General features: G+C 44.1%; 3 protein-coding genes, 1 long non-coding RNA gene and 1 other non-coding gene across 20 annotated transcripts; 3 read left to right on the top strand and 2 right to left on the bottom strand.

Moving 5' to 3' along the window:
* The first annotated feature begins 81,987 nt into the window (after positions 1–81,987).
* On the top strand, positions 81,988–84,060 carry LOC129488203 (uncharacterized). The gene is made up of 4 exons (XM_055290078.1): positions 81,988–82,038; positions 82,890–83,001; positions 83,322–83,510; positions 83,769–84,060. The coding sequence occupies exons 1-4, from the start codon at positions 82,006–82,008 to the stop codon at positions 83,777–83,779; spliced, it is 345 nt and encodes a 114-aa protein (XP_055146053.1). The 5' UTR covers positions 81,988–82,005; the 3' UTR covers positions 83,780–84,060.
* Positions 84,061–112,673: 28,613 nt separating this feature from the next.
* On the top strand, positions 112,674–282,395 carry PPP2R5C (protein phosphatase 2 regulatory subunit B'gamma). Of its 16 annotated transcripts, none has more exons than XM_063643877.1 (16): positions 112,792–112,859; positions 114,979–115,044; positions 137,367–137,532; positions 209,428–209,627; positions 235,440–235,550; positions 236,521–236,613; positions 236,696–236,826; positions 243,210–243,269; positions 245,924–246,032; positions 247,433–247,486; positions 254,936–255,106; positions 259,648–259,775; positions 262,834–262,935; positions 265,513–265,585; positions 270,932–271,048; positions 279,558–282,395. In XM_063643877.1, the coding sequence occupies exons 4-16, from the start codon at positions 209,559–209,561 to the stop codon at positions 279,687–279,689; spliced, it is 1,350 nt and encodes a 449-aa protein (XP_063499947.1). In that variant the 5' UTR covers positions 112,792–112,859; positions 114,979–115,044; positions 137,367–137,532; positions 209,428–209,558; the 3' UTR covers positions 279,690–282,395. The 16 variants fall into 16 exon arrangements, with proteins under 16 accessions (XP_055144113.1, XP_063499947.1, XP_055144102.1 ...); XM_055288127.2 differs by lacking the exon at positions 112,792–112,859 and adding an exon at positions 113,781–113,996; XM_055288128.2 differs by lacking the exons at positions 112,792–112,859; positions 279,558–282,395 and adding exons at positions 113,782–113,996; positions 276,388–276,446.
* On the bottom strand, positions 146,394–163,073 carry LOC134737277 (uncharacterized). The gene is made up of 3 exons (XR_010122000.1): positions 162,974–163,073; positions 154,924–161,216; positions 146,394–148,216 (listed from the first exon to the last, which is right to left on the bottom strand). It is a non-coding gene; the product is annotated as an uncharacterized lncRNA (long non-coding RNA).
* On the top strand, positions 156,040–156,144 carry LOC129488915 (U6 spliceosomal RNA). The gene has a single exon (XR_008659760.1). It is a non-coding gene; the product is annotated as a U6 spliceosomal RNA (small nuclear RNA).
* On the bottom strand, positions 274,855–276,044 carry LOC129487432 (nuclear nucleic acid-binding protein C1D). The gene has a single exon (XM_055288155.2). The coding sequence runs from the start codon at positions 275,984–275,986 to the stop codon at positions 275,561–275,563; it is 426 nt and encodes a 141-aa protein (XP_055144130.1). The 5' UTR covers positions 275,987–276,044; the 3' UTR covers positions 274,855–275,560.
* Positions 282,396–288,358: the final 5,963 nt, after the last annotated feature.

Genomic DNA, 288,358 nt, shown 5'->3' with positions numbered 1-288,358 from the left:
GAAATGATACAAATAATCATTGTTGGTTATAGTACATTAAAACTAGACATTAAAAACTAATTCAAAAAGCAAATTTTTTGCCTGAAAATTTAAAATCTCTCTCAAATAACTGTCAGCTGAAAGTTAAAATACAAATGGAAATTGCAGAGCTTTTTTTAAAAAAATATAATGGCAATGCTACATATCGGCATTTTGGGGATACTGTAAGATGGTTATCAAAGAAAAATTCATAACCTCAAATACTCATATCAGTAACAAAGATAAGTGAACTAACTTTCCAATTCAAAAAAATTAGAAAGTTAACAAAGTAAACCAAAAGAATGCGCAATAGGGAAATAACAGAGATAAAAGTAGCAGGAAGGTAAAATGATACAGCCAGTTTAGGAAAACAGTCTGGCAGTTCCTCAAAAAGTTAAACAACAACAAAAAAAAATTACCATCTGACCCAACAATTCTGCTCCTAGGAATATACCCCAAAGAAATGAAAGCATATGTCCACACAGAAACTTGTACATGAATTATTCATGATGCCCAAAAGATAGAAACAACCCAAATGTCCTTCAATGGATGATGGATAAACAAAATGTGGTCTATCCATACAAGGGAACATCACTCAGCCATAAAAAGGAACAAAATACTGATACCTGCTAAAACTTGGATGTACCTCAAGAATGTTAAGCGAAAGTATCCAGACACACAAGGTCACATATTGCCTGGTTTCTTTTATATGATATATGCAGATTAGACAAATCCACGGAAACAGAAAGCAGCTTTTCTAGGAAAGTACAATTTACCGAAATTGATCCCAGTAAAGATAAGAAGTTGAAACCATCTAGTTCCAGAAAAGAAATAGAGAAAATTGTAAATATATGTAAAAAGAAATAGAATAAAACAGAAGCCAACAAAATTGGTTAACTGTAAGAGTAGACACCTTAAATACAAATTTGTAAATGCTCACCTCCACTCATAGTAAGGGAAAGGAAAGAAAATGAGACTTCTCCGAATATACCTTTTTTAACTTTTTTGACTTTTAAATCATGTTAATATACATTTATAAAACAAAATTAAATAAGATTTGGGGGAACACACTGAAATCACACCAACAGAAATAAGTGGAGATAACTGTATATCAGTTTGATATCATAACCGCATAGAAGAAAATGATAATAACTACAAACACTTTTTGAACACATTGATCTGTTTGTGTAGAAGAACTTAAAGAAATCCTGAACTTTATTGAAAAGTTTGTTGTTGGTAGTGGATTTGGGACTGCAATCCCTAAACTATTTTCTGTTCATTGTAAGATTGAGCAAAAAGTAAATATATGGATGTTATTGAAATGCAGGGTTCTTTTGGAGAGAAGGGGGATTCAAAAATGAAACGAGAGGAGGGGAAGAACTTCAAGATGTTGGAATGACACTAGAAGTACTGGTATGAAATACTTTTTGAATATTTACTTTTTATCTGTCTCCACTAAACTGTCCTAGAAGCTGATTAATAGGCCTAGGGCAAGGGAAGTAAAAAATATTTGTGCCAGAAAGTAAGGAAGCACTCAAAACTGATGGAGACATGTCAAAAGTTTTTAAGAACGCTTGAAGAAGCTATCCTCTGACAAATTTGTAGAAAATTTTATCCTCAATGTACTATAATGCATTAAATTTTAAAAAGAAATTCTGAAGGGGAGTGGGATTCTGACTCTAGCCATGATAGAATGACTTGCAGAGCTAATCCTCTTACTGACAACAACTGCAAAAGACAGTTAAAATGGCTGGGCGCGGTGGCTCACGCCTGTAATCCCAGCACTTTGGGAAGCCAAAGTGGGCGGATCACGAGGTCAGGAGATGGAGACCATCCTGGCTAACATGGTGAAACCCCGTCTCTACTAAAAATATAAAAAATTAGCTGGGCGTGGTGGCGGGCGCCTGTAGTCCCAGCTACTCGGGAGGCTGAGGCAGGAGAATGGCGGGAACCCGCGAGGCGGAGCTTGCAGTGAGCCGAAATAGCGCCGCTGCACTCCAGCCTGGGGGACAGAGCAAGACTCCGTCTCAAAAAAAAAAAAAGATATTTAAAACATATAAGACAATTATATGAAGGCATTAGAGACCAGCCAAGGCCAACAGAACTTGAAGGGTTATGAACACTGAGAGAAGGTAAGTCCATGACATACATTTCACAAATATCCTCACATTTTCCATAAGGGCATTTTCTACTTCCCAATTCAGAAAAACAAAGTCCAAGAAGAAAGCAGAAGTCTTTGCAGGTTTAGGAGACAGAAGCTGGAGTTTAGAGCTGCCTAACCATCTGGGACTTAGGGGATAAAATTCTGAGGTGGTGGGAACCATGAGGAAGTAAGCATAAAACTCTCTGTACAATTCAAATTAGAGTTTTATGACTAGAGTGTTAAACATAATCACCACAGTAACCACAAATAAAATAGCTAAATAATATGCCAAAAAAATGGAAATGAGAAAGAAATTTAAGTGTGTCGCTACAAGACGAAAAAGAAACGCAGATAATAAGGGACAAAAGAGCTATGAGGCTTAGAGAAAACAAATAGCAAATAACAAAATGACAGAAATAAGTTCTTCCTTATTGGTAATTATTTTAATTGTAAATGGATTAAACTCTCCAATCTAAAGTGATTGGCAGAGTGGATTTAAAAAGCATGATCCAACTACATGCTGTCTACAAAAGGCTCACTTTTCATCCAAAGACAGAAATAGGCTGAAAGTGAAGAATGTAAAGATACTCCATGAAAATAATAACCAAAAGAGAGCAGTAGTAGCTATACTAACATCTGACAAAATAGATTTTAAATCAAAAAAGCTTATAAGAGACACAAAAGGACTTATATATTAGTAAACCATTCCATACAGAAAGATGACATAAACAGTTATAAACATTTTCACAGCTAGTATATAAAGCATCAAATATGTAAAGCAAAAACGGACAAAACTGAAGAAAGAAATAGATCTATAATAATAGTTGAACAATTCAATATCCCATTTTTAATAATGGATAGAACAATCAGACAGAGGATAAGTAAGGAAATATAGGACTTGAACAACACAATAAACCAATTAAATCTAATAGACATGTACAGAACACTGTGCCCAATAACAGTATACACATTCTTCTCAAGCGTTCACGAGATATGTTCCAGGATAAAATATATGTTAGACTACAAATTATGCCTCAATTAATTTTAAAAGATAAATATAATACAAAGTATCTTCTCTGACCACAACAAAATGAAGTTAGTAATCAGTCACAAAAGGAAAACTGGAAATTTCAAAAGTTTGTGGAAATTAAACAACACACTCTTAAACAGCCAATGGATCAAAGGAAAATAACAAGAGAAGTTAGAAAATACTTAGAGATGAATGAAAACAGAAACAAAACACACCAAAACGTACGTAACACAGCAAAATCAGTCTTAACAGAGAAATTTATACCTATAAATCTTCCTTTAAAAATTAAGAAAGATCTCGTATCAATAATCTAAATTTACAACTTAAGGAACTAGAAAAATGAAAACAAACTAAGCCCAAAGCTAGCAGAATGAAAAGGAAAATAATAAAGATTTAAAAATTTTTAAAGACAAATAATAAAGAAAATCAACAAAACCAAAAGTTAGCTCCTCAAAAAGATCAACAAAATTGACAATCCTTTAGCTAGATGGACAAAAAAACGGGGGGGAGAGCAAGAGCACTCAAATTATTGAAGTCAGAAATAATTTCTAAATTACTGGGAGTATTACTACAAATTCTACAGAAATAAATAGGATTGTAAGAGAGCACTATGAATAATTGTACATCAACAAGTTAGATAACCTAGATGATATAGACAAATGTCTAGAAACCCAAAACCTGACAAGACTAAAATGTGAGAAAATGGAAAATCTGAATAAACATATAAACTGGAAAGGAGATTTAAGCAGTAATTTAAAATCTTCTGACAAAGAAAAGCTCTGGACATGATGGCTTCCTTAGTGAATTCTAAAAAACATTTAAAGATGAACAAATACCAATTCTTCTCAAATATTTCTAAAAATGTGAAGAGGAGAGAACACTCCCAAACTTATTCTATGAGGCCAGCATATGCTGATATCAAAGCCAGACAAAGATACCACAAGAAAACTACAGACCAAGATTCCTTAGAAAATTATGCAAAATTCCTCAGCAAAATACTAGCAAACTGAATTCAGCAACATATTAAAAGAATTATACAGCATGATCAAGTTGGATTTATTCCTGAAATGCAAGGACGCTTCAACACATAAAAATCAATCAATATGATACACCACACTAACAGAATAAAAGGGGGGAAAAAAAACACAGTCATCCTAACTGATATAGAAAAAGCCTTGTATAAAATTGAACACATTTTCACGTTAAAAACACTCAACAAGTCAGAAATTGAAGGAAACTGCCTTAATGTAATAAAATCCATATATGAAAAACCCACAGTAAACATCAAATTCAGTAGTGAAGGACTGAAAGTTTTTCCTCTAAGATCAGGAGTAAGGTAAGGATGCTACTGTTACCACTTCTATTCAACATAGTACTGGAAGTCCTAACTAGAACAATTGGGCAAGAAAAAAAGGAATCCAAACTGGAAATAAAGAGGCAAAATTATCCCTGTTCACAGATGGTATTGTATGTAGAAAACTCTAAAGATTCCACCAAGAAAAGTATCTGTTACAGAACTAATAAACAAATTCAGCAAAGTAACAGGATACAAGGTCAACAAGCAAAAATTAGTGCATTTCTATACACTGTCATTGGACAATCTAAAAAGGAAATTAAGAAAATAATTTCATTAATGGCATCAAAGAGAGTAAAATTCTTAAGAATTAACCAAAGGGATAAAAGATATGTACAATGAAAACTATAAAATATTGCTGAAAGAAATTAAAGAAGACATAAATAAGTGGAAAAACATCCCATGTTCATGGATTGGAAGGCTTATTGTTGTTAGGATGTCAGTACTACTCAAAATAATCTACAGATTCAAGGCAATCCTGATCAAAATCCCATTAATGTTTTGGCAGAAATGGAAAAAGTCATCCTACAATTTATGTGGAAGCTCAAGGGATCCCTAATAGCCAAAGCAATCCTGAAAGGAAAATAAAGAACAACAAAGATGGAGTACTAACACTTCTTGATTTCAAAATTTGATACAAAGCTATAGTAATCAAAACAGAGTGGTACTGACATAAAGACAGACATGTAGACCAATGGAATAGAACAAAGAGTCCAAAAGCCTTGCATATATGGTCAAATTATTTTCTACAAGGATGCCAAGACCACTCAGTGGGGTAAAGGCAATCTTTTCAACAAGTGATGCTAAGAGAACTAGATACACACATGCAAAAGAATGAAGTTGAATCCTTACCTAAAACCACATACAAAAATTAACCCAAAATGGATTAAAGCCCTAAACATAAGACCTAAAATTATGAAACTCCTAGAAAAAACATAGGGCAAAATCTTAATAACATTGGATTTGGCAGTAATTTTTTGGATGTCATACCAAAAGCACAGGCAACAAAAGAAAAAAAATAGAAAAAATTGACTTTATGAAAATTGAAAAATTTTATGCATCAAAATACATAATCAACAGAGTAAAAAGAAAATCTACATTACAGAGAAAATATACAAAACTCTTTAAACTCAACACCAAAAAACAAACAAACAACCTGATTCAAAATTGGGCAAGGATTTGAATAGATATTTCTCTAAGAAGTCTACAAATGGCCAATAAGCACAGGGAAAGATGTTTAGCATCACTAATCATTAGGGAAATGCAAGTCAAACACCTCACACCCATTAGGATGGCTATTTAAAAAAAAAAAAAAAACAGAAAATAACAAGTGTTGACAAGGATATAGAGTGATTAGAGCCTTTGTACACTGTTGGTGGGAATGCAAAATTATACAGCCACTGTGGAAAATAATATAGCAGTTCCTCAAAACATTAAAAATAGAATTACCATTTGATCCAGCAATTCCACTTCTGGGTACATATCCAAAATAATTGGAAATAGGTTCTCAAAGAGATATTTTTACAGCCATACAAATAGTACCATTATTCACAATAGCTAAAACATGGTAGCAACCCAAGTGTTCACTGATGAATGAATGAATGAGCAAAATGCATTTTATGTATTACTGGAATATTGTTTGACTTTAAAAAAAAAATAAATTCTGACATATGCCACAGCATGGATGAAACTTGAGTGCATTGTACTAAGTGAAATAAACCAATCACACAAAGCCAGTCACAGACCATACCTTAGGAGTAAGGGGAAATTGAAATAGGCCAAACCTAACAGAGCTTAAAACCAATGCTCAACAAGATCAAGGTGGCCTGTTACTCTGCATGCCAGAAGAAAAAGTTAGCTCTCTTAGGAGGAAAATAACATTGTCCATAGTCTCTTCATATTTATACTTATAAGGTCTGACATCCAAACAAAAATTATGAAGCATGCTAAAAAGTGGTGTGGGGTTCTGGGAGGGTAACAAAATGACTGAAAATCAAGCCATAAAAACAAACAATAGAAACAGACCTACAGCTGATTTAGATAGTTGATCTATCAGTGAAGAAATTTTAAAATAACTATGATTACTGTGTTCAAGAAAACAGATAAATTCTCTAAGGACTTGGAGTTTATAAGTTTTAAAATACTCTAGTGGGAATTCTAAAAATGAAAAATATTAGAAGAAAAAAATTAATAGATGGTAGTAGGAGCAAAAGAAAAGAAAGAGAAACTCCAGATTGAATCACAGAAATAAAAAATCTAATGAGATTGGAGAATATTATTCTAAGTGAAGTAACTAAGGAATGGAAAACCAAATATCATATGTTCTCACTGATATGTGGGAGCTGAGCTATGAGGATGCAAAGGCATAGGAATGATACAATGGACTTTGGGGACTTGGGGGTAAGAGTGGGAGGGGGATGAGGGATAAAAGATTACAAATGTAATACAATATATACTGCTCAGGTGATGGGTGCACCAAAATCTCACAAATCACCACTAAAGAACTTAGTCATGTAACCAAATAAAAACTGTACCTCAAAAACTTATGGAAAAATTAAAAAATAAAAATACAGGCCAGGCGCGGTGGCTCACGCTTGTAATCCCAGCACTTTGGGAGGCCAAGGCGGGCAGATCACGAGGTCAGGAGATCGAGACCATCCTGGCTAACATGGTGAAACCCCGTCTCTACTAAAAATACAAAAAATTAGCCGGGCATGGTGGCGGGCACCTGTAGTCCCAGCTACTCGGAGAGGCTGAGGCAGGAGAATGGCGTGAACCCGGGAGGCGGAGCTTGCAGTGAGCCGAGATTGCGCCACTGCACTCCAGCCTGGGCAACAGAGCGAGACTCCATCTCAAAAAAAAAAAAAAAAAAAAAATACTCATGGACAGAGTGTCTCATACACACAGACTGCAGCCTCAAGATATTCATAACCAGAGATGATTGAAACTAACTAGACCAACAACCCAGAACTGACCCAGTTCCTAATCAGTTCCTAATCCTATCTTCTTTGTGGCCTTGTCAAAAATTAGTTGATTGTACATGCTTAGATTTATTTCTGGGCTCTCTATTCTGTTCCATTGGTCCGTATGTGTTTTTTATACCAGTATTATACTGTTTTGATACTATTGCTTTGTAATATAATCTAAAATCAGGAAGTATGATGCCTCTGGCTCTGTTTTTCTTTATATATATATATATGCACATATACACACACACATATATATACACACATATATGAAAAGAATATATATACACACACAGTTTTTTAGTTTTATTTTAATTGGCAAATAATGATGGTGTATATTAATGGAGTACAATGTGATATTTTGTTACACGTATACATTGTGAAATGATAAAAATCAGGCTAACAAATCTATCATCTAATTTTTTTTGTTTTGAGACAGGCTCTCACTCTTTCACCCAGGCTGGAGTGCAGTGGTGCAATCATGGCTTACCGCAGCCTCAACCTCCCGAGCTCAAACAATACTCCTGCCTTAGCCTCCAGAGTAGCTGGGATTACAGGCACATGCCACCATGTCTGGCTATTTAAAAAAAAGTTGTAGAGTCTCACTGTGTTACCCAGGCTGATCTCAAACTCCTGGGCTTAAGCAATCTTCCTGTCTCAGCCTCCAGAGTAGCTGGGACTACAGACACATGTCACCACGTGCAGCTATATTTTTTTAATTTTTTGTAGAGATGGGGTCTCACTGTGTTACCCAAGCTGGTCTCAAACTTCTGGGCTCAAGCAAACCTTCCACCTCAGCCTCCCAAAGTGCTGGGATTACAGGTGTAAGATGCCACACCCAGCCTTTATCTTTCATTCTGTTAATGTGGTATATCACATTGATTGTTTTGCACATGTTAAAACAATTTTGCATCCCATGACAGATCCCACTTGGTCATGGTATATACTCTTTTTGATGTGTTGTCGAATTTGGTTTGCTAGTATTTCACTGAGGAATTTTGCATCTAGGTTCATCAGAGATACTGGAATGAGAAAGACAATCACTAACACTGAAATGATATCGATGTTGGGATTCTCCAACAAGTATTTAAAGTGGTTCGTCATAATGTGCAACTACAAACATGCTTGAAACAGATGAAAACATATAAAGTCTCAACAAAGAAATAGAAAATATAAAGAAGAACCAAATGGAAATTCGAGTATTAAAAAGTATAATAAGCCAAAATGTAAGAACTCACTGAATGGGATCAACAGCATAATAGAGAGGACAGAGGGAAAAAATCAGTGAACTTGAAGATAGAATAGAAATCAATAAATCTTAACCAGAGAAAATGGAATGAAAAATATGAATAGAACTTCAAAGACCTATGCGATGATAACAGAAGGTCTAATGGTCTAAGCGTTAGAGTTCCAGAAGAAAAAAAGAAAGAAGATGGGGCTAAAAACTATTGGAAGAAATAATGATGGAAACTTTCTCAAATTTGGCAAGAAACATAAACCTACAAATTCAAGAAGATGATCAAACTCCATACAGAATAAATGCAGAGAAATCCACACCAAAATGCATCATAATCAAACTTCAGAAAACTAACGACAAAGAAAGAAATCTTCACACACTGAGAAATGACACATAACCTACAGGGGAAAACCATTCGAATAACAGTGGATTTTTCATCAGAAACCATGGAGGCTATAAGGAAGTTATGCGATATTTTTCAAGAGAAAAGAACTGCTAACCTTTAATTCTACATGGAGCAAAATTGTCCTTTACAAATGAAAGAGAAATAAAACATTGTAACATGAAAGAAAACTAAGAGAATTTGATGCCAGAAGATCAACCCTAATGGGCTGGCCAAAGGAAGCTCTTGAAACAGATAGAAAGTGATAAAAGAAGTAACCTTGGAACATCAGGGGGGAAAAAAGGGAACAATATAAGGAGCAAAAAATGGGTAAATACAAAAGAGTTTTCCTTCTCTTTTGAGTTTTCTAATTTATATTTGTTAATCAACCAAAAAGTATAGTCAAACCAAAAAGTGCCTGCTGCAGACGTCAATGAATGGAGAGGAAACGTTAAGACAATTCTATTATAAACAGGGGAGGTAAAGAATGCAAAGGGAAGAAGATTTTACATTTCACTCAAGCTAGTAAAATGTTGGCTCCAACAGATCTTTGTGGTATGAAACAGGTCTGTAACTTGATTGCAGTAGTGGTTACATGAATCTACATATGCCATAAAATGGTATAGAGTTATACACACATATTATACCAAATGTCAGTATCTTGGTTTTGATTTTGCACTATAATTATATAAAGTGTAACTATTGAAGAAATTGGATAAAGAGTGCATAGATCTCTCTGTGCTATCTTTGCAACTTACAGTAAATCTATAATTATTTCAAAATACAAAGATTTTTTTTAAATATGAGGTAAAATAAAGACATTTTTAGAAAAAACAAAATCTAAATCATCACCAACAAACCAGCAATACAAGAAATACTTAAGCAAATTAATAGCCCCAGATGGAAACACAGAATCATGAAAAAGAATGAAGAGTATGGGAAAGAGTTAATACGTGGGTAAATATGTATTTACATTATTTATAAATAATGTATGTCAACTGCTTGAGACAAAAATATTAAGGTGTTATGTGGTCATAAAAATGAAGCAAAAACATATGAAAATTAACATAAAGAGCAGAAGGGGAGCCAGGCACGGTGCACTCACCTGTATTCCCAGCTACTTGGGAGGCTGAGGCAGGAGGATAGCATAAGCCCAGGAGTTCCAGGCTATAGTGTGCTATGATCATGTCTGTGACTAGCCTCTGCACTCCAGCCTAGACAATGTAGGGAGACTCCATCTCTTAAAAAAAAAAGTGAAAGGGGATAAATAAAGTTAAATTTTTGTAAGATTCTCATACTCTTTGGGAAGTGATAAAAGCACTAACTTAAGGTAAACTATAAGAAGTCAAGAACACACATTGGAATCTTTTGTCTTTGGAATCCACTAAAAATGATGTAAAAATGTCTACCTAAAGATCTGATAGATCTAATGTACTAATATCTGATTAATTCTAAATAAGACAGGAAAAGTCAAATAAGGAACAAATAACAGATGGAACACACAGAAGGCGTAGTAATAGAATGGTAGACTTAAACCCAACTACATCAGTTAATTTTTTTTCTTTTTTTTATTATTATTATACTTTAAGTTTTAGGGTACATGTGCACAACGTGCAGGTTTGTTACATATGTATACATGTGCCATGTTGGTGTGCTGCACCCATTAACTCGTCATTTAGCATTAGGTATATCTCCTAATACTATACCTCCCCCCTCCCCCCACCCCACAACAGTCCCCAGTGTGTGATGTTCCCCTTCCTGTGTCTATGTGTTCTCATTGTTCAGTTCCCACCTATGAGTGAGAACATGCAGTGTTTGGTTTTTTGTCCTTGCGATAGTTTGCTGAGAATGATGGCTTCCAGCTTCATCCATGTCCCTACAAAGGACATGAACTCATCATTTTTTATGGCTGCACAGTATTCCATGGTGTATACGTGCCACATTTTCTTAATCCAGTCTATCATTGTTGGACATTTAGGTTGGTTCCAAGTCTTTGCTATTGTGAATAGTGCCGCAGTAAACACACGTGTGCATGTGCCTTTATAGCAGCACGATTTATAATCTTTTGGGTATATACCCAGTAATGGGATGGCTGGGTCTTAAATGTAATGAAATAAACATTGTCTGGATAAAAATCAAGACCCAACTGCATGCTGTTTACCATGTCCACACTTTATATATAAGGACTGAATGACACAGAAAGGTTGAAAGTGAAAGGATGGGAGAAGAAAAACCATGCTGTTGCTAACCAAAAGAAAACGGGAATGACCAAAATATCAAAGCACAAAGTTAACATTAAGGCCAGAAGTATTACTAGAAACAAAGGTATTCCATGATTATTAAAGAATCGATTCAACAGAAAAACATTAAAAATTCTAAAATAGGTCAAAGAAGAAATAGCAGGGGAAATTATAAAATATATTGAAATGAAAATGAAGACACAACATACCCAAACTCATGGGGTGCTTAGAGGAAAATGTATAGCTCTAAATCTATTTATAAAAAGAAGAAAGAAGTCAAATAACCTGCCATCTTAAGACACTGGAAAAAGAAACACAAATTAGCCTAGAGCAAGCAGAAGAAAGACAATAAAGATTAAAGAAGAAACTAATGAAACGGAGATAGAAAATCAATAGAAAAAATATCTACAAAACCAAAAGTTAGTTCTTTGAAAAGATTAATAAAATTGGCAAATTCTTACTTGACTGGCCAAAGAAGGGATAAATTTCAAATTACTAAAATCAGAAATGAAAGAGAATACATTACTATTAGCCTTGTAGAAGTAAAAGAATTGTAAAGGAATACTATGAAAAACTATATGCCAATAACTTAGACACATTGGATAAAATTGAAATTTTTCTAAAAAGACACAAACTAACAAAATAGACTACAGAAGAAACAGAAAATCTGACTAGACCTATAACAAGTTAGGAGATTTAATCAGTCATGAAAAAAAGTCACCAACAAGGAAAAGCCAAGACTCAGATGACTTCACTGGTAAATTCCACCAAACATTTAAAGAAGAATTAGTGCCAATTCTTCACAAACTCTTTAGAAAAATAGAAGAGGAGAGAAAACTACCTAATTCATTCTATGAGATTAATATTACCCTGATAACCAGACAAAGACATAACAAGATAAACAACTACAGACCCCTATATCTTGTGACTACAGATGCAAAATCCCTCCACAAAATACTAACAAACAAAATTCATCACCTAAAAAAAGGATCCCACCATAACCAAGTGGGATTTACCACAGGAATGCAAGGTTGATTTAATTAATTAAGAAATTAACTGATATAAAACACCATATCAGTAGAATTTTTAATAATACAAAAACTACAGTATTATCTCAATAGATGCAGGAAGAGTGTTTGACAAAAATCCAGCACCCTTTCATGATTAAAACACACACACACACACACACACACACACACACACACACACTTAACAAACTAGGAATAGAAGAGAACGTTTCATAGATGCTCTTTGAGGGGTCCTCAATCTGACAAGCATCTGTGAAAGTATGAAAAACCCAACTCATACCATTGGCTAATATCACACTGCATGGTGAAAGGCTGGATGCTTTTCCCTAAGTTCAGAAATGAGACAAGAATATTCACTCTTGTCACTCCTGTTTAACATAGCACAGGACATTGCAGCCAGGGAAACTAGGCAAGAAAAATAAATAAAAGGCATCCAGATTAGAAAGGAAGAAGTAGGCCGGGCACGGTGGCTCACGCTTGTAATCCCAGCACTTTGGGAGGCCGAGGCCGGCGGATCACGAGGTCAGGAGATTGAGACCACAGTGAAACCCCGTCTCTACTAAAAATACAAAAAAGTAGCCGGGCGTGGTGGCGGGCGCCTGTAGTCCCAGCTACTCGGAGAGGCTGAGGCAGGAGAATGGCGTGAACTCGGGAGGCGGAGCTTGCAGTGAGCCGAGATCGCGCCACTGCACTCCAGCCTGGGCGACAGAGCGAGACTCCGTCTCCAAAAAAAAAAAAAAAAAAAAAAGAAAGGAAGAAGTAAAACAATCTCTATTTGCAGATGACATGATCTCATATGTAGAAAATCTAAGGAATTTATTGAAAATTTTTCAGAACTAATAACTATCTCCAGCATCTTTAAGATTAACAGGGTTTAATTTGTGAATTATGTCTTTCATCAATTTTGAAAAAATTATTGAGCAGCATCACTTCAAACATCACTTCTTCCCCACCCCTCTCTAGGACTTCAGATAATGTCATATCTTTCATTCTTTCTCACGTGCTTCTAATGTTCCTTCTATATTTTCCTCTTTTTTTCCCTCTGTATGTTTCAATTTGAATACATTCTATTGGTCTGTTATCTATTTCATTAATTCTGTCATTGGCTTTGTCTAATTCTTTGTCAAATCCTTCTAGAGAGTTTTTATATTTCAGATACTGTATTTTTTATTTATAGAATGCTTGTTTGATTCTTTTTATGGATTTCAATTCTCTCTTGAAATTCACCAACTTTTCAAGGGTTTTCTCAATCTTCTTTCTGTTTTCTTGAGCATATTAATCATGGTTACCTTAAAATTCATATCTGCTACCTCCAGTATCTAGATCAATTTTGATTCATTTTTTGTTGGGTTTTTGTCTTGGATCTCAGTTATTTATAATAGCTCTCTATTATAAATAATGTCCTCATCATTATACCTATACATGCCTGCTATGTTTGGGCATCTGGGGTGGTCCTAGTTGGCTTGCTTCCACAGGGGTGACTTCTCCCTTTCTGCTTGATTTGCACCAAAGATGAGTCTTAGTTGCTGTCTGATGCACAAGCAGTTTTTTCTGGCACCACTCGTCTCTTCTAAGACTGATTGTGGGAGGAGGCTAGTGGCATGAACCAGATACAGTCAGGGGTCAGATGAACGACTGACCAGGAGGGTCTTCATCTAGAGACCATTCTCAGGATTTGGAAGATTGTTCCCCCTTTCTTATATGTGCATCCAGTCTGCATCAGTTTCCAAGTGTTTCTTTCATAAGACAATGCCAGGTGGCATTGTCTCCTGGAAATCCCTGGGTTGGAAATCCCCAGGTCAGGCTGCATCACATTGCTAAGCGACATGTATTAGCCCTGTGAGATGCTTAAGTGGGCCTTATGGCTACCATTAATCTGATAGCCATGATATGCCTCTTACAGTATACTATAATCTCTGTTTAATATGATCTTATTTTTCTAGTTTAAGGTGGAAGAAGAGGTTACTGATTTCAGAATTATGTAATTTATGTTTATTGCTACAATTCCCCACCCCCGCTGTGGTGCTTTTACAGCATCCCACAAATCTAATATGTTGTGTTTTTATTTGCATTCAGTTTCCAATATTTTCTAATGTCTGTTTTGATATCTTATTTGATCTATGAATTATTTACAAGTATGTTGTTTAGTTTCCAATTATAAGGGGGTTTTCCAAGGATTCTTCTGTTACTGATTTCTAGTTTAATTCCACTGTGGTGAAACAGCACACAGACATTTCGCATTTCATTGCACTTTGCTTCATTGAGATTCACAGATCTTGTGTTGTTTATAAATTGAAGGTTTGTGGCAACCCTGCATCAAGCAACTCTATCAGCACAATTTTTCCAACCGCATTTGCTTGCTTCAAGTCTCTGTGTCACATTTCAGTAATCCTCACAATATTTCAGAATTTTTCATCATTATTATATCTATTTTGTTGCCCTGTAATCAGCAATCTTTTATATTACCATTTTAATTATTTTGGGGGCACCACAAACTGCATCCGTGTAAAACAGCGAACTTAATCGATAACTGTTGCGTGTTCTGACTGCTCCACCGACCAGCCATACTCCCATCTCTCCCCATCTCCTTGTGTCTCTCTATTCCCTGAGACACAACAATATTGAAATTCAGTCAATTAATAACCCTACAATGGCCTTTAAGTGTTCAAGGGACAGAAAGAATCGCACATCTCTCATTTTAAATCAAAAGCTAGAAACAATTAAGCTCAGTGAGGAAGATATGTCAAAAACCGAGATAGGCTGAAACTTAGTCTCTTGCATCAAAAACAGCCATGTTGTGACGGCAAAGGAAAAGCTCATGAAAGAAACTGAAAGTGCTACTCCAGTGAACACACAAAGGATAAGAGAGTGAAACAGCCTTATTGCTGATATGAAGAAAGTTTTAGTGGTGTGAGTAAATAAAACCAGCCACAACATTCCCTTAAGACAAAGCCTAATCCAGAGCAAAGCCCTACCTCTCTTCAATTTTATGAAGGCTGAGAGAGGTGAGGAAGCAGCAGAAGACAAGTTGGAAACTAGCAGAGATTGGTTCATGAGGCATAAGGAAAGAAGCCATCTCCATAACATAAAAGGGCAAAGTGAGGCAGCAAGTGCTGATGTAGAAGCTGCAGCAAGTTATTCAGAAGACCTAGCTAAGATCATTAATGAAGGCAGCTAGATTAAACAACAGATTTTCAATGTAAATGAAACGGCCTTATATTGGCAGAAGATGCCATCTAGAACTTTCATAGCTACAGAAGTCAATGCTGGCTTGAAACATCAAAGGACACACTGACACTCTTGGCAGGGGCGAATGCAGCTGGTGACTTTGAGTTGAATCTGGTGTTCATTTACCATTCTGCAAATCCTAGGGAATTATGCTAAATCTACTCTCCCTGTGTTCTCTAGATGGAACAACAAAACCTGGATGACAGCACATGTTTACAGCATGGCTTACTGAATACTTTAAAGCCACTCTTGAGACTCATGCTCAAATTTCTCTCAAAATATTTCTGTTCATGACAGTGCCTGTAGTCAACCAACAGCTCTGATGGAGGTGTACAAGGAGATTAATGTTTTTATGCCTGCTAAGACAACATCCATTCTGCAGCCCATGAGTCAAAGGGTAATTCTGACTTTCAAGTCTTGTTATTTAAGAAACACATTTCATAACACTATAGCTGCCATAGGTAGTGATTCCCCCAATAGATCTGGGCAAAGTAAATTGAAAATTTGCTGGAAAGAATTCAGAATTCTAGATGCCATTAAGAACATTTGTGATTCATGGGAAGAGGTCAAAATAGCAGCCTTAACAGGAGTTTGGGCGGGGCACAAGTGGCTCGTGCTTGTAATCCCAGCATTTTGGGAGGCTGAGGAGGACGGATGGCTTGAGTCCAGGAGTTTGAGACCAGCCTGGACAACATGGTAAAACCCTGTCTCTACTAAAAATGCAAAAATTAGCTGGCTATGGTGCCGTGCACCTGTAGTCCCAGCTACTTTGGGGGCTGAGGTGGGAGGATTACTTGAGCCCAGGAAGTCGAGGCTGCAGTGAGCCGAGATCACACCACTGCCCTCCAGCCTGGGTGACAAAGCGAGACTTTGTCTCAAAATAAAATAAAACAAGAGTTTGGAAGACGTTGGTCCCAACCCTCATGGATAACTTTGAGGGGTTCGAGACATCAGTAGAGGAAGGAACTGCAGATATGGTAGAAATAGCAAGAGAACCAGAATTGTAAGTGGAGCCTAAAGATGTGACTAGATTGCTACAATCTCGTGAGAAAACTTGAACAGATGAGGAGTTGGTTCTTATGGCTGAGCAAATAAAGTGGTTTCTTGAAATGGAATAACTCCTGGTGAAGATGCTGTGAACACTGTTGAAATGACAACAGAGGATTTAGAATATTCCATAAACCCAGTTGATAAAACAGTGGCAGGCTTTGAGAGGACTGACTCCAATTTTGAAAGTTCTACTGTGGGTAAAATGCTGCCAAATAGCATCACAAGCTACAGAGAAATCTTTCATGAAAGGAAAAGTCCATCAATATGACAAACTTCATTCTTGTCTCATATTAAGAAATTGGGCCAGGCACAATGGCTCATGCCTGTAATCCTAACACTTTGGGAGGCCGAGTGGGGAAGATCATTTGAGGCCAGGAGTTCCAGAGCAGCCTGGACAATAAAAAGAGACCCTGACTCTACCAAAAATTAAAGAAATCAGCCAGGCACAGTGGCACATGCCTGTAGTCCCAGTTACTCAGGAGGCTAAGGTGGGAGGATCCCTTGCGCCCAGGAGTTTGAGGTTGCAGTGAACTATGATTGTGCCACTGCATGCTAGCCTGGGTAACAGAGTGAGACCCTATCTCAAAAAGAAGAAAGAAAGAAAGAAAGAAAGAAAGAAAGAAAGAAAGAAAGAAAGAAAGAAAGAAAGAAAGAAAGAAAGAAAGAAAGAAAATTGCCACAACCACTGCCAGCAACCACCACCCTGATCGGTCAACAGTCATCAACATCAAGGTAAGATCCCCCACCAGCAAAAGGACTATGACTTGCTGAAGGCTCCGATGATAGTTAGCATTTTTAGCAATGAAGTATTTTGAATTGAGATATGCACATTGCTTTGTAGATATCATGCTATTGCACACTTGAAAGCTACAGAATAGTGTAAACATACGTTTATTTGTTCAGGGAAACCAAAAAAAATCATGTGACTCACTTTATTGCAATATCCGTTTTATTGTGGTGATCTGGAACCAAACCCACAATACCTTGGAGGTATGCCTGTATTGATATGACTTGAATCATTTTAAATATGTTGAAATTTGTTTCATAGCTCACAATATAGTCAAATATGGTAAACATTCTGTATTTTTAAAAAAAGGGTGTCCTCCTGTTGAGTAGAGTGTCCTATAAATGTCAATTAGTTCAAGTTATCAGTAGCATTGTTCAAGTTTTCATATTCATACTGACTTTCTATCTAATTGCTCTCAAAAATTATTGAAAAAAAGGTATTGAAATCTCTGATTTTCATTGTGTCTATTTCTCCTTGTGGTTCTATCAGATTTTCTTCATGCATTTTAGAGCTCTTTTGTTAGGTGCATTAACATTTAGAATTGTTTTTGTTCTCTTGGTGAATTGAAATCTTTATCATTATGAAATTGGCTTCCTAGCCAGTTGTGGTGGCCCACACCTGTAATCCTAGCCACTTTGGGAGGCTGGGGTGGGTGGAACACTTTGAGCTCAGGAGTTCAAGATCAGCCTGGACAACATGGAGAAACCCCATCTCTACAAAAAATACAAAAATGAGCCGGCTGTGGTGGCTCATGCCTGTGGTCCCAGCTACTCAGGAGGCTAAGGCTGGAGGATCACTTGACCCAGGAAGCGGAGGTTGCAGTGAGCCGAGATCACAACACTGCACTCCAGCCTGAGTGACAGAGCGAGACCCTGTCTCAAAAAAAAAAAAAAAAAGAAAAGAGAGAGAGAGAGAAAGAAATTAGTGTCTTTATCCTTGGTAAAAATCTTCTGCCCTAAATCTTTTTATATATTAATCTAGTTATTCCAGGCTTATTTTGAATAGTGTTAGCATGGCATATTGCTTTTCATTCTCTTACTTTTCATCTATTTCTGTATTTAAAGTGCATTTTGAGCCAGGTGTGGTAGTGCACGCCTGTAGTCCCAGTACTCAGGAGACTGAAGTGGGAGGATTGTTTGAGTCCAGGAGTTCAAGGCCAGCCTGGGCAACATACTGAGAACCTGTCTTTATTTAATTAAAATTTTGAAATAATTGACTAAAAATAAAATAAAGTGCATTTTATATAGACAGGAGATGCTTGGCTCACTTTTTTATCCAGCCTGTAACTTTTAATTGGAAGTTTAGATCATTTATATTTAATGTATTTATAGTTTTGATTAGACATAAGCTTATCCTGCTATTTGTTTTCCATTAGTTCCATCTGTTCTCTGTTATCTTTATCCTCTTTTCAGCCTTCTTTTGGATTACTTGAATATTTTTTATTATGTCTTTTTATCTGCTTTTTTGGCTTGGTAGGTCTCATTGTTCTATTATTTTTGTGATTGCTTTAAGAATTACAGTATACATCTTTAATTTATCACAATCTACCTTTAATGATAGATATTATACCATTTCATGTATAATATAGGAAACTTGCACTAGTAGGCTTCTATTTTCTCCTTATGACCTTTGTGCTATTGTTGTCATACATTTTTCTTCTATAGATGTATAAAACCAACCATATGTTGTCATTCTTTTTATATTTAAGATATGTAAACAATTTTTAAAATCTTACATATTTACCATGTAGTTACCATTGAAGATACTCTTCATTCTTTTGTGTATATCCATATTTCTACATGGTACAATTTTCCTTCTACTTGACATTTTCTTTAACATTTCCTGTAGTGTAGGTCTGTTGGTCATGAACTCCTTCAGCTTTTGTATTTCTAAAAACCTTTTTATTTTACCCTCATTTTTAAAGATATTTTCACTAAGATAGAATTCTAGGTTGTAGGTTTTTTATTTTAGTACTTTAAAGATGTTGCTCCACTGTCTCTTTGCTTTTTCCTCACTGTTTCCAATAAGAAATGTGCTATTATTTTTATCTTTTTTCCTATGTAATTTCCCACCCCTACCTCTGGCTGCTTTTTTTTTTTTTTTTTCTCATTTTTGGGGGGATGGGGTTTCGCTATGTTGCTGAGGCTGGTCTTGAACTCCTGGGATCCAGCAATCCTCCCACCTCAACCTCCCAAGTAGCTGGGATTACAGATGTGCACTACCAAGACTGGCTCTCCTCTGGCTGCTTTTAAGATTTTTCTCTTATCATCAATTTTGAGTAATTTGATTATGATGTGCTTTGGTACAGTTCTCCTTAAGTTTCTTGTGCTTGGACTTTGTTAAGTTTCTTAGGTGAGTTTACAGTTTTTATCAAATTTAGAAAAACATTTAGCTGTTATTGCTTCAAATATTCTTCTGTTCCGTCTCTCTTCTCTTTGAGAACTCCAATTATCCATATTACTCATATATTAGACCACTTTGAATTTGTCCTACAGCTCACTGATGCTCTTTTCTTTTATTTGGGTTTATTGTAAGTGAAATGTTTTATTGGTGCACAGTGTTCCATAAAATGACAAGTTGCTATCTTTGTTCCCGTTAGAAAGAGAAAATACCCTATCAGATTCTCTGTCAGAGCTTGCCTCCAGCTTCTGCTAAAAGTGCTTCTCAGTATTAACTATTTTTCCAATTTCTTCCTTGTGGTAAAATACACATAACACAAAATTTACCATCTCAACAATTTTCAAGTATACAGTTCAGTGGTATTAAATATGTTTTCAATGTTGTGCAACCATCCATCTCCAGAACTCTTTTCATTGTGTACAACTAAAACTCTATAACCATTAAATAGTAACTCCCCATTTCCACCTTCCTCTAGCCCCTGGCAACCACCATCCTATTTTCTGTCTCTGTGATATTGACTACTCTAAGTACCTAATATAAGTGGAATCATACAGTATTTTTTTTGTATGATAGGCTTTGTGTGATGGGCTTATTTTGCTGAACATAATGTTCTCAAAGTTCATCCATTTTGTAGCATATATCAGAATTCCCTTCCTTTTTAAAGCCAAATAATAATCCATTATATGTATACAGTTGTTCATCCATATCCATGGGTTCTGCATGTATGGATTCAACCAACCACAGATACAAATATTTGAAAAAAATTGCATATGTACTTAACATGCACAGACTTTTTCCTTGTCATTATTCCCTAAACAACAGTATAACTATTTATATAACATTTACATTATATTAGGTATTATAAGTAATCTAGAGATGATTTAAAGTACATGGGAGGATGTGTATAAGTTGTATGCAAATACTACACTATTTTACATCAGGGACTTGAACATCTGTGGGTTTTGTTATCCACAGGAGGTCCTGGAACCAATCCCCCATGTATACCAAGGGACAACCTTATACATTTTATTTCTTCATTCATCCATCAGTGGACACTTGGGTTGCTTCCACATTTCAGCTATTGTGAATAATGCTGCTATTAACATGGTTGTATAAACATTTCTTTGTGAATCTACTTTCAGTTATTTTAGATACATACCCAGAAGTGGAATTGCTGAATCAAATGGTAATTCTATTTTTAATGTTTTGACAGATTGCCACACTGTTTTCCACAGTGGCTGTACCATTTTACATACCCACCAAGATGGTACAAGGGCTCTAATTTCTCCACATTATTGCCAAAACTTGTCATTTTGTGTTTTTTTAAATAGCCATGTAATGGGTGTGAAATAGTGTTTCATCGTAATTTTGATTTGCATTTCCCCAATGATTAGTTAACGTTGAGCATCTTTTCATGTGCTTATTGGCCATCTGTTTATCTTCTTTAAAGTAATATCTATTTGAGTCCTTTGCCCATTTTTTGAAGCAGGTTGCTTGGTTTTGTTTGTCTTGAGTTTGAGGAGTTCTGTATATGTTCTGAACATTAATATCTTATCAAATATATGATTTGCAAAATAGCTGTTGATTGTCTCTTGATGCACACAATTTTTCAATTATTATAAAGTCTAATAAGTCTATGTTTTCTTTTGTTGCCTGGGCTTTTTGTGTCATATCCAAGAAATCACTGCTAAATTCAATGTCACAAAGATTTTGCCCTGTCTCTCTTAAGAGTCTTGTAATTGTAGGCCTTACAAGTAGGTAATCCGTTTCCAGTAAATTTTTTTATATAGTTTTAGGTAAGGATCTGACATAGTTTGGATATGTGTTCCCTCTAAATCTTGTACTAAAATGTGATCCTCCATGTTGGAGGTGAGACCTAGCGGGAGATGTTTGAGTCGTGAGGGCAGATCCCCCATGAATGTCTTTGTGCCCTCCTCATGGTAATGAGTGAGCTCTTGCTCTATTATTTACCATGAGATCTGATTGTTAAAAAGAGCCTGGCACTTTCTCCTCTCTCTCTTGGTCCCTCTCTTGCCATTTGACACACTAGCTCCTGTTTCCCTTCTGCCAGAGTAAAAACTTCCTTAGGTCTCACCAGAAGCAGAAGCTGGTGCCATGCTTCTGTATGACCTGCAGAGCCATAAGTCAAACCTCTTTTTTTCATAAGTTACCCAGCCTCAGACATTCCTTTATAGCAATGCAAAACAGACTAACACAGAGTCCAGCTTTATTCTACTGTATGTGACTATCCAGTTTTCCCAGCACCATTTGTTGAAAAGACAGCCTTTTCTCTCTTGAGTGGTCTGACACCCTTGCTGAATCTAATTTGACCATATATGCAAGGATCTGTTTCTAGGCTTTGTATTCTATTTAACTGGTCCATATGTTTTTCTTTATGCCAGAAAAGTGTTTCGATTACTGTAGCTTTGTAATAAGTTTTGAAAACAAGAAGTGAAATCAGGAGTGCTCCAGCTTTGTTCTTTTTGTTTTCAGTATTGTTTTAGGATGGGTTTTTCCTACTTCTGCAGAAACATAATTGGGATTTTAATCAAGATTGCATTTAATCTGTAGATTATTTTGAGTAGTATTGACATCTTAACAATATTAATTCTTCCAGTCGTGAACACGGGATGTGCTTTTATTTTTTATGTCTTTAATTTCTTTCAGCAATATTTTGTAGTTTTCATTGTATGAGTCTTTCACTTCTTTGGTTAAGTTAATTCTTAAGTATTTTATTTTTTTTGATGCTATTACAAATGGAATTATTTTCTTAATTTTCTTTTTGGATTATTCAATATTAATGTATAGAAATGCAACTGATTTTTGCTTATTGACTTTGTATCCTGTTCTTTGCTGGGTTTATTAGTTCTAAAAGGTTTTTTGGTGGAATCTTTATGATTTTCTACCTATAAGACCATATCACATAGAAGCAGATCATTTTACCTCTTTTCTAATTTAAATTGTCTTATTTGTTTTTCTTGCTTAATTTCTCTGGCTAGGATTTCCAGTAACCACATTGAACAGAAATGACAAAATGAGCATCTTCACCTTATTCCAGATCTTAGATAAAAAGCTTTTAGTCTTTCACTATTGAGTATGACATTCAATGTGAGTTTTTTATATATGGATTTTATTATGTTGAGGTAATTTCCTTCTGGTCGTAGTTTGTTATGTTTTTATCATGAAAGCATGTTGAATTTTGTCCGGTGTTTTTTCTGGACCAATTGAGATGACCATGTTGGGTTTTTCCCTTCATTCTGTTAATGTTGTGTATTATATTGATCAATTTTCATATGTTAAAGCATCCTTGCATTCTAGGAATAAATCCCACTTGGTCATGGTGTATAATCTTTTTAATATGCTGCTGAATTCATTGTCAGTTCTGGCTTGGATTTAATTAATTTCTCTCCTCATTATAGGTTGTATTTTTCTGCTCTTTTGCATGCCTGTTAATTTTTGCTTAGATGACAAACATTGTGAATTTTATCTGATTAGGTGCTGGATATTTTCTCAATCCTATAAAGAGCCTTCAACTTTGTTTTAGGATGCTGTTGAGGTCCTCAGAAATATTGTGATCCTTTTGGGTCTTCCTTTTAAGACTTGTTAGGTAGACTAGAGCATTGCACAGTCTGGGTCTTATTACTTCCCACTCCTGAGGCAAAATCTTTCTGTGTGCTCTATCAATGTCCAGTGAATATTTAAGGCTGTCCAGTATAGCTATTTGGAAATGGCACTATTCGCAGCCCAGTGTGAGCACTAAGTACTATTATCTCTAATCCTTTGGATGGTTCTTTCCCCAGCCTCTGATAGTCCTCTCACATGCATGCACTGATCAACACCCAGCTAAATACTCAAGGGAGACCCTGCTCAGATCTCTGGAGTTCTGTCTCTGTGCAGCTCTCTCCTCTCAGGTCCTCTGTCCTGCTAACACTAGGAAGCACCTCGCCTTCCTCAGACTCTCAGCTCCATCTCCTCAACTCGGAGAATCCACCAAGCTCCACCTAAGAAACTCCCAAGGCAGCAAGCTGGGATAATAATAGGGTTTGCCCCATTTATTTCTCATGTCTCAAAAATCACTATCCTTTGGTGCCTGATTCTCTCATCATTTCATATATTTTGTCCATTCTTTGGATGATTCAGGTGGTAGGATATATCTGATTCCTGTTTTTTGATGTTTATTAGTAGTCCCTGGCTATTCTTATTTAATGTGATTATTGATATATTTGGTTTAAAATATATTAGTAATTACTGATATATTTGGGTTTAATAATTCTTTACAATCTTTCACTTGATCTATATTCCTTTTTCTCTTTGACTAGCTACTTTTTTTTTTTTTTTTTTTTTTTTTTTTTTGAGACGGAGTCTCGCTCTGTCGCCCAGGCTGGAGTGCAGTGGCGCAATCTCGGCTCACTGCAAGCTCCGCCTCCCGGGTTCACGCCATTCTCCTGCCTCAGCCTCTCCGAGTAGCTGGGACTACAGGCGCCCGCCACCACGCCCGGCTAATTTTTTGTATTTTTAGTAGAGACGGGGTTTCACCGTGGTCTCGATCTCCTGACCTCGTGATCCACCCGCCTCGGCCTCCCAAAGTGCTGTGACTAGCTACTTTTGAATGAGTTATGTTTTTATTCCATTTTTGTTTGTCTGTTTTGAGATGGGATTTCACTCTGTTACCCAAGCAGGAATGCAGTGGCATAAAGATGGCTCACTGTATCGAACTCCTGGGCTCAAGTGATCCTCCTATCTCAGCCTCCCAAGTAGCTAGAACTACAGGCATGAGCAACTACACCCAGCTAATTTTTTTTTTTTTTTTTTTTTTTTTTTTTTTTTTTTTTTTGAGACAGAGTCTCGCTCTGTCGCCCGGGCTGGAGTGCAGTGGCGCAATCTCGGCTCACTGCAAGCTCCGCCTCCCGGGTTCACGCCATTCTCCTGCCTCAGCCTCCGAGTAGCTGGGACTACAGGCGCCCGCCACCGCGCCCGGCTAATTTTTTGTATTTTTTAGTAGAGACGGGGTTTCACCGTGGTCTCGATCTCCTGACCTCGTGATCCACCCGCCTCGGCCTCCCAAAGTGCTGGGATTACAAGCGTGAGCCACCGCGCCCGGCCCACCCAGCTAATTTTTAAAAAAATTTTTGTAGAGACAGGATCTCACTATGTTGCCCAAGCTGGTCTGGAACTCCTTGCCTCAAGCAGTCCTCCTGTCTTGGCCTCGCAAGGTGCTGGAGTTATAGGTGTAAGCCAATGCGCCTGGCTTTTATTTTTCCATTTTTTTATTCTATGAGCTTGAAAGTTATGCAATCTTGTATTATTCTTTTAATAGTTGCCTTAGAGGTTGATTATAACATGCTTCTGGACTTATTATGTCTAATAATAAATGATAATTTTATGAGAATGCAAAAATCTTACAATATTTTAACTCCATCTATTCTCTCACAAATTATAGGCCAAGTTGCCACACATTTTCATTCTATTCATATTTTTAACCCAACAAGATGTCACTGTCCTATGCTATGAATATTCATTTATTTTCTTTTATTTACTTATTTATCTATTTATTGAGACAGAGTCTCACTCTTGTTGCCCAGACTGGAGTGCAATGGTGCAATCTCGGCTCACTGCATCCTCCACCACCTGGGTTCAAGCGATTCTCCTGCCTCAGCCTCCCAAGTAGCTGGGATTACAGGCATTTGCCACCAAGCCTGGCTAATTTTGTATTTTTAGTAGAGACGGAGTTTCACCATGTTGGTCAGGCTGGTCTCAAATTCCTGTCCTCAGGTGATCCACCTGCCTCAGCCTCCCAAATTGCTGGGATTACAGGAGTGAGCCACCGCGCCCAGCTGAATATTCATTTAGATTTCCCTATCTACTGACTCTTTTAGTTGCACTTCATGCCTTCCTGCATCTCTAACCTTTCGCCTGGGTTCATCCTTTGACCTGAAGATACTTTTAGTATTTTCTTTTTTGTAAAACCCAATTGTATTGGTTCTGGAAGTATTCTCTTTAGTGTAGTTATTCTCATGCCAAACATCTATATGAAGATATCTTTATCTTTAGCCTTGAAGGATATTTTCTTTTCATAGAAAATCCCAGTTTAGCAGCTATTTTTCTTGCAGCACTCTAAAAACATTGTTCTAATGCTGTTGACTTCCTTTATTTCTGCTGAAAATCAGCTATAAGCATAAGGAAAAGGGGTGGGTGTCCAGGACCCACCAAAGGTAGCCTCTGGGACCTCTCTTGCTTGGGGTGGGGACTAGTGGTCTTGGTGTAAGGGCAGCCCAGAAGCATTCCAGCCTTGTTGAGTTGGGGAAGTAAAGTGCACCTTTGAATCATCACACTTCCTAAAACTGGATTAAGGCAACCGAAGAGTTCTGGTGCCCCCTAGTGCCTGGCAGAGCCAACTTATCTCACACCTGGAGGGAGATCTACTTCTTGATGTATTTCTACAATAAGCCAATGAATGCCCTATCATACAATAAGCACATAAGGAGACAAGACAGACTGTGTGGGCAAACAAAACAGAATGGTCCACAGTCACCCAGATAACGGAATTATGATACACAGATCTCAAAATAAATATGCATTCTTTGTTTATAGAGGAAAAAGACAAGATTGAGAATTTTGGCAGAGATCTGAAAACTGTTAAAAAGAAAAAAAAAAGAAGAAGAAAGAAAAAAGAAAGTTACATCCAGTGCCTCTTAAGACCTGGGCAGACTCTTTGGTCTCCTTGTTCTGGGGCCGTTGGCTGTGTGTTGACCACCTCAGGGCTCCATAGCAAAATTCCACAGGCTGGGTGGCTTACATAAACACATTCATTTTGCCCAGTTCTGGAGGCTGAGAAGCCCAAAGTCAAAGTGTCGGCAGATTTAGTTCCTGGTGGGGGCCTTCTTGGGGGTTTGCAGATGGCCAGCTTCTTGCTGTGTCTGCACATGGTGGACAGCCAGGGCTCTGGTCTTATTAGGGGTCTAATCCTATCATGGCGGCTCCACCCTCATGACCTCATCTGAGCGTTAATTTCCTTCCACTGAGGGTTAGGGCTTCAACACGTGAATGTCGGAGGAACACAAACATTCGGTCCATAGCAGCCATCTGTTTTGCTTCCACCACCCCGCTGGTCATCAGTTCTGTGTGGGCACCGCCTGACTCCACAGGGAGTGGGCGGCACATTTCACCCTAAGCATGCGGTGGATGCCGCTTGTCTCCTACCTCGGTCCTTCCCTGTTGCCAGCAAGGCAAGAAACACCCCAGGACTCGCTCAGTACCCACGCCTGTGTGACCCAATAACGTGAGGTATTCATACTCCATGGGGTGAACCCTTGATAAATGGGATTTGGCACTGACTGGTAAGTAAATTATTCCCCATTCCTCCTCCCAAACAGAATGTGCTGAGAGTCTGTCATTTTACAGCCTCTTTTTTTTTTTTTTTTTTTTGACAGGGGCTGGAGTGCAAGCAATGGCGCCATCTAGGGTCAATGCAACCTCCAACTCCTGTGTTCGAGTGATTCTTCTGCCTCAGCCTCCTGAGTAGCTGGGATTACAGGCACCCGCCACCACATCTGGCTAACTTTTGTGTTTTTTTCAGTAGAGATGGGGTTTCACCTTACTGGTCAGGCTGGTCTCGAATTCCTGACTTCAGGTGATCCGCCCGCCTCGGCCCCCCAAAGTGCTGGGATTACAGGCCTAAGCCACCACACCCGGCCGTTTTACAGCCTCTTAGAAGGTATGTCTCCGAGAAGCGGTCATCAGTCACACTTGCCTGCAGCCCTGTCTCTGCCGTATCTGTGTCCCTCCCCTTCTTCCTCACTGCGCCCCCTGGATTTCACTCTGTAATAAATCAGGAGCACTGCCCTTGCCTCGCACTCTGCCTTCCAGAGGGATCTGTTACCTAGGGAGGCCATGAGGATGCACCACAGCTGGAGGGCTTCACACAGTAGGAATTCATTGTCCCAAAGTTCTGTAAGCCGAAGTGCAAAATCAAGAAGTCAGCCAGGCTGTGCTCCCTCCGCAGCCTCTAGGGAGAATTCTTCCTGCCTCTTCCAGCTTCTGGTGGATCCCAACATTCTTCAGCTTCTGGCAGACCCCATCATTCCTCGGCTTCTGGCCACATCCCTCCCATCTCTGCCTCAATCTTCCCGCAGTGTTCTCACCTGCATGTTTTCCTGTCATCTTCCCTGTATGTCTGTCCATCTATGTCCAAATTTCCCCTTTTTATAAGGAAAGACCCCAGTCATATGGAATTACGGTCCACCCTAATAACTTCATGTTGACGGATTACCTCTGTAAAGACCCAATTTCCAAATAAGTTCACATTCTGAGGCACTGGGGGTTGGGGTTTTGACATATCTTTTTGTAGAGGACACAATTCAATGGAATCCAATCACTAGGGAACCCTGGCTAAGACAAAAACTGAGTAAAAATCCCATAACTAAATAATAATAAAATAACTGAAATTACAAACAATTGATTAGCTTAACAGCAAGTTAGACTGGGCTAAAGATGGGCTGGGAGACAGAATCCAGAATAAAGCATGGAATAAAAGAATAGGGAATTTGGGGGCATACTGAGGACAAAAAGAATAAGGGAAAACCAGAAAAGCTGCTAAAAGAAAGAGAAGATAAAGAAGGACTGAGGCATATGTCAACCTTTTTCATATATGTAAAGAAAATACATGGGTGAGGGGGCAAAACAATAATTGAACAATACATGTTAATGGAATCAAATTACAATGGAAGAGATAACAGCCTAGAATTTACCCAAAGTGTTGAAAGAGATCAAGCACAGATTTAAGAAACTTTAAAAACCCAAGCAGAAAAAGTACAAGAAATGCATACCTGGATATAGCATGGTAGAACTGCAGAAAACTAAAGAAAAAGAGAAAATATCAAAAGCAGACTGTAAAAGACATATTACTTTCCAAAAAAGCATCATTCAGCCTCTCAGTACCTCCCACACTGAATTGGCCGTTTCTTCTGAGAGGAGAAGCAACCCAAAATGGTTTGTCATGTCTGCCAAATTTGGGGCCAGTATTTCTTCACTATTTTATTATGTCCTAATACCTTCAAGTAGATTTTTCATTTAGCTTTTCTGGCTGTCTTCAAAAGAAGAGATAAATTACCTACATTTCAGATTTACCAGAAGCTAAGGTTCAAATTAATTTTAATGTTTAAAATACCTAAATGATGGCATCCCCTATAAAAGTGTTCTAGGCCGAAATGGTTTTACAAATTAGTTTTAGCTTACATTCCAATAAGGATAATTTTTATGTTAGTCAAAATATTCCAAGCCATAGAAAAAAATTAGAAATTTCCTCAATTCAATTTATGATACTAACACACCTTAATATCAAAACTTTCTTAAGTTATTTCAAAAAAGAAATGAACAGTTTTCATTTCTTATGATAGATGGAAAAAACAAATATATATTAAAATCATACACTATGGTCAAGTAGTTTTTATTCTAGGAAAAGAAAGATATTTCAATATAAGACACAGCTGCACAGAGACTACACAGCTGTGTTCTCACTGGTGACAGAACCACTGCACACCACCAGCAAGCACCCTTCTACCTCCCTGTAGGAGGTCTTTCCGTAGCGAAAATAGTCTGTAAAGTCTGCAAGAGGTGACTCCATCAAATATGCAGACATCAATGAAAAGCAACAAGAAACATGTAAAACCAAGATATATCACGAACAAAAGAACACAATAATCTCCCAAAACTGACCACAAAGAAAAGCTACTGCACTGCAGCCTGGGTGACAGAGCGAGACTCCGTCTAAAAAAAAAAAAAAAAAAAAAAAGAAAAGAAATGAAGAAAAACTGACACATAATTCAAAATTCAAAATAATTTAAGGAAGCTCAGCAAACTTCAAAAAATACAGAGAAGTAATTCAGTGAAATCAGAAGAACAATAAGCAACCAAAATGAGAAATGTAACAGGAAGATTGAAATTTTTTTTAAAAAAAAGCAAACAAATTCTGGCACAGAAGAATACAACGAATGAAATTTTAAAATGTAATAGAAAGCATCAGTGACAGAATGATCAAGCAGAAGAAAGAATCTGTGAACTTGAAGACAGATTATTTGAAATATACAGTCAGAGGAGAAAAAAAGAAAAGAGTGAAAAAGAATGATGAAAACTTATGGGACTTTGGGGAGAGTATCAAAAGAGCAAATGTTCACGTTATAGAAGTTCAACAAGAAGAAGACAGAAATAAAGGGGAAGGAAACTTATTTAAAGAAATAATAGCAGAAAACCTTCCAAACCTGGGGAGCAATATAAATATCCAGGTACAAGAAGGTTAAAGATCTCCAATCTGATTCAATCAAAACAAGACCACTCCTGAGACATAATCAACTTGTCAAAAACCAAAGACAAAGAAAGGATCCTAAAAGCTGCAAGAGAAAAGAAACAAATCACATGTAAAGAAGTTCCAGTAAGGCTAACAGTGGATTTCTCAGCAGAAACCTTACAGACCAGGAGAGAGTGGAATGATATATTCAAAGTGCTGAAGGGAAAAAAAACACTTCCAACCAAAAATACTTTACCCAGAAAAGCTATTCTTCAGAAATAAAAGAGAAATAAAGACATTCCCAGGCAAATTAAAGTTGAGGGAGTTTATCACCACCAGACCTGTCTTACAAGAAATGCTAAAGGGATTTCTTCAAGCTGAACAAAAGTATGCTAATTAGTAACACAAAAACATACAAAAGCAAAAACCTCAGTGGTAAAAGTATGTAGTACACAGTCAAATTCAGAATACTATAACATTGTAATGGTGGTGTGTAAATTACTTATTTTGTTAGTATAAAGATTAAAAGACAAAATTGTTTTAAAATATATTAATTTGCTAAAGGTATACAATATTAAAAGATGCAAATTGTGACATCAATACACCAAATGTGGGGAGGTGAAGTCTAGAGTTGTTGTACGCAAAGTTAAGTTGTTATTAGCTTAAAACAGCCTATTATAAGATGTTTCATACAAAGCAAAAACCTATAGTAGATACACAAAAAAGAAAGAGAAAGAAATCAAAGCCTACCTCTACAGAAAATCAGCAAATCGCAAAGGAGGACAGCAAGAGAGGAAGAAAGAAACAAAAACTCCACAAAACAGACATAAATCAATTGACAAAATGGCAGTAGTAAGTCCTTACCTATCAATAATTATCTTTAGTGGAAATAGATTAAAATATCTAATCAAAAAACAGAATGTTGTATGGGTTTTTTTAAAGACCCAACTATATGCTGCCTACAAGAGACTCACTTAACCTAAAAAGACACACAGATTGAAAGTGAGAGGATGGAAAAAGATATTCATGCAAATGAAAACCAAAAGAGAGCAGGGGAAGCTATACTTGTAACAGATAAAATAGAAGTTAAGCCAAAAAAACTGTAAATTGAGACAAAGAAGGTCATTATGTAATGATATAAAGGGATTGATACCTCAAGGAGATATAACAATTATAAATACATAGGTATCCAACATCAGACCACTTTAATATATAAAGCAATATTAATAGATCTGAAGAGAGAGATAGACTGCAGTATGATAATAGTAGGGAATTTCAATACTACACTCTCAACAATTGACAAATCATCCAGACAGAAAATCAATAAGGAAACATTGGCTTGAACTATACTTTAGATCAAATGAACCTAACAGATACATATTTTAGGTTGGTGCAAAAGTAATTGCATTAATGGCAAAAACCACAATTATTTTTGCACCAACCTAAATAGAACATTTCATTCAACAGCAGCAGAATACCCATTCTTCTCAAGAGCATATGCATGGAAAATTCTCTAGGATATATCATATGTTAGGCCACAGGACAAATCTTAACAAATTTATGAAGATTGGAACCATTTCAGACCCCAATGGTATAAAATTAGAAATTAATGAGAAGAAATTTTAGGAAATTCACAAATGTGGAAATGAAACAACATGCTCCTAAACAAGGGGTCAAAGAAGAAATTAAAAGGAAAATTGTTTTAATATCTTAAGACAAAAGAAAATGGAAGTTCAACATACCAAAAGCAATCCTAAGAGCAATAAATGCCTACATCAAAAAAGAAAAAGAGGCCGGGCGCGGTGGCTCACGCTTGTAATCCTAGCACTTTGGGAGGCCGAGGCGGGCGGATCATGAGGTCAGGAGATCGAGACCACGGTGAAACCCTGTCTCTACTAAAAATACAAAAAAATTAGCCGGGCGTAGTGGCAGGCACCTGTAGTCCCAGCTACTTGGAGAGGCTGAGGCAGGAGAATGGCGTGAACCCGGGAGGCGGAGCTTGCAGTGAGCCGAGATTGCGCCACTGCACTCCAGCCTGGGCGACAGAGCGAGTCTCTGTCTCAAAAAAAAAAAAAAAAGAAAGATCCCAAATAAACAACCTCACATTACATGTCAAAGGACTAGAAAAAGAAGAAACTATGCCCAAAGACAATAGAAGAAAGGAAATTAAGATAAAGATCAGAGCTGAAATAAGTGAAATAGACACTAGAAGAACAATAGAAAGATCAACAAAACAAAGATTTGTTTTTTGAAAAGAGGAATAAAATTGACAAACCTGTAGCTACAGTAAGAAAAAAGAGAAGACTAAAATAAATAAAATAACAAATGAAAGAGGATACATTACAACTGATTCACAGAAATACAAAGGATTGAAAGAGACTATTATGGGCCAGGCACAGTGGCTCAAACCTGTAATCCCAGAACTTTGGGAGGCCAAGGCAGGCAGATCACGACGTTAAAAGATCGAGATCATCCTGGCTAACACTGTGAAACCCCGTCTGTACTAAAAATACAAAAACAAAATTAGCCAGGCATAGTGGCAGGTGCTTGTAGTCCCAGCTACTCAGGAGGCTGAGGTGGGTGAATGGCATGAACCAAGGAGGCAGAGTGTGCAGTGAGCTGAGATCACACCACTGCACTCCAGCCTGGGCAACACAGCAAGACTCCATCAAAAAAAAAAAAAAGAGAGAGACTATTATGAACATTTGTAGGCCAACAAATTGGGTAACCTAGAAGAAACGAATAAATTTCCAGACACATACAATGTACTAGGATTAAATCATGAATAAATTAAAAATCTGAACACATTACTAATGAGTAAGGAGATTGAATCAGTAATAAAAATCTCACATTTGAGACTTTTCCATTGAGACCTGATGGTTTCAATGCTGAATTCTATCAAACATTTAAAGAACACTAATACTAATTCTCTTCAAACTATTCCAAAATATTGAAAAGGAGGGAATACTTCCAAACTCATTTTATAAGGCCAGCATTACCTTGATACCAAAGCCAACTAGGACACTACAGAAAAGAAAATTATAGGCCAACACCCCTGGTGAACATAGTTGCAAAAATCCTTAATAAAATACTGGCAAACAGAATTCAACAACACATTGAAAGGATCATTCACCATGATCAATGGGGATTTATCCCTGGGATGCAAGGATGGTTCAACATACACAAATCAATAAGTGTGATACGTCATATTAACAGAATGAAGGACAAAGTCATATGATCATCTCAATAGATGTAGAAAAGACATTTGACAAAATTCAGCACCTTTTCATCCTAAAAATTCTCAACAAATTAGATGTAGAAGAAACTTACCTTAATACAATAAAGCCCATATACACAAACCCATAGCTAACATCATTCTCAGTGGCAAAAAGTTGAAATCTTTTCCTCTAAGATCAGGAATAAGACAAGGATGCCCACTCTCACCAGTTCTATTCAACAGAGTACTGGAAGACCTAGCCAGAGCAATTAGGCAAGAGAAAGATGTAAAAAACCATTCAAATCAGAAAGGAAAAAGTTAAATTGTCTGTTTGCAGACTACATGATCCTCTGTGCAGAAAATCCTAAAGATTCCACCAAAAAAACTCTTAGAACTAATAAATAAATTCTGTAAAATTGCAGCATACAAAGTAAACATACAAAAATAAGTAGCGTTTCTAAACACTAACAAAAACTACCTGAAAAAGAAATCAAGAAAACAACCCCACTTACAACAGCTATAAAAAAATATCCTTAGGAATAAATTTAACCCAGGGGATAAAAGATCTGTAAACTAAAAATTAAAACACTGATAAAAAATTAAAGATACAAACAAATGGAAAGATATTTATGTTTATGGATTTAAATAATTAATATTGTTAAAATAAGTGATCTACAGATTCATTGCAATTCCTATAAAAATTCCAATGAACTTTTTCACAGAAATAGAAAAAAATCCCAAAATGCACATAGAACCACAAAAATCACTGAATAGCCAAAGCAATCTTGAGCAAAAAGAACAAAGCTAGAGGCATCACACTATCTGATTTCAAAATCTACTAAAAAGTTATAGTATGGTAAACCCAGGGGATTTTTTTAAAAATTAAAAAAATTAATTTTGTTTTACATTTTTTTAAAGTTATAGGACTCAAAACAGCATTTTGGCAAAGATTCCAATAAAACGAAATAAAGAAAGGACAGTCTCCTCAATAAATGCTGCTGGGAAAACTAGATATTGATATGCAGAAGAATGAAATTAGACCCTTGCCTCACACCATATACAAAAATGAATTCAAAGTGGATTCTTAAAGTCTTAAACATAAAACTTAAAACTGTATAACTGTATAAAACCATAAACTGTAAAACTGTATAAAACCATAAGAAAACGTAGGGGGAAAGCTACATAATATTGGTCTGAGCAATGATTTTTTGGGTATGACCCCAAAAGCACAGGCAACAATAGCAAAAACAAACAAGTAGGACTATATCAAACTATAAAGCTTCTGCACACCAAAAAATGAAAGGAACCAACAGAGTTGGGAACCCAGAATATCTGAGACAGGTATTTAATAATTATAATTTAGAAAGTGTATTTTGCCAAGGTTGAGAACACGAGCCCATGAGACAGCCTTGGGAGGTCCTGACTGTATGTGCCCAAGGTGGTCAGGGCACAGCTAGGTTTTATAAATTTTAGTGTACATTGGTTCCATTCAGAAAGGCAGGACAACTCGAAGCAGGGAAGAGGCTTCCAGGTCACAGGTAGGTGAGAGACAAACGGTTGCATTCTTTTGAGTTTCTGATTAGCCTTTCCAAAGTGGGCAATCAGATATGCATTTATCTCAGTGAGCAGAGGGATGACTTTGAATAGAATGGGAGGCAGGTTTGCCCTAAGCAGTTCCCAGCTTGACTTTTCCCTTCAGCTTAGTGATTTTGGGGCCCCAAGATTTATTTTTCTTTCACATTTCCTCCCTTTTCTTTTTAAAATCTTTTAGAGAAAGCGTTTTAGAAGAAAATGAATCTCTGGTCTCAGGTTTCATCTGATCTCTCACAGCTAGATGGTTTATTCCTAAATGGGTAGGTTCCAAGTTATTAGGAAAGCTCATTTTTAGCAGGTTGTAAAGTCTCATGTTCTATGAAGAGAAAATAGGGGGAGGAAGGAAGAAAAACAACAATAAACAAAAGAACAATCCTGGAAAATCAATATAGTTCACATTACTCTTAAGTCCATACATCAATAGACAGGTATGAAAGTGGCTTATGTACGTAAAATGTTGCTGTTATTTTCTTCCAGAGATTAAGTTGTCTAGTGTCAGTTTGTAAGGCTTTAAGAAAGCACAGCTTAGTTTTCAGTGATTTTAAATTAGGAAAAATGGGTGAAATAAGGAAAAGAAAGAAGAAAAAATTGAAAACATTATCTTGGAGATTTGTAGCCAGGAAAAAATAGAATTCAATCCAGACTGTAGAAAATAATAAAAATTGAAAAACATTAGGCAAGACTAGAATCTAACAACAGGTGTACCATAGTTTTTGAAACATAATTTTTCTCTCTCCAGTTTCCCATTTTTACTAAAGACAAATCATGTTATGATTGATTTGCCTTGTTATACTTGGCCAGATTGTTTGTATAAAGTACAGCAAGAATAATGATTTTTAACATAGGCTTTTTAAATTGGCTTTGATGGAGCTTTGTTCCATAGAAGGAATCTCAGATTAGACTTTTCTTAAAGTTGAGCCCAGCCACAGGTACCATCAAATACCTATAAGTTGGGTGAATTCCTCTCCTCTTGAGATCCCAAGATAACCTGGGGATCCTAGGCCTGTTAGAAAGTGACATTCTTACTTATCACAGGTCAGGAACCCTGTACAGGGACTATGTAGGTATGAGGTCAGTTTTCCTAAAGGGCTTTTATTGGCTCTATAAGTCAAGTTTGATTCCTTAAAGGAAAGCCTACCATTCCAGTCAAAGCCTTGGTAAAATAACCAGATTCTCCAATTGTGTCCTATTACAAATGAAAACAGATTCTCATTGCACTTTTGCAAATAACCATATAGCCATAGGTTAAGAACACTCACAGTTTCCAAATTCTGGAGAATCAGGTAGAAACAAATATGCTTCAAATTTTGTTCATAGAGTATATTTAATTGTTAAAAGCTGTTAATAGCTCAAAAGAAAAGTTTCCTTGACTCTGAAAAACAAAGGATCAGCAACATTTTAAGCAGAAAGTCAAAAAAACTACTTCAGATTTCTATTAGTTCAGTCTATGCAGTTCTGCTTCATATTCATGAACAGTTCAGCTTTCCAGGAGTCCTGAAAGGTTTTTCTCTATTCTGATGTCACCATCTCCAAAGTTATCAGAAACCTGCCTTATAGCTGATTATAAAACCACCTTCTAAAGAGGACCAAAACAAGACAATTGTCCACGGATGACAAAAGGTTTCAGGGCACCAATATTCAAAGACACAATTGACAAGGAAGTTACCTCTGTGGCATACAATAATGTCACATGACAATTATGATTATTACTGATAATGTACACTGAGTCATATCAGAATTATAGGAGTTTCTCATAATTTTGGAACACATACCAATAACATATTTATATAAATATAACCCAAAGAAAACCAAACACCATTGCATATTTGAGAATACTTCCTGTATGCATTTTATACCAAATAAGCCAAATATGCCATTTTGGACTTTAGGGAATCTAATATCTTAAAGGATTAATTAGGTCAGAAAGAGACATAATTTATAATTTTATTTTGGAAAATTTGTCAAATATCAAAGGCTTAAAACATTTGATATCACTAAGTAGGATCACAGGTCATTGTAAAATAAGTGATTCATTTAGAGTGATAACTCAAGGATTTCAAAAAAAAAAAAAAAGCAAAAACCTTCATTCTTTGAGAGAGGAGACTTAATTTTCCAAACAATAAGCCTTAATAAAGTCAGCATGAAGCCAATTAAATTTATTTTTTTTAATTTTATAAGCAATCTATAAAATGTTCATCTTGACTATAAGACACAATTTCATAAGCCTTTTATAATCTTTATTAAGGAGTCAGTTAATGCTTCAAGAAAAAATTGTTAATCTGACACAGGGGCCCATTTGCTGGTCTTGCATCAGTGGGCCTTTGACATTAATGGTTAAGTTCAGTTCAGAGAAACTGAACTTATTTTCTCTCTCAAAATCAGCCCTTACAATCTCATACACCCACCTCTTCTGCAATAGTCTCTGGGCCTTGAGGAGTTGGATAGCTTTAATTTCTGGCCCTGTGTCTCAGGAACACAGTTTATTTTGATTGGCACCTTCTACCAGGCCTGAAGATGAGGCTTTAATTGTTGTCAGTGTTTAAGATTTAGCAGGACTTGGCCGGGTGCAGTGGCTTACGCCTGTAATCCCAGCACTTTGGGAGGCTGAGGCGGGCAGATCATGAGGTCAGGAGATCAAGACCATCCTGGCTAATGCGGTGAAACCCCGTCTCCACTAAAAATACAAAAAATTAGCCGGGCATGGTGGTGGGTGCCTGTAGTCCCAGCTACTCAGGAGGCTGAGGCAGAAGAATGGCATGAACCCAGGAGGCAGAGCTTGCAGTGAGCAGAGATTGCGCCACTGCACTCCAGCCTGGGTGACAGAGCAAGACTCCATCTCAAAAAAAAAAAAAAAAGATTTAGCAGGACTTGGTGTCCTTTTTGGGCCAAGGAGTCAAAGCCCCACAACTCAGTGTCACATGGACTTTAAAAGCACATACAAAAAGATATGCAGATGTAATAGCCATAATTTAAAAAAAAAATTAATCTCAGTTTTTTTCTAAGCAAATCAAAACTTAATAATAATGGCATAGGAATTATTTTGATAAAACGTAAAAATCTGTTAGGCCAGTTACCAAGAGGCAAAATAAAAGACCTTCTGCAGTGCACAGAATATTATGTTGGAAGAAAACATTTTCTTTAGACCCTTAAGAAAACATTGTTAGCATCAGGCCACAACAAACAGAACCCAATGCGAACAAAACTTACATGAGCTGAAAAATGAGTTGAAGGACAGTGTTATTTTGCACTTTTTAAAAGGGGAGAGGAAACCAAAAATGATGAGATGCAATAAAAATTGAACTTTGGGTTAAAATTTTTTTTAATTAAAATATCGGCCGGGCGTGGTGGCTCACACCTGTAATCCCAGCACTTTGGGAGGCTGAGGTGGGCAGATCACTTGAGGTCAGAACTTCAAGACCAGCCTGGCCAATATGGTGAAACCCCATCTCTACTAAAAATACAAAAAAATTAGCCGGGCATTGTGGCATGTGCCTGTAATTCCAGCTACTCAGGAGGCTGAGGCAGGAGAATTGCTTGAACCTGGGAGGCGGAGGTTGCAGTGAGCCAAGATCGCACGACTGCACTCCAGCCTGGGTGACAGAGAAAGACTCCATCTCAAAAAAAAAAAAAAATTAAAATATCTTATAATTTATTAAGAGCAAATCAACCACTTGAGAAAATTTCATTGTTCTAACCAATTATTTAATGTAAAAGTGATTTTCTTTACATTAAACCCAATCTCTAGAAAGGTCATTATAATTTCCCTTTAGTTATAAACAATTTGATCATATAAAACTTTTTGGGTTCTTTTTTTGTTTTCTTTTAAAGCTTTTTTGGTATATTTTTTAGTTCATTGAATTAATTCTTTTTATTTTACTTTAAGTTCTGAGATATATGTGCAGAATGTGCAGGTTTGTCACATAGTATACATGTGCCATGGTGGTTTGCTGCACCTATCAACCCATCATCTAGGTTTTAAGCCCTGTATGCATTAGGTATTTGTCCCAATGCTCTCCCTCCCCTTGCTCCCCAGCCCCCGACAGGCCCTGGTGTGTGATGTTTCCCTCCCTGTGTCCATGTGTTCTCATTGTTCAACTCCCACTTATGAGTGAGAACATGGGGTGTTTGGTTTTTTGTTTCTGTGTTAGTTTGCTAAGAATGATGGTTTCCAGCTTTATCCATGACCCTGCAACAGACATGAACTCATTCGAGGGTTTTTTTTAAATAAATCTACTTATTGTGACTTACACAGATCATTCATGACATGTTTGGACTTTCTGATTTATCCTGAACACCCTCTTTCTTAAACAACCAGTCATTTTATTCTAGGACAAAATTTACCATACAACATTCTTTCTCATATAAAATTATTTCTCTTTAAGCTTTCTTACCAAAAAAATACCTCTTTATTTCTATAACTTTCTTTACATCTCTCTTATTTCCTAGTTCCTTTTACCTTGTTTTATACATAAGCTCTAAATAAGCTTTGAATTAGACAAAAACAATTCATCTTTTTAAAAGGACATTTTTTTAGAAAGCATGTTTTCCTACAATATATTTTTATTGGAAAATACCCTAATAATGAAATATCTACTGTTTAACTTTAGATTCTAAATTATGACAAGCTTGCCTACAAGTATTTATCCCATTAAATTTACCTAATTATTTTATTTTAATCATTTACCTAGATTATTTGTGAAAACTGTGATAGTCATCATTTAAACTTATGAAACCACTATAACTGAGACAGTGAAAAAGATCTGACGTAACTGACTCCATCTTGCTTCTAACCTCCAAGCTATCCTTATTTATTCCTGGGCATAGGCCGAACTAACTTTGGGAGGAACTTAGTTTATAGTTTAGGTTTGAAACAAAGATGCTAACTGTCCTTTCCCAAAACAAATCTCCTTTCTGCCTGTGGACTAGGCTGCTAAAGCCACAAGATTAGAAGTTATGGTAATTTTACTAGATAATTCAAGATGACTATTTTCACTAAACCAGTAACAATGTCTTAATTATTAAAAATTACACAAGCAAAGATCATTCAGTTTGGGGCTGGGTTTATAGTTTTGTAACCCTGATGCCAAATTTTGACACCTTATAGTATTTGGCAGGGATAAGTATGCAATTGCTTGATCAATAAATGCAAACAAAAATGTATGCTGGAAATTCTTAAGACATTTCTAATATTACTTTGCCAATAATTTTAAAGCTAGCTTACTTATTAAAGATTTTACTTAAGTCATGTAAACTTGAAAAAGCATTTGACTAGTATTTCCTTTTTTCTGATAAAGTATTTGATTTAAGTGCTTTTATTTTCCTTTAAGCCAATTAATTAGAGCTGTTTTATATATTTTTAGTAGTGAAACGTGTACACAACACATAAATACATAGATGTATTAGGCATGCCAATAGAAGTACATCTTATAGATTCCTAAGACCTTTCTTTTCCTTACCTTAGACTTTCAAACTCTTGACAACATGTTTCATTACCCTGGCAGTTATCAGGTAAATAGCCCTAAGTCTGCATATTGAAGGAAATAACTCTTAGAAGAAAAATCAAATGGCAAAATTTATATCTCAAGGTACAGAGAGAAAAGGTCTGGTGGAGCCAGAGGGAGATTAAATATGAATGCCAAATCAAACATGAAATTATAGACATCTATGATAGGACAGTATAGCAGACCAATTTTATTTGGCTGGGAACTACCTATCTTTTAACTGGATCTCTGAGCTCTGGGAAGAGCCCACACTGAATCCTGGGTCTCCAAAAGGGGAGACTTGAGGCTAGAACACGTGATGCTTTCACAGTATACTTAAAAAAATTTTTTTTTAGTCAAAGACATTTCCAAGTGTCTACACTACAGTCTTCCTTAAAAACTCAAGAGTAGCCTGTTACAATAGCTATTTTGGTCAAAAAATCAGGTAACACAATACAAAAGCAAGCAGTTTAAGAGCTGAGACAAACTTGTCTGTTTACACTGTTGGGATTCCATGAGGAAAAACAGGGAGCCTGGTGCCTTCTCCATTTTCTTTAAGGAAATCCAGGCTATTATAAACTATTTTAGGTCCCTCATGCAGCAGAGCATGCAAGAGAAAGGAGAGACAGCAGAAGTAAATGGAGAAAATAGAATTCAATCAACTGAGAAGGAAAAACTTTTGCTCAAAAAAAGACAAGGTGCTAGGAGAGGGAAAAAAACAAAAACATGAAAGCCTGTTAAATGCAAACACACACGCACACATATACACCTGCACACATACACGCACACATGCACACAAACGCACACATACACAAACACACACGCACACATACACACACATGCACATGCACACATGCACACACAAGCACACATACACATGCACACACATGCTCATATACACACACGCACATTCACACATACACATGCCCACATAGACGTACACACACACACACACGCATAGCACACATACACATGCACACATGCACATACACACAATGCACACATACACATGCACACATACACATACACATGCACACACATACATGCATACATGCACACATACACATGCATATGTGCACATACACATATGCACACATACATGCACATGCACACAGATGCACACATACATGCGTGCACACACACACATGCACACATACACATGAACACTCATACACATGCACACATATGTACACACATGCACACACATACACACACGCACACACATACACATGCACACATACACACGTGCACACATACACACCTGCCCGCATACACACCTGCACACATGCACATACATGCACACACACATACACATGCACACATACACATATGCACACACACATACACATACACACATGCACACACACATATACACATGCACACACATATACACATGCACACATGCACACACACATGCACACACACACATGCACACACACACACATGCACACATACACACATAACACACATCTTGGACGTTATCCTCAATTAAGCTGACTTTTAACCATTGAGCTCCTATTAAAAAAATATTTTTAAACCTCATTACCATATTTTAGCTAGGACAAATTGCTGCTATTTCAGAAGTACCAAATATCAAACCAGAAAGGGCTTGATTTAGGAACCAAACCCAGGCTGTCATAGTGGAAAAAAAGAAGGCAGAACCTTAGCTATGAAACTGCAGCATGGGGGGACAGCCATTGCTCTTTCAGTTTGGACTGGCTAGCAAAAACATAGCCCTGTTGTGTAAATAAATAAAGCCCCTTAAGTGGCCAAAATAAAAAATCTTTCCTTTTTTTTTTTTTTCCTTGTGCTATTTTTCTCTCCCCACCGCATCACCTTTTGTGTGTGAGGGTGGGGGATGGAATTTAGCCAGTTCAGAGGACCTGTTCCCCCTAATTTGGAACTTTCCTTCGGATTTGATCAAGGAAAAAGACCAAAACAACAACAAAAACAAAAACAAACAAACAACAAAAAAACAATTAAGTGAAACAAATAATCACACAATGTGTACGATTACTGAGTGCTCTAATGGTGAGGAGAAATTAAGACCAGGTGGTTGTCAATCTTAACTTGAGCCAAAACAAACCTCCATTCAGTTACTTAGATAAAAATGGGTCTCAGGCTGAAGACTGCTCTCCACCATCCTAGAAGCAGGAAAAAACTCAAACTCATCTTCCCTGTTGGGAGTGAGTTCAAACTCCATAAAAAAGTTGCCTGCCTTCCATCGTGATGGAAGCAGGAAAAACTTGCCTTCCTTGTGTTGGAAGCAAGTAAAACTCCACAAAAGGAGTAGTACAGCAAAGTAAAATTTAGATCTCGACCAAATTTTGGGAGATCAGGGATTTTCCGGAGGGGTTGCTTCCAGGCCTCAGCAAATTGTCCCATTGGTTTGAGCCATAAAGATAGCTCAGGCTGGTACCAAGCACGAATTGGAGATGTGTCAAACGTCAGGGGCACCTCCACTCAGAATCCCTTCGTGGTTACCAAAATGTGAACCCAGAATATCTGAGACAGGTCTCAGTTAATTTAGAAAGTTTATTTTGCCAGGGTTGAGGATGCACGCCTGTGACACAGCCTCAGGAGGTCCTGATGACATGTGCCCAAGGTGGTTGGGGCACAGCTTGGTTTTACATATTTTAGGGAGACATAAGACATCAATCAATATATGTAGGATGTTCATTGGTTCCATTCAGAAAGTCAGGACAACTCGAAGCAGGGAGGGGGCTTCCGGGTCACAGTTAGATGAGAGACAAACGGTTGCATTCTTTTGAGTTTCTGATGAGGCTCTCCAAAGGAGGCAATCAGATATGCATTTATCTCAGTGAACAGAGGAATGACTTTGAATAGAATGGGAGGCAGGTTTACCCTAAGCAGTTTCCAGCTTGACTTTTCCGTTTAGCTTAGTGATTTGGGGGCCCAAGATTTATTTTCCTTTCACAGAGTGAAGAGATAATCTACAGAATGGGAGAATATATTTGCAAACCATACATGTGGTAAGGGATTAAGATCCAAAATATATAAGAAACTCAACTCAATAGTAAGAAAACAAATAACCTGATATGAAAATGGACAAAGGGCCTGAATAGACATTTCACAAAAGAAGACATACAAACGGCCAACGGGTGTAGGAAGAAAATGCTCACCATCACTAAACATCAGGAAAATGCAAATTAAAACCACACTGAGATACCCCCTCACACCTGTTAGAATGGCTCTTATCAAAAAGACAAAAGATAAATGTTGGCAAGGATGTGGAGAAAAGAGAAACCTTGTACACTGTTGTACAAGGTACAATATAAAAGAATGTACATTTGGTACAACCATTATGGAAAACAGCATGGAAGTTCCTCAAAAAATTAAAAATAGAATTACCATATGATCCAGCAATCCCAACATTGAGTACAAATCCAAAGGATATGAAATCAGCATGTCAGAGGGACATCTGCACTCCCATGTTCTACAGTATTACTCACAAGATGCAAGTTAGGAATCAACCTAAGTGTCCACTGACAGATGAACAAATAAAGAAAGTACAGTATGTGTACACAATGAAATGTTATTCAGCTTTAAAAAGAATAAAATCCTGTCATTTGCAACAACACGGATAAACCTAGAGGACATTACATTAAGTAAAATAAGCCAGGCACAGAAAGACAAATACATAACCTTACTTGTATGTAGAGTGTAAAAAAGTCAAACTTACAGAAGCAGAGAGTAAAATAGTGGTTACCAGATGCTGGGGGTTGGGGGATTGGGAAGATATTGGTCGCAGGATACAAAATTTCAGTGAAATAAGAGGAATAAGTTCAAGAGATCTATCGTACATCATGCTGACTACAGTTGATAACAATGTGTCATATACTTGGAAATTCCTAAGACAGTTGATTTTAAGTGTTCTCACCACAAAAAAAAAATGATAAGTATGTGGCGTGACACATATGTTAAATAGTTTGATTTAGCCATTCCATAGTGCATCACAACATCAGGTTGTACACCACAAATATATACAATTCCTACTTGTCAATTAAAAAATAAATAAACAAAATATATTGACACAGGAAATACGTACTTAAGTTCCTTAAAAGTCTTTTTTTTTTTTCTCTTTTTGGAGATGGAGTCTCGCTGTGTCGCCCAGGCTGGAGTGCAGTGGCGCGATCTCGGCTCACTGCAACCTCTGCCTCCCATGTTCAAGCGATTCTCCTGCCTCAGCCTGCCGAGTAGCTGGGACTACAGGCGCACACCGCCACACCCGGCTAATTTTTTTCTATTTTTAGTAGAGACAGCATTTCACCGTGTTGCCCAGGCTGGTCTCGAACTCCTGAGCTCAGGCAATCTACCTGCCTCAGCCTCCCAAAGTTCTAGGATTACAGGCATGAGCCACCACACCCAGCCTAAAAGTCTTAATTTATGCTATATTATTCAAAATAACAATATTTTCAAAACAAAAGAAAAAAATGTGTGCAAAATGTTTAAAGGAATAAAGGCCACTGTTAAAACTAACAGAGATCACTGGGAAAATATCAATAAAAGGACCCATGAAAAGACTACAAGCAACAATTCCTCAGTTCCAGTGAGCACAATGAGCATCCGATCTTAAAGACTGAATCCTTCCAGCCAGTAGCTCTTTAGAGAAGTGGCTGATTCGAGGTGCAGGACACGGGGTGCCCAAGATAGGTCAGGGCATCTGTGCTAAAATCAAGGAAGAAGCCAAAGACTATTTGGTTCTTGCCAAAAAGACATGGAAGCTGGCCGGGTGTGGTGGCTCATGCCTGTAATCCCAGCACTTTGGGAGGCCGAGGCGGGTGGATCACCTAAGGTCAGGAGTTCAAGACCAGCCTGGTCAACATGGTGAAACCCCATCTCTACTAAAAATACAAAAATTAGCCGGGTGTGGTAGCATGCGCCTGTAATCCCAGCTACTCGAGGGGCTAAGAGGCAAGAGAATCGCTGGAACCCAGGAGGTGGAGGTTGCAGTGAGCCAAGATCACGCCATTGCACTCCAGCCTGGTTAACAGAGTGAGACTCCGTCTCAAAAAAAAAAAAAAGAAGACACGGAAGCCAGCTTGACACCACATTTGATGAACAATTTGCATAAAGCAAAGTTCATCCGTAGTGGCGTTCATAAAAAGCGAAAGATTAAAAAAAAAGGTGGGGAGCTTTTTGTGAAAGAATGCCAGTTAACTCACCTAGAAGTCATGGATTTAGAAAATCACAATTTTGCAACCACCAGTGTAATAACTGATTCAGGTGAGGGTCATTAGTGAATAACAGCACTAGGTGAAACATGGTTGGATGGAGCAGAATCATCACTGCCTCACCTACTTGCCTCAGACTCTCCACTCACTATGCCCCAGGTGACTTCCCATTGCCATTTCAGCATCTCCACCCTGGGCGCGTTTTGCCCACACGTGGGGGAAGTGGAAGTGCTGGGCTATTAACAACTCTCTGAAACAGCTTGTGCCAATGACTGATGAAAGTTGGTGCATAAATATTTCGGCTCCCTTGGCCCTCCTCCAAGTGAGATAACTCTAAGATGTGTGTGTTACACAACTTCCCAGCATCTCCCAACAGTGTTAAGCTCTGGTTTCCCCTGTGGTGGCTGGCTTAATGACACAACTTTAATTGGCTGTATCCCCTTCCAGGTATCATTTCTTCACCCAAATAAACATCCTGCTCTCAAATTTTCATCTCAGGATCAACTTTGGGAAGGATGCAATCTATAATCGTTGGTGTTAGTGACAGAGCAGAAGCACCGCCATCTTGGACAAACACCACCATTTTAGGTTCCAGCTCCCTTTCTAACCTCATGCATTTCAAGGAAATCACTTCTCTTCTAACAACAAGCAGCCAGAAAGAGCAGACGGTAAAACACAGATAAGACAGCTCAGGCACGGAGGGAGAGGGGAAAGTCTCTTGGGTAACCACCAAGCTTCACACTCATACAATGGGCCCCAGTAAAACAGTGGGTCCTAATAAGCACATTCCTTTCCCTTCAGGTGCACTAAGATAGGGAAGCTAAAGGTAAACTCGGGGGTATGCCTGCAGCTGCAGGAAGGTGTATGGGAACAGACACAGAACTCTCCCTCCCAGATAAGCAAGACAAAGAGACACAGAACATTTCAAGCCTGTGATAAGCTCTCCCGCCCTGAACCCTTAAATACTCTTAGTCTGTAAGGGAGAGTGCTCTTGACCTAACTCAGCCAGAAGGCCCTCTCAGGTTTATTCTCTGAAATAAACCTGTCTTTGACTACTCAGCCACTTTTCATGTTTCTTTCTTCCTTCTTCAAATCTTACAGCCAGGAGTAGGAGGCACATCCTCTAGTGGGACCCTGGAATGAGACCACTAGCCACAGGGCCACTGGTGTGATTGGGGTTGTCATCACCCTATGGGGCATGTCACAGCATTGCCATCACGAGGCTGTCACCTATGCTGAACTGGGAGAAGATACAGGGAGAAAAGGTTGTACCTTCCTGAATTAGTCAGTTCTTGCACTGCTATAAAGAAAGACTGGGTAATTTACAAAGAAAAGAGGTTTAATTGGCTGTACAGGAAGCATGGCTGGGGAGGTGAAGGGGAAGCAGGCATATCTTCACATGGTTGGAGCAGGAGGAAGAGAACGAAGGGGCAGGTGCTACCCACTTTTAAACAACCGAATCTCCTGAGAACTCGGTCACTATCACAAGAACAGCAAGGGGGAAATCCACTCCGTGATCCAATTACCTCCCACCAAACCCCTCTATCAACACTGGGGAGTACAATTCGACATGAGATTTGGGCGGGGACACAAATCCAAACCCTACCCCTTCCCATTTGTGAAATGTCCATAGCATGTGAGAGATGCAGAGGGAATGGGGAGTTTTAAGTGTGGTAGAGGTGTCTGCGCGCTGTGAAGTGCCTGAGATGTGCTGCAGGGGAGAAAATGATGGCTCAAGTCAACCAACCACTAACACATGGAACGATGTAAGAGGCAGAGGCCTCTGTGAAAACGCAGAAAGTGACCTCTACTCCTGTCGATGGAGGGCAAGACCTGATGCAGAGGGCTATAGAATTACAGAGAAGCCCAACCTCATATCCCTGGCAAATCTCTGCCACATGCAAGGCTCTGCCAGGGGAGATGTGGGACCCTAAAACCTGGGATAGGCACATCGGATGGGTGCACTTGGGAAATTTGAATACCCAGAGTCCCCCGTATCCTCCAGTCCTGTGGAAATCATGCACACTGCTTGTTAAAGGGTAGCTGCCTTCCTTCGCCTAAAGACCCTGCAAAGCCCATTCCTGAGGCAAATGCTTTGCACGATGGTTCTTGCCTTCCTCAAGATGTGCACAGCTTCCTCCCCTCACAGCTTCTAGGACAATAAATAAGGTAAAATCTCAATTTGGCCCATCTTAGATTGCCCCAGGAATCAGGTCAATTGTGGCAAAAAGCAAAACCAGCAGAGATACGAGTGGTCATGGGAGGCTGAGATAAAAAAATCCAAGACTAAGGGCCTCAAAAAGGCTGGATCCTATAGCTTCACAAGCGAGAGGCTAAATAATTCACCAAATTTAGAAAAGCACAGTGGAATATCCTTCAACCTCATGGTGCTTAGGTGACAAAGACCTGCTGGAGAAGGCCCCAGAGGAAGAGTGAGAGTTGAAGACCTCCAGGAGTACGAGCTGACACTAACAAGCTGCAACCACTTTCTCCTGGGAGCACTTGCCAATCTGGGTGCAACTAAGAGCTGATAAATAAAGACACTTCTAGACAAAAAAAAAAAAAAACCTAAGGGAATCTGTTGTCAGTAGGGTCTGCATAAAAAAATAATAGAGTTCCTCAGATCAATGGAAATGATGCAAATCAAAACAACATGGAAACTCAGGCAGGAATGAAGAGCACTAGAGAGAATAATTGTATGGTCAAATCTACATGAATATTGACTGTGCCAAGCAAAACCAGAAATATTGTGTCAGGTTTAAAATCCATGCAGAAAGAAAATATGTTACAATAATAAAGCAAAAGGTGGGGAGGAATCATGGAGTTAAAAATATCATGATGGCTTGGCATTATTGGTGAAATGAAAGAGTAAAAAGCTGTACTAGATCACAAGTCAAGAATATGTGCTGTGGCCAGTTGTGGTGGCTCATGCCTGTAATCCCAGCACATTCAGAGGCTGAGGCGGGTGGATCACCTGAGGTCAGGAGTTCAAGACCAGCCTGACCAACATGGTGAAACCCCATCTCTACTGAAAATACAAAAAATTAGCTGGGCATGGTGGTAGGCACCTGTAATCCCAGCTACTCAGGAAGCTGGGGCAGGAGAATCACTTGAACCCGAGAGGCAGAGGTTGCAGTGAGCTGAGATTGCACCATTGCACCATCGTCGCCTAGGCGACAAGATCAAGACTCTGTCTCAAAAAATATATATATGTGTTGTAATCTCCAGGGTAACTTTTAAAAGGCTAATAAGAGAATATATAACTTATGAGCAAATAGAAGGAAAAATAGAATAATTGTAAAAATTGAAAAAAAGCCAGAGAGGAGAATAAAGAACATAAAACAGATGAGTAAAATACAAAACGAATAATCATATCATAGATATAAACCTAACTATATTAGTAATCACAAGAAAAATATTAGGATTGTCAGACGTGATAAAGAAACAACCCAAACATACATATGTAGAAGAGACAAAGCTGAGTGCTATGGCCTGTAATCCCAGCAACTCAGGAGGTTGAGGTGAGAGGATAGCTTGAGGCCAAGAGTTTGAGACAAGCCTGGGCAACACAGCAAGACTCCATCTCTACAAAAAAAAATTTCAGCTGGGCATGGTGGCTCACACCTGTAATCCCAGCACTTTGGGAGGCCAAGATGGGTGGATCACCTGAAGTCAGGAGTTCGAGACCAGCCTGGCCAATATGGTGAAACCCCATCTCTACTAAAAATACAAAAAATTAGCCAGGCATGGTGGAAAGTGCCTGTAATCCCAGCTACTCGGGAGGCTGGGGCAGGAGAATTGCTTGAACTCACCAGGCGGAGGTTGCAGTGAGCCGAGATCGCACTATTGCACCATCGTCGCCTGGGCGACAAGAGCGAGACTCCGTTTCAAAAAACAACAAAAAAAAAAGTGCTGTAATCTCTAGGGTAACTTTTAAAAAGCTAATAAGAGAATACATAACTTACAAGCAAATAGAAGGAAAAATAGAATAATTGTAAATATTGGAGAAAAGCCAGAGAGGAGAAAAAAAGAACATAAAACTGGTGAATAAAATATAAAATGAATAATCATATCATAGATACAAACCTAACTATATTAGTAATTACAAGAAAAAAAGATTGTCAGACGTGATAAAGAAACATCCCAAACATACATTACGTAGAAGAGACACAACCAAGCGCTATGGCCTGTAATCCCAGCAATTCAGGAGGTTGAAGTGAGAGGATAGCTTGAGGCCAGGAGTTTGAGACAAGCCTGGGCAACACAGCGAGACTCCATCTCTACAAAAAAACTTTCGGCCAGGTGCAGTGGCTCACGCCTGTAATCCAACATTTTGGGAGGCCGAGTGGGTGGATCACCTGAGGTCAGGAGTTCGAGACCAGCCTGGCCAACATGGTGAAACCCTATTTCTACCAAAAATACATAAAATTAGCCAGATGTGGTGACACGTGCCTATAGTCCCAGCTACTCAGGAGGCTGAGGCAGGAGAATTGATTGAACCTGGAAGGCGGAGGTTGCAGTGAGCTGAGATCAAGCCACTGCACTCCAGCCTGGGTGACAGAGCAAAACTCCATCTCAAAAAAAAATTTTTTTTTTAATAAGCTGGGCATGGTGATATGTGCCTATAGTCCCCGTTTCTTGGAAGGCTGAGGTGGGAGGATTGCTTCAGTTCAGGAGTTTGAGGTTGCAGTGAGCTATGATTCTGCCCCTGCATTCCAGCCTGGGTGACAAAGCAAGGCCCTATCTCTAAAAAAATAAGAGGTACAACTTTAATGTAAATTTAAGATCACAAACAGGTTGAAAAAAAGGGATGAGAAAAGGCCTAGTAGGCAAACACAAGATGGAAAGAGCAGGTACAACTGTGCTAATACCAGATAAGATTTAAGGCAAGAACCATTACTAGAGGAAAAGAAGGACTTTTCACCAAAACAAAGGGGTCAATCCACCAAGAATATACCAACATCCTAAATCTAGAGGCCCTAAAGAACGTAACTTGGAATAAGTGAAACAAGAATTGGCATAATTAGCAGGAAAAATAGACAAATTCATTATCAGAATATAAGATTTTAAAACTGCTATAACAGCCAGGCACAGTGGCTCACACCTGTAATTCCAGCACTTTGGGAGGCCGAGCCAAGTGGATCACTTAAGGTCAGGGGTTCAAGATCAGCCTGGGCAATGTGGTGAAACCCTGTCTCTACTAAAAATACAAAAAATTAGCTGGGCATGGTAGCACACGCCTGTAGTCCAGCTACTTGAGAGGTTGAAGCACGAGAATAGCTCAAACCTGGGAGGTGCAGGCTGCAGTGAGCCAAGATCATGCCACTGCACTCTAGCCTGGGTAACAGAGCAAGATCCTGTCTCAAAAAAAAAAAAAAAAACGGCTATAACTACTAAAACAAACCAAAAAATAAGTAAATATATGAGAGCTAAACAACAAATCAGCAAGCTTGACTTACATGACGTATATATGAAACTCTGCATGTTAGCCCTACTACCTAGGCACTGAACAGATGTCTATCTGCTGAAGGATGATTACATAGTGTTCTACTTGCACAATGCAATACTATTCAGCAATGAGAACCAACAAAATGCAACTACACACAATATGGACAAATCTCAAACCAATGGTATTGAGAGAAGACAGACAGAAGAGTACGTACAAAATTATTCTATTTATGAAAAGTTCAAACAGACAAAATTATTATATAATAATCTGTAGTGTTAGACATCTATAGAGAGATCACCCTTTGGGAGGTTTGAAAACCATAAGATGGCTTAAGGAGGGCCCCTCGTGGTTTGGTAATTATCTTTCTTGATATGCATGCTGGTTACAGAAGTGTGTCTATGTAATAAAATCCATCAAACTGTACACCTGTATCTTGTGTAGCTTTATATATGTAACACTTGAACAAAAACTTTTTTAGATGGAGATGCTCTATATAATCTCTAGAATACTTCTTTGTAAAGAGTAATGGCTTCAAGAGAGGTGGCCTAATGCGATGGTTAAGAGCACACACTTCAGGGCTAGCATCTGTATTTGGAAACCTGTATTCTCCCTGTCTAGCCATGTCACTATGGAAGATCTGAAACTCTGATTTCTTTCATCTTACAGTTTTTTACTACCTCAAACATTGTTCAAATATTAGGGTAAGTGATCTGAATGATACCAGGCACATATTTGTTTATGTTAAAAGATAATTATTTCTGCAACAAGTTTTGGATATTCCCAATAGGAAAAAGGGGGAGGGACGCTGGCGGGCATAGTGGCTCATGTCTATAATCTCAGCACTTTGGGAGGCCGAGGTGGACATCAATGAACATCTAGGAAAACATGACATTACCAAATGAACTAAATAAGACACCAATGACCAATTCTAGAGTAACAGACATATGTGACAGAGAATTAAAAATAGTTGTTTTGAGGAAACACAACAAAAGTCAAGATAACACAGAGAAGGAATTCAGAATCCTATCATAAATGTAACCAAGAAATTAAAATAATTTTTAAAAATCAAGCAGAAATCCTGAAGCTGAAAAATTCAACTGACATACTGCAGAATGCATCAGAGTCTCTCACAAGCAGAATTGACCAAGCAGGAAGAATTAGTGAGCTTGAAGACAGGCTGTTTGAAAATAGTCAGAGGAGACAAAAGAAAAAAGAATAAAAAAGAATGAAGCATGCTTACAAGATGTAGAAGACAGCCTCAAAAGGGAAAATCTAAGTTATTGACCTTAAAGAAGAAGTAGAGAGAGAGATTAGGATAGAAAGTTTATTCAAAGGGATAATAACAAAGAACTTTCCCAATCTACCATAATATATCCATAGTCAAGTACAAGAAGGTTATAGAACACCAAGCAGATTTAGCCAAAATAAGACTACTTCAAGACACTTAATAATCAAACTCCCAAAGGTGAAGGATAATGAAAGGATCATAAAAGCAGCAAGAGAAAAGAAACAAATAACATACAAAGGAGCTCCAATACATCTGGCAGCAGACTTCTCAGGGGAAAACTTACAGGCCAGGAGAGAGTGGCACGACATATTTACAGTGCTGAAGGAAGAAACTTTTATCTTGGATAGTAAATCCAGCAAAAATATCCTTCAAACATGAAGGAGAAATACTTTCCCAGACAAACGAAAGCCAAGGGATGTCATCAGTACCAGACCTGTCCTACAAGAAATGTTAAGGGAGTTCTTCAATCTGAAAGAAGAGGACATTAACAATAAGAAATTACCTGAAGGTACAAAACTCGTTGGTAATATTCTTAATATTGTACACAAACACACAGTATTATAACACTGTAATTATGGTATGTAAACTACTCATATCTTGAATAGAAAGACAAAAAGATGAACCTATCAAAAATAATAACTACAACAACTTTTTAAGATACAGACAGTATAATAAAATATAAATAGAAAAAAGCTTAAACGTAGGGGGGATGAAGTTAAAGTGTAATTTTTATTCGTTTTCTCTTTGCTTATTTGTTAGTTTTTGCAATTAGTGTTCAGTTGTCATCAGTTTAAAATAATGGCTTTTAAGATGTTTTTTGCAAGCCTCATGGTAATCTCAAATCAAAACACCTACAACAGATACACAAAAATCAAGAAATTAAAACATACCACCAGAGAAAATCACCTTCACAAAAAGGAAGACAGGAAGGAAGAGAAGACCACAAAACAACCAGAAAACATATAACAAAATGGCAGTAATAAGTCCTTACTTATCCATAATACCATTGAATGTAAATGGGCTAAACTCTTCAATCAAAAGACACAGAGTAGCTGAATGGATTTTATAAAAACAAGACCCAGTGATCTGTTGCCTACAAGAAACACACATGAAGACACATATAGACTGAAAATAAAGGGACGGAAAAAGATATCCCATGCAAATGGAAACCAAAAAAAGGGCAGCAGTAGCTACACTTATATCAGATTAAATAATATCAAGACAAAACTCTATAAAAAGAGACAAAGAAGTTTACTAATAATGATAGGGGTCAACGCAGCATGGGGATATAACAGTTGCAAATACATATACACCCCACACTGGAGCCTCAAGATATATAAAGCAAATATTATTAGATCTAAAGAGAGAGATAGCCCCCAATACAATAATAGCTGGAGACTTTAATGCCCCACTTTCAGCATTGGACAGATCATCCAGAGAGAAAATCAACAAACAAACATCAGACTTAATCTGCACTATAGAATAGAAGGACCTAACAGATATTTACAGAATATATCATCCAATAGCTGCAGAATACACACTCTTCTCCTCAGCACATGGATCATTCTCAATGATAGACCATATGTTAGGTTACAAAACAAATCTTTAAAATTTCAAAAAAGCTGAAATTATATCAAGTATATTCTCTGTCCACAACGGAATAAAACTAGAAATCAGTAACAAGATAAACTTTGGAAACTATACAAACACATGGAAATTAAACAATATGTTCCTGAATGACCAGTAGGTCAATGAAGAAATTAAGATGAAAATTTAAAATTTTCTTGAAAGAAATGACAATAGAAACACAATATACCAAAACCTGTGGGATACAGCCAAAACAATACTCAAAAGAGGGTTTACAGCAATAAGCACCTACATCAAAAAAGTAGGAAAATTTCAAATAAACAACCAAATATTGCATCTCAAAGAATTGCAAAAGCAAGAGCAAACAAACCCAAAATTAGTAGAAGAAAGAAATAATAAAGAGCAGAGCAGAAATAAATGAAATTGAAATAAAAAATGTACAAAACATCAATAAAACAAAAAGTTGGCTTTTTGAAAAGATAAACAAAATCAACAAACCCTTAACCAGACTAAGAAAAAGAGAAAGAAGACCCAAATAAATAAAATCAGAGATGAAAAAGGAAACATTACAACTGATACCGCAGAAATTCAAAGGATGATTAGAGACTATTATGATCAACTATATGCCAATAAATTGAAAAACCTAGAAGAAATGGGTAAGTTCCTAGACACATACAATCTACAAAGATTGAGCCATGAAGAAATCCAAAATGTGAATAGATCAGTAACAAGTAATGAGATCAAAGCCGTAATTAAAAAAAAAATCTCCCAGCAAAGCAAAGCCCAGGACCCAATGGCTGCACTGCTAAATCTTACCAAACATTTAAAGAAGAACTAATACCAATCCTACTCAAAGTATTCCAAAAAACAGAGGAGGAGAGAATACTTCCAAACTCATTCTATGAGGCCAGTATTACCCTGATATGAAAACCAGACAAAGACACATGAAAAAAAGAAAATTACAGGCCAATATCCCCAATGAACATTGATGCAAAAATACTCAACACAATACCAGCAAACAAATTCAGCAACACGTTAAAAAGATCATTCTTCATGACCAAGTGGGATTTATCCCAAGACTGCATGCATGGTTCAACATACACAGGTCAATCAATGTGAGAGATCATATCAGCATAATAAAGGAGAAAAACCACATGATCATTTCAACTGATGCTGAAAAAGCATTTGATAAAATTCCATATCCTTTCATGATTTAAAAAAAAACTCAAAAACTGGGTATAAAAGGAACATGCCTCAACACAATAAAAAGCATGGCTTTTGTGTTGAGGCATGTTCCTTCTATACCCAGTTTTTGCATCCGGCAGCTTTCATATATATAATATACATGTGCATATATATAAAGTTGATCATACTAATATAGTGAATGCAGAAAAATGAAAGCCTTTTCTCTAAGATCTGGAACAAGACAAGGATGCCCACTTTCATCACTGTTATTCAACATACTACTGGAAGTCCTAGCTAGAGTAATCAGACAAAAGAAAGAAAAGGCATTCAAAATGGAAAGGAAGAAGTGAACTTATTTTTATTTGCAGATAACATGATCTTATACTTGAAGAAAACGAAAGACTCCACTGAAAGGCTATTAGAACTGATAAACAAATTTAGTAAAGTTGCAGAATACAAAATCAACATACAAAAATCAGTAGCATTTTTATATGCCAACAGCAAACAATCTGCAAAAGAAATCAAGAAAGTAATCCCATTTACAATAGCTACAAATTAAACAAAATACCTAGGAATAAACTTAACCAAGGAAGTGAAAGATCTTTACAATAAAAACTTTTATGCAAGATATTGAAGAGGACACCAAAAAATGGAACGATATTCCATGTTTATGGATTAGAAGAATCAATATTATTAAAATGTCCATGCTACCCAAAGCAATCTACAGATTCAATGCAATCTCTATTAAAGTACTAATGAAATTCTTCACAGAAATAGAAAAAAAAATCCTAAAATTTATATGGGACCACAAAAGGCCCAGAACAGTCAGAGCCATCATGAGGGGGAAAAAAAAACAAAACTGGAGGAATCCCATTACCTGATTTTGAATTATACTACAGAGCTATAGCAATGAAGTAACAAAAACAGGATGGTACTGACATAAAAACAGACACATAGACCAATGAAACAGAATAGAGAACCCAGAAATAAATCCATACAGCTACAGGGAACTCATTTTCAACAAAGTTTTCAAGAACATGTATTGAGAAAAGGATTGTCTCGTCAGTAAATTGTGCTGGGAAAACTGGATGTTCATATGCAGAAGAATGAAACCAGATCGCTATCTCTCACCATACACAAAAATCAAATCAAAATGGATTAAAGACTTAAATTTAAATCTAAGCCCTGAAACTGTGAAACTACTAAAAGAAAACATAGGAGAAACTCTCCAGGACATTGGTCCGGACAAAGATGTCTTGAGTAATACTTCACAGGCACAGGCAACCAAAGCAAAAAATGGACAAATGGAATCACATTTTTAAAAATCACATCATTCAAAAGCTTCTGCATAGCAAAGGAAACAATCAACTAAGTGAAGAGACAATCCACAGAATGAGAGAAAATATTTGCAAACTACCCATCAGGCAAGGGATTTAAAAACTAGAATATATAACAAGCTCAAACAATAGGAAAAAAAAAATCTAATAATTTGATTTAAAATGGGCAAAAGATTGAATAGACATTTCTCAAAAGAATACATCCAAATGGTGAACAGCTATATGAACAGGTGCTCAACGTCACTGATGAGCAGAGAAACACAAATCAAAACTCCAGTCAGATACCATCTCATCCTAGTTAAAACAGCTTTTATCCAAAAGGCAGGAAGTAATGAATGCTGGAATGTTGAGAAAGGGAACCCTCCATACCCTGTTGGTGGGAATGTAAATTAGTACAACCAGTTGGAAAACAACATGGAGCTTCCTCAAAAAACTAAGAATAGACAGGGCACGGTGGCTCATGCCTGTAATCCCAGCACTTTGGGAGGTCGAGGCGGGTGGATCACCTGAAGTCAGGAGTTCGAGACCAGCATGGCCAACACAGCGAAACCCCATCTCCACTAAAAATGCAAAAAATAGCCAGGCGTGGTGGTGTGTGCCTGTGATCCCAGTTACTCAGGAAGCTTAGGCAGGAGAATCTCTTGAACCCGGGAGGTGGAGGTTTCAGTGAGCCAAGATCATACCACTGCACTCCAGCCTGGGCAACAGAACGAGATTCCATCCCAAAAATTTAAAAAAAAAATCAAAAAACAAAAACAAAACTAAGAATAGAACTACCATATGATCCAGCAATCCCACTGATAGGGATATACCTAAAAGAAAATAAATCAGTAAGTCAAAGAGATGTCTGCACTCCCATGTATTGCAGCACTATTCACAATATGCAAGATTTGGAACCCAGGTGTCCATCAACAGACAAAGGAATAATTAAAATGTGGTACATATGCACAATGGAGTACTATTCAGCCATAGAAAAGAATGAGATTCTGTCATCTGCAACCACATGGATGGAAATGGAGGACATTAATAAGCCAGGCACAGAAAGACAAGCTTTACATGTTCTCACTCATTTGTGAGAGCTAAAAATTAAAACCATGGAATTCATGGAGATAGAGAGTAGAATGATGGTTACCGGAGGCTGGTAAGGGTAGAAAGGGGTGGGAGGTAGGGACAGTTAAGGAATACAAAGATACACTCAAATAGAATGAATAAGATGTAGTATTTGATAGCACAACAGGGTGACTGAAGTCAACAATAATGTACTAAACATTTTTAAAACAACTAAAAGAGTATAATTGGATTGTTTGTAACACCAAAAAAATGATAAATGCTTGAAGTGATGAACACCCCATTTCCCCTGATGTGATTATTACAAATTGCATGCCTGTATCAAAATATCTCATGTACCACATAGATATATACACTACTATGTACCCACAAAAAATAAAGATAAGTGAATAAATAAGATATAAAAAACAATAGGGGAAACTGAATGAAGGGCATATGAGAAACTGTGTCATCTTTGCAACTTCTCTGTAAATCTAAAAAAAGATCAGAGTAATTCACCACTTGTGATGGTTAATTTTATGTATCAACTTGACTGAGCCACAGGTGGCTCAGATATTTGGCCAATTATTCTGAGTATGTCTGTGAGGGTGTTTCTGGATGAGATTAACATTTGAATCAGTAGACTGAGCATAACAGATTGCCCTCCCCAATGTGGGTGGGCCTCACCCAATCAACTGAAGACTTAAGTAGAATAAAAAGATTGAGTAAGAGCAAATGCCTCCTGCCAGACTTGTTGACCTGAGACATTGGTCTTGCAGGCTTTCAGGCTCAGAGAGAAACATAACTCTTCTTGGGTCTTGAGGCTGCTGGCCTTTGGATCAGCAGCTCTCCTGGGTCTCCACCTTGCCCACTGCAAATCTTGGGACTTCTTGCCATGGCAACACCAGGGATTTACCACCGCTTTCCGTAGCAACAACCTGATAACCCAGAAGTTACCTCCCTCATCCTAGAAATCTCTGTATAAACTACCCCTTAATTTGCATATAATAAGCATGGGTATAAATAATGAGTGCAGACCTGCCTCTGAGCTGCTGCTCTGGGCTCACCGTCTAAGGGGTGGCTCTGCTCTGCCAGGGGACAGTCCCTCCACCACTGCTATGCATTGCTGCTTCAATAAATGTTGCTGGCTGACACCACTGGCTCACCCTTGAATTCTTACCTGGCAGAAGCCAGGAACCCCCCAGGGCTAAGCCCCAATTTCGGGGCTTGCTTGTCCTGTATCACAATCTATTCTAGACAGATTGTAGATCTAAATAGTAAAGATGTTTTTAGAAAAGTTTTCTCTTTTGTTTTCAGTTGAGTTAGTTTCTGCTCTCATATGGTTCTTCTGTTTTTTGGTGGTTTTTGTTTTGTTTTGTTTTTGAGACAGGGTCTTTCTCTGTTGCCTAGGCTGGAGTGCAGTGGCACGATCTCAGCTCACTGCAACTGCCGCCTCCCAGGTTCCAGCGATTCTCCTGTCTCAGCCACCTGAGTTGCTGGGGTTATAGGAGTGCGCCATCCTGCCCAACTAATTGCAGGGGGGAGGCGGTTGTTTGTTTTTTAAGACAGAGTCTCCCTCTGTTGCCCAGGCTGGAGTGCAGTGGCACAATCTCGGCTCACTACAACCTCTTCTTCCAGGGTTGAAGTGATTTTCCTGCCTCAGCCACCCGAGTAGCTGGGATTACAGGCGCCCGCCACCACACCCGGCTAGTTTTTTTATTCTTAGTAGAGACGAGTTTTGCCATGTTGGCCAGGCTGGTCTCGAACTCCTGACCTCAGGTGATCCGCCCGCCTTGAGTCTCCCAAAGTACTGGGATCACAGGTGGGAGCTACTGCGTCCGGCCTTATATGTATTACGTCCTGCTTTCTGTTTGCTTTGGACTTCTGTGGCTCTTCTTTTCCCAGTTTCTTAACGCAGAAGCTTAGATAATTGATGAGAGACCTTTCTTTGTTTCTACTACAGAGCTTTAATGTTCTATCTTTAATGTTCTATATTTAATGCTGTAAATGTTTAAGGGGAAATTTATATAAAAGTGAAGTGTCACAATGTCTGAATATTACTTTCCAGTGGGTTGTGGGGGGAAGGTACATATATAAAAAGAGTGACAGAGAACGAACATGACAAAAGAAGGCAAAATGTTAACTGTGAAGAATTATGAGATTTTTTGGGCATCTCATTTTTCCGTGGATTTGGACATTTTTGTCCAGTCCCCAGAAGTGACAGTGTGGCTTCTATGCTTGCCCCGTGCTCTGTGAACGGCGCATATTCACCACGGGTGAGCACCTCGAGCTGGGCCCTGGGGAGAGAGAGGGCGGTGCCCAAGCCAGGACCCTGCGGGCCGGCGCTGGAGGCTGCGCAGGTCCCGGCGTCCATGCGCAGCCCGGCGGCGGCCGGGGCGCGAGATCTCCCCGCAAGCGGCCGCTCCCCGACCGGGGCTTCCGGGAGCAGCCGAAGCCTGAACCTGGACCAGGAGCCGGGACCGCAGCCGGCAGGGGGCGCCGTCCTCCTCGCCCCCCCTGGAGCCCGGCCCTGGGCCCACGCCGTGCCCCGAGCCTCCTCTGCGGCCCGCCCCCAGCTCCCCCGGTACGCCGCGGCCAGGCACGGGGAGGTGAAGGCCTCCGTGGGGTGACAGGAGGCGCGGGGCCGCTTGTCCCCAGCGCAGGAGGAGCCGGGACCCGACACGCACCCTCCCGCCTGCTGGAGGCTGAGCCGCCGCAGGGAAAGCACGTGGGTGAAAGGCCCAGAGCGGCGGTTCGTTGAAAAAGCGGGAGCCTGGTCTCAGCTGGGGCCTGGGACCTCCCCTGCCCATGCAGGGGTCGCGGGAGCAGGGGCTCGGCCTCCTTCCCATGCCGTGGCGGCGCCGCCCCAGAGGCAGGGACAGGGGCGAGCTCCCGCTGAGCCGCACTTCCTGGGCGAGGCCGCTGCAGGCAGCGCTGGAGGCACGTGCGCCGAGGGCCTCCTCTTCTGCCCCAGCTTGACATGCAGCCCTGGGAGGAGTGAGAAGCTGCTGACGCCGGATTCTTGCCCCTAACTCCCTTCAGGAGGAAATTCATGAGGCCCAGGCCAAGAGAGGAGGCTCCCCGGCAAAAAGGGACGGGCTGGGCGGGGGCAGCAGGAACCACAGCCCGAGGGGTAAGAGCTTCTGGGCTCTGAGAGCCTGACCCTGACTTCCCTTGGCCTGTGGACATGACCTCTCCAGGTCAGATTCCTCCTCCACAGAATGGAGGGTGTGGTGCTAGCAGGAGGTTGTACCGACCTCACAAGGCCATCTCGAGGGCTCCAGGAAACGCCTACCACGCATGGCCCGTGGACAGAGCCGGTAAATATTGGCTGTCACTGAGTTCAAGGCCGCAGGGAACATGGCAGAGTGACCCAGGTGTCAGCACAGGCCTCGTGCATGAGGAAGCGCTGCGGGAAAGGAAGGAGACCTCTACACCCACTGCCTGCACACCCTGGGACAGGACTCCAGAAGTCCCCGCCCAAATCCCCTTCCATCTCCCCCTCTAACCTAAGCCCCAGGTGCTGTGCCGTATCCCCAGCACCCAGCACAGTGCCTGGCACGCAGCATGACTGCCCACAGGGGCAGGGACTGATAAGAACCCGCAGGGATACAGCCGACCTACAGGCCCAGTAACAACTAGGTTTTTAAAATCCAGAATGAGGCCCTGCGGTTCACCTGGAGACATGAGGGCTGGGTCTGGCGCCACACACACACAGCAGGGTCTGTGGTCTCCGTTTCCAAGGCCCCCGAATCCCTGGCAGTCCCCAGCCCAGCTTTAGCAGGGACCAGCTTCCTTAGCTGGACCATGATCCCCCTCGAGCATTAGAGACAGGAGCTAGTTCTGAAGAGTCCGGGATAGGTGTAGTGAAGATGCCTGTCCCGTGAAATCCTCCCCTTTAATGAGGAGGCTGCCTACCGCAGGGGCCAAGGAACTGAAATGGAGCAAGAAGGGGCCGCAAGCAATTCACCACCAGGAGGGCCTGTGAGTCCTTGAGACCCGCATAAAAAATTACGCAGCTAGGCGCAATCTAAGGTGTAATTGTACCATTCTGCCACCAGAGGGCGCTCAATAATCATCTTTGCTTTTAGTATCGCAAATTACGCAGCAGAAAACTTCCTGCCCATTCAGCACACGCAAGCCACTGTTGCGTGTTTCTTGTGTCAGCTCAAGTAATTCTCACAACCAGCCATGAAGTATTTGTTGTTGCCCTTACACAGCCGAAGAATCTGAGGTTCAGAGTATTTGAGTAACTTGGCTGAGGTCACACAGCAGTGACTCTTAGAGGCAGGACCAAGCCCAGGTCTTGTCTCCAGAGGCAGCACTGTGCACCCCCTATACTGCTTCCTGTTCAACCTGTATGATAGTGCATGCATTTTAGTTCATGTTCTAGCAAAATATCTCCCTGTATAAGGTGCCAAACTCTAATTTGAAATGCTAGGGGCACACACAGTACAGCAGAGAGGAAAGTCCTCTTGTCCCAGGATTCTGGCTCTGACCCTGTAGCAGGGTGTGCTTGTGCCAGCTCACAAGCAGACTATTACAGTGCAGGGTGCGTAGTAGGACCCTCTGGGCTCCCTCATCCCCACCAGTGCTCACATGCTCCTGATCACCAAGGACAGCCGTCCTGGACCTCCCCAAGCCGTCATACAGGCCATCTGGGAAGGGAATATGACCAGGAGCTCCGCCTCTGAGCTGTTGGAAATGTATGCCCCAGGGTGGGCTCAGAGAGCAGGCAAACACACAGGGTATTGGCCAGGTGACTGAGGGGATCCTGGGCCCGATCTGGGGGCTGCTGTAGGGTTAGCAGCTGAGAAAGGGCCTCACGGCTCTAGCCAAGGAGTCTTCCCTATTCACCCACATCTGGAAGTTTCATATAGTTCTGGAGACCTGGCTCTGAGAGGACCCCAGCTCAAGAGGGTGGGGGCCACATTTGCATCCCCCGGCTTTGCAAAGCCCTGCCACATAGCAGTGGGCTCCATAAATACTCAGAGGTAAAGAGAGGGTGAGAAAGAGAAAGGGAAGGATGAAGGGAGGGAGGCTCAGACAGAGGGTGGAAGGGGCAAAGACCAGCAGAGTCCATCTGGGCCCCACAAGTGGACCCAGGGAGCTGGCATGGGGAGTGGCTTGTGGAGGAGGGTGAGTCTGGACAGCAGTGGGCCAACCATTTAGCCTTTGTCCCAGGAGTCTGGGTCTGACCCTGTAGCAGGGTGTGCTTGTGCCAGCTCACAAGCAGACTATTACATTTTCAGGAATTTTGCAGATCAGTTGTTAAGCACAGCCATTATTAAAGATTAAATTATATTCAAAAACAGGTAATAAATACTCAAAACTTTCTAACATTTTACTGTATTGTTTTCTCTGCTGTTGAGGTTATTTCTATGTGGTGCGTCTGTATAGTAGAGCCTGTGTGACGATGTGCTATTGATCTCTTCCCCACGGCAAGTCAGTGACTTCAGATTGGTAGTTTGAAATTGGCCATGACAAGCAGATTTACACCACGGAAACTGGCAAACACTGCCAATCAGGGCTTTTTATCCAGAGCAGTCGTTAAACATTTACACGTAAGTACACTACTGTCCATAAGGGGCAGCATGGTCAGACTGCACTTTTAAAAGGTCTTGAGGGCAGGGGAACCAAGAGGCGTTCAAGTAAAGGAGTGAAGAATCAGAGCGTGACACAGTTTAGCGACTTGGACCAGGACACGTTTGAAAGCCTAAGTACCTTAGAGGAGCCATTGGCTGACGTCCAGATGGCAGAAAGGGCCACCCCAAATCAGGCCTTCGCATTCAGTGCCGAGGAGCACGGTCTAGACAGCTGGTTCAACTTTTAAACACATGGGAAAATAATCCCCACTGGGACACAGCCCTGCCGCCCTGGATCCCAGCCTGCCCCAGGGTGTCTGTCTGCTGCTTCTGCCACCCTGCAGCTGCACAAATGTTTGGGGAAGGGTCCTATCTGCCAGCGCCTCCTTTCACTGCCTAGATGCAGCAGGGCAGGCCTGGGCAGCTGTGTTGGACACCAGCCCCACGCTGCCTCTGTTGCCTTCATTCTCAGATGAGGAGGATGCAGGGAAACAGGGCAGGGGCAGCGGATGGGGGAGGGACAGAAGGCGAGGACTGCAGTTTTGTGGTATTTTCGACATCATTAGCCATGTCAAGGAGACAGCCGGAGGTGGGTGGGAGAGGTATTTGGGCATTGCTGACACACAGGTAGGAGCTCCACGGGGGCCAGTGTAGGTAAAGGGAAGAACTGAGGTCGGAGAGGAGCTGAGAACATGTGGTGGGGACATCGGTGGAGGCGAAGGGCCCCCAAAACAGCTCGCTCCCTGGCTGGAGATGCTGTGCCAAACAGAAGGAGGAGGACTTCACTGGAGGAGGCCAAGCTAGTGCCACCTAGCAGTGCCCTACACTGAGGTTCCAAAAGCTTGGTGTCCTGGGTTCTCAGGTGCCATAGGCCAGAGTGCTCAAAGATAAAGGGTATATGGAGGTTTAAAAAAAAGCCTCTGTGACCAAACGGTCTACTCACCAACACACAGCTCACAGCTGAGTTCTGCCTTAAATGGAATGAGGTCTGCCTGACCCCATAATCTCACATCGGCCCCAGCTGGCCAACACCAGCCACCACGACCATTCCAGAACCTTTGCTAGACCAGCTGAGGCTGCAGGAGAGAGGTCCTGGCTTCAACGAGAAGGAAATGAAGGATACATCAGCCCCAGATATATCCTAGGTGAACCAGCCGGATCACCTAGGCCCTGCCTACAGCCCAGGCCAGCACACGGGACCTGTCCCTCTTCCTGTGGGTCAGCACAGGGATCCAGGAAGCGAAAACTGGGGAGGCGGGGCCTTTTATGCAGTGACCCTGCCCACCGACCACACTCGCTGGCCACGCCCACTGCTAAACGCAGCCCAGCCAGTGACTCAGCTTCCACCAATCCAATCAGCATCTGTTCCCCCATGGGAGGTGTTTGGAGAGGGAGTAGGCTCAGAGATGAGCTGAGGTCCAGAAGACTCCTCTCCAACAAACATCTCAGGGGAACCCAAACACCAAGAGGCAGGAGCAGAGCTGCTCTGGCCAAAGGGAGGGCCTCAAGCCCACTTAGTCTTCACCTCACTGGGAGTCAGGGCACTCTGCCTGTGAGAACGCTGGGAGCCCACTCATTCCTTAAAACCACACTGTGAGGCCAGATTCACTACCCCTCTTGTACAGAAGAAGAGACTGAGGTTCAGAGAGGCCCACTATACAGCCAATGGCACACAGCAGTTGGGTAGCAGCCTCACCGGCCTCCTTCACTGGGCTTGTCCCCCTCCAGTGACTGCCCCGTTACGGACAGCAGGCATGAGGCCAGGACAGGCAGCCCATGGATCAGCTCCACCTGCCTCTCCATGGCTTACCAAAAAGATGCCAGTAACTCAAAGGAAGGGGGTGCTGTGGTCTGAATGTGTCCCCCCAACATTTATGTGTTGAAATCCTAACTCCCAGGCGATGGTATTAAGAGGAAATTGGCACCAAGATGGGGGGTACTACTGTAACAAGTACCTAAAAACGTGGAAGCAGCTTTGGAACTGGAAGAGTTTGGGGGTACCTGCCACAAAACGCCTACACTGCCATGAATGAACCATTAAGGGCGATTCTGGGGAGGACTCAGAAAGACAAGAGGCTTGGAACCCCGCAGACCACGTTTCCCGGGGCTGCCTATCCACCCCCCTCACAACCACCGGGCCATCCAGTGCTGGGGATGAGGAAACAGCCGGGCCTCTGCCTGCCTATGGAGGCCCCATCTGGTCATCTGCTGTCACCCATGACGAAGTGCAAGGAGGTCTATGTTTGAATGTCCCAGAGGCCAGCCCAGCCACTCCACTGAGAATTTCACCCCTCCCAGGCATCACCTCCCTTCCCAGCTTCATGTACCTCCAGGACACAGGAAACAGCATTCCTCCTTTACCCTGTTGCCTCCACCCTCCACGACAACATAGACACCAGGCAGGCTCTTTCCAGCACTGTGTTCCCTGCAGAACCCCCTGCCACAGACCCACACTCATTCCCCGAAGGGAGGGAGGCAGACAGAGGGGTGGCATGAGGACCCCCCTGCACAGAGCCTGCTGCCCCAGCTGCAGGGACAGAGAAGGGGGGCAGCCAGTGTGGGGAGGGGTGGTGGCCAAAGGAGGGCCACAGGGGAGCAGCAGCTGGGGCTGGGTCTAGACACTCAGCAGAGGTTGACTGGAAGCTTCCACTGTGGCTACGGGACAGCCACTCCTGCCTTGTCCCTTCACAGGCCAAGTCCTCAGCACTTCCCAACTGCAATCTCACCCCACCCAGAACTCAGCACTTCCCAACTGCAGTGTCACCCCACCCAGCGAGATCTCATCCTACCCACTGAGATCTCACCCGACCCACCGATATCTCACCCCACCCACCGAGATGTCACCCCGACCACTGAGATCTCACTCCACCGAGATCTCACCCGACCCACTGAGATCTCACCCCTCCCACTGTCATCTCACCCCCCACTGAGATCTCACCCCACCCACTGAGATCTCATCCGACCCAGCAAGATCTCACCCCACCCACTGTCATCTCACCCCACCCACCGAGATCTCACCCCACCCAGCGAGATCTCACCCCTCCCACCGAGATCTCACCCCTCCCACCGAGATCTCACCCCACCCACTGTCATCTCACCCCCCCACCGAGATCTCACCCGACCCACCGAGATCTCACCCCACCCACTGAGATCTCACCCCACCCACTGTCATCTCACCCCCCCACTGAGATCTCACCCCACCCACTGAGATCTCATCCGACCCAGCAAGATCTCACCCCACCCACTGTCATCTCACCCCACCCACTGAGATCTCACCCCTCCCACCGAGATCTCACCCCACCCACTGTCATCTCACCCCACCAAGATCTCACCCCACCCACTGTCATCTCACCCCACCCAGCGAGATCTCACCCCACCCACCGAGATCTCACCCCACCCAGCGAGATCTCACCCCTCCCACCAAGATCTCACCCCACCGTCATCTCACCCCACCAAGATCTCACCCCACCCACTGTCATCTCACTCCACCCACTGTCATCTCTCCCCACCCACTGAGATCTCACCCAACTATAATTTTGCAGCACCGCTTTTCTTTCTAATGTCTTGACAAACAGGTGAGAAGATGCTGGGTGTTCTTGGTCCATTGCTGTGACTACAAAGGCTGGTTCTATTGTCTCACTGGCTGTCTCCCGCTCATGCATGGTTTTAGCATTTCCCTTCTTATCCCAGGCCATACTAGACCTACTGTCTTCCCTGGCTTGCACTATGCTATGGTTTGAATATTTGTCTCCTTCCTCATGTTGAAATTTAATCCCCAACATGGCAGTATTGGGAGGTGGGGCCTTTAAGAGGTGATTATGTCGTATGTCCCCTTCCCTCACGAGTAGATTACTCCATTCAGTGAGTAATGGGCTAATGGATGTTCTTGAGAGTAGGACTTGTGGCTCTATAACAAGAAGAGAGAACTGAGCTCGCACACTCAGCCCCTCATCTTGTGATGTGCTGGGCTGCCTTGGGACTTTGCAGAAAGTCCCTGCCAGTATGAAGGCCCTCACCAGATGCAGCCTCTCAACCTTGGACTTCCCAGCCTTCAGGACTGTAAGAAATAAATCTTGTTTATTAATTACCCAGTTTCAGGTATTCTGTTATAAGCCACAGTAAATGGACTAAGACAGGCTGTGGTAACAAACTACTATTAAATGGGTGGCTTAAATAACAGATTTATTTCTTAGAGTTCTAGGGTCTGGGGAGTCCAAGATCAAGGTGCTTGTAGATCCACTGTCTGATACGAGCTCACTCCCAGGTGTGTAGATAACCACCTTCTCATTGTGTCCTCACATGGCAGACAGCAGAGAGAGGAGGAGCAAATGCCATTGTCTCTTCGTATAAGGGCACTAATCCTAATCATGAGGTCCGCACCCTCATGACCTAATTACATCCCAAAGGCCCCACCTCTGAATATCCTTGTGTTGAAGTTAGGAATTCAACACATGAATTGGGGGGAGAAAAACATTTAGTCCGTAACACCTATAGCCAAGACACAGCTACAAGCCACATGTGGCTACTGAGCCAGTATGAATTGGGATGTGATATAAAATGCAAAATATACACTGGAGTGTAATGATTCCGTATAAAGGCTGGGTGCAGTGGCTCATGCCTATAATCCCAACAATTTGGGAGGCTGAGGCGGGAAGATCCCTTGAGACCAGCCTGGGCAACATAGGAAGACCCCATTTCTAGAAAAAAATTTCCCAGTCTGGGCAACATAGCGAGACCTTGTCTCTGTAGAAATTTTTAAAAATTAGCCAGGCACCTGTAGTCCCAGCTACTCGGGAGGCTGAGGTGGCAGGATACCTTGAGCCTGGGAGGTCGAGGCTTCAGTAAGCCGTGATCACGCCACTGCACTCCAGCCTGGGTTACAGAGTGAGCCTCTTCTCAATTAAAAAAAAAAAAAAAAAAAAGATTTAGTAGGAAAAAAGGATGAAGGCAAAATATCTCACTAATAAGTTTTATTTTGATGGCATGTTGCGATGATAATGTTTTGAGCATATTTTGGACTACATTAAATATATTACTAAAATCAATGTCACCTTTTTCTTTGTACTTTTTAAATGTGGGCACTAAGAATTTTTTAATCACCAATGCGGTTCGCACTTGTGGCTAATTCTGCGGCCATTCCTATTGGGCAGAACTGGCCCAGAGGATTCTAAGCCTTTGGTGCCAGTGCTTGGATCATCTGAGTTGTAGGCGCCCTCCCCTCATGCGTGCACAAGCAGTGAAGAAGATCTTGATCTCACTCTTGGGTTGATGAGTTAAATGTGTGTGATACTACAGAGGGAGGCAGGCAGCCCAGGTATCGCAGGGCTGTGAGTGCAAGCTTCCGGGGCATCTGCTTCCCTGCCTTGCAGGTCTTCAGGTGCTTGTCCAGGAAAGCCTGGGGAGAGGTGGGAATACCGCAATTGCAAACCCCAGTGCTGGAGGTGGGGCCTAGTGGGAGGTGACTGGATCTTGGGGCGGTTTCTCATGGTTTAACACCATCCTCTTGGTGCTCCTGCTTGGCCTCCGCCATAAGTCAAAGCTCCCCGAGGCCTTCCCAGAGGCAGATGCTGCCATGCTTCCTGTATAGCCTGTGGAACCACGAGCCAATGACACCTCCTTCCCTTGTAAATTACCTAGTCTCAGGTATTTCTTTACAGCAGCGCAAGAACAGACTACAGCACTCCAGCACCGGCCTGTCTCCAAGGGCAGCTCCACTTCCAGCCTCCACTCTTGGGTCATCTGGGACCTGCGGACATGCACCCCAAGCGAAGCCGAGAGTCCCCTTTGGGATGAATAAATCCAATGGCTGACCAGGTGGTGGCCTCCAGGCCTGGCAAAGCTGCCTCCCACCAGGCCCTATCTCCACACTGGGGATTGCAATTCCACATGAGATTTGGGCAGAGACACAGATCCAAACCATATCATGGGTCAGAAACCTGAGTATGGAACAGGACATGGCCAGTGAGGGCTGGTGGGGGGCAGCCAGCATGGACAGTCACACTGGTGAGAACTCATCGAGGTCTGTCCACTGGGTCTGAGCAACACCCCCTGACCTGCCTGCCCCACCCCAAGTCAAGACACCAACTGGGGGCTGCATCCCCTCCCCTGCTGGCTGCAGTGTTGAAGATTGGGAGGCTCTCCCTCTTCCACAGGCACAGAATTTCAAATTGACACAGACTGCGGTGGAACCGCTGACCCGGCACTAACCTTACCCATCCCAGCCCCTCAGCAGCCCTGCTAGGGGACAGCTTCCTGCCCGGGTCACCCCTGCAGGACACCAGCTCTCCATTCCTCTGGCACCCGTGTCAACCTCTCGTTCCCACAGTGGCTGCCTCGGCTCATGCCTTCGCGTGTTTCTCCCTTGCACTCTCCCAGGTCCCTGACCCATCTCTGTACCTCTCAGCTCTCCCGCCGCTGCACCTGCCCACACTCCCAAGTCAGAGCCCCCTGCTGCCTGCTGCCACCTGGGCAGCCTCTCAACAGGAGAGTTTAACCAACACCCAGCTCTGTGTGCACTCCTCAGCAAAGCCACCCTCGGCTCCCAGAATGCCCACCCTGTGCCCCCTCTTCAGCTGGCCTGCAAGGAGTCTCTGTGCCAACAAGGAAAAGGTGCCCCTGCTGGCTGCAGGACATGGGCAATGGAGGGAAGTGTCTGCCCCAGACAGTGCCCAGTTGTAATTATCTCACAACCCGCAGTCTTTACTTGTCTGACTTCCTTTTTAGACCATGGGCACTGCCAGGGCAGATCCCTAGACACTCAATACATGCATCTTTATTTAGAATGCACAGGTGCAGTTATCCAGCAGGCACAGTGGAAGTGGGGATGCAGGAGGTGCCTGTGAATGGGCAGCCGAGAAGATTCTAATGTGGGCAGAGAGTGGAGAGGACCTGGGAAGGAAGGGAGGGGCCACGGCACTGGGAGTCACAGGCCAGGCTGTCACTTCGAGGGTCTGCATAGAGGGCAGGACCAGAGGAGACTGCCCTGGGACTGCACAGAGCTGGCTTGAGGGTCCAGCCCCTTAAAGACAATCCTCTAGAAGCTGTAAAGTTTCCTTGAGCTGCCATAACAAGGCTGTGTCCCCCAGCCACCCCCACCCCCCGATTCCTGTGTTGAAGCCCTAACCCCCAGTACCTTAGAATGTGGCTGCATTTGGAGACTGGGCCTTTAAAAAGGTGATTGAGTTAAAATGAGGCCCTTAGGTTGGCCCTAATCCAACCTGGCTGACGTCCTTTAAAAAAAAAAAAAAAAAAGAGGTGATTCAGACACACAAAGAGACACCAGGGATGTGTGAGTGCATAAAAATAGAGCATGTGAGGGCGCAGCGAGCAGGCGGCCGCCTGCAAACCAAGGAGAGAGGCCTCCAGAGAAATCAGCTCAGCCGGCACCTTCGTCTCAGACTTCTGACCTCCAGAACCGTGAGAGGACACATTTCTGTGGTTGAAGCCCTGCGTCTGTGAGATTTGTTAGAGCAGCCCTTGCTGGCTAATATCATGGCTTGGACTAGACACGACCCCTTCACAGTTTTGGAGGTCAGAAGTCTGAGACCACGGTGCAGGCAGAGCTGTGCTCCCTCTGAGGGTGCTAGGGAGGGCCTGTTCCTGGCCTCCCTCAGAGCTTCGGCTGGTTCCTTGGCTTGGGGCAGCAGAACTCCAATCCACACATGGCCCTCTCCCTGCGTGCATGTCTGTGTCCAAATTTCCACTTTTGGATAAAGACATTGGTCAGGTGGACTAGGACCCACCCTGAAGACCACATCTTCACTTTAATACATCTGCAATGACCCTGTATCCAAATAAGTTCACATTCTGAGATGCTGGGAGTTAGCACTCCAACACATGGATTTTGGCAGACACAATTCAACCTGTTGCAGACTGAATTTCTCGGAGAAATTCCAGTGCTGAATCCCTGGCCTCCAATGCGACCACATTCGAAGATAGGGCCATCAGGGAGGTAGCTAAGGTTATGAGGCCACGACGGTGGGGCCTCAAGCCAATAGGGTTGGCATCCTTATACGGAGAGGAAAGATACCAGAGACCACCCCCTCTCTAAGTGTGCACACGGAAGAGGTCATGGGAGGATGCCGTGAGAAGGTGACACCCACAGGCCAGGAAGAGAGGCCTTCCCAGAAACCAACCTCATGGGCGCCCTGATGTGGACTTACAGCCTCCAGAACTGTGAGAAACAAGTTTCTGCTGTTTAAGCCACCCAGTCTGTGGCACTTCTCATGGCAGCCTGAGCAGAAGAAAATGTCACCCAGAGCCTTATCTATTAAATCATTTGGTTGCAAATGACAGAAACTAAAATTAAACCACTTTAACCAGAGGAAAATTTCTAGCTGGGCATGGTGGCTCACACCTGTAATCCCAGCACTCTGGGAGGCCAAGGTGGGCAGATCCCTTGAGCTCAGGAGTTTGAGACCAGCCTTGGCAACATGGTGAAACCCCTGTCTGTACAAAAAATACCAAAAAATAGCTTGGTGTGCTGGCACATGCCTATAGTCTCGGCTACTCGGGAGGCTGCGGTAAGAGGGTTGCTTGAGCCTTGGAGGTTGAGGCTGGAGCCAAGATCGTGGCAGAGTGAGACCCTGTGTCAATAAAAAGGAAAGGAGAGGAGAGGGGAGGAGAGGGGAGGGGAGGGAAGGGGAAGGGAGGGGAGGAGTGGGAGGGCAGGGGAGCGGGGAAGGAGAAGGAAGGGGAAGGGAGGGGAGGAGAGGGAGGGGAGGAGGGGGAGGGGAGGGGAAGGGAGGAGGGGGAGGGGAGGGGAAGGGAGGAGGGGGAGGGAGGGGAGGAGAAGGGAGGGGAGGGGAGGAGAAGGGAGGGGAGGGGAGGGACCTAAGGAGGCATGTCACCTGAATGTCACGTGGAGTCCTGAGTAGAATCGTGGAACAGGAAGAGGACATTAGGGAAAAACTAAGGGAATCTGAATAAAAGGTGGACTTAAGGTGTCAATAATGGTGCTATAATGGTGACAAATGTACCATATGCTGTGAGGGGGGCGGGGGAGAGGAGGGAAGGGGAGAGGAGGGGGGGAGGGGAGAGGAGGGGAGGGGAGGGGAGTAGGAAGGATTCTTAGCTCAAGAACTGAATAGGCCAAGCATAGATCTGGGCGCAGCAGTCTCCAGGGCTCTTCCGGCCCCACCTCTCTCTGTTTCTACGAATGCCTCTGCCAGCGGCCCTCTCCTCCCTGGGTTCTGTCCTGGAGTGACTCTCCAGGTGTGCACCTATCCCCTCAGCAAGTTCCACAGACAGGAAGCACTCCCTCCAGAAGCTCAGGGCTAAGTTGTTGAGAGACTCACAGAGGCCAAGCAGCAGCTTACACAGGACACAGTGACAAGTGGACACAGTGACAAGAGGACACAGTGACAATAGGACATAGTGACGAGACACAGGACACAGTGACAACAGGACACAGTGACGACAGGACACAGTGACAACAGGGCATAGGACACAGAGATGATGGGACACATGACACAGGGATGACGGGACACAGGACACAGTGGATCACAGGGGCCAGACATGAAACACGGAGCTCAGAAGGAACCCACAGAGATGACGAAGGACCCAGGAGGCCCCTGAAGGAGCTCTCAATGGCCTAGGCTGGGACAACTGGAGCCACAAAATAAAACACTACTGGGTTATGACCCAAAGCAGAAAGCAAATGTCCTTGAGTCTGTGGGGATACAGATCAATGACTGGATAAACACCTCAAGAGGGGAGAGGAGGTGAATCTCCCGCAGAAGAATTCTACCTAATGTATGCAGAAACACTTCCCTCAAGGAGAAGCAGCAGAACTCCCCGCTCGGGAGCATGGGCTGCACTGAGAGACACATCCCAAGAGGATAGCACGGGGGCGGGCCAGGGGGAGGAGCTCCGTTTTTATTGTCAGGGGAAACCCCGTAAAGGTGATCTCCGCCAAGTGGTCAAGGCCAGAATCAACAGGGATAAGTGGCATTGATGGCACGGACCCTTGACCTTGATGTGATGAAATGGCCTCCCATAACCCCAGTCTAACCATGAGAACATCAGACAAATCCCAACCGAGGGACATCTTACAAAGCACTCGGCCACTTATCCTCAAAACTGCCACGTTCAAACTGTCACCGTCGAGAGGAGCCTAGGGAGGCATGTCACCTGAATGTCACACGGGGTCCTGAGTGGAATCGTGGAACAGGAAGAGGACATTAGGGAAAAACTAAGGGAATCTGAATAAAGTGTGGACTTAAGGTGTCAATAACGGTGCCATAACGGTGACAGATGTACCACATGCTGCGAGATGTTCGTAATAAGGGAGATCATGTGAGAGGTACGGAACGCTCTGTACTAGCTTCACAATGATTCTGTGCCTCTAAAGCCATCCTCAAAGGAAAGGTTTATTCAACAGTATCAATTTTTTTTAAAGGGGGGGCCAGTTGGGGCAGAAAAGGAATGTTGGATACTCAAGAAATATGGATCTATTAAACCTCACATCAAAATACATTCTGAATTCCAGATGGATGTAAGATCCAAACATATGTATTTTTAGGCCAGGCACAGTGGCTCACGCTTATAATCCCAGCACTTTGGGAGGCTGAGGCAGGTGGATGGCTTGAGCCCAGGAATTCGAGACCAGCCTAGGCAACATGATAAAATACTGTCTCTACCAAAACATAAAAAAAGTACTAATAATTAGCCAGGCATGGTGGTGTGTGACTGTTGTCCCAGCTACTTGGGAGGCTGAGGTGGGAGGATCACTTGAGACCAGGAGGTGGAGGGTGCAGTGAGCCGAGATCACACTACTGCACTCCAGCCTGGGCAACAGAGCGAGAGACCCTGACCCTGTCTCTTTCTTTCTGTCTCTTCTCTCTCTCCAGATAGATAGATAGTAGATAGATAGATAGATAGATAGATAGATAGATAGATAGATAGATATACACACACATATATAGATATACATATATAAATAATATGTATTAACATATATATTTTTATATATTAATAATACATATTATATATTTATATATTAATGAAAGCATGAAGTCTTCATGGCAGGAAAATAGAGTCTGGAGGCAGGGAACAGAAGGCCGATTCACACTTCAGCTATAACAGGAAACATCCTCTCCATAGGGCATATGCCTTAAATGACTGTGTAACTTTACTTTGTTCTCTCCATTTACATCAGGCATACCCAAAGTAACCAGTGCAATCCTCTAGGGGGTATTTAAACTCCCAAAAATTCTGTGACGGGGCCCTTGAGCCTCTACACTCAGGCCTGCCCCCACACTGTGGAGGGTTCTTCCGTTTTCATAAATCCCTTCCTTCCTTCCCTGCTTTGTTTGTGTGTTTTGTCCACTTCTTTGTTCAAGACGCCAAGAACCTGGACACCTTCTACCGGTAATAAAGGCACTAAAGAGAAAATGGAGGTAAATACTTATATAATCTTAAAATAAAGAAGCTGGCTGGGCGCAGTGGCTCACGCCTATAATCCCAACACTTTGGGAGGCTGAGGCAGAAGGATCACTTGAGCCCAGGAGTTTGAGAGCAGCCTGGGCAACATAACGAGACCCTGTCTCTACAAAAATAAAATAAAATAAAATAAAGAAGTTCTTTCTACATATCACTCCAAAGACAAAACCCACAAAAGATAGCTTTAACTACATAAAATACAATACTATATATATGGCCAATAAGAAAAATAATATAGACACTAATAAAAATAGCAAATAATTATCTCATACTTGCTGTATTCCAGGCCCTGTTGTAAGTACTTTATTAACTTATTTAATTCCCACAACAAACCTACAAGGTACTGCAAAGGCTCTGGTAGGTGAAGCAATGCACCCAAAGCTACAGAATTAGGAAGTGGCAGGGCAGTGTGGCTACGCCTGTGCCCTGAACCACAAAAGTAACAGGCACACGGCCGACTGGGGAACGTGAGAACATTTTGTGAACCATATCCGAAAAGCAAAGATTATATCTTTATGACGGTAATATATATGTGCACTCTTACCAATAAGAAAAAGACAAACATCTCAGTAGAAAAACAGGCAAAGGAAGTCATTCGCAAAGGCAATCCACAAAGGAAGTCATTCAGTCAATGCTTGTAAAAAAAAAAAAAAAAAAAATGTTCAACCTCAACAGTTAACAAAGAGATGCAAATTAAAACGGACATCTTCCCACCCCATCAAGCTGACTCAGATGCCAAAGAAATCAGTCTCCGGTCGCCAGTCTACGTAAAGCGAGCCTGGCACGTTGGGTTCTTAGGGAGGTACCACAGGATGTTTACGAGAGGCTTGCCTCGGCATCGGTGGAAGGAGGAGAGAGAAGCAGGATTGGACGAGGAAGAAGGCAAACTACCACGCGGACCCAGTGATAGCCCCAAAGATCCCACAGGAGCCTCCGAGCTAGAGTGGCCCCAGGAGACCTTCCTGACTCGGGCAGAGATGACCGCCACATTGAGGTGTCGTTGAATGCAGTTGCCCAGGAAGAGTCCCGGCTTTGGACAGGGTGGCTCTTTGCAGCTGAACAGTCTCTGAAGGGACTGAGAGTTGAAGGCACCCCAAGCAGCTGGGGTAACAAGCCCTTCCCGGAAGGAGGATCTAGGTGGCTCATCACAGTGAAGATATACAAAAATGTTTATTAAAAGCCAGAGGCATGGTGGCTCATGCCTGTTATCCCAGCACTTTGGGAGGCTGAGGAAGGAGGATCAATTGAGCCCAGGATTTCAAGACCAGCCTGGACAACATGGTGAAACCCTGTCTCTACAAAATAAAAAAATAAATAAATAAATAAAAATAAAAATTAAAAGTCACTGACATTAAAGAACTGCAGATCAAAACTACAATGAGATACCAGCTCACATCCACTAAGGTGTACTATAAAAAAAACACAGAAAATAAGTGTTGGGGAGGATGCTGAGAAATTGGACCCTTGTACACTGTTGGTGGGAATTACAGTGGTGCAGCTGCTATGGAAACAATATGGGTGTGAGGATTAATACCGAGTGTCAGCCTGATTGGAATGAAGGATGCAAAGTATTGATCCTGGGTGTGTCTGTGAGGGTGTTGCCAAAGGAGATTAACATTGAGTCAGGGGGTTGGGTAATGGCAGACCCACCCTTAATCTGGGTGGCCACCATCTAATCGGCTGCCAGTGCAGCCAGAATATAAAGCAGGCAGAAGAACGTGAAAAGACTAGACTGGCCTAGCCTCCCAGCCTACATCTTTCTCCCGTGCTGGATGCTTCCTGCCCTTGAACATCGGACTCCAAGTTCCTCAGCTTTGGGACTCGGACTGGCTTCCTTGCTCCTCAGCTTGAGATGGCCTATCATGGGACCTTGTGATTGTGTGAGTTAATACTCCTTAATAAACTATCATATATATTATATATATACTATATATATATAGTATATATATAGTGTATATATAGTGTATATATAGTATATATATAGTATATATCATATATATACTATATATACTATATATAGTATATATCATATATATACTATATATACTATATATAGTATATATCATATATATACTATATATACTATATATAGTATATATCATATATATACTATATATACTATATATAGTATATATCATATATATACTATATATACTATATATAGTATATATCATATATATACTATATATACTATATATAGTATATATGGTGTATATATATAATATATAGTATATATATATACTATATGTGCACTATATATATACACTCTATATATAGTGTATATATACTATATATACACTATATATATACACTGTATATAGAGTATATATATATATACTCTATATATAGAGTATATATATATATATACTCTATATATATATATATATATATTATTAGTTCTGTCCCTCTAGAGAACCCTAATACAATAGGTATCCCTCAAAAAATTAAAAATAGAGTTTCTATAAGATCCAGCAATTCCACTTCTGAATATATACCCTAAAGAATTAAAAGCAGGCAGTCAAAGAGATATTTGCACACCCATGTTCATAACAATAGTATTCACAACAGCTAAAACATGGAAGCAGCCCAAAGTGTCTGCAGATGGATGAGTGGATATGTGAAAAGTAGCCCATCCAGACAAGGGAATATCACTCAGCCTTAAAAAAGAAGGACATGTGGCTCATGCCAGTAATCCCAGCACTTTGGGAGGCTGAGGCAGGCAGATCATGAGGTCAGCAGTTTGAGACCAGCCTGGCCAACATGGTGAAACCCCATCTCTACTAAAAAAAAAAAATACAAAAGTTAGCCGGATGTGGTGGCAGGCACCTGTAATCCCAGCTACTTGGGAGGCTGAGGCAGAAGAATCGCTTGAACTCGGGAGGCAGAGGTTACAGTGAGCCCCGAGATTGCAACACTGCACTCCAGCCTGGCAACAGAGCGAGACTCCATCTCAAAAAAACAAAAAAAAAAAAGAAGAACTTTATGCAATCTGCTACAATATGAGCGAATCTTGGGGACACTATGTCACAAAAAGACAAATACTAGATGATTCTCCTTATATGAGGCACCCAGAGTAGTCAAAAACATAGAGACAGAAGGGAGAATGGTGGGGACCAGGGGCTGGGGAGGGGCAATGGGGAGTTAGCATTTAACGGGTATGGAATTTCCACTTTGCAAGGTGAAAAGAGTTACGGAGATGGCTGGTGATGTTTGCGCATTACAAACTGTAGGCTTAAAAAGGGTTACAATGGTAAATGTTTTATTATGTATATTTTACCACAACAAAAAAAAATTGAAAAAAAGCAGTCATTGTGATATGCAGCCCACTTCTGCAGACTCCCTGACGGGGGTTAAATGAGAGTTACAAGGCTGGACATGGTGACTCACGCCTGTAATCCCAGCACTTTGGGAGGCTCAGGCAGGAGGATTGATTGAGCTCAAAAGTTTGAGATCAGCCTGGGTAACACAGCAAGACCCTGACTCACAAAAACATTTTTAAAATTAGCCAGGCATGATGGCGTGCACCTGTGATCCTAGATATTTGGGAAGCTGAGGCGGGAGAATCACTGGAGCCAGGGAGGTCAAGGCTGCAGTGAGCCGTGATCGTGCCATGGCACTCCAGCCTGGGCAACAAAGCAAGACACTGTCTCAAAAAAAGAAAGGGCGTTAGAGCTCTGAGTAATTCTGACAAGATCTCCATGCCTCCCTCCCCCAACTCACACCCTCAGCTCTCACATCCCTCCCCCATCTGCTGTGGAGACCTCCAGGACCTATCCCACGGTGCCCTATACCCAGCTATCTGCTACAGGAACTGGTTTGCACCAGCTTGCAAGAGCCCATTGTTAAATGTTTAAATATTCCACAAGCCTGCTGGTAGCTTGAAATGAGCCATGGTGGGAGTATTTACACCATGGAAAGTGTCAAAGGCTACACGTCAGGTCAAAGAGTGCGAGTGCACTCTAACTCAGCCTCAGGGCGCAGCTGCAAACTCTGTTCTCCTCATTCGCCAAAGACCCAGGACACCCAGGTTGTCACTTCACACCAGGCCCTAATCCCCCGTAAGGCCTCCTTATTCTCAAAACCCTCACCATTTCCTCTGGAGCTTGAGACATGCTGTGAGCAAAAGCTCCTCCTTCCCACAGCTTCTCTCCACCTGCTTTCTCCAACTGGAACCCAGGCCCCTGGGGCGTCCTCCATTGCAGTTACTTCCAGATCAAGCCCCACCTTCCCCAAACCTGCCAGCCTTGAAGCTGGTGCCATCACATTATGCTCTGTGCCACCTTTCCTGTCTGGTTCTCTGCAGACCCTAGTCCCCTCCATCTTGTTCCCAGATGATTCCCACTCCCGGTTCATTGTCACTCTCGCTAAATCCCTGTCCTAATTCTTGGCGATTTAAATCTCCACAGAGATGACCCTCCTCCTTCCCTGACTTTGCTCCTCCAATGATCTTGCCTTCTACCAGTGCTCGGCCACCTCTCCCACGCTCCTTCTCTAGATCCCTACGTGCCGTTCAACAGAGTGGCCACAAACCCCTCAAAATGAGCCTGGTCCAAAGCAAGAGGCACTGTCTGTGTAAACCACATGCAAGGTTTCAAAGTCGTAGTGTGGGAAATAATGTAAAATACTTCACTAATAATTGTTAATGTTGATTACATGTTGAGGTGACATTCGGGATGCATTTGGGTTAAATAGAATATAATTGTACGTTCTTTATCTCTTGTCCTCACTCCCCTTCTTCCCATGTGGACTCTATGGTCCACTGTGCCACCCCTCTCTCCTGTGCACCTTCAGCCCCCTCACCTTTCTCTCATTTCCTCATACTCGCCTGGAAAAAACCTCCAACCTGGTCAATTACAACACTGTGCCAGCACCTGTTAAGCTGAACAAGGTTGAAGGAAAACATGCAAAGATTCTGACCCTCCACTCAGGCTCTGGCTTCCCCCATTTCAGCAGCGCTCCACCATCACCACCAATTGTTGATTTGTCCTCTCTATTGGAGTATTCCCATCATCTCCCATTATAATAATTCATTCATTAAAAAAATTAAAACTTGATCTCTGATATGGTTTATCTGTGTCCCCAACCAAATCTCATCTTGAATTGTAGTTACCATAATTCCCACTTGTCATGGGAGGGACCCAGTGGGAGGTAATTGAATCATGGGGGTGGTTACCCCCATGCTACTGTTCTCATGATAGTAAGTTCCCATGAGATCTGATGGTTCAATAAGGGGCTTTCTCCCCTTTTTGCTCGGCACTTCTCCTTGCTGCCGCCATGTGAAGAAGGACATGTTTGCTTTCCCTTCTGCCATGACTGTAAGTTTCCTGAGACCTCCCCAGCCATGCTGAACTGTCAGTCAATTAAACCTCTTTCCTTTATAAATCACCCAGTCTCAGGTATGTCTTTATTAGCAACATGAGAACGGATTAAAAAAATCTCTCTCCCTTTCTGCTCTCCTTTATAGCAAGACTCTTTGGAAGTATCCATCTGGGCCAGAGTGCAGTGGCACACTCACAGCTCACTGCAGCCTACCATCTCCTGAGCCCAAGCAATTATCGCACCTCAGCCTCTTAGTAGCTGAGACTACAGGTGCGCACCACCACACCCAGCTAACTTGTAAAAATTTTTTGTAGGCCGGGCGCGATGTCTCATCCCTGTAATTACAGCACTTTGGGAGGCCGAGGTGGGTGAATCACCTGAGATCAGGAGTTGGGGACCAGCCTGGCCAACATGGTGAAACCTTGTCTCTACTAAAATACAAAAAATTAGCTAGGTGTGGTGGTGGGCACCTGTAATCCCAGCTACTCAGATGGCTGAGTTAGGAGAATCACTTGAACCTGGGAGGTGGAAGTTGCAGTGAGCTGAGATTGCACCACTGCACTCCACCCTCGGTGACAGGTCAAAAAAATATATTAAAAAAATATTTGTAGAGACAGAGTCTTGCTATTTGCCCAGGCTGCTCTGGAACTCTTGGCCTCAAGCAATCCCTACCTCAACCTCCCAAAGTGCTGAGCTTACAGGTGTGAGCCCCTGCACCCAGCCAGAAGTATCTATTCTTACTATCTTCAATTTCTCTCCTCCCATTTTCTCTTGAACACTTTTCAATCAGTATTTGCCTCCTACCACCACATTGAAGCCCTCCAGTGGCTTCCCTATTTCATTTGGGATAAAATCCAAAGTCTTGGCCAGGTGCAGTGGCTCATGCCTGTAATCCCAACACTTTGGGAGGCCAAGATGGGCAGATCACTTGAGCTCATGAGTTCAAGACCAGCCTGGGCAACATGGTGAAACCCCATCTCTACAAAAAATATAAAAGTTAGCCATGTGTAGGGGTGCATGGCTGTAATCCCAACTACTTGAGGTGCTGAAGCAGGAGGATTACTTGAACTTGGGAGGTCGAGGCTGCAGTGAGCCAAGATCATGCCACTGCACTCTAGCCTGGGTGACAGAGCGAGACCCTGTCTCAAAAAACACAAATAAAGCCAGAGTCTTCGCAGTGGCCACAAGACCCTACGTGACCTGATCTCCCATGATTCATTGCTCCTCGACAGCCACCACTCCATTCCATAGAGTAGCCCAGGCCAACTACTCTGCAGCCAAAGTCAGGGAAACTTGGAGAACATGTGTGGACCAGAGGACCCCTTCCTCCTGGCTACCAAAAGAACCCCCAAATCCTGCAGCCCACCTGCTGTGTGCCCAGACACAATTTGGAGTAGAGGAGTAGACAGTGGCAGCCATCAGAAGCCCCACTGGCCAAACACTTCAGCCTCAGAATGCTGAGCTGCTCGAAGAACTGTTTAAATGTTTGTATTAGACCAAGGTTACTAGAATGGATGTTTTTCCCCATTGTATTACCCAGCAGAGAGTACCTTTCAAGAAAGATCAGATTAATTAAGTAGGAAAATGAAGACACTCTATTTTCTTTGCACATCTGATGTATTGTGAGTGATTTTGTGACCCCGCTACATGCACATATATGCACAGGAAAAAAAATCTTAGAACGTAGACCAAAATATTAACAGTGCTTATGGATGACTGATGGATGAGTGAACTAACTACAGATTTGGAAGGATATTGTCTGTTTTAAAAGAAAATGAACACTTTTACTCCGAAACAAGATGGAATCATAGAGACTAGATTTCCTCTCCTGCCTGAAAAAATCAAAATAAATCGGACCAAATATATAAAACAAGAGTTCTGAAGACACTGGATGATATGGTTTGGCTGTGTCCCCACCCAAATCTCATCTTGAATTGTAGCTCCCATAATTCCCATGTATTGTGGGAGGGACCTGGTGGGAGATATTTGAATCATGGGGGTGGTTTCCCCCATACTGTTCTCGTGGTAGTGAACAAGTCTCACGAGATCTGATGGTTTTATAAGGGGTTTCCCTCTTCACTTGGTTCCATTCTTTCTTGTCCACCACCATATAAGATGTGCCTTTCACCTTCTGCCATGATTGTAAGGCTTCCCCAGGCCCATGGAACTGTGAGTCCATTAAACCTATTAAACCTCTTTTTCCTTATAATTTACCCAGTCTCGGGTATGTCTTTATCAGCAGCATGAGAACAGACTAATATACTGGATATCAGGCAACTAGGCACAATGATTTCTGAGAATGTGGAAAATCAAGTAGGCCTGCAATTAACCCAGCTTCCTTTCTTGAGAGGGTTTCCAGGCCCAGTATGGACAGTGGTACCCAGGTGGGGCCTGGCAAGCTCCTCGAGTTGGGAAGACAGAGCTGAGAATCCAGGGAGACTCTGGTCACAGGTAGGGGCAGGAGGGTGATGCCGAGAGCCCCTGGGGCATGCCTGCCCTCTACAAAGCTCGTGGTTGGTTGCAGGGAGGTGGTCTGGGGGTGGATGTGGGCAATGGGGAGGCTGCATGGGTTAGAGCCAAGCTCTCCTCTCCTTCCAGTCTGTCTGGGCCTCTGCAGCTCCCGGTAACTTTGCAGTGATTCCAGAGACAGCGATTGCTCAGGTATCCAGGTCTGGGTGTAATTAAAAAACAAAAAAAAACAAAAACAAAAAACCAAACCTGGCTCTTGGTGCTTTCAGAGATGGCTCAGAGCACGAATTCTCTAGCTTTGGGCTGCATCCTCAGAGGTGGGGGAGGCTTGCTGAAAAGACAGGTGTCTGGTCCCACCTCAGGCCTGCTGAACAGAAGCTCTGGGGCAGGCTCGGGAGTTTCTTTTCTAACACGCTCCCCGAGAGATCCTAGCAAATGTTTGCACAATACTCACTTGGAAGCTATGTGACCAAAACCATGATCACAGGGTTGTCCCTGAACACGGTAGGGAAATAACCTTTCCCTTAAATCTCCCCTATGTAATGACTTAGAGGAGGAGCCGGAAGAGAGCAGTGCTTCACAATAAAAGGAAGAATTGCTTGAACGGAGGCGTTTCAGGCATGAGTCACAGGCCGGGTGTGGAAGAGGAAAGTGTGAAGCAAGGTAGGCTTCCCAGCACCCCTCCATGCACAGCAGGGGCTGGCCAGCCTCAGCCAGGCCAGATGGAGCCCTGGAGGGTGGGGCCGGCTGCCCAGCTAGAGTGTCTCCTTTTGCTTCCAGCAGGAAAGAAAAGGCCTCCTGTCAATAGCAGAATCATCTACGTTTTCCCTGCCTTCCTCACTTAAATGCTTTCGAGGAGTGGGAGGAAGAAATTGGAGGCTGGAATGAATACCCTTTGCCCTCCTCTGAAAGCAGCCTGGGAGGGGTGAGGGGATGTAGGAGCAGAGACTTCAAGTGGCCCCCACCTGCCAAACCATTCTCAGGGACAGGTACCAGCTGCGATGTTGGCAGCAGCCACTCCCCTGCAAGGAGCACCTCCCACTTCCTGTCCCGCACACCTGCCTCATTAGAAAGTGACACACCCACTGTTTGGCCTCGGCAGCCTGATGTTTCTCATCACACAGGAAGACGGTCATGCTACAGGAAGACCTCGGACTTTGCATCCAGCAGATGTGAGTTCAAATTCCAGCTTTATAATTTGCAAGCTCAGAGGTGGATTTGCTGGGAAGCTAAACAAGCTTACCTGCAGAGCCTCCAGCTTGCACGGGCCCATCCCAAGACCTTAACCTCATTTTGAATTCATAATTTTGTAGTCTTTCCCTTCAAAAGGCAGCCCAAATTTAAAAGCATTAAGCCCCACAAGACCTGAGTCCACCTAGGAGGTGGGAGATATCCCTTGCAGCATGAGAATAATAATTACCACCTCGTAGGGTTGTTCTAGGGATTGCCAGACCGAGAACACACCACACACCCAGAAGGCACCCAAGTCGCAGAGCCTGATATTGTTCCCGGAGCGCCATTGCATCACCCTTGACCACAAGACCCGCGTCATTGGAGTTGTCTCAAAAACTTGGGACTCTGGAGATAAAACCTCATTGCAAGGCTACCTTTGCCACTGCATCTTAGCAGCTTTTGAAGCAAAGCATTTCAATATTTAGATACCGTGTGTTTCTAATGGGTACTGGGATCAAAATAATAAAAACTCTGTCTGCAAAGGGAGAAGAATAGAAACCAGCAGATTTATTATTTCACAGAATGTTCCTCTCCTCTCAGGTAAACATGCCTAATAATATCTGCTTAACTAATGAGCACCCGCATTGCCAGTGGGGCCTTGACTCTGGCGATGTAATGCATTTCTGTGCCATCGCACCCCCACCCATCTCAGAGAGCGTCTGAAAATTAAGTGGGGCAGATGTAATTATGCATCTAATATGCAAGGTACACGTGCATGTAGAAGCGTGCATTATGTAAACAACTGTACAAAATCAACTGCGTGTATCTGCTTGGCTCCCATCCTACAAGCACCATTTTCATGTTATTCCAGTTACTTCTTTTTTTTTTTTTTTTTTTTTTTTTACAGTCTCACTGTGTTGCCCAGGCTGGAGTGTAGTGGCACAATATTGGCTCACTGCAACTTCTGCCTCTCAGGTTCAAGCAATTCTCGTGCCTCAGCCTCCCAAGTAGCTGGAATTACAGGCACGCGCCACCACGCCCAGCTAATTTTTGTACTTTTAGTAGAGGGGGCGTTTCACCATGCGTTGGCTGGTCTCAAACTCCTCACTTCAGGTGATCTGCCCGCCTTGGCCTCCCAAAGTCCTAGGATTACAGGCATCAGCCACCATGCCTGGCCTTCCAGTTACTTCTTGCTGGCTAATAAATCACCCCAGAACCAAGTGGCTTAAGACAGCCATGAGTGTTTTGTAACAAGCATTGGATGACTATTTCCCCCAGCCCTGGGGGCTGACTAGGCTCAGCTTATCTGGGTCTCTCATCCAGTTGCAGTCAGTGGCTTGTGTTTGAGTCATCTGAAGGCTTCCTCACTCACACAGCTGGCATTGGTGTTGCCTGTTGGCTGGGATCCCAGCTGGGAGTGCTAGCCTCTGCGTGTGGACTGGGCTTCCTCCTAGCATGGCGGCTGTGTTCTGAGGCCCAGCATCTTGAGAGAGGTGGGCAGAAGGTGTATTGCCTTTTACAGCCTAGTTTTGTCAGTCATGTAACTTTTACCATACTCACAGGCCAGCCCGGTTTCAAGGAAGCAAACATAGTCCTACCTCTCAACAGGAGGACTATCATTGCCACATTGTAAAAAAGAGCATGCAGGATGGGAGGCCTTATTTTGGCCACCTTGGAAAGTGAAACCTGCCACACATACCTTCCAAGTATGAATAGTAAATCATTGTGTTTTCCTTAAACTTTGTCTCTAAGGAGGCCTGCTAGATGATTCTTTGTGAATTTAGTAGCCATCACTGTCTGTGTTATGAACTTACAATTAATGAGCATGCATTTTCTTGGACGATAATAATCCGTAATTCTGACTTCTTACTATTCAGATTAATCTTCTTCCCACTTTCCCGGTAAGAGTGACTTTGCCGTATTTCAGGGCAGATTCATCCTCCAAGTAACCCTTGCTGCTCCTGAAGCTGAGTAGATTAGCTCCCCAGAAAACAGCATTTTCCCAGAGGTGCAGGTTGATCTTCCCACATCCCTCTTTCAGCATGGGAAACAGACTGCAGTTGAGATTCACATGCAGCAGCCTTGGGCTATTTCTTTGAGAGTCAAATCGGCAGAGATGTGGCATGAAAGGAAAGAAGGCAAGTGTGCAGCATGCTCGGGGCTTTCAGGTTACTCAATGCTCCTCGGAGCCGCACCAGACACAGAAGACAACAAAGGCTCCACCTGGGGGACAGGCTCCACACAGTCTGGCCCAGCGTGACAGTGAGGGTTCCTACCATAACCAGCACGGGGCTTTAAGCCAAAGCCATTCCCTCCCAAAGAAAACTCATGCGAGATCATTTTTAAGGCTAGTTTCTACTCTTCTAGCAACCGGCCTGGGTTAGAATTCATGCATTTTTTTAGACTCCCATCCTCAGCACTTAAGGCCCACTTCTGAGTGTGCTCCAAGCTGTGCCCAGGGCAGGGAGATGATTCAGACTCAGCTGTGCCCTCCACAGGTCACAGGTGGGTGGAGAAGAGTCATCCCTGCCCACAGGGACAGGCGGTAACAGGGAAAAGGGAAGAAAAGGGCTAAGGGAACCCAGGAAAGGCCCGAGTCAGGTGTTAGAGAAGGAAGCAGCCAGAGCGGCCTGAGGTGGGGGGATGCAGGGGGACGCAAGGGGATGTGGGGTGACTCGAGGCCTCCAGCAGGGGTGTAGCTGTGGAAACCCAAGGAGCGCTGCGAGCGGTGTAACCAAGGCTGGGTGGGGAGGGGAAGAGATGAAGCTGAAGTCAGTGGAAACCAGATGGCCAGGGGCCTAGGGAGCCAAGCCAGGGGTGGAACTTCACCCTGAGGGCCGTGGTGAGCTACTAAAGGGATTTCAGGAGGGCAGTAATACCATAAGATTTTGGAGTTTTCATTTTTTGGTTTTTTTTTTGGTTTCAGGGTTTTTTTCTGACATGGAGTCTCGCTCTGTCACCCAGGCTGGAGTGCAGTGGCACAATCTCGGCTCACTGCAACCTCTACCTCCCAGGTTCAAGCAATCCTCCTGCCTCAGCCTCTTGTGCAGCTGGGACTACAGGTGCCCACCACCTCGCTAATTTTTGTATTTTTGTATTTTTAAGTAGAGACAGGATTTTGCTATGTCAGTCAAGCTGGTCTTGAACTCCTGACCTCAGGCGATCTGCCTGCCTTGGCGTCTCAAAGTGCTGGGATTACAGGTGTAAGCCACCAGGCTCAGCTAAGATTTGGGTTTTCAAGGGGTGGTGCTGCCTGCTGGGCACAGTGGAATTGAAGGAAAGAGAAGTAGATTCTGGGGAGGGCATGGTGGCCACTTCAGAAGCTGTAGGATTCAGAGTGTGAGAAGCCCCAGTGTGCATCAGACCCAGCACACTGAAATGTACCCGCTACAAAGAAAAGAAACTTTTTATCTGAGAAAGGCAAGCCCCCTTTAAGTCATCAGGCCTAGAGAGGAACTGGAATGAGACAGCTGTCACATCTCACTGCCCCACCTGAGAAAAGAAATCTCCCGAGGCCACTTGCTGTGTGGGCTCTAGGCTGACTGGTACCAGTAGCTATGGATCAACCTAACAATGCCACATACTGGAGACAATAACCCGTGCCCTGTAGTTCAACAACGTATAGACAATCACTCAACAATGTTATTTCTGTAAACCGATGAGAATTCCTGAAAAAAATTTTGCAATCACCCCTTTCCTGATTTGTCCTCTTGTATTTAAAAGCTCGAGACTCTCTTCTCTGGAGCACTTTCCAAGGTAACTTGGGAGTGCTTCCTGGACTGCAGTCCTCAACTGTGGCCCAAATAAACTCTATACCTGTGTTAATTTCACTTCCGTTTCTTTCTGTTGGTCAACACCACAATCTGTATCGGAAATGTCATTCTTCCATTGTAGAATATGTATTCGGAAAAAAAAAATTTTAATTTTTTTCTGAAGTTCCTTGGCTGTAATACATTTCATCAACTCTCGGCTGTGATCTGTGGACAATGACTGTGCACACCTACAGACTCACTCCTCATCTTCGTGAGGCTGGGACAAGGGTACACACGGAGGCTGGTCCCACATCTGTAAAGGCCTCACATGCATGGCTGTGGGCATCTCAGCCCTCATGTTGGAGCTCCATCCACCCTGCCCCTTAATCAGCTCTCCCAACCCCACCCCACCTCAGGTCCAGGGTGAACATTCCAGCAGTGTGGTCTGCCCACAGGGGAGACCCAGGGAAGAGACCTGCACAGTCCTTAGAAAAAGGCTTAGGGTTTGAGGGTGAGGAATCCCAGGATCCAAGACACCTGGTGTGGGCTTCAGGTGGGCTCGTGCCCTTGGCCCTCCCACTAAGTGGTTCTGCTTGAGGAGGCAGACCAGAGTGGGACTCTCAAAGACACAGAGCCCTGGGCCGAGACCCCCCAAATGTGCAAGTTTAAGGGTGACACTTTATCCTCAGGAATCCTTGCAAAGTAGGAAAATTTAACCCAGTGATTGTTTTCAAGATAGCTTTATGTTAATACTCAATTTAACCAATTAGTGAAATCGATATAAAATCAGCTAAGCCCATATGTGGGTTTTTTTTTGGCCCCTGACTTTTGTGGAGACCCATGAGATGCTTGGTCCTGAGCCTAATGGATGCAGGGGCCTGGCTGGGACCCAGCTGGGAAGCTGATGCTGTTCTCCAGGTGAGCGCTTTACCAAAGCCTGCTCGGAACACTGCCTGCCTCCAAACTGCTGCTTTCCTAAGAGGTCACAAGCACTTTGCAAGAAGCTGCAATCCGTCATCCCCTTCTGCTTGCATCCCCCTCACATCTGCGGGTGGGAGAGAGGACAGAGCAGGGGGAAGCAGGAACTCTGAGGCTCCCACCTGGGGCGCCCACACTTTGATGGGCAGGAGGTGCTCCTGGCCCACTGGGTGGGACCTCTCCCAAGAGGCCCATATGCCAACCTGGACGCTGGGGACACACCCAGCTCTCCCTTAGCCTGACCCACCTTCCTAGAAAGACAGCTCAAGGTTCATTTCTCCCCAGGGCTTTCATCGCGCATGAGAAGTCCCTTCTGCCTTCTATTTTCTGTCCTCCAGGAAACCTCTCTCTGCAGCCCGAATTCATGACCTTGAACTTTTCCAAGACTTCCAGCACTACAGACTCAGGACTGACCGATTTTCTCAATGTACTACTCCCCCAACCCCACATTTGGACTCCCAATCTCCCTCCCCCTTTTTTCCCCTGTAAAAAACCTAAACTGCTCAGTTCTTCTCCCTCAACCCCCAGATCACATCAGCCCCTTTGAGAGCTCCACTCTGGTCCACCACCTCCAGCAGAGCCACTTAGCTGGGAAGGCCAAGGGCACAAGCCCACCTGGAGCCCACACGGGGTATTTAGGATCCTGGAATTCCTCATCCCCAAATGCTAACCCTAATTTTAGAACCTGATCACAAAGGATTTCATCCTTGGAAGAAACTGGTCCAGCAATCTCGATTTCGACATGAGTCTGGAAAGGATCTTGAGCGCCACATGGGTCCCACTGGGGGTCCCGTTGCGGGTCTCCTCCCAGTGGCTCCTGCTCCCTCCTGGCACGGCTGGCCTTTGCTCTGCACCTCCACTCTGCACCTGTGGTCCCTTTGGCTAGTCCTCGTGGATGGGCCTCAGGAGACAGTGGGGAAAGCACAGGCTCCCCCCAAAAGACTCCAGTGTGGGCTCAGCCTAGTCATGCAACCCTGGACAAGCTTTTAACTTTCCTGGACCCCACAGCACAAGTAACCGCCCCTGCTGTTATGGGTTGAGTTGTGTTCCCCCAAAAAATATCTGTTGCAGTCCTAACACCCAGAACCTGAAAATGTGACCATATTTGGGCATAGGGTCTTTAGAGAAGTCATCAAGGTAAAGTGAGGTCATTAGGATGGGCCCTAGTGTGATATGATTGGTGTCCCTACAAAAAGGGGAAATTTGGACATGGAAACAGACAGGCATTGAGGGAAGATGATGTGAAGAGACACAGGGAGAAGATGTCATCTACAAGCCACAGAGAGAGGCCCAGAACAGACCCTCCCTCACTGCCTTCAGAAGGAGCCAGCCCTGCCAATGCCTCGATCTTGGACTTCCAGCCTCCAGAGCTGTCAGACAATAAACGTCTGCTGTTTCAGCCCCCATCCGTGGGACTTTCTTAAGGCAGCCCTAGCAACAAACCCACCTGCCCTGTTGACTTCCTGAAATGAGAGAGCCACACGGTGGTGCTGTGTAAAGGGCAAGTGCCGCAGATTCATTCATGCCAAGAGCAATCATTGAGCACCGACAGTGTGCCAGGGACCATGCCTGAGCACTAGGGGTCTGCACCACCAACTTATATAAAGTCCTTTACTTGCTTCCTTTACATAAGTTATTCTCCAGCCACCATGTAAAAGGAATCATCTCAGACTGCTACAGTACTCACAGCTCCTAGCTAATCATTAAGCATATTGTAGGTGCTTAATAAATGCTTAAATAATTGATTTAATACAGATTCATAATGGCTACAAATTATTCAGTGTACACGTCTGAATGTGGGTGTGCTGAATATTTTATAGTCTTCAGCAACATCCAGAAGAACTAATCATAGTTTGGGTCCAAAATAAACTCATTTATTTAGCACCACGACTGGCTTGGCCTGTTCTGTAGGGTGTAGAATATTGAGCCCGAAGGGATGGCATCTAGTTTGCTTTCATGACCTCCTCCCCTCTTGCATGGATACAGATCACGGCTTTAGACAATTTTTGAGGTGAGGTTACATTTTCTGGGTGTAGCCAACTGCAGATAAAAGATATTTTCTGTAATGCATCATGCAGGATCTTAATAATTCTAGGAGCTCATTTGAAAGTCATTTTAAACTGGCCTTTTGAGAGTTCTGCATTATTAGAAAGAAAGAGAGAGGAGAGGGGGGAAGTGGAAAGGGGGAAGGGAAGTGGGGAAAGGAGAGAACAGAGAGGAAAGAGGGAGAAAAGGAAGGAAGGAGGAGAGAGAGAAAGACAGCATATTTGGAGCGAAATCAGTCCCTGCAGCATGTGGACATTGTGTGCTGCTGGGCAGAAGGTTTTCAGCACGACAAGAATGAGAATGCCAAGTGCATAAATTATAATGCCGTCTTTTCCCTGCAAACAGTGAATAATTATAGATGCCAAGTGTCTCAGTGAAATCTGCTGGGCATATGGCCCCTTTTTGTCTTCATGCCACTTTTCTTTGCTCCTTCAGGGCAAACAAGCCAGCATGAATTAGCACCTGGCCACAGTATCCTGACCTGTGAGAAAAAAATGAGGGCATGTTTTCAATTTCCAGAGAAGCATACATCCGTATTTGATTCAAAACATATTTACTGAGTACCTAAAATATCCCAGGTCCTGTGGAAATACAGGAAGGGCTCGTCACACAAGGAGTGCATAACCTTAACTGACAGCCCAGCGCCACAATCGTTTATTGAGTGACTACTGTACACCAGGTGCTGTGCTAGGTTGGGGGTACAGATGGAGGCACCAAGATGAATATTCCATCATTCCTGCCCCCAAAGGGATTATAGATTCATGAAAAGGGAGATTCATAACCAATCACATCTTTTCCTTTCATTCTCATAGCAGTCTACAAAGGCGGCACAATCATTCGCCCACCTTGCAGATGCAGCAACTGTGGCATGCAGTTTCAGTCACTTCCTTGCAAAGGGGACTAGGAAGTGGAGGAGGTGGGTGTGAACATAGCCTGGCTGTGCACACTGGGCTGACGTGGTCGTCTCAGCACAATGGAGCAGGAGGTGAGGATTGTATGCAGGCAAGCAGCCTGCAAGGATTCAGGAGAGGACAGAGAAAACACTTCCCAGAAGTGCAGAGATGCTGTCCTTGGAATCCAGAGGAGGGAGTGATTCCAACAGGAAGACTGACAGAGGCATTTGGAATGGGGTGGAACTTCAGTAGGTGAGGAAGTCGCCCTTGCGGGATGCAGAGGGAGTGGAAGCAAAATCGGACCTCAGAGGGTCCTGCTGGCCTGCTGAGGAGCTGGATGCATCTTATTTGTGCTGTCTTAGTCAGTTTCACACTGACTGAAACTGGGTAATTTTCAGACAAAAGAGGTTTAATTGATTCACAGTTCAACATGGTTGGGGAGGCCTCAGGAAACTTACAATCATGGCAGAAGCTGGAGGGGAAGCAAGGCATGTCTTACCACGTGAAGCAGGAGAGAGAGAGCATGCAGGAAAAACTACCAGTTTCAAACCATCAGATCTCATGAGAGCTCCCTCACTATCATGAGAACAGCATGGGGGAAACTGTCCCCATGATCCAACAACCTCCCACCAGGTCCCTCCCTCAACACATGGAGATTACAATTTGAGATGAGATTTGGGTGGGGACACAGAGCCAAACCATGTCATTCCACCCTGGCCCCTCCCAAATCTCATGTCCTCTTCACATTTCAAAACCAATCATGTCTTTCCAACAGTTCCCTGAAAGTATTAACTCATTCCAGCATTAACTAAAAAGTCCAAGTCCAAAGTCTCATCTGAGATAAGGCAAGTCCCTTCTGCCTTGCCTTCATGAGCCTGTACAATCAAAAACAATTTAGTTGCTTTCAAGATACAATGGGGGTAGGCATAGGGTAAATGTTCCCATTCCAACTAGGAGAAATTCACCAAAACAAAGGGGCCGCAGGCCCCTTGCAAGTCCAAAACCAGGCAGAGCATTTATTAAATCTTAAAAGCTCCAGAATGACCTTCTTGACTCCATGTCTCACATCCAGGGCATGCTCATGCAAGGGGTGCTCATGCAAGGCATGCTCATGAAAGCTCCCAAGGCCTTGGGCAGCTCCAATCCTGTGGCTCTACAGCGTACAGCCCCCATGGCTGCTTTCACAGGCTGGCATTGAGTGTCTGCAGCTTTTCCAGGCGCATAGTGCAAGCTGTCAGTGAATCTACCATTCTGGAGCCTGGAGGACAGTGGCTGTCTTCTCATAGCTCCACGAGGCAGTGCCCCAGTGGGGACTCTGTGTGGGGCCTCCAACCCCACATTTCCCCTCTGCATTGCCCTAATAGAGGTTCTCCATGAGGGCTCCACCACTCTGCAGACTTCTGCCTGGACATCCAAACGTTTCAAATCCTCTGAAATCTAGGCGGAGGCTCCCAAAGCTCAACTTTTGCCTTCTGCACACCCAAAGGCCTAACACCATGTGGAAGCTGCCAAGGCTTGGGCTTGCAACCTCTGAGGCCATGGCCCAAGCTGCACCTTGGTCCCTTCTAGCCATGGCTGGAGCTGGAGTGGTTGTTGGGACACAGGACACCAACTCCTGAGGCTGCACAGAGCAGCAGAGCCCTGGGCCCAGCCCAGGAAACCATTTTTCCATCCTAGGTCTCCAGGCTTTGATGGGAGGGGCTGCCATGAAGGTCTCTGACAAGCCCTGGAGACATCTTCTCCATTGTATTGGCTATTAACATTCAGCTCCTCATTGCTAATGCAACTTTCTGCAGCTGGCTCGAATTCCTCCCCAGAAAATGGGTTTTTCTTTTCTATACGGTCAGGCTGCAAATTTTCCAAACCTTTATGCTCTGCTTCCCTTTTAAACACAAGTTCCCATTTCAAACCATCTATTTCTGAATGCATGTAACTGAACACTTTCAGAATAAGCCAGGTCACATCTTGAATACTTTGCTGCTTAGAAATTTCTTCCACCAGATATCCTAAATCATCTGTCTCAAGTTCAAAGTTCCACAGATCTTTAAGGCAGGGGCAAAATGCCACCAGTCTCTTCGCTAAAGCATAGCCTGAGTGACCTTTACTCCAGTTCCCAACAGGTTCCTCTTCTTCATCTGAGACCACCTCAGCCTGGACTTCACTGTCTATATCACTATCAACATTTTGGTCAAAACCATTCAACAAGTCTCTAGGAAGTTCCAAACTTTCCCACATCTTCTTGTCTTCTTCTGAGCCCTCCAAATTGTTCTAATCTCTGCCCATTACTCAGTTCCAAAGTCACTTACACATTTTCAGGCTATCTTTTTTTTTTTTTTTTGAGACAGAGTCTCACTCTGTCACCCAGGCTGGAGTGCAGTGGTGCAATCTTGGCTCACTGTAACCTCCACCTCCCAGGTTCAAGCAATTCTTGTGCCTCAGCCTCCCAAGTAGCTGGGGTTACAGGCATGGGCCACCACCCCCAGCTAATTTTTTTTTGTATTTTTAGTAGAGATGGGGTCTCACCATGTTGCCCAGGCTGGTCTCAAACTCCTGAGCTTAGGGAATCCATCCACCTTGCCCTCCCAAATTGCTGGGATTACAGGCATGAGCCACTGCACCCAGCCTCAGATTATCTTTATAGCAGTGCCCCAGTTCCAGCACCAATTCTGTGTATTAGTCCATTTTCACACTGCTATAAAGACACTACCTGAGAGTGGGTAATTTATAAACAAAAGAGGTTTAATTGACTCACAGTTCCACATAGCTGAGAAGGCCTCAGGAAACTTACAATCACGACAAAAGGCAAAAGGGAAGCAAAGCTGGTCTTGCCACAGCAAAGCAGAAGAAAGAGCGAAGGAAAAACTGCCACTTTTAAAACCATCAGATCTCATGAGAACTCCCTCAGTATCACGAGAACAGCATGCGGGAAGCTGCCCCCACCATCCAATCACCTCCCACCAGGTCCCTCCCTCAACATGTGGGGATTACAATTCAAGATGAGATTTGGGTGCGGACACAGAGCCAAACCATATCAGTGCTAGTGAAGGTGCCTGAGAAGGGATGTGACATGATCCAGCCCATGTAGAGGACAGTAACTGGTAACCACAGGCAGAATTCATTAGAGAAGGGAATCAGGTAGGAAATCATCAGAGATATGGGATCATTTAAAACAACTATTGATCCTCCAACTGGGTACCCCAAAAGGGTAACTAGGACGATGCTATGATGGAGGAAGATGAAACAAAAAAGCAGTTTCCCCAGTAGAAGCATCCATAAAGTCCATGGCAGTGAGTAAAGAGTGCCACCACTTGCTCACAGTATGTTGAGTGAAACACAGATGCAAAACTAGGTTTAGTATAATTACATATGTGTCAATGAAAAAAATGCACAGAGGCTGGGCACGGTGGCTCACACTTGTAATCCCAGCACTTTGGGAGGCTGAGGTGGGTGGATCACTTGAGGTCAGCAGTTCAGGACCAGCCTGCCAGCCTGGCCAACATGGTGAAACCCCATCTCTACTAAAAACACAAAAAATTAGCCAGGCGTGGTGTTGCATGCCTGTAATTCCAGCTACTCAGGAGGCTGAGACACTAGAATTGCTTGAACCCAGGAGCCTTTGCGATGAGCCAAGATCACGCCACTCCACACCAGCCTGGGTGACAGAGCAAGACTCTGTCTCAAAAACAAAACAAAAAACAAATTTAAAAATGCATACAAAAGAGTGGAAACATATACACAAAATGAGAACAATAATTGCCTTTAGGAGATGGGATTATAAATTTTTTTAACTTTCCTTTCTCTTGTTTACCTGCACTTGCTAAGGTTTGTGCAGTAAATATTTTACTTTTGGAGTCAGTTAAGTTTTGAAAAAAGCAGAAAAAGCCCACAACTGTAACAGGTTCTTCCTCTCCATAGCAAAGCTGATTCAAACAGCAGTTTTTGAACACAGTAGTATCATGCTGGTTGGTATCGTCTCAGTAGCAGAATGAGAACACAAAATCATCCAGGGCAATAGGAGCAGCAATGTGTAGCAGAGAAAATAGCCCAAGTCAAATTTATGTCCAGCCAAGACCACTAATGAAAGCTGAAAACTAGCATCCCTGCTTCCTCTGCCCACCCCATCCCATTCCACCTTCATATGCATTAGCCCCCACCCATTAGCCAGAGCATTCCTTTGATGGCTTAAGTTAGATGTCGTCTATGCCCCAGGGCCTTTGCACCAGCTGGTCCTCAGGTGCCAGTGCTCTCTCCCAGCGTCTCACATGGCTGACTCCCTTGTCAGGTTCCAGTTCAAATTTACCTTCTCAGAGCAACCTTCCCTGACCATCGTAGCTAATATAGCCAACACCCTCTAGCAGGCACCCCATAGAGTCTAATCCAGCTTTGTCCATAGAACTTTCTGTGACAATGAGACTCTTCTGTGTCTATGCTGTCAACTCGCCACATGTGGTTATAAGCACTCGAAATATGGCTAGTGTTAACTAAACATGGAATTTTACATTTTATTTCATTTTTTATTATATGTTAAGTTCTAGGGTATATGTGCACAATGCACAGGTTTGTTACATAGGTATACATGTGCCATGTTGGTTTGCTGCACCCATTAACTAGTCATTTACATTAGGTATTTCTCCTAATGTTATCCCTCACCCTGCCCTCCACCCCACAACAGGCCCTGGTTTGTGATGTTCCCCACCCTGTGTCCAAGTGTTCTCATTGTTCAATTCCCACCTATGAGTGAGAACACATGGTGTTTGGTTTTCTGCCCTTGTGATAGTTTGCTCAGAATGATGGTTTCCAGCTTCAACCATGTCCCTGCAAAGGACATGAACTCATCCTTTTTTGTGGCTGCATAGTATTCCATGGTGTATATGCTCCATTTTCTTAAACCAGTCTATCACTGGTGGACATCTGGGTTGTTCCAAGTTTTCATTATTGTGAATAGTGCCGCAATAAACATATGTGTGCAGGTGTCTTTACAGTAGCATGATTTATAATCCTTTGGATATATACCCAGCAATGGTATCTCTGGGCCAAATGGTATTTCTAGTTCTAGCTCCTTGAGGAATTGCCACACTGTCTTCCACAATGGTTGGACTAGTTTACACTCCACCAACAGTGTAAAAGCATTCCTATTTCTCCACATCCTCTCCAGCATCTGTTGTTTCCTGACTTTTTAATGATTGCCATTCTAACTGGTGTGAGATGCTATCTCATTGTGGTTGGTTTTGATTTGCATTTCTCTGATGACCAGTGATGATGAACATTTTTTCATGTGTCTGTTAGGTGCATAAATGTCTTCTTTTGAGAAGTGTCTGTTCATATCCTTTGCCCATTTTTGATGGGGTTGTTTGTTTTTTTTCTTGTAAATTTGTTTAAGTTCTTTGTAGATTCTGGATATGAGCCCTTTGTCAGATGGGTAGATAGCAAAAATTTTCTCCCATTCTGTAGGTGGCCTGTTCACTCTGATGGTAGTTTCTTTTGCTGTGCAGAAGCTCTTTGGTTTAATTAGATCTCATTTGTCTATTTTGGCTTTTGTTGCCATTGCTTTTGGTGTTTTTGTCATGAAATTGCACATGCCTAGGTCCTGAATGGTACTGCCTAGGTTTGCTTCTAGGGTTTTTATGGTTTTAGGTCTAACATTTAAGTCTTTAATCCATCTTGAATTAATTTTTGTATAATGTGTAAGGAAGGGATCCAGTTTCAGCTTTTTACATATGGCTAGCCAGTTTTCCCAGCACCATTTATTAAACAGAATCCTTTCCCCATTTCTTGTTTTTGTCAGGTTTGTCAAAGATCAGATGGTTGTAGATGTGTGGTGTTATTTCTGAGGCCTCTGTTCTGTTCCATTGGTCTATCTCTCTGTTTTAGTACCAGTACCATGCTGTTTTGGTTACTGTAGCCTTGTAGTATAGTTTGAAGTCAGGTAGCGTGATGCCTCCAGATTTGTTCTTTTTGCTTAGGATCGTCTTGGCTCTTTTTTGGTTCCATATGAACTTTAAAGTAGTTTTTTCCAATTCTGTGAAGAAAGTCATTGGTAGCTTGATGGGGATGGCATTGAATCTATAAATTACCTTGGGTATTATGGCCATTTTCATGATATTGATTCTTCCTATCCATGAACATAGAATGTTCTTCCATTTGTTTGTGTCCTCTTTTATTTCATTGAGCAGTGGTTTGTAGTTCTCCTTGAAGAGGTCCTTCACATCCCTTGTAAGTTGGATTCCTAGGTATTTTATTCTCTTTGTAGCAATTGTAAATGGGAGTTCACTCATGATTTGGCTCTCTGTTTGTGTGTTAATGGTATAAAGGAATGCTTGTGATTTTTGCACACTGATTTTGTAACCTGAGACTTTGCTGAAGTTACTTATCAGCTTAAGGAGATTTTGGGCTGAGAACAGTGGGGTTTTCTAAATATACAATCATGTCATCTGCAAACAGGGACAATTTGACTTCCTCTTTTCCTAATTGAATACCCTTTATTTCTTTCTCTTGCCTGTTTGCCCTGGATAGAACTTCCAACACTGTGTTGAATAGGAGAGGTGAGAGAGGGCATCCCTGTCTTGTGCCACTTTTCAAAGGGAATGCTTCCAGTTTTTGCCCGTTCAGTATGATATTGGCTGTGGGTTTGTCATAAATAGCTCTTATTATTTTGAGATACATTCCATCAATACCTAGTTTATTGAGAGTTTTTAGCATGAATGGGTTGTTGGATTTTGTCAAAGGCCTTTTCTGCATCTATTGAGATAATCATGTGGTTTTTGTCATTGGTTCTGTTTACGTGATAGATTGCATTTATTGATTTACATATGTTGAACCAGCCTTGCATCCCAGGGATGAAGCTGACTTGATCGTGGTGGGTAAGCTTTTTGATGTGCTGCTGGATTCGGTTTGCCAGTATTTTATTGAGAATTTTCACATCGATGTTCATCAGGGATATTGGTCTAAAATTCTCTTTTTCTGTTGTGTCTCTGCCAGCCTTTGGTATCAGGATGATGTCGGCCTCATAAAATGAGTTAGGGAGGATTCCCTCTTTTTCTATTGATTGGAATCATTTCAGAAGGAACGGTACCAGCTCCTCTTTGTACCTCTGGTAGAATTTGGCTGTGAATCTATCTGGTCCTGGACTTTTTTTGGTTGTTAGGCTATTAATTATTGCCTCAATTTCAGAGCCTGCTATTGGTCTATTCAGGGATTCAACTTTTTCCTGGTTTGGTCTTGGGAGGGTGTACGTGTCCAGGAATTTATCCATTTCTTCTAGATTTTCTAGTTTATTCTCTGATGGTAGTTTGTATTTATGTGGGATCTGTGGTGATATCCCCTTTATCATTTTGTATTGCATTTATTTGATTCTTCCCTCTTTTCTTCATTAGTCTTGCTAGTGGTCTATCAATTTTGTTGATCTTTTCAAAAAACCAGCTCCTGGATTCATTGATTTTTTGAAGGTCTGTGTGTGTGTTTGTCTCTATCTACTTCAGTTCTGCTCTGATCTTAGTTATTTCTTGCCTTCTGCTAGCTTTTGAATTTGTTTGCTCTTGCTTCTCTAGTTCTTTTAATTGAGATGTTAGGGTGTCAATTTTAGATCTTTCCTGCTTTCTCTTGTGGGAATTTAGTGCTAAAAATTTCCCTCTACACACTGCTTTAAATATGTCCCAGAGGTTCTGGTACATTGTGTCTTTGTTCTCATTGGTTTCAAAGAACATCTTTATTTCTGCCTTCATTTTGTTATTTACCCAGTAGTCATTCAGGAGCAGGTTGTTCAGTTTCCATGTAGTTGTGTGGTTTTGAGTGAATTTCTTAATCCTGAGTTCTAATTTGATTGCACTGTGGTCTGAGAGACAGTTTGTTGTGATTTCTGTTCTTTTACATTTGCTGAGGAGTGCTTTACTTCCAACTATGTGGTCAGTTTTGGAATAAGTGCAATGTGGTGCTGAGAAAAATGTATATTCTGTTGATTTGAGGGGAGAGTTCTGTAGATGTCTATTAGGTCTGCTTGGTGCAGAGCTGAGTTCAAGTCCTGGATATCCTTGTTAACCTTCTGTCTCATTGATCTGTCTAATATTGACAGTGGGGTGTTAAAGTTTCCCATTATTATTGTGTGGGAGTTTAAGTCTCTTTGTAGGTCTCTAAGGACTTGCTTTATGAATCTGAGTGCTACTATATTGGATGCATATATACATTTAGGATAGTTAGCTCTTCTTGTTGAATTGAATTGATCCCTTTACTATTATATAATGGCCTTTTTTGTCTCTTTTGATCTTTGTTGGTTTAAAGTCTATTTTATCATAGACTAGGATTGCAGCCCCTGCTTTTTTTTTTTGCTTTCTGTTTGCTTGGTAGATCTTCCTCCTTTCCTTTATTTTGAGCCTATGTGTGTCTCTGCACGTCAGATGGGTCTCCTGAATACAGCACACTGATGGGTCTTGACTCTTTATCCAATTTGCCAGTCTGTGTCTTTTAATTGGGGCATTTAGCCCATTTACATTTAAGGTTAATATTGTTATATATGTTAATAGGTGAATTTGATCCTGTCATTATGAGGTTAGCTGGTTATTTTGCCCATTAGTTGATGCAGTTTCTTGCTAGCGTTGATGGTCTTTACAATTTGGCATGTTTTTGCAGTGGCTGGTACCAATTGTTCCTTTTCATGTTTAGTGCTTCCTTCAGGAGCTCTTGTACGGCAGGCCTGGTGGTGACAAAATCTCTCAGCAATTGCTTGTCTGTAAAGGACTGTATTTCTCCTTCACTTATGAAGCTTAGTTTGGCTGGATATGAAATTCTGGGTTGAAAATTCTTTCCTTTAAGAATGTTGAATATTGGCCCCCACTGTCTTCTGGCTTGTAGGGTTTCTGCCGAGAGATCCACTGTTAGTCTGATGGGCTTCCCTTTGTGGGTAACCCGACCTTTCTCTCTGGCTACCCTTAACATTTTTTCCTCCATTTCAACTTTGGTGAATCTGACAATTATATGTCTTGGGGTTGCTCTTCCCAAGGAGTATCTTTGTGGTGTTCTCTGTATTTCCTGAATTTGAATGTTGGCCTGCCTTGCTAGGTTGGGGAAGTTCTCCTGGATAATATCTTGAAGAGTGTTTTCCAACTTGGTTCCATTTTCCCTGTCACTTTCAGGTACATCAATCAAATGTAGATTTGGTCTTTTCACATAGTCCCAAATTTCTTGGAGGCTTTGTTCATTTCTTTCTACTCTTTTTCTCTAAACTTCTCCTCTCACTTTATTTCATTAATTTGATCTTCAATCACTGATACCCTTTCTTCCACTTGATCTAATCAGCTACTGAAGCTTAGGTATGTGTCACGTAGTTCTCATGCCATGGTTTTCAGCTCCATCAGGTTATTTAAGGTCTTCTCTACACTGCTTATTCTAGTTAGCCATTCATCTAATCTTTTTCCAAGGTTTTTAGCTTCCTTAAAATGGATTCAAACATCCTCCTTTAGCTTGGAGAAGTTTGTTATTACAGACCTTCTGAAGCCTACTTCTATCAGCTCGTCAAAGTCATTCTCTGTCCAGCTTTGTTCTATTGCTGGTGAGGAGCTGTGATCCTTTGAAGGAGAAGAGGTGCTCTGGTTTTTAGAATTTTCAGCTTTTCTGCTCTGGTTTCTCCCCATCTTTGTGGTTTTATCTACCTTTGGTCTTTGATGCTGGTTTTGGGGTTTTGGTGTGGATGTCCTCTTTGTTGATGTTGATGCTATTCCTTTCTATTTGTTAGTTTTCCTTCTAAGAGTCAGGTCCCTCAGCTGCAGTCTATTGGAGTTTGCTGGAGGTCCACTCCAGACTCTGTTTGCCTGGGTATCACCAGCATAGGCTGCAGAACAGCAAATATTGCAGAACAGCAAATATTGCTACCTGATCCTTCCTCTGGAAGCTTCGTCCCAGAGGGGCAACCTCCTGTATGAGGTGTCAGTCGGCCCCTACTGGGAGGTGTCTCCCAGTTAGGCTACACGGGGGTCAGGGACCCACTTGAGGAGGCAGTCTGTCCGTTCTCAGAGCTCAAACACCGTGCTGGGACAACCACTGCTCTCTTGAGAGCTGTCAGACAGAGATGTTTAAGTCTGCAGAAGTTTCTGCTGCCTTTTGTTCAGCTATGCCCTGCCCCCAGAGGTGGGGTCTACAGAGGCAGCAGGACTTGCAGAGCTGTGGTGGGCTCCTCCCAGTTTGAGCTTCCCTACTCAAGGGAAGCTTTGTTTACCTACTTTACCTACTCAAGCCTCAGCAATGGCAGACACCCCTCCCACCACCAGGCTGCTGCCTCACAGATCAATCTCAGACTGCTGTGCAAGCAGTGAGCAAGGCTCCATGGGCTTGGGACCCACCAAGCCAGGCATGGGATATAACCTCCTGGTGTGCCATTTGCTAAGACCATTGGAAAAGTGCAGTATTTGGGTGGGAGTGTCCCGATTTTCCAGGTACAGTCTGTCACGGCTTCCTTTGGCTAGGAAAGGGAAATTCCCTGACCCCTTGTGCTTACCCAGTGAGGTGATGCCCCACCCTGCTTCAACTCACCCTCCATGGGCTGCACCCACTGTCCAACCAGTCCCAATGACATGAATCAGGTACCTCAGTTGGAAATGCAGAAACCACCATCTTCTGCGTTGATCACACTGGGGGCTGCAGACCAGAGCTGTCCCTATTCAGCCATCTTGGAATGGAATCTCTCATTTTCACTAATTTAAAAGTAAATGTCTATGTGGCAAGTGGCTAGCATAATAGACAGCATAGGCCAAACCATTACCCACTTGTTTCTGTTTTCATAGCATATCACTGTCTGAAATGATCTTTCTCAACTGTTTACAAATTTACAGTTTGTCTTCCCCCATTAGAATGCAGATTCTGGGCCGGGCGCGGTGGCTCACGCTTGTAATCCCAGCACTTTGGGAGGCAGAGGCGGGCGGATCACAAGGTCAGGAGATCGAGACCACGGTGAAACCCCGTCTCTACTAAAAATACAAAAAAATTAGCCGGGCGTGGTGGCGGGCGCCTGTAGTCCCAGCTACTCGGAGAGGCTGAGACAGGAGAATGGCGTGAACCCGGGAGGCGGAGCTTGCAGTGAGCCGAGACTGCGCCACTGCACTCCAGCCTGGGTGAGAGAGCGAGACTCCGTCTCCAAAAAAAAAAAAAAAAAAAAAAAAAAAAAAAAAAAAAAAAAAAAAAAAAAAAAAAAGAATGCAGATTCTGGGACTGGACCCATCTGTTGTTAGTCATAAGCTAATTTACTGTGAGTTAGAACTCATTTACAAGCCTGTAGCACATGCTGTTACATACCTGAAATTGTAGGAAATTTTCATCTTCAAGTGTGGATTTGATATCTACAAGAGCCAAGAGTAATGTGTGTCAAGTTGCATAAGGTAGAGACTAATATCTGGGTTTACTTCTGTTTAAGAAGACAGCAGCAGTTGGCCAGGCGTGGTGGCTCACGCTTGTAATCCCAGCACTTCAGGAGGCCAAGGCGGGCGGATCACGAGGTCAGGAGATCAAGACCACAGTGAAACCCCGTCTCTACTAAAAATACAAAAAATTAGCCGGGCGTGGTGGCGGGCGCCTGTAGTCAGTCCCAGCTACTCGGAGAGGCTGAGGCAGGAGAATGGCGTGAACCTGGGAGGTGGAGCTTGCAGTGAGCCGAGACTGCGCCATTGCACTCCAGCCTAGGTGACAGAGCAAGACTCCGTCTCAAAAAAAAAAAAAAAAAAGAAGACAGCAGCACCGAACACAGGGCTCATGCCTGTAATCCTAGCACTTTGGGAGGCTGAGGCAGGTGGATTGCTTGAGCCCAGGAGTTCAAGACCAGCCTGGCCAACATGGCAAAACCCCATCTCTACTAAAAATACAAAAATTAGCCAGGTGTAATGGTGCACGCCTGTAATTCCAGCTGTAATTCCAGCTACTCAGGAGGCTGAGGCAAGAGAATCACTTGAACCCGGGATGCAGAGGCTGTAGTGAGCCGAGATCATGCCACTGCAATCCAGCCTGGGTGCCAGAGCGAGACTCTGTCTAAAAAAAGAAGAAAAAGAAAGCAAACTGGCAATGAAGTGAAGTAATAGCAACAAACTAGGGCAATAAAGTCATCAAAACTTATTATTCCAAAAAGATACTCTAAAAATCTGAGAAAAGCACATAGTTATAAAAGGTACATCACCTTCCAAAGTAAAGAACTATTCCTCAAAAAGGAAATTTGTTTGGCCATGAAATTTATAACATTCATTCTAAGAAGGCAGCCTCATTGAATCAGTAATCAAAAGCCTCACAACAATGAAAACCTCAGGCTTAGATGGCATCATTGGTGAATTCTACCAAACATTTAAGGAATTTACACCAACCCTCTTCAAACTCTTCCACAAAATTGAAGAGGAGGGAACACTTCATAGCTCATTCTATGAAGCTAGCATGATACTAAAGTCAGACAAAGACATTATAAGGAAAGAAAACTACAGACCAATATCTCTGGTGAATATCAGTGCAACAAGCCTCAATAAAATACTAGCAAACAGAATTCAATGGCACATTAAAAGGATTATACCCCATGACCAAACGGGATTTATTCTTGGAATGCAAGAATGGTTCAACATACAAAAATCAATCACTGTAACACACTACCTTAACAGAACGAAGGAAAACAACCCCATGATTATCTCAATTGATGCACAAAAGGCATTTGCTAAAATTCAACATACTTTCATGATAAGAAAAAACACCCAATAAACTAGGATTAGAAGGAAACCACCTCAATATAATGAGGGTTGTATATAAACAGCCAACAACTAACACCATACTCAATGGTGAAAGACTGAAAGTTTTTCCTCTAAGATTAGAAATGAGGTAAAGATGCTCATTTTGCCACTTTTATTCAACATAGCACTGGAAGTCCTACACAGAACAATTAAACAAGAAAAAGAAATGAAGGCATCCAAATTGGAAAGGAAGAAGTAAAATTGTTTCCATTTGCAGATGATAAGATTACACACACACAGGGAGAGACACACACACACAAACACATAAAACAAATCCTGTTAGAACTAATCAATGAGTTCAGCAAAGTTGCAGGATACCAAATCAACCCACAAAATCAGTTGTGTTTCTTACACTAAAAATGAAGAATCCAAAAGGCAAATTAAGAAAACAATTCCATTTACAATAGCATAAAAAGAATAAAATTATCAGGAATAAACTTAACCAAGGAGGCAAAAGACTTGTACACTGGAAACTACAAAATGTTGTTGAAAAAAATTAAAGACAACTAAATGGAAATACATCCTGTGTTTATGAATTTGGAAGGCTTAATAGTTAAGGTGTTCATGCTACCCAATGTGACCTACAGATTTAATGAAATTCATACCAAAATCCTAATGGCAGTTGTTGCAGAGGAAAACTCCATCTTAAAATTCATATGGAATCTAAAGGGACACTGAATAGCCACAACAGTCTTGGAAAAGAAGACCAAAGTTGGAGGACTCACAATTCCTGATTTCAAAACATACTATAGAAATCAAAACAGTGTGGTACTGGGATAAAGACAGATATATAGACCAATGTAATAGAATAGAGAGCCCAGAAATAAAATGTCAAATGATTTTTGAAAAAGGTGCCAAGACCAATCAATGGGGAAAGGATAGTCTCTTCAACAAATGGTGCTGTGAAAATTGGATATGCAATGCAAAAGAATGAAGTTGGACCCTTACCCTATACCATACACAAAAATCAACTCAAAATGAACCAAAGACCTAAATATGGGAGCTAATACTGTAAAACTCTTAGAAGAAAACATAGGGGAAAAGCCTCATGACATTGGATTTGGCAACGATTTCTTGGATTTGACACCAAAAGCACAGGTAACAAAAGTAAAAATAGATAAATTGGACTGCATCAAAATTTAAAATTTCTGTGAATCAAAGGATATAATTAACAGAGTGAAAGGCAACCTACAGAATAGGAGAGAAAATATTTGTAGATCATGTATCTGATAAGGGATTAATATCCAGAATATATAAAGAATTACTACAATACAACAACAGCAGGAAGAAAAAACAAATAACCCAATTTTAAAATAGGCAAAGGACTTGAATAGACATTCCTCCAAAGAGGATGTACAAGTGGCCAAAAAGCATATGAAAAGATGCTCAACATCACTAATCATTATGGAAATACAAATCAAAACCATAATGAGATATCATCTCACACCTATTCGGATGGCTACTATTGAAAAAACAAAACATAACAAGTGTTGGTGAGGATGTGAAGAAACTGGAAGCTTGTATATGGTTGGTAGCAATATAAAATGGTGCAGGCTCTATGGAAAATAATATGGAGGCTCCTCAAAAGATTAAAAATAGAATTACCATATGATCCAAGAATTCCACTTCTGGGTATGATACGGTTTGGCTCTGTGTCTCTACCCAAATCTCATGTAAAACTGTAATCCCCACATGTTGGAGGAGGGGCCTGGTGGGAGGTGATTGACTCATGCGGTTGTATTTCCCCCTTGTTGTTCTTGTGATAGTGAGTTCTCATGAGATCTGGTTGTTTAAAAGTGTGTAGCACCTCCCCCTTCTCTCTCTCTCTCCTGCCACCATGCGAAGACATGCTTGCTTCCCCTTCACCTTTCTGCCATGATTGTAAGTTTTGTGAGCCCCCCCGCCACAGCCATGCCTTCTGTACAGCCTGCAGAACTGTGAGTCAATTAAATCTATTTTCCTTATAAATTACCCAGTCTCCGGTAGTTCTTTATAGCAGTGTGAGAATAAACTAATCCAGGGTTATATACCCAAAAGAATTGAAAGCAGGGTCTCAAAGAGATATTTGCACACCCATGTTAATAGTATGGAATGAGACCACTACTTCTGCTGACCTTCCCTTCTTTTCCACACCCCCCATCCCTGTTTCTCTAGTTTATAAGACAGGAGAAAAAGGAGAAAGCAAAAAGTTGGAAAGAAACAGAAGTAAGACAAATAGCTAGATGACCTTGGCGCTACCACCTGGCCCTGGTGGTTAAAATAATAATAATAATATTAAGCCCTGACCAAAACTACTGTGTTATCTGTAAATTCCAGACATTGTATGAGAAAGCACCGTAAAACTTTTGGTTCTGTTAGCTGATGCATGTAGCCCCCAGTCACACTGCCCACACTTGCTCGATCTATTATGACCCTTTCACGTGGACTCCTTAGAGTTGTAAGCCCTTAAAAAGGCCAGGAATTTCTTTTTCAGGGAGCTCGGCTCTTAAGATGCAAGTCTGCCGATGCTCCCAGCCAAATAAACCTCTTCCTTCTTTAATCCAGCGTCTGAGAATTAAATCCTGTTACAATAGCAGCATTGTTCACTATAGCCAAGAGGGGGAAGCATCCAAAGTGTCCACCTACAGATAAATGAATAAACAATACAATACATGAATATTCATACAGTAGAATATCAGCCTTAAAAAGGAAGGAAATTCTGACACATGCTACAACATGGATGAACCTTGAGGATATTACGCTAAGTGAAATAAGCCAATCGCAAAAGGACAAATACCGCATAATTCCACATTTGAGGCACCTGGAGTAGTCAGTCATTGAGACAGAAAGTAGAATGGTGGTTTCCAGGGGTTGGAGAGGGGCAATGAGGAGCGGTCTGGTTGGAACAGATATCAGTGTGGGAAGATGAAATTTCTGTAGGTGGATGGTGGTGATGTTTGCACTTAATGTGAATGTACTTAATGTCTTAGAACTGTACACTTAAAAATGTTAACATGGTAAATTTTATGCTGTATTTTGTCATAATTTTACAAAATTAAAGGCAGTCTCATTAGTTCTCTGTTATAAGTTGGATGCCAGTTCATGCAGAAAGGCAATCTCTTCAGGTCTCCCAGGATGGAGTAGTGACCTGGAAGAGAATCCTGCTCACTGGAGCAGGGCACTGCTCTCTTTTGAAGATGCAGTGGAGGTTGTCTCTTTCTCCACACAAAGGGGAGGAAAGACGACAATGGCAGGGTGTGGGGGGAGAGGCAGTGAAGTGCATTCAGCAAACTGTGGAGTTCCATCCAGATCAAGAAATTCTCCTTAAATGAAGTCTGTGGTACAGTTCTGGCTTTCATGCCCACTGTCTTCTGTGATGCTCTTGGTAACCAGCAGAGAGGGCAGGGCAGGTTGTGTCATATCCGCTTTTCATGAGTTTAGACCAGGCTTCTCCACCTCGGCACTATTATCTTTTGGGCCAGGGGATTCTGTTGTGTGTGGCTTTCCTGTGCATTGTTGGATGTATAGCGGCATCCCTGGCTTCTACCCACTAGATGCCAGTAGCCCTCCCCACCCACCCAGTTGTGACAACCAAAAATGTCTCCAGACATCCCCAATGTCCCTTGGGGGGCAGAATCACCACTGTTTCAGAACCATTAGGTTACAGGTTTTGAGACTCACACAGAGTCTGCACAAACCCAAGTCTTCTAATTCCAGATCTCCCATTCCACCATGACACCAAGTTATTCTCCACCTAAGGCCCACTTGACAACCACTCCTCACCCTTCTCCTCCCTAGAGCAGGACATCAAGGGATGCCTCGCTGGGCTTGCTGGGCTTCCTGGCCCTCTGGCTCAAGTGGGTCAGCAAAATGGGAGCCACTGGTGAGAGCGAGGAGGGGAGAAGCGAGAGGGTGGGATGTGTCTTCACCTGTCTTGGCCTCCCTCCCTGCACACCGATGGGGACTACGACAATGAGTTGGCTACACCAGGCTCTGGCATGACCTCTGCCTCCCCCTGACCAGTGAGGCCTGGGAACAAGGACAGTTCCCATAGCCACAGCCCCCTGCCTGCTTCCCACTCCCTTGTCCCTGGTGTGACCCTTGCATGCCTCTGTGCATTGACCTTTCATTCATTTATTTCCAATTAAACACTTCTGACTGGCTCATCTGTTCCAGCCTGTTAAAACCAATCACCCCAAACTTAGGACAAGAACTAAAAGTCAGCACTTGAACATGCTGCAGCTGATTATCCACACCCTCCCTTCCAGCAAGCTCTCTGCTGCTCTATTGAATACGTCTCCTCTCTCTGAAAGCCCCTAATCCTGCTGGCTAATGCTCTTACGGTGTGCTTCTCCCACCACCTTGGGTTAAGTTATTTCTGTCCCGTCTTATCTCCTCCACTGGACTTAGGGATTTGGGAGGAAAAAAGAAAGGGATTGTATTTCACTCCATTTATATGAAAATGAATTATTTTGTGTTGTTTTTCATTTTTCTTCAATACGTGGATACAAAATTTTATTAAGATATTTTTAGAATTATTTTGAACTTTCACAGTTTTTAGAATAATCTATGACATTTTCAGTTCTGGAAACGTTCACAGATTTCTTTCTACCTTTCGGATCTCATTCGGAAAGTACTCCAGGCACCCGTGGCATTCTTCTCAGCTGTTGGGGACTAACTGGCTCACGGCATTTTTCAAAGCTCTACAGGGGCCAAATAAGATGCCTGGCTTAGTCTAATAAGCTCTCTGGGTGCCCTTGGGCTTGAAAGTACTAACTTTTGGGTATTTTCTTGGACTCCTCAGAACCGAATGGCACCTCACTTCAAATCATGGTCCACTTGTTAAACTTACTGAGTGCTTGATACGTGCCTAGAGTGTGATCCGCACTCTTGATATATGGATAATTAATTCAAATGTAATCTGACTTAACATACTCTCTACTCCAACTCTGAAGGCAAATTTGTAGTGGAAGGAGTCTGGTGCATGAATAAATAGATACAAATTCAGTACGAAATGCGTGTTTCATGACATTTTCATGGAAAGGAAGTGAGGAAAGTTGGGAGGAGTAGATGTGATGAACATCTAGTTTTCAGGGAGGCCTCAGGGATGCCTGAAAGGAAGTCACTACCCAATCCAGGTAGCCCTGGGCCAGGAGAGGTGAGGAGGAGGGGCTGAGCGCCTGGGGGAGCTAAGTGACACAGACAGAGGAGGGCCCATAAGCACACCACAAAGCTGGAGAAAGAGAGCAGTTAAAGAAAGATGGCATAAAGTCAGAAACAAGTCTGAGATGCAACAGTGTCTCGCTCTGTCACCCAGGCTGGAGTTCAGCGGCATGATCACGGCTCACTGCAGCCTCCATCTGCAGTGATGGCGCAAGCAATCCTCCTGCCTCAGCTTCCTGAGTGGCTGGGACCACAGATGCGTGCCACCACGCCCAGGCTGCTCTTGAACTTCTGGGCTCAAGCAATCCTCCCACCTTGGCCTCCCAAAGTGCTAGGATTATAGGCGTGAGCCACCACACCCAGCTAGAATTAGTTTCTTCAAACGCTAGGCACTGAGTAACACAGAATGCCTGAGACATGACCACTGACCCTAGGAAGCTCAGCTGAAAATCCAAGTATGCAAGACTGCCTGGATGCCCAGAAGGCCTAGGAAGGACATGAAGAAACCTAAGCCCACAGGCCGGGGTCTGTGAGAGCCAAGAGAGAAGGCTTTCTGGGCAGGGTGACCAAAGCTGCAGCCTGGCAGGCAGGGCAGCTCCACACCAGCCTCAGAGGAGCAGGCAGGGCCAACTGTGCTGCAGGCATCTTTACAGAGAAGACGCAGGAAGGGCTTCTGAGGGCAGACCCAGGGAAGGGTGCAGGGCTGATTCTCAGTCAAGGGCCATCTTCTCTCTGCCCTGCTCATATGTGCCACTTATGTCATCCAGAGTGAAGCAGTGAACAGTGTGGGGCTGCAGCTGGTGGCTGCAGTGAGGTCAAACACCTCAGTCCTCTGGGAACCTCTCTGATCCTCCAGAGACCTCAGGGGCACAAATTAAGCAATCCAACGTACAGAGAAGACAGACATGGAAAAAGTATGTTTGGGTTTTTAGAGACTGTATTAGTCCATTCTTGCATCACTATATACAAATACCTGAGATTGGGTAATTTATAAAGAAAAGAGGTTTAATTGGCCCATGGTTCTGCAGGCTGTACAGGAAGCATGGTGCTGGCATCTGCTCAGCTTCTGGTGAAGCCTCAGGGAGTTTTCACTCATGGTGGAAGGCAAAGGGAGAGCAGGCACTTCACATGGTGAAAGCAGGCTCAAGGTGTGGTGAGGTGCCACGTACTTTTAAACAACTAAATCTCATGTGAACTCCAAGCAAGAGCTCACTTATCACCAAGGGGATGTCCCAAGCCATTCATGAGGCATCTGCCTCCGTGATCCAAACACTTCCCAGCAGGCACGCCTCCCACATCAGTGATTACATTTCAACATGGATTTGGGTGGGGATAAATATCCTAACTATATCAGGGACCATCTCAAAAAAGTGTCCCACAAGAGCGGGGGTTGGAAGAAAAGGAGTTTTGTGTGATGCCAGCAGTGCCTTCATGAACATGGAATGTGGGGCCATCCTGGAAGAGGTAACCCTCAGCCACACACACACAAGTGTGTGTGCACACACATGCACACCCACATAATGGCTTTATATCCGATCTCAATAGCCTGTCCTGAATCCCTTCTTTTGGGAGCAGGAGCTATAACTATCTTTAGTGTTCCTTTAAATACCACAGCACCCAAGACACTGCATGAAACCCAGTGTGTTCTACGAGTAGTCGGTAACTAACTGTCATTAAAGATGGTCCTCCCTAATGTGGGCAAATGAAGCCAGTCCAATGGCCAGTGAGGTACACATGCAGTTGTACAGGTAATGGTGTTGAGTCAGATTTCTCTGGTTGCTATGGTTTCAAGGTCACTGGATGGTAACTAGGCAGCTTTGCTGGTACCCTGTCCCTATGCTTTCCCTCAAACTCTGACCTGAGAAACCTCTAACCTGACATGCAACTAGTCCTCCATGCTATATTTCCAGTTGCCATCTTGGACACCTCTACCTACATTTTGCGGACACAGCAACGTGTCCCAAACTGGAATCTTGTTCCCTTGCAAACATGCCCTCCACTTGCATCCCTTCCTCATCATTCACTGTGTTGCCCAGACTACAAGCGTGAGCATTCGCCTTTTATCCTCGATTCTGGCTCTCTGTCGCGTCGGCGATCCTTCCCCCTGTTGCTGTGGAGATGCCTCCCTGGCAGGCACCTGAACCATAGCTGGATGCTGATCGCTCTTTCTGCCTCCTGCTTTTACTCCCACCCTCACCTCCTTCTCCACACTCCTGCCACCGATGTCTTCTAAAATGCAAATGTGAGTACATCACTTCCCACTTCAGTATCTGTCAGTGACCCTGAAATGCATTCAAAAAGAAGTACAATATCTTGGCAAGGTCTACCAGTCTCAATTCAGCGTCGTTGTTCCTTCAGTCTCATCTCCGGCCATAACAAAACGTCCTGTGCAGTGCTCTGTCACGCTTCCAAGCCTAACCCCCCTCACCCCAGTCCTGTAGACTTGTCACATGTCATGTCCTTCCGATTGCTGGTTTTTTCTGTTTCCATGCAAGCATGCGAACTGCTTGAGGACAAGGGTAGTGCCTTGCTCACCATGAAATTTCTGGCATCATGCTTTGCACATAGTAGTTATCCAACAAACGTGGGTTGAATGAATGAATTGTATGCAACACCGGATCAGGAGCTATGATACAAGGATTTTGGTGGCACGAGCTTGTCTCAGAGAAGCCTCTAAGCCTCCCTAAGAGTTCATGGCCATAAACCAATAGTTTCAGAGCTACTTCTTTTTGATATGGATATATCCTGGGCTTATTAAATTGATAGCATGTAGTTTATTTTTAAAATGTTATTAAGTTAACTAGGGGCCTCGCTCTATCCTCAAAATCGTTTTGGAGACACCATTAACCCATTTAAATTATTAATAAAAAAGCCATTTATTCCGCACAAATAGTTGTTTGAAACTGGCCTGCTTACCTACAGATATTTGTCTAAGAGCCCGCAGACATTCAGACACCCGCAGACAGAACGTACTTTCTTACTTTTCCCACAACATTCCTCTTTCGATCTTTTTTTCTTACCCCGTCTTTCAGCTTTCTCATTGCAGAACTGCTGAGAATAATGGAATATGCTTTGCCTGGAAACTTCCAAGAACAAAACCCCGTGGGCTAAGAGAACCTGATGATTTTTAAGCTGCCAGTTAAAATGCAGCTCCTTCATCATCACAGGTGAAGCACCAATGCCTCTCGCACGTAAAAATCCGTACGCTCCTAGAGTCTTACTACCTAATGCATTTCTGCAATCTGGGACGCCTGTCATTAGCGTCTTCAATAGTTTTGGGCACGAGGTGGACTGCGGAAGTACTGTATTGAAAAGTTAACGTTTTTCCCTTGGACACCCTCTCCTCACAGCTATTAAGCTAAAAGAAATCAGGTGACTCCCAGTCATCATGCAGAGGTTTCCTCACCATTTATGATCAAGCCAAATTAAAGAATAAAAATAAAATCCTATTGGCGCAGCGGCCACCAAGTCTTTGAAGCCTGGCCTCGGTGGGCGGGGTCGACGCCGGAGGAGAGGGGCTGCACGAGTGGGCGTGACCTCGCGGAAGGAGCTGCGGAGGGCGGGGCCGACTGGGGAGGGGCGGGGCTGTCGGGTGGGTGGGACCTCGCCGCAAGAGCTGCGGAGGGCGGGACCAACCAGGAAAGGACGGGGCTGTCGTGTAGGCGGGATCTTGCGGGAGAAACTGCGGAGGGCGGGACCAACCAGGGAGGGGCGGGGCTGTCGGATAGACGAGACCTCGCGGGAGGAGCTGCGGAAAGCTGAGTTGGTGCGGGAGCGGCTGGCCGAGGGAGGAGCCGGTAAAGGGGAGGGGCCTGTAAGGAGGAGGAGCCGGTAGAGGGGAGGGGCCGGTCGAGGGGAGCGGGCTGGTCGAGGGGAGGGGCTGGTCGAGGGAAGAGGAGGGGAGGGGACGGGCTGGTCGAGGGGAGAAGAGGGGAGGGGACGGGCTGGTCGAGGGGAAGGGACAGAGAGGAGAGGAGGAAGGGGGGAGGGGAGGGAGGGGAGAAAGGGGAGGGAGGGGAGGGGAGAAAGGGGAGGGAGGGGAGGGGAGAAAGGGGAGGGAGGGGAGGGGAGAAAGGGGAGGGAAGAGAGGGGAGAAAGGGGAGGGAGGGGAGGGGAAGGGAGGGGAGGCGGGGCACAGCGGTGTCCCGCGAAACTGCCGCTCGCTCGGTTCCGGGGCCTCCCTGTGCGCCTCAGTGCAAAGCGTGCCGGGCACTCCTGACTGCAGCGAGAGCCGCGGCGGTGAGGGGGCAAGGCCAAGAGGCCACGGTTCGCGTTTTGCCGGCTGCAGAAGTTGTTACCATACATTTCAAATGTGCATTTCCTACGTCTCACGCTCTGTCTTGCGCCTCCACAGCAGGCCACGGCCCTGTCACCGCAGTCGCAGCCACATGCTCCCTTCCCTGACTCGGCTCAGCGCTGCTCAGCGGTCAGCCCCGCGCCAGGAGGCCGCGGCCTGCCTGAGGCCGGCTCGCGGCGACTGGCGACGGAGGGCGGGGGCGTGAACGGGTCGTGCGGAGAGGGTGGGGGAAGCGGGGAGCGTTAGGGCACGTGGGGGCGCGCCGACCAATGGCAGGGCGCTGTTGAGGGCAGCGGGGCGGGGCCGGGGGCGGGGCGAGCGGCGGGCGGGCGGGGCGGGGCTGCCGGCCGGGGGTGGGGAGGGGCGGGGCGGGCCGGCCAGGGGAGGGGCGGAGAGACGCCGCCGCCGCTGCCGCCGCCGCCGCCGCCGCCGCGGCTGCCGCAGCCTGTGGGAGCCTGGAAAAGGGGAAGCGAGAGCGAGCGAAAGACTCAGTCCCCGGGCGGCGGCGGCGGCGGCGGCCGCGGGGGCGCGACGGCCGGGGCGGGGGCGCTGCTGCTGCGGGGGCAGGCGGCGGCAGGGGCGGCGGCGGCGGCGGCGGCCCGCTCCAGCCATGCCGAATAAAAACAAGAAGGAGAAAGTGAGTCCGGGCCCGGCCGCAGGACGGAGGGAGCGGGGAGGGACTGCCGGGGGAGGGCGCGACGGCACCGGGGTCCTGCGCCCGGGCCCCGGCTCAGCTCCCCGCCTGACGCCGCGGGCTTCGCGTCCCCGAGGGCGGCCGGGCCAGGCATCCCCGGGCTTCTCTCGCCCTCATGCCCGGTGGGGGCGGGGAGCTCGGGGATCGCGCCGGAGCCGTGGGGCGCAGGCCCGGGCCGCTGGGACCTTCGTGATGGGCCGGGGCTGGGCGTGGAGGGAGGGCGCGGCCCGGGGAGGGGGTCGGAGGGGCGCCCGTCCCCGACAGCGCGCCGTGGGCCGGGGCGGGCGGGTGCGGCCGCCGAGGGGGTTAGCAGCCTCGCAGTCTCCTGGAAAGGAGCTTCAGGGATGGGGTCTGTAGACGCCTGGGGAGGGACCCCTGGACGGGGGAAAGGGAGCGGGAAGGGACCCCGCTGAAAGCTGGTAAGGAATTCTCTGCCGCCCCGGAGGGACGCTCTGGGGCTCTCAAACACTATTATTATCCTGGGTGGCGGCGGCAGTGAGGGCTGCGAGCAAGGGTGCTGCGTTTGCATTCGGGGGGGCAGGTATGTTTCTGCTTCAGGTGGAGCTCTGTAGCGTTTCATTATCACTCCAGAAATCCTCACTCACAGGGTTTAGGGTGGGAGGGAAGAAAGGGATGTGATGTGGATCTCAAAATGCCAGAAGCACTGTGTAAAATTGGATTTATCTTTTCTGCTTGAAGTTTTCAACCTCAAATGCAGATAAAACGAAAAGAATCTGAATGGGGGTGGAGGGGCATTGCACTGTTGGAACCCTAAACGGTATGATACAGAATTTCTTAATGGTATGAATTAAAAATACCAGAAGCTGTAGTTGCATAAATCACTTTTAAAACTGCATTTGGCTTATCTGATGTTTACCTGTCTAAAAAGTGAGAAGACTAATTGACTTTGCTTGATGTTTACCAGGAATCACCAAAAGCAGGGAAGAGTGGAAAAAGTTCAAAAGAAGGACAAGACACAGTAGAATCAGAGGTAACTGTCATCAAATATTGACTTTGTATTTTATACACAGCTTTTAACTTAAGGTAGAAAAACTGAGAGTGATAAAGCCTAGAATCTTCTAAAATGTTTCCCTATGTGAGGTTTTTTTTTTTGTGGTGTCTTTCCTAACCCTCAATTTTAGTTGTTTAGGTATTTACTGTTTTGCTTTGGAAAACTATTAATGATTTTGTGAAAATTGTGCTTGCCTATGGAGTTTGTTTGTAGGTCTTTTGGAGTTTTTTAATTTTTTATTATTTTGAGACGGGGTCTCACTTTGTCACCCAGGCTGGAGTGCAGTGGCTCAATCTCTGCTCACTGCTACCCCTTGCTGCCCAGCCTCAAGTGATCCTCTTACCTCAGCCTTCCAAGTAGCTGGGACCACAGGCCCATGCCACCACACCCAGCTAATTTTTTTTTTTTTTTTAATAGAGTCTCACTCTGTCGCCCAGGCTGGAGTGCAGTGGCGCGATCTTGGCTCGCTGCAACCTCTGCCTCCTGAGTTCAAGCAATTCTCCTGCCTCAGCTTCCTGAGTAGCTGGGATTACAGGCACCCGCGACCACACCCGGCTAATTTTTGTATTTTTATTAGAGACGGGGTTTCACCATGTTGGTCAGGCTGGTCTTGAACTCCTGACTTCGTGACCCGCCCGCCTTGGCCTCCGAAAGTGCTGGAATTACAGGCCTGAGCCACCGTGCCCATCCTGGATCTGGTATTTTTAAGTTCATTTCCCACACCTCAAACCCAGCAACCCTCCTGTGTAGGTTGGTCTTATGCGGTCTATGGTGTTGCTATGTTGCTTTTAGCTTTAGGGTCATCCCCCCACCGCCACTTCCATTGCAAGCTGCCAGGCGACTCAGTGGTTGTTTCTTTTTCTTCCGTCACCTTGTTTTCCTTCAAACCATCTCTGCTACTGACGTCCTGGGCTAGCTCCCTATTTCTGTTGACAGTCCCTTGGCCTCTTTCCCCAATAATGTTGGTATTTGAAAAAATTTACCTAGTTTTGGTATTTTATTATTGTTCACATTCTGTGTGTGTGTGTGTGTATGTGTGTGTGTGTGCACGCGCACTTGTGCATCAGCCACTTGTGAATTTCTTTGCTTCTTGGCTTTGGCCTCATTGAGGAACAGCTGGAATGCCAAGTGAAGATTGCATCTACTTGACCAAGGTTGATGCTGTTCCTTCACACCGTGAAGTGCATTCAGAGGATTTGCAGAGTCACCACTTTCCTTTGCCTTTTCTTTCTTGTGACTAATTGTTGAACTAGAGCACCTAAGGCCAAGGGTCCAGGAGCTGCGTGGACCCAGGCAGAGCCGATAGGTCCTTTTGAATCCATGGGTAGCAGATAGTTGGGTTAATAGAGTGTCAGTTATCCAGAACTGGATCATTGAGGTCCCAGTCTTATCACAAATGACGTTTATTTGCCAGTGTCAGACTTCCTCCTGTGAGCCAAATTAGAATGAGTTCAGTTCTGTCTGGGAAACACAGTTAACTGGCAGTGATCTGCAGTGGACTTTTTTTTAGCCCTGCGTTCTCTCTTTTCTATCATTTGGTGTATTCTGAACCTCCCTCGTCTTCAGCAGGTGGTTTATTCCAGCAAATCTGTTGCCCTCCCCAAAGCAAAAAGCAGAAATCCAAAAGGTTCCTTAAATGTCAATAGTTAGGATCATTTGTGCCTGTCTGTCCCTCCCTGTCTTTATAGCAGACAACTGAGGTTTACTATGCCATGCTGGGATTTGACATGTTTATTTCTTCCCTGTCACCCTTTTGACTAAATTCATTTAGATGAAGATGAAATGTAGGTGCTTTATGAAGGTATATGCTATATGCTCTTTTTTTTTTTTTTTGGTCTTTTGATCTTTCATTAAAACTGCTAAGATTTCTTCTCCCAAGAGCTTTCTTGCTAATGTGCCTATATCCTCTTACTTTAGCTATATTCCTTATACAAAGGAGCATCAATGTGTATATTTCATTTATTTCTATTTTTAGTGGGAAGATCCTGGCTGTAAGGATGAATAATGTTAAGTTTAAACCTGAAAAATCTGTCAGTAGTTCAAAGATACCAAAACCACTACTATGTGAAATGTGTGTTTTGAAAGCAGTTTGCCAGCCGTGTGAGACCTGTGGTGTGGCCTGCAGTGCCTGAGTATGATGCCCCACTTGTCTTTTTGTATTTTTTCTAGTGCTACTGTCTAAGAGCTGGAGCTACAGAGCTTGAAATTACCACTGAAAACACTGAAATGTTGGGCCCTTCACTGCTTCCTCATAAGGATACCAGAGGCAACATGGCATATTAAGCTTGACACTTGGCAGATCACTGTGTAAATTGTTTTTCAGGAATACAAGTTGGGACACTTCTGTTCATTTGACCTTTGAGTTGACCCTTAAATTTTATTATTGTTTTTTTTTCCCCTCAGTCTTCAGCTCACTGCTTCACTTCTAGTTCCACCCACTTACCAAATATGATTGACTCATGCAGGTGAATTGAACCATTATTGCACACTTTTTCCCTCTCCTCTCTCTCGGTATTACTCTTAACTTGAATATTTTAACCTGAACAATTTAAATAGCTTGACATTCCCATGCTGCTTTCAAACCTTTTTTTTTTTTTTTTTTTTTTGAGATAGAGTTTCACTCTTGTTCCCAGGCTGGAGTGCAGTGGCGCGGTCTCGGCTCACTGCAACCTCCACCTCCCAGGTTCAAATGATCCTCCTGCCTCAGCCTCCCGAGTAGCTGGGATTACAGGCTCCCACCACCATGCCCAGCTAATTTTTGTGTGTGTGTGTATTTTAGTAGAGATGGAGTTTTACCTTGTTGGCCAGGCTAGTCTCGAACTCCTGACCTCAGGTGATCCGTCTGCCTCAGCATCCCAAAGTGCTGGGATTATAGGTATGAGCCACCCTGCAGCCCCTTTCAAGCCTTTTAACATCATGTCACTTTCACAATGAGCAGTTGCTCCCATTACCCAGTGAACTCACCTTCTGATGGGACAGTTACCCTAGTTGGGGCTTCACAGCCTTGAGAGATGTGCAGAGCAGGGGCCTGTCCAGGGCAGAGCAGCCAGACAGCATGGAAATAATCCCAACAGAGAAAGCATTCAAGAACCTGGCCTCTGGTTGACTTAACACACTACTTCAAGTATATGGCAGGTCCGTATAATAAACTCCTGCCTGGCTAGTCTTCAGCCTCGTAGAAAGCAAGGAAGCAGGTGGCGTATGTTGCAGAACAATTCTTGGGTAGAACAAGGGGACATTTGATGGTTTGGGTTTTTCAGTAAGAAAGATGAAGTCCTGGAGTATCGGGTAGAGTGGTACAGTGGAAAATATTTCAGCCTGGGGGTTAGAAAATAAACATGCCGATTCTTGCTTTGCCATAAATGATGTCACCTAACTTGTGTGACCCTGTTTTCTCATCCCTAAAATGATTTGATGAGTTTAGGCTATTTTTAAACGTATGGAATAGATTGGATGCTACCCTTCCTGAGAGACATTTTCCCTGCAAGTATGGCAGGCTGTATCTTTCAGTGTAACAAAATTCTGTTAAAGGTCATAACTGCTGCCCTGTAACTTTTGCCTTATTCTAGGAACTTCTACTCCTTGAATGACGTGTTGGTACATGTTTCTTCTCTTTCAGATAGAATGGTTAATTTTGACTTGTTGCTTATGCACCTGTGTCCTGGAAATAAAAGTTTCTTCCCACTACTTACTGCTGGTTTATTTCATAGGAAGTCTTAAGGAAAGAGGCAACAAACGGGCTCATGGGTCACTTGAAGTTGGAAAATTCTGTGGAGATTGACAAAAGAGACTCACTTTTGAGCATCTGTTCTCAGTGTAACATTCAAATCTGTGGAAACATAACTAGGCACATTTTATGATTATTTAGAATGTTAATAAATTGCTCTGAGATTCCTCAAGTCCATTTTGTGAGATCAGACCATAGGTGGGTGTTGTTTCTTTTAAGTTTGTGTACTGCGTCCAATGTTACATTTTTAGAAGTGTTCATGCTTTTTGTAAAGTGCTTTGTTTTAAGCACATTAGAGGTCGTTTGAGTATTGTCATGTAGTTCACACCTGCTTCAGCTTAGCTTTGTTTGAAAGTCTCTACAGCAAGTCTTACATAATATCTGTTGCTGAAGAGAAAGAACAATCCTCTCTCCAACTCGTTAGCTAGCTTTGCCACCTTCTACCTTTAGTAACTTTTTTCCTGTTATAATCTGTCCCTTTACATTCCAGGGCCACTGCTCCCTGATGGTCTAGACCTAGGGAGACTGACAGTCGCCACAGGTCGCGTAGGTGCTAGGCGGAAGGGTAATTTTTTTAGAAATTAAAACTGAAATGTTAAAAATATTTAATGATACACCCATTAAATGTTAACAAATAACACTTTTATGAAAAATATCTTTGCAAGAAATACTCCTTTTCACAGTCTCTGTAGCAAGAGTTTTCACCTGAGTAAGCAGGAGGAGGACAAGGACAGTCGTTTTGTTCAGCGCGACCCCTCCAAGGAGGGCCCCTGACACCCCTGTAGGCTCACTTCTGAGCTTGGGGCTTTCGCTAGAACCTCCCATGCCTTAGCTTCCGTCAGTCTCTTCCCACCTTTTTTTCCATACAACCCTAAGCTGAACTTCAGTGAAACCCAGAGAAGACCAAGAGAAGTAATACTTTAAAAATCTTTTTGAAATTCATATGTAATGATTATGGAGTAAATGGAATCATTTGCTTTTGATTGCCACGTCTTGGCTCACTCTTCCCAGCGCCTCCCCATGGTCTTTCCTTAGAGCCCAGGGGCGTCGGAAAGAGGTGCCGCGGGAAGGATCCATCCCTGGCAGCCAGCCGCAGCGGCAGCTCCCGAGCTTTGGGGTTGTTAGCAGGCAGCTGTCCTGAGCTTGCTGCCCTTGGGGCATGAGGGAGTGGTGGGTTCTTCTTTAAGCGGCTCCCTTCTCTAGCCCCCATTCCTGTCCTACATCACAAGCTGCAAGGTCAGTAGACCCCAGGTACCTCCTTTGTGACCTCCACTGCTCTAGACCAAGGGTTCCAATCTGAACACTTGACTGTGGGGCCAGAAATTTTGTTGTGGGGCTGCCCAGTGGTCCTGTACTTTGTAGGACATTCACCAGCATCCCTGGCCTTACCCCTAGATGCCAGTGGCCCACTGCCCCCACGAACTATGACAACCAAAATGCATCCAGACATTGCCTAATGTCTCCTGGAGGATCAAATCGCCCCCTGTTGAGCCACTGCACTATAAAGACACCTTTCCAAAATATGTACATTTGCTTACAAACCACGCCTGGCACATATTCATCTGAGCATTATATTTCCTTTAGAACAGCAGTAAGTGCTCACACAGAAGGGGGATCACTCCTTTATACTCTTCACAATTATCGAGCACCCCAAAGAGCTTTTATTTAGTGAGTTTTATCTATCTACTGGTATTTTTCCTTAGAAATTAAAGCTGAAAGCTTTTAAATAGTTCATCTAATAATAACACCCATTACATGTTGACATAAAAAACATTTATGTGGAAAGAATTTTTTTTTGTAATTTGCTGAGAAAAGTGGCATGGCTCTGTTTTCGCAAATCTGTTGAACATCCGGCTCCATCGAAGGCAGCTGTCTGCCCCTGCACGCAAGCTGCTCTGATTTCATATGTGTAACCTGTGAAAAACTCCCCATAATGACGCTTTAAAGGGCAAATCACATCTTCATGTTATCATAAAAACCATTTTGACCTTGTGGACCCCTGAAAGGGTCAAGGGACACACCCCAGACCACACTTCGAGCACCCCTCTTTTAGAATGCTCTTCCCCCACTCTCTGCTGGCCATCTGAATCCTTTCATCTTTTTTTTTTTTTTTTTTTTTGAGACGGAGTCTCGCTCTGTCACCCAGGCTGGAGTGCAGTGGTGTGATCTCCGTTCACTGCCAGCTCTGCCTCCCGGGTTCACGCCATTCTCCTGCCTCAGCCTCCCGAGTAGCTGGGACTACAGGCGCCCGCCACCACGCCCGGCTAATTTTTTGTATTTTTAGTAGAGACGGGGTTTCACTGTGTTAGCCAGGATGGTCTCGATCTCCTGACCTCATGATCCGTCTGCCTCAGCCTCCCAAAGTGCTGGGATTACAGGCGTGAGCCACTGTGCCTGGCCCCTTTCATCTTTTTAGCTCCAACTCAAGCTCATCTATCCAGAAACTTCAGTGAAGCTGTTTCTCACCATCTTGGACTATGTGTTTTCCATCTTTTAAATGCTTATAGCAATTACTTCCTAGACCAGTGGCTGGCTGTACGCAGTTCTGTGTCATGTATACCGCGTTAGATGACCTTTGTTCCCGTGTGACTTGCCTTCCTAGCTAGATTCAGTCCTTGAAGGCATCAGTTGAGCTTGACTCTTCTTTGATCTTGCCATATATATTAGGACCTAGAGTCAAGAAGTATTGAGCTGGCGGGTTTTAAAAGTACTGAAAAGGAGAGCTTGAAATCAGTTAGGTTGCTGATTTTTCTGATACTGTAAATTAGCAACAACAATAAAAAAATCTTGTTAAGAGGCTTATTTATCACTTTTTTGATCCAATAAGGAAATTTTAATGTAGAATTTTTATTCAGTGTAATTCATTTTAAATAAATAGCAGTATACTAAAGCAGAAGATTACTTAGGTTTTTTTCTAATGTCTTGTGAAAATTTTAAAAAGTAGAGTGTTTTGGTTTTTTTCTTAGTTTTCTTTTACATATTCAGTGGAAAAAAGTGTTGTCTCATAAGATCTTGGTTAAAAGGTCAGTGGTAAAAAGTACAGCCTCATAAGATCTTATTTTAATTAAAGCATTTCAAAATAGGATTTCCATTTAAATACAGTTATGGATCGCTTAATGGGGGGGGTACGTCCTGAGAGCTGTGTTGTTAGGCGATGTTGTCGTTTTGTAAACATGATGGCATGTGCTTAACACAAACCTAGGTGGTACAGTCTGCTACACACCTAGGGCATATGGATAGCCTGTCACTCCAGGCTACACACCTGTACAGCATGTCATTTAACTGAACCCTGTAGGCACCTGTAACATAATGGCAAGAATTTGTGTATCTAAACATAGTAAAGATACCATAAAAATATGGTGTTATAATCTAAGGCACCACCATCATTTGTGCAGTCTGTTGTTATCTGAAATGTCATTACATGGCAGTGACTGTAAAGGTTTCCCTGTGATCTTTTATGCTTTGTGTTTCTTAATTTATTTTGGTAATGTTTCTCAGTAGAGCATAGTTACATATATAGTTAATATGTTTTATAAGATAGGTTTTGTTTTGAGCACGTCTTGTTCTGTGCGAGCACTGTGTTGAGGATTGAGGAGATAAAAAAGACCTGTTAGGAACTGAAGTATTGGCTGTTTCCATCATTTTTGAAGTGTAGCACCTGTTGCTTCTGGACATCCAGTGTACTTGGGAGTAACCTGGCCCCCATTCAGTTAGATCTTATTGTCCTTGAGTGGATGGGACAAGATGGAACCCATTTCATGTAAAGAGCCACCTGGAGCTTTGGGTGAGAAAATCAGACGCTTTAAAGCATCTATGCAGACACAGGCTTACCATAAAATTATGGAGTTCCAGAAAGCGCATTGGACCCTAGGGTGTGTATTATGGTTAAAGCCAGTAGATAAGATCAGCATTCCTCTCTCTCTTCAGTAAAAGCTTCGCTACAGTATATGCAATTCTAGAAAGAGCTCATCAAGCAAATGATATGAAATCGAAAATTTTCCAGTTCAAGAAAGAAGCTCAAACTTCCTACATTAAAGCAACAGCAAGGTGAATGGCAACTTACATACAGCCCTGCTATATGATGGTGGAAAGGTTTCCACCTGCATCCTTAGCAGAGCTGAGTGAGTCAGTCTGCCACCAACATGAAATGCGGTGATGTTTTCCTAAATCACGGGGAAGATTCATCTAGAGTATTTCAATTCGAAGACGGGTCTCCAGTGTTTCCTTAAACACTGGGTACCTGCCAAAGGGCAGGGCACAGTGGTGTCTGGTTTAGCACAACGTCCTATCTAATCATCTTGCATGTTCCTATCAGTATGTTAAGCAGAGACTCTCCAGTGCTCCTGCAGTGAAGTAAGTGCTGCTTCCCAAATCCAAACAACGTTGTCATCTTCACGTTCTCCACCTGGGGGAGTGAGAGAACAAGCCTTAGACATTAAGCTCTCCAGAAGGGAGAAAAATGCTTTATTGAGAACATTTGGCTTTTTTTCATCTCGTGTGTGTGTGCGTGTGTGTGTGTGTGTGTGTGTATTTTTTTGAGACGGAGTCTCGCTCTGTCGCCCAGGCTGGAGTGCAATGGCACGATCTTGGCTTACCACAACCTCCGCCTGCTGGGTTCAAGCTATTCTCCTGCCTCAGCCTCCCAAGTAGCTGGGATTACAGGTGCGTGCCACCACAGTATCTTGTATATATTTTCTTAATATAAGATTGAGCGGCCGGGCACTGTGGCTCATGCCTGTAATCCCAGCACTTTGGGAGGCCCAGGCGGGTGGATCACGAGGTCAGGAGTTCAAGACCAGCCTGGCCAAGATGGTGAAACCCTATCTCTATTAAAACTACAAAAATTAGCCGGGCTTGGTGGCAGGCACCTGTAATCCCAGCTACTCGGGAGGCTGAGGCATAAGAATTGCTTGAAAACCTGGGCAGCAGAGGTTGCAGTGAGCTGAGATCACACCACTGCACTCCAGCCTGGGTGACAGAGTGAGACCCAATCTCAACAACAACACAAAAATGGCCCCCAAGAGATTAATTTAAGATACCCTGCAGCCTGCAGGTGTTAGCTCTGACCAAGGGCTGGCATCGCCCGATGGTAATATCAAATTACTAAGGAGCTCTGAAGAGGTTAGACCTGCCCTGGCCAAGATGTGCGTTGTTTGCTGCATATGGCTATTTTAAATTTAAATTTAAATTAATGAAAATTAAAATTATGTGAATAATTCAATCCCTCGGTTGCATGGGCCACATTTCAAGTGCTCAGCAGCCACATGTGGCCAGCAGCTCCTCTGTTGACCAGCAGATGTGGAACATTCACAGCTTCACAGAAAGTTCTGTTGGACAGAGCTACTTCAGACCCTAACAGTATTTTCCAAAATAATTCTTACGTGAGTGCATTTAATTTAATTAAACTTATTTTGTTACCTATCTTCTTAATATGAAATATCAAATGTAAGGTTAAATTTAAAGGAAGAGAAGACTTATATTGGCAAAAGAGAAGGAAGTAGATAAAATTAAGGAAAGAGGAGGGCAAGAAGAAGAGGGAGCGCGTGGTGAGACGGGAGGGAGGCCCTGTCTACTGCTTGGTCTGTGGTTGGCCTACACCTGATACCACACGAGAAAGACTCCATTGCCCATAGGAGTGGGACTTGGACAGACCCAAGAGCAGTCACGACCTTTTGTCCTCCTAGTCTTTATAGACATTTTCTCTCATTTATTTATTTATTTTGGGGTCAAAACACACATGGTTAAAAAATAAAGTAATACGGCTGGGGGTAGTGGCTCACGCCTGTAATCCTAGCACTTTGGGAGGCCAAGTCGGGTGGATCACCTAAGGTCAGGAGTTCGAGACCAGCCTGGCCAACATGGTGAAACCCCATCTCTACTAAAAATTAAAAAAAAAAAAAAAAAGCCGAGTGCGGTGGCACGCGCCTGCAGTCCCAGCTATTCAGGAGGCTGAGGCAGGAGAATCCCTTGAACCGGGAGGCAGAGGTTGCAGTGAGCCGAGACTGCGCCACTGCACTCCAGCCTGGGTGACAGAATGCAACTCCGCCTCAAAAAATAAATAAAAAATAAAGTAATACGGCAATCAAGGTTCTCCCTTCACCTTCCTCTCATTCTCAGACCTGCGTCACAGAGCACAGCCACTTTGTCCTGCTGATTATGAATGAGGCCCACTGTCCAGATCACGGAAGCCGTGCGGTGTGGCAGAGGCGTGGGCTCTGGAGTCAGGTCCCCCTTCTGTCCCCTGGAGGGATCATACCCTCTCTCGGTATCATGTTCTTGTTTATCTTGGCCATTTTCTCTGACATTGCGGCTTGCCTCCAGGGGATTCCTTCATTCTCAGTCATCCAGCAGGTTCGTTCTGAGACCTGGCATGTGCTGAGCACCATTGCAGGTGCAGAGTGCATGCACTCGTGGAGTTTGCCTCCAGTGAGGGCACAAAAGTGGACTGCGGAGCTGCGGGTGTTTTCTGCGGGGTACTAGTGACATTGGGCGTGAGAACATCTCACCTTTGCAGAGCAATGGCCCTGGCAATCTCAACACCGTGGTGACAACCAAAACCACTCACACAGCTCCACACACCGCTGGTGGACAGGACCCTCTGGCAGCCCCTCTGCTGGAGATTGGGAGGCTGCTTCAGGTGGTCAGGGATGGTCTTACCAAGGAGACGACACGAAAAGTGAAACGTGGATGTGAAGAAGCAGGCCACAGTGCAAAGATCTAGGGCAAGATAATCATTCAGCCAGAGGCAGCAGCTAGTGCGAAGGCCCCATGGAGGAAGTGAGTTTGCCGTGTCCACTGCCAGGTGTTCAGTTGACTAAGGAAAAGTGAGGGTAGGCAGAGCGGGAGGGATGGAGGTAGGGAGCCGAGCACAGACAAGCTAGGGTAGGGTCTTATAAACAGCCTGCCTAGACAGGGTTTTGGGATTTTGATGGGGAGGGGGAGTTGTTTTGGGGTTTTGTTTTCAGAGACAGGGTCTCACTCTGTTGCCCAGGCTGGAGTGCAGTGGTGCAGTCCTAGCTCACTGCAGCCTTGAACTACTGGGCTCAAGCAATCCTCCTGCCTCAGCCTCCCAAGTGGCTGAGATACAGGTGCGCACCACCATGCTCAGCTGATTTTTGTATTTTTTTGTAGAGAAGGGGTCTCACTGTGTCACCCAGGCTAGTCTGAAACTCCTGGCCTCAAGCGATCCTCCTACCTCAGCCTTCCAAAGTGCTGGGATTACAGGCATGAACCACTGAGTCTGGTTGGACTTTGAGTTTTTATTCTGAGGGTAATGGGAAGCCACTGGGGTGTTTTGAGTAGGGAAGTAAGAGGATCTTCCTAGATGATGTGTGGGAACGAGGGGCAAGAGCTGAACAAGGAGACCAACTGGAATACTTTGCTTCTCAGATGAAGGGTTTCTTTGTTCACACAGGCAAGGATGAGGCACTGGCACAGCTGGCCATGGGTGGGCTTGTCAGCTGACCACTTGCTTTAGAAGCCTTGGCTGGGAGCTGGCTCTTGTGACTTTTGGCCCCTAGAGACTAAACTGCAGAGAATTTGCTTTGAGGTGCCAGCTCCTACATTAGCAGCCTTAGTTTTTCCTAGACAGACTGGTTTCTTTGGAGAATCCCTTTTTCTTGTCATAACCACTCAGTTTACCAATGTTCTGCAGAGAAGGTGTGGGGGATAAAGTGGCTATGGAGAGATGAGTATTCAGACCTAACATCAATCTCCTTTTCAGCTGCATATCTCACTCCTATCCTCTGCTATACCCAGTCTCTGAGTGCGTGGCCTCGGGGGGATTCTGTAGGGACAGAGCACCTGCTTTCTCCCTCCAGCCCCACACTGCTTTGTGGTTGCCAAATGGAAGTTGCATCTGTTGAATATTGCTATGCTGAGATGCACCAGTGACAGCCTCTGCCGATCTTTTTATTACTGGAGGTGGTAACTTGCCTCTTCCTTCACTCTCACTTATAAGGCAGGCTCAGGAGGTTTGCTGATTGTGAGTGCATCATCAACCTTGATCAGGGAAATCTGTCTTGTTTTCCTTTATTTCTTCCTCTCATCCAGAAATTGTTGTCCTGGCACAAGAATCAGTAAACATTTTTCTGTAAAGGGCCAGATAGTAAATATTCAAGGCTTTAGGGGGCGCGTGGTCTCTACTGCCACTACTTAACTCTGCTGTTGCAGCAAGAGAGAAGCCATAGACAATAGGTGGATAAACAGACGTGACTGTATGCCAATAAAACTTTATTTACAAAAATAACCAGGAGGCCAGATGTGGCTCATGGGCTGTGGCTTCCCAGCCCCGGCCTACTGGAATCCAAATCAGGTTTGGCACTTGGAGAAGCTGCTAGTATGGGTCCCTGGGCCTGTATCTGAAACCAGTACTAGCCATGGTCTGTGGAAGAGGTATCTTTTGTGTTTAACTCTATTCACCATCTAAGAAATACTGAGAGATCAGTGATTTGGCCCTGCCCAACTGAACAATAAATATGTCTAGTTGTGAATTTTTAGAATTGCAGTGTTTAAATGAAGGGAAAGAGCTGCTTGTTTCATTTGGTAAATCCCTTATATGATAAAACATCTAGGAGGGAGGCTTTGTCACAAATCCAGTTGCCCATTTTGCTGTTTCCATGAAATATTTCAAAGTAGAGAGACTAATAGACATCCACGTATCTGCTTCACAGATTGCCTTTTACTCCCAATATATTGGGGTGCTGTTGCCTGGCTGCATGGAAGGGTGTGGGGTGTGAGGGCACTTGGACATTCGGGCTTGCTGTGTCTCTGTTAGAAACTAATGGGGCATTGTCCCTGAGCATGAGGGACGCCTCTGGCGTCTTGTTTCCTCTGCCTGAGGAAGTGCAGCCATGCTTGTTGGGAAGACTTGGGAGAGGACCATGTACCACTGAGGCAGGCAATGCCCTTTGCCTCTGTACCTCCCTGTGGGCCTGGCAGTGGGGCTGGGCCCAGGGCCAGCAGCTCACCTACCCTGGCTGGAAACGTGAACTCCTGCATAATTTCAAGGCCCTTCTGGGCAACACCTTGCCTTGCCATGTGACTGGCCACCTCATCTTCCCTCCTCTCCAGACACCCCCACCACCTCCTTCCCCCAGCCAGAGACTCCAGAATCCCAGATCCTCAGAGCAATAGACACATCCTCCCCCAGGGACCCTGTGTCTCTTCAGTGGAGAGGCTCTGGGAGGAGGAGGGAATGACTTCCTCTTTATTCCCGTAGCTTCCATTTGAGTGGCCGACAAGTGTCTCAAATAGCATTTCAGATTGTGCCCCCCCCACCCACTCCACCCCCCGCCTTCCTCCTAGAAAATGCAGCTGCTGCTCGTGTGCAGCCACTGTTCAGACAGGTGGGGGCCACAGTGCTGGCTTGGAACCCTCTGGGACCACCGACTTTCAGTGGCTTCTACTGAAGGGAAGGGCTGACTATTTTGATTTGGGTTTGACAGATAATACTGAGTTTGAAAAATAATTTCCCATCATTAAGCCAGACATCAGGAGGCTAAAGTAAATTCTAGGTCATCTCTCCCCTCACTGAGTGAGTAGAATAAAACAAAACTCCCCATAACCAGCATTCCAGAAGAGGGCGAACGGGGAAGAATCAAGTCCTTTTTTTTTAGATGTCGCCCAAGCCTGATTGCTAAACAGTAGCACACTTCTTTACAGCGACCTCTTATTTTAAGACAGACGCCCAGTTTTTATTTTAGGAGTAAACACTTAAACGGAGGAAGCACACCTGTTGTTTCTCACTTCATATTCAGCCAACACTAATATGCCTTCTCTGTACCGAGAACAGCTGATCCTCCCAAAGCGTGTGTGTCTCCCTGGCTTCGTGGGGCCCTTGCTGTTGTCACCATAAGCCCAGAAGACTCAAGGATGCTCAGCGGGTAGTGCAACCCTCTCCACCACCTATTCCAGAAAGCCCTCCTCACCCCAAAAGGAAGCCCCATTCCCACTAGCAGTCACTCCTCACTCCCCTTCCCCCAGCCTCTGGCGGCCACCGGTCTGCTCTCTGTAGATGTGCCAATTCTGAATAGTTCATAGAAATGAAATCATGCAATATTTGTCCTTCTGTGTCTGGCTTCTTTTACTTCGCAGAATGCTTTCAAGGTCCATCCGTGTTGTAGCATGCGTCATACCTCATTCCATTTTTTTTTTTTTTTTTTTTTTTTTTTTTGAGATGGAGTCTTGCTCTGTCACCAGGCTGGTGTGCAGTGGCGTGATCTCCGCTCACTACAACCTCCACCTCCTAGGTTCAAGCGATTTTCCTGCCTCAAGCTCCCGAGTAGCTGGGATTACAGGCGTGTGCCACCACGCCCAGCTAATTTTTGTATTTTTAGTAGAGACAGGGTTTCACCATGTTGGCCAGGATGGTCTCAGTCTCCTGACCTCGTGATCCTCCCGCCTCAGCCTCCCAAGCCCTCGTTCCTTTTTATAGCTAATATTCTATTGTTTGGATATAGCACATTTTGTTTCATCAGTTGGTGGATATTTGAGTTGTTTCTACCTTTTGGCTATTGTGAATAATGCTGCTGTGAACATTGTGTACAGATTTTTGTTTGAATACTTGTTTTCAGTTCTTTTGGGTATATGCCTGGGAGTGAGACTGCTGGGTCATATAGATGGTCATTTTTGTGTGTGTGTTTGAGACAGAGTCTCATTCTGTTGCCCAGGCTGGAGTATAGTGGCGCCATCTCAGCTCACTGCAACCTCTGACTCCTGGGTTCAAGCAATTCTCCTGCCTTAGCCTCTCAAGTAGCTGGGATTACAGGCAAGCACCATCATGCCTGGCTAATATTTGTATTCTTTGTAGAGATGGGGTTTCACCATGTTGGCCAGGCTGGTCTCGAACTTCTGACCTCAGGTGATCCACCCGTCTCAGCCTCCCAAAATGCTGGGATTACAAGCGTGAGCCACCATACCTGGCTTTGGATGGTAATTTTATGTTTAACTTGCTGAAGAACCACCAAACTGTTTTCCATATCAGCTGCCCCATTTTACATTCTCACTAGCAATATACAAGGGTTCCAATTGTTGTTCCACGTCCTTTATGACACTTGTTTTTTTGTTGAGACAGGGTCTCATTCTGTCACCTAGACTGGAGTGCAATGGTACAGTGATAGCTCACGGCAGCCTTGAACTCCTGGGTTCAAGCTGTCCCCTCGCCTCAGCTTCCTGAGTAGCTGGGACTACAGGTGCATGCCACCCTGGCTATTTTTTTTTTAATGTGCTCAAGCAATCCTCCTGCCCCAGCCTCCCAAAGTGCTGGGGTTAGAGGCAAGAGCCATGGTGCCTGGCCATGCTAACATGTTATTTTTCAGTTTGAAAAAGAATAGGTATCCCAGCGGGTGTGAAGTGGTATGCCATTGTAATTTTCATTTACATTTCCCTAACATCTAAAGGTGGTGAGCATCTTTTCATGTGCTTGTTTGGCCATTTGTATATCTTTTTTGGTGAAATGCCTGTTCAAGTCCTTTGCCCATTTTTTAATCAGGTTTTCTTTTTGTTATTGAGTTGTAAGAGTTCTTTTCATATTCTGGATACTAGACCCTTATATAATTTGCAAATACGTTCCCCCATTCTGTGGGTTGTCTTTTCACTTTCTTGATAGTATCCTTTGCACAAAAATGTTTAATTTTTATGAAGTCTCATTTATCTGTTTTCTTTTTAGTTACTTGCGCCTTTGGTGTCATAGCTAAGAAACCATTGTCAAATCCAGGCTCATGAAGCTTTACCTTTGTATTCTTCTAAGAGTTGTGTGGTTTCAGCTCTTCTGTTGAGGTTTGTGATCCATGTTGAATTAGTTTTTTCCCTGTGGTGTGAGGGGGGATCCACCTTCATTCTTGTCCATACGGCTCTCCAGTTGTCCCAGCATCATTTGTTGAAGAGGCTGTTCTTTCCCCGGTGAATGGGCTTGGCTCTCAATTTTATGCCATCAATCTGTATGTCTGTCCTTATGCCAGTATCATGCTACCTTGAGCCAAATGCACTTTTAAAAGATCCAAGGCTGGGTGCGGTGGCTCACCACACCTATAATCCTAGCACTTTGGGAGGCCACAGCAGATTGGATTGCTTGAGCTCAGGAGTTCAAGACCAGCCTGGACAACATAGTGAGACCTTGTCTCTACAAAAAATACAAAAATTAGCCAGACGTGGTGGCGAGTGCTTGTAGATTAAGCTACTCAGGAGGCTGAGGGAGGAGAATCACTTGAGCCCAGCAGGTTGAGGCTGCAGTGAGCCGTGGTTGTGCCACTGCACTCCAGCCTGAGTGACAGACAGACCCTGTCTCAAAAAAATTAAAAATAAAAATAAAATATCTGAAAAGACATACAAAACTAGGTTTTGTCTGGGAGGACAAGTAGTTTGGTATTGCTGGAACATCAAGTGTGCATGAAGTGGTTGTGCGAAGGCTGGAATTAAGGACTCAAGAGACAGTGATTGTGTGAAGGAGACGAAGCAAGCTCCGGAGCCTGCCTGAGTGTTAGCAGATAACGGGGACATGAGATGTGTCCATGCTCTCAACAAGCTCAGAATCTTTGTAGAAGCAGACATGGGATTCCAAGCCTGATGTAAGTGTAAGGGAACCAACCCCCTTAAGAACACTGAGGAGATGGTGGGGCCTGGCTGCGTGTATGAGGAGTGGGGAAAACATTAAAGAGAATGGCATTTGTGCTAGAACTGAAGGCTGAGTAGATCAAAAGCTTTGGGTGGGGGTGACAGTTTGGGAACAGGAAGAGGGCATTTCATGCTGAAGAAACAGGCATTGAAACAGGGCAGGGTCAGAGCACATTGGAGAATCTGAGACTGGCCCAGCATTCCTGAAATAAAGGAGAGACTCATCTCTCCCATACATTGAGAGATGAGCCCTGGAAAAATAAGTGCGGGGGAGACAGCGGCTGAGCTCAAACCCCATGCTATGGAGTTTGAACTTTCTCCTGCAGGCAGTGGGGAGCCACTGGCATCTTGTGAGCAGGGGAATGGTCTGATGGACCTTTAGAAAGGTCAGTCCGGTAACAGTAGGAAAATATGATTGGAGGCAGCTGTGCTCACCACTGTACCACCAACACTGAAAATATGATTGGGAGAAAGATGAGGGAAGGTGTTCTGATTGTCTGGTCTATAGAGGCTGGGGTTAATGCAGGGAGGAATAACATGTTCATTTGGACTATTTTCACATACACAGTAGTCGAGGGAATCGTATAGGGAAGCCCCAGGTCCCCGTTGCCCAGCCTTGGCCATCATCCACATGCAACCCATCTTGTCTTATCCAGGCCTCCTCCTCCATATGCATGGCCCTCTCTTCACACTACATTATTTTGAAGCAAATCTCAGTCATCATATTTTATTTGTAAATCCCACCCGTGGTATCCTCCAACAAGGACTCCAAGAACCAGAACGTGATTGCCCCACCTAAAAATATTAACTGCAATTCCTTACTCTCAGGAGTAAGCATTAAATCTCCCCTCCCCTCCTCCCTTTTTCATTTGGTTGGTTTGGGTCCTGAATTGAATTGAGTCCTGAGATCCAAATCAGGTACATACATTACACTAGGTTGTGATATGTGCTGGTTCCCCCTCTCCTTTTTCTCCTTGCAATTTAGTTGTTAAATCAGGTGGTTCCCATACATTTGAGAGGTATGATAGTCAACCAAGGGTGATTTTGTCCCCCGAGGGACATTTGGCAATGTTTGGAGACGTTCTTAGTTGTCGCTGCTTGGGGGAGGGGCTGCTTGCATGTAACAGGGCCCACAGCGGAGGCTCACCTGGGCTGAAGTGTGGTGGCGCGACTGCCAGGTGCTGCAGGAGGACACCTCCTGCCATTCCCCCACGTTCCCTGCATGCAGATCGCATCGCCGTTGGTTAACACGCTGCCCTCTCTCTTGTATTTTCCTAAGAACTGGTGCTTAGACCTCAGGGCTTGATCAGGTTCAGGCTGGACTTTCCGGCATTAAAAATACTTCTTAAGTGGCATATCACTTAGTCCTTGGCACATAAGTGGTGGCAGTTTGTTCCGTTTACGATAAAATTGCAGAAAGGTAGGATTTTGAGAGGCACTGGAGCATGGAATTGCTCGGGTGTGGGGTGTAAGGGGGGAGTTGGGGTCCAGCATTTGGCTCAACGCCAGACCCAGAGTCCAGGGACTGAGGCTGGGGCTTGGCTGCAGCACTGACTGGGTGATTTCAGGCGCTCACCCCACAGCCTGAGCCTTGCTTTCCTCTCTGTAAGCTAAGGATGCGCCAGCTCGGCCTGAACCATGGAATGCAGCGTGGGGCAGCCGCTCCCCAGCCTTCCTCCCTAGCCATCTCCCTCCAGCTACAGGTGCCTTCCGGTGCCGCCACTGGAGGAGTCTTTGCAGGTTTACGGAACATCAGACCAGGGAGGGAGCCCGGTGTCGGGGCTGCGGCAGGGTCCCCGCCGGGCTGTCCACGAACCAGCGGTGTTGGTGGTGTCTGGCGCCCAGGAGGAGGGCTTGTTTACAGCCGCCGTATTTCCCGGGACCCTGGCTTCTGTCCTCTGCCCAGGGACCCTTTCAGACCTTCCCCACCCTCCCAAGCCTCAACCCGCCCTGCGTTTCCCGGTGGCACAGCGACCTTGGCGGCTTTGGCCCCTGAGCCGCTAGGCTGCCAAGGAGCGCTGTGCGCGTAGGGCCAGGCTCGACCTCACTCCTGTTGTCGCCGCAGACCCGCGTGGGCTCGCGCCGGGCCCTCCTGCCGCCCCCCAGCCTCCCCGCCCCTGTCCTTGCGAGCCTGCGCCTTCCTGGGCGCCTGACACACCCCTCTGCCCCAACCACGTTTTCTCAAGAGTGTGGTCTGTCCTGGCCTTCCAAGGAGACCCTCAGCTCCCGCCGGCCACCTCCGGAGTCTCCGGCATGGGCCCCAGGCCGCGGTCCCGCCTCTGCCCCGGCCTCCGCTGCGTGGCCCCGGAGCCCGGAGGAGGGGAGCCGCCCGCCGGGGAAGAAGCGGAGGACGCCGATCTGGCCTCCTGCGCTGCGCGCTCCAACCCTCTGCTTGGCCACACGCGAACCGCGCTCTCACGTTTCCTTTCCGTCGCTTCTCGGGGGCTTCATCCTCCGGCCGTGGCCGTGGCCAGGCGTCCCGGAGCGGCACCCAGGATCCCGCCACAGCACCCGCTCCCGCTCCCACCCTCGTCTGCGCCCACCCGCCCTGGGCAGCTGCTCCCGAGGGAGCCCCTCACCCTCCCTCTCTCCTTCCCTCCTTCATCCTTCTCTCCCTGTGTTTCTCCTTCCCTCTCTCTCCCTCGTCTCTCTCTTTCTCCCTCTCCCCACTCCCTCTCTCCCCAACCTTTCTTCCCCTCCCCACTCCCTCTCTCCCCTCTCTCTCCCCTCCCCCTCCCTCTCTCCCGTCTCTCTTTCTCCCCCTCCCCCTCCCCTCTTTCTCCCCCTCCCCCTCCCCCCTTTCTCCCCCTCCCCCTCTTTCTCCCCCTCCCTCTTTCCCCTTCTTTCTCCTCCTCCCCTTTCTCTCTCCTCTCTCTCTTTCTTCCCCTCCCCCTCCCTCTCTCTCCCCCTCCCCCTTCCCCTCCCCCTCCCTCTCTCTCCCCCTCCCTTTCTCCCCCTCCCCCTCCCCTCTTTTTCTTCCCCTCCCTCTCTCCTCCTCTCTCTCTCCCCCCCCTCCCCCTCCCCGTTTCCTCTCCCATCTCTTTTCTCCCTCCCCCCTCCCCCCCTTTCTGCCCCTCTCCCCTCCCTTTCTCCGTCTCTCCCCCTCCCCCTTCCTCTCTCCCCGTTTCTCTCTTTCTCCCCTCCCTCTCTCTGTCTTTCTCCCTCTCCCCCTCCCCGTCCCTCTCTCCCCTGTCTCTCCTTCTCCCCCTCTCTGAGCCCAGGTTCTTGGTGGCATCTGCTTTGGGTGGCTCTGCAGCTCCTTCCTCAGGGAGGTCACCTCACCTTCCCAGGGACAGACAGTGTCTCATGCAGACAGGCCCTGCCCTCCTGAGCTGATGTCCCATCAGGGAGGAAGATGCCCCCTCCGAGTTGGTGGGAGCACCAGGTCACAGTGTTGTGGGGTAGGCAGCTGGTGGCTGGGCTGGGCGGGGCAGGCACAGTGGCTCCCCTCTCTGGTCTTGGCCCTGATGAGAGAGAGGAGAGGGGCTTGGTAGCCAAAGAGCCCAGGGCCCCTTTGGAACTGTGCCCGAGGGCTGACTTATTTTCTCAGGGGCAGAGGCCTATCCTCAGTGTGTCCTCATGGCAGTCAACACCCATGGGCTCGTCTCCCAGCCCCCCAGGCCAGGCCACCTTCCATGCAGCTGACCTTCCAGCTGGGGTCAGAAGCCATGGGGGAGCCCTGTCATTGGCCTCTACCCAAGGTCCTCGCTGTGAGTGCTGGGCTGGCACTATAGTGAAATAAAAAGGAAATGGAGAGCATTATCTACTGGAACAAGCACATATGTAACTGAACATCTAAAGCCAGGACAGCTCCTAGGAGCAGCTCCTCCAGACTGTGGAATCAATGCCGGGGCGCCCAGAGAAGGCAGAGCAGAAACCATCTAACTGGGGGGTTCTGTGGAGGAGCTGGTTATAAAGGGGCTTTTAGGGAAGAAAGACCCAGGCTTTCATGGTAAAAGATTGACAGATGTCAAGCTCAGAGCCCAAGAAAGTACCTTTTGAGGAAAAAGCCACAGACTGAGGGAGAGAAGGGAACCGAGACCCCTGCCTCCCAGGTCAGAGGCTGCCTGCTGTTCCGGGCAGTCTGTCACATCAGACACCTCTTTCCAGGCATTCCTAAGCACCTTAGTAGGAAGTAAAGCAGCTCTTACTGCTTATGAAAATTTCATTCAAGGATGAGAACAAATTAATGTTTGGGGCTGGAGTTGGTGTGTCTGCTCTCCTTGCCCCTAAACTGGGTGGATTTGTGTTTCCAGGGTGGAGTCTATGTTAGTTCATTTTCACACAGCTACAAAAAACTACCTGAGATTGGGTAACTTACAAACAAGAGATGTGTAATTGACTCACAGTCTCGCATAGCTGGGGAGGCCTCAGGAAACTTACCATCATGGCAGAAGGCGAAGGGGAAGCAAGGCACTTCTTACATGGCGGCAGGAGAGAGAGAGAAAGTGGGGGAGGGGGGGACTGCCAAACACTTTTGAGCCATCAGATCTCATGAGAACTCACTCACTACCACAAGAACAACATGGGGGAAACTGCCCCCACGATCCAGTCACCTCCCACCAGGTCCCTCCCTCGACTCGTGGGGATTACAATTTGAGATGAGATTTGGGTGAGGACACAGAAGCAAACTGTCTCAGAGCGTGACAGCCTTCTTAAAGAGCACATATGCAGACACAGACTCCGTTTCTTTGGGCAGACAAGAAGGGTGGGCAACGAGCACATTGTGTAAATCATCTTGACAGTCGACACAGCAGCTGTTGGCTGTTACTGCTGGATAGTGGTGGCAGCAAACAGCTGTGGGCCAGGTCACTGCTTGCTACCTAGAGAGCCCTTCGGCTGGGGGGCCCAGAGTGCAGCTGAACTCCACGGGCCCCTTTGGTGAGCTCCTTTGGCCTGTGTGGATGACGGGGGATCCCTGGTTCCTCTGCTTCATGCATCTTCAGACTCTTCTCCACCTCTGCTGAGTAGTTCAGATGGCAGTGTTGCAGGTTGGCCACAGGGGTGTTGACCAGCCCTGGAGCTATGGTGCATCCTGGGAATGAGCACGCACACCAGGAGCCTAGGACAATGGCAGCAGAACAGCTGCGCGGAGTGTTTCCTGGGGCTCAAGGGGAAGCACTCAGACGGCCTGCTCTGGGTGTTCAAGGCTGAGTGGTGAGCCAGCAGGGAACACCTAGCATTTTGTGAGATACTCAGCCATATTCATGTCCTTGCACCACTGTACAAGTTACACATGCAGCAGCTCCAAAGAGCATAAACTTACTATATTACAGTTCTGGCATGCAGGTCTGAAATGAGGCCAAAATGAAAGTGTCAGCAGGGTCGTGATGGCTCTGGAGGTTCTAGAGGAGAATCTGTTTCCAGCCTTTCCCACCTTCTAGAGGCCACCTGCCTGCCTTGGCTTGTGGCCACTTCCCTGCATCTTCCAACCCAGCCGTGTAGCATCTTCAGAGCTCTCTCTGATCCCTGCTTTCGTCATCCCATTGCCTTCTCTTGTCTCCCTCCCGCCTCCCTCTTGTAATGACCTGTGTGATTCCCTTGGGCCCGCCTGGATGATCCAGAATCATCTTCCCATCTCAAGATTCTTAACTGAATCCCATCTGCAGAGTCCCTGTCGCCAAGCAAGGTCCCATATTCACCGGTTCCAGGAATTAGGATGTGGACATCTTTAGGGGTCATTATTTAGTCTGCCACATCAACCTATGTGGTAAATATTTAGCAATCAAAAGTTCGAAGGAAGATAAGAGAAATTAGGCATATCTTTGAATCTCTCAGTCTAATATTGCTGAAGGTGGGACATTAAGCCCCATACTCCAGCCACTCTAAGGAATGATGTCTTCCATGGAGTGAAGGAGAATGCCCCAGAGTAAGACTCGTGTATATGTTTTTCTATATTTTAATAGTGCTACAAAATACAACCATTGTACATATTCATTTGTTTTTGTTTTTGTTTTGGAAGCAAATTTCCGTCAGGAAAAACAGCCTTGTTGCTGTCCCGTCTACAGTATCTGCTAAAATAAAAGTACCAGTCTCTCAGCCCATAGTGAAGAAAGACAAACGGCAAAATTCTTCAAGGTTTAGTGCAAGCAATAATAGAGAACTTCAAAAACTACCATCCTTAAAAGGTAATTTTTATTTGTCTTTTAAAAGTTAAATTGTGGCTGTTGGAGTGAAGGAGCAATGTTTTGATAGTGTGCTAACTTATTCCTTTGCTGTGTTTGTGTTTTGCAGGGTCATCTTTTCTGTATTGAGGTGGTTTTTTTTTTTTTAGGTTGAATGTCATTCACTTATTTACTCAATTAACATTTTAAATTCCAGAGCTATTTAAGATAAAAGTTTAACAACCCAGTATAGGCATAATACACTAACAGGAAAAGCTGAACATCTTTTTATTTATGGTATTAAGCTAGCCAGTTTTTCTTTTAAATTAATTCTCATTTGTTTGTCTTAGAACTATAGCAATTCCAAAAGGAATTACTCCAAGTAGTGTAATTGTAAAAATTATAGTAGAAGTTCTCTATGTTTCTAAAGTAAGGACTGTAGCTATAGTACATTATGGACTTGCTTTATTATGAGTCATTTGGGGATTACCTCTACTCAAGCGTTTCTTATATGAAATTAGGAAAAAGTGCTCTTTGCTTTGAATTTCCCCCCAAATGACACAGCCATCCCTTTCCATCTCAGGTTGTTTAATCCCTAAAAGTCTTCCTTTAGATTTTGAGATTGAGGTGCTTAAAACCTTGTCGAGGAAAACAGAGTAAGGACCCTAAAGTCAAATGTGAACCTCTTAAAACCTTTATAATTACTAAAATATAAGACAGATATACAAAATAAAATATCATTTTTCATACCTTAAATTTGTAATAATGGATCTTTTACAATTAATTTCCACTGAATATTAATTCAGCAACCAGGCCAGTGGCTCACGCTTATAATCCCATTACTTTGGGAAGCTGAGGCAGAAGGATCACTTGAGCCCAGGAGTTCGAGACCAGCCTAGGCAACATAGGGAGACTCCATCTCTACAAAAAAATAAAATGTGCTGGGCATGGTGGCATACACCTGTGGTCCTGGCTACTCGGGAGGCTGAGGTGGCAGGATTGCTTGAGCCTGGGAGGCCAAGGCTACAGTGAGCCATGATTGTGCCACTGCACTTCAGCCTGGATGACAGAGTGAGATCCTGTCTCAGGAAAAAAAAAAGTAAATATGAACTCAGTGAGAGCAGGCAGTCTGTCATGCTTATAGCTGTATTCCCAGGCTTTCCACACTGTGAGGCAGATAGCAGATTTTCCAGGTGGAAGGAGGGAGGGAGGAAGGGAGGCTGGGTGGATGGTGGATTTATGGGTGGGTGGATTTACGGTGGATGAATTTTCTTGCCCCCTACTTGCTAGAAATCTAGGTTCTCGGCTGGCTGCGGTGGCTCATGCCTGTAATCCCAGCACTTTGGGAGGCCGAAGTGGGCGGATCTCAAGGTCAGGAGATCAAGACCATCCTGGCTAACACAGTGAAACCCCGTCTCTGCTAAAAATACAAAAACAAAATTAGCCAGGCGTGGTGGCAGGCGCCTGTAGTCCCAGCTACTTGGGAGGCTGAGGCGTGAGAATGGTGTGAACCCGGGAGGTGGAGCTTGCAGTGAGCCGAGATCGCACCACTGCACTCCAGCCTGGGAGACAGAGTGAGTCTCCGTCTCACAAAAAAAAAAAAAAAAAAAAAAAAAAAAAAATCCAGGTTCTCACTTGCATTTTCTAGAGCTTGTATTTGGCTTATATTTGGTTTACCCTTGTGGTAGATAATATGCATGCTAAGTCATTTTTGATTAGTCTTTCCTCTTCCCAAATAGGATATACCTTTCTCATGCTGTTCATTCATTTAGCAAATATGTGTTGAGTGCCTGTGAAAGCTATTCTGGGTACTAGGGGTACAGAATTAAACAAAACCAAACCCTATTCTCCTGGAGTGAGCAACCCATTGGTGAGACAGCAAGGAAAGGGATAGGTACCAGCTCCTCCTTCCAGTACCCTCCGGAGGCCCAGAGTCAGAGGGAGGGAAAAGGCTTTGTATAACCATTGTTGGGCCTTCGTATCCCAAGCCCTGTCCCTAATGCCCGTCACAGCTGGGGCTTGGATCTGCCATGATACAGAAGGTTGGCCGTGTGCCCCACCTTTCCATGCATGCTCCGCCTCAGCCAGTGCATGCTGGGTGGGTACTGCTGCTGAATTTGGTCAAATGCCATATGATTTTTCTCCTTAAGATGTTCAGATTATAATTGCTCTGTTGATAGATTTTTCTGGTTTTGAACCATCTTTGCATTTGTCAGTTTTGTCGCCGTATATTATTCCATGCGTGGGGCAGACCCCATGCAAGTACCGGTGTATGCCGGCCTCCAGCGTACTTCCTTTACCTCTTCTGAGGAGTCGCTGCACAAGCCTCTTTCTACATCTGTTCTACATCTGTTTTCTATTCTCAACCTCCATTTCCTTCGTTTTTCATTATACCTAGTAAGAATGGCATGCAATATACTCCCACTGACACTTACATTTTCACCGTTCCCCAAAAAGGTAAATTCTCCATAGTAAATCTGCATATCCAGGAGAATTTCATATGGATCAAGCCAGTTCCCCTCACTGGTCTTGTTTGATAATTCTTGGCCGTTCTAAAACATTAATGCTTCTGTATATATACTAAAATAATTTCATCTAGTTCAGAAAAATAATAATTGATTGGAATTAAAGTTATATATTAATTTGGTGAAAATTAATAACCTTTTTTCCATCTAGGAAGATGGTATATATCCCCCCTTTTTCTGGGTCTTGTTTTCTGACTTATAAAATTTTACGGTTTTCTTGTAAATCTCTTAACTTTCCAGTAAATTTATTTCTAAATACTCTATAGCTTCTGTCACTCTTGTGACTGGGTTATATTTTTTCCCATTTCCACTTCTGATTGGTTTTTGCTAATCTCATGCAGAGCTATTGGTTTTCAAATATTTTCTTTTGCCATCACCTTACCACATTTTTGAATTAGTCTTAATGTTTCCACTACAGTCTGCATATATAGTCCTGTTGTTTGCAATGGATTCTTTTATCTGTCTTCCACTATTTATGCCAACATAGACTAGTTATTTTAATTTTATCCTACCACTAAGAAGGACCAATAAAACCTGGAACAGAGGTGATAGCAGGCATTCCTGTTTTCTCCCATTTTAGTAAATGGCTTCAGCGTTTCCTAATTCGATGGGAAAGTGGCTCTTGGTTTCTGGTGAGCGGTCTTTGCGAGGCTGCTGGTGCTCCGGAGTCCAAGCTCACAGGACTCTTCCCGGACCCATGCAGGCTGGTTGGCGCCATGCCAGTGCACGCTGGGTGGGTACTGCTGCTGAATTTGGTCAAATGCCATACGATTTTTCTCTTTAAGATGTTACTGTTGTAATTGCTGTGTTGACAGATTTTTCTGGTTTTGAAATATCTTTGCATTTTGTGTTTTGTCACAGTGTATTTTCATAGTGTTTGGAACTAATTTTCTTTAGAATATTTGCTTCTATATTTACTACATGGAGCTGAACTGTAGTTTTCTTCTTTTTCATAAACCTGTATTTTGTCCCATCTAAGATTTGTTGTCACCAGCACTTTGTGACGGCTCCTGGGGTGGCCTGCAGCAGCTTTTCCTGCAGCTCCCTCACACTGCCACCTCGCAACAGGGATGATGAGATGGACCCGGATTTCAGAAACAATAAAATGTGGAATGTGTCCATGAAGTAGGGTTGAAAGGTTGACTTGGAACTCAGTGGGCCTGTTGCATTTCTCTGTGAAACATCTGTAGCTTCTAACCATAGTGGGTCCATTTGGAAAGGGGGGTCTGTTAACTAGTACATGGTCATTGTTTAATGGACCTTTTAATCTCTTCCTCATCAGTAGCGGTTATGTCTCCTTATAAGTTCATTTATTCTTTTGACTGTTCTGTTTGTGTTCAATATTATTCATCGGCACTTTTATCTTTAATTATCCTATGTCTTTTATTTTAACCTTTTCCTCATTTATTAAGTTGAGTAGAGAGTTCACTTATTTTTAGTTTGCTTTTTAATAATAAAAGAATTTAAAGCCACGTATTCATTCTGAGTGTAACTTTCAGCCCTATCCCTAGATTTTATTTTTCCCTAACTTTTCAAGTCATAGGTTTTTCTTTTTTAGAGTTAATTGAGGCATAATTTACATATCCTAAAATTCACCCATTGTAACTGGAAAATTTAGTTATTTTAGCAAATACATAGAGTTGTGCAACCGTCACCACAGTTCTGTTTTAGAATGTTTCCATCTGCCTCCAAAAGTTACCTCGTGCCCATTCACCATTAATTTCCACTCCTGACCCCAGCTGCAGGCACCCACTGATCTGCTTTCTGTCTCTAGACTTACTTTCTCCTGGACACTTCATATAAGCGAAGTCATACCATAGGTAGTCATTTACATCTGCTGTAATGTTTTTGAGGTTCATCTGTGTTGAGTAGTTTGTTTCTTTTTAATGCTGCATCATATTCAGTCAGATGGATATACCACATTTTTTTTATCCGTTCATCAGTTAATGGACATTTGGGCTGTTTCTTAGCTGATATGAGTAACAGTGCTGCTGTGAACATTTGCATAGAAGTCTGCGAGCAGATATTTCATTTCTCTTGAGTAGATACCTATGAGTGGAATTCCTGGCTTGTGTGGTAAATTTATGTTCAGCTTTTTAAGAAACTGTTGGCTGGGCACCGTGGCTCACGCCTGTAATCCCAGCACTTCGGGAGGCCAAGGCGAGCAGATCATGAGGTCAGGAGATCAAGGCCATCCTGGCTAACACGGTGAAACTCCATCTTTACTAAAAATACAAAAAATTAGCCGAGCATGGTGGTACACGCTTGTAGCCCCAGCTACTCGGGAGGCTGAGACAGGAGAATTGCTTGAACCTGGGAAGTGGAGGTTGCAGTGAGCTGAGATCACACCACTGCACTCCAGCCTGGGCGACAGAGCAAGACTCCGTCTCAAAAAAATAACAAAAAAGAAAAGAAAAAGAAACTGCCACACTGTTTTCCAAAGTGGCTGTACTGTTTTATATTTCCACCAACAATGTATGAGGGCTCCAGTGTGGCCACATTCTTCCCAATATTCATTACTGTCTTTTCGATTATAGCTGAATTCTTGTGGGTGTGTGATGGTGTCTCACTGTGGTTTCCATTTGCATTTCCCCAATGACTGGAAATGTTAAGCGTCTTTTCATGTGCCTGTTAGCCACTTGTCTCTCTTCTTTGATGAGATGTCTGTTTTTAAGTTGGTTGTCTTCTTGTTGAATTGTAACAGTATGTTATCCTAGATATGAGTCCTTTATTTTAACAGAAAATAAAATCAATAAAAATAAATTATTACAGAAGTGAAGTACAAAATACACTTTGTATAAAATACAGTGTTTTTATTATTATAGCCAGTAGATATAAGATTACCCTGTTAAGTTGATACGAAAGTTTCAAAACGCTTATTCTCAATTTTTGTTATTCATTGTAAATCTTCAGATTTGTCTATATGTGTCAAACCCTACTTTTGAGCTTTTACTTTCAGGGGGTTTTTTTTCATTTATGAAAGTTCTGTTTGGTTCTTTTTTCAGTCTGCAGTGCCATTTTAAAATATTTTCCTATTCTCTTGAACATGTCATCAAACCTTGTCACAAGTATAGTAAACGCAGCTGTTTTATAGCCTGCGTCAGGTAACACTAGTATCTGAGGTGTTTGTCACATTTTGTTCATGATGTCTTATTTCCTTGTGTACCTGATTTTTTTATTGTATATTGGTCATTGTATTCAGATATGTGAAATAAATTGAAACCTAGAATCAAAGTGTCTTCTTCAATAGGGATTTGTTTTTGCTCTGCCAGACACCTGGAGGCACTGCCAATCTGGGAGTGCCTTAAACCACAACACTGGTTTGTTAAATCAACCGACCCAGTTGTTCTGCAACATATCCCACTTACCCCACTGTGGTTCCTGTAAATGGAAACCTTTCTTGGCTGAAATACATCAGAGGCAATGCTTTATAACTTAGGAGATAGTGACATTATTGTGAGAGATGCATAGCGTCTGGTTGCCTATCATCAGAAGTGATGCTAAATTTTCAGTTCTACTAGTGAATTCAGTTGATGATAGATTGATATCTCTAACAATTACACATTTCCCTTTACAATTCTAAAAGTACTAGTAATAATCTGCAGTGTATATTTTGGCGTCCTGCCAATGCGTATTCCCTGTCAACCATATGCTAATGTCTTGAACAACAGTTGATAATCCTTGCCTGAGTCAATAGTTTCAGTTTCACTAGAGAATTCAACATTTACTCTAACATTCTTCTGAAAGCAGTGATTTTTCTTACCAACCAGAGATACTTGGTTATCTTGAAATGGAGCTCCTACTGAAAAAGAAGGATAAGCTTAACGCTTTGTCTTTTATTACCAGTTCCCTCTAATGGTGACAGCTGAAGCTTTTTTCTAGCTTTCTCTTTGTTTTAATATCATTGTGGACTACTATATTATTGTTGATTTCAGTGTGTTTTCGTGTACTAAAATCATTAGTCTTTCTGGTGTTCAGATGGCATAATTTCAATCATTGAGTGCCCTTTAGGGTAGTTACTGTGTATTTTTTTTGTTGTTTTTGTTTTTTTACATAGCCTCATTTATTTTTGATTCCTTGATTTCTGACATAGTGAGATATCCCTTGGGCTCATTTAGTACCTTCTCTTCCCCAGACTTCAAATCAGCCATTTTTCTTTTCTTTTTTTTTTATTTTTTGAGACAGTCTCGCTGTCTCATCCATGCTGGAGTGCAGTGGTGCAATCTTGGCTCCCTGCAGCCTCCGCCTCCCACATTCAAACGATTCTCCTGCCTCAGCCTCCCAAGTAGCTGGGATTACAGGCGTGTGCCACCATGCCCAGCTAATTTTTGTGTTTTTCGTAAATATGGGGTTTCACCATGTTGGCCAGGCTGGTCTCAAACTCCTGACCTCAAGTGATCTACCCACCTCGGCCCTCCAAAGTGCTGAGATTACAGGCATGAGCCACCGCACCTGGCCAAATCAGCCATTTTTCAAAGAGCCGTGGTTCCTTTCAGTGGTAAATATATTAGCAACCAAAATCTGGGTCAGAGGGATGTTTATTGCTACTGGTCTGACATTACTTTTAAATGCTTTCAATGGAGGGAGCAAGGATATAAATTTTCTGAATTGTACATTCATATTGATATTTTAATTTTAATATTATGGTGTTTTTGAAGCAGGATATTTCCCTGACCCCTTCACGGGCGGGAACTGGAGTGCATGGGTGTGGGAACTAGCTGGCCCCTTCAGCGCCAGCAGGGGCGAGCTCCACTTACTTGCTGCTCCACCCTTCGTGGGAGGGGAAGTGCAGCTGAGCTGGTGCAGGAACTGGGGCGAGCACTTTTGGGCACCAGCAGGAGCAAACCCCATACCAGCCCCATGGCTGCGTCTTCAGGGGTCCCTGTGAGCCCTGAAGCCCCAGAGAAAGTGTTGCAGTACTCTTTTAGCTCTGCCATCCGTGGACGACTTAAGTGTTAACAGCTCAGCGGAGGGTGAGGGTGACAGCCTTTTACACGTACGCTCATGGCACCCAAGTTGTTGTCCAGCATCCAGGAGGAATGAGGTTGCATGAACGAATTGAAGACGGTAAATACAGGGGATTTTATTGCCAATGAAAGCGGCTCTCAGTGGAAAGGGAAGCTAAAAAGGAGACAGAGTGGGAAGGTAATCTTCCCCTGAAGTCTGGCTGTCTCCAGCCAGATTCTTCTCTGAAGTTACACCATCAAGCTGTCCCTCTGAAGTCAAGCCGCTTCTTTCAAACGTCCAACTCTAGTCTCCGATGTCCAGTTGCTTTTCTTCTCTCCATCAGCTACGCCTGGTGTTTTTACAGGCACAGGATGGAAGCACAGGGCAAGCCATGGTGGTTTTGGAAAAGGCAACATTCGAGTGGGAAAACAGGGATGCATGTTCTCACTTTGGGCCAAGGTTCCAGGCTTTTCGGCTTGAGGCTAGGGCCTTCACCGGGGACCTGCCCTCTTCTGCCCAGAACTTCCCTGCCTCCTGTTCCTATCATTTTTACTTATTTCTTGGCTTTCATAGTTTTATCTCTGTCTTACACTGAAAATGTTGATTTCAAGCATCACTAATGTAATTATGGGCATATTCTCTTAAACAGTTCCCCAAAACAATGTTGATATTACTGCAAACAGTTGGAACTTTGAATTGACCCATAGTCATTGCAGAAAGAAACAGCTGTTGACTTTATTTATTTATTTATTTTAGAGACAATTCCATGCGATGTTGCCCAAGCTGGTCTGGAACTCCTGGGCTTAAGTGATTCTCCTGCCCCAGCCTCCCAAGTAGCTGGGATTACAGGCACGCACCACCACGCCTGGCTACTGTTGGCATTTTTATTGGGATCCTGTTATATTTTGCAAATATCTGAGGGAGGGCTGGCATCTTGTGATGCGTGCCCCCTATAAGAGTATGCTATGACTATTTTCCAAGGCCACTTGCATGTCCTTTAAGGCTATTTTTAAGTTTCTCTTGTAGATTTTGCACGTCTCTTACTAAGCTAATGCCTAGATAATCAATTATCATTGCTGTTGTAAATGGGGTCTTTTCTTCCATTGTGTCTTCTAGTTATTGGTTGTTTATATGAAGGCTATTGAATTTGGGGGTCTTGCTTTCATGAACTGCTTCCTTACTGAATTATCTGATTGTTTGCATCAGTTTTTCAGTTGATTCTTTTGAATATTCAGGTATTAATTAGAGTATCTGCACATAATTTCACCTCTGTTTATAATTGTAAACGCTCATGTCTTTCTCTCCAGTTGACTAATAAATTCAGTAAAACAATTTCAGTAAAATGTTACATAGTGGTGGTGAGAGTGGGCATACTTGTCTTGTTTCTGACATTAGTGGGAACGAGAAGCATGATTTTTAGCAATCGTTTATTATTTCGTTCTGTGGATACCCCAGTTTTTCAGCTATTATAAATGATACTGTTCTGTTAATCTTTTGTTATCATTGTTGTTCACATCTTTGAACCTTTCCTTAAGCTTGATGAAGGAAGTACGGAATCAAAGAGCAGGCATTTTCAAAAACCCTTAATAGATATTGTCTACACACTTTCCAGAGAGTGGCACCACATACAGAGTGTGTGAGATGCCTGTCCATCATACCTCTCCAATGCTGAGATCATGTAAAAGTTGTAGTTATTTGATAAGTAGAAAAAGGTATTTCATAATTTATTTTTTTTTAAACAGTGAGGTTGAATATAGCCCTCAGACCTGTTCATTGAAAGATTATTCTGAATTAATGCCTTCATTTAACATTTTTGGACTGGAAGTTAGAAGTGTTAAATGTTAAATAAAGAGACCCTTTTTTTTTAAGATACTTATAGGAGGAGTAAATTAATCATGGACTTGTTTTTTGAGGCCATTTTTAGAAAAGAAAAGACTAGGAGAAGTCAAAGTTATAGCAGAATAATGTAGGACTTATTATCGGCTAACTAACTAGAGACCTGGGGCAAAAGAGTTGCTGAGTATTTGGTCTTTGGTGAAAGAAGTCATTACATTATTGTTAGAATTTACTTGAATTGTTTAAAATTGGCTTTTGAATACCAGTTAAATATTTTATATCTCTTGCTCTCCTCTCGTGCAAATACAATACTTCACCCTCATTCAAAGCAGTTTATTTTCTTTTTTTGAGACAGAGTTTCACTCTATCACCCAGGCTGGAGTGCAACGTCACGATGTCAGCTCACTGCAGCCTGGACCTCCCAGGCTCAAGCAGTCCTCCCAGCTCAGCCTTCCGAGTAGCTGGGACCACAGGTGCGCACCACCACGCACAGCTAATTTTTGTATTTTTAGTAGAGACAGGGTTTCACCATGTTGCCCAGGCTGGTCTCAAACTCCTGGGCTCAAGCGATCCACCCACCTCCGCCTCCCAAAGTGCTAGGATTACAGCCATGAGCCACTGCACCCTGCCTATTTTCTGATACAATTGAAAGCTTTACCATAAAAGTAGAGGTTTAACTGCTTACAAATGAATTATGCATATATTTACAGAAACTTCGGCTTCTTGCCTGTTAGTTGAAGAATAACAAAAATGGACTGTGCAGAAGTTATCAGAGTGCCTGCTGCTCTTCTAGTCGGCTTAGAAAGAGCTGCGCAGGGAGTCTCTGCTTTCATTAGTCTTTTCTTCTCTCGCGTGTTTTGATTTTTGTGTCTTCTCGTGATTACCCATGATCTCTTGATGAGAGGGCACAGTCCCTGGATTGGTGAGGCAGTTCACCTGGCCATCTGTGCTGCTCAGAGCAAGGGGAGGTGTTCAGAGCAATGACCTAAGGTGGCCCTTGCTCTCAGGGAACCAGCAGGCCTAGAGTCACAGTGGTGTTCTAGCTTCAGCCCCTCTAAGCCACAGAGAGGCACCACCAGGGCCACTCCCTCTTCGGAACACTGGGGAGCCCGTTGCCTGTCAGACAGCTGAGCCCAGCCAGCCAGCCCACCCCCTCCAGGGTACCCCCTCTCCATGGCCCGGGGCTACACACATGACCTTGGCCGATACTCCATGGTCAGTCTCAGCTCTCTCTGGGTGGCACCCACAGGGTTTGGTTTCCAGCTGCCAGCTGTAATCTCAGCTCATTACCACACACAGAGACCACTCCTTGGACATTCTCATCCTCTGTCTGGTCCAGCGCCCTGCTGCCTCTGCTCCTCAAGCGTTTCCTGAACTGCCCTGGCTCAAGCCATCCTTATCTAAAAAAAAATTTAAAAACTGAGGTAAAATACACATGTTAAAACATAATATTTATTATTTTAACCATTCGTAAGTGTACAACTCAGTGGTATTAAATACATTCAAAATGCTATACACCCATTACCACTCTCTGTACCCAAAACCTTTCATCATCCCCAACAAAAACTCCATTAAACAGTAAGTCGCTGTCTCCCCATTCTGCTTTCTGTCTCTATGGTTTTGCCCACAGTAGGAGCCTCTTATAAGAAGAATCGTACAATATCTGTCTTTCTGTGCCTGGCTTATTTCCCTAAACATAATATCTTCCAGGTCCCCCTACCTTGTAGCATGTGCCAGACCCTCACTCCCGTCGAAGGCTGGTGCTATCCCACTGTGTGGACGGATACATTCCGCGTATCCCCTCATCAGTGGATGGACGCGTGGGTTGCAGAGCACGCCACACACATTCACTCAGTACACGTGTTAACAGTTGCGTGCTTGTCTGCCTGTGTCGTCCATTCGAGCATCTGCCAAGGACCCAGGAAACACACAGTGTGTCCCCCGAAGGAATGAAAAGCCCTCCTAGCCCCTCTGCCCTCTTTCTCCACCCTCTCCATTTTCACAGAGATGGTTGTGGTGTCACCTCTCGTGGGGTGGCCAAAACCCCAGCCAGGCCCACCACTCCCTCCACCTCAGATTTCCTCTTGGAAATGAGGCTGCTGACTCACTTGACCTACTGTGTAGGCTCCTAAGGGTGTCGGCAAGTTAGAAAAAAAAACAATTAGCATGAAAGCACTCCGATGTATGCATACTTTTACTTCGTGTTGGTTCCCTACGTTCTTAGAACAAGGAAGGAGTGTGAGTACTTGCTTTGGATTGAAAGGTTTTCCAGACTAGCTGTAGGAAGTATGAAAGTAACCAAGGTCTCACACACAGCCCCAGCACTCTGGGTGGATTTCACTTCATCTACTCCACTCACCTACGCTGAGCTTCCCTGTGGACAAGCTCGTCTGTCCTCTTTAATCACTCCCAGGCCTCGCTCACACAGCAACAAGTGCCTGTCCCTGTGTCCTTGCTGTTGGCAAGCAGAAGTTCCCTGGCAGCCTTTGAACATAGCTGAATGTTAGGTATCTTTGATCTGTCTAAGGAAAAAGTCTATTTTAAACCGTGAAGTGAAGCCAACTTTTTTAGGTCAGATTCTTACCCAACAAAGCATACATCAGCCATGCTCATATAGTTTCCAGTTTAAAAAAAAAAAAAAAGTGCTGGCCAGCACGGTGTGAATGCACTGTGCACATGATGCCACCGTTCTCTAGGTTCAGAACACCAGCCTTCTGTTAATTACAATAAAATGTCTTCACTAAAACAGAAGCATATTTAATCTGCCTACAAAATTGCTTGGAGAGCCTTAAAAAATAAAACCTTCAGCTGAATGATGTAGAAATGAAAATTTGAAAGTTTTAATCAGAAATACTACCTAGAAATAAAATCAGTAGGATGTATTTACAGGCAGCTTGTTTTTAAGTAAAGAATAAAACAGTGACAGAGGGATTAAAGAATAATTCCTTTTCAAGCCAGGCACAGTGGCGTGTGCCTCACTTCTCAGCTACTCACTAGGCTGAGGAGGGGGAGAATCATGAGTTCAAGCCCAGCCTGGGCAAAATAGGGAGACCTTGTCTCCAAAAAAATATGAAATAAAGAATTGTTTCTTCATTATTGTCTAGTACATAGATTATTGTAGTTATGGCATTTGATGGGAGACCATATTGAGCACTGTGGGCTTGTTGGCCCATTGAGCTGTGGAAGGCATGCTAGGTGGGCTGTGCCCAGCAAAGCGCCCTTCCTTGGTCCTTGCTCAAGCCCTTCACAGGCAGCCGCAGCCTCAGGAAAGGTTCAGAACATTGCTGTGACGCCAGCGTAGAAGGCAGGTAGGTGTGTCACAGGTGGTGAGTGGAAGGCGTCCACTCCTTAGCAAGTGCATCATGGGAGGCCTGGAATGGGGTCTGTGTTCAAGGGAGAGGGAAATGCTGTTCTCGAGATGATTTTGTGTCCGGCATTGGTGGGTTCTTGGCCTCACTGACTTCAAGAATGAAGCCGCGGACCCTCGCGGTGAGTGTTACAGTTCTAAAGGCGGCATGTCCGGAGTTTGTTCCTTCTGATGTTCGGATGTGTTCGGAGTTTCTTCCTTCTGGTGGGTTCGTGGTCTCGCTGGCTCAGGAGTGAAGCTGCAGACCTTCGCAGTGAGTGTTACAGCTCTTAAGGCGGCACATCTGGAGTTGTTCGTTCCTCCTGGTGGGCTCGTGGTCTCGCTGGCTTCAGGAGTGAAGCTGTAGATCTTCGTGGTGAGTGTTACAGCTCATAAAAGCAGTGTGGACCCAAAGAGTGAGCCGTAGCAAGATTTATTGCAAAGAGCAAAAGAATAAAGCTTCCACAGTGTGGAAGGGGACCCGCGTGGGTTGCCACTGCTGGCTCTGGCAGCCTGCTTTTATTCTCTTATCTGGCCCCACCCACGTCCTGCTGATTGGTAGAGCCGAGTGGTCTGTTTTGACAGGGTGCTGATTGGTGCGTTTACAATCCCTGAGCTAGACATAAAGGTTCTTCACGTCCCCATCAGATCAGTTAGATACAGAGTGTCAATTGGTGCACACACAAACCTCAAGCTAGACACAGGGTGCTGATTGGTGTGTTTGCAAACCTTGAGCTATATACAGAGTGCCGATTGGTGTATTTACAATCCCTGAGCTTGACATAAAGGTTCTCCAAGGCCCCACCAGAGTAGCTAGATACAGAGTGTCAACTGGTGCATTCACAGACCCTGAGCTAGACACAGGATGCTGACTGGTGTATTTACAATCCCTGAGCTAGGCATAAAGGCTCTCCACATCTCCACCAGACTCAGGAGCCCAGCTAGCTTCACCCAGTGGATCCCGCACCGGGGCTGCAGGTGGAGCTGTTTGCCAGTCCCGCACCATGCGCTTGCACTCCTCAGCCCTTGGGTGGTCGATGGGGCTGGGCACCGTGGAGCAGGGGGTGGCGCTCGTTGGGGAGGCTCTGGCTGCACAGGAACCCACGGAGGCGGGGGAAGGCTCAGGCATGGCGGGCTGCAGTCCGGAGGCCTGCCCCACAGGAAGGCAGCTAAGGTCCAGCGAGAAATCGAGTGCAGCGCTGGTGGGCTGGCACTGCTGGGGGACCCAGTACACCCTCTGCAGCCGCTGGCCTGGGTGCTAAGTCCCTTATTCCCCGGGGCCGGCAGGGCCGGCCGGCTGCTCTGAGTGAGGGGCCCGCCAAGCCCACGCCCACCCGGAACTCCAGCTGGCCCTCAAGCGCCACGCACAGCCCCGGTTCCCACTCGCGCCTCTCCCTCCACACCTCCCTGCAAGCTGAGGGAGCCGGCTCTGGCCTTGGCCAGCCCAGAAAGGGGCTCCCACAGTGCAGCGGTGGGCTGAAGGGCTCCTCAAGTGCTGCCAAAGTGGGAGCCCAGGCAGAGGAGGCACCGAGAGCAAGCGAGGGCTGTGAGGACTGCCAGCATGCTGTCACCTCTCAATTTGACAGCATATCCCTCTTAATTATGTGCTGCCTGGAAGAGGTGTAAAGGGTAGCAAGGTGGTTTTGTAAGCTCAGAATTGGGTGCAACTGCTTGATTCATTCATTCAGTACATTTGATGGAACACCTGCATGCCAGCCATTCTCTAGGAGATGGACCAAGGAAGAGCTTGTGGTCCGAGCCACAGACCAAGAGGGAAGAGGAAGCCTGCCTGGATGAGGGTGATCTAAGCAGAGATTCCTCAGGTGGCTCTGCTGCATCCCCACACCGCAGCCGAAGGATCTTTCTGTTGGCAGATGGCCCATGTTTTTCCAGTGGGACAATGCCCACTGCTTCCTGCATTTTGCTGTGATGGCCAGAGCTGCGTTTAGTTGTGTCCTGCCTCAGTCCCTCCCAAGCTGTCCACCTCAACTCAGCATGGGGAGCGCACTCCATATCTGACGCTGGCTTCTCTAAACGTGAGGGGATAGGGAGATGACATATATGCCCTTTTACAGGTGAGGAAAGGACCAGTGGGGGTTTATTGAAGGCAGCCTCGCTCCCCATGCTGAGCTGTCCCCTCTGTCTAGCCCCTCCCTGAGCAGGTGATGAAAACATGGCCCAGTGCGAGTGACATGGTTGCATTCTGAGCCTCTTCTGGGTTGCATTTACTGAGAGTTTGTTTCATCAGTGAGGAAAGTACTCTGGAGACCCAGTTGAACCCCGATAGCTTCAGTGAGCATACGGACTCGATGCAAAGGTGACAGGCTTACAGAAGAAGGTCCAGGCGGTTCAAAACCGATTTGAGACAGGGAGTCAACCTCCTCTAATCTGCGTTGGTTCCATTTTTCATGCCTCATTTCAGCTAATTTTTGTTTGTGTTTTTTGTGTACCTGATCTCATTTATCCAGATTTCCTTGGTTCAGACTTTCTTGGTTCCCATCACAGCTCTTTCTTTGTTCCTAGCCTGTGCCTAAGAGACAGTATTCATTAAGGGATTCTCCCTGCCGTGACTTAATCTATATCTCTTTTTAAAAATTATTTTTAGGCCAGGTGCAGTGGCTCACGCCTATAATCCCAGCAATTTGGGAGACCAAGACGGGTGGATCCCTTGAGTCTAGGAGTTTGAGACCAGCCTGGACAACCTTGTCCCTACAAAAAATTTAAAGATTAGCCAGGCATGCTGGTGCACTCCTGTAGTCCCAGATACTTGGGAGGCTGAGGTGGGGGGATCACTTGAGCTCAGGATGTTGAGGTTTCAGTGAGCTGTGATCGTGCCACTAGGTTCCAGGGTGGTAGAGTGAGACCCTGTCTCAAAAAATATATGTATTTTTTTTTAATTGTTACTGTAGGCCAGGCACGGTGGCTCATGCTTATAATCTTAGAACTTTGGGAGGCCGAGGCAGGTGGATCACCTGAGCTCAGGAGTTTGAGACCAGCCTGGGCAACATGGTGAAACCCCGTGTCTACTAAAAGTACAAAAAATTAGCCAGGCGTAATGGTGCATGCCTGTAATCTCAGCTACTCAGGAGGCTGAAGCACAAAAACCGCTTGAACCCAGGAGGCAGAGGGTGCAGTGAGCCAAGATGGTGCCATTGCACTCTAGCCTGGGCAACAGAGCAAGACTCTAACTCAAAATAAAATATATATATATATATATATATATATATATATATATATATATATATAAAAAATAAAATTGTTACTTTTAATTACTCTGAAAGTAATATGTGCTTGTTTCAGCAATACCGAAAAAAAAAAAAACAGGGAAGTTTTAGAAATAAAAAACATCCATATGATCTTACAGCCTTACTGCTGGGTATATATCCAAAAGAAAGAAAATCAGTATATCACGGGGCACCTGCACTGCCATGTCTGTTGCAGCACCACTCACAATAGCCAAGAAATGGAATCAACCTAAGTGTCAATCAGTGGATGAATGACTAAACAAAATGTAGGACATACACACACTGGAGTATTATTCAGCCATAAAAAAGAATAGAAACCTGTCATTTGCAGCAACATGGATGGAACCGGAGGTGATTGTGTTACGTGAAATAAGCCAGGCACAGAGAGACAAATACCATGTGATCTTACTCATGTGGGAGGTAAAAAAAAAAAATGGATCTTATGGAGGTAGAGAGGAGAATGGTGGTTACCAGAGGCTGGGAAGGGAAGGTAGGGAGGGGGAAGGTGGTTAAGGGCTACAAAAATACAGTCAGAAGGAATAAGTTCTAGAATTGAAGAGTACAGTAGGGAAATTGTAGTTAACAATAATTTATTATATATTTCAAAGTAGCTGGAAAAGAAGAATTGTAATGTTTCCAACACAAAGAAAAGATACATGCTGGAGGTGATAGGTATCCCAGTTACTCTGACCTGGTCATTACACATTGTTAACAGGCATCAAAATATCACATGTCCCCTCCAAATATGCACAACTATTATATATCAATTTTAAAAAAGAAAAACTCATACCCATACCACCCAACGATGACACTGTGGATATTTGGGGAGTGATTCTTCCTATGATCATTCTATTTCTGATTACACACTGCCTCTTTCACTTATATTTTCATTTTATACATTTATAAGTATTTCTGATGGACGTGTAATATTTCACTAGGTATGTGGGATAATCCCTTTGACATTAGTTTCCAGTATTTTAGAACCATAAAGAAAACATGATGCCCTCAAAAACAGTAAGATAGTTAGAAGTGAAGTTATCAAGGAGAGAAAAGACGTGCACACTGCAAACTATGAAATGTTGCTGAAAGAAATGGAAGAATACACCAATCAATGGAAAAACATCTCTTGTTTATGGATTGGAAGACTTAATGTTGTTAAGATGTCAATACTACCCAAAGCAATCTACAAATTCAGTGCAATCCCTATTAAAACATTACAGCATTCTTTTCCAGAAATAGAAAAGTTCCATCCTAAGATTCATAGGGAATATCAAAGAGATAAGCATAGCCAAAACAATCTTGAAAAAGAAGACCAAAGTTGGAGGACTCACACATCCTGATTTTAAAACTTACAGCAAAGCTACAGTAATCAAGACTGTGTAGTACTGGCATAAAGATGAGCCCAGAAACAAACACTCACATAGGGGGTCAAATGAGTTTTGACAAGGTTGCCTAGACCATTCGATGGGGAAAACACAGTCTTCAACAAATGGTGTTGGGAAAACTGGGTACTCACATGCAAAAGAATGAAGCGGGACCTGGCCGGGCACAGTGGCTCACCCCTGGAATCCCAGCACTTTGGGAGGCTGAGATGGGCAGATCACGAGGTCGGGAGATCGAGACCATCATGACCAACATGGTGAAACCCCATCTGTATTAAAAATACAAAAATTAGCCGGGTGTGTTGGCACGCACCTGTAGTCCCAGCTACTCGGGAGGCTGAGGCAGGAGAATCGCTTGAACCCAGGAGGCGGAGATTGCAGTGAGCTGAGATTGCGCCACTGTACACCAGCCTGGCAACAGAGCAAGACTCTGTCTCAAAAATAAAAATAAAAATAAAGAATGAAGTGATACCCTTACCTTCACAACACATACAAAGATTAGCTCAAAATGGATCAAACACCTAAACCTAAGAGTTAAAACTATAATGTTTGAGAAGAAAACATAGGGGAAAGATTTCATGACATTGGATTTGACAATGATTTCTTGGCTATGACACCAAAAGCTCAGGCGACAAAAATAAAAATAGATAGATTGGACTACATAAAAATTTAAAACGTCTCTGCATTAAAGGGCCCAGTCAACAAGAAAAGGCAGGCCACAGAATGGGAGGAGATACTTGAAAAATCGTATAACTGATAAGGAGTTAATATGCAGAATATCTGAAGAACTCCTACAACTGAGCAAAACAGCTTGATTTTTTAAATGTGTGAAATACTTAAACAGACATTTCTCCAAAGAATATAATATCTGCAAATGACCAATAAGTGCATGAAAAGATCCTCAACATCTCTGTCATTAGGAAAATGAAAATCAAAGTTAGAGTGAGATACTTCACACCCACTAGGATGGCTATTATTTAAAAAAGATAAATAAATAAGGAGCCGAGGCAGGCAGATCACTTGAGCTCAAGAGTTTGAGACCAGCCTGGGCAACGTGGTGAAACCCCATCTCTACTAAAAATACAACAACTAGCTGGTAGCACGTGCCTGTGGTCCCAGCTACTCGGGAGGCTGAGGTGAGAGGATTGCTTGAGCCCAGAGGGTCAAGGCTGCAGTAAGCCAAGATCATGTCACTACACTCCAGCCTGGGTGACAAAGCAAGACCCTCCCTGTCTCTAAAAATAAAAATAGTGCTCGCTTCAGCAGCACATAAACTAAAATTGGAATGATACAGAGATTAGCACGGCCCCTGTGCAAGGATGACATGCAAATTCATGAAGCAGTTGCATATTTTTAATAAATGGCATTGGGAAAACTGGATATTCATATGCAGAATGGAACTAGACCTCTCTCTCTCTCGCTATATACAAAAATCAAATCAAAATGGATTAAAGACATCTAAGACCTGGGCGGGGCGCAGTGGCTCATACCTGTAATCCCAGCACTTTGGGAGGCCAAGGCAGGCAGATCACGAGGTCAGGAGGTTGAGACCATCCTGGCTAACACGGTGAAACCTCATCCCTACCAAAAATACAAAAAATTAGCTGGGCGTGGTGGCGGGCACCTGTAGTCCCAGCAACTTGGGAGGCTGAGGCAGCAGAATCGCTTGAACCCGGGAGGCGGAGGTTGCAGTGAGCGGACATCGCACCACTGCACTTGCACTCCAGCCTGGGCAACAGAGCAAGACTCTGTCTCAAAAAAAAAAAAAAAATCTAAGACCTCAGACTGTGACACTACTGCAAGAAAACATTGGGGAAAATCTGCAGGACATTGGTCTAGGTGAAAATTCCTTGAGCAATACCCCACAAGCACAGGCAACTAAAGCAAACAGGGACAAATGGGATCACATCAGGCTAAAAAGCTTCTGCACAGCAAAGGATACAATCAATAAAGTGAAGAGATGAACCACAGAATGGGAGAAAATATTTGCAAACTACTCATCTGACAAGGGATTAATAACCAGAATATATAAGGAGCTCAAACAACTATAGGAAAAAAAATAATCCAGTCAAAAGATGGGCAAAAGATTTGAGTAGACATTTCTCAGAAGACAGACAAATGGCAAACAGGCATATGAAGAAGTGCTCAATATCATTGATCATTAGAGAAATGCACATCAAAACTACAATGAGATACCATCTCATACCAGTTAAAATGGCTTATCCAAGAGACAAGCAATAACTAATGCTGGAGAGGATGTGGGGAAAAGGGAACCCTCGTACACTGTTGTTAGGAATGTAAATTAGTACAACCACTATAAAGAACAGTTTGGATGTTGCTTGAAAAACTGAAAATTGAGCTACCATATATTCAGCAGTCCCACTGCTGGGTACACACCCCAAAGAAAGAAAATCAGTATATCAAAGAGATATCTGCACTTCTGTGTTTGTTGTAGCACTGTTGACAATAGCTAAGGTTTGGAAGTAACCTAAGTGTCCATCAACAGATGAATGAATAAAAAAAATATGGTATATATACACAATGGAGTACTATTTAGCCATGAAAAAAGAAAGATCCAGTCATTTGCAGCAACATGGATGGAACTGGAGATCTTTATGTTAAGTGAAATAAGTCAAGCACAGAAAGACAAACTTCACATGTTCTCACATATTCATGGGATCTAAAAATCAAAACAATTGAACTCACGGACATAGAGAGTAGAAGAATGGTTACCAGAGACTGGGAAGGGTAATAGCGGGGGTGGGGGGTGGGGATGGTCAATGGGTACAAAAAAAGTTAGAATAAATAAGACCCACTTGATAGCACAACAGGGTGACTATAGTCAACAATAACTTAATTGTACACTTTAAAATAACATTAAGACTGTAATTGGATTGTTTGTAACTCAAAGGATAAACGCTTGAGGGGATGAACACCCCATTCCCATTCTCCATGATGTGCTTATTTCACATTGGATGCCTGTATCAAAACATCTCGTGTGTCTTAAATATATACACCTACTATGTACCCATAAAAATTAAAAATAAGTTTTAAAAAATAAGTGTTAATGTCCTTGTGGAGAAATTGGAACTGTTGTTGTGCACTGTTTTTTGTTTTTTAGCATTTGTTTGTTTGAGACGGAGTCTCGCCCTGTCACCCAGGCTGGAGTGCAGTGATGTGGTCTTGGCTCACTGCAGCCTGCCTCAGCCTCCCAGGTAGCTGGGCCTAACAGGCACGCACCACCAGGCCCAGCTAATTTTTGTATTTTCAGTAGAGATGGGGTTTCGCCATGTTGGCCAGGCTGGTCTCGAACTCTTGACCTCAAGTGATCTGCCTGCCTCAGCCTCCCAAAGAAAGTGCTGGGATTACAGGTGTGAGCCACCATGCCTGGCCCTGTGCATGGTCAGTGGGAATATGAAATGGTGCAGCCACTGTGGAAAACAGTATGGCAGTTCTTCCAAATATCACACATATACCTTGAAACTGTGTATCGCTATTACGCATCAATTAAAAATAAAAAATAGGATGGGAAAAAAATAAAAATAGAACTGCCATATGATCTAGCAATTTCACTTGTTGGGTATACACCCAAAAGAATTGAAAACAGAGGCAGGAGCAGATACTTGTAGCCCCATGTTCATGGCAGCATTATTCACAGTTGACAAAAGGTGGAAGCAACCCAAATGTCCGTAAACAGAAGAGTGAATAAACAACTTCAGTGTATGCCAATGGAATATCATTCAGCCCTTTAAGGGAAGGAAATTTTGGCACTCGCTACAACATGGATGAACCTTGCGGACATTATGCTAAGTGAAATAAGCCAGTCCCAAAAGGACAAATGCTGTAAGATCCCTTTATGTGAAGTACCCAGAGAAGACAAGTTCATAGAGATTGAAAGTAGAGTGATGGTTGCCAGCACTGGAAGGAGGGGGGATGGAAAGTTACTGTTTAATGGGGACAGTGTCAGTTTTGCAAGATGAAGAGTTCTGTGGATAGATGGTGGTGAGGGTTGCAGGACACTGTGAATGTGCTTAATGCCACAGAACTGTATGCTGAAAGCAGTTAAGATGGTAAATTTTGTGTTGATGTATATTTTAGCACAATTTTTATTTTTTGTTTTTATTTTACTTTAAGTTCTGGGATACATGTGCAGAACGTGCAGGTTTGTTACATAGGTATACATGTGTCGTGGTTTGCTGCACCTATCAACCCATCATCTAGGTTTTAAGCCCTTCGTGCATTAGATATTTGTCCAAATGCTCTCCCACCCCTTGTTCCCCACCCCCCGACAGGCCCTGGTGTGTGATGTTCACTTCCCTGTGTCCATGTGTTCTCACTGTTCAACTCTCACTTATGAGTAAAATCATTTAGTGTTTGGTTTTCTGTTCCTGTGTTACTTTGCTGAGAATGATGGCTTCCAGTTTCATCCATTGTCCCTACAAAAGACACGAACTCATTCTTTTTTATGGCTGCATAGTATTCCATGGTGTGTATGTGCCACATTTTCTTTATCCAGTCTATCATTGATGGGCATTTGGGTTGGTTCCAAGTCTTTGCTATTGTAAATAGTGGCACAATTTTTAGACTATTTTTAATCGATTATAATATTATTAATTCCTTGTATTTATAGCATTTATATTTCCTTTTGGTTGCTTTTAGAGAGAACATACAGAAATTTGTGATTTTAAGGTCGGGCATGGTGGCTCATGCCTGCAATCTCAGCACTTTGGGAGGCTGAGGCTGGAGGATCACTTGAGCCCAGGAGTTAAAGACTATTCTGGGCAACACAGTAGAGACCTCATCTCTACTGAAAATGAAAAAAATGAGCAGTTTTGGTGATTCAAGCCTGTGGTCCCAGCTCTGCAGGAGGCTGAGGCAGGAGGATCACTTGGGCCCAGGAGGTCGAGGCTGCAGTGAGCAGAGATCATACCACTTCACTCCAGCCTGGGTGACAGAACAGGACCCTGCCTCCAAAAAGCCAAACCACAGAAATTTGTCATTTTTAATGAGTGCTATTCTTGAGGGGTTTGTTCAGAGGTATTTAAATGTAATTTTTTTGCTTGAGAATTGAATATTCACTTTCCCTTTCTTCTAAAAGTTATAGGGATTTGCGGGGGTGGTTTTGATTGATTTTTATTTAACTGTTTAAGCCATCTCAAATTTTATTTTGGTGTGATGTTAAAAGACTTAAATTGACTTTTTTCTGCATATAGTTAATCAGTTGTCTGCCCCAAGATTGCCAAGCAATTATCTAATTCTTCCCCTTCCACTGATTTGAGATACACTCTTTATTATATTACATTTATGTCAACATATTTCTCAGTTTGGGACTGTGGCTTCTGTTGCATTAATCTACCTTTTTTGCCCCATCACACTGTCATTAATTCATACAGCTTTATAGTTGGTAGGACTTGCCTTTCTTATTAGTAGCATTCTCATTCTTCTCCTTCTTTTATTTTTTGCCGGTGAACTTTAGAATACTTTTGCTAAGTACCTGGAAAAATAGAGGCCCACCTGAATTTTAACTGGAAATACTTTAAACCTGTAGATCAGTTTGGGGGAAAATTATCAGCATAGGTGCAGTATTTATATTTTTATATTTCTAATTCAGAAGTACACCTTACCTTTATTCAAGTATTCTTTTCTTCCCTCATATTATTTATTTATTTCTATCTTAGTCTGTTTTATCAGTGATGGCCAGATCAGCCTTGGAGTTCTTTAAAGAACTACTTACATGCGTAGGGTTTCAAAAGAGCGTGGGGTAAATCACTAATAAAGGTGAGATCCTTTGATCTGAGATCATTAGGAAAAATACATCAAAAAGTGTCTTCACTGTTTCTTTGACTCCTATTCCGTATATTATATATAAAGCTCTTAGGAGCCTTTCCCCCTTATTTCTGTATTCCCACTCATCAGCACAGTTGTAGGATGGCACTTTTGTCTTATCTCGTATGAAATATTAAATCATTGGAGGGCAGGTCTCTGTCTCTTTAAAGCCCAGATCTTCAATAAACATCTGCTCCTGGGCTCCTTCTTGAGCCCCTGAATGCCTCGTTCCTAACTGTGTCTGAGTTCATCTGGCATCACTTGGAGGAGGAGGAGGCTGGGGTGTGTGGCAGTGAGAGTCATCAACACTGCTTCATAGTAGTCGTTGGTGATCGGTGGCCGTCCCCTCCAGACAGACAATCCACATGTCAGCAGTGAAGGCTCAGAGGCAGGAGGGCAGCTAAGATCTAAATTCCTCTTACCCAACTGAAAGCACGTGCTCTTTTAAAAAAAAAAATTAATTTTGCTGTTCAGATAGCAGCAAAGTCAGAGCAGGTGTGAGGCCGGCAGCCTGCTCAGGTGGTGCGTGCCCACTGCCCACATGTGTTAGAAATCACATCATCTCCTGGCCAGCCATGGAATCCAGCAGTGTCTGTCGGCTCTGGGGAAAGAGGAGGAAGGGTGGGATTTGGTTTGCTTTTATCTATTTATTTATTTTAATTGCTATTGATACACACAATAAAAGCTACATTCTTGTGAGGGAGGACTTGATTAGCAGCCCTGAAGGGTGGCGGCAGTTCCTTTGCTCATTGAATGTATCTGGCGCTAAACCCTCAGCTGGAACTGCGAGACCTAGCTGTGTTTCAGGTGTTTCTTACTCTACTATGAATTATGTTTAGGAACTAAAGGGCTTTTGTATCCTTCACAAGTGGGGGAAAACAGCAGGGGAGTTGTGTGAGAAACTATTAAAAATGAGGAGCCATGGTTTGGACAAACTTTCTTGTTGGTGTAAAGAAAGGAGGAATTTTTTTCAGTTCTACCTGCCAAAGAGGCTTTTCTTACAGTTTGTTTTCATTTGTAACTACTAATTACACTGATTTTTGTAGGGAATCATCTCACGGCACCCCCTCATGGGATCCTGCAATACTCCAATTCAGAAATAATGTTTTTCTCCTTGGAATAGCTTTTTATATTAACCGTATTTGAAGATAGAAAATTTAGATCTGAATACCAGCTTTTAATAGCCCATAAAAATAAGTGAAATATCTTTAATTTTAAATTTAAACATCTAAAACTTAAAAAGTATTTACTATGTCAGCATATTTGCAATACAAAAATAAACACACTCCATTTCATTTTATGCCTTTTTTACTCCCATGGCCAGGTGATATGAATATTTCAATTTGTGTCACTTTCTAGCTATCGAATTTATAAAGCAGCTTTCATTTTCTACATAAGTTTTTAAGCTTAATTTTTTCAGGGAAAAAATAGATCTCAAGAAAAAAAGTGTTTGGGATCATAAGTTAATAACTTGTCATATTGATAAGGGAAGTTGAATAAGAGTCCTAACTAATGGATTAGAATTGTGTAATATTTGATTAGCTATTTGTTAAAAAAAAAAAAAAAAAAAAACACTGGGTTGCCAGAATCCTACCTAAGATGCAGATAGTAATTAGAACTAGCAAGTCGAAGTTGCACAGGTGGGTATAAAATGAATTTGGGATCCCTAACTGGGAAATGCTAAAGTTCACACAGACATATACACACACTTTTTTTTTTTGGTGGCTCCCTCGGAATCATTTGTTTACAGTCTGGCCAGGGTTGTGGCCTCCAGTACTTTCCCCTAAGAGATGGGATCTTTGCCTAAAAGTTACTGAGAAACGAAGGCTGCAAAAAGCCGGAAAACGTCCAAGCTTTTAATGCACACTGACAGCCAAACAGAACGCTCTTTCCGTTTGCAGTTTTTTTAGTGTCATTTTAAGTTGCAGCTTCCGGCCAATCAGCGAGCTTCATGCCTGCTGACATCACGAACCAGCCAGTTCCCTCCAGCTGCAGAGAGCTTCAGTTTGTCTTTTTTTTTTAAACTAAAATGGAGGCTGGTTTCTTGCCTTAAGGAGCCCATTGCCTTTCCCGCTGAAGTCTAGATGTTGACATGTAATAAAGCGGGCAGCAGGATGGTGGTGGATGCGGCCAACTCCAATGGGCCTTTCCAGCCCGTGGCCCTTCTCCATATTCGAGGTAAGTTATTGTGTGTTTCACTGAATCGGAACCTTCCGTGGGTAGTTAATAAATGGCTATTGTGCTTCAGATAAGAAAAGCAGGAAGTCCTTTCTAGCAGAATTCACCCCATTTCGCTGCAGACTTAACCAGAGGAGGTTGGGTGTGTCACTGCAGTTTGGCATTTTACGAACTACTTACAGAATTTGAGGCTTGAAAGAGGCCTTGCATGCATAGTTCAAAGCTGGTTTTTCTGCTTTCTGCTCGCTCTCCCATCCCCCTTTCAAAGCTGTGCTGATGTCAAAGGATGTGAAGTCACTGCCCAGGGAAGGTATTGGGTGGGAGTAGGAAGGAGAGGCGGGCCCGTCGCGCCTGGCCAAGTTGTCCGTACGCAGAGTTTCTTTGACATATGTGTGGCTTAATGCTGCAAAGATTTTGTCGAGGACACATCTCAGAATTAAAGATGAATTGCAGTCGGAAAATATGCACAATTGGTTGGAAAAGAACTTCCTTTAAAAGGATTGTTTTCATTCTTGCCATGGAGCCTGAGAAATATGCTCCACTTTGAAATATTGAAATCTATCGTGGGTCATCATTTTTGAAATGTTAGCGTTTTCGTGTAATATTAGGAAATATTTTGCAATTACATGGGCGCTGTGTTGCCATTTGACTTAAAAATTTAAATGGCAACAAGTTTTCAAGATATATAGAGATCACTATTTTAATAATTAGTTTGCTTCTTTTTATGCATATTTTGGTTTCAAAACTGAGCCTAAAAGCACAACTACTCTAATAATTAATAGCGGTTATATTGAACTACAGGCATCAGGGTAGTAGCCTACTTATTCTTGGTATTTTAAGATATGTGAATTTTTTTTTTTGGTCATAATTGGGTGAAATAGAAAAAGGATTTTAAGCTTCATCAGATTACTTTAGAATTTATAGTATCAGAGCTGTGCCCCAACAAAACTGTTTCTCAGAATCTCTTTTAAGGAAGGGTGGGAGCAAGATTTCTAGGTGACTAATAATCTCTATGACTAAAATGCCAGACCAGACTTTTCAGATCCTAGGGTGTACCCAGGCACATGCATGCTCAATCTACTGGAATAAAATGGGTGGTGCTTTTCTCTCCGAACCATCTTTCATGAAGGTGGAAATCAGCATTCAATGACCAAATTGTAGGACAGGCTGTGAATTTATTGTTTCTGTAGTGCACCCAGTAAAAAGCAAAGGTTGCCTACAGGTAACATTCAGGTATTTTAGCTGCAAGAACCAAATGGGCAAGAACAAAATGTAATTGTTTGGATTTAAGTTAGATGGTTTTTGTTTGTTTTTTGGGAGACAGGGTCTCACTCTGTCACCCAGGCTGGAGTACAGTGGTATGATCACAGCTCACTGCAGCCTCCACCTCCTGAGCTCAGGTGATTCTCCCACCTCAGTTTCTTGAGTAGCTGAGACTTCAGGCACACACCGCCATGCCCAGCTAATTTTTTAATATTTTTTGTAGAGATGAGGTTTTGCCATGTTGCCCTGGTTGGTCTCGAACTCCTGGGCTCAAGCGATCCTCCCACCTCGGCCTCCCAAAGTGCTAAGATTACAGGTAAGGGCCGCTGTACCCGGCCAAGTTAGTTCTTAAAAATGAACTAGTTAGCAGTAAGATAAATTGACTGCATATAAAATGTAGATTTTTATACTTTTAAGGTATCCACTTATAAATAACATAAATCTTTTTGGTTTGTGTTTTCTGGTTTTTATTAGATGCCTAATATACTACTCAGTTTTTCAATTATGAACTTATTCTCAAATAGAATCATTTCATGTTGTATCTTGAACCACATTGATTTTTTTTTTTAATTCCAAGACCTTGTTATGGCCAGTTTGGATTTGTTGCTGTTGGGTGGGTGGTTGGTTGCTTGCTGTATAATTGTGGAGGGAAAAAGTAGTGAAGTGTATTAGCCTGAAAGAGACTTGAGTTTTTAAGAAGGGATAACTTTGGAGACCTAAGACTAACTTCTGACTCAAACAGTGGGGGTAATTTCTAACTTCAAAATTTGAAGAACGCTTTATTTCTTCATAAAGACTTTCTTGAGCGAGCATGTTAATGTGAGATTTAGCAAAATTTGATTTATTTATTGGGCCTTAGAGTCTTAGCTTAACATCCATTGAGCAGCTCCTGTGTGCCAAGTGCTGAGGGTCATTAAAGTGATTAAGTTGCAGCCCCTGTCCCAAAGGAGCGAATGGAGAGACCCAGCATAGAAGCTCTGCCACGAGAGGGCTAGAGCAAGAACGCACCAGCAGGGTGCCTGGGCGAGCAGGGGCTGGTGTCGGGAGCAGAAGGAACCGAAGAGGGCTGCGCCCTGGGCTACCCTGCTCACTGGGATGGGGTGGGGACGCGCTGTCCTTCCCGTTTATTTAGGGAGGAGGGGTCTTTCCCACTGAAGGAGAAATAACTTACCCGAGGTCACACAGCCTGGAAGTGATGGAGCCAGAATCCAAACCCAGACTGTTGTGTTGTTTTGTTTTGGATCTTTTTAAAAAAAATCATTTCAAAATAGGAATGTTGGCTGCTTGAAGAACATTTTGCTACAGGATTACAATAGTGGTATTTTCCCCAATGCCTTACCGTTTATTTGGCTCGGTAGCCTCTTTTTGTATAACAGTTTTGTACCTTGGGCTCATTTCTTAATCATTTTACAAATATTTATTGATGCATACCACATGCCAGGCAGGGTTCTAATGTGGATATGAGCAGGGGCTATGGCCCAGCTTTCCCATTTTACCATCCACCGGGGTGGGGACCAAGTAAGTAAGTAAAATGATCACCTGATTTGTTGTCACGATCGCTTTGACCATTATTGTCTACCAAGTAGTCTGGAGTTTGAGATTAAAATGGTGAATTTGCACATCCTAGTAAGTTCAAGTGTGAAAGGGACATATTTTTGAGAGTTAGTGTAAGGCCTGTCTGTAGAAGGAGAGTCACCTGGAACTTGATGGCTGTGAATGTAGCTTGGTGACATAAATCCTTACTCTCAGCTGTGTCCAGGAGAACTGTCTGCTGTGGTGGAAATGTTCTGTGCTGTCCTCGGCAGCAGCCCCTGGTTACCTGCAACTGCTGAGCACTTAACATGTACAGCTGAGAAAGTGAATTTTTAACTGTAGTTATTGTAAATTTAAGTGGACACACCTGTCTTGTGGTTAGGATATTGGACAGCACAGTCCTAGACTGGAATTGTTCAACTTTTTTGGAAAAGGGTCAGGTTGTAAGTAGTTTTGGCTTTGTGGGTGACAGCAGCCATAGACAGTAAATGAATAGGCATAACTGTGGTCCAGTAAAGCTTTATTGACAAACAGGTGACAGGCTGGATTTGGCCCATGGGCCATAGTTCACCAACCCCGTTCTAGACTGTTCTTTGACTTTTGGAATTGCCTGTTAAGGATAGGAAAGCATGTTTCCTGCAGGCCTTCAGTCTAGTGCCTCCTCCCTGTGCTGGGAAGCTGGGCCAGCTGTGATGCTGTGAGGCGTGGTGGGCAGGCCCGCTTCCCACCCTGCAGCGCACGCTCACTTCAGGAGCCAGGTTTAAGGCAGTGACAGCCAAGCCGGAAAGATGGTAATGGCCAGAGCGGAAGCACACAGTTTTGAGCCTTTTCCAGCTGGCCTTTATTCTGGGCTTCAAGGATGTTACTAACTGCTCTCATCTTGTTCTAGTCATTAGCAAACTTATCCAGTGAATGAGTCTGACTTTGTAAGACTCAGGAGTAGCTCCAGCCTGGTGGGATGTTGGAGAACAAACCATTCTTTTGATGTAAACCCATTTTCTCTTGGGAAGTGGAGGTCTAATGGAAAAGTTTATTTTCTCACAGGTACTTCCTGAGTCACCAATTTGTTGAAGGTCTTCACCTTTCCAATAAAAATTCATTAAAAAACATGCAAGAAGCAAGCATAAAACTCAAACCCCTTGGCTTTCATTTCCTGCTGTGCTAAATCTGGTGACTTAACCTATATTAATAATAATAATAGCTATACATGATGCACATGGGTTACTAAATTAGTAACACACCTGCATGGTGTGAAGTCAGTAAGTACTAGTGAGAATGGGTGCCCCCTATTATCTTTATTCCCTAAAATTAGGAAGGAAAAATGCTTGAATGATGACTAAACAGATTCTTCAAATGCTTAAACCAGTGATTCTCTGAACAGAGCCTCAGCTCAAGATTTTTACTTCACAAACATCTATTTACTATGTAACTGTAGCTCTCTGCAAAGTGACTTTATAGAAATACAGCCTTAACCTTACCCATATCCTATCCTGTATCCAATCCTGTATCCTATATGTAAAGTCGTTTCTTTTGTATTCCTGGTGGCATGGAAGGTAACCAAAGTAACAGATAACTCTCTGAGGAAACAGGGATGGGTATGTTTATGTAAAGTCTGTACACCTTTTTGTTCCTTAAACACACACACATTTATGCTCATAAACACACTCTCGTCCACCTCCCTCATCCATACGCTCTCAATCTCAGAGGCAAAAACAAAAACTTACCATTCAACTTGGGTCTAATGTCTGCTCAGGAGGTTTTGCCTTGCAGCAAAAGCTATCTTCTAAAATTTTTTCATTAAAGTATGTGTGCAGAGGAATGAAAGAAAAACATAGGGAAGGTTATTAGTCAAGAATAGGGTGTGTGTTTTTAAACCCAGGAAAAGAACAGACAGAAACACAAAGACACAGTGGTTTGGGATACATCCTAACTTCTGGTTCCACATGTCAAATAAAATTACGAGGTACTTCTTTTTGGATCCTACAGCACTTTGCCAATTGTGACAAGCCGTTATGAACACTCATGTACTTCTTCCTCCCAGCACTCCTGCCTAGCAGATGAGCAGGACAATCCTAGCATTTCTCCTCCCCAAGGTCACCCAGCCTAGAGGGCCCAGTCCAGGGCTGTTGGCAGCACCAAGTACGAGGTCCCGAAGCTGCTGCTGGTGGCTGTCCCAGAGGAGAGGCAGCGTGCATTGAGTGCCTTCAGTGTGCTGGGTCATGGCTGAAACCCTGTACCTCTGTTCTCTCTCTGAATCTGCCCAGCACTGTGAGGCATTATAATCCTCCCCCACTCACCACCGTCCCTGCCTTTTTCTCCCCCCTGGGAGAAAAAAGGGAGCCTCTTGCCCAGGGCCACAGAGAATGTAGTGAAACACGATTTGAGCCTCAATCAGTCTGATAGTAAAGCTCATGTTCTTTGCTCTGCAGACATAAGAGTGTTGAGAGATGCTGGTGGAAGCTCCCACCTCATAGGTACTTCTTGATTTTTATATATATTTGAGTGTCTGGAGTTCCAAACTCATTTCAGGGTTGAATAGGAGTTTGTTAAAGGTTTACATGCATATGTTCTTGGTGTGCAGGGAGAAAGTTGATAATTTTACCTGCTGTCCCAGTTCACTTACCAAATCTGCCAGCTAGTAATTGTTAACTTATCTCCTCCACAAAATCAGGAGTATCCTGAGGACAGTCCTGTTGAACTTGTTCTCTGGTGACACTGAGCATTATTCCTAGAGTAGAGGCATCAGTTAGTGTCAGTGGATTAAAAATTAAAAGTTATTTCTGAGTGATCACTCAGGAAATAGCCATCTACTATATTTCTTTTTTTGAGATGGAGTCTCGCTTTGTCACCCAGGCTGGGGTGCAGTGGTGCGATCTCGGCTCACTGCAACCTCTACCTCCCAGGTTCAAGCAATTCTCCTGTGTCAGCCTCCTGAGTAGCTGGGATTACAGGTGCCCACCACCACACCTGGCTATTTTTTGTATTTTTAGTAGAGACAGGGTTTCACCATGATGGCCAGTCTGGTCTCGAACTCCTGACCTCAAGTGATCCACCCGCCTTGGCCTCCCAAAGTGCTGGGATTATAGGCATAGGCATGAGCCACCACACCCAGCCTATCTGGTGTATTTCTTTTTTTTTTTTTTTTTGAGATGGAGTCTTGCTCTGTCACCCAGGCTGGACTGCAGTGGCGCTATCTTGGCTCACTGCAAGCTCCGCCTCCCGGGTTCACGCCATTCTCCTGCTCAGCCTCCCGAGTAGCTGGGACTACAGGTGCCCGCCACCACACCCGGCTAATTTTTTCTGTATTTTTAGTAGAGACAGGGTTTCACCATGTTAGCCGGGATGGTCTCGATCTCCTGACCTCGTGATCCGCCCGCCTCGGCCTCCCAAAGTGCTGGGATTACAGGCGTGAGCCACCGTGCCCAGCCTATCTGGTGTATTTCTTAGCTAAATACCTCATCAGTGGAATGAGAAGCTAATGAGAAGCTGTACTTTATTTTTCTTTCAATCCTCTATACACTGTAGTTAACGTATTTCAATGAAAAACATATAGGAGATGGCTTTTGCTGCAAGGCACAAAACCTGCTGAGCAGACGTTATACCCAAGTTCAAGAGTAAGACTACCAAAAAGGTGACAGACTTTACACAAGGTGGCTGGTTGAAAGAGCAGACACAGGTGCCCACTCCACTCTGGGCCTTGCTCAGGCGCTGTTTCCGCTTCCTGTCACACTGGAAATAGGACCTCCAAGTGGAGAACTTCAAAACGTGGGGTAAATCATTTCTCTCACTGACATCTTGGAAAGACACTGGCTAAAATGCATGGGGGAAACCAGTACTCCCACAGCAGGTAGAAGTCTGGCTTTATTTGAGACCCTTGAATTACACATAAATCAAAAACTCTTCTAGTTTAAAAAAGAAAAAAGACTAAAGAGATATAACAGTTAGGTACAGTGAATGAATCTAGATCAGATCCTTGTTCTAAAAAGTGTAAAATCAAACCTATTAGAGACATTTTGAAGGCAGCTGGAGAAAGTGGAGTGCGGAATGATGTTGGATGTATGGAATTACTGTGAACTTTCTAGGCGTAAAAAGGTGTCCAAATTTTGTAAGGGACTTATTCTTAGGGAATGCAGAATGAAGTATTAATAAGTGAAGGATCATGATCTCTGCAACTTCAAATGGTAAAGAGAATAGTGGGTAAAAAGCAAATTGTGTCAAAGCATGAACAGTTGTTGAATCTAGGTGAGTGGATATACAATATACAAGTATTGAAATTCTATGGAGATTTTAACTTTTTCATAATGTTTGAGAGAAATACATATTTCGAGATGGAGTCGTGCTCTGTCGCCAGGCTGGAGTGCAGTGGAGCAATCTCAGCCCACTGCAACCTCCGCCTCCTGGGTTCAAGTGATTCCACTGCCTCAGCCTCTCAAGTAGCTGGGACTACAGGCACCCACCACCACACTCGGCTAATATTTTGTATTTTAATAGAGACAGGGTTTCACCATGTTGGCCAGGATGGTCTCAATCTCCTGACCTCATGTTCCACCTCCCAAAGTGCTGGGATTACAGGCGTGAGTCACTGCCCCAGGATGAGAAATACATTTTTAAAAAATAAGGCTGTTTCACTCTCTTATCATTTCAATATTCACTGGTGAAGGAAATATATTTAAAAAGGTTCTGCTTTGGAAAAAATGTACAAAGGAAATGTAATAACTTAGCTACCGTTTCCTAAGCCGTGAGCAGTGGCCTTTCATGTTTGAGTCTTTGCCAGCCAGTGTTGGTCCTCTGGTTGTAACTCACGGTAGCTGCACAGATGGCCACACCATCTTACCAAACAGCGTTTTTGGGGTGCATTACCATTTCTGATGCTTATTGGCATTTTTATTGGTCTTTTGGAGTGTAACTGCGTTTAAGGCACACTGGAAGATAAGATAAAACCAAAGTTTCCTCCGCACTTTAAGAGCTAGGGTGATTTGTGGTTGAGGGTAGGACCTGGAGCCACAGGCCAGGGTCAGATCACCACTACCCCCCACCCCGCCCACCCCAGGCAAGCTGAACTGTCTAGGGCACGTGACTCACTGTTTCTAGAAATGGAACGTGAAATGGGAATAATAATACAACCTACCTCTTTGGGGTTTTTTCAAAGTTAAGTGAATGCACGTAAAGAGCTTAAAATGGCGCCTGGAGTGTCGTGAGACTCAATGCTCGTGGTGTCTGTGGTTGTCTCTTTCGTGGGTCGCATGTGGTACTCCAGAGCCCCGCCACTTAGCCGTCATCTGTTTTCTTTTTCTCCAGCTTATTATCTGTATTTGTTCATCTCGAAGCTCATCTGTCTCTCTCTCTTTTACCCAGCCTTTTCATCTCTTGCAGTTTGCTTGGCATTTCACCATTTGGAAGAAATTAGTATCATCAGTACCTCTGGAGTTTGCACTATGCTCTGCTTATAGATTGTGTATAGTTACCTGCTAAGATGGTCCTAAGCACATGTCCACGGCCTCGGTTTAGAGTATACCGAGTGCTCCCTATTCAGTCTTTCTGTTGCCGTGCTCCAGTCCATGAAGTCTAGAGTAAAATAAGAAATTGGCATTTATATACATCTCCCCTCCTCATCTTTAACTCTTTAGAAGAAAAGAGTTTTAGTATCACATTCATAAGAAATTTCATCTTTAAAAGTTAGTATTACAGGCACAGTGCCTCACACCTGTAATACCAGCACTTTGGGAGGCCAAGGTGGGCAGATCCCCTGAGGTCAGGAGTTCAAGACCAGCCTGGCCAACATGGCAAAACCCCATCTCTACTAAAAATACAAAAATTAGCCAGCATGGTGGCAGGTGCCTGTAATCCCAGCTACTCGCGTGGTTAAGGCAGGACAATCACTTAAACCTGGGAGGCGGAGGTTGCAGTGAGCCGAGATCATGCCACTGCACACCAGCCTGGGCAACAGAGTGAGACTCTGTCTCAAAAAAAAAAAAAAAAAGTTAGCGATATCTGTGGTTAATTTCAAATAGGGTGACTTTACATGTCATTTCCCTTTAGTTGTTTTTAAATGCAGATGTTGCTTTAATTAAATAATATTTGAAATAAGTGGGGTCCCAACTATAACCTTATATCTTATTGTTTTTAAATGTTGATATTTTGGTGTTTTCAGTAGAATTTGAGCTGTTAACAGTGATGAGGTTTTTTCAGTTTCTTGGTCATCAATGTATGTGACCTCGTTATAATACACATGGATTTTTGTCTGCTGGTTGTGTTGCTCATGAGCAATGTGTTCTAATTATGGTATTTTAACTTATAACTTATGAAAACAGTAATGTTTCATGCTAGGGAACAAGTCCTGAAGAACCCTCAAGCCCTAAAGTACCATCTCCACTTCTTCCTGAGTTGCTGGTTCTTATTCTTGGTGGGCTTCAAGGAAGAGGTGGGTGGTGAGGGTGTCTGTATATGTGTGTTTACACTTGTAGACAGTTTCTGCACATGTGTAATTAGGAATGGGTTGTTGGTTTTGTTTTTTTTCCCAGCTTTATGTAGTTGGTCAGACTTCTCAAAGTGGGGTAGCATTTGATAATTGGTCTCTTGGAACTCTGAAGCCTTTGCATGGAGCAGTGTTTACCCTGGGCAGCCTGTGGCCCCTGGGGTCACAGAGCTGCTTTCCAGGGGCTTTGCAAGGCCATCACCGCCTGGTAAGATTACCAAGATCTAATTTACCTCTTTCGCTGTGTGGACGTTTGCCCTGGTGGTGCAAAGGCAATGGCAAGTAACATGGCGCCTTTGTTTCATCAAGCAGGACAGCGGTGTTCAGCTAGCGGCACACCAGGCTGACCCAAGAATGTCCTTGATGAAGCATGAAGTTACTGGGTTTTTAAGTCTCAACTCTTTTGTATACCTTTTTAATTTTGTTTTTGTTTGGGTTTGTTTTTAATTTTGTTTTTGTTTGGGTTTGTTTTGGTTTGGTTTTTTGGTTGCCCAGGCTGGAGTGCAATGGCACAATCACAGCTCACTGCAGCCTCAACGCCCCCAGCTCAAGCATTCCTCCCACCTCAGCATCCTGTGTAGCTGGGACTACAGGCAAGCACCACCACACCCAGCGCGGTTTGTTGTTGTTGTTGTTGTTGTTATCGTTCTTTTTCGGTAGAGCTGGGGTCTCACTGGGTTGCTCAGGCTGGTCTCAAACTCCTGGGCTCAAATGATCCTCCTGCTTTGGCCTCCCAGAGTGCTGGGATTAGAGGCGTGAGCCACTGCACCCAGTCTCCTTTTTAATTTTGCGTGACAAAATGCAGAGTTCACACAAAGCCCTTCTAGCATGCTGGAGTGTGATAGCCGTCTCGAAGAAAAGCGCCCATGTGATGTGTGAGTTATGAGCCAAAATAGCCACTTTTTCCAGGAACTTATAAATTATAAGAATAGTAACGTAAAATCATTTTTACTTGACAGAACAAAAAGCAGACAAACTGTGGATATTAAGACTTAAATATTTGTTTTGTTTCATTTCTTCAAAAAATTGACATGAGAGCAGTTTTAGTAACAAAAACCTTTTATACGTTTTTAGTATCTTGATAGCCCTCTCGGTTCATAATGCTCTGAGTTGGTGTTACATCATATTATCCTGTATTGTACTGTGTATACATACATTGCATAAATGCTTAATGTGGTCTCGCATGTTTTTCTGTGTATTTGGCTTAAACTTTCAGACTAGGCATCTAGGAGGCAGCAGCAAGTGAAAGGTGGAGCTGTCACAGACACTCAGCCCCCACAGCCTGTGCATAGGTGCTCTAGGCTAATTTTACAGGTGTAATGACCAGGCCAGAGTGAAACCATGTTGTCTCATTTTAGAACAGAGGTCACTTACGCTTCACCAAGCTGCTGGAAATGTGGAATTTTCTCAATTCTTGGACCTGGTCCTGAGGAGATGTTTCCCTTTAGAGAATATCATTGACGCTTTTAAAAGTATTTTACTAGATGTTGAAAACATTGAGGTCTTATTAATTTAGTGACCCCACCACCACCCCCCCACCACACACACACACGCGCACACACACACACGCACACACACACACATCCCTTGCTAAATTATCACATCAAATCATACAGGAATCTGGCGCTATCAGAGCCAGGGTTAAGGCCTAATAGTGTCACTAGTTACTGAGCTTCTTGATTAAGTCACCTTACTTTCCTGAACCTCCAAATAAGTTACATTAAAAATGCATTTGATTAAATTACTTATTTTAGAGGGGATTGGAAGAAAGGAGCTGTGATTGGCGTTCCGATCTAATCCCCCAAAGAGGAAAACACCAACGAGAATGAACACATTTCTCCTTTTATGTTATTCTTAGTTAAGAGAAATGCTCTGCCAGGAGAAAACTTAAATGACTATTAAATGGGTGGGGATTTTTAAAAGAATCTAATGAATTCAGATACTTTTTCTTTTTACACAAAGTCACAAATGACGTTATGTTGTTAAGTGTTTTTATGACCTACTCTTAAGCAACATTTAAATTTAAGCCAAAGTTAAAGTTGTGATTTTGGGAAATTTTTTACTTATCCTTCCTCTCTTCCCTACTTCCTTCCCTTAAGAACCCCATTCTTATTTTCTCATTTATATCCTGGCTGAGGCTATCAGGTATTGAAACTGGCCCTTTGAAGACATGTAAACTTTTGGGGACTGGCTTTTCTCATTCAAATAGTCTAATATCAGTGGGTATGAACTCTGCATTTTTTTACTTCTAAATCTTATGATCATTTAAATGTTAACTTTCAAAATATTAATCTTGAATTTTCACGTTTTTGTGTGAGTTGGAATTACTATCCAATTAAATGAACATAAATTATACTGCCTACATAGACTGGAAAAATATCTTTTGGTGGGCCGTGTGTGTATATGCACACATGTGTTTATGTAAAACCAAATATCAACTTAGAAAAACCAGTTCAGTCTTATAGTCTTGTATAGTGTAACATGTGGGCTGAGACATTTGCTTATTTGAGCCTTTTCACCCTTTATTTGTAAAAAGGAGGAGAGCCTTTAAGTGAAATGTAAACTAAACTTGGAACCCCTAAAACGATTTTGAACACTACTTGACATTTAAATGTTTATTAAAAATAAAGCAAAGTTTAAGAAGCATGTTTGGTAAAGAGTTCTTTGGCAGGAAATGGGGACTTATCAGCCAAGCTAATAGCCTTAGCTATGGCATCCATAGTAACTAAGACACGCTGCCGATGTAAATATTTATGCCAGCTAGCAGTGCTGCAGAACCCGGGCCGAGCAGTTCAGAGCAGTGAAATTAAAGCATCAGCCGCCAATGTTTGATTTCTTTTGTATTATCCGGTATTCTAAGCATTACCATCATTCATCTCTTCTAGGGTTTTTCAAAATAGTTTAGTCCTAAGAACAAGAATCCTAGAAGACCAGTTTACTCGGAGTAATTTGGTACCCTCTCCCCCACAGCATGATAGATACTCAAATGAGAATAGAGAGGCTGTTATTGTTTGTCATTAGCACCCTGGAACCTTTTTCATCTTCAAAGCTCCTCGCAAAAGGGTTCATTAACCGTCGCCCTCTTTCCTGTGAGAGAGTAAACAAGTATGATTAGTCCTGCTTTGACAGCGGTGGAAACCGAAGCAGAGAGGTTCTCCAGCTTGCCTGAGGTCCAAGAAGGAGCTGGTGACAGAGACCAGATACCGGACCAGCACTTGGGTTTTCTGACTCACGGTTCTGGGCTCACCCCTCTCTGAGCATGCACTGAGCCTGCTCTTGCAGCTTTCTTTATCACAGGGATCTATCTACACGGTACTTTCTGCTCTCAGCTTTTTACAGTGGTGTAGAGTGCAGTGAAGCTGAAACCAGGTTAGTTGATCTTATGGTGTCATCTAGAAAAACAAGAGATGCAGATTCTGGGTCACGAAGGTAAGGCTGTACTTTGAGGGTTTGTGGTTATGGATGAAATTAACTTATCTGAGCCTTACATTGCCTCACTAGGCACAGTGCCCACTAGTTCCGTGGCACAGCCCCAGAGCTCCTGTTGAAGAAACAGACTCCAGGACTGACTTTACACTTGATTTTAGGAGCTTGCACATCCCGAGAGATTCATGTTCAAGCTGCATTTTAGACATAGCTGGCAGGAGTATTTTCGTGCTAAACGTAAACTTACTATTGGTAAAGATTCTTAATGAGTAATTCTTAGGATTTAGTACAAAATTAGATGTATTCTTTTTATTGGTAATGATATATCATGAAGTTCTTGCGGGGTGGGGGAGAGAGGCATTCATCTGCAAACTGGCTCTGTTTTAGCGTAGACATTTGTCTATGGGGAAACAGTAGGAAAGCATCAAGAAATATTTCTTGATGTATACAATTGAGGTGATGTTTACATTGTAGTGAAAAAAAACCTATGCGCGCATGTTCCTGATTTTAATGAAGCTCTGCAAAGATTTCCTTCCTCATTCTTTGCTTTTGATTCTGCGTATGTGCTGTTGCTAATTTAAGTGTTGGTAACCCTGTGTCCTTTGTTGTGCCAAACAAGGTTAAAATTAAGACGAAAAAATGTCTGAGTTCATTTCAAATGGAAGGATAACATGATACCTAACACAGAAGAGAACAAAATTTCCTTTTGACTTTCTGCCCTATGTCCACCTGAAGCTGCATTTCACTCACTCACATTTAGAAATCACCCACTTGGTGGTTGGCTCTGTGCTTAGTGCTAAGAACTGGTCATGTTATAGGTTCTGGGGGTGCGTGTCTGCACTGGCTTCAGGAGGAGGGAGCAGGCCCTGTGGGGCCCAGCAAGGCCTCCCTGGAGAAGCAGTGTGTTAGCTGAAGTTTAATCAACTAATTGGTGGTCCTGGGATGCAGTTGGGAAGATGGGATGATTCAGCCTGCTGGGCTATGTGTTGGGGGTGGTTGTCGCACTGTGATGAGAAAAATCCTGGAAAAGGGTGTATGTCAAGTAAGTAGCATCCCTTTATGACTGATGAAAGGAGAGCAGCAGAGAGCAGTTAAGTGGAAGGCAAGACACAGCAGCAGCATCTCGCGCCATCTTCGTCACTACACAAGGGGAAGTTGGGCTAAGAATAAATTTGTTTTGGTTCCAGGATGAAACTCAAGAGATACAGAAGAAACTGAAAGTGATACTTTTGGCAGAGGGATAGGATAAGAGGGTTTTCACTGTGTGTGTGTGTGTGTGTGTGTGTGTGTGTGTGTGTATTGATGAATGTATTACTTATTAAAAAAATGTAAAGGCATAACATTAAAAGTGGGAGACATATACTGATAATGGAATCCGGGCATTACTGTCTTTCTGTGTCTTAGAAGTTACTGCTATGATTTTAGCCACTTAACTGGCTAGAGCAGTTTTGAAAGGCCAAGATCATGGGTTTAAGATTTGAGAGTTGGCCAAAAGGTAACTTTCCTAGTCCTTATCGTGGAGTGCACGCTCCCAGCTTTTGCCCAGCCTATCTGGGGTGCACACGCTCATCGGTGAGGGCAACAGAACACAGCATGCAGGCAGAACTGTGCAGGTCAGTCACCACTCCACCTCCTAGCCAGGGTCTCACTCCGATTCCATCATTCGGGTTTCACTGAACTTTCATGTTGGCATTTCATTTAGCTGAATGAACCAGTTTTGTTGTATTTTAGATACTCTCACTGTGTGGTTAGCCCTGTTCAGTTTTTGTAGGTGAACGGTAAAGCTGTCAAAACCAGATCTGCTGAAAACCAAAATGTTCAGTGTCATCTTCGGCAGAGGGGATTATCAGAAACTTCTGGGGCAGGAAGGGAAATTTAAGAAGGAATTTGGGGAAGGTAGGGCCTCATGGCTTTGGTTTTTCTGGTGGTCCAAGAGAGGAGGCCTCTGGAGAATTGAGGGGGAACAATAAGTGACAAGCATGAAGAATGAAGAGGGAACTGACCAAGGATCGGTGAGAGTAGGAGGTGGCCCAGAGGGCGTGGTCAGATGTGGCTATCACAGCTGTCACAGCAAAGTCTTTGTACTCCGAGAACCAAGCCTTTATCATATATATGTTTTGCAGATATTTTTCTCATACTGTGGGTTGTCTTTTTCACTGTCTTTTTTTTTTTTTTTTTTTGAGACGGAGTCTCGCTCTGTCACCCAGGCTGGAGTGCAGTGGCGCGATCTCGGCTCACTGCAAGCTCCGCCTCCCGGGTTCACGCCATTCTCCTGCCTCAGCCTCTCCGAGTAGCTGGGACTACAGGCGCCCGCCACCACGCCCAGCTAATTTCTTTTTGTATTTTTAGTAGAGACGGGGTTTCACCATGATCTCGATCTCCTGACCTCGTGATCCGCCCACCTCGGCCTCCCAAAGTGCTGGGATTACAAGCGTGAGCCACCGCGCCTGGCCTTTTTCACTGTCTTGATGGTGTCATTTGCAGCACACGTTTTTAATTTAGAGGAAGACCAGTTTATCTTGATTTGGCTTCTGTCTCCTATGCTTATGGTGTCATAGCTATGAAACCATTGTTGAATCCAGACTTACTCTTATACATTCTTCTAAGAGTTTTTTAACATGAGTTCTCTTACATTTTGGTCTTTGTTCCATTCATGTTAGTTTTTATATAGGGTGTGAAGTAAGGGTCCAACTTCATTTATTTGCATGTGAATATCCGGTTTTCCCAGAACCGTTTGTTGGAAAAACAATTATTTCCCTTATTGAATGGGTTTGGCACACTTGTTGAAAATCAATGGACCATAAATAAGAGGGTTTATTTCTGGATTCTCTATTCCATTGGTCTGTATGTCTGTCCTTATGTCTGTACCACACTGTCTTGATTACTGTAGCTCTCTTGTAAGCTTTAAAATCAGGAAGTGTGAACTCTCCAACTTTGTTCTTTTTTTCAAAATTGTTTTGGTATTTTGGGTCCCTTTTGGTATATTGGGTCCATTTTATTCAATGGTGTAATGATATGTGCATTTCCATATGAATTTTAGGATCAGCTTAGCAATGTTCCTTGTCTCTTTCTTCTAATTCTGTAGGCTTTCCTGGGTTAGAATCAATTAGACTAGGACAGTGCTCTCCGGAATCTGCCCAGTAGCTGCTCTGACTGTGAGCATCTGGGCACTTAGTCTGAAATGGTCCATAAAGAACCCCTAAAATGTTTAAGTTTCTAAAATCCCTGGTTGTACTGTTGTATTGTAAAAAGCTATTTGAATTTAGTATTCTGTTTCATGATTATTTTAGTTAAGTGCAAAAATGTTTAACTTTTTTTTTTTTTTTTTTGAGATGGAGTCTTGCTCTGTCGCCGAGGCTGGAGTGCAGTGGAGTGATCTCGGCTCACTGCAGCCTCTGCCTCCCGGGTTCAAGCGATTCTTGTGTCTCAGCGTCCCGAGTATCTAGGATTACAGGTGTGTGCCACCACACCCTGCTAATTTTTGTATTTTTAGTAGACACAGGGTTCCGCCATGTTGGCCAGGCTGGTCTCGAACTCCTGACCTGAAGTGATCTGCCCGCCTTGACCTCCCAAAGTGCTGGGATTACAGGCTTGAGCCACTACACTCAGCCTTGTTTAACATTTTTCAACTGCATGGAAAACTGATATTCTAGGATGTATATTGCGTTTATCCTATGGCTTTATGCACCCTCCAGAATGCATACCCCAGCATAAAAGGCCAAGTTAGGGAGAAACCTGCCTGCTGGAGTTCTTAGATTTATAAAAGTTGTTTCCTTAACTGTCTGCCCTCTGACCTCTCCAGACCACAGCCAGCAGAGGAGAACTAAAGGGCAGAGACAACACTGATCCGCTGCCATCTGCACTGGGCAAGATGGCCTCACCTGACTCACAGCTGTTGCTTTCTCTCGCAAAGCTGCTATCATTTTCTGCTGATTATTAAAATAGATTTGGATCTTGTCAATTTTGGCCGTCAAAAAGATTGAACTTTTACGGGATAAAATCCATTATTTTCCTAAATTATCTTGTTTTGGGAAATCAGTTCTCGGCCATAAGTGCAGGCTCAGGTGTGCTAAGGAGGGCACCCCAGACACCTGTGCTGCTCTGTGACAGGACTTACCTGTCAAAGGCGAAAATAAGGGTGATGTCATGTGAGTTTTCCATTAAGCTAAATTTATTCCATGTACAGGACTATCTTTTATTCTGAAATTGTCTTCTTATTCCCTATAACCTCATATTGGAAGTGAGATACTGTCTTTTTTGTTATTGAAATGTCTTTTCTGTAGGGTCTTTTTTTACTAATCTTATTTGTATGTTAGGATGATAACCCAGTGTCAGTCCTCAGGATTCTTTATGAAATGTTCCTAGTCTGTGAAATTCTAACTCTAGAATTTCAGTTTAGACCACAAATCCCAAATTTTTACCTTGTTTACATTTGTAGTTACCATATAATATTTCAAATGATTTATATAACCTAAAAGCCCATTTTTTTATTCTTTTCATATGAAATGTCCAGAATAGGCAAATCCATAGAGACAGAAAGCAGATTAGAGGTTGCCAGGGGCTGCGGGGAGGGAGGAAAGGGGAGTAATTACTTACAGGGACGGGGAGTTCTTCTGGGATCCTGAAAAAGTTTTGAAACTCGACAGAGGGCTGATTGCACAACATTGTAAAGGCGCTGAATGCCCCTGAAGTGTACTTGAAATGGTTCATTGTACGTTATATGAATTTTCAATTTTTGGAAAAGCCCATTTTATTCAGTGATATAATGATATATAAGAAGACTGGAAGGTGTAGGGGGAGTGTTGTATTCAGAGGATATACATCAAGGCAAGAATACTCTGTATGCATGTACACACACACAAATACATATACACAAAGAACATACCTATTATTAATTTGTTTCTAAGTATGATCATTAGAAGCCGATTAGGTAAATAAATTTTCTGCTTTGGGACAAGCAGAAAGATTTAACACTTAACTGAAATTCACAGATACTCTTTTTTTGTTTTTTTAGACAGTATCTCACTCTGCCTCCCAGGCTGGAGTACAGTGACACGATCTCAGCTCACTGCAACCTCTGCCTCCTGGGTTCAAGCAATTCTCTTGCCTCAGCCTCCCGAGCAGCTGAGACTACAGGCGTGTGCTACCACACCTGGTTAATTTTTTGTATTTTTAATAGAGGCGGGGTTTCACTATGCTGGCCAGGCTGTTCTCGAATTCCTGGCCTCAAGTGATCCACCCGCCTCGGCTTCTCAAAGTGCTGGGAGTACAGGCGCGAGCCACCGGTGCCCGGCCTCAAAAGATATTCTTTTTCTTACCTCAGAAACTATGTTTTTCAGCTTTTCACACTGGAAAGTTGAAGTTGTGAAAATATCTTCAGGATAAATCTGAATCGTGTTTCTTTTATTGCTGAGTCTGGTTGTTGTGTTCCTGGTATTTAGTGGAACTCTGGTCAACACAGGCTGAAGTTAGTCAGTGAGATTCTCTCTGTGGGGTTCTAACCTTGAAATAGGAACATGGGACTTGCCTTCCCCTTCTCCATTCCTCCAAGAAAGAGAAAGGAAAGGAAGAGAAAAGAAAAAGCACCCTGTATTATTTTTAAGTTTGTGAGAATCCTTACTGTGAGTTCTCAGTACCACGTCTTTTTAACTCTTTTCTCTCCCTCTCCTGCTTCCTTCTTCAATCTCCAGCTACCATTCATTTCCTGATTTCATTTATAGCTCTTACCAGGCAAGAAGGCCAAGCAGAAGGAACCTACGTCAGGGAAGTGCTGGGCTAGGGGCCCCACCTGGACTTGGGGTTCTGAGCAGCCTGAACACAGATTTCTTAGTTTCCTGAAGTAATTGAGCTTGTTGCCTTAACTTCAGTTAAAATACTGATTGTGCTTTACTTTTAACTGAGCATTAAGACCTCTTATAATATTCCATAAGGCTGGATGTTTTTGAGGAAGATGATTTTTCCTCTTAACCTTGCCTCTGTGTGTGTGTTTTTGGTCAGTGTTTAGACAGTTTTCCATGCACGGACCCTGATCATAGCGGGAGCAGGCAACGTGAGGCGCCCCCGATCAGACATCCAGCTCCACATGGCCTTCCTGCCCCCAGCTCATCCTTACGCAGTGCCTTCAAATTGAGTGTCTTCAAAGGTGCTGCTTAGTCTCACTTTGGTTGTTCTGTTGCTGTCGTATTTTTCTTTTTTTGCAGTATTGAAATGTTACTCCTAGGGACCGGACACTGATTTTAGTGTCCATAGTGGCAAAAAAAAAAATTTTTTTTCAAAACTTGTTACTATTTGCTCCTCTGTGACCCAAGTTGTTGCTTAGCTTTCTTGCCTAGTAAGAGCCAGAAACAAGATTAGGATGTGAATGGTATTTTCTGAACCCTCAGAGTGTGTACAATACCATTTTGTAAAGAAAAGCATCTATATTCAAGGTAGATCTAAATAATTCCTAGAAATGCCAAATTGTTCTCCCATTCATTTTTCAAGACTTAAATATGTTCTAATCCATAGGAGAGTGAGAATTTCCAAGTTCATTAATTCGGGTTCCTGTTACCAACTCATATTTTACAGCCCATATGAAGTTTTATTTCACTGAAACCTTTGGTTATCACAAGTAGAACTTGGGAACTCTACACTGCTGTCTCCAGACAAGACACAGGGTTTCACTTACATTAACAAAGGATGATCCATTCAGAACTGTAAACAAATGCTACATTGTGCCCTTGGTAGTTGTGACCCGATTCAGTCCTGCTTTGAGGCTGAGGACAGCCAAGTGTTGGCCCAAATCAGCATAAATCAGAGCAACAGAAAATCCACCCGAGGTGGGGCCCCGGCTTGGACGTGCTTTGGACAACAGGTCCACAGCCTGCACCTGAATGAATCCTGAGGCGGGCTGCTGTCTCTGCTCTAAACACTCATCCTGAAGTGTATCTGGACCATTTTAAGTACCACTCTAGCAGTGGTACTTAGTTACAATTAATATAAACATGTCATTCTATTAAAAGAAACCTGCAGCTTCTGTTAAGTTGGGTCAAATATAAGATACTGGGGTTTAAAGATGTAAATAAAAAATTCAGTTTCATCCAGCAAGGAATACAGAGAAGCAGCAATGGAGCCTGCCTGCCCTCAGGGAGCTTGCAGTCTAAGAGAACATAAATATTTATAATCTAAAGTAAAATGGAAGTGTCACTAACAGGGTGAGAGGATGCAAAGATTGCCTTCAGTTAGAGTGATAAGTAAGTTACCATCATGGCAGCATTTGCAGGTATTGGGGTTTTATTGTAAGTTTCTTCATTCAGCAAACACTTCCGAGCACTTTTGTGTCTGATCCTGTTATAGCTGGTGGAAAATTATAGACTAACAACCCATGTGCAAATGACAACATCGTGTGGCATGTGCAGGGCTGGCAGCTACATGGGGACATTAGCAGAGCCCAGCAGAAGGGCACCTCACTCCACACCTGGGGAGAAAAGAGATGTGCTGAGTTTTGTTTATTTTTTTATTTGCGCTTGTTTTACCATGAATGAAACATGAGCCTTCTTAATATGTTATCTGTGATATGTTGGCATGGATATCTTAATGTATAAAACATGCTTATATTTATATACGACATTATGTTTATTTTTGGCTATATCCAGAAAAGAATTTGATAAGGCTTAAACTATTAAAACATGTGCAACAGGCTATTAAAGGAAACAAAATAACTAGAAGCCAGTTAGGAGGACCAGTTCGACTTTTGAATGGAGCTATTCAACAGTTTCAGAAATTTTTTTTACACTACTAATGGGCCAGTGGGCATGGCATCTTTTTAAGCTTCCTTCCAGTTGGTGGTACTAAAACCATTGCAGATGCATAAAGGAAGATGTTTATCATCCTGAGTTGTAAAATGGGACACAACTCCTTATCGTAGTACATTCCTTAAATAAGTACAAGAATTACAGTTGACCCTTGAACGTCACAAGTTTGAACTGCACAGGACCACTTATATGTGGATTTTTTCAACCAAATGCAGATTGCAAATGCACAAGATTCGAGACCTATGTATACAGAGAGCCAACTTTTCATATGCACGGGCTCTGCGGGCCGACTGTGAGACTTGAATATGCGTGGATTTGGGTAAGCGTGGTGGTCCTAGAACCAATCCCCCACATGCACCACTGTAGTCTGTTACTTACATTGCCTTTAAAGTGGAGTTTAACTTGTCCAAAGGCATTCTTATTTAAGCAGCAATATTATGATACAGCTTTGAAGGCAAAACTTAAAAAAGAACCCATGGATAGCCTTGGATCCATGGAAAGATTCTAACCCTGGGCTTCTAAATAGTATTGCATTTATAGAACCAAAGACTAGCAGGGGATCAGCAAAGGCTGAGAGCAAGTGGTCTGTCTATCCTCATAATGAAAAGGAGCAGAACCGAACAACAGAGGTAAAGTGATTTTCTTGCTCCTCATTCAGGTAATCATTGGAGATTTATTGAGCAATAATAGTCAACATAGAAATCTACAGCATAGGCCAAACAGAGGATTTCTTATCATCTTCTTTCTTTATACTGTGGGATAGCCCAGGATTCCTCCAAGTGTAGCAAGTGCGCACCACTGCTTATGGCAGTTATTTTAAGTGATTCAGAGTTGAGTATTATTTTACTTTAATATTATATATTGATGAATGTGAAAATATATAATTAGCACGTCAAATCCGTGGTTTCTTGGGTTATTATTGCTTAGGACAGGGCCTAGTAAAAAGTATATCCATTTAAAGCAAAATACCAAGTAAATAAGAGCATGACTGTACACAGATTTGTGACGATCTTGAAGGTGTTCATGCAGGACTGAAGTACGGGAAACCCCAGGGTGGGCGACTCTGGGTTCCACCTGGGGAATCTGTTCCGAAGACACCTTCCCATCTCTTTCTTGGGTTACAAGCTGTGGAGACACACTTGGGCTTGCATAGGTGAAGACAAGTGTTTTTATTTATTTTTTATTTATTTATTTATTTATTTATTTAATTTTTTGAGAAGGAGTCTCGCTCTTTCACCCAGGCTGGAGTGCAGTGGCGCAATCTTGGCTCACTGCAGGCTCTGCCCCCCGGGGTTCACACCATTATTCTGCCTCAGCCTCCTGCATAGCTGGGACTACAGGCGCCCGCTACCTCACCCGGCTAATTTTTTGTATTTTTAGTAGAGACGGGGTTTCACCGTGTTAGCCAGGATGGTCTCGATCTCCTGACCTCGTGATCCTCCTGCCTCGGCCTCCCAAAGTGCTGGGATTACAGGCGTGAGCCACCACGCCCAGCCCCAGACAAGTGTTTTTAAGGCACGGTCACGGAGGGACTCCACACAGAAAAGCAGGGTGGAGCTGGACTGTGCAGCCAGAAGGGTCCAGACTCTAGCAGTGTGAGTGACCACTCTGTGTCCTCGTCCACCCCGCCACTCCCAGTCTTTGCGTATTGTGCCCCTTCTTCCCCGCGCTTTACCGTGTAATTTCTCTGCATGCTCTTCTGCATTTACTCAGTAACATAATACAGTTAGCAGTTGTGGGACCTCCAGCAAGTATTGAACTGTTGAGTAGCTGTTCTTCATTTGTAAAATGGGAGTGATAACAGTTTCTCTCTCACAGGACAGTTGTGGATAGTCAGGGAGGTTGGGGTGTGAACACTAGGCACAGCATCTGAAACGTGCTGGAATCAATCGTGTCCACACTGGCAGTGATTAGATCTGCCTGATTCTTCCCATGTTCCATCTAGTGAGAAGTCGTTGGTAGCTTCAGTTTTCAGGAGGAAAACTTTGACTTGGTCAAAACATTGTCCTTGATCAAGTTGTTTACTCTCGCTCCAAGCCGCCCTGGAGTGTGGTCCAGGAAAAACATGGGCGCCTAGGTCCGCCCCTCGGCCAGCCGTGGCCAGAGGCCACCGGTGCTGCTGTTCACATGGCCGGCGTCAGGGTTTTAATTTGAGGTGGAGCTTCCCAGCCATTCTGGTAATGAGGAGTCTTGCCTGATATGTCTTGGCCAGCTCTGATTGGTCACATATTTGAAGAAGATAGGGTTACCAAAGATTCCTAGACTCTCCAAGTTTGGCAGAAGTTGTTAGAGGATCACACAGTTACCTAAAATGATTGGTTTAATTATATGGTTTGATCATTCTTCAGAAACCACCACCTTGGGTGAACCATTGTTCTTAATTTTCCCTTCATTTTTTGCTCTCATTGTCTGGCCCCAAAGACACGCCCCCTTGCAATTTTGTAAAGGATGCATTTCATTGAGAGGACACAGTATGAGGGAGCAGCACATGGACCTAAACTTGAGTTCCACCACCCCCAACCAGATGAATTGCCGAGTCAGTTCACCGTACCAGAACGGTTTTCTCAAGGTCTTATGGTAACAGTCAGGCCATGTGAAATTCCCTAACTTGACTAGGGGTTTTCACTTCCCAGCTTTATTGAATCAAAGGGTTTTTTGGGCATTTTTTATTTTTGAGATAGAGTCTCACTCTGTCACCGAGGCTGGAGTGCAGTGGCGCGATCTCAGCTCACTGCAACCTGTGCCTCCCGGGTTCAAGTGATTCTCCTGCCACAGCCTCCCATGTAGCTGGGATTACAGGCACCCGCCACCTGCCACCACACTCGCCTAATTTTTGTATTTTGTAGAGACAGGGTTTCACCATGTTGGCCAGGCTGGTCTCAAAACTCCTGACATCAGGTGATCCACCTGCCTCAGCCTCCCAAAGTGCTGGGATTACAAGCGTCAGCCACCACACCCGGCCTGAATCAGAGTTTTAACATTGTCTCTTCCTCTGGGTGGCAAACGTGATCCATTCAAGACAGATTATATCCCATGTGAAGAGTCACCCTGAGAATTTGAGCAGGGCGTGCCGTGTGGTTACTTGGACTCCAGACCCTTGTCGGCAGAACTGGTGGGACCTTGACCTGGTCCAGTTCTCCTGTCTGTGCATGCAGGCCATGGAGGTGCTGAGGTTGCAGCAGTGATGGCAGCACTGAGGTTCAGCTTCTGGGGGACCCTCTTCAAGCCAAACAAAAAGTCTTCTCAAAAAATGGAACTAAAAATGGTCCCTTGATGTGGTGTCTCAGTACAGCTGCTGAGGTATCTCACAAGGCCACCAGCAAGTTAATCTAAGGAGGCATTTTCCTCTTGTAATCAGGCGGCTGTTCGAGCAGAAATGGCTCAAGGAGAAATTCTCCTCCCAGACTCAGCGTCTGGTGGGTGAAACTTCACTGGTGCATTGCCAGCCCTGGCCTCCAAATCTCTTTAAATTATGAGGTCATAGAATGCATGCTTAAAGCCCCAGGCCTGTCAAGTTGCTTGGGGACATTCATACTGAGGATTTATTAAGATATTAATTTGGTTATCAGGAGTCTGGATGGGGATGAGAGGAGGGGATCTTTATTACATGCTGGGAAAATCAGAAATCAACTCTCTAATTGATTACCACTACTCTTTCCTCTCCCAAGATGACTTTGCCAAAAAGCTGTGAGAAAAAGTCCTCAAATCTCAGAGATTGACTTGGTACTTGATTATACCCTGCTCGCTGGTGGGCCTGTGGCTACAGAGCCTCAGAGGAAGGTTAGAAGGTCTGGCCAGACTTCTGCTTTGCTCCACCTACTTGGCAGGGCCAAGCCTACTTGCCAGTGGCTTGGAGAAGTGTTTTGTTTTGTTTTGTTTACTTTTTAGGAGTGTATTCAAAGCACGTTCACAGTAAGGAAAAAAAAAATGCAGCCTGTGCCTTTAGGGACTGGGAGGCTCTGATTCCAGCACAGCTGACTGTCCAGCAACCCCAGAATTGGTAGGCTGGAAACTGGGCTGCTCCTCATGGTGGTGGGAGCATGGTCTGCTCAGCTGGGGCCATCTAAGGAAGCAAAGATGTGGTGCTGTCCTGTGGCTGGGGGAGCAGGATGAATTGGGGTAAGGGAAGCCCAGGGCGGGATGTTGGCACAGAGCTGGGAGGTGCATTACACCGAGGAACTGATGTGGCCTAAACTCCACAGTGACTTCCACCTGGGAACACAGTTTACAGTCAGCTGAGTGCTCAAGAGAACTCAGTAGAGGGGAATGTTGATGATTCAGGTATTTGGTTGGTGATCATGTTACCAAGTCAGACTTGCAGTTAAGGTTGTGTCCCAGACGTTTGTTCAGAGGGCTCCTTCCCACTTGTCGTCTGTAATACCGGCTAATGGGAAACCTAGCCCATGTAAAATTTGTATTAGGAACCATTGATTTCAATTCATGGGCTTTTTCCATTGAGGAATTTAAAGGTCTTAGAAGTAATATTCTCCTTAAGGCATCTGAGGTCTCCTGGGGGACAGACACAGTCTTCATCTTGACCAGGAACGGTGAGACCACTCTTCTCCCCGTAAGGGACCAGTAGCATGTGTGGGACCACCCCACCTGCACAGCTGTCCCCTCACGGGGTGCCTCTTGCCCTTGCAGATCACCAGGTGCTCTGAGCTGCCCTGCCTGGGCTTAGGCATCAGCACTGTCCCGTCTGAGCTGTCACCTTAACCTCTCTGTAGACCTCTGTCCTTGTCTATCTAATGGGGATGATAGTAGCCCCTCTGTGTGTTCTTACTAGGATTAGTAGGCTGAGAAAAGTTACAGTAATATATTACCAGCATGTAGAAAATACCCAATAATGATGAACTATTAGTATTCCGTAAAAGAATTAAAAGTGAAAATAGTAGGAAACACTAGTAAGATAAAATACAATGGGAAATTAAATTTTTTTAATTACTTAAGGAAATTCCTCAATCCACAAACAACAATAAATAAGAAACTTAGATTTCCTAGCAGCTGAAAGGTTTTTTGCAGTCGAGGCTATGAAGCCGGGCAGGGTTTCAGCTGAGCTGAGGTTGGAAGTCCCTGACCTTCAGCTGTGGCCGCCTACAGAGCAGCAGGGAGAGCAAACCCATGGAGAACCCCGCGGCCCCCAAAGCGTGGACGGAGCTGCCAGCCTTCTCCCCTGCCCTTCTTCCTCTACTCCCGACCTGCCAGCCTTAGCCTAAAATCAGAGCTACTAGAATCACACACACCGTTGTAGCTGGTTTTGTATTGTCAATGAGTCATTCTGTTATTTTGGAAACTTACGTCTCATGCCAGGATCTGCAGATAGTTCTTTTTCAAAATACTGTTTAGACAAAATAAATTTCTTTAAATATAATATCTCTACTTTAAATGCCTGGGGTGTTGCATGCATTTTTCTAGGCTAGCAAAGCTTAAAGATTATTTCTATAATTTCAGTTACATTTACCTTTATATATGCATTACTCTAAGTAACAAACAAACATGGATCTTCTAACTTTGGCTTTAAATCCTAAGAAGAGATAGGTAATATATAAAAGAGTATTAAAAAGAAATAGAGAGTAAAGGTATATGTCGGGCAGATGCAGAAGAAAAGCAAGGGTCATGACATTAATGCTGGGCAGAGCTAAATTGTGAAGACAAAACAATAATCAATGAAACAGGGTTACTCCTCATGCTAAAGCAAACAGTCCATAGGATGATATAACTACCATGAATTTGGCCTAAATGATTGAACATTGAAACATATAAAGCAAGAACTGTAGGGAATTAAAGACAAAATCAGTGAGTGCAGTGCTGGTGGGAGACACGCCTGGACTTCTTGGCCCTTCACAGGTCATGTGGTAGACGTAAGTTGTTATTACTGTGAGCCAGTAGAGACTTTCAGGTTCGTTGGCTGGAAAACAAATGCTCATGGTATAAGTTTTTTTTGTTTGGTTTTTTTTTTTTTTTTTTTTTTTTGAGACGGAGTTTCACTCTTGTTGCCCAGGCTGGAGTGCAATGGCGCGATCTCGGCTCACCGCAGCCTCTGCCCCTGGGTTCAAGCGATTCTCCTGCCTCAGCCTCCCAAGTAGCTGGGATTACAGTCATGCACCACCATGCCCGGCTCATTTTGTATTTTTTTAGTAGAGACAGAGTTTCTCCATGTCGGTCAGGCTAGTCCCGAACTCCCGACCTCAGGTGATCCGTCCACCTCTGCCTCCCAAAGTGCTGGGATTATAGGCGTGAGCCACCGCACCTGGCTGTCATGGTATAAGTTTTTAAACTTAATATATACTAGTTTACAGAGGAAACTGATGTGATTTCCAAAAATTTGAAATAATTAGAAACCTTATTCTCACATTATAACGCAATAAAAATAGAAATAAACACACAGGCGGAAACCAGGCATCCCTGGGAGTCCCTTGGAGCAGAGAAGAGCTTTGTCGCTCAAGCAAAACTTCCATGGAGGCGAGGACCGTAGGCTTTGTTGGAAGCTTTATCTCCAACCTCTAGAACACTAGCACTAAGTAGATTCTGAACAAATCTTGTTAAATGAATAAGAGCTGATAATCCTAATAAATATGTTGAAAGCACTATTCTAAGCATGTACATTTATTATGTCACTCACTCCTCACAGTCCCTGTTCGAAGGAGGTGCTATCCTCATCCCCATTTCACAGATGGGGGAATGGGGAGGGTAGGCTTAGTCACTTGCCCCAGAATTGACAGCTGGCAAGTGGGAGACTGAGATTCAGGCTGGGCTGTCGGACTTGGCTGTGTTCTCATGTGCGGAACCACCATTGCCTCCAAATTAGTGAAAAAATGAGATAAGGTAATGGCTTACAGAGTTAATGTGTAAAGATTGTTATTAAATAAGAATGAAAAGAAATGATTTAAACACTAAAGAGGTAGAAAAGAACCAAAGTAAGTTGAAGAATTACTGTGTTCTTTAAAGACAAAAGCAGAAATGAATCAACAAAGAAAAAGAAAGAATGAAACCAAAGAGCAGGTTTTGGAAGGGGGCAGACAGCAACAAAGCAGGGAGAGTAAAGACAAGTAGACCTGGAGCTGGTGTGGTGGAAAAAGGAGAGAAATCATAGCGTGCAAGAAGTAGTCATCGTCGAAGGAAGGTAAATGCAAGCATCTCGTCAATCTGAAGATGGCATTTGGTAAAATTCACTTTCCATTCCTGATTTGTAGTTTGTTTGCTTATTTGTTAACTTTTTGAAATAATTTCAAAAGCATGGAAAAGTTGCAAGAATGATATAAAGAATTTAATCAAAATTTCACCCATTTGTCAATATTTTGCCACATTTGCTGCACATTTCTCTCCTATGCTCTATATGTTTTAACGAGCAGGTGGTCTTACCAGCCCCTCCTTTACCTTCAGGGCCCTAGCCTCACCTCTTGTCCCTCTCACCCCAGGAGGCTGTGAAAAGCAAAGCGCTGTGCCTCCCAGGCACATGATCTTCTCAGAAAGGAGCCCCAGGGAAGGAGGAGGCAGCCCCGGCACACAGCCTATCCCTTGAGGGTTGTGTTGTCCTTTCTTCTTGGTTGTATAAATCTTCACTATTTTGGCTGGGCACAGTGGCTCACGCCTGTAATCCCAGCACTCTAGGAGGCCAAGGCCGGTGGATCGCTTGAGGTCAGGAGTTTGAGACCAGCCTAGCCAACATGGTGAAACCCTATCTCTACTAAAAATACAAAAATTAGCTGGGCGTGGTGGCAGGTGCCTGTAATCCCAGCTACTCGGGAGGCTGAGGCAAGAGAATCGCTTGAACCTGGGAGGCAGAGGTTGCAGTGAGCCGAGATTGCACCACTGAACTCCAGCCTGGGTGACAGAGCAAGACTCTGTCTCAAATTAGGAAAAAAAAAAAAAAAAAAAAAGGCCAGGCGCGGTGTCTCATGCCTGTAATCCCAGCACTTTGGGAGGCTGTGGCAGGTGGATCATCTGAGGTCAGAAGTTCGAGACCAGCCTGGGCAACATGGTGAAACCCCATCTCTGCTAAAAATACAAAATTAGCCGGGCATGGTGGCGCATGCCTGTAATCTCAGCTACTCAGGAGGCTGAGGCAGGAGAATCACTTGAACCCGGGAGGCAGACGTTGCAGTAAGCCAAGATCGCACCACTGCACTCCAGCCTAGGCAACGGAGCAACACTCTGTCTCAAAAAAAAAAAAAAAAGAACACTCATTTCCAGAGTCAAGTTATATGATCACAGGTGGCACAGGGCCTGTGAGAACAGCCTGCGAGGACTTCCTGCCAGTCCTCTTCTTACCCATCTGTGCCCCTACTCCACGGGCACCTGTGGACACCCTGACCTGAGCCGGTGAGGCTTCACCAGTGCACGCCTGGCTGCTTCCCTGCCTGCCCTCCAGCCCCGTGATCCCATGTCCTGGAAAGTGTAAACTCTTTACAAAATTCCCTGTCTTTTTAGTGAGGTTTTAGAAGAGGGTAGACTCAGATAAATGTATTCCATCCTACATCTGTAATCATAAAGTGAAGCATTATTTGTGATGCAATGTTTTTAAAGAACACCATGAGAAGCCTGACTTATTGAATCATAGCACACGTGTCAAGTGAAATTTCAAACAGTTGACAATGGCATTACCTATTTGTTGGTGTGTGAGACATCCTGGACACGGGGGTGTGGATAGAGAACAGGAGCCCATGAAGCCTGGCTGTCAGTGGTGCACTGGTCCGCACACACCCAGAGACGCCAGCAGTGTTCTCTCTGGGTTGGCCTTTCCTGTGTTGTTTGGATTTTTTTTTTTTTCTATTTTACAGTGAGCATGTTATCATTTTTCTGAAAAGAAAATTCTTCAAAAATAAGTTATACATGTTTACATATCACATTAGCCATTGAATACTAAGTTGTTTCATGTAAAGACCAGTGGTCACTATACACAGCGAAATATTTCATTTATAGGTTTTTATATGGTCCTTCTTGTAGTGCCCACCTTGTACCTTATTTTCCTGGATTAAAAAACATACAAATCACATTATTCTCTTCTCTATTCCTGTTTAGAGACCCTGTTGTATTTTCATTTTTTCCCCTTTCTGGGATTTGCTGCTGGCACTCAAGTTCCTGAAAGAAGCATTCTCTCATTGTCTCAGAAGAGTCAGAAAGAACCTCATTTTTCAGGTGTAGAAACTGAAGCCCAAAAAGGCCAAGCAACTGGTCGCAGCTAATTAATAGCAGCGTCTCTTGCCTTTTTCGTCTGCTTGCTGATTTCTGGTTTTTATCTTCTTACCCATGTGAGCTTCCAGCACCACCTGCTCCCCCCACCAAAAAAAAAAAAAAACTCCACTCCACCAGTCTTTTATAACCTATCAGACTTTAAGGATATTTTTCCATTCAAATCTAGTTATGCCACAGATTGATAATACTTAGATGTTTGTGAACTCACTGAACAGATTGGCTCCCCCGTGACCTAGTGGGTACATCTGTAATAATTGGATTTGGGGTTCATTCAGCCTCTTTCAACCAACATTTAAGTAGTTCCTATTGCACTGCCCTGTTACAAGATCAAGAACAGCAAAGCACTATTGCTGTGCTGTTTATCAGGGCATATGCATAATTGTGTTATGCAGAACCAGACGTTGTCAAATTGAGATTCCGCCTTTCATTTGGTACAAATTTAGTTGCTGAGCGCAGTGCATTAGAGGCCTGCTTGCACATGCCTGGAGAGGATGAAAATGTTGCTTCCGTTAGTTGCTTCCGTTACCATCAGGAGAGTAACAAGATTGAGTTATAGATGCTGGTAAGTCACTTGATACATCATTAACAAAAAACAAAAACAACATTTATTGAGGACACGCTATATTTCAGGGATTTTTCTAAGCACTGTACATCCCTTAATTCACATCAACCCCGGTAAAGACAATTATTCCCATTTTCCAGTTGAGAAAACTGAGGCCCAAAGAGATCATTTTCCGCCCAGGGTCACTAAGGTAGTCAGAGGTGGAGTTGGGATTCCAACTGGGCTTCCTGCCTGAGTTCTTAACACCTTTGTTTTACTGCTGCTTCCTGTCTTCGAGGCTTTACAGATATTTGCTAAATGAAGGATTCAAAGTTAGAAATGAAGGAGGCAACTGTGCCTAGTAATGGCCTCAAAGTGCCTTGCCCCTTGAGTGTTAAGTTTTTAGTTTAACTATAAAACTTGGACCATACACCGGGCGCGGTGGCTCACGCCTGTAATCCCAGCACTTTGGGAGGCCGAGGCGGGCGGATTACGAGGTCAGGAGATCGAGACCATCCTGGCTAACACAGTGAAACCCCGTCTCTACTAAAAAAAAAAAAAAAAAAAAAAATTAGCCGGGCGAGGTGGCAGGCGCCTGTAGTCCCAGCTACTCGGGAGGCTGAGGCAGGAAAATGGCGTGAACCCTGGGGGTCGGAGCCTGCAGTGAGCCAAGATCGCCCACTGCACTACAGCCTGGGCGACAGTGAGACTCTGTCTCAAAAAAAAAAAAAAAAAAAACTTTGACCATAAGGAGCAAGTCTTAGGAAGTACTGTGTACAGAAAAGTAGACTCTAGAGGACGGCCTATGGAGGTTTCCCCAAATGCCACCACCTCTCAGATCACCCAACTGAGCTTCCGCATTGAAAGACATGGGGCCGGCTCGTTCTGTGTCCAGACAGACACTTTCACTCTGTGCCTCCAGAGGCCAGGCTCCCTGCTGAGCGGTCAGTCCTCACCTGAGGAGGTGGGGCGAGGAAAGGGGGTTGCCCACGGTCACTGCGGTGTTCTTTTTGAAATGAAACCTTCCAGTCGCAGACAGAAAAGCCGTAGAGAGTAAGGCAGAGGATCGGCTATGCTTCTGGGAGGCAAGGGAGGGAAGCACCTGTCAAAGGGGACCCTTTGAGGCCAGCTGGGGCAGTGGGGCCAGGTCAGGGAGCAGGGCTCCAGGGCCAGGTGGACAGCCAGGAGGCTGGAGTCGTGCAGTCCCTCACAGGCCGCCCAGGCTTAGTCTGGAAGGTGTGGAGCGCCTCCTTCAGAGACCACTGAGCTCTCAGCTCCCCATCGAGCTTCTTGGCACCTGATTTCTAGTGCCACCTTTTGCGGCTCCTGTGGAGAGTCCAGCTCACGGAGGCCCCTCAGAGCCCTCGTTATACCTGCAGGTTCCCCCCACCAAACCCTGCTGTGTCAAGAAAACAGAAATTCAGTGGCAGCGCAGACGTATGGGTAGAAAAGGATCCACTGTCTTTCAACACTTACCCGAACACTAGAATGTTCCTCATTTCCATGAATAATAAAAATATCAAATCTTTAGGTGTCATATTCTTCTCCAGTGGAAAAATGAACCTTTTAGCTGGTAAACCTCTTGAATAACCGGCCAGCCGTATTACAGTCGTGTTACTTAGGGAGTGTGATACGATGGGCCCTTTGAGAAAGCAGTTGAAAGCCAAGGTTTCCAGGTGCAGCCTGCCCCCTCGAGTCCCCACTGAAACAGGAGGAGAGGGCAGGAGCGCCCGTGGGCTCTCAGTGGCTTCTTTGCTTGCTGGTTTGCTTTCCTGGCTGGTGAGCGGCCACTGGAGCATCCTGAGGAAAGGGGAGTGAGGAGCAAGCTGGGGTTTGGCCCTGACCGGCGTGCTCTGCATGCACTCATCAGGGTCCCCACCCAGGTGTGCTGGTAACAGGCATGACGGTACTGTACTGGGGAGCTGTGTGTCACCGACCGTCACCACCGGAGGGGCACCTGCTTATCTTCTATCCCAGAATCATCCTCCAGGTCATGCATCTGTGTCCAGCCCTCCCTAGGTGCGGTCAGTCCCCTGAGAGCAGCGTGGCTGTGGTGCCTGCTCACACCTGGCACGGGTAGACCAGCCTTAGCTCGGGAGGGCGTGGATGGGAGTGATGTGTCTTTTTTTTTTTTTTTTTTACTTTATTAAAATACTGGGTTTTATTTCGCATGTATTTTTTTTTATCTCCCCACGATTTCCCTGTCTGATCACCGCTACTACTATGTCCTATCGTAACATTCCATACATACTTAAAACCAAGCAGAGAGTGGAGTTCCATCTTTAATAACTAAACAGGCATTTTGGGCTGGGTGCAGTGGCTCACACCTGTAATCCCAGCACTTTGGTAGGTCAGAGGGGAAAGATTGATTGAGCCTGGGCATTCAAGACCAACCTGGGCAACATAGCAAGACTCTGTCTTCCACAAAAAAATAGAAAGATTAGCCAGGAGTGGTGGCATGTGCCTGTGGTTCTAACTGCTTGGGAGGCTGGGGTGGGAGGATCACTTGAGCCCAGGAAGTTGAGGCTACAGTGAGCTGTGATCACACCACTGCACTCCCACCTGGGTGACAGAGCAAGACCCTATCTAAAACAAATTGGCATTTTGGACAACATATTCTTGACAATGGACCTGGACAGCATTTATCAAACATAGTAGGGAAAGTTCTCATTCTGCATTATAAAAAGGACTGCCAGATATCAACTGTTAGAGATATGAAACAAGATGGAAAATTTTTAACTGTTTATTTTCTTAAAGAGACTTCCTGCCCTGCCAGAGATCTTGAATAGTCCCCTAGTCAGTCATCCAGAAGCCATTCACATAATTGATTATCTTGGCTTCCACTTTGAAAAGAGAACCACCTTTTGCTATGCTTGGCTGCATTTTTGCTTTAATGTCTTCTGCAGTTCTTCTGGTGTTTTAGGAGTATTTTCCTATTTTTTGAAGGATTCTCGACCTTTTCTTGACGTTGGTGACTTGGAGTCTTTTCCATTCTGGTTTGATTTTTGTGCATGATTGGGTAGAGTGTCTCGTATAGATTTCTTCACTGGAGATTTGTCCTCAGTTTCCTTCTCATCTTCATCATCATCATCTTCAGCAGCAGCAAACTTTACTTTTTTCTGTGGAACCTTGCTACCACCTCCAGGGGAAGATCGCTTTCCAGATATTCTGAAGAGTTTCACATCCTCCTGTCTCTCTGACTCTGCATCGTCCTCCCCAGCTACTAAGTGCCATCCATTGATACACATGGGCCTTGAACCACACGTCACCCACAAGGCCACAGGTGGTGGTATTTCATAGCCCAAGGGAAGCCCTTGGCTGTACAGATGTTTTCAAAGCCATCAGCGTTACCTTAATCCGACTACCTTCATCATTCATTGCCTCTGCCTCAACAACGCACAATTCATCCTTTGCCCCTGTGACAGTTCTTAAAGACGGCTGGTGCTCATTTTCATCATCATCCATCTTAAAGTGATTTTTTTTTTTGTTTTGAGTTGATGGCCAGGTGAGGTGGAGGCTGGAACGCAAAGTAGGTTAATACCAATACCAGGTAACTAATTCAAATCTTAGAGAGTGGAGCAGTGGGTATGTGACAAGTTCAAGGAGGCTGGCAGCTTGCGGGAGGGGCCGGAGCGGTCTGGCACTAGTTTCTCTCTGTCATACCTCCCCAGAGATTGGACACACACGTGCACACAGTCCTGATATCGTGGTTTCTGGCACGTGACATGGTACCTGTGTTGCTCTGTGGCCCTGATCCCCAGGCTGCCTCTGCAAGGCTGGAGCTCCGGGAGCAGCCCAGGGCCCAGTAGGTCCTGGCACACAGGCCACACGCTCATTGGGTTGTGTCTTTCACCGACCCTCCCTGCCGCCATCCCCCGGCTGGACGTATTTGAAGGAAGAGCCAAGCTTCAGCAAGAGTTCGTGTCTAGAAGGAAGCACTTGAACCTCCTCTGTGTGAGACATGGAGAAAGGGAGTAGAGAGCATAAAAAGGGACTGAAAAAAATGTGTGTGTATTTTCAGTGTATCTTTTTCACACCTCTACACTGCTTTGTCTGCTGCTAAACATATTGAAGGTTCTGGAATCAATTTCAAGATGGAATTGAAAAGATCTTATTACATCTTCTTGTCAAATGTTAAGAGCTGTTACTTTTCCTGAGACGGTACCTGCCTTTGTTCTTTGGATAAATGAGCTACTGCATTGTTGGAGCTTCTGGCCACCAGGTGCAGTAATATTATTAATATTCAGTGTTTCACCAGTCGTGCTAGTGAAAGTGGAAGATGAAGTGATACGGGCTGCACGAAGGGTGTTGAGCATTTAGTAATCAGTGCCCTGCGTGTCTGTTCTCCACAAGGCTTTCTAGAACTAGAGTCTTAACTGGGAAATATGGCCTGTATCTGGAAATAATGCTGTGCTGGATTTATATCTTTATCCCTAAGAGTTTGTTTGACCTGTCTCAACCTTTCCCTGTTTTTTTAAAAAAAAAAAAAAAAATTGAATCTTCCAATTCAGCTAACACCATTGAATTCCTCTTGTTGCCTGCAGCCGGAGTGAAGGTTCATTCTGAATGTGCATGTGTGTCCACAGGAGATTTTACAGTTGAGGAGCCTGAGGCTGAGAATAGTTTCATGACTTTACCATGTTCTGATTTGGCGGAGTCTGAACTGGGAGTCAGTTTGTTCTTCCATGTGACTCCCTTTACTGAAAAATTCACTGAAGAGCTTTTCCGAGGAAAGCAGCCTCTCCTGGCCTTTGCCCATTTCAGCCTGACCTCTCTCCATCCGGGCGCCTCTCCACTCCACTCCACCCCACCCTTCCCCACCCATTCCCTGGTAGAAGCTGCCAGTCTTCATGGGTGGAAAGCATGAATGAACTAAAATTTGGCTTCAACCACTGCCTTTTGAAATGAAAAATATCTGCCTTCTTAAATTATACTGTTAATTAATGAGAAAAGGATGATGGGGTTGGTGGTAGAAAGTTGTGGAGAAAGTGAATATTACCCCTTTCTTCATATGCAGATAAAACCAGCCTCATGAATCAGAAAAACCCAAAGGGTTTAAGGTAGAAGCAGCTCAGGTTTGTGAGGGAACCCCAGCTTGGTCCTGGGGTTAGCAGATCTTCCTCTCCAGGAAAGATAATGTAACTTTGGTAAATGTGTACAACAAAGCTGGATAAACCACAGCATTGGAACGTTCGTGGTGGATTGTGAGCCACGGGTTGTCTCTATCCAAACATGTAAACAAGAGGGTCGGTGTAGAAACTGCAGACCAGCTCCACGTTACCAAATTTATACCCAAATGAGATGTACCTGGTGGTACTGTTCATTTTGCCCGAAATCCACCCACACGGAGTGGAAAGATGGTTTCAGCATCTCTGGTGACAGGAAGGGCTGTGCACCACCTCTCCGGGTTTCTCATGGAGCCCCACCAAACAGACCTAGCTACAGGCAGCCACACTCTGGAAGCAGGAACACTTAGAGTGGGCACGTTGAAGCCAGCTTGCTTCAACTCCTTCACATTGGGTGGTACAGACAGACCTGGAGGGAGGCGGGGACATTGGCTACATTTGAATGAAATAATAACCATTTAGAAACCTGAGTAGAGGCACATGTGTGTAGGGAAGCTAAGATACCATGTCTCATCACACCTAAGGCACTGTTCCTTGTAGTCCAAACCATTTTTAAAGAATTACCAAAAAAGAAAAAGTGAAAGTGAAAGATGCAGCTTGATTTTAGAGACATTAATATGGAAAATGTATATATTAGAATGGATAAAATAAGACATTTGCACTTTGAAATTAAGATTTATTGTAAATTTCAGAAGTCATCAACCGAGTTACAAACAGTGCGAGAAGATTAACCCAATTTTGAAGTTATGTAGGTGCTAAGGGTCAGGGTAGAAGTTAGTCTCGACATTTTGCAGATATATAGAAGTATTTCATTCTTAATGTTTATCGAGCTTTCAAGTCGTAGAAGCTTGGATTTATAGAGTAAGAGATGCTTGTTATCAAAAATGAGGGCTGGCAGGCCTGTACCTGGGAAGGCAGAGCTTGCGTGTCGGGTTTGCCTAGGAGAGGGCTGAGGGCTGGATTCATGGGCTGTAGCTAAGGCCCTTCTCTTCTGAAGGAGAACTGCCTACCTCTGGCTTCTTGGTTTCAGTTCACCCGTTTCTCTCCTGAACAGAGATCAAGTTGGGTCGCTCATCTGCTTAAAAATCCTCTGATTCAAATCTCTCTTCCCACAGTACTTTTTAGATTTTTCTGTCAAAGCACCTCTGACTGCAGAGATTCCACAGAAGAGAAATGCCTACTAAGAGCAGTTGCTTTGAAGACCTGAGTTTTATCTTAAAAGTTTATGTAGATGTCACATTCTACTCTGATACAGGTGGTGTTATTTTGATATAAATATATTTCAAATTACGGTACCTCTCAGTTAAATTACCTGAATTTGTTTTCCTCAGATGGATCTGTTCATTCAGCAAACATTTGTGGTCCCACTATGTGCTGGCCAGTTTTAGATGCTGAGGATAAAAATGGTAAAAAGACAAAGTTCCTCCTCTGGGAAAATTTATAATTAAGCATCCAGTATGATTAACATAGGGTATGTAAAATATAATCAATTGTCCTCATTGTTAAGATACTGTCTTTTGAGGAAAATTGATTTTCCAGGAGAATGCAGCGTCATCTCTCCTGTAACGTCAGGCCCCTGTGATTGACGAGTGAGTGCCTCTAGACAGTCTCCCCATTTAGTGCGGCCTTCAGTGCCTTCCCAGCAACTGCAGCCTCTCCTCAGCTATGGTTCCTGTTCTCCCTGAGCCTTCATCCGCATGTCTCCCAGCAGAATTCATCACCTCCCATATTCTGGTAGTTTTCTTTTAGGTTAGATACTGTGTTTTAATGTGTCTATCATCAGTGCCTAGCACAGTGCCTGGCGTGTATGTATGGGATGCGTTTGCAAAATACTTCCTAGTGATGCAGGCTGTGTCCTCATGGTTGGGGCTGCTCTGAGACTGTAATCCTGTTTTTTTGTTTGTTTTTTTTTTTTTTTTTTTTTTTTTTTGAGATGGAGTCTTGCTCTGTCGCCAGGCTGGAGTGTGGTGGCGTGATCTCGGCTCACTGCAACCTCCGCCTCCTGGGTTCAAGCGATTCTCCTGCCTCAGCCTCCCAAGTAGCTGGGACTACAGGCACGTGCCACCACACCCAGCTAATTTTTGTATTTTTAGTAGAGACGGGGTTTCACCATGTTGGCCAGGATGGTCTCAATCTCTTGACTTCGTGATCTGCCCTCCTCAGCCTCCCAAAGTGCTGGGATTACAGGCATGAGCCACTGCGCCCGGCCTTGAGACTTTAGTTCTTATATCCCAATTGCTCCCCACCCATGCTTTAGATCTGATAAGCACGTCATACCACAGTTTTTATTTTATCCATTTGCAAGCATAATTACTGATCTTTCTTTTAAGAGAGAATCTTTATATAAATAGAAAAAAAATTAGAGATCACTTAGATCCTTATCTTAATTGGGAAAGTTTTTCAATCAAAAAATTCGAAGCTTAAATTCTTCAACATGACACACTATGTAGAGGAACGTTAGAAACTGTGTTGGGGGGCCGGGCGTGGTGGCTCACACCTGTAATCCCAGCACTTTGGGAGGCCAAGGCAGGCAGATCACAAGGTCAGGGGTTCAAGACCAGCCTGGCCAATATGGTGAAACCCCATCTCTACTAAAAATACAAAAATTAGCTAGGCGTGGTGGCGGGCATCTATAGTCCCAGCTACTCAGGAGGCTGAGGCAGGAGAATCGCTTGAACCCAGGAGGCAGAGGTTGCAGTGAGCCGAGAGCTGAGATCATGCCACTGCACTCCAGCCTGGACAACAGAGCGAGACTCTGTCTCAAAAAAAAGAAACTGTTGAGATTTCGTGAGTGCGAGTGTGTCTTCTGGTCGCAGGTAGATCCAGGTGAGTTTAGAGGTCGTCGGTGTTGATGCATCTAAAACCACACAAGAAACGGCTGACAGTCGTGCCCCCGAGTGCACCCCTGGAGCAGCCCAGGGACACCCCGATTGGCAACAGCGGGAGTTGGGAGAAGAGAGGGAGTCCAGAGGGTGGGTGCGTGGAAGGAGACTCACGTCTCACTAGGTTCTTTCCATTTTCATTTTTTAGCCATATGCATGTATCTTTAGCCTTTGTTATTTGAAATGTAACCCACATACAGAAGCATATGAAACAAATGTGTAGTGAATAATTATAAAGCAAATACCCACATAACCACCATTCAGGCTCGGCACCCTAAAAGCCCCCTGTTAAGTCTTTTATAGTTTTAGGGATTCCTGTTTCTTCCTATAAATGAAATTATACTGAATAAATCCTCCTTATCTGCCCCTTTGATGCAACAGTATTTTGTAAGGCATATCCATATTGTGTGTAGCTGTATTTCATTCATCGCTATTGCTTTGGAATGTTATAGAGACTGCATTTGCATTTACCTAATCCACCACTAATGGGCATTTGGTTGTTTCTAGTCTGAGCTGTTAGGACGGTGTGCTGTGGACATTCCTTTACCTCGGTTGTGATGCATGTGTATGTGAGTGTCGTGAGGTGGTATGCCAGGAGTGCTGTCCTAGCTGTCAGCCACGTGTATCCTCAACACCATTGATAACGCACTGCCCCACCCATGGGTGGTGTTCGGGCTCCAGCCACAAAGCAGCTCCTTGAGGCATTATTTGGTGTTGGCCGTAGTGTTTTTTTGTTTTTTTGCTTTACATTCATTATATTTAAATGACTGCTACTTTTACACTACCACACTGACTGTATGCTAAGTATTTTCAATTCCAAATACATAGTGAGAAACGTTTCCCAGTGGGAATGCATTTCCACAGTTTTATGTCAATTATACATAATTTTATTTATTCCTGGATATGATATACTTTGTTTCATTTTTATAAGTAATTGTTATATACCCAGGACCAGTTATATATTCTTCTTAAGTAACAGGAAATGAGTTTATTCACAACTTGTTGAATGGCCGTAGTGGTTTTAATTTGCATTTCTCTGGTGGTTATTAATGAGAGTGATGATCCCTTCATACGTGGTTAGCCATTTGGATATATTTTGTGAAGAACCTGGTTAAGACTTTTACCTGTTTTTCTATTTGTACTCTGAAGTTTTCTTACTGAGTTATTGGACATGTTTATATATTCTGGATATGAGTCTATTGGTTATATGTATTCAAATAGTTCTATCCTGTGACTTACCTTTTCATCCTTGTGGGTGTCTTGATGAAGAAAAATGTTTAATTTCAATATAGATCAACCATCTTTTAACGATTACTGGCTTTGTGTCTAAGGAAGTCCTTCTCTACTTCTTTCCCTATGTAAGACATTCTTCTATATTATTTTTTAAAAGCATTAGAGTTTTGCCTTTCAAATTTAAGTCTATAACCCACCAGGAGTTTGTTTTTTTAATATATATGTATATAATTTGATGCAGTTCCGTCCTTTCTTTCTTTGTTCTTTTTTCTTTCTTTTTTGTCCCTGTGTACCTAGTTGTCCCAACACAACGTGTTAAAAGGACGACTTTTCTTCACTCCTCTGCAACCCACTGCTGTCACAAGTCAGGTGTCGATTTATGCATGAGCCTGTGTGACAGCACAGAGCCTGGCTGTTTTCATTCATGAAGCTTTACAGGAAGTCTTGATTTCTGGAACAGCAAGTCCTCCAGCTTTGTTCTTCTCGGGGGTGTCTTGGTTAGTCTTAACCCCTTGCATTTCCACATACGTTTTAGAATCCATGTATTCAGTTCCACAGAAGTGTGTGTTGGGATATGGATTGGGATAGCATTGAATCCATAGGTCAGTTTCTTACTCAGGTAACTGTTATCCACAGGCTGCTAGAGCAAGCATCAAATCAATGGTAAAAGCTCCGCTCTGAGTCAGGGATGGGTGCAAGGGGCCGTTCTCACTGCTCCTCTCAGCGTTGCTCGGAGGTCCCGGTCAGCACAGTAGATGAGAAAGAGAAGAACGGTGTGGGGACTTGCAGGTGAAAGGAAAACCAGAGGGATTTACCTAGATAGCTACATATGAAAGTGATACTCAAAAGCCATTTTTTCTGTATTGCAACAGCAGTTAGAAAATTAAATGTTTTTAAAGATATCATTGACGATCACATCAAAACATAGCAAATACCTAAGAATAAAATCTAAAATGTAATGTTTCGCACATTTTTAGAAGAAAATTAGAAGACTGTATTGGGAGACATTTAAAGAGAACTTGAGTAATTGGCGAAATAGTCCTTGTTCATGGATTAGAAGGCTCAATCCTGCCATATTCTTAAGTTCTCCCCAGATCTGTATGGGAAATATAAAGGGCCATGAGCAGCGAAAACGTGAGGAGGGACCAGGCCAGGAATCAACCAGACATCGAGTCTTCTAGGGCTCTAGAAACTCAGACTCCAGGTGGTGCAGGTTGCGGCAGTGGCCAAGAAGAGAGAGAGCCCTGCCTGCACAGACACGGCTCTCGGACAGAGGAGACACTAGAAGTCATGGAGAAATGTTCATTTCAAAAAATGGCATGTAAATATTATCTTTAAAAACAAAATAGTACTGCTGAGCCTTTGCTTACTTGGCAGGGGAAAATCATCCTCTGCTAAGTTTCCTCATCTGGGACATAGAGGGGAGTGGAATTTAGTACATATTAAATTTGCCCCAAGTTGTTAGTTCAACTTTGTTCCTACTCGTTTTGTACTAAGAATAAATATACTTGAAAGACAAGATGGCAGCATCGCTGAAGGTTGGTTCCTGCCTTTCCGAGAGCTTGAGCACTTCTTTCTGTTTTGCGTGAGATCTCGTCTGTGGGCTCGCCACTTGCATAGACCTCCCCAGGACCCTGGGAGCACCCTGCATGGAAGAATGCGTGTGGGGCTGGTGTGGTGGCTCACGCCTGTCATCCCAACATTTTTGGGAGGCTGAGGCAGGAGGATCACTTGAGCCCAGGAGTTCAGGACTAGCCTTGGCCAACATAGTGAGATTGTGTCTCTATAAACAATTTAAAAACTAGCTGGGTGTGGTGGTGCATGCCTGTAGTCCCAGCTACTCAAAGGGCTCGGGCAGGAGGATGGCTTGAGCCTGGAAGGTCGAGGTTGCGGTGAGCCAGGACTATACCAGTGTACTCCAGCCTGAGCAACATAGTGAGACCCTGTCTCTAGTTAAAAAAATAAAAACGTGCATGGAAGCTGAGGGTGGTGCTTGACCTGATCACGCTGTGGTCTCTGCGTTTGAAACTTGACTGCTTCAGCTGCTTAATGAATATTACGTGAGTGACCAGGCAGTACTTCCCACCCTTGTAAGCCTGCACCTTCTGGGGTATCTTTTGAGTTGTCGCTGTCAAGGCTGGTAGTTTTTGCAGCTGTGTCTCCTTGCTCCATCGGGGTAATGCTTATTTGGAAGGCCCCAACATCTGTGCAGCAGAAAGTCCTGGTTCTGCTCTTTCTGCAGCTGCCATGCTGAAAGTTGGTCCTTTATGGTGTCTTGGCGCATTTCTTTTGACCACCAAGACTTGTCATGTAAATGTGGGCTTGGCTTCTTTTTTTCAATCAGTTTCCTATCCACAAACAGTTTACACGATGCCTCTTGGTGCATAGTGACAATTTAGTAATTCAGCTTTACTTCCTCATATTCTGTGATTTGGTGGCTAAGGATGTATGTCACAGCTCTCACTCCCTTCTGTAATTGAGGTACATGTTGCTAGCAACATCAGTGAAGTTGGCTGTGGTATTCGCCATTTAGGACTCATTTACAAAAGTCTTCACTGCCCAGTAGTGGTCTCCAAACTCTTCTGTCGACGCTTGCCTGGCAGCAAAAACAACCTCCAGCACACACCTCCACTGCGTGTAAATTTGTATATTGAATATTAGTATGTCGTAATTTCTTGTTCTTTGTAGAAGAAGAAAGTATAAATAGACACTCTGCTGTTTTCTTCCTGCGTCCCAATCTTGAGTAACCCCCAGGCTCACCCTGCACTCTAGATATCAGTGACCAATGAACTGCATTCAATTCCTGTACCTCCCTGACTGCTGGGACCAGGAGCATGTATAAAGCTAGACAGGAGTGCTCCCAGCCTACTTTAAAGGAGATCTTTGTTAAGCATCTCTATCACTGATTAATAACAGGCTTCCCTTTAGTAAATACGTTTTTTAAAGAATAGCACATTTTTTTTTTTTTTTTTTTTGAGACAGAGTCTTGCTCTGTCACGCAGGTAGGAATACAGTGGTATGATCTCAGCTCACTGCAACCTCTGCCTCCCGGGTTCAAGCTGTTCTCCTGCCTCAGCCTCCCAAGTAGCTGGGATTACAGGCACCTGCCACCACACCCAGCTAATTATTTTTTATTTTTAGTAGAGATGGGGTTTCACCATGTTGGCTAGGCTAGTCTCGAACTCCTGATCTCAGATGATCCACCCACCTCGGCCTCCCAAAGTGCTGGGATTACAGGCATGAGCCACTGCACCCGGCCAGAATAGCACATTCTTATCTCCACCTTCTTTCTGTCGTTTTGGATGCCCTGGGTCTTTTCTCCTCTCCCCCTACAGGTTTTGCTGAGTATGTCCATGTATATTGTTCTTGGGTATGATTGAGGATTTATCTTGAAATATTTGGAAATTGTGTCAAATTCACAATAACATATTAATTAAAATAATGGGAAAAGCTAAAATGATCTATACAAGTATAAGGCATTTGTAATACTTTACTGTTAAAATCAGAATGCATAAAGGTATAAAGCATATTCTTCCACCACCTCCACCCATTTTTGTTTCCCAGTGGTACAGTCCTGTTAACGCAGCAGAAAATAAGATTTTTTAAATATGTTGATGAAGAAGTTGTTGAATTAACTTGCATTCAAAAAAAATATGGAAATATTTGATAGGGCCCAAGGATGCAGTTTTTTACTTTTGTACCCAATTCATTGTTACAGGTTTTTTTAAAAACAGCAAAATTCTTTAAAAAGAAAATAGTCAAATGAGATTTTTTAAATGATAAAAAGAGCTCATGAGATTATAATCACAAGAGTATCTGCTTATGGTCCATAAGCAAAAATAGTACAGAAACACCCTGTCTGGAAGCCTAGGAGAATTGAAATTCACTTGCCTTTTAGAACAGTTTGGATAGAAATTTTATTAAAAACAGTGTTACTCATCTGTTCCTTCTTAATTATAATAAATTTGCTTTTGTGTTTGGATGACAACTTAGTCTTCATTCTGAGTATCAGTTACTGTGCAGTGTTTATAAAGCGAATGATGCTTTTAGGGCATTTGGAGGCATATAAGAGTTATTTAACTCCACTCTGAATGATCCCAACATCCTTTTGAGTTTCAATTCCCTGAAAAGGGTACATTTGGCCCTCGTGTCTGTATCTGCCACTTCATAGCACCGTGGACTTAGGCAAGCTGGGTTGGCTCTCGTACCTGTGTCCTCGCCTCCAGATGGGAGTAACGGCACTGGCTTGAACTGCTGTTAGGAGGATTTGGCGAGGACATGTTCTTAAAGAACTTAACTGGCCACTCCTCAGGAGCCAAGCTGTGCATAGCGTGGCTCTTAGGGAGAACGGTGGACTCTCAGTTCTCTGTAGTGCCAAGAATGTGAGAATGCCAAACAGCTCCAAATACACAGGCTGCGACAACACGCGTGAGCTCATTTAAGGCAATCCTGGCAAATTAGGGTACAAACAAAGGTGTAGAATTGATGAGAATTGAAGGCAAGCAAAGAGGTAATTCCAAAAATGAACCTTTTTCATCGAGAAAGACTGGATATCTGAATGTGAAGAGTCCTGAACACTGTAATGACAGTTACTCGTTTCAAATAGTTGCACAGACACTGAGTTCTCAGAGTATTTAGGAATAAAATTTTTGTTCTCATGGTGTTTTAGGATCCTACAGGCAGTACACCCCACTCCCATGGCCTTGCGTGTGTGCTTCTGATCTCTGAATGCAGTGTAGGAGACAGGGAAACCGTAGCTTCCTACAGAACGGATCTGCTCAGACAGCAGAGTCTGTGTGCCTGTTATTTGCAAGGCTCAATGTTGGGAATTTGGGCATACAGAGAACTAGAAGACATAGTCACATGGCACCTACCCTCAAAAAGCATCTAGTTGGAAGTAAGAGGTATTAAGCAAATAGCTAACTGCTTAAAGCACTAACAAGTGCCAGATGACTTGCTCAGAGTCATACATCTTACCTGGGCAGTAAGGAAAGGCCTTGTAGAAGAAACCTCAACAGGAAGTGGACAGTAGGGGCAGGGAAGGGCAAGAGGAGTGTGGAAATGCTCGGCGCCAGAGGAAGTGCAGGAGCTGCAGGAAAGCAGGAAAACTCCGCCGCCCCCAGGATACTCCCTGGAGCGAGGCTGGCATGGGGCAGTGGGTCTCAGGGACCCAGTGCTCCTAAAAAACTCTGCAGGACCCGAAAGAGCACAGAGCACTCTTTATGTGAATTTAGCTATTGCTACTGACATATTTGAAATTAAACTGGAGAAATTTTTAAACATGTATTTATTAATTTATTAAAATATAATAAACCTATTACATGTTAACAGAAATAACACATTTTTAATGATCTAGCCACGTTGGCCAGGCGCAGTGGCTCACACCTGTAATCCCAGCACTTTGGGAGGCCAAGGCAAGTGGATCACTTGAGGCCAGGAGTTCGAGACCAGCCTGGCCAACATGGTGAAACCCCGTCTCTACTCAAAATATGAAAATTAGCTGGGTGTGGTGGCGCACGTCTGTAGTCCCAATTACTGGGGAGGCTGCGGCACAAGAATCATTTGAACCCGGGAGGCAGAGGTTGCAGTGAGCCAAGATCACACCAGTGCATTCCAGCCTGGGCAACAGAGTGAGACTCTGTCTCAAAAAGAAAGAAAGAAAATACCCATGTTTTCCAAAACAAAAACTAATTTAGTGGTAAGAGTGGCGTAGTTTTATATTTTTGCAAATCTCTGCAATGTCTGGCTTACTACGAGACATTAAGACAAGGATTCCCCTGTCCGCTTCTGCATTCGGTCTGTTGCCATATGTTGCTTTGGTGGAAGTTTGGGAAAACGTGGTTGGGAAGGGAGGAGTATTTTAGTAGCCTTTTCAGATAGTTATGGACATTTGCTTTGATATTACACCAAAACTTAGCATGGGTAGTTTCTTAAAGGAATCTGTAATGTGGAATCTGAAACCATATCAGTGAAAGCTGTCTGTAAATTTTATTCCATTAAATCAAGTGGTCTACTTTGTACTTTGAATGGCTCTTTTGCCCTTGAATGGTGTTAACACTATTTATTCATCATTTGGAAAATACTTGTTCACCGAGTTATGCAAATCTCCTAAAACATTTTGCAAATCTTTGACACATTTCAGTGTGTATGTCAGTCAGTCCCATTTATTAGTATCACCACTGGTCTCTTCAGCCCAGGGAAGCTGTCACGCTCACAGTGGCGGATAGAAGTTTTCCAGACTTCCCAGAATACTGGACAGTCATTCAGAGCTTGGTTTGAATTTAGTTTCATCCACTTGCCAGCCCTGCAGTGATTTTCTAAACCTCTTTCTTTATCTCTGTTGTGCTATTATAAAGATTAAATGGCAAGAAAGTGTCAATATATGTAAAGTTTTTAGGATGATATCTGGCCCAGGTAAGCACTCACTAAGTAATAGTTATCGTTATTGCTGTTTCTAAATTGCCGTCGTCATTAACGTCAGTCATCATGTGTGATAAGCCTTGGCTGTAGACCAGGATGAGGGAAATGCAGTGTGCTTGGTGGGGCTCTAAGGTGCGAACTCTTTGAATGTTTGAAGTTAACAGTCAGTTTGGACTGTTACATCTTTGGACTGATGCCAGTTGCTCTGCTTGTCATCTGGCAAGCGTGGACAACCACCTGCTCTTCCCATGTTGTAAGCTGAGGGCCTATAGACAGAAATAAGGAGGCACCCTTCCCCCTCTGGTCTTTTTTACCCTGCCTGAACCTAAATTCTGCAGATATCACCTGGTGTGAATGTGTCCATGCCCTTTCCCCAGACATGGACCTTACTGGTTGCCTCTCATTCCACTGCCCAACACAGTGCCTGTGATCACTGCTGCTCAGATAGTATTTGTTGAATGAACACATGTAGATGGAGTTTATTTCGAACAGTGCTCTCAACATCGTTTGAAAGAGTTAAAAAGCATAAAAACTTCATCGTACCAAACATATAATATGACCAGCGACTAGCTGGGTTTTTTCTTTTTATTTTCTTTAAGGAATATTTAACCTTTGTTTACCCCACCCCATCTCCATTTTTCTTGAATCTGTATTCAAAATAAAAATAGAAGAAAGCTTAAATGTGTTTCACAATAACTTTGGGTTAAGCACTTTTGTGATCAATATACTTTGCTTTCTGCTTTTCAGATGTTCCTCCTGCTGATCAAGAGAAGCTTTTTATCCAGAAGTTACGTCAGTGTTGCGTCCTCTTTGACTTTGTTTCTGATCCACTAAGTGACCTAAAGTGGAAGGAAGTAAAACGAGCTGCTTTAAGTGAAATGGTAGAATATATCACCCATAATCGGAATGTGATCACAGAGCCTATTTACCCAGAAGTAGTCCATATGGTAAGTGATTACAGTTTAACCGGTGTGTCCCAGTTCTGATTTATAAACAGGATAGGCCAAGACCTCTGAGCCTAACACAGTGCTACCCAGGAGAAGAATCCTCCTGTTCCAGAATTTGTAGTTGTACTTGAAGAATGAAAAATTTTCTTTGTATCCTGGATTATAATGATAATAATAGTAAGGGAAGTCAGTTGCCTTCTAGGGACCAGTCTAAGTGCTTTGCATTTATTAACTCATTTAATCCTCACAACTACCCTATGGGGTAGAAATGTTAGAATTTGTATTTCTATTATTTTATCATCTTTAAATTTTTTTAAAACATATTTAACATTAATATACTAGTGCCTTTTTATAGTTCAGAAGTAAACATTTTGTCCATCCATGTGCAGGAAAATTCTAATGGTGGGATGGAGTTGAAATATTAACAGAACCAAGCTGGTGTCAGAATAGTTCATGCTGATAGGCTGAGAAGGCCGCCACCTGTCAGTGCTGGGATCAGGACAGCCCATGCTGATTGGCTGAGAAGGCCGCCACCTGTCAGTGCTTCCTCTGTCATTCCTCTATCAATGACAGTATGTCATGACTAGCTGAGATAGTCTTATCATCCTGCAGTTAGGTCACTGTTGGTTTTATTCAGCCCCCAGATCTCAGTCCTCTGAATTGTCGTACTTTACAGCCCATTCCTCATCAGTACCACCTGGAAACACTTCATTCAGTGCCATTACCAAATTCATTGTTTGACACTGAAATCCAGTTTTCTGTTGATTTTTCTTGAATTGTTATATTTTATCTGCCTTTGAAACTAGTACCCCCCACACACACACACTTATTGGGGAGTCAGTGTGGTTTAGTGTAAAATGTTAAGTCCAATTTTCATTGAACTCTTTGTTAAGTTACTGATTTTTTTTCCAAAGCTATATATTTCAGAATTGACTGGACTTACTGACCTAAAATACTTTTATTTCCTTCTTTAGTATGTTTGCTTTGGAAAAAGATGAAAGTAATGTTCTTTGTTGTAGTTCAGTCTACTGTGTCAGAGGTTGAGATCAACTTGATTGTTTTAACTTGTTGTTTTTAACTCTTAAAGTTCAGAATTCACTGGCATGACTACCGTGTAGTCGGCCTAAGGACTGCAAAGGCCATGCGGGTTCCTGTCCCAGACTTGTGCCTGAAGAATAGTAATAGGCATAAACTGAGCAGAGAATATATACCCTAAAACCTTACCTGTTCAGAGTAATGACACTTGGGGAATAGCTTTTTTCTTCCATTAATTTTAACTCTCAATTACTTTGGAGGCCAACTCTAGCCCCAGAATCATAAAAATCTCTAATATTTTCTCCTTTTACTTTCATAATTTTGTTTTGCACATTACATTTTGTAATCTTTTTTTCCTTTAGGTATGGATATGTAATAGTTGTGCATATTTATGGAGTATATGTGATATTTAGGTAGAAGCATAGAATCTGTAATGATCAAATCAGGTAATTGGGGTTTCCATAACCTCAAGCATTTATCATTTCTTTGTGTTAGGAGCATTCCAGTTTTGTTTTTTTTTTTAATGATGTGTGTTAGGGATAGAACTTCATTTACTTTTAAATTTATTTTCTTCTAAAATTATTGAAAAATTATTTCTCCCTACATCATGTATTGAATATTTCATTTCCCCCTATTGCTTAATGCTTCTTTATTATGTATTCATTTTATTTTACTATGTGTTAGATTTATAAGTATATAAATTCTATATTAAGTTTACACGTGTGGAAGATTTTCCTATGTTTAAGAAAGTCTCTGATTCCCAGTATTTAACCTAAGAGGGAAGAGTCTAAAAAGAATGACAAGGCTCCCGTTGGCCTGGTTCAGGCCAAATGCCCGCCCTTGAACCAAGCGTGCTCCCGACTGCTTGAAACCGCCTCTCGTTTGAGTGTGGGTTACTGGCACCACTTAGGATACTTAAAAGCCCTTGAGGCTGTTTTTATAGATTAAGTCATCATTGCCTCTCCTCTCCCTGTTATAATTGCTTCCTAACTTGATTCTCCTCCTGCTGTATTAACTTGTTTCCCGCCCAAACCTTGCGCCGGGCTCCAGAGCGCTGCCAGCCCCCGGGCTCCCTAAGCAGTAAGCAGATGCTGAGCATCCACCATGGGCCAGGCACATTTTGGGGTGAGGAAATTTAGAATGGCGAACGAGACTTCTGCCCTCCTAAAGCTTTCATTTTCATGTGGGAGACAACCATAAAATAAGCCAACCAATAATATACCATTTTAGATTACGGTAATGCCATGAATAAAAGTAATCCAGATGAAATAGATAGAGTTGCAAGACTGGGCATGTGATTTCTGCCTTATGCCCACGTGGGCGGGAAGAAGGGGCGGAGTGGAAACTGGGTGATGAATTAGACTGTCCCGTGAAGATGGGCACACATGAGATGTTTGTCTGTGGTCACTGTGAGAGCAGGAGACCGTTTATTTTCTTTCCTTTCTGCTCTAAGTTCAGAAGGGAACATAGCCTTTCCCTACCCCTTGTTTATCTGGATCTGGAGGTAGAATAGGGGGCGGGGACAGACTGGATTTTTGGTTTTGTTGTTGTTTTGTTCTGTAGCTAGAGGGCATTGATGAGAAGTATAGTGAAAGAAGGAAGAACACAGGCGGTGGGGTGGCGCCTGGCCGTGGTTTGTGACCCTCTTGTCAAGAATTTAAGCAACCGGTACAAGGCCTCTCTCCCAAGCAGTGCCAAGGCCTGGTGTGGCAGGCAGCAAAAGCCTGGGCCTCTGTGTGGTTCACATCTGATGAGAAGCTCTGCAGCTTAGAACCCCTGTGTGCTCAACACTTAAGCAGCCTTTAGCCATGCCTGCTGTTCTCTTTGTTTCTTGTTGGGGGCGGGGGTGTGTATATTTTGGTCATAATAGTTTCAGAGACATTAATTTCCACTTTTTTTGAAGAATCCAAAGCTTTATAGTTGTTGTACTCCTGATGCTGCTACTTTTAAGTATCCTGCGTATTAGACTGCACTGCTAGATGGTTTTTTTTAAACAGATCTACTGAGGTATTATTCACATAGCTTAGAATTCACCCATTTAAAGTGTATGAGTCAGTGATTTTTAATATGAATATGGGATTGTACAGCCAGTATCACATCTGGTTTTAGAACAGTTTCATCCCCTCAAAAAGAAATCCTGTACTCATTAATAGTCACTGCCAGTGTTCCCTCCTCCCTCACCCGCCCCTAGCCCTGAGCAACCACTGATTGACTTTTCGTTTCTATGGATTTGCCTGTTGTGGACATTTCGTATAAGTGGAATTACAGAATATGTACCCTTTGGTGTCGGCCTTCCTTCACTTAGCATAATGTTCTCAAGGTTCATCCACATGCCAGTACCTCATTCCTTTTTATTGCTCCATAATATTCCGTTATACAGATATACTGCATTTTATTTATCCATGTATCTGTTGATGGACACTGTATTATTTCCATTTGGGGGCTGCTATGAATGACTGTTGTGGACATTGATAGACAAGCTTTTGTATGAACGTGTGTTTTCGTATCTCTTGGGCATATACCTAGGAGTAGAGTCGCTGGGTCACATGGTAACTTTAACATTTTGAAGAACTACCAGCCCGTTTTCACAGTGGCTGCACCGTTTTACGTTCGTATCAGCAGTGTATGGGGGTTTCAGTTTCTCCATATCCTCAACACTTGTTATGATCTGTTTTATTACAGCCGTCCTGGTCGATGTGAAGTGTATCTCACTGTGGTTTTGATGTGTATTTCCCAACAACCAGTTATGTTGAGCATCTCCTTGTGTGTTGTGTATTTTTATACATCATAGACTTTAGACCTAGAATTAATGGAAACGTACTGATCATCTAGCTTGACCCTTTCCTTTTCCAGATAAAAAAGCTTATTGGGTTCAGAGAGATGCGGGTGGTGAGGAGCAATTCCGAGGGGAACCAGCTTTTGGCATGCAGTTTCCCAGGCCTAGGTTATACCAGCTCCATCATTAATTTCAGCTGTATTTAAATATAATCAGCCACCTGTTTTTTCAATTAAATAATCTAGTTAATCTGTTTCTCGGGCATGGACCTTCTTCTGATAGTCAAAATACCAGTAGCAAAACTAATTGTAGCTTTTAAAAAACTCAATGTAGTAAAAGTAAAGCTGCTTTGTTAACAGTAACTAAAGAGTTAAGATTAGGGGTTGCACCCTTTCAAAATCTGAAAAATTGACATATCTAGCAGTTTTTACATGATTTCAGAGGGTTCAAGCCTCTTAGAGCCTACAGTAGACCCCAAATTAGGAAACGTAGAGTCTCTTATCTTCTAAATCAGGGTTCTCATCCAAATCAGGGGATCACAGATACCTGGTCTCCTTGAGAGCCTTTCAGAGGGTCTGTGATGTTAGAACTATTTCCATCATACTGCTAAGAATTTAATTGACTTTTTCACTGTGTTGAAATTTGTACCAATGGTGCAGAAGCAGTAGTGGGTACAACATCGGGCGCCTTAGCAAGAAGCACAGTGATGGCACCAAGCTGACAACCATACACCCCAGTAGAAACAAAAACGGCCGGTTTCACTTAGTGGTCTAAATGAAGCAGCAGAATAGATTAATTGTATTATTTCATGACCCTTGTGCACACATGGTCTTAGCACTCTACGATGAAATGTGAAGTTTTCATAAAGCTCTTCTGCTGCTGGTGCAGGTCAGGAGGGAAAGCGCTTGTGCAGTGGAGCTGTCAGCTGAACTTGCTGCTGTTTTCATGGAACACCATTTTTACCTGAAAACTGACAGACAAACCGGTTATTCAGACTTTGAGTATTTGGCAGGTATCTATTGAAAAAATAAGCAAAATGAGAAAGTCACTTTAAGGAAAATAACTGACAGAGTTTGTTGTCAGTGATAAAATTTGAGCTTTCTAGGGAAGTTTTGTTTCATTTTGTTTTTAGAGATGTGGTCTTGCTCTGTCGCCCAGGCGGAGTACAGTGGCACAGTCATAGCCCACTGCAGCCTCGAACTCCTGGGCTTGAGTGATCCTCCCATCTCAACCTCCTGAGTAGCTGGGACCACAGGCATGCCCCACCATACCCAGCTGATTTTTTTTATTTTTTGTAGACACGGGATCTCCACTCTATAGGCCAGGCTGGTCTCGAACTCCTGTGCTCAAGCAATCCACACGCCTCAGCCTCCCAAAGTGCTGGGATTATAGGCATGAACTATCGCACCCAGCCAGAAATTTTCAGTTTTGGAAAATTTTTATGCACCAGGGTGAGCTTCAGCCTCCCAGTGCTACAGACACTCCTGCTGAGCTCAGTGGTGATGGGAATGCGCGGGATTTTTAATAGATATGATGAAGTGAGTCACTACTTGGAAGAGCCACCTCGGTGAACAAGTATTTTCCAGATGACCGGTAAAGGTTACAGAGTCATTTGTGGCAAGAGAGCCATTCAGAGTGCACAATCCAGCACTGGATTTGAATGTGAGAGTACAGACCCCCATTGATAAGATTTCAGCACGCATGCAGGAGCTCACCCCTAATAAACTACTACTGGTTGAGTTTTGATGTAGACAATGACGTAAAAACACTATTAGATAGATACTCCTCCCTTGTCAACTACGTGGTCTGTGTGAGACCAGACTTTCATCCTGTATTTCAACCTAAGCATTCTGAACACAGAAGCAGATATGATAATCTAGCATTTTTCTATTAAAACAGACATTAAAGAGATTTACAGAAATGTAAAACAGTGCCACTTTGCTCACTTAATTTGTTTTGGAAAATATAGTTATCATTCATAAATATATGTCATTTACACTAAGACATGATGGATTTTTTTTTTTTTTTTTTTTTTTTTGAGACGGAGTCTCACTCTGTCGCCCAGGCTGGAGTGCAGTGGCGCAATCTCGGCTCACTGCAAGCTCTGCCTCCCGGGTTCACGCCATTCTCCTGCCTCAGCCTCTCCGAGTAGCTGGGACTACAGGCGCCCGCCACCACGCCCGGCTAATTTTTTTTTGTATTTTTAGTAGAGACGGGGTTTCACCGTGGTCTCGATCTCCTGACCTCGTGATCCGCCCGCCTCGGCCTCTCAAAGTGCTGGGATTACAAGCGTGAGCCACCGCGCCCAGCCTTTTTTTTTTTTTTTTAGATGAGGTCTTGCTCTGTTGCCCAGACTAGAGTGCAGTGGCGTGGTCATTACTCACTGCAGACTCCAACTCCTGGACTCAAGCGATCCTCCCCCTCCCCCTGCCTCAGCCTCACAAGTAGCTGAGTCTGCACTGCAAGTGTGCGCCACCACACCTAGCTAATTTTTTTTTAAGAGATGCAGTCTGGGCCAGGCACAGTGGCTCACGCCTGTAATCCCAGCACTTTGGGAGGCCAAGGCAGGCGGATCACCTGAGGTCAGGAGTTCGAGACCAGCCTGGCCAACATGGCGAAACCCGTCTCTACTAAAACTACAAAAACTAGCTGGGTTTGGTGGCGCACGCTTGTAATCCCAGCTACCTAGGGGGCTGAGGCAGGAGAATCACTTGAACTTGGAAGGCAGAGGTTGCAGTGAGCCAAGATTGGGCCACTGTACTCCAGCCTGGGCAACAGTGCGAGACTCTGTCTCAAAAAAAAAAAAAAAAAAAAAAAAAAAGAGATGGAGTCTGGCTATGTTTCCTGAGTTGGTCTTGAACTCCTGGCCTCTAGTAATCATCCTGCCTCAGCCTTCCAGGTTGGGATATTTTTTAATTTCTCTGGTTTAATTTCTAATGTGGCCAATATCAATAGATATAATTCTTGTAAACAAGAGTTTTTTAGGATTTGCAGCCGTTTTGAGGAGTTTAGTAGGGGCCTGAGACCAAAAAGTTTGAGAGCTACTTTTCGAAAACAGTGCTACTCAAAGGCTGCAGCTTCAACAGCCTTTAGGCTTGTTAGAAATGCAGATTCTTGGCCAGGTGCGGTGGCTCACACCTGTAATCCCAGCACTTTGGGAGGCCAAGGCTGGCGGATCACGTGAGGTTGGGAGTTCTAAACCAGCCTGGCCAACGTGGTGAAACCCCATCTCTACTAAAAACAAAAAATTAGCTGGGCGTGGTGGCAGGTGCCTGTAATCCCAGCTACTTGGGAGACTGAGGCAGAAGAATCACCTGAACCCGGGAGTGGGAGGTTGCAGTGAGCCGAGATCACACCACTGCACTCCAGCCTGGGCGCGACAGAGTGAGACTCCGTCTCAAAGAAAAAGAAATGCAGATTCTTTGATCCCACCCTAGACCTGTGGACTCTCTGGGGGTGTGTTGCAGTGCTGTGTGTTTTCACTGTTCTCCAGGTCATCCTCAGGCAAACCAAAACTTTAATAACTGCTTTGAATAATCGTCCTGCATTGTCCCATCTTTGGATCGTCAATTCCCTCAGAGAACAACTTGTTATACTCTTGTATTTCTTCCACTGAATTCAGCACACTGCCTTTTATAGACTCAATAAATATTCATTCAATATGAGGTTTTCTGCAGACTTGGGCATTAAGACTAGTCTTAATAGTCACAGATGAAAATAACCTGAAGATCAGAAAAGGAATTGCTTGGCTTGGTGGTTGAATGAGTCAGATGACTCAGAAGTACTTCGCATTAGAGTGGACCTCTCTAGAATTATCCAAATCTATTGTGCTGGATCACTGAGAAGGCAGCCTGGTGTACTCACTCAATCATGCAAGAAATGTGTATTGCAGACACTGTGCTACCTCTTGGGGCTACCCCAAGGAATAAAATATATAGTCTCTACCTATATGGCATCCACCCTTACTGGTCTGGGAGACAAGAAGAGGCAGCAGACGTTATAATACGAGGGCCAAGGACTGCAGTGGCTGTCAGTGTAAGGTCTAGTAAGAGCACAGGCATAGGAGGCCTAACCCCTTGCCAGGGCGCTCCAGAGCAGTGGCCTCTACACCAGCAGCCAACGCTTCAGGACTAGCTGGCTCAGTGAAAGCGATATAGAGAAGGGAAGGGGAGGGGAGTGTTCCCAGCAGAAGGAACAGCTCCTCCAAGGCCCAAAGACTAGAGAAGGTAAGACGTGTTTGGGTTTGAGCCAAGCCTGGAGCTCCCGATTGGGTGGGGCTGGAGTCCAGATCATGGGGAGCTTGATGGAACCTGAGGACTTGAGGTCGTGTGGGAGAGCTGGGACCACCCTGTTTGCTCTGGCTGCAGTGTGAAGAATAGATGGGAATGGGTGTCAAAATGACGCATGAAGGGACTAGCTCAACATCTACTGTGGCATTTCAGGAGAGAAGTGGTGGAATGAGCCAAGCGGCTTTGATGGCAGAGAGAAATGGGCAAATGCAGAGATGTTAAGAAGGTAGAAACACGATTCGGGGTGGATTTGATTGAGATACCTGGGGAGAGGAACCAACACACAGGTTTCTGACTTAAGCAAGTGGAATGCTGGTTCAGGGGAAAGAGCATGGGCCCTGGTGTAGGAAAGGCCTGAGATGGGACTTATCTGTTAATATTATTTAGAGCTCTTTGGGTTAACAGGGGCAGACACCCAATTCACTGTTGTTTACACTCACAAGGGAGTTTACCAGGCAGACACTGGGTCACTCACACTTAGTCCACAGACTCACAGGGACAGCTTTTCCTTCCGTGTCCCATGTCCCCGCTCTCTGTATGCAGCCTTCCTTCTTTGGGGCATCCCTCTGTGATGACAGAGGAAAGCATGGCCCTTGCTGGCTTGCCAGAAGAGGCCTGATGCCTCCTGTCTCCTACCTGCCCTTGATCCCATTGCTGTAACGAGGGAGATGGGGTACTGTGGTTGTGACTCAGACTGGGTCATGTGCCCAGCAAACCACGCGATAGAGTCGAGTAGCAAGAATTCCCCAGAAGGGAGGGAGTTGTGTGCTTCTCTGGGCAGATGAAACAGTCGGATCTTTACCCAGCTTTAATCCGCTAACTGTGTTACTTTAGGTGAACGGCTTGGTTCTGCAAGCTTCAGTTAGTGCTGCAGACAAATAGCTGTAATGCTTCTGCCTCACAGAGCAGCTAGGATGAAAGGGGAACACATGGAAAGCTGGGCAGCCCCCGTGACAAAGTTGTCAGTGTCCTCGGAAGTGGCCAGAAAGGGACAAGCCTCCAAGATTTCTCAGAACACTTACCAGGGGGCCGCCTCAATGCAGCCTTCTTTCTTCATATTAGTACGGGACTTATTTCTAATCCTTGCTCCAGACTCTGATACCTTGAGGTTACTTAACTTTTTTTTGAGACAGAGTCTCTGTCGCCAGGCTGGAGTGCAGTGGCATAATCTCGGCTCACTGCAACCTCCCAGGTTCAAGTAATTCTCCTGCCTCAGCCTCCCAAGTAGCTGGGATTACAGGCATGCGCCACCACACCCAGCTAATTTTTGTATTTTTAATACAGACAGGATTTCACCATGTTGGCCAGGATGGTCTCAAACTCCTGATCTCAGGTGATCTGCCCACCTCAGCGTCCCAGAGTGCTGGGATTACAGGCGTGAGCCGGCACGCCCAGCCTCTATTTTCTTATTTAGAAGGTTATGCTGTGGAACTACTTCATAGAGAGTTAGATTAGTTTAAATGGTGATTGGAAGATTAAAAATACATGGTCTGAAGTATGATTTCATGTTTGTAACATATAAATAAATTCATGAAAATAAAATCAAACTTAGAGAAAGTAACTTGTGAAATACTCTACAGAGTACAGTGACCCAGGCCTGTGGCACCATCCACACCACAGATTGATTTGGTTCCATTTTATCAATAGATTTTAAAATAAAGCTGGCCAGGCGCAGTGGCTCACGCCTGTAATCCCAGCACTTTGGGAGGCCAAGGCAGGCGGATCACAAGGTCAGGAGATCAAGACCATCCTGGCTAACACGGTGAAACCTCGTCTCTACTAAAAATACAAAAAATTAGCCGGGCATGGTGGCGTGCGCCTGTGGTCCCAGCTACTCAGGAGGCTGAGGCAGGAGAATGGTGTGAACCTGGGAGGCGGAGCTTGCAGCGAGCCGACATCGTGCCACTGCACACCAGCCTGGGTGACAGAGCGAGACTCCGTCTCAAAAATAAAATAAAATAAAATCTGAAGGCCTGGTCAACATGGTGAAACCCCATCTCTACTAAAAATACAAAAATTAGCTGGGCATGGTGTCACGCACCTGTAATCCCAGCTACTTGGAAGGCCGAGGCAGGAGAATCGCTTAAACCCTGGAGGCGGAGGTTGCAATGAGCCAAGATCATGCTACTGCACTCCAGCCTGACGACAGAGCAAGACTCCGTCTTAAAAAAATAAATAAATAAAAAATAAAGCTGAAGGAATATAGTACAAACTGTTAATAGTAGGTGTCTTTGGGTGGTATCGTGAATTTTTCCCTTTTACTATACACTTTTGTAATTTAAAAAAAAATTTACAATGGGCCAGGCACAGTGGCTCATGCCTATAATCCCAGCACTTTGGGAGGCCAGGGCAGGAGGATCACTTGAGATCAGGAGTTGGAGACCAGCCTGGGCAACGTAGCAAGACCTTGTGTCTATAAAAAAAATTTTTTTAAGCCAGGCACGGTGGCTCACACCTATAATCCCAGCACTTTGGGAGGCTGAAGCGGACAGATCACCTGAGGTTAGGAGTTCAAGACCAGCCTAGCCAACGTGGTGAAACCTTGTCTCTACTAAAATTACAAAAATTAGCCGGGCGTGGTGGCACATGCCTATAATCTCAACTACTCGGGAGGCTGAGGCAGGAGAATCGCTTGAACCCAGGAGGCAGAGGTTGCAGTAAGCTGAGATCATGCAACTGCACTCCAGCCTGGGCGACAGAGCGAGACTCTGTCAAAAAAAAAAAAAAAAAAAAAGAAAGCAAGAAGAAAGAGAAAGTTTTTTAATAGCTGGGTGTGGTGGCGCATGCCTGCATCTGTATGCCTAGCTACTCGGGGCTGAGGCGGGAGGCTTGTTTGAGCTCAGGAGCTTAAGGCCGCAATGAGGTATGATTGTGCCACCGCACTCCTACCTGGGCAACAGAGCAAGACTCTGCCTGAAAAAAAAATAATAATAATTATGTACCACATTTGTCATCATCAAAAACCAGTAAAGATATTATTCTTTCTTAAAAATAAAAAAGCGGCCGGGCGTGGTAGCTCAAGCCTGTAATCCCAGCACTTTGGGAAGCCAAGGCAGGTGGATCACCTGAGGTCAGGAGTTCGAGACCAGCCTAACCAATATGGTGTAACCTCATCTCTACTAAAAATATAAAAATTAGCCAGGCATGGTGGCGGACACCTGTAGTCCCAGCTACTCGGGAGGCTGAGGCAGGAGGATTGCTGGAACCCGGGAGGTGGAGGTTGCAGTGAGCCAAGATTGCGCCACTGCACTCCAGCTTGGGCGACAGAGCAAGATTCCATCAAAAAAATTAATTAATTAATTAAAAACATAAAATAAAAACAAGCTATCTGTATGTAATAGTAGTACTGTTTTTATCAGGACTCTTGTTGGTTTCCAGGGAAAACTAGTTCATCACGTTATTTTAATCCGCACTGTCTGTAAGTGATTTGATGTTGACTTACACGTTTTATGGGCATGAGAGTGTTCTTAGGATCTGTTGGCCGGGTCCTGGGGGAGGTCTCACACCCTGCACTCCCAGATGGGTGTGCTGTGCTTCACTTAGGGACTGATGTGGGACACGTTCCTTCTTCTATTTTTATAGCTGATATTTACAGTGTGTTCTGGAAAGTTTTACTTGCTGTAAGGGTGATGATAGTTTGGGAGAGGAAAGAATGTGTTGAGTTAAAAGGAGTAGTACATTGACCAATGGAGTTGCAGTCAACAAATTTATTTCAAGTGAGGATTTAAATCATGCATTCCCAAGTACTTTTTGAAATCCAGAGAATGATTTTTCTACTTTAAAAATCAGTAAGCTGTTTTTTAGAAGTTTGTTTGTTCTTACAATTTTGAGATTTTCCTTTGATTTTTTAAATTATAAAAGAATTACATGCTTATGTGATAACAAATGAAACAAATACGAAAACATTTTAAAAAGTTTAAAATTTCTCCTACTTCACCCCTCCCCAGTTCTACCCATCTCTACCTCCAATCAGCCAATTCATGTTTATTGTATTTTCAGAAGGCTACTGAGAAACTTTTGGGATGATGAGTATGTTCATTATCTGATTATATGTTTGTTTCACAGGTATATGCATATGTTAAATATCAAGTTGTACACTTTAAATATGTACAGTTAACTGTATATAAATTATATCTCAGTAAAGCTGGGTGTTTTCAGATGTCCAAAGTTGTTAGGTATTTCTTTTGGTCTAGGGGTGCAGTGAAGAAATTACTAAGACACCAAAGGCATTGTGAACCAAGAAGTTTTGGGAACTTATGACCTAGTGAATATCTTTCCATAACTTTTTTAAAATTAATTTTTAATTTACATATAGTGAAATTCACTCTTTTTTGTGGCCAGTTCTCGGAACTTTGATAAATGTGTATAGTCACGTCTTCCCCACCACAGTCAAGATATAGAACAGTTTCTTTTGGTTTGTTTGTTTGTTTGTTTTTGAGACAGAGTCTCTGTTGCCCAGGCTTGAGTGCAGTGGCGTGATATCGGCTCACTACAACCTCGGCCTCCTGGGCTCAAGTGATTCTTCTGCCTCAGCCTCCCGAGTACAAGAACAGTTTCTTCAACCTCCAGAAACATGGCTTTATGCCCACTTTGTAGTCAGAGCCTTCCGCTTCCTTTCTCTCTGCCCCTCAGTAGTCTGTTCTCTATCACATCATTTTGTCTTTTCCAGAATGGAAACTCCATAGAAATGGATTCAGTGTGTAGCCTTTGGGTCAAGCTTCTTTCGCTTAGCTTCATGCGTTGGACATTCATCCATGTTGTCACACAGTTTGTTCCTTTTCCTTCTCAGTGTTGGCTCATTATATAGAAGTAACACCATTTGTTTATCCATTTCCTAGTGGAGGGATATTTAGGGTGTTTCCAGTTTGGAGCAATAAAACCGTTATAAATACTTACATACAGATTTTAGACATAAGCTTTTATTTAACTTGGGTAAACACATAGGGATGCGATCACTAGGTGAGTGGTAAGTGTGTGTTGAGCTTTCTAAGGAACTGCCAAACCGTTTTCCAAAGTGGCTGCCCTGTGTGATTTCCCCCAACAGTGCATGAGTTCTCATGCTTCCCGTATCTTTGTCAATATTTGGTGTCATCAGTCCTTTTATCTCATTTTGATTTTAATTTGCATTTCCCTAATGACTAATGATGCTAGGCTTGTTTGTTTGTTTTTTGCAGACAGGGTCTCGCTCTGCCAGCCAGGCGGGAGTGCAGTGGCTGGATCATGGCTCACTGCAGCCTCCACCTCCCAGGCTCAGGTGATCCTCCCAGGCTCAGGTGATCCTCTCACCTCAGCCTCCTGAGTAGCTGGGACTGCAAGCGCCACCACCACACCCACCTCGTTTTTGTATTTTTAGTAGAGACAAGGTCTCGCTGTGTTGCCCAAGCTGGTCTCGAACTCCTGAGCTCAAGTGATCCCCCTGCCTCAGCCTGTGAAAGTGCTGGGATTCCAGGCGTGAGCCACCACACCTGGCCCAAGCATTTTTTCCCTGCGCTTTTTGTCGTTTGTATATCTTCATTGGTGAAGTGTCTGTTCAAATAGTTTCCCTGTTTTTCAATTGGGCTTTTTTTTTTTTGAGTTTTGAGACTTCTTTACCTATCTGGATACAGATTTTTTGCGAGATATATGATTTGCAAATATTTTCTCTCAGTCTGTAGCTTGTCTTTTTTTTTTTTCTTAAATGTTTTGTACAGAGCAAAAATGTTTAATTAGATAAAGTCCAACTTAGGATTCGTCCTTTGTCAATAGTGCTTTTGGTAGCATATCTAAGAAGTCTGCCAAACCTAAGCTCACAAAGATTTTTCTCCTGTATTTTCTTCATCGTTTCACATTTTACATTTAGGTCTGTGATCCATTTTGTCTGCGGTTCGTTCTTTGGCGTATGGATTTCCAATTGTTCTGTTTGTTGAAAAGACTGATGAATATCCATTGAACTGCTTTTGTGCCTTTGTCAAAAATCAGTTGAGCATGTTGTGAGTCTTCTTCTGGACTCTGTCCTGTTGCGTGTTTGTGTATCTCTGTTTGCCAGTCTCACACTGTCTTCAGTACAGTACTTGACAGTAAATTCTGAGATCAGGTTGTGTGACTCTGCTATAACCTCTTTCTTCTTTTTGAAAATTGTTTTGACTATTCTAGTTATTTTACCTTTCCATATAAATTTTAAAATCAGCTTGTTATCTACAAAATATTCTGCAGGGGTTTACTGCACGCAGTGAACATGTAGACGTGGAGACCATTGACCTCTTAACAGTGTGAGCTTTGCAGCCCGTGTACACAGCATGTCTCCCCATTTTGGTCGTCTTGTTTTGTAGTTGTCAGCAAACAGATGCTATAAATATCTTCTTAGACTCATAAATTAGTATTTTGGTTTTTAGTTGTCATTGTAAATAGATCTGTTTACTTTCCATTTGTAATTGTTTATTGTCTTTTTTCTTGTAATTCTATCAGGTTTTGCTTCATGTTATATATATTCATATAAAGATTCAGTGTATATCCTCTTGGTGAATTAACTCTTTTACCGTGATAGATATGACTGTATTCTGGTAATACTATCATTTGCTCTGAAATCTACTCCATCTGACCTTAATATAGCCATTCCAGCGCACTTTTGACTAATGTTGGCATGCTATGTCTTTTACTTCTGTTTTGATCAGTTCGTATCTTTATACGTAAAGTGGGCTTATGGTAGATAGCATATTGTTGAGTCTTGGTTTTTTTTGTTTTGGTTTGGTTTTTGTTTTTGTTTTTTTGAGACAGTTTCTCGCTCTGTCGCCCAGGCTGGAGTGCAGTGGCACAATCTCCGCTCACTGAAAGCTCCGCCTCCCAGGTTCACGCCATTCTCCTGCCTCAGCCTCCCCCGAGTAGCTGGGACTACAGGTGCCCACCACCGCACCCAGCTAATTTTGTATTTTTAGCAGAGACGGGGTTTCATCGTGTTAGCCAGGATGGTCTCGATCTCCTGATCTCGTGATCTGCCCACCTCGGCCTCCCAAAGTGCTGGGATTACAGGCATGAGCCACTGTGCCCGGCTGAGTCTTGCTTTTTTATTCAGTCAGACAATCCCTGTCTTTTGGGGTGTTCAAACCATGTATTTTTCATGTGATTATGAATGTACTTGGGTTTGAATGTACCACCTTCCTATTTTTTTTCTATTTGTCCCACCTGTTTATCGTTTCTCTTTCCTCTTTGTCTGCATTCTTTTGGATCAATTGAGTACTTTTTATGATTCCATTCTATCTCATTTGTTGGCTTCTTTATGATAGTTCCATATTGTTTGATTTTAATTGTTAGTCTTTTCTAGAATACACCTTTAACTTATCACAATCTACCTTCAAGCGATAACATACTATTTCGTATAGAATATAAGACATTTACAACAGTATACTTATATCTCTCCTCTCCCAGCCTTTCCGCTGTTATCATACATTTTAGTTACTGTGTTATAAACCCCACAATATCTTATTATTTTTGTTTTAAAGAAATTTAAGTGATTTTTAAAAATCTTTTATATTTACCCAGTTAGTTACAATTTTCAGTGTTCATCATTCCATTGTGTAGATTCAGATATCCATCTGATATCAATTACCTTCTGCTTGAAGGACTGTCTTAATATTTCTTATAGCACAGGTCTACTGATGATGAATTCTTTTAGTTTTTGTGTATCTGCAAAAGCCTTTCTTTTCTTTTGCTTTTTTTTTTTTTTTTTTTTTGAGACAGGGTCTTGCTCTGTTGCCCAGGCCAGAGTATAGTGGTGCAATCACGGCTCACTGCAGCCTTGACTTCCAGGCTCAATCAATCCTCCCACCTCACCCCCCAACCCCAACTCTGCCCCAGTAGCTGGGATGACAGGCACATGCCACCACGTCCAGCTAATTTTTTTACTTTTTGTGGAGACAGGGTCTCACTAGGTTGCCTAAGCTGGTCTCAAATTCCTGGGCTCAAGCAGTCCTTTCATCTTGGCCTCCCAAAGTGCTGAGAGTACAGGCGTGAGCCTGGTCCTGCCTTCAGTTTTGAAAGACCTGCTTGCTGGTATAGAATTCCGTGTCGAGCGTTTTATCCTTGAAAAACTTTTGCTCGCCTGTTGTCTTGCTTGCATTATTTCTGATGAGAAGTCTCCTGCCATTCTTTTCTTTGTTCCTTTGGACATAATGTACCCTTTCCCCCTCTGGGAGCTTTCAGAATTGTCTCTTGTAATGCTCTTTTTAAGCCATTTGATTATGATGGGCCTTGGATGGTTTCCTTCATTTTGCTGGTGTTTAGAGTTTGTTTATAATTTTCATCAATTTGAGAAATTGTTTAACCGTTGTCTCTTCAAATATTTTTTTCTGTCCCATGACCCTTCCTCTCCTTTAGGGATCCCAATAACGTGTATTAGGCTTCTTAGAGTTGATGCTGATGCTCTATTTCTCTTCGTGCTTTTTTTTTTTTCTGTGTTACATTTGGATAGTTTCCTTTGCTGTCTTCAGCTTCTTTAATCTTTTCTGCCATGTCTATTCTGTTAATTCTTATTACAGTAAATTTTTCATTTCACACTTTTTTTTTAATTAAGTGAGCAAATTTACTTAAGCAATTAGAGATCTGTGGGTACATATTGTTGTTGTCATCTCTAGTGGTTTGATTTGTGTCTTTTTAAAATACCTTTCATGTCCACCTAACTTTTTGGACACAGAATACTGTATTCATGTCCTTGTCTGCTAATTCTAACATTTGTATCAGTTCAGTTTAGTTCAGTTGACTGGTTTTTCTTCTCATTATAAATCCTTTTCCTGCTTCTTTGCGTGTCTGGTAATTTTTAATTGGATGTCTGACATTGTGAATTTTGCTTTGTTGAGTGCTATATCTCTATTCATGTTCTTGAGATTTGTTTGGGGATGCAATTAAGTTACTTGGAAATAGTTTGATCCTTTCAGTTCTTGCTTTTTAAGATGTTTTAGGCAGGAACAGTTATATTAAAACCAGAGCTAATTACTCTCTACCACTGAGACCTTTCTGATTAGGAAGCCAGTGCCCTATGGATTATGAATTTTTCCCATCTGGTTGGTGGGAACAGACACTGTTCCCAGCCCTGAGCAAGTACTGGGTTCTCACTAATCCTTTCAGGTGGTTATTTTCCCAACCTCTGATAGTTTCCTCACACAAATATGCTGATCTGTACTCTGCTGAATAGTTGAGCGACCTCTACAAATCGCTGTAGTTCTTCTCTTTGTGCAGCTGTCTCCTCTGTGGAACTCTGCCTTGCAAATTCTAATCCCATTTCAATCCTGGGTCCCACCTGGGTTCTTTCTCCCTATACTACAACCTAAAAATCTGTCAAGGCAGGAGCCTGGGGCGGTGTGGGACGTGCCTCACTTGTTCCCATCTCAGGGATCACTGTCCTTATCCTTCGTTGTCTGAAATCCAGTGTCTTGAAAACCATAATTTTATATATTTTTGCCCAAATATTTGGTTGTTTCAGGCAGTAGCATAAACCTTATCCTTGTCACTCCATCTCGTCTGGAAGCATAAGTCTGCTTCATTTATAATAGATACTCAATAAACACTGAACTCCGTCCACCCAGGGGATCTAGCAATTATTATAAAAATGAAAGACTGTTTGCATAATTTATAATGCCATAATTTCATACGTCATTTGGTGGTTAGGGGGCATGGCTGTGCATACATGACTGGGAAGTGATAAAGAGTTTAGCTCTGAAACTTCCCTTCTCAGTTGATTTATATCACATTGGATACAGAGTATGTTGTTCTGCTATTCTAAAGCATTACTAAACTTTCTCATACCTTACTACAAAAAGAAATCAGAATACATGATAAAGCAAATATATTAGAATGTTAATGGTAACATCTAGATGATAGCTATTCACTATAAAATTCTTTCAACTTTATTGCATTGAAATTTTTCATAATAAAAACATTGGGAATATATCATTCAGAATCTATACGAAACTAATCTTTGGCCCAGAGTAAATAAAAGCACTTCCAGATCCAGTGCTATCTTTAAATGACACTAGTTGAATTGAATTATAAGTATTATGAATTATTTCTTATGTATAAATATTCTAAACTCAAAAAAATACACTCATACACATAACTATAAATGATTTATTTTCATGCTTATCTGAAGATGATACCGTATATTGTTATGAAATTGTAGACAATTAAAATATTCATTGTTTGAAAAGTTTAGACTAAATTTCCTTTATTAAGTATCCTACAAAGGTTTGTAAGTTGTTTTTTTTTTAAATTTGAGACAGAGTCTTGCTCTGTCACCCAGGCTGGAGTACAGTGGCACGATCTCAGCTCACTGCAACCTCCGCCTCCCAAGTTCAAGCGATTCTCCTGCCCCAGCCTCCAGAGTAGCTGGGATTACAGGCCTGCACCACCATACTTGGCTAATTTTTGTATTTTTAGTAGAGACAGGGTTTTGCCATGTTGGCCAGGCTGGTCTCGAGCTCCTAACCTCAGGTGACCTGCCCTCCTCAGCCTCCGAAAGTGCTGGGATTACAGGGGTGAGCCACCGCGCCTAGCCTGTAAGTTTTTATTTCCATATCTTTAACTGCTATTTAGGAACATATTTGAATAGATTGTAAAAATAGCAAGTTATTCAAAGTAAGAATTGTCAATGTGGTTCTTTCTTGACTGTCACATCATGGCATCTATTTGGAGGTGAAATAGATTCTTTGAAAGCAGCTCTTGCTATGGAGGAAGCACGAGGTAGATTTGTGGGAAGAAGGCTCTGCTCTCCCTTACCTCTCGTCACTGCCAAGCACTCATTGTGTGCCAGGGCCAGCAGGAAGACATTAAACCAAGGACTTCATGGCCACCCAGTCATACTTGAGATAAATATTCCAAAGAAAATGTACAGCGTCATAGAAGATCTTAAAATTAGGAGCCAAATTAGGACTGTAATTACTTTGCAGCTGAGATGTAAAGGTTTAATGAGACATTTTTCACAGCTTCCAGGTAATTAATTGGTGTTGCAGTTAATAAGGTGACTGATGCGCGCTTTTCCCAGGATCCATTTACTCTCAGCAAGTGTTTGAGGACCTCCTAGGTGCCAGGCACAGTGGTAGGTGCTGGGATTGCGGTGCATTTATGTTCTCTAGATGATAGCTGAGTTCTGGTGCCATGAAAGCAGATTCAAACTCACTTTACAAATGGGGAAAGGGGTAGTTTCTTCCTTTAAGACTGCTACTACGATTTTTACTATTCTACCTAAATTTTAAGTTAAGTTCATTGAGTTCATCAAAAATTCAGTTTAAGATTGTGTCTGCTTTATACATTGCTCTGTGAAGTTCCATCTTTGTAATATGATGTCATCCCACATCAAAGATTCCTCCGTTTATTCGGGCATTCTTCAGTGCCTTTTATTAGAGTTTTCTGCTTTCTCCATCAAGGCCTTATAACTAGGTCAGTAATTCCCAGGCACTTTGTAGTTTTTGTGTCTGGGTAGCTGGAGTCTTCATCTCTGTTTCTGTTTTGTAATTGCTTAATTGTTAGTGGAAAGGTGGTTGCTGTTGGTTTTGTATTTTTGATATTTGCATGTGGTAGTCTAGTTGTGATGGTCTGTCTGTTGCATCTGTTTTCCAGCTATATCATTTGCAAACAAATGACAATTTTGTATTTAAAAATATATATATTGTGAAGGGGCTTACACATTCTGCCCTTCCCAGAAATGTATCTCTTAGCAATGTGACTGGTAGAAACTAACAGTTCTATCCCAGGAGGAAGTGTTCTGCAGTAACTGTAATTTGGGTTTTGATGGATTCATCTGTTATAAATCCTGTTGACATGAAAAAAAAACAGAGAATAAATAACAGAATAACCCTTGTGGTTTTGAACAGAGAACTGTAAATAATCAAACCTTTCTTTCCTGTTGCCTCTAAAGTTAGACTATCAGCGTTTTGGTTTTTTTTTTAATGTATCCCTTCATGTCTTAAAATTTTTATATGTTACACTGCTGCAGTTATGTTATGGCATAAATATTCACTCATTGGTAATGAATGATAACACATACAGAAAGGCTGCATGATATTGCTGAATTGTAAGAATTTTCCATAAAGTTGCTTCTTGGGCCATTCTAGTTTACATCTAATTTAATAAATTTAGCAATTTGGAGAACATCTGCAGGACTGATGTAAGTTCTGAAAGTGGAAGTGTCGGAGGCAGCAGAAGCAGGTGCTTCCTGATATTAACCAGAGTCGGTCCTGGCACAGATGGGGCCGTGTGAATCACATGCAGACATACGTGTGCACTCACGTGCATGCCTTTATTTTCGTGTGGAGGTCAAACAGTCACAAACATTTGGGAAGTGCTGTGTAATGCTAACTGTTCATGCATAATGTTTTCCCATTTAGTAAGTGCTGTTGCATGCGTTTTCTGTGATTCTCACCACAGCCCAATACAAAAAATAAAAAAAGGATTTACCCTTTTTTTTTTTTTTTTTTTGAGATGGAGTCTCACTCTGTCGCCCAGGCTGGAGTGCAGTGGTGCAATCTCGGCTCACTGCAACTTCCACCTCCCAGGTTCAAGCGATTCTCCTGCCTCAGCCTCCCGAGTACCCTGGGACTACAGGCACACACCACCACACCCAGCTAAGTTTTGTATTTTTAGTGGAGATGGGGTTTCATCATGTTGGCTAGGCTGCTCTTGAACTCCTGACCTCAAGTGATCCACCTGCCTCGGCCTCCCAAAGTGCTGGGATTACAGGCATGACTCACTGCGCCTGGCCTTTACCCTTTCCAACAGAGGAGAAAATTGAGGCTCAGGCAGGCTGTTTGGTCTGAGGTCCTTCTTCTAGGTGGGAAGAGGATGTAGAGAGACTGTTTCCATGAGGCTGTGCTGCCTTTCTTGGGCAGCGTGATTGTGCGTCTGTGCCTCTGGGTGTGCGCTGGATCCATAGGTCTCATTTGAGAGATCACAGTGAAACTGTGTGCTGCACAGAAGACCCAGCCGGTACTCCTTAGACCTCAGAGCTTCTTTGGTGTTCACTGCATGACAGTGATGTCTTCTCTGTTTCCTCAGACCGGATGCATGCATCCAGGTAGCATGGCAGTGACATTTGCACACAGACATCAGCACCCCAGGTTTCTGTACCTGAGGCTCCTGCCCCTGATTTGGCCTTGCAGCTTTTGCGTTAAGAAATGTTGCTAGGTTAGAAACCCAAGAATAATTTGAGGTGATATGCCGTTTGCCCTCTGTTCCTTCCCCCCTCGCCCATATTACTTTCTACTTAACCTTTTCTAGAGATAGGCACTAAATTAATGCAATGCAATGTGGTAAGAAAGGTGTGTAGAAGTTAGGAGTGCAAATTTTTTTCCTTACACATGAGAAATGACTTTCAATCAATCAGAATTGGCCTGGAGTGAACCTTCCTGGACCTAGGTCGGTCATCGGTCAAGGACGCTGTTATCAGTCTGCTCAGGCTGCCATAAGAAAATACCACAGGCTCAGTGGCTTAAACCACAGAAATGTATGTTCTCTCCATTCTGGAGGCTGGAAAGTCTAAACTCAAGGGTGTAGCAGGGTTTCTTCCCTGCTGAGGGCCTCTTTCTGGCTTGCAGACGGCCACTGTGCCCTCCCATGGCCTTTGCTCTGAGCAAGTGCAGAGAAGGCGAGTGTGAGCCTTCTACTATCCCTCCTTACAAAGACACTAATCCTGGAGGGCCAGGGCCCCCACTTATGACTTCATTCACCCTTCATTATTTTCTTTGAGGACCCATCTCCAAATCCAGCCACACCAGGGTTTAGGTCTTTAACATGAATGTGAGGAAGGGAGGCCACAACCATTGAGTCCATGACAGATACTGAAGAGACACACTGTGCTCAGAGCAAGCCATCTGAGTCACCTTGCAGGCCCTCAGCTCAGCATCAGGATTCAGTGAGTGTGCAGGTGTTGGAGACGGGGCCTAGCTGCTGGGCTGCCTGTCAGTGTGCGGGAGAGCTTCAACTGGAAACCCTAATCACTAGCTTTCCTGCTAGTAGAAACCACCAGTTTACTTAGGAATCTCAGCTAACTGGGTGCCTCAGTCAGGGCTGTCCAGAGAAACAAGAGAGACAGAGATTGAGATCTCAAGGACTTGCCTTCTGCAGTGGATGAGTCCAGCGGGCAGGTCTGGACTCCGCGGACAGGCAGCGGGCAGGAGACTTGGCCGTGCTGGACACTGCAGGCCGTAGGTGGCCTCTCCTCAGAGAAGCCGCAGTTTGGGTCTTACAGGCCTCTCAGCTGACTGGTTGAAGCTCCCACATTCTCAAGAGTGATCGCTACTTGAAGTCCATTGATTACAGGTGTTAACCACATCTATAAAATGCCTTTACAGCAACACCCACAGCAGTGTTTGGACAGCTGGGCACTGTGGCCTAGCCAGGTTGACACATATGGCCAGCTGGCACAGTCGGGGACATTTTACTTTTTTTCAGTTATCGCCTTTAACCATGATGGGTGAAATCACACTTTCCTGTCCCTAAATACATCTTGAGCAAGTTGGTTAACTTTTTAGTCATCCCTGGTTACAGAAATCCAATCTAGGTTAAAGCTTTAATCTCAGACCCTCTCCAAATGGCATCTAAGCCGCACCCCAGGCAGCCTGGCCAGGGAGGGACATGCTATAGGAGAGGAGGGGAAGCACGGTTGGCTCCGAGCCCCTTTTGCCTGCCCTCCCCCGGGACTTTGAGCAGAACCCAGAGCAGAGGGGAAGGGTAGCTGCCTGTTCTGCTCAGTTGCTCCCTGTGGCCTTGGCCAGAATGGTGGTCTCTTCCTCTGTGGCATGTCTGTGACTCTCAGGCAGCAGACCTCTTCCAGAGGGACGGCTGTTTCCTCTCCCCCGAGACCTACAGCCTCGTCTCTGGGTGAGCTGACCTCTCTCCCTGGGCAGCTTCCTGGGTGGTGTGGCCCTACAGCCCCTGCTCTGGCCTCTGTGTCCCTGATGGGCAGCCCCAGAAACCTGGGAAGCAGTGACCCTGCTTTCCTTCCAGGCACCGTGGTTCCTCAGGCCCTGATGTCACAGGCTGTTGCCAGAGTCTCCTGCCAGGCATAGTCCTGTTCACAGATTCCTCTGCCACCCAGAGTTCGTGCCCAGGCTCTGCCCTCCCCACACTGTGCTCTGCTTCTGTCGGCACCAGGCAGGGCTCACAGCTCTAACCCACTGAAGAACAAAGTGCCATCTCCCGTTCCTGAAGGTGACCCTGTCCTGTGGGTGACTGGACCCTGACCCCAGTCTCTTGGCTTTGAGAGAGAGGATAGAAAACCCCAGTTCATGAATGCCACACTCCCCGCAGGGGCTAAAGACCCAATTCAGACTTTCCTCTCTCTGCCCTTCATGGCCCTAAAAGATACGGAGAGCTTCGGCAGTGGCTGCTGATGACAGGACCAGTTGTGTTACATCTCCACACACCCTGCGAGGAGATGGCAGCCCGCCCAAAGTGTGTGCATGTGGCCTTTCCTTAATAGTTGAGCTTTTAGCATCTCCTTGTTCACATCTGTGGGCTTTGGGGTCAGGGTGCCAGGAGGGGCAGACTAGACCCCTGTCTGCACCGAGTGCCTGTGGGCCAGCAACTGAGGTAGGGCCGTCCACCTGTCAATCACTGTTCTTTGGGAGGCTCCTTGCAGTGCCTTGTGCACACGACAGCTTCACAGAGAAGGGGACAGTCCCTGGAGAGTAGACATTACCAGAAATCATACACCAGTGAGAGTCGGGTTAATTCTCGGTTTTAGATTCCAAACTTTTGTCTTTGTACCTATGTTTTAGGAACATTACTCATACTTTTACTAAAAGTTTGTTTTAATTAGTTGTTCCTGGCTTTTCAGCCCCTTTTTTCATCCCTGCGTTTCTACAGTATCCGTGAAGGCCATTACAGTTGGTCTTTACATCAGCTCCCCTCTCAGATGACACAGAGAACAAGCTCAGATGCTTGATGCTCAGATGCCTGATGCTCAGATGCTTGATGCTCAGATGCTTGATGCTCGGATGCTTGATGCTCAGAACTTTTATAGCTGATGACTTTCTGAAAAATGATATTAAGGTTTGGAGTTCAGTATCAATACCAGTAAAGAAGGGAAGAAACAGGCAGGTGCGGTGGCTCACGCCTCTAATTCCAGTACTTTGGGAGGCCAAGGCAGGAGGATTGCTTAAGCCCAGGAGTTTGAGACCAGCATGGGCAACATAGCGAGTTCTTGTCTCTGCAAAAAATAAATAAAATTAGCAGAGCATGGTGGTGCGTGCTGGTAGTCCCAGCTACTTGGGAGGCTGGGGCAGGAGGATCATGTGAGCCCAGGAGTTGGAGGCTGCAGTGAGCGATGATGGCCACTGTACTCCAGCCTGGGCAGCAGAGCAATGCCCTGTCTTTAAGAGGAAAAAAGGAAAAAGAAGGGAAGAAACAGCAGTGGTGACATTGAGTATTAGCTTGGTCTTTACAAGACTGGGTATCTAAAGCCAGCCAAGTTTGCCCTGGACTCTCTAGAAACATCTTCTCGTTGTTGTCGTGGAGTCAGATTTTAATCTTTTATGTCAAAAGTTTTGATTTTGTGCTTCTGAGAGTGGTGGAACTGGGACTTTTTGTGATCACCTGTAAGAGCCATTCACCAGAGTCTAGTTATATAACTGGCATATGATCCATTCAGAGATTCAGTAAGGTAACCAATCTTATTAAGACTTAGTACAAAAGAGGGCTGGACACGGTGGCTCACACCTGTAATCCCAGCACTTTGGGAGGCTGAGGGGAGCGGATCACTTGAGGTCAGGAGTTCGAGACTGGCCTGGCCAACATGGTGAAACCATGGTGAAATCCCATCTCTACTAAAAATACAAAAATTAGCCAGGCATGGTGGTGCACGCCTGTAATTCTAGCTACTCGGGAGGCTGAGGCACAAGAATCGCTTGAACCCGGGAGGCAGAGGTTGCGATGAGTCGAGTTCGCACCACTACACTCCAACCTGGGCCGCAGAGGGAGACAGTGCCTCAAAAATAAATAAATAAATACATAGACTTAGTACAAAATAAAAATAGGTTATAAATGTATGACATAGAAACAATAATCTTTTCTGTTTATGTCACTGATCTGTCAGTATGTGTTATACAAGTCCAAACAGACGGAGAGAAATCTAACGGCCCGTGCCTGGATACACAGCCGTGCTGCCCCTACCGATCCTCTGTGCCTCTGAGCAGTCCTTTCTCTGGAAATGATCCTAGCTGCCGACTCAGAGGTCGTCCCACCCTGACTGTTGCTTTCCTCATCATTGCGGATTGCAGAGGACGTCGGTGCCATTGTCACACGGGTCCTCCCTGCGTGATGCAGCCCTTGCCATTTCCAGCATTTTCAGCTGTGAATCTCCGCTGTGTCCTTCGTCATCTTGTCCCTTTCTTACTCTCATTTTGAACATTCTCCTTGCTCTTGCACCCACTGGATAGTATAAGACCTCAGAAGTGATCACTGTGCCATCCGCCTTTGTTGGTGTTGGTTGTTACTTAAAGTTTGACAGTCAAGAGTCCAAATAACTTTGGTGGTCAACTTTCGTGCTCACCTGTCCAAAGTGATGTTTCCTGCTGCAGTTTTGATCCAGGCTCTCTTTGAGCACCCACACGGCTTCTGCGTTTTGAGGCTATGGAGGAGCTAAGTTACCATGGGAAGCGGCTACTGTTAGAATTACCTAAGACTTTATAAAATATTGTCTGTAAATATTTTAAATGCCCTGGTTGTAATTACAGAATATGTGGATTTTAGTTTGCAGTTAACATGTTTCGAACATTACCACCTTCGTCCAATCCTACGGGAGCGGAATTTGACCCGGAGGAAGACGAACCAACGTTAGAAGCTGCCTGGCCTCATCTACAGGTATCGGCTCTGGGTGACCAGAATCGGAGGGCACTGGTGACGCATGGGAGTGGCCTGGGGTCCACAGAGCGGGCGCACTGGTCTGGGCAGATGGCCCTCTCCTCCTCAGTAGCGTGGTCCTCGCAAACCCATACGTACAAGAAAAATATTTCAGCAGAATAAAGTTAATGTGTGTGTTTGACCACTTTACAACAGCCAGTGAAGATGTGGAATTGTCAGTATGTTCTCAGTGAAAATGGCCGCTGTGTTGATGGCCGTTGAATTCAGGCCCAGAGGTCCTAAGCCGACAATCTCCCAGTTTTCGCTCCTCATATTTAGTATGTGCCTGCTGGGCCCCCGGGTCCTGCGCTGGCCACTGCCTTTCCCCAGGGCATTTGTAAGGCAGAAGGGTACTTGACAAGGAGGCGCCAGGGTCAGCATGAGCAGAGCGGGAGCCAGGAGTGCAGGTGGGAGGGCCATCCATCCGTGACAGGCGGCCCACGCTGTCCCACCCAGCATGTCTGCACAGGGAAAGAATCGTCCCAGCTCCAGGAGGTCACGGTTCCACATCTTAGGGCCCTCTTACCTGGCAGCCCCAGAGTTCCTGTGCGTTTGGTTGGCTCTGCGCCTTGGCATTGTGGGACACTCCTAAGCGACAGGCTGCAAATCCCACCCACAGAGTTGGGTCATGGCTTGGTTTGTGGCATCTGTGCCCTGTAGTCTCTGAACGGTGTACTATAACTGATATCAGCCATGGAGATCATTTTGTTTAATGCCGTTTAAGGGTATAGTCTGTGGGTCTCACCAAATAAAATAATTACCGTCACCATTTATCATTAAATTAAGCCATGTAATTTAGCATTAATTCTGTAGATATGTGGCTTTAAGAGGCTAATATTTGCAGACCAATAAAGATTCAATTGCTGGTATATTTTAATCTCCATTCAATAAAATCTCATGTTATTTGACTCATTGTTTTTTTTCCTTCTAGCTTGTTTATGAATTTTTCTTAAGATTTTTAGAGTCTCCAGATTTCCAACCTAATATAGCAAAGAAATATATTGATCAGAAGTTTGTATTGCAGGTAAGGTACAAATTAGCTGACACTCTCAAAGCCCTGGCGGAGTGGTGACACCCAGCCACTAAGTGTCTTTTTCTTCTCAAAGCTTTTAGAGCTCTTTGACAGTGAAGATCCTCGGGAGAGAGATTTTCTTAAAACCACCCTTCACAGGATCTATGGGAAATTCCTAGGCTTGAGAGCTTACATCAGAAAACAGATAAATAATATATTTTATAGGTAAGTTGCGTGTGGATGGCGTTGTCCTTGTGTGTGGTGATGCTCATTTCCCCCCTCGATGCTCCCCCACCCCATCGTCTCCTCTGACAGGACTCAGCACGTGGAGGGGGTTTCTCAAAGCCTATTTGTCGTGTGCAGGTGGACCCCCTTGTGCACTGTGTGCAGTGGGCTGGCTGGGCTCATCCTCCCTGCCTTCCTCCCCTCTCCCTCCTGAGCTCCCTCCTGAGCCACCGAGCTCCCCAGCACCTCATCCTGGGTCCCTCCATCCTTCCTGTTTCTACTGAAAGGTCAAGTTTCCCGGAAATGTGGATGAATTGGTTCCATCCAAACCAACTGTATTAGTGAAGGTTCTCTAGAAGGACAGGACTCATAGGATAGATGAATATATGAAGGGGAGTTTATTAGGAGAATTGACTCACACGATCACAAGGTGAAGACCCACAATAGGCTGTCTGCAGGCCAAGTCCCAAAACCCCAAAAGTAGGGAGACGGACAGCACGGCCTTCAGTCTGTGGCCGAAAGCCCAGGAGCCCTGGCAAACCACTGGTGTAAGTCCAAGAGTCCAGAAGCTGAAGAACTTAGAGTCCCATGTTCAAGGGCAGGAAGCGTCCAGCACAGGAGAAAGATGGAGGCCAGGAGACTCAGCCAGTCTAGCCCTTCCATGTTCCTCTGCCTGCTTAATTCTGGCCGAACCGGCAGCTGATTAGATGGTGCCCACCCAGATTAAGGATGGGTCTGCGTCTCCCAGTCCACTGACTCAAATGTTAATCTCCTTTGGCAACACCCTCACAGACATACCCAGGTACAATACTTTGCATCCTTCAATCTAGTCAAGTTGACACTCAGTATTAACCTTCACACCAGCTTTTTCCTTCTACCTGTGCATCACCTCGTTCTTCCCGTGGAGTCTCAGTGAGAGGAGGCGGGGCGAGGAATGATGTCATTCATCTGTAGAAAGCCTGAGATCTGTGCACCTCGGTTAAAGGTTTGGAGACTCCCACTGTGCACCAGGGGAGGGAAAGCCCCACTGGAGCAGCGGGTGGAGGAGGACAGCGTCCAGTGGCAGGCCCACCTCCAGGCCCGCCCCTCCCCAGCCAGCCTCTGCTCAGCTCCACGCTCCTTCCACGCCAGGGCTCTGCAGCCAGTGTTGGAGCCTCCTGGGATGTCTTTTTTACACCAGCCCTTCCCTCAGCCTCCCAGGCTTCCTGAAGCATCCCTTCACTGGGAGGCTCTGCCTGACTTGGCGGTGGGTCTGGTCTCCCGGAAGTGCAGCTACCATGTCAGTTGATTTGTCACACACCCCACCCCACTGCCAGTTTCGTGCTCCCCACTGCGGTGGCACCAAATGAATGTCAATAGAGGAAACAGTTCCTGTCGTTTCTTTTTGTTCCTGGAAAGTTCGCTAAATGAGCAGTTTCTTCTACAAGTTGTAGCTTCTCGGGTCAGCTTGCCTCTAAGGCACCTGACTCCAGGATGTTGCGAGGTAGTGACACATCCTGGTGATGATGGGGACGGTATGATGGCGTGTCTCTGTGAGATAAGAGCATGAGCAGGTCCGACGCAGCCTCTCTGCAGGGCCAGGGTGTGGACAGAGCACGGACCATGGCCTGGAGAAGGGGCCAGGTGTCAGCCACGCCCAACACAGGCCTCAGGGTCCTTTCTTAGTCACAGTGACCAAGCACGGGAAGAGAAAAGGGGCATCTGAGACAGACAGATGGCAGATGAGACCCCCCTGCCAAAACCCACAGCCCTGGCCCCTCCCATCCCGTGCTGGCCTTCACAGCCTGCGTCGGGAGCACCCTGTCTTTCCCTCTGCAGTCATGAGGGTTGCATTCCCTCCTAACCTCCATACCTGATAGGGCATTTCGGCATGAGAGCCTTTGATTTTGTGTGTGGCTTTCCTTTGAACTCCTTCCAAGTACCCCACATCTCATTTGTAGAATGGAGCCCGGCCCTGGACATAGCCCAGACCTGACACATGAACTATAACAGAGAATGATGCCACTTTCCTAAATGTTATGCTTCTATTTTCTGTTTCTTGGTATCATGATTCCTTTTTAACAAGATCATTCCTTGCCTGGTGTGCTTATCTATGAAAACATACATTATTTAACATACAACAGGTACAATTTAAATTTCCAGTCTTCTTGACCTAAAATTAAAGCTCTACCTAACATATTTCTGTTTTCTTAATTCTAGTAGGTTTTGTTCAGATAGCAGAGTCACAAATCTATTGAACATCTGCATTTAAGAAGTAGAAAATGGGCCGGGTGCGGTGGCTCACGCCTGTAATCCCAGCACTTTGGGAGGCCGAGGTGGGCGGATCACGAGGTCAGGAGATCAAGACCATCCTGGCTAACACAGTGAAACCCCGTCTCTACCAAAAATACAAAAAATTAGCCGGGCGTGGTGGTGGGCACCTGTAGTCCCAGCTACTCGGGAGGCTGAGGCAGGAGAATGGTGTGAACCTGGGAGGCGGAGCTTGCAGTGAGCCGAGATCATGCCACTGTACTCCAGCTTGTGTGACAGAGTGAGACTCCGCCTCAAAAAAAAAAAGTAGAAAATGTGTCATACCTTAAAGAACCTTACGAAATACTTAAATAGATTAGTATTCAAAAGTTATTACAGATAATTTACTTCAGTTCTCACTAAAGGTTTGGTGCTAGAGTATGGCATTTGTGTCTGTGTGCATGCGTTTAATAATCTTTTCTGTAATTGTCCTGGTATATGCAATCAAAAGCAAGCATACTATCTAGATTCCGTAATTGGTTTGGTTCCTCAGTGTCAATACCACTACCTCCTCATTTCATGTGAGAAAAAAATAAGAAGAAAGATCTTGAGAGTTGCATTCAGCTCATCTAGGTTTTTTTCTTTTCTTTTCTTTTCTTTTTTTTTAGGGCAGGGTCTCACTCTGTCACCCAGGCTGGAGTACAGTGATGCCATACTCCATAGCTCACTGCAGCCTCAAACCCCCGGGCTTAAGGGATCCTTCTACCTCACTTCCCAAGTAGCTGGGACTACAGATGTGTGCCACCACATCTGGCTAACTTTTAAAACTTTTGTAGAGATGGAGATCTATCTCACTGTGTTACCCAGGCTGGTCTCAAACTCCTGGCCTCAAGTGATCCTCCTGCCTTAGCCTCCCAAAGCACTGGGATTACTGGCGTGAGCCACACCCAGCAAGCTTATCTAAGTTCAATATAGTACAGCTGTGTCTTGTAAGAAAAAACCATTTTGAACATACTTGGTTCAACTTAACTGAAAATGTAAATATAAGGTTGCTGTTTATTTCTATAGTTTCTCATTATCATCAGCTTAAATGTGAGTGAAACGGTGCTGTCCATAACCCATGGTGCCTGCTCGGGCACACGGGGACCTGGAGGCTGGGCGGGCACGGCAGCGTGCCGTTCCTTCTCTTGCATAACCAGCCATGGGTCATGCTCTGTCCTCACCCTGGCCCTGCAGCGAGGCTGTGCAGCACCTGCTCATGCTCTTATCTCACAGATGCCATCAAACTGTCCCCGTCATCGCCAGGATATGTCACTACCTCACACCATCCAGGAGCCACCCCCAGCTCAGTGGCTTCCCTCAGCATGGTCCATCACTCCTCATGATGCTGTCATCTGCACTGGGCTCATCCAGACGGTTCTGCTCCGTGGCGTGTGCTGGGGCTGGAGTGTTCACAGGGGCTGCTGAGCAGATCTTCACACTGCCTCTGTGGTGCCTTGAGCTCCTCCAGGTTGTGGGAGTTTCTACAGCCACATCCAAGAGAGAAGAGGCAGGACCCCCAGTCCTCCTAAGAGTTTGGCTTGGAACTGGTGCAGAGTGACTTCTGCCCTTTGTATTGGTCAAAGCAGGGCACAAGGACAGCCCAGCTTCAGAGGAAGGAGAAATAGAGTCCACCTCTTCCCGTGAGGCCAGAACACATCATACAGGCAGGAAAGGCATTTAGAATCCCTTCTGGAGACTTCTATAGCCAGCAGGTTCCCAGCTCAGTGTCTAGGCAGTCTGATTCCCTTTCTGCTGAAAGAGTAAGAAACACTCTCGCCGGCTCCCAGGGATCTCTGTTTCCCTCCCAGGGTGTCCCTGTTTGTCTCCCGCTGGAAAAGGAAGAAAGAAAAGAATTGTCCTTATTTTCTCTTTCTTCTGCCTACTTCAAAGCAGGTTTAAAAAATTAGAAATTAAGAATTTATCAGTAAGAATGTAGTAATGTTGATGTAGGAAAACAAAATGGCTTATAACTGCAAGGTACTCTTATGTAAATGTTAAAGCTGATGGAGCTAGACCAGAAGGGGTTCAGGGGTCTTTGTCTCGGAGAGGCCCAGAGCACAGCTCTCCAAGGTCCATGCGAGAGGAATAGTAAACTGTAGCCACACGGCTGCAGTGCGTGCAAAGGGAGCCTGCAAGGTGAGTTTCGTAAATCCTCTCGGTATAGACGCACACAGACTGACTTCTGCTTGTTCACAGCTTCCAAGCCTCAGGGTAGGTGCAGGCTCAGGGACACCAGGTGCGAGCATTTTCTGTTTCTTGTCATGGCACCAGTGTCGTTCCTGTCACCCACGGCACCGAGCTCTGCCCTAGTAACATCCCTCCCTCACTCTTAGGCTTTGGCCACGTGCATTGTTGTGCTACTGTGTCTCGCTGATAAAGGTTCTGCCTCCTGGCGCCTGCAAGAGCAGATCTCAGTTTTTCTGTTTTGTTTTGTTTTGTTTTGTTTTGTTGTGAAACAGGGTCTCTGTTGCCCAGGCTGGAGTGCAGTGGCGCCATCTCAGCTCACTGCAACCTCCATCTTCCAGATTCAAGTGATCCTCCCACCTCAGCCTCCCAAATATGTGGGATTACAGGCATGCGCCACCATGCCCTGCTAATTTTTATATATTTAGTAGAGGTGGAGTTTTGCCATGTTGGTCAGGCCGGTCTCGAACTCCTGACCTCAGGTGATCTGCCTGCCTCAGCCTCCCAAAGTGCTGAGTTTACAGGCATGAGCCACTGTGCCCGGCCAGATTTCGGTTTTTCTAAGCTGGACTTCCAGACTCTCCACGCATCTTGCCCACCCCACTCCACAGCACAGACCTTTGTTCCAGCCAGACGAGTTCTTCTCCCTCTCCACACTGCCATATAAAAAAAATCTGTTAAAATCCTCCTTCAGGACCCAATTCAAGCACTACCTCTCAGTGCATTCTGATGTTTGGGAATATAGAAATGTTAAGACCCATTCTTCAGAAATATTTCACATCTGTGGATGTTAAGGTCACACTATTTCATTTGTTTCAAACAAAGTGAATGAAATTTCAGAGTTGAATTTTTTAATCTTCTCAGACTTATTTTTGGCTTAGAGCTGTCTCTAATCAAATGGTTTTCATCTGATGGGCAGGGATCTTTCAGACCCTCTCACTGCATGCAGGATACCCATCGTGGACTGCTCTAGACCAACCCCAGGTGCACGAGGCTTGGGGCAGGAGAGGCTTCTTTGTTTCTGTAGGACCCCTTTGCGGGGAGGACTTTTTCCTGTTTCCTAACATGTCCCTGTTCCCTCTCGTTGTGCCCGGTTTATTCAGCAGATGTGTTTTCATCATCAAACAGATGCCAGGCTTGCTCCTAGCCCTGGGAACATAGTCACGAGAAGTCCTTGGCCCTGTCTTTGCGGTGGCCCCATCTAGAGGGAGATGGGCTGGCACAGAGGGTGGGGTACATGTCCTGGGGGTCCCCTAGAAGCAGGCGCAGTGGACAGAGACGTCTCAGAGGAAGGGAGCTGGGTCTGTCGCAGATGGGTGCTTCAGAAAGATTGCACCTGAGGCAGCACGGAGGATGCGTGTGGGTTTCAGTGGGGAACTGGGCAGGTAGAGGCAGCACGGAGGATGTGTGTGGGTGTCAGTGGGGAACTGAGCAGGTAGAATAAGCGGTGTTCAGGAATCACTTCTACCCTTTGCAGGAACTGTGCTAAATATTGCAGGCTTTAAAATTAAGTATGTTGGCTTACATTGAAATACAGCAAAAACGTAAGATGGATTAATGAACAAGTAAAAGATGGATGAACAGATGTGTATATGATGAGGCAGATGGAGCACATTGCTTGTGGTCGAATCTGGGTGGTTGAAATGGGTGTTCACTGTAGAATTCTTTCAGTTTTCCTAGATGCTTGAAATTTTTCCAAATAGTGAGAAAAAATTTTGTGCAAGACCAAGTTCTCTGCCCTCGAGGCATTTACAGCTGCAGGCCTTGAGGAGTCTGGCTGGTTCCTGAAGGGTTGCTTGCTCACCACGAGCAGTGTTTGCACAAATAGACGCGCTTCTTGTTGCCTGGCTCCGTGGCTCCTGCTAGAGCAGTTTTCTTATTCAGGTCAGTTCAGTTCCTAATTCTAATGGGAAAATTGTTTTTTCTAGGTTTATTTATGAAACAGAGCATCATAATGGCATAGCAGAGTTACTGGAAATATTGGGAAGGTAAGCCTCTGTGTTATGGGTAGCAAACAGCTGTAGGTGGAATTTATACCAGAGTGATCCATTTCACTGAGTCCAGCTGCCCCCTTTAAAGCAAGGCAGTTTAAACCATTCTCTAAAAGAATTCAAGTAAAATTTCACTGAAAGCGGGAGTTGGTGAGCTCTTAGAGCACACCAAATGACAAATCTCTCCCATTTTTATGGTTTTGTACATAGATTCTACTTTGTATACCTCAGTATCATTACTGTGGAAACACAATTCCAGTTATTTCCTCAAGAGCAATGTTAAAAATAGTTACCGAAGAAGGTTTATATTAGAAGCTTGGAAGAAGAATAGATTGTACCTTTGGGGTATCATGTAAATGCTAATATTTTTAATTACTTTGGTTTTTTATATTAAAATAATTAACATTTCAAAACTTTCATCATCTTTATCCAAGTAAAGTTTTTAGTTGCCTTTTTTTTTTTCTTTTTCTTTTTGAGACTCTTGCTCTGGCGCCCAAGCTCAAGTGCAGTGGTGCGATCTCGGCTCACTGCAATCTCCCCTTCCCTGGTTCAAACAATTCTGCTGCCTCAGCCTCCCGAGTAGCTGGGACTACAGGTGCCCGCCACCATGCCTGGCTAATTTTTGTATTTTTAGTGGAGATGGGGTTTCACCATGTTGCCCAGGCTGGTCTCGAACTGCTGGCCTCAGGTGATCTGCGTGCCTCACCTCCCAAAGTGCTGAGATTACAGGCATGAGCCACCACACCCGGCCACTTTTATTTAATTGATAACCCGTAGATTTTATATTAGACCTTCTAACCCACTGTTTCCCAGAGTTCCTCAGGGTCCCATGGCTAGTAAGTGTGGAAGTGCTTTTTCCTACACCTTTTTAGGGAGGTAGTGTAGATGGGCAGTTCTGGGTTCTCAGGAGCCTGTGGTGGAGAAGCCTGGCACTCTGGGTGGATCTAGTGACTCCCTGCAGCTCCCGAGCACAAGACTCTCTTCTCACGGTGGATCAGGTCCTGCCCAGTAGTTCTGAGAAAAGCTGTTCTTGCCATTTTAGATGTAATTTGAAAAAATGTCCTCGCTGACAATTCTTTTAGTTTAGACAAACTTGGGCAGGGTTTCTCCCCAGTGCAGTGCAGTGCAGTGAGTGGTGAAGAGGATGCCTCTTACTAGATGTGTGACCGTGGGCAGGTACTTCTATGAGATAGGCGCATCCTCGCATTTTCCTCCTAGGTTGTTGCAGGGACCGGAGCGCTGTATGATGTGTGTTCCACAGCCCACCGTGCTGTGTGCATAGGGCCGCTGGGCAGCTCCCGCCGAGAGGCTGATTAGTTTTATCGTTCTTCCAGATGAGGCCGAGCCTGCGGGTAACCCTGTGAGTGAGCACACCCTCCTTGATGGGCCGCTCCAGGCTCGCCCTTCCCGCGTTGTCACTGTGCCGAGCAGAGTGACTAAATGGAAGACCAAGTTAGAGACAGCTCTGTCTACTTCTGCAGCTCAGTGACAGTCACTCCCATTTGCCTAATTACAACACCAAGACAATAAACTAGTTGTTTGAGACAAAAACGTTGCTTTGGAGGCTCTAGGTAGGACCCCTTTTCTTGCACAAGGGAACAGCTTTCTAACTGTTTTTTTGTTTGTTTGTTTTTTGTTTTTGTTTTTGAGATGGAGTCTCGCTCTGTCACCCAGGCTGGAGTGTGGTGGCCTGATCTCAGCTCACTGCAAACTCTGTCTCCCAGGTTCAAGCAATTCTCTGCCTCAGCCTCCTGAATAGCTGGGATTACAGGAGCCCGCCACCACGCCTGGCTATTTTTTTGTATTTTTAGTAGAGATGGACTTTCACCATCTTGGCCGGGCTGGTCTTGAATTCCTGACCTCAGGTGATCCACCCACCTCAGCCTCCCAAAATGCTGGGATTACAGGTGTGAGCCACCGCCTGGCCCTAACTGATTTTTACCCAGCACTCATCCAGCATCCACTGGGTCTGTTACCAACATTAGAATAACATACCTGAATTACTCCAGGCAGCAAGAATTCCTACAGCTGGATAAGGCTGAGGGAAGGTTTTGGGTTGGGGGGTCCCATGTGAACTGTCCTGTCTTCCTGGCCTGTTGAAGGAGGAAGATTTTGCCACCAGGAGCTCCTGCTGCTGAGCCAGCTTCCTGCTGTTCTGGGTAACACCTGTAAACCCAGCATTTTTCAGTTATGTAGTTACAAAGATAAAAATAACTATGCTTCCTGGTAAGCATTTAGTATTTTTAAACTTTTTGCTGGTATCCTCTTTTTTCTGATACACACACATATGTATATATATATAGGAAGAATCCTCAGATTTCCCCCTTAGGCTGTTGCAGGGACCGGAGCGCTATATGAAGTGTTCCACAGAGCCTACATAGGATCTCGCTATACTACCCAGGCTAGAGAACAGTGGCCTTCACAGGTGTGATTATGGCGCATTACAGCCTCGAACTCCGGGCTCAGATGATCCTCCCACCTCAGCCTCCCAAGTTAGCTGGGGCACAGGTGCACGGCAACATGCTTGGCTATGTATATTTTGCCTGCTGGGTTTTGATGGTGAAAACAAAAATTGAAAGAAAAACGGCAAGATATTTGTTTAAAACCTGGAATTCATAAATGTTCAAACCGAATAAATGTTCTTTTTACAGTATAATTAATGGATTTGCCTTACCACTAAAAGAAGAGCACAAGATTTTCTTATTGAAGGTGTTACTACCTTTGCACAAAGTGAAATCTCTGAGTGTCTACCATCCCCAGGTAAGGGGCAGCGGGGCTCTAGGAACACAGCTGTTGGCATTTGATCAGGATTGAACACGAGATAGTGAATCCAGCCTTAACTGAGAGTGCTTTCTTCTTTATACAACACTACCGACTTTGGTAACAAACTTCTGGTGATAATTGAAAGAATAAGGGGGTAAAGAGAGATTCCTTTTGAGAAATTCAGAAAAATCTCTGTAATACAGAATTTTTCAATTAGTTTTAAGCATAGGGAAAGGAGTAACTCTCTGAAAGGAGTCTAGGAAGACTTCTGAGAGGAGTTTTCTGTAGTGTAATCTAAAATTCAGTACCTTAAAGAGAAAAGCCTATATAGGTCCATGGCCAATGAATGGCCTATGAAAACGTTTTTTTAAAAAAAATAAAGCTGCCTATAATCCCAGCACTTTGGGAGGCTGAGGCGGACAGATCACCTGAGGTTGGGAGTTCAAGACCAGCCTGACCAACATGGAGAAACCCGTCTCTACTTAAAACACAAAATTAGCTGGGCATGGTGGCGCATGCCTGTAATCCCAGCTACTCGGGAGGCTGAGGCAGGAGAATCGCTCGAACCCGGGAGGCGGAGGTTGCAGTGAGCCGAGATCGCACCATTGCACTCCAGCCTGGGCAACAAGAGTGAAACTCCATCTCAAAAATAAATAAATAAATAAAGCTGTGAATTTTTAAAACTGTAGCAATCTAAGTACAGCTGTACTGAAAAATTGGTCAATAAGTGGTTAATGGGCTGCATTTACCTGGATTTGGTTTTCTTTCACTCTCTGGCTGCAGTGGGTGTCTTCGTTCACTTTTGGCTGTCACAGGGCCAGGCACTGAGCAGTCACACCCCAGCACAGGCGCAGGGGTGCACAAGGCTCCTTTCTGCCAGGTCCCACTTTCAGAGCTTGTGGTAGGGGCTAAATGACAAAAAGTATGTTCTTTAATTGATTCTTCCTAGAAAGTATTTATTTTCTCTGACTGCTCTTAACTGGTAATATCTTTGCATCCAGCCGGATTATCATATTAATTGTTGTACAAAAGAAGTTAATAGTTCAGAGATTTAAGATGGAACCAGATTTTAATTTGTTGTTCCCCACTGTTAGATGACTTGTTGATTGTAATCTCCACAAGGACCCCAAGAAAATCCCATCATACTGGATTGACTTAGTGGTAGTTAGACTAAAAAGACTGTTTCCTGATTTATTTTTCTTATTTTTATTTTTCAGCTTTCTGATCTATCACCAACTAATGGGCATACATGTTAATGCCCGTTAATCACACAAGGGCTTTGTCTGTACTGTGGGTCCTCGTCTTGCTGTGGGAAGGTGTTTAACGACGATTCTAGAAGAAGCACAGCAGCGTTTTTATGTTGAAATGTTAATGCTCTGTCTCCTTTTCCTTTTCAGCTGGCATACTGTGTAGTGCAGTTTTTAGAAAAGGACAGCACCCTCACGGAACCAGTAAGTGCTGATGCTAGCGCGTCTTGTAAGATGTGTGCATTTCACTGAATGTAAATATTACAACATCTGCTTCACCAAATTGCCATTCAGACTTTTTCATCTTAAATTGCAATACTAATAAACAGGCTCATTTCATTCATGGGTTATAGGTTTTCAAAGTATAGTCATTTTAATTGCAGACCCCTTTATTATAGTGATTATTTTATGTAATGAGATTGCCACCTTGTCATTGCACTTTACTGTTTGAACGTAAAGCACTTGAGTGGTCGTAGCCACTAAATTTTAGTGTGCGATTCAGTAGTTTTGCATCTGCTTGGTTTGACAGCATATTGAACTGATTGTGATCAGAGGAGTTATAGTTAGGGTTTGAAATTCTTGTTGTACTGAAGAGGCTTTACCGCCTTGAAAATACTTCCCAAGTTACACTGTAACTATTTTATGATCATTGAATCACAAGTGAACGTTAGATTACTGCTGTTCTGTGCATGGATTTGTAATTTTTTTTCAGCCTCCATAATTATGTCAGGGGATTTATAATTTTCTGAACATTTTATGTTTATTAAAATAGGCTATCATAGCCAGGATTAACAAAGCCATACGTCAGGTGCCAGTTTAAGCATTTAAATACATTTTTTGAAACAACTTTATTGAGATATAATTCACATACCATACAATTCACCCATTTAAAGAGTACAGTTCAAAAATGTTTGGTATGTTACATTTTGAATTTTTTTTAATTGTGGTAAAATACATATAAAATTTGTCATTTTAACGGTGTTCAATGTACAGTTCACCAGCATTAATGACATTCATAGTGTTGCACAGCCATCACCACTATTTCCAAAGCCTTGTCATCATCCCAAACAGAAATTCTACCCATTAAACAGTAACTCTCCGTTCCCCCTCCCTGTGGCCCCTGCTGACCTGTAATCTACTTTGTCTCTGAATTTGACTATTCTAGGTACCTTATATAAGGAGAATCATAAAATGCTTGTCCTTTCACACCTGGCTTATTTCACTCAGTGTAATGTCTTCCAGGGCTCATCCTTGGGTTGCATATCAGAACTTCATTCCTCATCATGGTTGAATGCTGTTCTGCCATATGGATAGAACACATTGGGTTTATTTATTGTGTTTTCAGTGTACACTTGGGTTGTTCCCACCTTTTAGCTATTGTGAATAATGCTGCTATTTGGATACTGGCATACAAATCTTTGCTATAATCCCCATTTTCAGTTCCTTTGGATATATATCCAGAAGTGGAATTGCTGAATCATATGGTAATTGTATGTTTAGCTGCGGGACGAACCGCCATACTGTTTTCCACAGTGACTGCCCCATCTTACATTCCTCGCAGCAATGCACAAAGGCTCCCGTCTCCCCACATTCTCACCAGTGCTCATGCTGCTGCTGCTGTTGTTTTCCTTTTATTTATTTTATTTTATTTTTGTATTTTTTATTTTTTTGAGAGAAAGTATCACTCTATCACCCAGGCTAGAGTGCAATGGTGCGATCTTGGCTCACCGCAACCTCTGCCTCCTGGCTTCAAGCGATTCTCCTATCTCAGCCTCCCGAGTAGCTGGGATTACAGGTGCCTGCCACCGTGCCCGGCTAATTTTTGCATTTTTATTAGAGACGGAGTTTCACCATGTTGGCAAGACTGGTCTCAAACTCCTGACCTCAAGTGATCCACCCGCCTCAGCTTCCCAAAGTGCTAGGATAACAGGCATAAGCCACCACACCCGAACTGTTGTTTTAATTATAGCCATCCTAGTGGTGTGAAATAGTATCTTGTTGTGGTTTTGATTTGCAGTTCCCTCATGGCTGATGATGTTGAGCATCTTTTCAGCGCTTATTGACCAAAATCTGTATATCTTCTTGGCCGGGCGCGGTGGCTCACGCCTATAGTCCCAACACTTTGGGAGGCTGAGGCGGGTGAATCACTTGAGCCCAAGAGTTGGAGACCAGCCTGGGCAATATGGCAAAACCCCATCTCTACAAAAAATACAAAAATTAGCCAGGCATGATGGCGTGTGCCTGGGCAACAGAGTGAAACCCTGTCTCAAAAAAAAAAAAAAAAAATTGTATATCTTCTTTGCAGAAATGTCCATTTAAATCCATTGCCCATTTTTTAAATTGGGGTTTTTTTTTTTAATTATTTGAGTATCAGAGTAAGGAATGTTAGGAACCAATTCAAATGTTTGAATGCTCTTTTAAAAGTCACTGTTAGACTAGAAAAGGTAGATCTTGTCACTCCTGGGCCCTTTCTCTCTTTCACAGTTCTCCTGTAATGTTGTAATTTTTATAGTGAAATTGCATGAGAAATTCTTAACATTGAATTTCTGAGTTAAACTGGTTTTTGGGCTCTGCTTTCTTGTAAGCTTTTAAATTCTATGTGTAGATTCCCTCCATTTCACCCACAAAATTCAAGAAGAGCTCTTGTCCTATGACTGCAGAGGTAGCAGGTGCTACAGAGCTGCGAGCTGGGCCTGCCCTGTCCTGCAGGGCCCTCGTGGAGGGACGCATCCCTGCACACTCTCCCTCCAGCCCGTAGATGCCCCCGCCTGAGATTTTGGGGACCTCCCAAGGAAATGTACCAAATCTCATCACACTTCAGCATCAAGTATATTCAAGGCTTAGGGTGAGGAGGTGTTATTTTTATCCTCCTTAACTGACTGAAGACATGTTTAGGTAGGAAAAAGAAAAATGAACAGTGTTAATAAAACTCACTGGGGATTTTTTTTTTAAACTGTATTTTCTCCAGTGGTTACATGCCCTAACTCTTCTGCCTATATTTGAGGTATTCTTCAAACTGAAGGGTGGCAGGTTGTATTTTTTTTTTTTTTTTTTTGAGACAGGATCTCGCTCTGTCACCCAGGTCCCACAATAGGCCATCTGCAAGCTGAGGAGCAGGGAAGCCAGGCCCGTTCCAAAGCTGAGGAACTTGGAGTCCAATGCTTGAGGGCAGGAAGCATCCAGCACAGGAGAAAGATGCAGGCTGGGAGGCTAGGCCAGTCTAGTCTTTTCACGTTCTTCTGCCTGCTTTATATTCTGGCCTTCCTGGCAGCTTAGATGGTGGCCACCCACATTAAGGGTGGGTCTGCCTTTCCCAGCCCACTGCCTCAAATGTTAATCTCCTTTTGCAACACCCTCACAGACACACCCAGTGCATCCTTCAATCCAATCAAGTTGACACCGAGTATTAACTATCACAGAGGTTTTATTGGAGAAAGTAATATGTAAAAAAAAAAAATTTATCTCTCCCCTCCTCTCCCACCTTTTCCTATTCAAAAATAAAAGAGAGCTGGGCACAGTGGCTCATGCCCCTAATCCCAGCACTTTGGGAGGCCAAGGCAGGAGGATCCCTTGAAGCCAGGAGTTTGAGACCAGCCTGGGCAACATAGTGAGACCTCCTCTCTACTAAAAAAAAAAAAAAAAAAAATTTAATTAGCTGGGCATGGTGACATGTACCTGTGGTCCCAGCTACTCGAGAGGCCGAGGTGGAAGAGTTGCTTGAGCCCAGGGGGTCAAGGCTGCAGTGAGCTATGAACGCACCAGCTGCACTCCATCCTGAGTGACAGAGTAAGACCCTATCTCAAATAAATAAGTAAATACAAATGGAAGGAAAAGAAAGATATGGAAGGAGAGATTTTTTGAAAGTATGTAGTTTTCTTTCATGAATTTTCTTTGTGCGTATTTCTCATACTCCTGTAGTGGCTGAACAATTCACCAAATGCCACATTGTGTTTACCACAGACAGAGGCTGCTCCCACCTACGCCCCTGTCCCAGCATCTCTATCCCACCATCAACTGTCTGTCAGTCTGACCCTAACCTTCTCCACCGAGGGCTCAGTGAATGATCCCCACCCTATTCTCTCTTCCAGCGAAAAGTAACACAAAAGCAGAGAACATTTGTAAATGTTTTTAATTCCCACTAATATAGTAAATAAAGTGAGTATCACTTTGCAAGAGTGAGAGCTGTTCATTGCAGTCGCATCTAAAAGAGGGCAAGAGACCCCGTGCCAGCTTCAGTTGGGTCCCTCCAGCGTAACTGTTACATGCAGGACCCTGACTTGGCACCAGCACAAAGGAGGTGCAAACCGCACCACCCCAGGCCCCGACGTTCCCACCCAGGGACACTTCATTGCTTAGTTTCCTGCTGCACAGATAATGTAATAGCACTGTCCTGGCTTTAGAAAGCAGATTTAATTTCCTACATGTTAAGAACATTCAGACCCTCATGTCAGTAAATTCTCTCTTTTGAAATGCCTATTTTATGAAAACACAAAGGCCATTTTTTTTTTTTTTTTTTTTTTTTTTTTTTTTTTTTTTTTTTGAGACAGAGTCTGGCTCTGTCACCCAGGCTGGAGTGCAGTGGCGCGATCTCGGCTCACTGCAAGCTCTGCCTCCCGGGTTCACGCCATTCTCCTGCCTCAGCCTCCCAAGTAGCTGGGACTACAGGCGCATGACACCACGCCTGGCTAATTTTTTGTATTTTCAGTAGAGACGGGGTCTCACCATGTTAGCCAGGATGGTCTCGATCTCCTGACCTCGTGATCCACCTGCCTCGGCCTCCCAAAGTGCTGGGATTACAGGTGTGAGCCACCGCGCCCGGCCACAAAGGCCATTTTGTCTTATTTCAGCATTGAAAGCTTGTTAATAAGATGATCAGAGTATAGGCTTTTGTGCAGGTGTACATCTCTTGGTAGCACTAAGGACGCCTGGTGTCCACGTCCATCTCCCAGGCCTGCACCAAGGGAATCCTGAAGCCATCAAATGTCCAGACTCGGGAATGTTTAAAGTAAGATCCGCTTAGAAGACTGAGATACGAAGGACATGTGTTGCCCCATTTGTAGTCTGTAATTAGTATTTTTCATTTGCTGATTGTGTACAGTGCTCAAAAGCTTTCTGGGCACATGAAACACCTTCTCTGTTGGAAGAAGAACAGAAGCTCATCAGAGATCTTACAGAAGTAAAACTGTGTTCCATTTTCACCCACCTGCCTCTTCAGTCTCATCACGTTTTACTACATGGCATAGTAGCAGCTCTCCTTTCTCCTTGGTCTACCAGGACAGGAAGGGGGCTCCCCAAGACTCAAGGCTGGGGCCACTGGCTCGCCTGCCCTCTGCAGGGAGCGGGCAGTCCTTGGGCTTCCAAAGGAAAACTCGGGGCCTTGTGCTGCACCCAGCAGCACGCAGCCATTGTTGCCTTGGATTCGCATTCCCTGAGCAGACACCCTCCTCCACAGAGCACACCACACTGACGCGTCAAAATAGCTGGTACCGATCACAGCTCATTCCAAACAATGTGAACAGGAAGGCCCGTGTGTGAATCCCATCCCAGAAATGATACCTTTTCCAGAGAAATGGAATAGCTAAATCGGTTGTGTTGTATAGTTCACAAATTAACATATTTCTCCTAATAAAATTCCATTTGACAAATGAAAAGAAATAGATGTAGGAAGTGATTTCCATCTGCTGTGTCCTTAATAGTGATTCCAATACACGCGGAATGTGGGAGGAACACAATAAATACTTATTCAATAGTTTTGAGCTGGGAGAACCATTAAATGATGCATTTTTAGAAATAATTCCTTTTAAAGACACTTGCATGGTAGATTTTTATGTCAAACTTCAAAACTAGCAGCACTTCCTTTTTTATTTTTATTTGGCTTTTTTGGGGTTTTTGTTTGTTTGTTAGAGTCTTGGAGTACAGTGGCGCAGTCATGGCTCACTGCAGCCTCAACCTCCTGGCTCAAGCAATCCTCCCACCTTAGCCTCTCGAGTAGCTAAGACCACAGGTGCCCATCACCACACCAGGCTAATTTTTAAATTTTGTGTAGAGACAGGACCTCATCACGGTGCCCAGGTCAGTCTCAAACTCCTGGGCTCAAGCATTCCTCCCACCTTGACCTCCCAAAGTCCTGAGATTACACGCGTGAGCCACCACGCCCGGCCTTACTTCTTTGTTTCATAGATTTTGGAGTTTTATAAAGTGTAATATCATAAAAGATTATCTGGGAGCCCAAATGCCAAAGCATCAAAACAAAATTTTTCTAAATCGATGTTAAATGTCCACCTTTTTAAAAAATCACTGTAATGATTAAAAGGCTGGCCTGCTAAGCCATGAGTTGGTGCCATCTACTGAGCTGGAAATGACTAGTGAGTGAAAACGACCAGGCTGTCCCAGGGGCCAGCATTTGCGGCAATTGCACAGCACAAGAGTCAGGTAGAAGCCCCACGATGTTGCTGTGACTAGGCCAAACAGCTGCTCTCATGTACTGGATTGCACTTGTACAATTTATGTGTGTAAGCACATATATGCACTTCATATGCAAATGTCTGTTTTGGATTGTACTTTTTTAGAACTAAGATGGCTAAACTCTAAAAATATTATGAAATCTACATGGATTCAAATTCAGTATTTTGTACTGATATGATTGTGGTAAGACATTTGGAAACTACAGGAACATACAAAGAAAGGTTGCGCAGTGGAAATCCTTTCTAGCTGTCTGACTTGGCCAAGGAACATAAAACATCCACTATCCACAAAGTGGGAAACCACTGCAGTCCGACGGGCTGTGCCTGGCAGAGAGCTGGTGGCACAGATCCTCTGGGTGGTGACAATCCTGGCTACAGCTGCCACTGCAGCCTGCTCACTGCAGGCCCAGCACTGCTCAGGCTGTTGCATCTGACACCCACAGGTGTGCCCACAGAGAGCACAGTGCGCCCTGCCCGGGGGGTCCCATCACAACACCTGTGGATGTGAGTTAATAAGGTCAGCTTAGTTCACATCACTCTTTTTGATGTATTTTAACACAGTTGAAAACACTGTCTGTGCATACAAAAGTATGTATGTTTGTGTGTAAACACATATGGATGGTTGATAAATTTGAGAAAGAAATGGGTTGTGTGCATGTGGCCAACAGTTTCAGTACCGGCCGCTTCCACACTAAAATGTACACATGAATTGACAATGCTCTGTGTTTTCTCCGTTGATCTTATTCTTTCTAAATTATTGTCCCAACTTCTTTTTTTTTTCTTTTTTTAAAAAGGGGAATGGACTCTTACTGAAATGGTGTTTGATCAGAGAAAGTGGGTTATATAAACTAAAATTGTGTAACTTCTGAAGTATATAAAATTAAGCCAGGCAGGTGGTATGTGCCTGTGGTCCCAGCTACTCAGAGGCTGAAGCAGGAGGATCACTTGAGCCAAGGAGTTCAAGTCCAGCCTGGACAACATAGTGTGACCCATCTCTAAATAAATTGATTCATCAGATAGTTAAATAACCAGACAGACAGACCTACTTCTCAAATACAGAAAATCAGATGGCACCATCTCCGTGTGTTGCCTTGCAGTGGGGCCACCGCAGTGAAAACACAGACTTCTTACCATGCAGGTGTTGGGGCGTCGTGGGCATCAGTCACTCCACGTGTCATTTCTTTTGTAGGTGGTGATGGCACTTCTCAAATACTGGCCAAAGACTCACAGTCCAAAAGAAGTAATGTTCTTAAACGAATTAGAAGAGATTTTAGATGTCATTGAACCATCAGAATTTGTGAAGATCATGGAACCCCTCTTCCGGCAGTTGGCCAAATGTGTCTCCAGCCCACACTTCCAGGTATGTGGGGCTGGGGGAGACCTGATTAAATCATTCCAGTGTTCATTTGGGAAAGGAAAAGTTCCATGTGTAGCTGGCCATGCTTTGCCTCTCATGCAATTTAAAGGTAAAATCCAAGTTTTTACTTGAATTATACTTCAAATAGTGCTGTAACTTGAATTCTATAGAATACCCTTGAGCATCTTGTCCCCTCTGCCACGATACTTTTTCTCAATAAGAGCAGTCATCTGGCTTCTCTGTAAAGCTGTCTTTGTCTTCATGTTCAGTGTGCTTCCAAATTTATAAAACCCTCCTTTCCACACCTGAGCATCAATATTGATAGACAACGGGTGGTCAAAGCCTCGGCTCCGAGATGCTCTTGCTGCTGAGGCACTTCATTCCTGACATTGTGTAAATCTGTCTCCCTTTACCCTTTCAAAAAGGCTGATAGCTCTGACTTTTTGTCACTGCCAAATTCCTGTGCGAGAGGACGACCTTGGTCAGAGCTACTTTCTACTTTCTTTTCCCAATTTCCTTAACCCTTCAAGGCTGCCTCGGCTCATCACCTCTCTTGAAGGCCACCCCCACCCACCTTCCCGGCCTGCCTGCCTCTGTTGGACGTGCTAGCCACCTGTCCTTTTGCATCATTGAGCGGATTGTATTGTGCACTCATCATGAACAAGGTGAAAATAGGCACAAAATGAGCAAGACCTCCCGGTGTCCAGGGAGCAGGCCACATGGTGGAAGAGGGTGACCATGTCACACCACCACCTTAACAGCCAAACGTGAAGGGCCAGGTGGCGTGTGCAGCAGGCTCTCGGAAACACATGGACAGTTACCTTAGCACAAGTCTAAGTGGTTAGAAAAAGTCCACAAGAATGAGGGGTCCTCCGAACTGAGCCTTTCAAGATGGTTTTGAAAAGAGGTCATTGAGACCAACAAAACTAAGACAAGAAGGCAAGTGATAGAAGAGTAAGAAGCTCTGGAGCGTGGGCAGCCGTAGTGAACTGAGGCCAGGCTGAGTCGGGTTAAAGGAGGGAACTGCCGTGGTGTAGTCTCTTCCATTACAAATATTCAGGTTATTTTCATTTTATAAATTCCAGTGAGTTTTCACATTAGGAACTAAGAAAGGAAAATGATGTTTTGGGTTTTTTTTTTTCTTCTTCAATCCTGGCCTACAGAGAAAATAATGTTTTTCAAGACTTTCAGTGTGAGCACTTTGCACAAAGGAGCATGGTTTCCTAGAAACTGTAGAGTCCAGTGCCACAGAGCCCTGGCTGAAGTACAGGGCATTCGTATGCCAAGGAGAGACTGGCAGTCGTGGGAAGTGTCCCGGAAACTTGAACCCCTTCCTCACATGCAAAATTAGCTATCAGTATGGGTAACGTTAGACTTCCAAGAGAAGACAGGGACGAGTGGACTCAATGATGTGCTGTTTTGCATAAAAGCATGTGACAGGGCAAGGAGGAAGGAAAGTCCAGGTGGGGAAAGCAGAGCCAAGGTGGCCGCGCAGCTGCCAGGGGCTTGGGTGCCACTCCACATGTCACGGAAGCCTTCACGTCCCTGCCAGGAACAGAGCATGAAGGCTGCCAGGGCGGCCTGCCATACCTCTGATGAGGGAGTTCAGCGCCAGGACCCCTCAGGCCTTCAGCTGCAGGCCCAGCCCCCCGACTCGCCCTCGTCTGTGTCCCCCCACTCACACTTGTGCCCATCTTGGCTTCTGCTTCTTAGAGGACCTGATCAACACAGAGTACATTCCAGAATCTTTTCCAGACACATATACATAAGGCCAACTCATTCTTAATTTTTTTTTTTTTTTTTTTTTTTTTTGAGACGGAGTCTCACTCTGTCCCCCAGGCTGGTGTGCAGTGGTGTGATCTCGGCTCACTGCAACCTCTGCCTCCCAGGTTCAAGTGATTCTCCTGCCTCAGCCTCCCGAGTAGATGGGATTACAGGTGCGCGCCACCACACTCAGCTAATTTTTGTATTTTTAGTAGAGACGGGGTTTCACAATATTGGCCAGGCCAATCTTCAGCTCCCAGCCTCATGATCTGCCCGCCTCGGCCTCCCAAAGTGCTGAGATTACAGGCATGAGCCACCGCGCCAGCTCATTCTTAACTTTTAGATGTTTTTTTCCCACCCAAAAAAAGTACTGGTTTTAAAAACTGGAAAAATTGAAAGTTTAAACCATCAAGCATCTTAAGCTTCTGTTTTCTAAATCAGACTTAAAATATTACCCCCAAATATATTGGTGGGTGGTGGGTGGGTGGGTGGATGGATGGATGGTTTTGTTCTTTGTTTGTTTTCTTTTTAGACAAAGTTTTGCGCTTATTGCCCAAGCTAGAGTGCAGTGGCATTATCTCGGCTCACTGCAACCTCCGCCTGCCAGGTTGAAGTGATTCTCCTGTCTCAGCCTCCCAAGTAGCTGGGACTACAGGCACCTGCCACCACACCTGGCTGATTTTTGTATTTTTAGTAGAGACGGGGTTTCACCATGTTGGCCAGACTGGCCTTGAACTCCTGACCTCAAGTGATCCACCTGCCTCGGCCTCCCAAAGTGCTGGGATTACAGGCGTGAGCCACCATGCCCGGCCTAGATGGTTGCTTTTTAAAGTACAAGGTATTGAACTCTTAAGTAAGAACTAGCCTAGGAGCTGTGATGTGATTGTGCCTTGTTTTGAATCCACGCCGCACTCTCATGCATGCTCTCCCCTCCCCCATTACCTAACTCACTCCTGTTCTGCAAAGTTCATCCCAGCTCACTGCCTCTGAGGAATCAACCCTCATTCCTGAGCCTGGCACAGGCTCACCCGCCATTCTCTCAACATCCCACCCATACGCACCGCACCACAACCTCAGGATCTCTAAGCTGTAGGCTTCTGTCAGGAGAAGCGTCAGCCCCACGCTGCTCAGAGCCTCCAAGTGCTGCTGTGAGTTGTGTGCAGATGGAGGGTGGTGACAGTATTATACAGGAGAAGCTCCTCTTCCCAGAGGCACACATGCTGTGATGGGGACAGGCCAAGTGTCCTGGTGACTGCCGCAACTCCCAGATAGTTCTGTGGAACGTGCACTTGTGTGCTGGTTTACTATGGAGAGAAAAAGCAAATAGGGTAGGGTATGAACAGTTGTTGAACCTGGGTGGAGGGAGGTGGGCACTCATTATATTAGTCTTGCAGCTTTGTCTGTTTTTGAAAGTTTTAGTAACAAAAATGGGGGGCCGAGTGCAGTGGCTCACGCCTGTAGTCCCAGGACTTTGGGAGGCCAAGGCGGGCGGATCGCCTGAGGTCAGAAGCTCGAGAGCAGCCTGGCCAACATGGTGAAACCCCGTCTCTACTAAAAAATACAAAAATTAGCCAGGTGTGATGGCACATGCCTGTAGTCCCAGCCACTCAGGAGGCTAAGGTAGGAGAATCGCTTGAACCTGGGAGGCAGAGGTTGTAGTGAGTCGAGATGGCACCACTGCACTCCAGCCTGGGCAACAGAGTGAAACTCCATCTCAGAAAAAAAAAAAAAAAACTTTAAAAAACAAAAATGGATGGGCTAGGCGTGGTAGCTCATGCCTGTAATCCCAGCACTTTGAAAGGCCGAGGCAGGTGGATCACCTGAGCTCAGGAGTTCGAGACCAACCTGACCAACATGGCAAAACCCTGTCTCCACTAAAAATACAAAAAAGCCGGATGTGGTGGCGTGCGCCTGTAATCCCAGCCACTCAGGAGGCTGAGGCAGGAGAATCGCTTGAACCCAGGAGGCAGAGGTTACAGTCAGCCAAGATCACACCATTGCACTCCAGCCTGGGTAACAAGAGCAAAAATCCATCTCAAAAAAAAAAAGAAAAGAAAAATGGGGGAACCACCCTCTAGTGGCTTCCCATGAGTAAGGGCCAGTGCACTCAGGCCCTGTTCCCCTGCCCTCCTCTCGTTCATGCCCCCACTGCCCTCTGCAGTGGTCCTCAGCCAGCCCCGTGCTGACAACTTAGGACCTCTCCTCCCTCTGGTCCTTGCTCAGATGTCACCTCCTCCCCATTGAAGCCACCCCACCCCACATGCACCACTGCTGCCTGTTCCCCTGCCCTGCTACCCTTTGTATGTGACTTATCATTTCTAGTAAATTAATAATCATCCATCACTTGTCTCCTCCCCACTAGAATGTAAGCTCCGTGGAGTCAAGGATTTCTGCCTTGCTTTGTTCAGTGCTGAACGCTTAGCAGAACACAGCGCACCCTCTTGACCTGACAGGTGGGGGAGGCGAGTGGATAGGTGGAACGGCCTCCTTTGAGTTGTCTCCTCAGCATCTAGCCAGCGTCTAGCATAAATGTTTACTGAATAAGTGGAGAAATATGTGACAGTGTTCTTGATGACTTGATGTACAAGAAGTTGTCTGCCTCTTTGTTGAAGGCTCTTCAGGGTTGCAGGTTACAGTCTAGAATATTTTGAATTTATAGAAATAATCATAATTTTCTGGTCCAAGGTAGTTCATTACCTGACTCACAGGTTTAACAGCAAGGACAGCTGCCTGATATCTCAGGCACAACCTCCAGCAAGCCATCCACTTGTGTCTTTCAGGTGGCAGAGCGAGCTCTTTACTACTGGAATAACGAATACATCATGAGTTTAATCAGTGACAATGCAGCGAAGATTCTGCCCATCATGTTTCCTTCGTTGTACCGCAACTCAAAGACCCATTGGAACAAGTAAGAAAGAACTGGCTGCCATCTTTTTCAGTCATTTTAAAATATGGCATGTTTTACTGCTACTTCAGTTAGAATAAATATCAGAATTTTAAATATCAGTTAAAAAACAAGAATGTCAGTTGCTTTGTGGGCTCATAAATTAAGTAGCAGTGTGGGTTGTTTGTGTGGCCGTTGATTTTACCACCTTATACCTTCATTCCTGCCAGTATAGAGGCACATTGGTTTGCAGCCACCTCCCAGTAGCAGCAGCTTCTAGGCCTCTTCCTGAGCGTCCTGCAGAGAAGCTGAAGGTCTCTGCAGAGCTCAGTGGGGCTCAGCCCCGGCAGGGGCACAGTGGCCACCGCATTCTTGGGGTGTCTATTGAGCTCTGCTGACATGCACCCTGGATGAGCCCCTGTGAGACCCAAGAACCACCCCGCGGTGGTCACTACCTGGAGAAGAAGAGGGAAGCCAGGTGATGTGAACACAGCCCCAATAGCCCCAGGAGCCGAAAACATTTCCTCCTACTCCGCTCCTTCATCTTTTGACTTAAAGAGGATGAAGAAATCTGTTTACTGATCAATAGTCTGAGACTTTAAAAGGAAACTGTTGATATGGGTGCCACATTATTTATTTATTTTTCTTTTTTAAATTTTGTATTTTATTTGTTTATTTTCAGACAGTGTCTTGCTGTGTCCCCCAAGCTGGAGTGTAGTGTCACAATCGTGGCTCACTTCAGCCTCAACCTCCTGGGCTCAAGCAAACCTCCTGCCTCAGGGTCTTGAGTAGCTGGGACTACAGGCACCCACCTCCATACCTGGCTAATTTTTGTACTTTTTGTAGAGACGGGATTTTGCCATGTTGCCCAGGCTGGTCTCGAACTCCTGGGCTCAAGTGATCCACCCGCCTCTGCCTCCCAAAGTGCTGGTACGACGTGAGCCACTGCGCCCAGGCCATATTATTTATTAATATGGTATCATCTAATATTCCTGCTATTTAAAGAAATACGAGTATCTGAGTTTTTCTTTCCCCACCTTCTTTCATCTCTTTCCATTGTATATTGTAATTATAACTCAGAACTTAAAGAAGAGCAGGTTATGCTATCCAGCCCTCCCTTAGTTTATGGGTGAGGAAGGTGAGACTTGGAGGGCATTTGCAGCCCAGTCTGCGGTCCCAAAGCTGGTGAGCAGCACTCTGGCCCGGTGCGGTCTCCTAACTCGCAGTGTCTATTGGGCACCCCTCCTGCTGTGCTGCACAGTCACCCTGCTGCTGGCGGACCAGCCCTCTCCCATGTACCCTCTCTCCTTGTCCACTCGAAGCTGCAGGGGGCACTGCCTCCTTCCCAGAATTCTGCAGGGCAGCAGCCAGACAGGTGTTAGCCCTGGAGCTCTGAGCCAGACCCCCGAGCGAGGGTCCAGCCAGTCCACTTGCATCAAGTCCTCTGAGGGTTGCGGCCCAGGAATTCAACAGAGAAGGGCAGGCAGATCAGAGTGAGGATGACTTTGCTTCACATTCCTGCCTTCCTCCTGACCAGCTGTCCGAACCTGGGGAAGTTAGCTCTCACCAGATCTTTCTCAGCCACAGTTGCTCTTCGGAAGAACTGAGAAAGTAAAGTGTTTTGCCTTGCGACAATCTTCACTTGGTTGTGAGGATTAAGATAAAGTTAATATGCATAAAGTACCTGGCTTATGATAGGCACCAAGTAAGCATTTGCCGTCACTTAGTGGCTGTAGGGCCAGCAGCCGTGCTGATAGCAGTGGAGGCAGCAGCCAAGACCCTCATGGCAAAAGCATGGTGGTTGTAGTTGTTAATACAGCACATCCACCCTCAACAGCCTGGTCCTTGTAGCATTGATTTATTTATTTATTTATTTTTTTTTTTTTTTTGAGACAGAGTCTTGCTCTATCACCCAGGCTGGAGTGCAGTGGCGCCATCTCGGCTCACTGCAGCCTCCGCCTCCCAGGTTCAAGTGATTCTCCCGCTTCAGCCTCCCAAGTAGCTGGGACTACAGACATGAGCCACCACTCCTGGCTAATTTTTGCATTTGTAGTAGAGATGGAGTTTCACCATGTTGGCCAGGCTGGTCTTGAACTCCTGACCTCAAGTAACCCACCCGCCTCAGCCTCCCACAGTGCTGGGACTACAGGTGTGAGCCACCACGCCTAGCTTGCATTGATTTTTTTTTTTTTTCTAATCGCAACAATGACAACAAAAGCCCCTGGGGCATCGCCATGTTTCTTGTGTGTAATTTAGTGTGGTATGAAAGTCAGCACAATTCATAACTGACTTTCAATCCCCGCCCATTGCAAAGAAAAAAATGTTCTTTTAAGTGTTTTCTAAGTATAACTTGGGTTTTATTAAGAAGGAATTATGATTTGAGGGTTACGTTTTTGAGGATTTGTTTGTTTTTTAGCTACTGGCAACTGTTGCTCACAAGCCTGTGGGTCGAGCAGGTTCTGCTGTGCAGGCTTTCGCTGGTGTCTGCTGGGGGATCGGGGCTCTTACAGGGCTGCAGTCCAATGGCAGCTGGGACTAGAGTCACCTAGAGGCTCAGCTGGGACAATTTGGCCTCTTCCCCTCTCCATGTGTGTCAGAGCCTGAGAGCTAAGCATTGATTAAGCTGTTTTATGCTCATTTTATTTTCTCTTTCAAAGCTCTATGTTGCCATTATTAAAATTAATTTTTCTGTCCTCAGGGAATAAGATGAAAAGAAACTGACATTTATAGGAAATAAAGTATTGCCATTATTGTCCTCTTTATAATTTTGTCTTAACTATATTTGTTCAAGTTTCAATGTTTTTAATTCAGTTTTTGAGCAAGGTCATTTTTGGCTGCTGTCAGCTGGAGACAGGGAGTGGAGTGGCCTCGTGGCTGTGTGAGAGCCACTGTGAAGAAAGTCTCGGGATGTGTGGCTGACTGTCAGAAAACAAGTAACTCGGAATGAGCAGGCCTTGCATTTTAGAGCTTAGGGATCCTGTGCGATGTGGGACTGTTGGAATATGGAGCAGCCTGCGTGTGGAGAGGCAAGGGCTAGGCAGGAACGGGTGCTCCCAGGCTCACCGTGCGGTTTTCTTTATAGGACAATACATGGCTTGATATACAACGCCCTGAAGCTCTTCATGGAGATGAACCAAAAGCTATTTGATGACTGTACACAACAGTTCAAAGCAGAGAAACTAAAGTGAGTTGTTCCTTTCACAAGTTACTGTTTCCAGGATTTTTTTCTTAATCCTAAGATTAAGATTAATCTTCCACTGTTTTGTCCTAAAACGTTATTGTTCACTCGAAAGCAAAACCAAGCCTCTCATACTTGGAAAGCAAATTGAAACCGTGTTATAATAACGTATTTTGAAAGAACAGGTGCTTAAAGTTAGCTGTTCTCCCTCCTTGTATTGCCAGATTAATCATCTTTGCAAAAAGTGCTTATGTAGGCAAGAATTTAACATTCAGAATTTTTTCTTTTCTTGGGCTATAATGGGCTTAAAGGCTATAATGTGTAGTCCATTTTCATGTTCATAAGGCAGGGATTTGAATTATGTCCTGTAAGGTTTATCCGAGAGAGCAAGAATCTTCATTTCAGTGTAGCTTTATTCTGATTTAATGAACTCAGTAATGTGGGTGTTCTCTGGAATCTAGTCTGTCCTTTGCAAAATCAGGGTCCTGCCCTCGTGCCTTTGAGCCCACATGTGTCCAGGGATGATCTAAGTGACAAAGTACTTTGTCCCTAGGCTGTGCAAGTAATAATGTGATTAAATAGTTGTTGGAGGTCGCTTCTTCCAAGTTGAGTATAGACTATTGGCAGATTTTAGTTTTTGCTTGTCACTTAAAACTGGCTAAGATAGATAAGCTTTGCACGAATGTAATTCAAGATACACTGTATACATATGTGTGTATGTATATGTGTGTGTGTATATATATATATATGTATGTATATATATGAAACAACTGCCATTTAGTCATTCCTTAGACAAATATGTGAATATTTACCTGTACATTCAGGCCCTGTTTTAGATTCTGGCAATATAGCAATGAATAAAACCCACAAAAATCCTTGCCCCTTGGCCGGGTGCGGTGGCTCACGCCTGTAATCCCAGCACTTTGGGAGGCCGAGGCGGGCGGATCATGAGGTCAGGAGATTGAGACCATGCTGGCTAACACGATGAAACCCCATCTCTACTAAAAAATACCAAAAAAGGACCAGGCGTCGTGGCTCACACGTGTAATCCCAGCACTTCAGGAGGCCAAGGCAGGCGGATCACCTGAGGTCAGGAGTTCGAGACAAGCCTGGCGAACACAGTGAAACCCCGTCTCTACTGAAAATACAAAAAATTAGCCGGGTGTGGTGGCGGGCGCCTGTAGTCCCAGCTACTGAGAGGCTGAGGCAGGAGAATGGTGTGAACCTGGGAGGCGGAGCTTGCAGTGAGCTGAGATCACACCACTGCACTCCAGCCTGGGAGACAGAGACTCCGTCTCAAAAAAAATAATAATAATACAAAAAAAAAAATTTTGTAGTCCCAGCTACTCGTGCTGAGGCAGGAGAATGGCGTGAACCCAGGAGGCGGAGCTTGCAGTGAGCCAAGATCACGCCTCCGCACTCCAGCCTGGGCGACAGAGTGAGACTCCGTCTCAAAAAAAAAAAAATAATAATCCTTGCCCTTTTGGGGTTTACATTCTCAGTAGTGTGGGGAAATAAAAGAACGCAGAATACACCTAAGTGAACTATAGAGCATGAGAGATGACAAGTCAGTCAGGAAAGGGCCGGGGAGACAGGCCAGCCATCCTCTAGAGCTGCCAGCTGCTTGGTCCGTTCTCATCTCAGCTCTCAGTGCAGTTTGCAGGTAGGAAGCATGCAAGCAGCAGGGCCTTCTGATGGTGGATCCTCCTCTCATGGAATCCCACATCTTTCCCAACAGGACCTTAAAGGTTGTGTAGTACATTTTCTGGGTTGAAAAACTTGGATCCTGGCCAGGCACAGTGGCTCACACCTGTAATCCCAGCACTTTGGGAGGTTCTGGCTGGTGGATCATTTGAGGTCAGGAGTTCGAGACCAGCCTGGCCAAGATGGTGAAACCCCATCTCTACTAAAATTAGCCGGGCAGTAGTGGCATGCACCTGTAATCCCAGCTACTCAAGAGGTTGAGGCAGGAGAATCGCTTGAGCTCGGGAGATGGAGGTTGCAGTGAGCCAAGATCGCGCTACTGCACTCCAGTCTGGGCGACAGAGTGAGGCCCTGTCTCAAAAAAAAAAAAAAAACTTGGATCTGAGTTAAGTGATTGACAGTCATGTGACTCTCGCGGTGGAGTCAGTCAACAACCCAGGTCTCCTGGCTCTTAAGATGTTTCCTTTTTAATACTGTAGGAATGGGAGTGCCGGCTCCTTTTACACTGGTCCCTTTACACTATACTGCATACTCGTTTCTTCAGTGGATATATGAGCTTCTTGTCAAAATTATATGGGTCCCATGAAGAAACAACTAACCAGGGGAAGGGGGAAGGATTGAGACATAAGACTTACTTACATAAGATTTCTTTTAAGAATTCCAATTCTTGGACATGTTAAAATCTTTTGATATTTTCTCATGTTTAAATCTCGGTTCGTTTTTCATGCTGTGCTCAGCGCTGTGAAGTGTGGGGAAATGGAGCGGAGGGGCTGCGGGAGGAGCCGCTGGCTGTGCCCAACATGCCTGTGCCTTTACCCCTTCAGCGAGTTCTTGTGTCTGATTCATCTCTAACACAGATGACATTTTACTGTTTTTCAGAGAGAAGCTAAAAATGAAAGAACGGGAAGAAGCATGGGTTAAAATAGAAAATCTAGCCAAAGCCAATCCCCAGGTACTAAAAAAGAGAGTAACATGAAAACGCCCAGGGTTACTTGAATGTTTTTATAAGATAGGAATATATGTCTTCACCATGCGGGGGGGTCTCGACTTCACTAACGTTGTATATGAAAATGTCTACAATAAAAAGTACTTTTAAACTTTGTAACCCTCCTCTTGTACAAGTACTTATTTTGCCCCATATCGTTTTTACCACAGAACTGACTTTTTTCCTCTGCTTTTTAAATAAGATCTGAATCTTATGAATATACTGTGGTAAAAAGAAAACCCGAATACAGCCCGAGACTGTGCTTCCTCTGTCAGATGTCATAGATGCTGTCACTCAAACAGCATTTCCCTTTCTTTTTCATATGAAATTAGTTCTAAAAGAAAGGAAATTAGATTGGAAATAGATTAAGTATGACGTTTTGATGTCCTCTTTCTTTGTATGAGGTTTCTGTAAGCCCAGCCTTTTATCATTAAAAATTAGCTGAATTCTGCCACGTTAGCAGCTAACCCTCCTTCCCACCCCAGCAGCGGGTGCCAGTGTGCTCTGGTGAGTCTGCGCCAACGGCCGGACTTCCCGGAGCTGCCGGCAGTTCCAGCTGCCGGGGCTGCCAGGGTCCGGGAGGGCTTCCTGGTGTCATGGTCTTTGGGTTTGATGTACACTGGTGTAAATGATTAGAGCATTATGACAGTTGTTTCTTCGCATTCTGTGTGCCTAATTATAACAGTGCCTCTTAAAAAGAAAATCTTTTGTCTGAATCTTTGCCACTCTTAAGAATTCTCAAGCTTTCCTTCAACTCTCCAGAAAAGATTTTACCGAACAATGTATTTCTTTTAGTGAGAGACATGCGTACTTACCTAAGTCGGTTTTTAAATTTCTCTGACATTTAATAAAAAGTTATACATGAATATAAAGTTAAAAGTATATATTTACCTATATAACAACATATTGGTTTGTATACTCTGATAAAACTACAATCAGGAAACTCAGATCAGGAAAACGGAATGACATTTCTATTGTAAGCCCTTGAGTCCACCTAAAACAGGTAGCCAGCATTTTTCTAGCAGTATTTACTCATGCTGACAGAAATGCTGTTTTAAGATTACTGTCTAAAACTGTATAGTCCTTAATTGAGGTAGGCAGCTATAGGTGTCTACTTTAACGAATTGAGTTTATGTTGAAAGTGTGGTTAAAATACTGATATTTGTTTTAAAACACGATAATACTATAAACCTGGGCAAGTTTACAAGGCCCAGCCCTGCCTGACGCTGCCCTGCGTGTCTTGCTTTGTTCTGAAGAGCCTCAGGCAAAGTGGGTGCTCATAGCCCTCAGGACTGTCAAGGACCCCAGCACACATGCAGTTGAAATCAGTAGCCTCGAAAACATGTGACAAATGAATACACACACACACACACACACACACACACACAGAGAGAGAGAGAAACGAATCAGAAGGTCTGATTTTATGTACCTAGAATATAGAAATAACTTATTGAAAAAATTGCATAAAATTGTTACATTACAAATCAAGAGCTGGTTGTTTGTATTGACAAACATGGCCCAGTTTCACTACTGTACATACTGTACGTAACCAGTGTTTCTTCTGAAATACGTACTATTCTCTTTTCTCTTTTTCTCAACTTTTCCTGAATGTTCTCAAGTAACTTTATGTATTCTTTTTCGGTTGCTCTCTTTACAAACGTCTGTGGTGATGGCAGGCATGCCGTGGTTTTGCATAGAGGCTTTGACGAACTGTGATGCCGGGAGCTTAGCCCTGCCTTGTCCTCATCTCTGTGTTGATGCCATCTGTGATGCAGTCCCCCATGAGTCTCGTCCACATGCTCTAGTTGCATGGCACATGGTCTCCTAAACAGAAAATACTTCATGGGTCAATACCGCAGAGCTGGAAACTCTGGCCTTGTACCTGCTTCTCATTCTCAGGAGAAAATCTCTAAATTCTGATCACTGCTTCCCATTACAACAGCAACAAAAAGTCAATAATTTTGTGGATAATACAGTCTGGTTATTTCTGTAGTAAAATAGTTGGGTTTTCGAAGTTTGGTTTTCCATCTCAGATCTGCCTGTGGAGAATTGGTTTGCAGGCTTTGTTTTTAAGGCGGGTTCCCAGGGACTCGCTGTGTGTCCCCTGATGCCCCCCGTCCTTGCAGACCGAGCCTTCGTCCACTCAAAACGCGTGACAGCACGTACCCAGCAGGCGTTGGGGACCCGGGAAGGCTGCGGTGCCCTCAGGACTGTGTCTTGTTTGAGCAGTTGTGGCAGCTTTATTGGGGTTTTTAATGTCACACATGATTTAACTTTCTAAAATCATGAAACGTTGGCAGTTTCTAACATAAATGTGTTTCTCCTAATCCATCAAAAGGGACCATGTAATATTGTACTACTCACTTCCCCCAGCTTTTGTGAGAACCATATGAAATGAAGACAGGCACTTCTGTGAGACTCAGAGTAGCTGTGGCTCAGTGTTTACAACCAAAACTGCCTTGAGCGAGCTGGGGCAGGGTCTGGGATGCATGCCTGCCTTTCCTTTGAGAGAGGAGCTTACGTGCGGAATGCACCTCAGTGAAGGGTTTTGTTTTGTTTTGTTTTGTTTTGTTTTGTTTTGTTCTGTTCTGTTTGAGACGGAGTCTTGCTCTGTTGCCCAGGCTGGAGTGCAGTGGCGTGATCTCGGCTCACCACAACCTCCACCTCCCGGGTTCAAGCGATCCTCCTGCCTCAGCCTCCCAAGTATGCTGGGACTACAGGTGCACACCACCATGCCCAGCTAATTTTTGTATTTTTAGTAGAGACGGGGTTTCACTATGTTGGCCAGGCTGGTCTCGAACTCTTGACCTTGTGATCTACCTGCCTCGGCCTCCCAGAGTGCTGGGATTACAGGTGTGAGCCACCGCACCTGGCCTTCAGTGAAGGTTTTTATTCCTAGTCAGAACCCTCTCCTGCCAGTGCCCGCTATGTGAGGTTTATTTTGCTGTGAACATCTTGTAGCGTTCTTGTGTGGGGACACTCTCCTTTGCCCTGAGGGCCAGTGAGCCGTGCTCCAAGCGGAGGCTGTTGGTGGGGCCCATGAAAAGCACTGCTTGTTGCCTGGAGTAGTCAAAAGCAGAAGTGTTGGTGTGAAACAGTCCCCGCAAGTCTCAGGAGTCTTGCAGCCACTTAGGTTTCTGTATCTCCCACCTGACTGTGAGCCCCCTCGAGGACAAGGTGCTGTGTCCTGAATTGTGGAAATTTCTTGGGATACAAAGATGAGAACAAGACCTAGCCCCCAGCCTCAGGGAGCTTACAGTCCACTAGGAGAGGCAGATGAATTCAGCTCAGATGATCAGATTGTATTAGTAACACACCTGCGGGAGTGTGCTGGAGATGGCAGGACCGGCTTATTCGTTCCCATCTCTAAAGAAAGACACGCACGGTACGGGAGCCTGGCCTCTTGGTTTGACTGAGGGGGCTCACCCTGTCAGACTTGAGGGAAGGTGCCCACGGCAGAGGTAGAGAAAAGCAGGGACACAGTGGGTGGCAGGTGTCGGTCCTGGTGGGGTGTCAGTTATGGGGAGGGCCGGTGCAATCTGCTGAGAGGTGAGGGTGGAGAGGGAGCAGAATTCCCCCAAAATGTCAGCAGATATTAAAGAGCCAGAAAGGGCAAAATGGCCCAGCCCAACTTGCATTTTTGCAAGCCCTTCTGGTGCAGCATGGACGGAGTGCTGGGGCCGTCAGGGTCGGGGATGCATGTGGAGACGTGTGGAGATCCTGGTGCTGGGCGGAGCCGTGGGAGTGAAGGCACAGGGCGCTGAGGACCTGGTCCGACTGGTGTTTGAGGAAGGAACCCAGCTGAGGGTGTGCGCCCCGGCTGTTTTTGGGGGACGTGGAAGCCAGGCGGGCCCAGAGTTGAGCAGCAGGGCCTGGGCCTGGAGGCATGGAAGCCGGGGTGAATGAGGAGGGGCAGAGGGTGTGGGAAAAGGCCAGAGAAAGCCCACAGAGGAAGGAGCCCAAGACACCTGGAGGAGAGGCTGGGGTCACAGAGACCGAGGGAGGGTGCAGGTTCAGGGCTGAATGATGGCGTTCACGGTCATCATTCCTCAGAGAGGTCCAGTGAGGCAAGGACAGGAAGGGCTTAGCAGCCAGAGGGCACCCATAGGCCTCGTGCCAGAGGTGGCTCCGTCAGAGGGTGAGGGCCAACACCAGATGGTGGCTGAGAACGGAGCTGCTCTGGGCTGGCAGGGTGTGAGGGGCAGGGGTGAGGGGGCAGGGGGTGAGAGGCAGGGGGAAGCAGGTCAGCAGGAGGGCGCTGCTGTGACGGGGGCGCAGCCTGAAAGAGGCCGAAGCTGTGGGACTCGCTGGGCAGAGAATGGAGGGGTGTGGATGAGAGCAGCCTGGGCGGGAACCCCCGCTCCCGTCTCCTGAGCTCAGAGGCCCTGTGCAAGTTCCCCAGCCCCTCCATGTCCCAGTTGCCCCATCAGCCAGGTGAGGGTGGCAGTACACACACGACCATGCAGGACAAACAGGCGCCCCGCACAGTTCCCAGCTCACAGCAGACACAGATGCCGCTTCCTTTGCCTGTGCCCTCAGAGCCAGCAGACGCTCGTCACAGTCATGCTGTCCCGTGCACCCTGTCTCATGGAACCCCCACAGCCACCCTTACCCCCGCACTACACTCATGGAAATGGAGTCAGCCGGGCCCAGTGACTGAGGGCTGAGCCATCTGCGTTTCAATCCAGAGCACAGGGAGAGTGGAGAAGTCCCAGGGCCGCCCGCAGGGAACGGAGAGGGAGCGTCAGGCTCACCCAGGCTGTGTTTGTTTTGGTGGAGAGCAAGTCACCTGGGATGTGATGAGAGGGTTTCATAAGCAAGCCGGGAAAATGGGATAAAGGGGAGAGAGAACCGTGCCAGCTGCCTGGATGAGAGGACATGATCGTGAGAGGAAAGGGAAAAGAATCATGAGGTTGGAGTTCGCTGGCAAAGAATGGGCGGCCAGAGGTGAGGGTTCCAGCGGTGAGACAGCTCCCGCCACTGAGCCCAAGGTGCGACCTCGCACTTGGTTGCTCACGTGGAGTCAGAACTGCAAAAGCCATGGGGTGTGGGCCAGGGTATGGGCCACTGTCCATCAGGTGCAGAGGGGCCAGGAGGGGACCAGCTGCTTTGCTGTCTCCACTGAATGCTTTCTGGTTTCAGAAGTCAGCAGCCGCATTGTGTTGCAGGTGTAGGCGAGTCTCCCACTGAGTGGGCTTCCTGCGGGAGAGGGCCTTGGGGGGCGGCAGGGGAGATGCGTCCCTGGCCAGGATGAGAAGCTTGGAGTTCAGAGCCTGGGCACCTAACAGAGTGACTCCACACTTTGCATTGCAGTACACAGTGTATAGTCAAGCCAGCACCGTGAGCATTCCGGTTGCAATGGAGACAGATGGGCCTTTATTTGAAGATGTGCAGATGCTGAGAAAGACAGTGAAGGACGAGGCTCATCAGGTAAAAGTGAACCGAGCTCAGCTGGGCGCCCGTGACAGATTTGCTTAAGAAATGCACATACTTTTGGTAGGCAATGTGATTTGCATCAGTGCCTTCTGTTTAAGCTGAAATTAAAAATTAAATTTTGCTAGTCTTATAGGAAACATTATATCGATAGGTCTTAGTGATCAAATTACTAGAAACAGTTTTTAAGGATTAAGTATGTGCCTGAGATGTGTATCTCCATTTACTAACAGTAGTAGTAATCCCAACTCTTAACTATTCTTTAAATGTTCACTCCAGCAAAATCAAAAGCTTCACAGCCATATCCACCCCTCGCTGTTTTCTTCGCAACCCTCTGGCTTCTGCTTCGGCCCAGAGAGGCTCCCTTTTAGCTCTTCACAGCAGGTGCTAACAACCCCTCTCCCTAGGACACCTCACCCCCCTTGCCCCTCCCGCCCTCCCCTCACCCCCCTTGCCCCTCCCCCTGTCCCCTCACCCCCCCGCCCCTCCCCCTGTCCCCTCACACCCCCTTGCCCCCCCCGTCCCCTCACCCCCCCTTGCCCCTCCCCCTGTCCCCTCACCCCCCCTTGCCCCTCCCCCTGTCCCCTCACCCCCCCTTGCCCCCTCACCCCCCCTTGCCCCCTCACCTCCCTTGCCCCCTCACCCCCCCTTGCCCCCTCACCTCCCTTGCCCTGTCCCCTTCCCCCCTCATCCCCCTCATCCCCCTCGCTCCTCTTGCCCCCCCCACCCCTCAGCCCTCCCCCTCTCCCCCCTCTCCCCCCTCGTCCCCTCCCGGGCACTGTCTTTCAGTGCTTTTGTCACAGGCCACCTCGAGTAACACCCCTGCTCGAGTGGTTTTCTTTCCTTTGTTGTGGAATAAACATGTAGGATCACCCTGATCCAAAGAGAGCCTCCGACCACTGTTACTCCTCAATTGGGCCTGTAGACACTTAGGACAACTCAGTTCCTGCCTGGGTTCAAGGAGCCTTTCAACTGCTGTGTTTCCCTGTTTCAAATGCCTGTAAACTAAAACAGTAGTCCCAGATGGTCTGGGGACATTGGCCTTTCTCGCTGAGAAACTTGCACCTCTTTTTGACCAGCGAAAGAATTCCGAAAGACATCCCGTTCTAAAATTCTGAGGTAAAAAGTGAAAGTAGGCGCCCTGCCTGTGGAGTAGCCATTCTTTTATTCCTTTACCAGATTAAATAAAATGTCATTTAAATGAATGCCTCCCATTTCTTTTTTACTTCTTGAATGTGACTCCTAGAAGATTTGGAATTAGCACATGGCTGGCGCCATATCCCAATGGGACTGCCCTGGCCCCAGCTCCTTTCTGGAGCTGCACAGGAAAGGGCTCGTGGCACCAAGCCCCCACGGCAGCCACGGGCATCGGCCCCTTCTGCCCCTCTAATTCCTCAACTCTGATTAAGAGCAAAATAGATGACTGAATGCTCCTTTTAGCTCATCAAAGCCTGAAAATACTAGAAATACAGTGGAAAGGCTCAATGAACATTCGGAACATCAGTAACCTTCTATCTAATCCAGTTGGATTCCATACTTTCCTCACCATAAATGTTCTTAGCAATGAATAGATGTCATCAAAAACATGAAAATCTGTATATATTTCTCTCTTTGTGGGAGTGTTAATGTTCTTCTTTATTTTTTTTTTAAACTCAGGAATTTAAGGTTGCCTTTTTATTAGCATTTTGATTTTGTGGCTTCAAATTTGCTCAAGATTTGTAAGCTGCCCTTGTTACTGCACACAGAAGGAAATCACAGTCAGTGTCTCTCGTGTGAGCGAGCCTCTCTGGGAGTTTGTGGCCACGTGTTCATTTTTAAGACACGAGGCTATACACAGTTAAAAAGCCAATTCTTGGCCAGGTGTGGTGGCTCACGCCTGTAATCCCAGCACTTTGGGAGGCCAAGGCAGGCAGATCACCTGTGCTCAGGAGTTCGAAACAAGCCTGGCCAACAGGGTGAAACCCGTCTCTACTAAAAAATACAAAAATTAGCCAGACTTGGTGGCAGATTCCTGTAATCCCAACTACTTAGGAGGCTGAGGCAGGAGAATCGCTTGAACCTGGGAGGTGGAGGTTGCAGTGAGCCAAGATGCACTCCAGCCTGGGCAACAAAAGCAAAACTCCATCTCAAAAAAAAAAAAAAAAAAAATTCTTACACATTAAATAGCTTAGGGTTGGGGAATTTTTCTTTTTGGTATAGCCTTTGACTTAGGTCAGAATTAAAGCTAGACAAAGAATAAACTAGGTCCAAAATGTGATGTACCTGAAAGGTGTGTACCTATTTGCAATTTAGGTCCTGCTCTGTAGTAGATCAAGAACTTGATCAAGAATGCAAACCAAAATAGCATTCTCTCCTGAGTAAAGCTGCCTTTAAAAGTCAGCCCTAGTATCTGTGTGATATTCGGGGCCCCAGAACGTCCAACTGCTTGATCTGTCCACTGCCCTTGGAAAGGGGCACGTCCCCTCCTGGGAGGGTTACCTTATACAGTGACAGGAAGGAACTGGTCCTGTGGTCATCCACTTGTCTAGTTCTAAATACACACACAGGCAGGACAGTTGTTGGAGAACTCCTGCAGCATATCTGCTTCCTTGTTTTCACAATTCTTGAAATTGTGTTCTGTCACCGGGTTTCTTGTGTGACTGATATTCTTACAGCAGCGACTCCCTCGCCTCATCCTTAGATCTCTGTGAATTATGTTCCTGAGTCAGAAGACTCAGCATCATTGGGATGTTTGTTTTCCCCAGATTAACGTACTCTCCATTAGAATCTCAGCAGGCGTTTTATCCTCAAGAAGCTGAGAGAGCTAATTCTGAAATTCACATGGAAATGCAAAGGATCTAGAATAGCCAAAACAACTGTGAAAAAGAACAAAGCTGGAAGACTAATAACACTATGCAATTCCAAGACTTCTTATAGCTTTTGTTTGTTTTTGGAGACAGGGTCTCACTGTGTCACCCAGGCTGGAGTGCAGTGGCGTGATCACAGCACACTGCAGCCCCAACCTCCTGGGCTCAGGCGATCCTCCTACCTCAGCCTCCTGGAGTGCTGAGATTACAGGTGTGAGGCCCTGTGCCTGGCCTGATTCCTTGTAGATTTCTGTGGATCAGCTGAATCAATTGAATTCAGTTGAATTCAACCTATCCAGATGAAGGTATTTATGAAGTGCAGTCTCTAGGTATAATATTTGAAATGATAAATTCTGGCTTTTGTTTGTTTGTTTGTTTGTTTTTTGAGACAGGGTCTTGCTCTGACACCCAGGCTGGAATGCAGTGGCACAATCTTGGCTCACTGCAGCCTCGGCCTCCTGGACTCAAGCAATCCGCCCACCTCAGCCTCCCAAGCAGTGGTGACTACCGGCATCACCACACTCAGCTGATTTTTGTGTTTTTAGCAGAGACGGAGTTTTACCATGTTGGCTAGGCTGGTCTCAAACTCCTGGTCTCAAGTGATCTGCCTGCCTTGGCCTCCCAAAGTGCTGGGATTACAGGCATGAGCCACCACACCCAGCCAATAAACTTTTCTTAAGTTGAAAAATGTTTGGAGTTGTTTTCCGGAAATTCCAAAAAGCACTACTGTTAAAGCAAAAAGAAGGTATCAGTTCAAGGCTGCAGTGAGCTATGATCGCACCACTGCCCTCCAGCCTGGGTGACAGAGCCAGACTCGGACTCTCAAAATTAAAAAAAAAAAAAAGGTACCAGGATGCAGGAAAAATGTGCACAATTTGGTGACCACATTGATAAACTATAGCTAAAAATTAAGCTTTTTTGGTTTTTATTTATAGTCATTTTATTATATTCAGTGCCTTTTTTTTTGTTTTTTTTTTTTTTTTTTTTTTTACAACATTTTCAGCCTTTATTGAGAGTACAGTCATCATGCCAAAATTCATCCATCAACATACAACCTTATTTCCCATCTAAAGTTAATGAGAATGTATTTTATTTTAAATGGGACATAGAGGCAACATGCCAAGAATTAAAGTACAACCATAAAGTTTTAGTTTCACACTTTGAATACCAACAAAGCAGTAATTCCTAAAATCATGAAAACATGATAAAGTGTCTATACAGAAAAAAATGAACATTTAAGTCATTTCATGCTTTCTTAATGTCATGTAGTGAAAACAGATGTACCTATAATTTCAGCCTATAGACAGCATACTTCATAAGGTCATTATTCATTTAAAATAGTACAAATGTTTACAAAGAACATTTCACTTAAATTTCACAGCTGCTTATAAAATGGTACTTGCAAGACCTATATAAAGAAATAAGAGTCTCATCAAAAGAGATGGTAAATTATAAATATATAATATATCACAATGTTAAAATCCTCAGTGCAAATCAATAAAGATAATGATCTTTGCAGAGGCAAGTACTTAGTTTTACATATTTACTGTAAATTTACATATTAATAAGAAACACATTTAAACCTTGCCCTGCCACAGAATTATTTTGTGGGGGGGAAAAAAAAGATGTACTTTTTGAATATGTGTACATCAACACCAAAAAGTTAACTTTTATTTTTTCCTTTATTGGCAACTTTTGATGCATTTTTCGGTTTTGGTTCCCAGAGGGCATTTTTTACAAATCTTGAAGCTGCACCTCTGTCCAGCTTGCCAGCCTTTTTCTTGTCTGTTATTTCCTTGACTCTGTTCATATATACTCTGATTCTTTCCAATTCCTGTTTTACTGGATGTTCCTTAGGATTAACTCCTTGGGTTGCCAAATAAACCCAAAACATTGAATTTAATGTGTATGCAGAAACCAAATCCACTTTTGCTTGTTCAAGTGGATCCAACTTCTGCAACAACTCATTTCTAGAAACAGACATCATGGTCTTCAGCATCTCATCCACAGCACCAATGGAATTCTCAAACGCTGACAAATACTCGTGAATTTCTACCGGATAGTCTTCATTAATTTCTTCACCTGCCATTACGGCTGACTCACGGCCTTCGACTTCAGTCTCCGGAAAGCGGTCGGGCCACGATGACGACAATATATTCAGTGCCTTTTTAATTTTATTTTCAGCTAACTTTATTTTTCCAAAATAGTTTCACATTTCTTTGAGATGATGTGAGTGTTGGGTAGGGAGAGGTGTGAAAGGTAGTTGAAGGAATAGCTGGAGAGTGGGAAGCAGGCTCTGATGCTGATGGATGGAGTAGGCTGGATTTTTGTGGAGAAATTCAACCATGTATTTACCTATCCTTTATTTACATTTCCTTCAAGAAACTAGTATAACCCTATACAGAACATTCAAAGAAAACTAGCAAATATCATGTGAATGACATTTACATTATAGACATTTAAAATGTTTGCAATTCTCATTTTTAACAGTTGGTCGGGAGAAAAGCAGTGTCAACCACGCAAGTAAGGAAGGTGTAGAGAGACGGAAGGTGGGCAGTGCAGGCTCTCATTTCTCAACGTGTAGAGCACATTGAAGCCCTGTTCTCCAGGAGAAGAATTGACGAGTTAACGTGGACATGAAGTATTTTCCCTTTTGTCCATGTCATTCCAGCCTGTGATGATCAAAACAAAGAAAGAAATTTGGCGGCTGGGAGGCTGGGCACAATGGCAGACGCCTGTAATCCCAGCACTTTGGGAGGCCGAGGCGGGCAGATCACCTGAGGTCAGGAGTTCGAGACCAGCCTGACCAACATGGTGAAACCCCATCTCTACTAAATAACAAAAAATTAGCCAGACATGGTGGCAGGCACCTGTAATCCCAGCTACTTGGGAGGCTGAGGCAAGAGAATCGCTTGAACCCAGGAGGTAGAGGTTGCAGTGAGCCGAGGTTGCACCATTGCACTCCACCTGGGTGACAGAGCGAGTCTCTGTGTCAAAAATAAAATAATTTTTAAAAAGAAAGAAATTTGGCAGCTGGACACCATGGCTCACACCTGTAATCCCAACACTTTGGGAGGCCAAGGCAGGAGAATTGCTGGAGGCCAGGAGTTTGAGACCAGCCTGGGCAACTCAGCAAGACCTCATCTCTAGAAAAAGAAAAAAAAAAAATAGCCAGGCATGTGGTGCATGCCTGTAGTCCTAGCTACTCCAGGAGACTGAGGCAGGAGGATCCCTGAAGCCCAGAAGTTCGAGTCTGCAGTGAGCTGTAATCACGCCACTGCATTCCAGCCTGGGTGACAGAGACCCTGTCTCTAATAAAAATAAAAATAAAAAAATTTTAAAGAAGTTTGGTCCCTTAAGAAATGTTGATTATTTCTATCTCAAATTAAGTAGTAAAGTTTGAACTTACACCTTTATAAGGGGAAGAAAACTTGCATAGCCATGTATGCACAATCCCTGGTGTTCTTTCAGCATTTACGGTTTACATTGAGCCTTCCGGGTCTGCCCGTGGGCTGCAGAAGAGAGGCCACCTCTCTCTGACTTGTGTCTCCTGTGGTCCGCTCCGCCCCTGCCAGCATGTTCACCTGCACATCCCCTCTGCCAGGCCATTCATCAGCCCGCCATCTGCATGCTGTCTTATTTTCCCTGCCTCCTGCTGTTCTCATTTTTTTGCCTTGTGGATGGTAAAATTATTCTCTGCTTTGCACATCAATTTAAAACGTGTAAGCAGAAAGGCCCAGATATGGCCACCGGTTTTCTGTCCTTTCAGAAGCTCTGGGGTCATGTTTGTGTTCTCAGTTTGCTTTCACTGGTTCCAGCTCCGAGCTTTTTACTGTTGCCTTTTTCTATGAATATGTTTCTTCTCTTTGGAGTGCCTATTTCAGCTGTAATTACATATTTCAAGTATATAAAAATCTTGGTTTTGTTTTGCTTCACTTTGTTTTACAGATCAGCATAGAATGGGCATGAAATTCAGGGTAGAATCTCACCTCTGAGTTTCTCATGGGGTGAAGGTAGACAGGCTTTACATCCTCACATGTTAACAGGCTCTTGCAAGTACCGTGATGGGCGAGGGGACCGTGACCTTCACCATCTCCAGAGGTGGATGATTCTCCTAAAGCCCTCACGCTGGTCTCCAGGGAAAAAGAAACCAAAAGTCCTGCCCCTACCATGAGTGAATGTTAATATTCAAATAAGATTTCTAGAAATAATCCTAAAGTGATGTGACACAAAATTCTTTTTAAACCTTGACATTATTGCTGTTTTCATGGATAAATTTGCAAAGAACCCTGCTGAGAAACACTTAGCAAAAATTTGAACTTTACATTCAGGACTTCTGCAGGTCCTTGAATTTTTCATTAAAGCGAAGGAAAATGTATTTTACATCCATATCAAAATCAGACACCTGGAATCTGTACGGCGTTTTTACGCTTATGTTCTTTTTGTTGTCAAATGGCTGACTTAAATTTTGTCTGCTAGACATCCACAAAAGTAACTTAGTCTTTTTCAATACACTGAACAAAAAGGAAGACTTAATTCTGGTTAAGAAACTTTATCCAGAAAAGTTGCTAACTAATTGGCAGTCAGTCTTCTGGCATATACTTCATGTTTGGGTGATTTAGATGGTTTATTGTTTTGTTTCAAAATATTGGTATTAATACAGTGTCTCTACTTTTAAACTGAATTGTGTGTTTATTCATGGAAATGGATGCTTTTGATATGTAAACTCTCTAAATTAAGTTTCCCTTTTATTGCAGATACAGTTATCCAAGTCCTCATGCAAAAATCGGATTCACTTAATTTTTTTTTTTGAGTGAAACCAAAATTTCCTAGACTTTAGAAAGACAATGGATTGGAGAAGAGAGTATATATTTTTTTCAATTTGATAGAAGTTTGAAATCCAATTTAAATATGTTTTTCATTCATTCTTTTTCTTTACCTGCAAGGAAATTTCTGCGTCTCTTTTTTTTTTTTTTTTTTTGAGACGGAGTCTCGCCCTGTCGCCCAGGCTGGAATGCAGTGGTGTAATCTCGGCTCACTGCAACCTCCGCCTCCCGGGTTCAAGCGATTCTCCTGCCCCAGCCTTTCAAGCAGCTGGGATTACAGGCGCGTGCCACTACACCCAGCTAATTTTTGTATTTTTAGTAGAGACGGGGTTTCACTATATTGGTCAGGCTGGTCTTGAACTCTTGACCTCGTGATCTGCCCGCCTCGGCCTCCCAAAGTGCTGGGATTACAGGTGTGAGCCACCGCGCCCAGGAGGAAATTTCTGCTTCTTGAAATGCTTCTGTAGGGGACATGCCCATGAAATGGCTTTAATGACATTTATGAAATAGGAGGTTACTTAGGAGATTTACTAAAATGCATGAATTCTGCAATTTAGAGGTACTGAGTCCTTTGTACAAGCACTGCACATTTCAGAAGACCAGAATGCCGGTATTGAACACACAGGTCCTCACACGAGTCACGATTTTTAGTAGCGAGATATTTTTGGCGAATTTCCATGATAAGACATTGCCGTTTCCCTGTGGCCGGGGTGCCGACAGCGAATGGGTGAGGCACACGTGCCTCGCGGTTATCCTTTGACTTCCACCTCAGAAGTAAGCTTGCTTCTCAGATAGCTTAGTTTGTAGCCAACACCATTGCATTTCTAATTCCAGGCACAGAAAGATCCGAAGAAGGACCGTCCTCTTGCACGCCGCAAGTCCGAGCTGCCTCAGGACCCCCACACCAAGAAAGCCTTGGAAGCTCACTGCAGGGCCGATGAGCTGGCCTCCCAGGACGGCCGCTAGCCTCCGGGGCGCCGCGTCGGGGCTGGGCCCGCCAGTTCTTTTCTGGATTCTGTAGAAAATACATACTTTCTGTGCCATACCAATCAGTTACACTCAAAGCTTTCTTGGACCCCGTTCTGTCGGCACTAACGTGCGTCCGCCTCAGCACGAGATCAGGAGTTCAAACAATGGTGACTTCCCAGAGCCCGCTGGCAGAGCCGCGGGTTGACGACGGTGTCCTCACAGTGTCGTCGCCACCCCAGCGTAGTCCAAGTCAGACGATTTCACAGTCAGAGCGATAGGAAAGCACCCTGCCCTTCGTCTTCATGTTCTCCCAGTTGGAACTTAGGGTCTTTTAACATAGGTGGTTCTGTGATCACATCAGTGTTTCCCAAATCAAAGGAACACTTTAAACAATATGACCTATTTTTTAAGACTTGACAGCCTTTGAAATAGTTTCCACGTGATTGTTACGCCAGCAGTTCTCATTTGTTTGTTTTTCAATCTCAGTGAAATGGCTCTTTCCTTTCGAGTTCTCACACAACGTACTGGGCAAATGACAATCCTCAGCCGCTGGTATTTTCTAAGGGGTCTCTTCACTTTGATGAGTGACATGAATACCGTGTCTCCTTCTCTTGAGTGTACCTAAAGCCATATTTCCAAGTCTGTGGTACTCCAGGATTCCAGGAGTAAGCTTGTAGAAGACATTTATTTTAAAAGAGATTGCTCTGAAATTTATCTTAAAAGAGCTTGCTCTGTCTACCTTGACAGAAATTGGAGTTTAAAAATTATGTGTTCATATTTTTATTTGCAGATTTCGTTTCCATCAACTTAAACATTGTTGCCCTTCAACAAGGCTCTTGAATTAATAAAATTATAGTCTCTAAGAATTCCACATTTTATGGAAAATTAGAGCAAAATCATTTTGAGTTAAGCCAGTTCTTAGCCTAATGCAAACTGCAGCTGCCTTTGAGCATAAAGTAACACAACAGCATTGCACGGGGCCGGCACTGCCGCTGCCTTCACTGAAGGCTGCAGTGCGGTTCTGAGAGCTTGGAGGAGGCACCAGCGAGGGTGATGTTCAGTGGAGCTCTTTCTGTTGAAAAGAGCTCACGTTATCAGCACCTCGTAAGGAAAATACAGTGTCTGAGTTTTCATCGGTCTTCAAATGCTGCTATGTATTCCACAGAGTTCCTTGCATGTACTGAGCTTTTGTTTTAGATGGAATAGCACAAGGAGAAAAATCTTTAAACTTAGTGCTTTGTCTATTCTTTATTTCTCTCAGGGTGGCCAGTATTTTGACTTATTTATCCTGCTTGAAAGCTACTTGAGATGTGTACTGCTATTCTAAACACGTGATCTAGTTTCTTTCATCTCTGGCATAAGATTATATAACTTAATGTTAAGTGTCTTGAGGCATAAAAGACAAAATATGGCTTATTTTAGGATCTGTTTTTTCATCGAGGTCTCGGGTATCCTTTCAAAGATTGTGAGAAGCAGACACTGCTCCTTGTGCAGCTCTAGTACCTGCTGCCCACTGCTGTCATTTCAAGCCACTGGCAATGCTTCTGTCCTCGTGTCTTGGAGGAAAATCACCTGGGGGGAGGGGACTTCTTGTGTTAAGAGCAAGTGCAGGTATGAAATTCGAAGATTGCCCCAGCTAAAAGTGGACAAGTCCGCTTTGTGAGATGAATACTTCCTGAGAAACTTGACAAGTATCTCTCCATTTTACCATTATGAAAACTATCATTAAAAAACAGTTTAGATGCCTTCTCCTTTTGAGGGAAAAAGGGTGCTTTTTCTTGTATAAAGCAGCGTCTTGTGTATTTTGATATACCATTGTTTGAACTTCCGTCTTTAGCTGATAGATTCTCAAATATCCTTGGTTTTGGATGTTCGGTATGTTTGTGAGAGAGGTTTCTGGGAAGACTCTTTTCGCCCTAGGGAAAAAGCAAAATCTCAACGTTTGGGTGACTGTGTAAAGCTCAGTGTGTAAGAACATCTTTTTGTCTAGGTTTTCTTTCTGCTCTTTATTGAAGACAAACACTCACCAAAAAGAAAAATAAAAGTTTTCAGAGAAACTAATTTTCTTTGGCAAGAGTATTACTTAATATTTTGGCCTCCTACAGTTTCCCTAGGTAGTACTCGGACTCCTGTGCTAATTGTCAGCTTACATATCATTGTATAGAGACTGTTTATTCTGTACCAAACTGATTTCAAAAGTACTACATTGAAAATAAACCGGTGACTGTTTTTCTTCATAAAGTTCTGCGTTTGGCATCTTCACTCTTTCCAAAATGTATCTGTACATCAGAAATGTCACTATTCCAAGTGTCTTTTTAGTGTGGCTTTAGTATGGCTTCCTTTTAATATTGTACATACATTGTATCTTTGTTTTATGGTAATAAGTAATAAAAATGTAGACTTCATATTTTGTACAAAATGTCCTATGTACAGAATAAAAAAGTTCATAGAAACAGCAAATATAGGTAAGTGGCACAATTATTTTTCTTTAGAAAATATCTGTAACTTTATGCATTAGTGAAATGTTAAGTACCGACATATTTTTTAACATTTTGTAATTCAGAACTTTTTGTTTTGACATTGTTTATGAAGAGAAACTTCATACACTTGCCATTTAATATGCTCTTTTATCTAATTTTCAAAAACTCTAAAAAACGGTGTATCATATGGACTAAATAAAGAACATGTGAATTTTATTGCTCATCATGAAACTAAATTTAGCCCTGGTGTTGAGCAAGCTGGCTCTGACGTTATGGGGTTCCCGTTAGGTCAGGGCCACCCACACACAGGGACGCTGACTGCGGAGGAGCTGGCCATCTCCATCCAGCCCGCCTGGGGCGCTGGCCGCGCCAGATGCCAGCCACAGCTGTTCAAAGCTAAGTCTATCCACTGATTTTTTACTTAGTTAGTGGAAAAGGCAGTGTGACTTTTTATAGACCACCTCTTGGTTTGGTTTGGGTTTTGGGGCTTTTTTGAGTAAGAAAAGCTGAATCAATACAATTTATAGAAATGAAAGTCTTGAAAATAGGGAATTGCTGAAAGTATGAATTTGGGATCCTAGTTCGCCCACCTCCTCCTCAGTGGAGAGATCATTATCCTCGCTGATGGCTCTTGCGAGAAGCCCGTGGAAACAGGACTAAAGCGTTATCTCCTCGTGTCGTGGTTATAACCTCACCTCTCCATAGCTGCGTGTGGTCAGCATGCCGGCTGGCGTGGGAGGGCAAGCTTTGTCCTTAGCTTCCTTCTCTACCCAGTGGCGTCTGTGCTCCCTTCACACTGACAGAGGTGCAGACGCCGTCACTCTCCGCAGCTGGGGCACGTGGACAAGGCTGAGACCCAGGCAGAGTGTGGCCTTCGCCCAAGGGTCCGGTAACTTTGCTGGCTGTTTCGAAGAACTACACACACCCCACTTCCACCTAAAAGTGGACACGCCAGCCAGAAGACTTCACATCCTGTGCCGCTACTCAGATCGATGTTTCCGCAGACTAGATGTTCGCCCGCTGGGTCCTTATCCCCCATCTTAAAATTGGAGGAAACCTGGTGTTAGTAGCTTCCTACAGCACGAGAGTTCCCGAGGACTCACTCACAGAGGCACGCTGTGATTTCAGCCCAGCTGCATGCTGCTGCTATTTTGGGGTGGCAAGAATCATAAAGGCAAAACTGTACTGGCTTTGTGTCTCCTTCCGTGAGGGTTGGCAGCACCCGTCAGCAGTAATGACAAGGAGAACTCATATTTCTTACCACTGCCTTTATGCCAGGAGCTGTGGCGGGTGCCTCATTTCCCTGGGTTAACTTACTTAGTTCTCACAACCCACCAAATAATTTACTACCCTTATCCTCATTCACAAATGAGGAAACTGAGGTACACAAAGGTGAAGTCACTTGCCCGAGGTCACACAAATACTGAGTGGAGCCAGGTTTCAACCCAAGCAGTGTGGCCTGGGGTCCAAGCCCCGACCATCATGTTACATGGTGGAAATGCCTTCTAGATGGGTAGCATCATGGGTGACGGTGAACACAGGGGAGGGCCTGGGGACATGCCCGCAGCACCACGCCAGGCCATAGGAACACCCCCCAGGTGGACACTGATGCCCCTACCACCATGCCAGGCCATAGGAACACCCCCCAGGGGGACAGTGATGCCCTTACCACCATGCCAGGCCATAGGAACACACCCAGGTGGACAGTGATGCCCTTACCACCATACCAGGCCATAGGAACACCCCCCAGGGGGACAGTGATGCCCTTACCACCATGCCAGGCCATAGGAACACACCCAGGTGGACAGTGTGAAGTTATGGTATTGTCAACCTAAAGGAAGAAACTGAGGCAAATTAATATAGGGAGAGGCCAGGCCCCACGGCTCATGTCTGTAATCCCAGCTACTCAGGAGGCTGAGGTGGGAGGATCACTTGAACCCAAAAGGTTGAGACTGCAGTGAACCACCATCTCACTGCTGCACGCCAGCCTGGGCGACAGAGCAAGACCTTGTCTCAAAAAGAAAATACAGGGAGAGAGCTTATTTGGGCCAAGGTTGAGAGCTGCAGCCTGGGAAACACTTCCAAGTTGCCTTGAGAAATGCTCTGGAGGAGAAAAAGAGAGGCTTAAGCATTTAAAGGAAAAAAGGACGGATCTGGAAAGGGGCAATTACTCAAGTTGTTTTTCCGGAGTTCTCATTGGTTGACAGAAACACTTGGTTAGTTCTCATTGGTTGAGAGAAACACTTGGTGAGTGATTGGCTATACATTGTTGAACTACAGGCCACGAGTTACTGTGTCCAACGTGGCATTGTTAGGTGCATGCGTAGCTATTGGTGCCAGTCTGGAGCCCACACAGCAGGTTTCAGGAGACGATCTCCCAAGGCAGGAGGGGGGCGTGGCTGCTGTCTCATTCCGGTGCCTCTGGGCCTGATCACTGAAAGGGGCTCACCTTCCTCAGGTAAAAAGTGTTTCCTTCTTATCCTGAACTCCAGGTGAAACCCTTGCATCTGCATTCACCACCGCTTGACACGGGAGAACTCCGGGCCCTGCGAGGTCGAGGGGTGACCACGGTCATGGGCCCCAGGGTCTGTCCTTCATGACCATTGCCCCATGGAGACACCCAGGGCCACCCGGAGCCCATGCTCAGCCCCAATGTTGCATTGGGGAAGCAGCCTCTATGGAGACAGTGTCAAGGGATAGCTGTGACAGCTGTGGGCTGTGATGGTGCACTTGGCCCCAGAACCAGAAGAGCTTGATTCCAGTCCAGTGGTTCCCGTTCCTCGGAGGCTATTGTTTTTTTGTTTTGTTTCGTCTTGTTTTGTTTTTGAGACAGTGTCACTGTGTCGCCCAGGCTGGAGTGCAATGGCGCGACCTCAGCTCACTGCAACCTCCGCCTCCTAGGTTTAAGCAATTCTTCTGCCTCGGCCTCTGGAGTAGCTGGGATTACAGGCACCCACCACCACACCCAGCTAATTTTATATTTTTAGTAGAGACGGGGTTTCACCATGTTGGCCAGGCTGGTCTCGAACTCTTGACCTCAGGTGATCTGCCTGCCTTGGTCTCCCAAAGTGTGGGATTACAGGCGTGAGCCACCACGCCCAGCCTGAGGCTTTTGTTTTTAAATAAGTTTAGATTTTATAAAACTTTTTTTTTTTTTTTGAAACGGAGTCTCACTCTGTCGCCCAGGCTGGAGTACAGTGGCTCAATCTTGACTCACCACAACCTCCGCCTCCCGGGCTCAAGCGATTCTCCTGTCTCAGCCCACCAGGTAGCTGAGATTACAGGCATGTGCCACCACACCCAGCTAATTTTTGTACATGTAGTAGAGACGGGGTTTCACCACGTTGGCCAGGCTGGTCTCGAATTCATGACCTCGTGATCCGTGCGCCTCGGCCTCCCAAAGTGCTGGGATTACAGGTGTGAGCCACCGTGCCCAGCCTGAGGCTTTTGTTTTTAGGTAAGTTTAGATTTTATAAAACGTCAGCATTTTTTTAAACAAACATGCTAAATTTCGGCACTTTGGAGACCACCAACACATTAGCCTCTGTTCTCATTATATTACTCATGTGAACCTATAAAATTATCAAAAATTCAGCTCTTATTTAACATGTAGTTTATATAAGATTTCATTTGGAGGAAAAAAAAATGGATTCCACTGTCAAAAAGTTTGAAATGTACTAAGCTTAATTCAGCTCCTTTTTTAGAGAAGGGAATAGACCTAGAGGTGCAGAGATGGGCCCAAACTGACTGGAAGCCGAGTGCCCCCTACTCTCATAAGACTTTCTGCTTCGTATGAAAAGCGTGATGTAGGCCGGGCGCGGTGGCTCACGCCTGTAATCCCAGCACTTTGGGAGGCCGAGGTGGGCGGATCACAAGGTCAGGAGATTGAGACCATCCTGGCTAACACGGTGAAACCCCGTCTCTACTAAAAATACAAAAAATTAGCCGGGCGAGGTGGCAGGCGCCTGTAGTCCCAGCTACTCGGGAGGCTGAGGCAGGAGAATGGCGTGAACCCCAGGGGGCGGAGCTTGCAGTGAGCCGAGATCGCGCCACTGCACTCCAGCCCGGGTGAAAGAGCGAGACTCCTTCTCAAAAAAAAAAAAAACAAAAGAAATCGTGATGTAAATTCCACAGAACTTGGGGGTGGAGGCGGGGGGCACATAAAAACTCCATAATCTCTAGAATTCCTGTTTTCCTACTTACAGGTCTTCCTGGTCATGTCTGGTGTAGGGTGGTTGCTCTTGAGGGGCTTTTAGAAATACACAGTAAGGGCACAGAAGGGGAGCCCTGATTTTCAACAAATCTGGAATTGTATTTAAAAACAGGAAAAAGAAGTACGCAGGTAAATAAACAAGCTGGGGCTGGCCCAGGTGTACTGATTTGTGTACTTTTATAGGATAATATGTAACATTGATTACTGGCCAATCCAAGAGGGGTTTTTGTTTATGTTTTGGGGCCTTTTTTGTTTTTAGAGATGGGGTCTTGTTGCCCAGGCTGGCCTCAGACTCCTGGGCTCAAGCAATCCTCCTGCCTCAGCCTCCCAAGTAGCTAGGACCACAGGCCTGTGCCACCACACCTGGCAATCCAAGAGTTTTTTGACCTATCTTCTTAATTTCTGTAATGAAAGCAACCAGTAACAGATACTGTTGGTGAATGAACACGCAGCCCAGCTGTAATGGAAAAAGAATCGTGGAGGGGGAATGAGGAGAACCAGTGCCTGGGAGCCCCAGAGATGCTAAATGGGCACTTTACAGCCAACAGCGCTGCTCAGGTGCTTCTGCCTCCCAGAAGTGTCACTCACATTCACACACACACCTGCCACCCCCGAATCAGAAAATGGATCAGCGGGGGTGCCAAGCAAGGGGAGGATTAGGCCGGATCCTGGCGCTCAAGCATAACACTGAGAAGCCAAAGGCTGACATTCTCTCCCGCTCCTCCCTCCCTCCCTTTCTCAGGTGTGGCGACCTCATCCATCTTCATTTCTGCCTCCAAAACAAGGCTCCCTTCCTGCTGGCGAGCCCCCTGCTGACTCTCCCTTGGGTTCCCCTCTGTGCGCTGCCCTGAGCCGGAGCTTCCATGTCTAATGCAACGGAGGTGAGCCCGTCGGCCAGGTACTTCTTGGGTGTTTAGGTGCCTGTCGAAAATGGGTCCTCAATCGGCCGGGCGCAGTGGCTCACGCCTGTAATCCCAGCACTTTGGGAGGCCAAGGTAGGCGGATCACGAGGTCAGGAGATCGAGACCATCCTGGCTAACACGGTGAAACCCCGTCTCTACTAAAAATACAAAAAATTAGCCGGGTGTGGTGGCGAGCGCCTGTAGTCACAGCTACTCAGGAGGCTGAGGCAGGAGAATGGTGTGAACTCGGGAGGAAGAGCTTGCAGTGAGCCAAGATGGCACCACTGCACTCCAGCCTGGGTGACAGAGCGAGACTCCATCTCAAAAAAAAAAAAGAAAAGAAAATGGGTCCTCAATCAAAGAGTGACCCCCAGAGTGAGTGCCATGCCTGAGGCTTAGAGCAGGGTCACCTCCCCCTTTCAAACAGGAATCCATGCTGAGGCTGGAGCCTCTTTAGACCCACGTGGCCCCACAGCCCACAAAACCAAGGCTGACCCCGGGGCTTGAGCTAAAGCAAACAGTCACGTATATCACGTGTTGCTATCAGATGACTTGTGAGAAGCTGCCTTGTTTCCAGTGCTGTCAGAGCCCAGGTGATTCTCTAGCAAATGCTTTGCCGGGAAACCTGAAGGTTTCTTCTTTCGGGATTGCTTCTTTGTGAGTTTCAAAGAGAGTAAAATAAAAAGCCGGCCACAGAAAATTGACATCATAATTAAAGGCCCAGAGGTCGGCGTGAGACTGGCATGAGGGGCAGAGGAAGGACATGGGGCCCACCCGGAGTCTCCGACCACCCCCAGACTCAAGAGTTCCCTCTAAGGACTCGCGGAGGTGAGTAAAGCTGTCGGACACATGGCTACAATTATGACAGTGAATGGACACTGACGAAAATCAGCATCAGGACAAGATGCACAGGCGGGGCCATCCAGGAGACAGTGAGCTCTGCTCAGAGCTGCCAGCCGTCCTCTCCCCGTGGAGCCCTGAGGCGCGCTGGCTTCTCCCGGTGACAGTGCGCACCAGCTCGCGTGGAGTATCGCCAACCAGGGAAGCTCGCCCGAGCCTTGGCGTCCACAG

The sequence above is a fragment of the Symphalangus syndactylus genome, chromosome 8 (assembly GCF_028878055.3).
Source record: "Symphalangus syndactylus isolate Jambi chromosome 8, NHGRI_mSymSyn1-v2.1_pri, whole genome shotgun sequence".
In the NCBI taxonomy this organism is placed as follows: Eukaryota; Metazoa; Chordata; class Mammalia; order Primates; family Hylobatidae; genus Symphalangus; species Symphalangus syndactylus.
This window is presented reverse-complemented; position numbering and strand designations above follow the sequence as displayed.

Excerpts from the sequence above, each read along its gene's own strand:
- LOC129488203 (XM_055290078.1), top strand. The coding sequence starts at position 82,006 with ATGATTGTAAGGCTTCCCCAGGCCCATGGAACT. Across the intron at positions 82,039-82,889 it reads TTCCCCAGGCCCATGGAACT|AGGAGGAGCCGGAAGAGAGC; the intron begins GTGAGTCCATTA and ends GTAATGACTTAG. Across the intron at positions 83,002-83,321 it reads AGAGGAAAGTGTGAAGCAAG|GGACAGGTACCAGCTGCGAT; the intron begins GTAGGCTTCCCA and ends AACCATTCTCAG.
- PPP2R5C (XM_055288127.2), top strand. The coding sequence starts at position 113,970 with ATGCCGAATAAAAACAAGAAGGAGAAA. Across the intron at positions 236,614-236,695 it reads ATCAGAAGTTTGTATTGCAG|CTTTTAGAGCTCTTTGACAG; the intron begins GTAAGGTACAAA and ends TTCTTCTCAAAG. Across the intron at positions 271,049-279,557 it reads TGAAGGACGAGGCTCATCAG|GCACAGAAAGATCCGAAGAA; the intron begins GTAAAAGTGAAC and ends TTCTAATTCCAG.
- LOC129487432 (XM_055288155.2), bottom strand. The coding sequence starts at position 275,986 with ATGGCAGGTGAAGAAATTAATGAAGACTATCCGGTAGAAATTCACGAG.